This window comes from Ammospiza caudacuta, chromosome 4 (genome assembly GCF_027887145.1).
Source record: "Ammospiza caudacuta isolate bAmmCau1 chromosome 4, bAmmCau1.pri, whole genome shotgun sequence".
Classification (NCBI taxonomy): Eukaryota; Metazoa; Chordata; class Aves; order Passeriformes; family Passerellidae; genus Ammospiza; species Ammospiza caudacuta.
The window spans coordinates 61617792-61906149 of NC_080596.1; the positions used below are offsets into that span (position 1 = coordinate 61617792).

General features: G+C 39.2%; 8 protein-coding genes across 11 annotated transcripts; 5 read left to right on the top strand and 3 right to left on the bottom strand.

Moving 5' to 3' along the window:
• Positions 1-255: 255 nt before the first annotated feature.
• STX18 (syntaxin 18) lies at positions 256-59146 on the top strand. 3 transcript variants are annotated; one of them, XM_058802928.1, is made up of 11 exons: positions 256-451; positions 33008-33075; positions 42561-42676; positions 43826-43903; positions 44007-44073; positions 47411-47526; positions 51935-52023; positions 55105-55163; positions 55916-55985; positions 56558-56638; positions 57911-59146. In XM_058802928.1, exons 1-11 carry the CDS (start codon positions 287-289, stop codon positions 58004-58006), a joined length of 1005 nt encoding a protein of 334 aa, XP_058658911.1. In that variant the 5' UTR covers positions 256-286; the 3' UTR covers positions 58007-59146. The 3 variants fall into 3 exon arrangements, with proteins under 3 accessions (XP_058658911.1, XP_058658913.1, XP_058658912.1); XM_058802930.1 differs by lacking the exon at positions 256-451 and adding an exon at positions 8584-8704; XM_058802929.1 differs by lacking the exon at positions 256-451 and adding an exon at positions 26812-26871.
• Positions 58383-81337, bottom strand: NSG1 (neuronal vesicle trafficking associated 1). 2 transcript variants are annotated; one of them, XM_058802931.1, is made up of 5 exons: positions 81136-81337; positions 80623-80774; positions 76829-76945; positions 66225-66335; positions 58383-61026 (listed from the first exon to the last, which is right to left on the bottom strand). In XM_058802931.1, the coding sequence occupies exons 2-5, from the start codon at positions 80749-80751 to the stop codon at positions 60826-60828; spliced, it is 558 nt and encodes a 185-aa protein (XP_058658914.1). In that variant the 5' UTR covers positions 80752-80774; positions 81136-81337; the 3' UTR covers positions 58383-60825. The 2 variants fall into 2 exon arrangements, with proteins under 2 accessions (XP_058658914.1, XP_058658915.1); XM_058802932.1 differs by having other exon boundaries at positions 80623-80777; positions 81136-81212.
• An 18032-nt stretch (positions 81338-99369) lies between these two features.
• ZBTB49 (zinc finger and BTB domain containing 49) lies at positions 99370-118099 on the bottom strand. The gene is made up of 8 exons (XM_058804071.1): positions 118064-118099; positions 116543-116716; positions 113473-114572; positions 108029-108075; positions 104232-104305; positions 103413-103495; positions 103163-103324; positions 99370-100652 (listed from the first exon to the last, which is right to left on the bottom strand). Exons 2-8 carry the CDS (start codon positions 116692-116694, stop codon positions 100006-100008), a joined length of 2265 nt encoding a protein of 754 aa, XP_058660054.1. The 5' UTR covers positions 116695-116716; positions 118064-118099; the 3' UTR covers positions 99370-100005.
• A 59-nt stretch (positions 118100-118158) lies between these two features.
• LYAR (Ly1 antibody reactive) lies at positions 118159-127403 on the top strand. Its single transcript, XM_058803669.1, has 9 exons — positions 118159-118240; positions 118874-119041; positions 119350-119464; positions 121406-121513; positions 122900-122983; positions 124543-124879; positions 125169-125273; positions 126127-126212; positions 126528-127403. The coding sequence occupies exons 2-9, from the start codon at positions 118920-118922 to the stop codon at positions 126660-126662; spliced, it is 1092 nt and encodes a 363-aa protein (XP_058659652.1). The 5' UTR covers positions 118159-118240; positions 118874-118919; the 3' UTR covers positions 126663-127403.
• An 8537-nt stretch (positions 127404-135940) lies between these two features.
• TMEM128 (transmembrane protein 128) lies at positions 135941-143534 on the top strand. The gene is made up of 5 exons (XM_058803912.1): positions 135941-136058; positions 137150-137291; positions 139186-139347; positions 140392-140500; positions 141826-143534. The coding sequence occupies exons 1-4, from the start codon at positions 135941-135943 to the stop codon at positions 140489-140491; spliced, it is 522 nt and encodes a 173-aa protein (XP_058659895.1). The 3' UTR covers positions 140492-140500; positions 141826-143534.
• Positions 143535-145481: 1947 nt separating this feature from the next.
• Positions 145482-158760, top strand: OTOP1 (otopetrin 1). Its single transcript, XM_058804225.1, has 7 exons — positions 145482-145653; positions 145692-146093; positions 151175-151311; positions 154169-154227; positions 156173-156303; positions 157269-158215; positions 158590-158760. The coding sequence occupies exons 1-7, from the start codon at positions 145482-145484 to the stop codon at positions 158758-158760; spliced, it is 2019 nt and encodes a 672-aa protein (XP_058660208.1).
• An 11903-nt stretch (positions 158761-170663) lies between these two features.
• On the top strand, positions 170664-172438 carry DRD5 (dopamine receptor D5). The gene has a single exon (XM_058803919.1). It carries the CDS (start codon positions 170664-170666, stop codon positions 172119-172121), a length of 1458 nt encoding a protein of 485 aa, XP_058659902.1. The 3' UTR covers positions 172122-172438.
• Positions 172439-207699: 35261 nt separating this feature from the next.
• On the bottom strand, positions 207700-283888 carry SLC2A9 (solute carrier family 2 member 9). The gene is made up of 12 exons (XM_058804340.1): positions 283607-283888; positions 280648-280746; positions 276772-276932; positions 272885-273009; positions 271444-271589; positions 256557-256689; positions 248278-248465; positions 244841-244951; positions 236644-236745; positions 234395-234470; positions 218295-218422; positions 207700-209749 (listed from the first exon to the last, which is right to left on the bottom strand). Exons 1-12 carry the CDS (start codon positions 283886-283888, stop codon positions 209492-209494), a joined length of 1809 nt encoding a protein of 602 aa, XP_058660323.1. The 3' UTR covers positions 207700-209491.
• Between the last annotated feature and the right edge of the window lie 4470 nt (positions 283889-288358).

The following is a 288358-nucleotide window of genomic DNA, read 5'->3' on the forward strand; positions in this document are numbered from 1 at the left end:
ATTAACCTGCCTTGCACCAGCACTGCTCGGCTACACCTCGCAGGACGCCCTGGAGGGGGATCGTTACACCGTACACGTTCTATTTTCCGTACAGCGCTGGTTACACGGCAGGCTGTGCCGGGACACGGCTCCGGTCCCTCCCGTCCCTCCCAGGGCGCTGCTGTCCCGGGCCTGGCGCGGCCGGAGCCGCTCCCGCGCCGCCGCGGCCTCCCCGCCCCTCAGGCGGAACGCGCCGCGCGGGGCCGCGTTGCGCGGGGAAGGGCGCGCGGCGGCACCGGCGGCCGCCATGGCGGTGGACATCACTCTGCTCTTCAAGGCCAGCGTGAAGACCGTGAAGACACGCAACAAGGCGCTGGGGGTGGCGGCGGCGGGGGACAGCGCCAGGGACGAGCTGCTCAAGCGGGGCACCGCCCGCTCCAAAAGCGACTTCACCAGCAGGGCGCGGGAGGTGGTGAGTGCGGCGCCGGGGAGAGGGCGAGGGGCGGCCGGGGCCGCCGGCAGCGGCTCCTCCCGGGCGGGCAGCCCGGCCCTCACCGCCGCCTCGGAGCGTCCGGCGCTCCCGGGGGAGAGCGAGCGGGCCCCGGAGTCGCCCGCAAAGAGCGGCGGGGCGGCACTTTCCCACACACGGCTGTGGGCTGGGAGCGCGCCGTGAGAGCCGGGGCCCGGCGCTGCTGGGCCGGCTCCGAGCCCGCCTGTCGCCCGCGTTCCCCGCGGCGCGGCCCCTCCCGCCGGGGCTGCGGCTGTGTCCGTGCGGATCCGCCGCCCCTCCGGCCGTGCCTGCGGGCTGAGCACGGTTGATTCCTCCTGCCGGCTGCCACGTAACACAGCTGCCATGGCACACGGGTTCGTCTGCGTCTGCAGCGCTGCTCCCTTTACTGCCTTTGGCGTGCTGGCTTCCGCTCTCACACGGGGTGGCACCTAAGTGCCAGCGCTAGGCAGATTACATGTACAAAGGTCGTCGGAAAGTTTTAAGACTTGCAAAGACAAACACTGAAAAGTTAAGGAGTAAAAGAGGTGAAAGATGATCGGCATTAACAGCAGTCCTCAGTCCATAGTCGTTCTGTAAAGACAATTTTGCTGCATATTCTTTTCCTCCATTCTTAGTCAAAGGCAGGGTTTGAATAACATGTCTTTGATAAAGCACTGGACTGCATGTTGAAAAACTAAGGAACTGTGAGGAGACAGACTTACAGAATGGATTTGCAAGTTTGGGACTAAATGAGAAATGCACAAGTGTTTTATAGTAGCAGAGGAAGCACAAGGAAATATGAGGTTTTATGTTCCATTCTAGACACTCTTATAGCCACAGATTTGTTTGTTCCCTCTGAACAAGCCTTTTGTCCCATTGCCATTAGTATTTTCTCTGTCTTCATTTTTATTCCTCCTGCTCAGTTTCTGTGTCTGTATTTCAAAGTATTTACAGTCTCAGACTAGGTTCATGCCAACCTCCTCCTCCCTTCTAGTCTTTGCTCCCTCTTACCTTCCTGCTACCAGGGCTTCTTTGCTTTTGCCTATTCCCAAGTTTGGTTTTGTTTTTTAAAGTTGTATTCATACTCAAGCCTACCCTGACCTCCATCTTCTCCTTGCCCTGCTGTGGTTCTGTGCAGTGATAGCATGCTATAGCCATGCCATTTTTTTCTGCCCTGGTTCTTTGGCTCACCCCTGTTCACAGCTGCTGTTTCCTGATGATCCCAGTTTTTTCTCTGAACTCCTCACCCTTTCTGAGTTTCCTCAGTGCACTGTCCAGACAACAGAAAGAAGGACAAAGGTGTGGAGAAGGATGTCTTATTTAATTTGTAAGAGCATCAGGTGAAGTAAACAGCTAGTGCCAAGGGGGATGAGCTGAACTGTCTGAGTGGGACAATGATTTAATTAATGGTGCTTATATAAACGTGACTTTGGAGAAGAAGCAAAAGCTGCAGTGTGTTGCTGTGTGAACACGTGGTGCCTGTTGACAGCTGGTCAGTGAGAAGGAGCAAGGTGGGCTGGCTTTCCTCTCTAAGTCCTGTACCTTTGTGATAGTGAGCCAACAGCCCACCAGACCACAGAACATCATTTTAATGTGTGAATAAAACATTGAAACTGCAGCTAGAAGAATTAAGATTTATAGTAAAATAAATGATGATTTTATGTGTTTGTTTCAGCCAAATACAGTTCAGTTTAATCATGTATGTGTCAAACTCTCTAATAGTAAAGACCCTGAATAAGCTACACTTAGTCACCACTTTCTTTATGCCTTACTTGGTTGCAGAATAGAATATTTCAGTTTGGAAGGACCTACAACCATCATCTGCTCCAACTGCCTGACCCCTTCAGGGCTGAGCAAAAGTTAAAGCGAGTAATTAAGGGAATTGTCCGAATGCTCCTTGAACACTGACAGCCTTGGGGCACCAGCCACCTCCCTGGGAAGCCTCTTCTGATGTTTTACCACCTGCTCATTATAAAATGCTTCCTAATGTCCAGTCTAAGCCTCCCCTGGCACAGCTTTGAACCATTCCCAGTCATCCTGACCCTGGATACCAGAGGGAAAAGATTGCCACTTCCTTCTTCATGTCCTCTCCTCAGGCAATGTAGAGCAATGAGATTGCCACTCAGCCTTCTTTTCTCCAAACTAGAGAAGCCCAAAGTGCTTAGTGCAAGTTCTCCACCTGACATGGAAATGTGGAAGTAGTGAAATAATAGAGTCTGCATAAAGAACGACTCCTTTCAACATTCTATTCTGTGTGGGCTTGCCCAGCATCTTGCAGGTGGAGCTGTGCAGGTGCTGCTTGTGCTCCAAGCTCCAGGAGGAGCAGCCAGTTGCTCACAGCTGCAGCACAGCTGGAATGTGGCACTGGGCAGGCACTCAGCTGTAGGATCAGAGATCTCTCTAGCCCATCCCACAGAGGTTTTGTATCACATAATTTAGGTGTTTGAGCACTTTGCTGAACTATATTGAGTGAAATAATTATCATACATTGAATGTTCTCGTTCTCCTTTCTGCCCCTGAAGGACTGTGACTTTTGCTGTAGCATCCAAGGACTGTGGAAACCTCTTTGGGTTTTGACTTCTTTGTATACAGTCTCTAAGTGATGCTTAGGAGGGAAGATTGAAGGTGCTCAGTGTTTGGAGGAGAAGCTGTAACAAATTGTAACCAGTAATTGTAACCAATAATCCTACAATATTGTAACCAGAATCCTACACAGCTTCTGTATTTATGTAGAGGTTCATTGTGCCTGGGAGATAAAGTTATAAATTCCTATTTTACATTCTGAAACTTAACATGATTTTTTTAGGTGGATTGAGGGAGGCACAGAGAATGTAGAATATAAGAGTTTTGACTTGAATCAATATTGTGTGGGGAAGCTGGTTTAGAGATGTGTGCTCTTGATGTTTTGTGTTACTCACAAGTAAATATTTCAACATTCTGTATTAGTTTATATTTTTTTGAACCTGGCTATTTTATGCTCAGGTATACTGTGTTGCTGCAGTCCCTGGAGAGCTGATGAAGGTGTTTGTATTTGAGGCTAAGTTCTTAACACAATGATGTTAGGAGTTCATCTATAACCATGGTAAAGTTAGTTGCAGAGACTGGTGTTGTTGGTGATGTTATTAAACTGTGATAAAATTGTTCAATTCATATAAATCAAAGATGGCTGTTATGGCTCTGAGCTGTTGAAAGGATTTACTTTGCCCTGGCATTGACCCATCACTGTTTATTAGGTTTGGGTTTTTTTTTGGTCTGTCAGCTGCCATTGTACAACCATTGGGCTGTCTGATATGTAATGTGACTTATGTTTTTTTATGGTGAAAATTTTTGACACCTCTCAGTCTCTTCACCATCTGCATAATGTCTAGGACCAGGTAAGAAATTATTGTTAAGGATCAACAGGACCCTGTAGCTACAGGAAAGCTACAGTTCCAGTGACAGACTTTCCATTACTTGCAATGTATAGAAGGCTTAGAATTCATTATGTGTATGTTAGTGCTTTTTAGTGAATGAAAGCAAAACATTTTCTTTCTCTTAGACTTTATGGTGACATTTGAAATGCAGTATCCAGGGTTAATATAGTTTGCATTTCTTCATACTTTTATGTAGGCTTATGTAGTTGTTTGATGCTGCCTGGATGCCAGGTACCCACCAAAGCTGCTCTGTCACTGCCCTCCTCATCTGGGCTGGAGAGAGGAAATAGAATGAAAGGTCCATGGGTCGAGGTAAGGACAGGGAGTGATCTCTCAGCACCTGGGTCATGGGCAAGACCAACTTGAGTTGGGGAAAATGAGTTTAATTTATTACCAGTCAAATCAGAGGAGGATAATAAGAAATAAACCAAAATCTTAATACCAAAACCTTGCCACACAAATCCAAGGCATTTGTTCCTTGGTATGGTGTCAGGTTTGGGATTAAGCTAAGTGATTGAAGAATTTTAAAGATTTGAGCAGAAATATTTAAGTAAAAAAAATGGGCTCACAGTAAGTGCTCAGTGACAAACATAAGCAGTTCAGAGCTCCAGTTTATGTGGCACTGGTTCACAGCTTTACAATGCCTTCAGTCTGTTGTTTTGGATGTTTTAAAAGATTGTCAGTTTTGCAAAGTCTTTGGCATTTGAGCTGCTGTTTTATTTAGGACAGTATTAGGAAATGTGACTCCTAAAGGCCTTCCCTTTTACTTTTTTATGGCACATGAGAGCAATTAGGAATATCCTCTGTCAAATATACTTCTTAGATATTTGAAAATATAGAAGGAACAAGAACTTTTTGTGATTGCTGACTGTTCAATTTGTGTTGGAGAAATGGAATCAAGGCTGATACAGCCAATAAACAGAAATAAATATAAATGAATGATCAAGCTGGATTTCATGGTGGATTTAATTGCAGTCTTGAATAAAATCTGTTTTGCTTTGGGAAATCATCTTATTTAAGGTTTTGTGAAAAGCTAAAAACTGAAGAGTTGGAACACAAATTATTCAAAAACAATATCAGGCATATGTGAATAAATATCCTTGAGAATGGAAAATTTGAAAGGTTAAATGCTTCTAAATCTTTAAGTGCAAAATTTCAAAATGATCAAATATCCATGTTTGAAACTGTTGAACACATAAGGATGCCAGATTCATGAGGCTTCAACATCTGTTATTCATATAAGTTCTGTGTATGGATTCTGTAGGATGATTAACTGATTCTTCAAAAAAAGCATGGTACAATAGGCCAATACTCACACAAAAATTATGTTCAGCTGCTCTGTACAAATGTGTAATGAGGAGGAAAAATCCCCACATAAAACTTGTCTCCAAAACTAGTTCTTGTGAAAGCCAGAACAAATGACATTGAATATAAATTTTAAGCAAACCTTTTAATTTCAAGGCCTTGACTTCTGTAGTACATTGCTTTGGCTACACATAGGGCAGTGGTGACTTAATTATTTTATTTTATTTTATTTTTTATTTTTATATGTAAAACAGCTATTCATGTGTACCTGTGAGAGTCCAACTTATTTCATTGTTTGGAGTGCAGCCTATGGGATAACTTACAATAGCAGTGCTATTAGAAGAAATGGAGAGCTGTTTTTTTGTCCTTGGTGCCAGATTTGAGATACTCCTGCACATCTTTGTACAGACTGGTATTTAGAGCATTCTCCTAGGACAGAAGAAGGTAGGAGTGTTTGTGTGTGAAGTTACAGTTTATTCATTGCCACTGTCACTGCATTAAATAAAGCCTAAAAAAGGCATGGGGAATGCCCAAACCAGGAGCTGGCCCCCCAGCTGACTATAGAGGACCACCTTGAATAGCATGATGTCATTGCTGACACAGGACAAATAAAAGGGAGTGTTTCTAAATATATGTACTTTCTGATGCCTGTCAGAGTGTTCAGGATTGTTTGAAGAGGCACCAAGAATAAAATTGAGCCACTGAAATAGTGTAATGTACACAGTGCTAGTAGGGAAAGACAAGACACTCACTGGAAAATATCTAGGTGTTTACAAATAGAAAGATTGAAAAATATTAGTAGATCAAATCTAGAGATCTAGATTTCAGAGGATTCCTTGTGCTTAATACAATTCTAATATGATAAGGGAAAAGTTGATTTTCAGACTGGGAGGTCCACAGGCTTTTCCACTGCCTACTGGTTTCAGATAGATCATAACTTCAGTGAGTGGCAGGTACCAATGTACTGGTCCTGGGAGTAACACCATCCCTGTTCTAAAAATGAAAGGTATAGAAAAATAAAAAAGCCAAATATTAAATATTTTATTGGCATATATTGTAATTATTATGATGCTGGTTCTGAGTCAAGTTCAGGTTGGTGATTCCAGAACAAGTCAGGTTATATATGAACTTTTAAAAAAACTGTGGAATATCCAAAGTAATGAAATAGTCAGTTTGCTGTATTAACCTTTACGAGATGGGACATGTATTCTCCAGGTCTGAAACAGAACTGAAAGGGACTTAATCCTAAAACTTCCATATCCAAGAGTGAATTTAGCATTGTGGGCTAACACAGGCAGAGCACCAGAGACTGTATGGTCATGTAGTGAGCTGTTTCTGTTGTAATTGGATAGCTGATACTTACCAGTGCTATGAAGGAAATGGCCAAAAATTGCTGAAGTTGTGTGCTTTAATGGTTTTGGTTTTATACTCCAACTAAAAAATTATAACCTGATTTAATAAGCCTGTTTAATAAGATTTTTTTAAACTCTGCTGATTGCATAAGAATAACTCCCATGAGAGAATATTTGAATGCAGGGGAAATATATACTGTTTGTGGTGTAGCCAAATTAGAGTCTTTATTAGAAATGAATGACCGTGCCAAATTTTGGACAGTGAGTGATTTCAGTTCACTTGACTTTTAATGAGAGTTAAGTTCTATTAAATTGGGCCCATTGCTGAGGTCATTAGGATTAATTCCTTCTTCTCTCATGAACAGTTAATGAACAGTTGCTCTTTCCCCCAAAGTTCACCGATGATGTTGCATTTTGTACTTATTTACATGCACATGGGTTTCCCTCCCCCATGTTGTAGGCAGAAAGTATAATTTGAAATTGTACTTTTTCAAATAGGGAGTTACAGCATACTGCTGCCTAATATCTCAGATTTATCTCTTCCCTTGTGCAAATTACAGTTAATGTTAGTTTTTTATTATGAGCATTTATTGGTTTTACTTCTCATTTCCTTCATCCTTGTTAGAGAAATTTAGTCTGAGAGACGGAAGGGAAAGACAATAATTTTAATTAGTAGATGAGAAACATAAAAAAAGCTGGTAAAGGAAATAGCAAAATAAAGATTGGGAAAAAAACCCTACAAACTGGGAGAAGAATGAAATGCTGACCTTGTTCAGTACATTAGGACTAAATGCCAAATCACTAATGTTCCCCATGTGATGCTTCTGGTTTTAGCAAAAGTCACTTCAAAAATAGTGAGGAGGGTATTGGCTGGCCTTGGGGAAAAGTTATGAACTCCTGCATTTTGGGAAATGTCTGTGCAAATGTCTCTCATTGTTTCCCCCTGCTTTGTTTGTTTGTTTTAAACTACATTCTTAACTCCATGGGAATTATTTTTTGAATTTAACAGAACAGCAGGATTGAAAGTTGGCTCAGGAAACAACTTTCCTTAGTTGCCTGTCAATTTTGTTTTGACTAACTGGACCTCATGTGGTGCTGAGGAGTCTAAAACACTGCAGTTCCCATTTTGAGGATGTTGCCTTTGTCCTCACCTCACCTCACCTCCTTCCAGGCTGCTTGTGGGAGGCGCTTTCCTGGCTTGGAGTTGGAGGAATTGTTGTATCCTGCAGCTGGTAACCATGAACTCTTTCCTGATTGTGGTGTTCTCTTAAGCTGACACCTTTTCCAAGCTCTTGCTTTTTCATCCTGCCACAAATAAGGATAACATTTGTGGAAGTGGAAGAAAGCTGAGGTTTATCATGGGTAGCCTCCTTCTTTTCTTAAACATAATTTACATTAGCATAACCTCTGCAGGAGAAAGATGGGCTAGGGGCAAGGTGGTGGGCCTTGAGGTGTCTGAAAAGCTGGAGAGATACAGTGGAAAAGAGAGACAACAGAAAGTGTGCAGGCATAGCTGGAAGAAAATGGAATGATTGAGGTTGTAAAAGATACAGTCTAATATTAGAGGTAGAAATATGAGAGAAGAAGGAATATCAGGAAATTATGAGGTTGTGATATAGTTCATCTAAGTAGGGAAGAGAGGAAGGGAAGAAGGGAGAAAAAAGCTGGAACTTAATATTTTCAGGTTACTGAATTTACCTGATGCATTTATACTTTTTGCTGTTTTACTGAGTTCTTTATCAAAGACTTTGGAGCAAGAACAGCTCATTATTTTGAGTACCTTGATGCACTGCCATTGCTAGAAGCCTTGGGGTCTATATTTATTTGTGTTGAAATGTAGCCTCTTGTTTGGGACAGAAATGAACATAAAAATAAGCAAACACAAAAGAATATTGGTGTGATTTGTTAAGTGATGCCACTGTGAGGTTTATTTTTCCAGCTATTAATACTGAGGCCAAAATAAAGCTAATTTCCCTGGAAGTTGGTAACTTTAATGTGTCTGATTATTCTCCTCCTCTTCTTTTTTGAAAATAGGACAAGTTTGGTGGATAGCAGCCCAGAGAAGGTCTTGGCTGTGACACTTCCAGTATCCTGCAGTTCTTTCTGTGCATGCTGCATCCTGCTTCTTCACTTAGGTAGAGATGATGTTCTTGGACACTGGAAAAGTAATTTCTTTTGTTATCTTTTGCTAAATCGAGTCTGGACTAAGGAGTTTTCTCCTTATCAATTATCAAACAAATTCTGAATCATCACATATGTTAATTGGTTTAAACTCTGAAGCATATTGAAATATTAATAAAATGAGGAGATATTTTTATTTAGGATGCAAATTGTGCTTCACAAAAAAAGTTTAATCTCAGAGAACAGCTATTTCAAAACATAAAGGTGTTTGAACTTCTCACAAAAATTGGTTACATATCATTGCTTTCAATGAGTAGTACTCACACTTGTGTTTTTGCTAATTGAGACTCATTTTGGTCATCAGGTTTAGTTATTGCTGTAATACTGAGCTGATAGCTTGTGATTTTTTGGTAATGAGTCGATTAAGTTTTTGTGTGTTTCACCACAGATAAAAGGATACAATTTTTCAGTGAAAGGTTATGTAATTATATGCTCTGTCTTTGAAACTTCAGTCCATTGTACTTGAAAATATTTTTCAGACTGGCAAATATTAAAACCTGGCATGATAGCTTTGGCAGTGAGAGCAATTAAGGGGTGAAAATTGGAGGTATGAATAATTTCCAGTAATTCGAGGAAAATGTTCTTTAGTGTTAAAATATTACACTGTGGTATAATTGCATAGAATGTTAAATGATGGATACTTTTTTGAAAAGGCAAGTTTCCTGGCTTCAGGGTGGTTTGTCAAAACTTTCTGTCTGGCAAAAAATTACATTTTATAGTGATCAGGTGTTTGTTGTCCCTTTTTACCCTTTCATTCTGACTCTGCCTTCTCTTTCGATGGAGGCTGGTGAGACCTGTAGAAAAGTGCATGTGCTGCATTGACTCAAACGTGCATCTATTCCATTACTGCAGGTATTGTCCAGCATTTGAAAAGCAAACAAAATAAAAACCAGGTACAATTAAATGTAATCCAACTTTCTTTCACTCTTTGTTTTTCCACTATTAATGGATTGCTTGTTATTTCACACCGGATATTTTTTTTATGGACTTTTAAACAGTTTTGAATATGGAAGTAATCTCACCAGTTCTAAATTGAATATTTCATTCTGTATAGAAATTTCTGTAGATGCAACTGACTGCTGTTTCCCACCTCTCCAATTTTTCATCTGTGTAGGAAGAGTGAAGTGGGTTTCAACTGAATGTTGGTGGAGGTTCTGTGGGGATATCCAAAAGCTCTCAAATGTTATGTTGATTAATGATGGAAAATAAGAGAAGGGGTCTTGGTTTTACTCCTAAATTTATTTGACCTCTAATATGAAGTATTATTCTAATATTCTAACTAGAATAACTATAATTTTAATAAGGTCATTCCATACATTTTTAAATTTTTCTTATGGAAGAAAACCCTAAGGCCTCCACTGTTTAGTCAAGGTGAAAATATCACTTTATTTAGAAGACCAGAAATAGTTTTGCTGCAGGACTTGTGGGGATTTCTGGAATAAAATACACACCTGAGGCATGTCAGGTAGAAGAGGAGGTGTGAAGGGAGCCCCCCATGAGTGCCCTGGGGGCTCCTCCCTGGCTCTGTGGCAGCAGCCTCCAGAGAAGGGGAGAGTTGATTAAAAGGGTAGGAAAAACAGGAGTTTGTCAGTTATGGGTTGAAACCAAGGTGTTTGGTGTTTTGGAGAGGAAAACAGATTCATGGAGTTCTGAGTTACAAAAGTCTTGTGTCATCTGCTGGTTTTCAGACTGATGGGTAAAATCTGGATGTAATTGTGTGATGGATTTTTTTTCTTGACTATTTTCAGATGATTTGGATGTTTTAAAAAACAAATTTGAATTCCCAGGACTTCTGAGATTTCTTTTTCTTAAAAATTTCCAGCCTTCCTTTGAGACTTTTTGGGTGAGCTCACTTTTCCCCCATCTCCAATTTAACAAGTTTTGTTTCCTGCTTTTACTCTAATTCTTTCCTGGAAAAGAAGGAAAACATTGTGTGAGCTGTAGAAGAACATTCTGCCCTTAGGACACTCTGTGTGTAACATACAGCATGTTATACATGGTATCTGCCTTTTTTTATGACTTGTTCTCTTATATTAAAGTAAACACTGATAGCAAGCAGGCGTGAAAGGCAAACATGTAGTGGTGATGAAAACTATTTAATGATTAGTAGAGAAACATATTTATTGAAAATAAAAGCCATGTCTAATGGTGACTTCTTGAAACACTACCATGTTGTGGTATTTGCAGTGCTGTATGTCCTGTACAGTAGATATTGTTTAAAATTGCTTGGGAACTGGAGCTTGCAATAGTGAGCTTGGAATGTCCTGCAGATAATTAAGTTGTGGTCAGGCCTTACAAAAATATAAAGTTCTCGAACTATGATTTTATAAACATGCTACAATAACATTTCTTTATATTTAACAGTTTCTTATAGAAAGCTGATAGTCTCACAAGGCATTGACTAAAGGTAAAACATCAAGAAAGAAAAAATATTAAATTAAAACTTCACTTAGGATGTTGACAGTTGGCTTGTAATATTAAACAGATGTGTGTGTTCTTGGGATATTCTTCTTTCAGAACCTTGTTGCATACTAGTTTTCAAGTGACAGCTACAAATTTTTGATTAATTCAAAATTCTTCTTTCTTCAGTTATCTTTGTTATATGTTATTTTCTTTGGGTCTATTCAGCTAGACAGTGTGGTGCAAGCTGCAGTTTCTGCTGTGATATTGAAGGGAAAGTGTTCCTTTGTGTAGGCTTAAATTAAATTAAATGAGGCATTCCTCATTCAACTGTATAGAAAAATTATTACATATATGCAAATGTGCATGTATGAAATACGTGTATGTATTTCTTGGGCATGATATTACCTTTGCATGTGTAAGGGTGGCATTTATTGGTTCTGGTTGTGGCTGTGGTAGTAATTTGGCAGTTTTGGCTCCTAGTAAATATTGCACATAGAAGCCAATACCAAAATAATGGAACTTAAGTTTTTATAAGATGTAAGTTTAATGAAACATGGAGGGAATGGTCACTTAAAGGGAAAGTGTATAGCACTATTAAAATGGCAAAATGTTGTGTCCAGTTCTGATGTCAACCTTTTTCAGAAGTGTGGTAGTGGTGGGATGTTGCTTTGTTGGGTTTTGGGGTTTTCTATTGACAGAAAGAGCCACAAGAATGATTTAAAGTCTGAAAAATTACCTTGCAGTGAGAAATCCTTTAACCTTATTTTGTTATGATGCACAATCACAAGTCAAAAAAAAAAGACTTATTTCTTCATGAATGCTCTAAACAGCAAAATAAGATGCAGTGCTGCAAGTAGGATGCATTATTTGAGGTGTGATTCAGCTGATCCTTGATTTGGTAAATTCTGCATCACTTGAAATCTCTTGAGTCAAGTGCATGTATTTCAAAATACACATGGTACTGTACAAGTGATGCAGCAGTTAATGCACAGAGATGGCTCTGGAATTTCCTTTGACATATGGGATGTACATATCCTTATTGCTTCATACCAAAGCAAGCAATTGGATACTGCTGTTCCAGATCCCAGACTGCTGCTCCAGTGACCTGTGACTCTGATCAGTCTAACCTTGGACTGTGCAAATGTATGAATGTTCTCTCTTCATTTTTAATAATAAATGAACTTATGGGAAACAAATCATGCTAGAGTATTTCTAAAGTAAAATAGCTGTATTTGACTTCACAGGATGCTGAATCTACCACACACGTTTGTTGCTTACTGTGAAGTAAGCAACCACTTTTTAATTTTTTTTGGTTTTGTTTTTTTTTTTTTTTTAATTGTCAGGTTTCTTTTCCACAGATTTCAGGGGATGAGTGATGTACAAAGATGGTTATTTATTTATTTATTTATTTATTTATTTTTAGAACTGAAGGAATCAGTATGAAGTGATTGTTGATTAAATAGTGCCACATCGCTGTAGTCTGCATACTGACTCCATTTAATATATGTGAATAGGATATCTTTTTTTTTTTAATGATTGTATAAAGACAAAATTATACAACATAATATGAGTTGAGACTAGCTTGTAAGAATACACTTTATTTTTCTTGATGATGTTGCTTTCCGTTCCCAAAATTTTTAGCTCATTGTGGAATCTGTTAAAGTATAGATGGGAAATACTTAGGAGAGCTCAGATACAGTTTCTTATGGATTTTAACATGATGTAAGAGACTGTACAGCAAATACTTATTACAGATAGTAAAAATGTGAAGGAGAAGAAAAAGGAAAAATATCAAAGAGCTTATTAGTTGGTCTAAAATGTGACCTGGTGTAACTTCTTATATTCTATTCATTTTCTGATGTGTTGCAGCATACAGAACATGTGGTGCTATGGCCTGGCTATTTCACTTACTTGACCATTTCTTCACAATTTATTGTCTGAAAAATTACAGTAGTTTCAGGAATAGTATGTGGATTTCCACAATACACTTGAAATATGTACAGTTTTATTTTTTAGGGAAATAAGGCATGTGTATTTTTTGAAGGAAACTTTGTTGCTTACAAGGAAGGAGAAGAAGCCTTTTCTATATAGCTCTTAAGATTGAGACTTAAGACATATTATGTACCTCATGCAAATTCTGTATATGAGTATTATTTCAGTTTTAAAGAAATACATTCAAAACATCCATTAGAGATGTGGAGGAAGAAGATAATACAAATATTAATGGATTTTACCTTTTGAGTGAAATTGCATGCTCATTTCAAGGACTACTTTTATTTGCTTATAACGTGGTTGCTACTGATGCTCTTACATTTAAAGAAGAGCTACCACTGCAGAAACCCATAGTCTGTTTGCAGGCATTTTATAGATTGAAATGTTTTGAACAAACTGATTTGTATCAATCAGTTCTTAAAATGCAGCAGAACAAGTTTCTTTTTTCGGTGAGACTTGTAAGTTGTGGTGGGAATTCTGTGCAGCCTGATGATGATGGACAGGCTCTTCTGTCTGAGCAGGCACACAGATAATTCAGTTATTAGAATGTGTCTTTCTGCTGGGGCTTTGTGGTGGTTGGGTCTGCCTTCAGTTGTCCCTCTTGTGGACGACTTTGAAATAATATGAATAAAATATTAATCATGGAAATTACATGGATAACATGTTTGTTCATTAGCCCACTGAGAGACAAAGGATATTATATTAACATAGCTCCAATTATCCTTATTGCCAGTGCTTGAATACCAAGGCTCTGGCAGAACAGCTCTGTAGATGTATGCCTAGATATAGATCCTGCCAAGATAACTTGTTTGACTGAGGCTGTTGTCAGTGAGATAGTTATTTTAAGCACAAATGTATGTTTTAACAAAAAAATATTTTCTTCTTGGAATTTTATAAGGAAGAAGATTGTTGTAATACAAAGAAACTCAAACTCTTGAATAATAAGTTTGGAATTGTTTCCTACCTCTTTTAAGACTATGAACTGAACTATTATGTTGCCTTCTGATTGCATGGTGTGTTTCCTGCTTTAAATTGCTATTACAGTAGCTCTGAGAGTGCCTAACTGAGAGCAGAGCTAAATTCTCTTTGCAGAGCGTTTGAACTGTTAACTGAGCAAGACATTGAATGATGCAAGATGAAATCCTGGTTGTACTGGAACAGGCTGCAGAGTTATGGTTAATTTAATTGAAGAAAATACTGCAAAAAATTCTTAGCTGAGTGAAATTTCAATGCTTACATATTGTTTGTTCCACATTTTATCTTGACTAAGAATGAGGATGAAGGCTCAAATAAGAGATTGTGGAAAAAGAAGTCTTCTCAAGTGTTTTTAAGTGTTTTTTATCAAGACATATTTCTTTTTTTTTTTTTTTTTTTTTTTTTGCAATAAATGCACTTATTTAGTTGAGACTATTCAAATATTGTTCACTTTGGTCCTAAGAGAGCATTCCCCAAGTGGGGAGGCATTATGAGTAAGGACATTTCTAATTTGTGTCATTATTTGTATTTCCAAAGATATGCTGTATCCTAAATCAAAATAATTCTGAAAATATTTATTCATAACAGTTGTTGGGTAAAACTAGCAATTTTCTGAAAAAATGTAGTTTTGAAACTCTCTCTGAGTTGTAGCAATTAACCTACATGCACATTTATAATTCTAGAAAATGGACAGCATATTACATTCAAAGACTGGATCTGATAGACTCAAATTGCTTAAAACATCAGTTATTGAAGATGTCCCCCTGGGACTTTGAGAAACTATTTAACAGATGAAAGTACATTTTGAAAAGTCTGACCTTACAGGCAATCATAAAATGAATCAAAACAGTTCTTTCCTCCCCTGAAATGTACAGAGCCATCTGTATCTAATCCAGTAATTATAGACTGAGTTCAATTACCTTTTCAAACTTGGAGCAGACTGGAGACTAGGCAGTGAACAAACATAGGGTTTTGTCTAGACCTCAATTGACCACAGTCTAAAACTTGAATTTATATCTAATTTTATTTTTAGTGTAGCTTGATAGTTTTTAAAGGATTTATTTTGCTACCTAGTTGCTAGATCATGAAAGTTTTTTATTGTTGACTTAGTGTTTATGGTGACATTTTGTGTTCCAGTGAAGTTAATGAAATGGCACCAAGTCCTAAATGTTTACTGTATAAATAATTTTAAATTTTTAAAAAGTGGATTTAACAGCTCTTTTGAGTCTTTAATATTGCCACAATCAAATTATGAAAGAATCTGAACAAAATTATGTAATTTAATGTCTGTACTCATATCCATATATTTAATATTCAGATCAAAACACCCGCCTTTGATAGTTTTGGCTCTTTTAGAAATATGGATGCCAACTATGATATTACCAGTAGTTGACACAGATTAGAAACTGTGCTGAAACTAAATTTTTAACTATTTTTAAAAATTTATTTCAGTTAAAGAAGGTAAACTATCTGTTCAGCCACAGGCAGTGTTAGAGAATACATACACAGCTACAAGTTGTAGCAGTTCATGTAAATTATCAATTTGACCACCAAGTTGAAGCCTAGGCAACTTTTAATATTATCCCACAAGCAGAACAAACCACATAATATATAATATAATATAATATAATATGCATCTTGATGAGAGTAATCTTGTGCTGCATTCACTGTCTGACCATATTTCCAACAAGGTGCTGTTACTCCACATAGGGCAGCTCTGAGCAGCCTTCTCTTGGCAGGCATTGTTCACAACAAAGCTGTGTAGTTCATGGAACCTGGTGCAGTGCACTGGGGTTGTTACAGGAGAACATTTCCTATCTCTTGGGTAGCAGTGGAGGAGCAATGATTAAGGACAGAATAAATGCTTTATTTTTAACTTTTAATTGTGCAGTGTGCGTTTGACAGAATGGCGTTTCTTGGCAAGTGAAGCCTATGATAATTAGTGCATTTAGTTTAACTTACTTATTCTTAATAATAATCAGTATTTGTAGCAGTTGCTGTAATTAGTTAAGAATGTGGCTCATGGTGACTTCCAAGTCAACACATATTTGATGAATAAGGCACACTGTTCCAGTAAGTAGTAAATTTGACATGACAAGCTGGAGTCTTTTGATGTTTAATTGGCTTTCCTTGTAACACTTGAGGAAAAAAATGATCTAATGAATGTTGCATTGACCATAAAGCTGAAGCCCCAGAGATTGCATGGAATGCATTTTGTCTCCATATTTTGTAAGCATGGGAAAAGCTTTCTAATATTTCTGTTTTGGCATGGTTTTTTGGGTGGGAGGTGTTGGTTGGTTTGGTTTTTTAGTGTATAGTAGTTTTCTGGATGAATGATACTGTTATGAAGAGGTAATATGGAAATGTATAAAATCATATTAATAATCATAATCTTAAAGCAAAATTTGTAGTAGTATATTATCAGGAAGTGTAGTAGTATATAATATCAGTCTGGTTTGTTGTTTTGGTTTTTTTCCCCTCTCAAAAAGGAAGGACTGTCATGCACTCAGAAGTCAGGAAATCCAATTTAAAATTTCAGTCCTTCATCAAAATCTGATTTACAAAAGCATGGGAAGTCCTTTATTTCTCTCTGCTTTAACTCCACATCAGGAGCCAAGAAGACCTTTCAGCTGTTGCTAATAGCAAATGTCATCATCTGTTTCACAATCATATTTCTATTGGTAGATTTATCATAGAAGATATGACTATAAGCTGCTTCCAGTAAGTCCCCTAGCACTCTCTTTTCTTCCTCTTTCTGTTATGACCATAAGAAATAAAATTCACCTAGAAATTCTATTTAAATTTATGCTTCCACAGAATGTACCACCAGCCTGCAATGGAAAGTAGGGATGGTTGATGTAAGTTTCTGAATTTTTAATAATTCCATGTTACAGCTTCATAGGAAAAATCTGCTATGACCAGGATGCTATAGCCTGTAGCCTGCAGGTTACCTGAAACGAGAAGTCTAGATTTAGCACTGTGTCTATTTGGATCTGGATAATTTTAATTTTAAGGGGTAGTGACACTCCTGACCCCAAATTCTAAGGCTGCTAACAGTAGCTTAAGAATTATGCTGGCTGCAATAGACAGAATTTGTGTAACAGGAAAAAAGACTATTTCGTAGTCTCAAGATTTTTCATGACCACATCAAGTGTTTTTCCCAAGTAATGGTTGGTTCAGTTGCATCTCTTTGCTCGTTAGAGAAAGGACTTTGTTTTGTGACTGTTGCAAGAGACTGCTGTTGATTTTCAGTTGCATTCTGAAGACTGCCCGATAGATTTTGTGCTGTATGTATTGCGTACATTATACTTGTAGTGTAAGATTAAAAACAGTATTAAAAAACCAATTGTGTTTTTAGTTTAATGGAAAGAGAAAAGTGAAAGCATTTGTGCTTTGTGGCTAGTTGTGTGTTGGCTGGTTTCAAACTGGATCGCTGGAGTCAGCTCCTGTGATTGTCCAGGAGCCTCGGAGCAGGCGCCCCACGCCCACAGAGAGCACGCACCTCTTAGCTGCCTCTGTTCAAGGAAATGCATTGAATTTGCCTTGTGAGATCATTTTTAAATCTAAAGGGAATATTAACTTTATAGTAATCCCTGGAAAAAAATTGAGGTTCTTCAGGAGTCACCCTATTTTCTCCTGTTTCACTTATTTAAAAGAAGTAACTTTCTTTTGCCTTCATTTGTTCCTTCCAACTCTTTCATTTTTGATGTGTGCTTTTCTTTCTGATTCTGTGTATTTATTTTGTTAGGTTTCTGTTGAAATCTCTCACAGTTTTAGTGTCATTGATTTCTTATTGTTGGTATTCTTAATTTGCACTCCATTTGATTCCTTTGTTATATTTATTTTCTGATTTTTTGGCTGATTTTCTTTACATTTCAGAATTAGTTGACCCTTGTTTATTTAAGTGCTAAGAACCTGTTAACTACAAGAAGGATAATTTCGTTGCCCACAAATACCTAGTCAGTTGTTTCACTTTCTGCAGTAGAAGGGAAGCTTTTTCCTCTTGTTGCTGTCTGATGTGTTGTGTAAGATGAAGGAATTCAGAGTGCCTTCCATGTGAAGCTTGATCTTTATAAGTAGTTTTTCTTTTTTTTTCTTACTGAAAAGAATTCAGTAATTTTTTCCTGCATTGTCCAGCAATTGTTTTTTTGGACTTTTTCCTTTTCTTGACTCCATTTGTGATGTTAATTAGTATTAATAATGGCTACTAATGAAGCAGTAAAAAGATGCTTGTAGTCATTAAAGTTATGCTTTTAAAAAACTTTTGAAAGTAGAAAGTCCTCAAATTATTTTAAATAAAAGAAAAATTATGTTGTGTTAATTAAACTACGTAAGTCACAGTACAGCTCATTTGATATAGTGCAATGAGATAGAACTAAACAAAGTTGTGTGAGTAAAACTTTCTACTTTGACGTGGGTTTATTTTCCTTCCCTTTATTTTTCTATCCTTACTCATTTTTGTCTCTTCCATGCTTATTGATGCTGTAGTCAGACAGACACTTGAGTTGCTTATGCAGGAACCACATTTGAATTGCTCTGTAGGGGACTGAAGAACATTCAGGACAAAAAAGAAGAAATATCTTCAAACTAGTTTAGATATCCTGACTTTAAGTATACACTGCTGCTATACACTCTGTTCAACAATATGCTTTTCCACTGGTATGACATTAGAGCTACAGGCATTTGAAATTGTTTTGTGTTTCTGTGGGGAAAATTGTAGTTTTAGAATGCTCTGGTTCTAATGCTGGTGTGCCAAGGAGTAGAACGTGTTATTAATACATGAGGTCAGGTTAACCCTCTCCTTGCTAGCACATATGTAGCATAAAGTGTTTTGTTTAGGCTGTTTTGAACACTTTCAAGAACAATATTTTACATCCTTGGAGATTTGCTTTGAGAGTTTGTTTCTTTCTCCTTTAAGTGTGGAGTTTGGGTTTTTTTGCTTTTGATTTGGTTTATTATCCTAAATAAAGATCTTGATCTTCTAATACACGCTAGGCTCTCGTGTCTCTGATATCCGTCTCTCATTTGCACTGTAATTATATTTTCTGCTTTAGCTTGGGTGTACCTTACTTCTCATGTTTTTTCACTTGTTACTTCAAACCATACCCTTCTGCTTTTGTTTCTATTCCCCCTTCCATCTGCAATTCTTTCCTTCCTTCACTTCTCAGTGTTTCTCTTATTTTTCTACACTTGTGCCACAATGAGCTTTACCAGCTCCTGTTGCATTTATTCATACAGTCAGATATCTGCTTGACATTTACCACTTAATCTTGACTAATCTCTGTATGATAAATTCTCTTTCTAGTATTAAGTTTTCATGTTCTAATTGTGATTCATAGCCGTAACATTTTTATCTTAAAGTTGCTAGTGAGGTGGGTCCTCATCAGGGTGGTACTTCATGTTTACCTTTCTCTCTTCCTAAGATCATGCCAGTGCATGAGCAGACTACTGAAATACTGATGAAATGTATTTCAGTAATACTGACTCATCTGTAATGCAGAGCAGAGCTGTGGAGCAGTGGCGTGACATTTGTTAAATCCGGTGCTCGTAACCCAAATAGAAATGAAAATGTAGTATCATTTCTGTCCTTGACATGAGAGACCATTCACTAATTCATGTAAGAGCTGTGAAACATTGTGGCAAATTGCAATAGCATTTTAGCCTAACCTTGAGTGAAAACTGTACACAAACCTGTATCCATCTTACAAGAGATACTTCAATTTCTCCCTATGCTTGTCTGCTGAAATACAAGTATTTTTTATCCAGTTGTTCTGTTACTTGTCCACACAATGTAGTAGCATTCAGCTACTGCAACCCAACCTGGGAAACTAGTCCCTGTTTTAGTCTCTCTAATGGAGAGTTTCAAGTAAAATAAGAACTCAAATTCATTTTGCAGAGTAAGTATTTTAATAGATTTTTGTCTTCTGAAGCTCTTCTGATTCATCAGAGTTTACAGAGTAAGCTCAATCTTTTTCATTGCACTGGTGGTTTCTGTGATCTTATCTCCGTGTACTTCGGAGCCAGTGCAGCTCTCGCTGCTAAGTCCTTGTGAACAGGAATCTGTCAATAAATACATGTCAGTGTCTCTGCCACCATCTTGTTTCCTGAGATTGTCTCACAGCTGGCTGGGCACTTAGGAATTTCAGAATGGAGACCGTGTTCCTTTCCTGAGCAGCCATGAGGGTAATGCTGTAGTTTACAGCCCTCTCTTCTTGGAGACCCTTTGGAGTTGACTTCTGGTTGGAACCTCAGACTTAATGCAGCAGTATACAGTGGTGGTATGTCTCAGTACAGGGGCTATTTCACTTTATTTCAGCCAGCCCTTTTGTTTCCTTTTCTTTGTTTCTGTTTCTTTCCCTATTTATGCACTGTGTGTTTTCTGTGGATGTGTACTGTCAAAAAGCCACCTATTATGTGAAGTTACGGGTTCCTATGGATTTGAGACTGTCTAGAGATAGATAAAACACTTTCAGAAATTAGTAAGATGTTGCAGGGAATGGTAGCCAGTTACAGGACACAGGTCAGTTAACTCAGAGGCAGGAACAGATTGTTGTATTTTGAGGTGTCTTGCAAAGTTCACTTCAATGAGTCTCTTTTGGCATTTGTATTCCAAGCCAAGCTTTTTCATGCCCACGTGAGCCTTGGTTTGGCTGAGTCTCCTAAATCAGGCTCTCCTACAGACTGAGTTAAGAGAAGGAGACCAGAAGCTCGTATCTCTTGAGGTTTTCAGAGTTTGTACTCTGGCTTATGAACAGTTACTAGAAACTTTTAAGCAGCTTAATTTTCTTTCTCTTGGTTTGGTAAAGTGTTTGTCATTGTATAATAGATGGAATAATTGAGTTCACAGTTTAGCTGTAAATAAGGCTGAACTTTATTCTTTTTTTCATTACTTTCCAGACATGATTTGATTATTTCCTATTGATATAGTCAAGGAAGGCTTACATGGTGACTTTCATACAGGTTATATAACCACCACAAGTGCCATAGAATAGTATACTGTGAAACATACAAGAATTAGAGAAATTACCTGTTAAACTGTATTTTTTTGATAAAGTTTCCTTCTGCTTTTACTTCAGTATTTTTCACAACTTTACATGGCTAAGACAGATGTTCCCACAGGAAACTATTTCAGTCTATTGTGATGTGAATTTTTTTCTAGATTTTGGGCTATGTTTTTTGTTTTGATTTTACATTGTAAAGTACATCAGTGTTTCCTCATGTGAACTTCTAGTTCTTTTCCTTGCTTTTTCAAAATACAAAACATGCTGTTGCTCTTTTAACTGATCTATAAATCCTGAATTAGTTTAACCTTGAATTACTTTATGTAGCACAATTGTTGTTGAGGGTCAGCATGCTAGAATGTTTCAGGCAAACTTGTAAATACCTAGTCTATAGGAACCACTATTTCTGAACAATCTTTTAGCTATGCTGATATAAGAAAAGCTTTCCAGTTTATGCATTTTTGTTCTTCTCTGCTACTCCCAAACTTTTTATATGAGAAACTCATAAAATTTTTTGTGCTGTGTTCCTGTTGGCCTTGCAATGTCAAAGCTGTTTCTCATGATTGCTTTCATCATTGAAGATGTTTAATAGATTTATTTTAGCTTTTTAAATCTGAAAATCCTTAGCTTTTTTTTTTTTAGTGATTGGCATTTATATCAAGTGAAATTAAAACTCAGATATCTGAATGCTTTGTTCAAATTGGTTAAATGAGTATGATTGAGTTGTAAGAAGTAGCCCATCAAGTAAAATCTTACAATTGCATACAAAGCTGTCTGTTGAATTAAAAAAACAGAAACCCAACTTTCATTTGCAATAGCACTGTTCTGATTTTCATTAAATAAATTATGTTTTACTCTATTTTGTTTAAACTCTAGATTAATTTCTATGGTTACAGCGGATATAAATCTCTTAGATTGCCTTTAAAAGGGATTGTTTATTCAAAACAGGACTGACAGTCTCTCCTCAAGAGAAGCTATTACTTAATTTTATTTTTCTAAGTTTAAATGCTTAAAAAATATTTGTAATGATACCCCAAAGGCATCATAAAAATGTAAAAATAATTATACTCTAAAATTACCAAAATTACAGGAAGTGGACATTTAAAAAATCTTTCTGAGATTCATGGCTGAGAAAAAGTGAGGCTGGAAAAGTGCCTTACTTCACAACTTGAAATCTTGTCAGGGATTTCACTTTCGGCGATTAAAACTAAATATTTGAATTGTCAGTATTACTCAGCTGTGAGAGAATAGCATTGATTTCCCTTTTAATTACAGCTAAAACTTTCTGCTCACAAATTCTGCAAGCGCTTTCTAGAGAGAAATTTTTATGTGACTATTTTTTTCAGGTAGAAATTATTTTCCCCATGGGGGGGGCATCTTTTTTATAGGCAAAACAGCTGGCAAATACCCATAGGCAGATGAAAACCAACATAAAAAGCATTTTGTGATGATCAAATCCTGGGGTTCAGAGATACTTCTTTTGGATGCTTCATGTGTTATCTTGGGGGTGTAATGGTCATTTGGTAGTTAATGGAAATATGGAAGGACAACATGCTCTAAACGTTCTTCTCTTGTACTTTGGTCATGTCAGACGATTCTTGAGTGGGACCAAGATAAGATGTCTTTCTTCTGTGATGCTTTTATTCCCACTTGAGCTGTGATAAACTTCTAGCCCTTGCTGTAGAATTGAGAATCCGTCATGGTTTGCCTTCTAAGACATTCAGAAAGGGATAGGATGAAGGGAATTGGATAATACTTGGATTTCAGATTGACTGTTAGTATTCCTCTCTTTCCTCTCTCCAAGAGGTCCAAGAGCTATTAAAAGCATGATCCTTTTTTTTTTTTAAGGCTGTATTTTTACGCACCTCAGTGTACTGTTGTAAGAACTAATGGTGAAGAGTTGTTTTCCCCAGAGGTGGAGGAGTGGTGTTTTGTATGGTTCTATTTCCTAGGTGCTGTAACAAAGGAGTAGTGGCTTGCTCAGAAAAGGCAGTGAAGGAGAGCATTTGAAGTAGGGCAGAGGAGGAGATGTGTGTGCCTGATGGAGCAGCTCTGTCTGGGTTTCCTGAGGATGTGAATGCCTCTCTCAGTGCATCAGTCACTCTGCATCAACCATGGAAGGACTTAAGGCTACCAGGGCCCAGGAAGTTCTGCCATGTAGGGCAGAGGATCCAGCTCATAGAGTTTCCTGTTGCACGAGAAAAGGGGGCAGAAATGGCCCTTTGTCTTAATTTTTATGCTGATACCATAAAGCACTTGGATTAAAATCTTAATGTGTGCAGAATTGGCTTATTTCCAGTATATTTATTTTTTGCTTTTGTGCTTGAACTGTATATATGGTCTTTACATAAGGATTCATAAACATCTAATTTCTGACTGGGTGTTTTTCTTGGTGTTTTAGTGGGGGAGAAACTTATTTGGTATAAATGCTAGAGCAACCACTGAAGTAATGTTCAGTCTGTATAACAAATTAAGGAGTTGAAACATAGAAGTATTTTTGCACTAAGAATATTATTGTACAAATAATGAAAATCCAGGAAAATACTTGCCCCTCTGAATAATATTTGACAGGAGTTGTAGGATTTTGAGACAGAATAGGTGTTGTGTCGGTTCGTGCTCTGTATCACTATGGGTGTATGAGTGTAAGTACACCGAAAATGCGGAGCTCTCATGGGAAGGGCCTGGCGGAGGGGCTGCGGAGCCTGAGCAGGCTCGGCTCGGGCCGCGGCTTCAGGGAGCGCGGCCGCCGCGGCGGCTCGGCCTCAGCCCCGGGCTTGGTCCCGGGTTCGGCACCGGGTTCGGCACCAGCCCTGGGCTCGGCCCCTGTCCTGGACTCAGGCCCGGCCCCTGTCCCGGGCTCGGCACGGCACTGCATTCGCACTGGATTCGGCACCGGCCCTGGGCTAGGCCCCTGTCCCGGCCCCTGTGCCGGCCTCGGCCCCGGATTCGGCCCCAGTCCCTCTCCCGAGCTCGGCCTCGGCACTGGCCCCTGTCCCGCATGCGGCCCTGGCCCGGGTTCAGCCCCGGCCCCTGTCCCGGACATGGTCCCGGCCCCAGCCCTTGTCCCGGCCCCGGCTCCTGTCCCGAGCTCAGCCCCTGTCTCCGGGCTCAGCCCCTGTCCCGGCCCCGGCTCCGGCTCCGGCTCCTGTCCCGAACTCGGCCCCTGTCCCCGGGCTCAGCCCCTGTCCCGGCCCCTGTCCCCGGGCTCAGCCTCTGTCCCGGCCCCGGCTCCGGCTCCTGTCCCGAACTCGGCCCCTGTCCCCGGGCTCAGCCCCTGCCCTGGGTTCAGCTCCTGCGGTGCCCTGCAGTGTATTGCGGTGAAGCAGATTTCAGTCCCAAAGTGAAGTGCATGCACATAGAACTCTCTGAATTGCACTGCAAAAACCTTTCAGAAAATCAAAAGGTCTCATAATAATGGTCGGAAAGAGCAACCATTTATTACTGAGTATCTGTTAAATGAGACTGGACTTCTCTCTTTATATCATAGAACATCTTTCAGTCAAGAAAATGTAGTAATAAAATGAGCTCAGACTGAGAACAAGAGACAAGGAAAATATCTCTTACAGAAAGACTCAAGCTACGTTGAATGCAGTTACTGAAAGGTTGTAAATGGAGCATTTTCAACAGCAGTGGTAAAGGCCAATTATTGCAAATACATATTTTGACCAATTTCCTTGTATCTCTCAACCAAAACATTCCCCACAATTGTGGTGGGATATATATTTTAGTCAATGAGGTTTTGGATGATTGTGTAAAAATACAAGTTAAAGAAAGTTAAGATTGGAGTTTGACAATAGACAAGAGAAAGGGAAATAGTAAGTTTTATTAAAATCAGATGTTGTGCTCTTTTTTTTGTTGCTGCTGATAATAAATGAAAACTAGTTATTAAAACCATTTAGCATGATGATACATTGTAGGAAGTCCACTGTTAATTTTTTTCAGGTCATTTCATGTTCCTATTGACTGTCAACAGACCATTTTCAGAATATCTAGATGTGCTTCTATATGTGATGGTGTCAAACCAGTGTGTTCCACAAGAGCTAAGGAAACAGTGCCAAAATTAACGCAGACCTCTATCTTAAAGTCTGTGTGTGTTGCATTTCTTTGGTTTAGAGTTGAAATTCAGTATTTGTAAGTAATTACCCTAAAAAATAAGACTTCTTTTTTCCCCTTCTGTTCACAGATATCCAAAGCACAAAGCATTAAAAACAGTTTTAAGGATATACAATATGTTCATGGATATTTTCCTTAAGCAACAAAAATTTTAAAAAAATCAGTGACTTCAAAGTAATTTTTCTGTACAGGTGGAGTTTGCTGTCAATACCATACACATTTTTAAAATACTTATCAGCCTTATTCCCAGATAGCACTCCAGTGAAACCTTCATTCAGTGATAATACTGGGTATTGTGGTCCGTGGGGAACTGGAGTTTTTGAGCACTTGGATCTCAATTTTGTTTGACTCTTATTAGAAGTGTCTTGAACAACACAAGTTAGCAGTTGTGTCACAGAATTGCAAGAAGAATTTTTTTCTTGATATATTTGACTGAATCTTACAGTAACTCTGGATTATTTTTATGAAAGGCACAGTAAGATGAAATATGAGACTTTTAGGCTGATAGTGAGTTATTGACTACCAAATCTACCATTGCAGGTAATTAACAATGAATAAAAAATAAAAATAATGAAATGCAGATCTAAAGTGCACTTTAGAGGCAAAGTATTTAAATGTAAACTGACAGTAGTATAAATCAATGAGACATTTTTTGAACCACAGATAGTATATATAAAAATATGTTAAGCAGGAACTAAAAAACCCCAAAATTAAAAAAAAAAATATTTAGAGCAAACTGGGTTTTGTTTGTTTGTTTTAATGTACAAGACAGTGCTTTTTTCTTTTTTACTTTTTCCTTTTTTGACAGTTTGATATTAAACAAAATGAAGTGTTTTCTACTCCAGACCAAGTATCAGGAAATTGGCTTTGCTTCTTACTGCAGTTTAAAGATTTCTTAATCGCTTTGTTAATGTGCACCAAATACTGCCTGTGGTATTCTGCAGACAGGTTTTAACTTCCAGTATTCCACAATGACTAATGAAATCTCCTGCAATGATTCCTACAATTTTGCTTTCCTTTTATATTAAAAATGTGTTGTTTTAAATTAGAAAAATAGGAATAATATTAAACATATTTTAAAAAAATTAAGTTTTGTTCCATCTTTACCTTGAAGTTTCAAGTAGCCTCACTCTTCTTTTTCATGGCTTTTAATTCAATTAATTCAGTTTTGAATGTTCTTATCATATATGCTACACATTTTGTTAACATGACCCCCCCCATTCTTGGTTAATTCCTTTGCTTCAAATGCAAGGCTGCTAATAAAATGCAATAAGAAACGTTTCTGTGCCCGTTGCTGTAACATGTATGCTGATGTAAAGCAGGAACTGAACCAAGTCACAATTTTCCTGAGATTAGAGGTAGCCAGGCTGGCTGTCTCCCCGCTTCCAGCTCCGGGCCACCCCCTCGCCGCAGTTTAGATATTATTTGCTCTTTTGGGTCTCAGATTACGAGAGCAATTGATCTGCGTGACCTATTTTAGAAACTTTCACGTTTGCTGGGGAAACCTAAACCAAATGTATCCCCTCCAGAGACAAATGAGCTGCCCAGCGGCCGGGCTGACGCGTGGAGGCAGCCGGCGAGTCCCGGCCTCAATCCTGGGGGCACAGCTCCACCCCATGGCGCGCTGCGAACCCGCACCAACTCCTCAAAGAACAACCTTCACACGGGTAAAGGTCATTTCATTGGTTTTATCGCTGTTACAGCTACTTCACTGTACCAGCGAATTATTTCATTTCCTCTTTTGAAGGTTCCAGTTCTGAAATGTTAAATCCAAATTACAGTACTTTAAAAGCAAAAATCTTGTCAGTTCTTGGCAGCATCCAGCAAGAGTCTGTGTTGATTCAAAGGGCTGACAGTGTTTTAAATATAACCTAGGTAAAATATAACCAGTGTGGAATCTAGCCCGTCCTGTGTTGGGTTTTAAAAAATTCATCTATCTAGCCAAAGGTAGTTTGCACTGAAAAAGTTCTTTATAGGAGTAATTTCTGCATCAAAACATTTCTAACTAGTTTTCAACTGTAATAGTTTAGATAAGAGCTAAAGGTCTTATTTAAAAAATTATTTAATATAAATTTTGCTTCCATTTATAGTATCTATTCTGTTTGGGTTTTCACTCCAGACTTCTGAAAGCACTTACCTTCATTACATGCACTAACCATGGAAAATTTCCTTTCCCTCTTTTTTTTTTTTTCAATATGAATTAGACATTGGAAAAACAAGTTTATGTTCTTACAGTAATTACTGTATCTCCTCCTAGTACTGAAACTATTTCTTTTGGTAAAAATGTGCAGTTCCTGTTCATAAGCTGATGCCTTACTGAAATTCAGAATTTCTCTTGAAATAGGCAATGGGTTTGTTTGGCTTAACTATATGTTAGGAACTGAAAACGGGATAGGTGCCTAGATGCTAATATACTAATATTATACCAATCTTAAATTTTACACTTCTTGCCAAGGGGCTTGTAGAATATAGTCACCTTTTTATGAATCTGTAAATGGAATCTATTTAGGTAAGACATTGGAGATAATGTGTTTCAAACATATTGGAAAATTAAATGTAAAATTTTCTTCAAAGTTTTTCCCCCCCTGTTTTAAGGGATAATATAAGGGATAGTATGGCACTGTAGTCAGCAGTGCTTGTTAGTGCTGCTGAATCAACAGTAAATAACCACTCTCACAAGTTCTGCAAAAGCCTTTCAATTATATTTTGGTTTTAAGTAATTTTTAAAGTTTCTTTTAACAAAGTACATCTTTTAAAAAATTCAGAGTGACAATACAGCGCAAAGTGTAACAGTCAATTTTATATGGTAGGAAATAGTTGGGCATTGTTGTGATGGAAGAGTAAATTTGATAAAACGCTATATTTGTTCAATGAAAATGACCATTCAGCATGCTTGAATTCTCTCTACAATATGTCACGGGAACCTACTCCAATCATTTTAATCGTAAACAATGCTGCTGCTTCTTGCAGTGGGTTAAACGCATGCAAATTGGACCCTACTGTTTCATGAGGGATCAGTTCTTTGTTGGAGTGGAAAGCAATGCCCTATGTATTGCTAAGAGACTGAAGGAAGCGTAGTCAGCGTCTTGTTCTAAAGCCTCTGCGTCTCATCAAGATGCTGCTTTGCAGGCAATGCTTTCCTGCTTATCTTTTTAAATAACTTAGCCTGCTCTGAAATCATTAGAAAAATCTCCAAACAGAGGAACATCTACCATTTCTAGTGCAGGCCCCAAGTATAAATAGAGCTATGCATGCCACCTGTGGTAGCAGATGGCAGCCATTCACAGCTTCCTTTTGTGTCAGACCTGCATTAGATGCAATAATTGCTTTTATGCTTTAATAAGAGTTGTTTAAAAAATCTGTATTGGCAACAAAACACAGATATATATGTTAAAGAGATAGTTTACTGTGGGGATCAAGTGCAAACTGGAACCTATAGTAACTTTTAAAAAGTTATGTTACAGGCTTTAATGTGAATTTATAGTGTTTTTCACTTGCATGATGTTGATGCTTTTGTTTGTCACATAGTGGCAAACTGCTGCTGCTTCACTGTAGAGAGTCAATTGAGTTTTCATTATTAGAACTACAGTTTGGAGTTTTTAAATAACTCCTGGAGTCCCCAGATTCAGTAACTGAGCTTAGGAGGTTATCATGTTGAATTTTTTAGGTTGTAATTAAATATACCTTATCCATTCATGGCAGATGCATCTTGTAGGAAGTTCCCTACTGGTGCTGTTTAGCTCCTGCCCTCCCTTGTGCTGGTCCAGGTATTTGTGGAGCTGAAATGAAAGAAACCAGTTCTTTCCAGAAGAGTAATTTAAAAAAAAAAAAAAATTTTAGTGTTTTGGGGTGTGATATTGAGCCTCAAGGAGTATGAGTGGGAATGGGAAGAGAAGAGGGAGAGCCTGGAGTTTCCTAAGTAGTCCTCATTGTTAGAAGGAACATAACCCACCATATTGTGGTAGTGCACAGAAGCTGAAGAGGATGCTTTTGCTGTAATGATATAACTGGTGCTCCAGTATTGTGAGAAAAGGTATTTTATTCCCTGATTCCCTTAGAAATGTCAGTTATCTGGAAATTCAGCAGTGTTCTTCCTTGTAAGATAGGTTTAGTTGTTATGTAGTGCAAGAGTGCTGCAACTATGAAGGGCTTTTCTCTAAGCCCTCCTGTCTCTGTGGGGATGCAGGGGGAGAAAGGAAGTAATTTCTTTATTTCAGGGTTGAAGGTTTCAGGTTATTTCTCTGCTCCAGACTTTGGGAGAAAAAGGAAGTGAATTTCCAGATGCAAAGAATGAGAACCATGACGAGGCCAATACTCAGATGTGTTTGTGCTTCTTCAAATTGCTCTCATCTATCCTTTTGACACCTATGTCAAGTGGTGGTGAAAATGTTTTGAAAACAGGCATGTAGAGCAAATTGGAAGTTGCAGTTATGATGGATGGGTAAATGGAGTGGAAGAATGGGTATGCTGAAATGCAAGTGGGATTTAAAACTCTACTAGATCTACTTGGAAGATTAATTAAGAGAAGATACAAAAATTTATCCCAGAGGTGGTGGAAAGCAGGGTGAGAAAGACTGCCCAAGAAAACTGTTGCAAGAAGGGAAGACTTTTTTTACAGAGATAAAGTTAGTTTTGGCCAAGTTCACAATGCGTTGCTACTGGTATTAAAAGCCCCCTAAGGTTAAAATATTCTTCAGCTGGTTTAATAAAAAGAAAATTAGCAGAAAGTGTGGATTTGTCATGCAATTGGAGTATAAATGAGGAATGGACTCTAGGCTAAATTAATAATGAAAAAAACATAGACCAGTGGAGTAAAAGCAAGATACATACTGGGATCTAGAAAAATTAGTAGGAAAAAAAAGGTTTTTCCAGCAGAAATAGTTACAAAGTAACCAACACCAGTGAATGCCTTTCTAGTCATTTGCATTGGAAATGGATGGATGCAAACTGGAACAAATGCAGAGGGAAGCTGTGAGTTCTGCAACTTCAGAACTGTTCTGTGAGAAGGAAATAAAAGCTTGGAGGTTATTTGTCTGGGCTACAAAAGTTAGAGATAGGTAGATAGGTAGATAGGTAGATAGGTAGGTAGGTAGATAGATAGATAGATAGATAGATAGATAGATAGATAGATAGATAGATAGATAGATAGAATTACTGACAGCAAAATCAAACATGCATGCAGGGAAACAGAAATTTTAGGGAAAGGACCATTCTGAAGCAAGCAGAGATATATAGAAGTTGGTAATCAATAAACCTGGAAATTAGACAATAATTTGACAGTAAAAAGAGCAATAGGATTCTAGTAAAGACACTCAGTTGTAATAGGGAGAAGCTTTATTCCCTTTAGGCTGAAGCTTGCTGCCTTTGTAAAGAGTGTATGGTGGGCCTCTGATAACACCATATATAATTGCAAGTTGATGACCCTGGAGGTATCTTCAGGATTTTTCTTTGTATAATGTGGGATATTTTGTATCTACAAAAATTCGAGCATCATACAGAAAACCAATCAATTTTGTAAAATAAAATTAGCATTCCCTCCCTTTAATACTAGTGAGACCTTATTTTTAATTAAAAAAGTTAATTTTGTTCATATGGTTGTGACAAATTGAATTCAAAGCTGTGCCAGTCGTACATGGTAACAAAAGGAGAAAGAAATATCTGCCGTGCAGGATTGCAGAAGATGCTGTTAGAATTTGAGGGAAATGAAAACAAGAAGTCTCACTTCTGATGCAAATCTTGGGAACTAAGAGCTTGATGTGAGTATGGGCATAATGGTGTCATTCTAAATTCATGAAAATAGCTTTACAAATGAAGGAGAGGCAAAGTGGGGTCAGTGCAATTCAAACACGTGATGACAATTTTAGCCTAAATAGAATGCTCTTTGTGACTAGATGAATTAATTACTGTAAGACAGTGCTCTTGCTTGTCATTCTGATTCTTTCTGCTTGTTAATCACTCCTAAATTGTAACTATTGCAGTAATATGAAGATTTATTGCTTACAAAATTTTGCTTTTCTGTATTCTAGTTTAGTGTTTTCTCGTGTGTTAATGTAAATGTTTTGGAGTGTTTCTTATTTTACATTTGTTTTGTCCTCTGTAGTACTTTCTTTCTGCCTATTAAGTATGATTGTTCCACTGGAACACTGTATAACTGTTTTAGATGTTTTGTTTTCATAGTCAAACTTGACTTATATATTGAGCAAATTTGATGACATACCAAGTCTGAGCTGAGAAGGAGATTACTGTACAAATAATAAGTGGTAATGAGAAGGAATCTGTAGAATGGTTTATTTTACTCTTTGTGCCTCATTGGTCTTGTAACAATTGCAGTATTTCCTTCTTGCTGTGTATAATGGTGCTAACACACTTTGGGAAACTCCTGAAGGTACTGACAGAACTCAGTTTGCTATGAATGGGATGACATTTCCTGTGATAATCGCACAAAAAACTTGAGACATGAAAACTAGGAAAATCCTTTTCCAATATGATGAATTATAGTAAAAATGAAACAGAGCAAATAATAATAATAGGGAAATGGAGGCTTATTTATTTGCACAAGGAAATACTTATCTTAAGTTGTACAAATTACTGTGGTCTTACAAAGTACATTTTTTCCTTGCACTTTTTTTCAAAGAGCTGCTTTTGAAGAAAAATAATTGGGGGAATTAATCTTCTATTTATCCAAACTACTCTGTGTTCTTTCTCCGTGGTTTTTCTGTTTGTTTAATTGCAAAGATCATTTGCATGAAAATGGGATTTTAAGACTAGAGCAGTTGATGATACTTTTCCCCAGATACATGGAGTAAACTTTATTTATTGTAAATGAAAACAACTTTTGTTTTGTAAAATGCCTTCCATGCTTTGTTTACACTGAATTATTAACTAATATTTGAGAATATAGTTTTAAAAGTTGCCTCGGAAAATATATACTGCTAATGTATAGAATTCTCTTCCCTTTTCCCACCCTCCATCATGTCTTCTCATTTCTCTGGTGAATTAAGCTACACTTCTGTAGTTCCTCCATTCTCTAAAATAAGCAGCATCTTATGCTACACCAAATCTTTTCAATTAGACTGAAGTTTTCAAAAGTTGTTTCAGTTTGTTTTTTTTTTTTTTTGTGGCTTTCCAAAAGATCTTTGTAAAGATTTCTTAAAAAAGAAAATAAATAAAAAGTTATCCAGAGTGAGGTGGAAATTCAGAAATGGAAATTAGATTGAGATGTATGATCTGGCAAAGCTTACTAATGATTATCAGGTAGTAGAGAAACCACTTTAGTTTGGGCACAAACTGGTCACTGTATTAGGGCAAAAGTAGAAGGGAGGGTCAGTACCTTGCCATACAAGTTTTGATAGCTGGACTTGAACATGTATATCTGATATATCTGATCAGTAAAGAGCTGAAAATTTCTTGTGTGGTCTTCCAGAATGAATTTATTTCCAAACTGTACATTAAATTATGGAATAATTAAATTCTGGATTGAAAATTTAGATAATGTTCTATGTTACCATGTTTAATATTTTTAATGTTTAATATTGTAGTTACAGTTACTTCATATAATTTAGCTCATTTTCTTTGGGAAGAAGAAATGTATTTTTACTGCTGCTCTCCAAGCTAGACCTTTGTACAACAAATTTTTTTTAGATTATTTTTATGCTTGGAAAATGTGAAAATTCTAGTATAAAAGAGTAAATTTTATTATTCTATTTAGTTGTAGAATAAGAAATTTATGAATTCATGTTTGAAGTGTGAATACTGAACTTCAAATATAAAATCATCTGAAATTTATGATTTCTGTTCATTTAGATTTCTCATATTGGAAAGCTGAAAGATTTTCTTCTACAACACAGAAAGGATTATATTAATGCTTACAGGTAAGTTTGCACTGTATTTAAATGGGTTTATCTAATATTTATTTATTTATTTATCTTAATGCTTATAAAGTGAACAGATTTAAAGCCTATAGGCATAATGACTAAAGCCAAATCAGAGATTGTTATTAATTGGCTTGCTGTAAACCACTACAAGATGGAAGAATAGTGCTGTCACAAGAAAATAGGGCACCTGAATAAAATGAGGCTCAGAATTTGAAGATGATTCAAAACTGCTGTATCTGTTTGCTTGTTGGTACCTTTAGTAGTAGGATTTTCAGAAAATTAAAATACAAATTTACGAGTTTGTAAGAAAAACATAGTATCTTTTGGACTGCAGGTACTAAGTCAAGTGATCATAAGATCTAAATGTTAGTGCAGCCTGTATTTTGGTTAACTGAGTACAAATCATTGTAGCATTTGAGAAATGTAACATTTGCTTTGTTGTGATACTTTGTTACATACAAACCGGGTGAATCAGCCCTGACTGTATTCCAGTTCAGACTAAAGCTGAGCTGTTGCTTCTATCAAAGTAGATAAAATGCAGCCTGAAATCACTTTGGGTTAAAAGCTTCCTAGATAGCCAATAGAAGTGCTATCCAGACAGATATGCTTCCCCAGGGAAAGACAATAAGAATAGTTGAGCCATCTGCTGTTCCTTAGGCTCAGTCCATACAGGAGGAGCAGTTTTTGTGAGAAACTCTAATCCTGAAAGTGAAAGGGTCTGTCACAGTAACAGCAGTACTACCTCATCAGTGGAGTCAAAGTGTGTTCTCAGTAAGTTATCAGTAGACATCTGGCACCCTTTTTTGTCTTCACAAGAGTTTAAAAGCTGTATTTTGTTATTTTAAGAACAAAACAAAAAAGGAAGATGCCCTTTTTTATAAGTGACAGGCTGTGGGAGCTGTTCAGTCAGTGCTGGTGAAAATGCTGCTCAGGGTGTGCGCAGTTCTGTGTGTGAGGTGGGTCAGGGATGCTCTCTCCAAGGAGCAAGCAGAAGTAGTGCTCAGCTCCATGTTATGACTGGCTCCCTGCATTTCAGTGCCTGTAGGAATAGGGCATGAGCAACACTAGGTGGAGCCAGCAATTTAATACTGACAAAACTGAATGTGCATGCAGAGGTTGAGAAACTGCAAATAATTCCTGTAGGAGCAGTCAGTAGTGGTTAAATTTTGGATGTTATTTGTATTTTATTAACTATAGTGTGCATGAAATGGAAGTGGTTACAGTAAAAATGTGTCCAGATTATTTTGATTTCCCGAAGTTTTTAATGTTCTTTTTGTAAACAAGTTGTAACAAGTTATGGTAATTCTCAGTGCTTTCCACCTTCCTCTCCCCTCACCCAAGCCTTCATTAAGGAGAGGAAAGAAGTGTCATTTACTTTATTAAACCATAAAATAATCCTGCAGATCTCACCTGTGATTGCAGTTGATTCTGTTCTTAGTGGCCAAACTTTAATTGCTTATGTTTAGTTTGACATAAAAATGTCAAATTCCATACTAGATTACTTGTGCTGTTCTACTTCATGGATACAAAGAGCATCATAGCATCCATGCTATCAGCCTTGCAGTCTTAGCAAATGCCTCACTCAGTCAAGACTGCAGTTTTAACAACTCTTCAATACTCAAGTAATGGGGGCAGTTTTGGAACAATTTAATACTGAAAGTCTGTGCTGAAATGTATGTAGGACATGTCAAATTTCATGAAAAAAAGTGCTACTCTGTATTTTGTCAGTCCTGCTGTTTTTTTTCCCAACTACAGCACAATGTGTTGATGAAATTGAGCTTTTGAGTTACCAAGTTGTATTATTGTGTGCTTTTTAAAATTTCTTCATTATGTGTTAAGATCAGGTTCTTGATTGCTTCTTTGACCTTGCTTTTGAAGACTATGAATTCTTTAGTAATAGAGTTTTTATTTTTGGCATACATGAAATATCCTGCTACAGGTGGTATGTCTTTAATTCATTTTTAGAGGAAAATTTTTAGCAATGATAAAGTCAGTTAGAAGAGTGGTTATTTGAAACCTGGCCTATTTTATCAAACTTTAACTACTTAACTGAAATACCTAAAGTGACTTAGTAATTGCTTATTCATTTTCTTTCTTCTTGATTTGGCTATTACCTATAAAATATCTAAGTGGTAAAACACAAGAAATTCTTGATGTAGTGATCTAAGCTTGCTGGCTTACAGGCCACTGCACCTTTATCCTCTCCTGTTTATTAGGATTTATTTCCTTTCTCTTACATGTAGGGTTTTTGCCTTCTGTGATAAGGAATTTTTTGTCGTTGTTTTAACCCCAGCTGGCAGCTCAGCCCTACAGAGCCACTCACTCAGTGCCACCATAGTGGGACTGGAGAGAGAATCAGAAGAGTAAAAGTGAGAAAACTCAGGATTTGAGATAAAGGCAGTTTAATAGTGAAAGAAAAAGCCACTTACCCAAGCAAAGCAAAGCAAGGAATTTATTCACCATGGGCAGGCAGGTGTTCAGCCATCCCCAGGAAAGCAGGGCTCCATCACATGTAGCAGTGTCTTGGGAAGACAAATGCCATCACTCCCAGTGTCCCCTCTCCTTGCTCTTTTCTTTCCCCAGCTGTGTGTGCTGTGCATGAAGCATATGATCTGGAATACCATATGGTCTGGAATATCCCTGTGGTCAGTTGGAGTCAGCTGCCCTGGATGCGTCCCCTCCCAGTTCCTTGTGCACCCACAGCTCCTCACTGGGAAGGTGGGAGGCAGAGCAGGAAAGGCCTTGGCTCTGTGTAAGCACTGCCCAGCAATAACAAAAACATCCCTGAGTTATCAGCACTGTTTCCATCACAAATCCAAAACACAAACCCTGTACTTGCTGCTGGGAAGAAAATTCATTCTATCCCAAGCAAAACCAGTGCACACATGTTGATCACTCTTCCTGGAAACGTGGAGGCAGGGATTCTTGAGTCCTGAAGTTGTTAACAAGATGTGGGCGCTTTTTCATTTTTTCTTGTTGAGCAATAACTCCTTTCAGATGAGGATTTCAGATGAGGTCCCATTTCTAGTATATTGACTGCTATACATTCTGCATTGTTCCTCTCAGTCCATTTGCTACAATGCTTTCCTATGCTGCTTTTTACACTGTGCTAGGAGAGATCCCATCTTCAGTCTTTGGTAACTTGTCTGATGTCTCATCTGTGAACAACTTAACTTGTGCCTTTGCTTTTCATCACGAGCTCCTTCATGTTTTTGATCACTGAACCACCAAGACAACTCATATGTTTATGCAAAATGTACTTCAAGGAACTAGCTGTAGTGCCCTAACACCTGGAAATTTGAAATAATCCTCTTGGGATTCCTTCACAGCCTTCAGTTTCTCTGAAGGATCTTTCAAGGTTTAGGCAGTTTCAGGGACCAGTAATTATTCCTAGTGTTTTAATAAGACACTGGAAAGGAATTGAGAGAATTCTAGATTTTTTTTTTTTCCACAGAACACCTCATACTTAAAAGAAAAATACTTGAGAGAAGAGCTTTCCATCTGGGATTATTAGACATCTAATTAATTGTGTTTTGCAACTGCAGAGATACTTATGCAGTTGATCAGTGTAGTGTAGATGACTTCTGAATAGAAATGTCACTTTTTCCACCAGAAAGGCTGCATGGGTGGCTTTTGATATCTCTTCATTACATGCTTCTGTAGTCCTTTTGTGCAGTTAAGTGTTTGAACATTTGTTAATTGCAAATAATACACCTGGAAAAATTATTAACAAATTATCTTTCTGTCTTAAAAAATAATGTTAGTGCCCAGTAATTATGCCTCCTGCCCTAGCATTTATCTGCCTTTAGGAGTTCTCTGTCTCAAGGCAATAAATCAGTTACATCATTTGCCACTTAGTAAAAAATCATTGAATGCTTACACAGTGTTTTGTGGAGAGTGTTTCCTTGTATTTAACAATAAAAGAAGTAACCATTAAAGGACTCTAAAAATAGTGTTTTACTGACTCCTGTACAATGCCAGGCTGCATTCTTTTCTTGACTTAGTCACATTTTTACAACAAGTAAGGCTTCTTTTGTTGCATTGAAGAAGTAAAACATGTAGATGGTCTGTAAATACTTTCTTTCTGGAGGAGTATATTTTTCTGTTCTCTGGGGTATTCTCTTCAAATTATTTTTATATATATATATATATTTAAATTACATTAAATTCATATATCACATTTCAGAAATAGTAATTTTTCATAGTAGCACTCTGGAATATCCCAGCAATATTTTACAAAACTGTAGCTGCTAATTCAGGTATGCCTGTATTGCCTATTCTGGTAGCTGAGGCTTCCACAGAGAATTAAAAAAAACTATGTAAAAAATGTTGTGGAATGTTTTGTCATTTGAATCAAGGACCTTTTAGCTTGGATTTATGTCAAACAGCATTTGGATGGAAAAAGGCAGTAGATGAAAATGCATAAAACTTAATTAAGTAAGAAATCAAACGATTTAAAATATAGTAGATGCCCAAAGGGAAGAATGTGACTGCTGCATTTGCAGCTAAGCTTATCCATACTTGTCTGGGCACTTAGCACATGGCTAGCATTTCTGTATGGATTTGCTAGCCAATATCTGCAAGTGGTAAGTTGGGCAAATCTCCACTATTTTACAACTGATTTGTTTCTGCTTATTGCTTCTCTCTCTTTTGTTATACACTGTTGGAGGAAAATCAAATTTTTCTTCTTGATATGTTACCTTTGTTGGATTAGTAAGCAGAAGATATTTTATGTAGCAGCAGAATTCCTAATTCCAAAAGCTGATGTAACATCAGCTTTGCTTCCTTGTGCTTTGACAGCAAAATAGAATCACAGAAATGTTAGGCTGGAAGTACTATAGCTGAAACACCCAAAAAAAGAATGACTAGTGTTTTGCTTGCTTCAAAATATTTCTTTCAGTGAAGATTTCATATTCTTATTCTGCTTTTTCCTGTTTCCATATCTATGTTATTAGAATAATGTGTCCCATTGTAATGATGACTTTTTATGCAACAGTATGTTGTTGTGTTTGGTTTATGATCCAGTATGATCCCAGATGACTTTCTGAAGAACTGTTCCCTAATCAGTTATTCCCCATTCTCTGTGGGTTCAGATAGTTTTTCTTGCTGTAGCAAAGAGCTTCTGACCATTCCTTATTCAAATTCTTCGTGTCATTTCTCCAGGCAATATTGTTTTGAATTGAAGTCTTGATGTCTTTATACAGTTTTAATTTGCTTAACTTTATGCCTCTGAAAGGTTAGTAAGTATATATTCCATTCTGCTGAATTGTTAATGAAAGTATTAAATAGCATCAGATTCAGGACAAAATCCTGTGAAACACAACTCAGTGTTCCCTTCTGTTTTGGTGTGTAACCACCCCCAAGTTCAACTTTGCAGTTTCACATTCATATGGTGGTTATTTCTTCTAACTCATCTATTCTTCTAACTCATTTATTCATTGGTCAGAATGTTATGTGAGATAATAACAAGAGCCACACCAAAATATAGCAGTGATTGCTTTTCATCCATCCATAAGACCTGTGACTGTATCCCAGCAGTAAATTATACTGCCTGTGATGTACTACTGATACATCTTGGATGCTGTTAATCTTTTTGTTCTTTCCTAAGTGCTTAAATATTACTTATTTATTCCTGTGCTTTTCTAGACTGAGTGGTCTACAAGTCTTCTGCACTTCATTTTTGTCCCTTTAACCCTATTTTCAAAGATAGTTACTGACCTTTGTCTTTTTATCAATGTGTCATTTGCCTATTCTCTCCTAGTTCTTGGCAGTGAGGATCCATCTTGTCATTTGATGCATTTCCCATTTTGTTCCAGGGCTGGCTCTCCTGTCTCTGCACACTGTATGAATGTGCACACACCCTGGGCTTGTTTGGAAGTTGGTTAGTTTGTTCCAGAGCACAGCTTTGTCACACAGATAGGATGGATATGCACTTCTACTACCAGGAGCCACTGCACCTTCAGGTACACTTGTGCTATGACCTGGTTCATGTAGCTCTCTCTCTCACACAGTTCACTCAGCAACCTGTTCACTAATACACTATCTGACACTTGCTATTGCTGATGATAATATCAGCAAAGAATTGTGATCTTTTTAAAATGACTGAGGTATTAAATTTGGCCCAGATGCAGTAAGCTAAAAGAAGTAGTAACTACAGCTTTCAAGTGATATTCATGATGAAAAGTTAGTGCCAAAAAAACCCAAAACAAAGCAATAAACACCTAGAATTAATTCATGCTCTGCATATAATTTTATTTCTCTGTTGAGTAACAAGCCAGGGCAACATTCTTAAAGTGTTTCTTATAGTAGTGTTTGCAGAGCAATCTCTTGTTATCACTGGCATCCCTTCCCAACTGAGTCTCATCCTGCACTTGATCCTTTTCTGAGTGTGTCCCTGCATGCTGTGCTCCCTTAGACTTGTCAATAGAAATCACAACTAATTTGCACTTCGTATTCTGATCTTTCTGTTTGAGCTCAACAAAGCTCCATTGATCTCTCACTGAATTAATTGCCTACTCTTCCTTTTTATCAAGGACAGAGTTGCAAATTATAATGTAATTTCTGTATGAAAACTACTAGTTCATTTGAATTCTTTGCCTTTTTAAGTTTGCATTTTCTCTGCAATTTGACGTGCTAGTTTTTCTAGACTGGTGAAATCTGCCTACTTGATGGTCACTGTCTTCACTGTACTCTTCATTCACAGTTAAAAATCACAAATAAAGTGAGTTGCCTTGTAGCCCAAGTTTCTTATGAAGTTTTCTCATATTGGCAAGGATGACAATCCAGAGGATCTTATTTTCCTCCTTTCTCCATTCATTTTCTGTGCATATCTCGCTAATTATTCTGATTGCTTCTAAAAAAACCTGATTTGCTTGGCCCTTCTTGATTTAGTAATGGAGCCGTCCACTGCTGAGATACTGCCAGTGCACTTCTGAGCATGCATTTGAATCTCTGGCCTACAAGACACAGCTGGATTTTTTTTCTGTTCTGTTGGTTTTTGTTTGATGTTTTTCTGTGGTTTTGGTTTTCTTTGGCCTGTTTTATTTTAATGAGCGGTTCCTCTTCCGGTAGAGGATGGTGATTAAATGGATTTTCAGTATAATCTCTGTGTGCAGATTTTCTGGGGAATGCAATGGGGACTTCAGTACCCTGTTATAGTACTAGTGGATGCCATATGTGTTCTGACATAATGGGATGTGATTGTATGACTCCATTCTTGCCTTCCCAAGGAGGTTGTGTTTCAGGTATCCTTCTCTCTGAGTGCCTTGACCAGCTCATGTTCAAAAGCACTGGTGCCAGACACTATGTAAACTGTAAGCAGTTATAAAAGGAAAAGTATTCTGTTTCTTGTTTACTAGATTAAGCTGCATTTTACTAGCTTTGAAACTGTGAAACTACTACTTAAGAATTTAATCTGTCCTGTTTTTCTATCAGCAACTAGGGAAAGTAACTTAACAACTTCCCAAAGTTAAAAAGCTGTTGCAATTATCCTCAGTGTATCAATACACTAGCATTAGTTAAACTGTTAGTAAAAAATGAAGTGTGCCTGAGGCAAAGTTTTTCTTATTTATTTCTAAGTCTGATTTAAAAGAAAATTCTGGTTTGCAGTTTTTAATCTTTATTTTACCCTCTTATGTTAAAAAGTGCCTGGAAAGTGTGGAGCTCTTCAAACACTACAAAGCTGGGAGGAGTACAAGAAGCTAGACATATAAACACATTTACTTTATATCCTGTTCAATAGCAGACCAGCCAGAATTAATGATTGTAATCTGAAATAGAAGAGTAGAGTTTTTTTATCAAGAAGCTGTCATACAGCTGTTACTCCATCCTTATTTCTCACTTAAGTTTGTGTGCCCTAAAATGCTCAAGTAACTCTCTAGGCTGAGCTCACTGAAGGATATTATGAATTCTGCCATACCAGATGGTCTTAATGGTCCCTTTGTGTCTTGGTCTTTGTGGAAATGGATGGAGGAATGGATTTCCTAGCTTTACACATGCTTAGAATTATAAATGGAAACACTACCAAGGAATAAAGAATAATTTTATGACATTTAGAATAGTTTTAAACAGGGGAAGGGAAAAAAGCCCTGATATTTAGATGTCAAATACATGGCAGTTTTGGAAACAAACATATAAAATATAGAATATTACTTCTAATTAGTTTGTCTTACTGTTTGCTTGCTAATATGAGCTTGTGTACTAGCTGACCAATAAGTAGGTACTAATTTTCAGATGAACAATATACTGATTTTTTTATGTAAAACCAGTAATGTGGGATGGGAATGAGGAGATTGTGATATAATACTCAAAGAGTATTATGGAGTATTATTATTTAGAGTGTACTTAAAGCTTTGTGGAGGGGATCTAGACCCCTGCTTGCAGTACATTGATGATGCAGGAGGGAGCTGCTGGGTTTGTATGGGATGAGCTGATGGGACAGGGTTGTGTGAACTGGTTGTGGGCTTTCCTGCTTTCCTGTGCCTGGGATTGCAGCAGACACAGGGGAGCTTTGCCATTACTGCAGTGAACTGTGTAAGAGATCTCTAAAGAGATCAGGCTAAATATTGAACATCTCTTTTTACTTGTGTTACTGCAGCAATGTAGTTGCATTACACATGAGGAAATTTTCACATATTAAAAAATAGTTTCAAATGCAGGTATGAGTTATGGTCTTCTTTCCTTTTTTAAAGAGCAGGTATAATAGGCTGTGATCACTTCATCACCAGGAAACACAAGATGAACTTCTTTTGCTGTAGCAGTTTTATCCTGTCACCTATGGCTATGGAAACACTGTTAAATATCTTCATACAATATGCTTTTCTGCTGGTTACCTACAGTGAGTTAATATTTTAAGGACAGGTCTCCTTTTTTATTAATTTAGCAACAAAAATATATATTAATAGCATTAGAAAATACCAAATGCATAACGTATAATCTAAAATTGAAATAAACAACGGGAACAGGTTTTAATAAATACTGCAATCAATTTGATATTATAATTGTGCATCCAGTATTCTTTCTCTAGTTTGAATTCACAATTTCATAGTAGAGCTACTTTTAAAATGAAGCACTGTATTTATGATAATGACAATTCCTTTTTTTTTTTTGTACTTCTTTCAGTATTTGAGCTATTCCTTTATCTGAATTCGCTTTGTGTTTTTAGGACACTTTATTGGAATAAGTACCAAGGGTGATGTTATATTTTCTAGCTGTATTTTCTCCTTATCGGCTCTGTGTTTGGTTATGTACAAGATGATAGGAGATTCTCTTTTTTCTACATACTTTACTTAAAAAAAGCCTCCCAACTTTATGGGAGTAGCATTTTGATCAGTGGTAGTTACTGTACTTATTATTTTTTTCTGTGAAAATCAGTGTTGCAGAAAAGTTCTTGCAAAGATGGTAGGTCGCAAGAAGGTGTAAGGTGTGTGCTTGTGGATTTTATGTTGGGGATTTTTAAGTGACAAGTTTTTCTTGTTTCTCAGCCATGTTATGTCTGAGTATGTGAGGATGACAGATACAGAGCGTGACCAGATAGATCAAGATGCCCAGGTGTTTATGAGAACCTGTGCTGATGCCATTCATCAGCTCAGAACAGAAGGTAAACTAAGCAGCTCTTACATGTTTGTTTTTTTTTTAGCTCTTGATAAAGGCTGAGGTAATGCTGAATATTGGTACATAATAGTGAATCTTAAATGCTTTAGGAAAAAGATGGGGGAAGTCTCCTTGCCTTTTTATTTGAATTGGTGTAATCCCATTGGCTGATTAGTACTGTAATTCCATTTTCTTTAATGATAGTGGAAAAAGAAGCCACAGCAGAGAATTTTGTTTATGTGTTCAAATACCAGTATTTGAACTTCAAACTTTGAGTAATAGCACAGAAACACTCAAGGTTAACAAGTATAAAAAAGGGTCTTAAATATTTACTACTTGAGTAGTAATTCTGCACTTTGGCACAGAGGCCTAAACCAAAGCTCTCTAAATTTGATGGTTGTCTTTTACTAGCTTGTCTACCTGTAAGGTAATACAGGTATAGTACTTCCAAGTTAGAGATAATTAAATAACTTTAACAGAGTCCTGGTAGATTAAAAGTGTTTTTGACAACCTGAATATGGGAGTCATACCTTTACTACACTATCTTGTGAAAGTTGTAGAGAGAGAATTTCTGTGTTGCTATTTTCAAGTTGACTTGCTGCATCTCTGTATTTTATTGATACACAAAAGATTTTAATCAGATTTAAAATGCCATCTAAACATAGTTGGAGTGTTATTCAGAATCATTGAATGTCAGTCATGCATGGGAACTGCATAATATAAAAATGAAAAATATCTATATATGTGAATTAAAAGGATTTGACACAATAAATCCCAAAAATTTCCACATAGTCTGTACACCAGAAAATTCAAGTTCAATAGTTTAAGTAAGTTAAATCTCTAGATTTATTCTGCTGTTCTTAGCTAGATGTCACTTATTCCTGTTTAGAGTTCATTTGACGTAATAGAACTCTGGCATATATAAAAATACTATAGGACACTAGTTATTTTCATTTTTTGGTTTGTTGTAATGACTTGCTCTTTTAGAGAATATATATTTAAATGTAGCTATGTTTAAAAGAAATATTAATACATAACATATATAAAATGTGACTAGGCTTTTGAATATAACTTGCATATCAACTGAAAGTGCAAACTGTTGTGGAATTGTTGTAAAAAGTTAAAAGATTGTTTTATATTTTCTTTTCTATTTCAGCACACAAGGGTGTCCAGTCTGCTCAGGTGAAGGAGCACAGAACAGCTGTCTTGGACTTCATTGAAGATTACTTAAAAAGTACTTAGTATTTACTGAATAGTTACAAATGGATGATTGCATTTTCCAAGAATGAAATCTTGCTCTTTTAACCTGAAATTTTGTTTACTGCTGTCTTGAACAGGAGTGTGCAAGCTGTATTCTGAGCAAAGGGCCATCCGAGTTAAGCGAGTGATAGATAAGAAGAGACTGTGAGTAGTGTCAAAAAATAGTTTAACTGTGCCTTTCACTTGTAGGACACTCAGCAAAACTATTGTTCATGTTTAGATGCTAAGGAGATTGTTTTAATGGAAGTTTGTGGTTGGATGAGCAACTTCTGCAGTCAACAGGTGCATTCTAGGGCTTTTTACTCTTCAGGCATGTGAAGTCAAGTCTGAAAGTGGCAAAGTGCCTTTATAGTGTTGTAGTTCTCATTTAGGTAAAGGATAAAAGCACCAAATAGGAAAATGTGGGTTAATAAATCTATTTGACCTCTACAAATTCACCAATTTTTTTTCTACTTTTTTTTAAAGGTCCTATCTTTCTGCTAAACAAGTATTTATTGACTGTGTTGTCAATAAATACTACTTGAGATGGCAGGTGTTCATGGCAAGCAGAAACATGATGAAAATAAAAAACTAGAATGTAATTTCTGAACTGAAACAAGAGCTTCCACTTCTTATAGTGGCACTTGTTAAGGCTGCTTATGTAGAGCTGAATATGTCTAGGAGACATTAAAGGTGATTGCTTGCTGCCTTTTTGGTCTGGTGGGATTTTTTTTCAGTCAAGTTTCAAACCCTATACTTCTTCACTTTCTTTTTCTGCATACTCCCAGTTGTGAGAATGACAGGGAAAGTGAGGAGGTTTGCAGTTTATTCAGTACCTGAGAAACTTTACGTGTCTTCTCATTCTGCATTATTTGGATAATAACCTCAAGGTCCATTATCTATATTTTAATTTTAAAAAATGTGCACATAAATAAATTCTTGAGCATTGTTCCAACACTTGATGCTGGTTTATCAGTTTGGTGTAGTATCAGCTACAGTTACATTGAACCCAGAGAGATTTTTTTCAAAAGTTCATAAGTGTATTTTATTCAGAATGATTCAGCCTGATTAGGCACAATTAGATTCACTCAAATATATCATTATGAGACATAAATGGTAGTACATGTGGAGGATCAGACCAAAACCAAGAAAACAAAATATCCCAAACCACTTCTGAAATTTGGTAAGAAGTAATGAGAGAAAAGTAAAGCATTGGTGTTTTTGTAGCTCCCATAACTTTTCAAAAAAAAGCTATACAGAAACAGTGTAATATTTTTAATGTGTAAAAATTCAGAATCTTATCAGTATTCTTCATGTGAAAGAGGTTCAAAGAAAGAGAGCATTGTTCCTGCAGTCGAAGCAGTAGCTAATGAATATGAGCTCTTCTGATAGTTAATACTCTTACATTACTCTTCCCAGGTGAATTCCCAGGTTCAGGATTTCTCAGATGAATAAACAGAGAAAAAACCTCAATTTGATGCATTATTTCAGAAGTTAGAGTACCACTTAACTAAAGAGTAGTAAGGCATTAAGAATTAACCCAAAAGATACATTCTTTTTTTTGGAGGGTCCCTCTATGTCTCTCTTTGTGGATGTAAGAACTAGAACACAGATGTTGACCAGGTGGAGTCTGTATGCATTGCAGATGTGATGTAGTGGCTCAATTGTCATTTAAATTAAAATTCAATTCAAATAAATCACAAGGCATAGCCCAATCTTTATTATGACTTAAAGAAGAACAGTATAATTGATTTGTAACTTCCCTGAGGATTTCAGCAGGTGCTTTATGTGATAAGAACATGTACCTTGAAAAAACCAGGCATCTTTTATACAGTGCACCCCAGACACCTTGTTCATTTTAAATTGAAAGTTTCCTATATTCCTGTACTGTGCACAATAAGGACAAACAATAAAGGAATATGTTTCTTTAGAAATAAATTAATCCTAGCGCAGCTCTTCTTTCCTGCAGTTTAGTCAGTTTAAAATATGTGCATATCAGACAATACTGAAAAGTTTGCCATAGAAATATATTTCATCATGTTTCCTTCTATATTGATAACTATCCTAAGCTCTTCAACAAATTGCCTGAGTGTTATAATTTCCTTTCAGAGGTTGCCCCTATGTATTCACTCACATATTTTGATTTAAAAGTTCTGCTGGTTAGGACTAGTTTCACTGAAAGAAAAGATGAGAAATAGAAACACAAGCATTTCTTTCTGTAAAGTACTTGGTTGTGATTTTCAATTTTAGTGTTTATTGGTCTTCAAGATTATATTTAATTTCAATTTTAAACTTCTTTTTCCATTAGAAGATTTTGTGAATTATGTATGGAGTTATTCAAATCAAGCTGATATTTTTGTTACCTGGGGAATTAGTGGTTTAGTAGTACTAAAAGTAATAGTTGAACTGCACAGATATGTAGATAAGTATTTTTTTTCTTATCATTAGGCAAATTTGAGAGGGAAGAGATTAGAGAAGAATTCTTCTTTGCAAAATTACCAAAAGCCTAATACTTGCAGAGGTTTTATCACTAAAAAAGGTTCCCTGCTACTGTTAAATAGCAACCACTCACTGATGACAATTGCATTATATTCTGGTTTTCACAGAATTTTCTAATTAAGGGTTAGAATTTAGGCACAATGCAATGAAGGAACACAAAAAGCAGGACCTTCTGTTAGGCACAGGGGAGAATTGCAAATCATAATGAGATTAACTGCTGATTGTATTTGAGAGGGTAGGAAGTGATAAAGGGTAGGGTGGAATCACCTGGCACAGCAGGCGATTCCACCCATTGGTTTTTGTTCTTTACCTTCTTCAACAGCAGTACTAAACATTTAACTGATTGCTATTTAGCAGTTACAGAATTCATTGTAGACAACAATAAACCACAGAAATTTACTGGAAAAAATACTTTACCGCTAATTTCAACATTTTTTGATGCCACACTGAAACATACTTGACAAATACTTAATATATAATCACTGAATAAGCTTCTCATGTTTTGCATTGTCTTTGTATTAAAATTACCTAATAGGGAGTAAGAAGTAGTATAAAAAGCTAATTCCATGATATTTCCTTATGACAATTGAAAATATAAAGTAAAATTGTCATTATTATTTGAAAAAAATGAAGAAGTAATGCTTGGCCGTTGCTGCTAAAAATTTTTCATGACCTAAATGTTGGCTAAAAAAAAAATAAATTTATACACTGGATGTTTGAAAAGAAGTTTAATAAAGTGTCAGTATTTTTATGCTGTAGCCTTCAATATTCTCAACTCTGAGCATGTGGTGCATTTTGTCCAGGAATAATATTCACACTTTCTTTGCCTTTGTAGCAATATTTCAGTGACAGTTGCTAAGTACATTTTGTATCTCAACTGGAAAATCTTTAATGTGAAGTTCACAAGAGTTGAAGTATTGAATTTAGTAATCTGTGTTTTTTCTCATTTTAGAGAAATACATCTGTATAGTATTAGTTAAATCATTGGCTCTTGTACTTCTAGGTCCAAACTTGAACCTGAGCAGAGCAATGTGTCCAAATCACCTCTTTCCACTGAAAAATCTTCACAGAGTGCTTTAGAGGATTCTGAAGAAAAACTTTCTGCTGAGGAAAGCAAAGGTAGGAATAAAATGTAGTTACATTTTACTTTTTGTGGCAAGACCTGTCTGGTTGATAGTACTTCACTTTAGAAGGGCCAATTGCTATGACTGGCAGGTTTTCCATTTTCATCTTGCTTGAGATGATCAAGCTTCTGTGAAGCATACTGTGAGACTGAGGAAGCAGAATCTTAAGCTTTTTGACATACCAGCTAAAGAAATCATATGCTCTGCTGAATTCTTCATCTTCTTAATAACCTCTTTATGTACTCTTTCCTTTTCATTTATTTTTATCAATATCTTCTGAAATTTGTCTAATTTTTCCATATTTCTTTCACTGAATGCAAGGAATTAGCAAGTAGGTCAATGACTCTCTCAGAACATTCTTAGTTTTTAAGCACAGAGACCTTGAGTTGGAGACTCCTACAGTAGGAACTCGAAGGTGGAACATGCTCACAGAGGAGGTTATTGGCTGGTCACATCCAGTAGTTTTGGGGCTTTCTTCTTGACAGCTTTGAGTTGCCCTGCTGGGAGAATTTCATTTCATCTTTCAGGGTGCAGGAGATAGCCAGAAGTCCAAAGCAGTATCTCTGACCTTGGGGTCATTTCAGATGGTGCAGGTCTTGATGGGTTTGTGAGCATTGGTTCTCATTCCTGGTTGCCTGCTTCTCAGGCTGAGGGATAGAAGCCATTTCAATTCTCTTAGCCATTTCAGCCTGTCCTGGGATGTGGGTGCTGGCAGAGCTTTGGAGCTAAGTGCCTTTTGGAGTACTATGCAGATAATTTCAGGTTTCATGCCTAGAGATCTTTCTGTGATTCTGAAATTGCTTTCCCTGGCTTGTGGTCTCCCACTCTTCGTCTAAAGGAGACCAAGGTACCCTGTGATTTACAGCAGGAATTTTTTTCCTTCTAATTACATTACATTGTGATAATACTTTGTCAAGGTAGAATAAATGCAGTGGTTGGCCATATTATTCGGATAAATAGTTGTTGTTTCTTTAGTGATTTTATTAAGAGTAAAGTTCCTCTGTTAGGTGACTCCAGGGCCATACAGAGCATGGATTCATGTGAAGTGGGTGCTCCACTTCTGGACGAAGTCTCTAACACTGAATTACCTCACAATGTCTGAACAACTTCATTTTCTGATAATGGCTTTGCTTATCTTCCTAACCAGTTTGTACTTCTGCAGCCCTATCAGTGTGCCTTTTTTCCCCCTCTAACACTGAATTTATCATAAGAGGTACAGGTTTTGATTCTGAGCCATTTCTAGTGCTTACCTTTTTATAGTGTGTCATAAGTGATGCAGCACACAGGCACACAGATGAGTTTCACCTTAACCTGTTATCAGTGTTTTGCAGCTGTGGGCTGGTGCCACTGGAGAAGCAGCAGCATAGTAGCATCTTCATTGCCCTGTGCTCTTTCCTTGTTACCACATGTCCCTGCATTCTCCCACCACATAGTGTCATTACAATTTTTAGCTCCAAAAATCTGTGCACCACTGTGGGAAATACTGTTCCTTGGTTGCCTTGGACACAGCAAACCACTACAGTAAATAGAAATGCAGCTGTTTTATTGCACATTAATTTTGATTACTCCAGTTCTCACTTTCATGAGTTTTTGCTTTAATTTTTATGAGAAAGTAGGGGTCCTGCCACACAAGTGGTGCTGCTGCAGTACTTATGAGGGGTTGCTGAGTAGACTTTGAGAAAACTATGAGACTTGTATATCAAAATAAATCTGTCTGGAACAGTATGCAAATGCACACAGCCTGTGATTCCTCACATAAGGGTAAGTGCTGGTTGTTGCTGCTTATAGGAATCAGCCTTGTGACTTTGCTGGTAGGTGGCTGTCAAAGTGTGAAAATAACATGAACAAGATGACTAGGAAACAAGAAGCCCAGCTTAAATTTTACAGCCTTTGATTTATACTTTTTTTTTCAAGTAACTTTTCAAATTTTTAGGAAGCCAGAGAAATGCTTGCATTTTAAAATCAGCTCTTTCATCTTCAAGATGTTGGTGGTTTAGAGAATGGTGATCATTTGTTTTTATGAATTAGCCATCAGCACCATGCCTTGGTCCCTTGGGTTAAATCTCATCTGTAAAGATACTTTTGAGAGCAGCTTGTGGTTCTGTCCTTAATTTGAACACTATGATGAACAGCTGAATGTGCTACTTAATGTGCTGAAGAACAACTTGGGTTTTGTCTGGTTTTTTGGCAGAAACCAAAGCAAAATGTGATTACCTTTGTTTTGTGGCAAAGCACCTGTTTACATTAGAATTATAGTGGACATGCCTCATGGTAGGAAAGTAGTCTCTGTGGAGAGTGCTTTTATATACTGGCAGTATTTATTTGCATATTACAAATTTGACATTTAGTTCATGGAAATAAATGTAAATAATGAGTAGCTTTTGAACTGGTCCACAAGCTTAGCAGCTGTCTCCTTTCAGTGTGGAAAAAGGTTCAGAGTATTTGATCATTATTTTATATCTCTGTCACAATTAACTACTTCTCTTTCTGAAATAAAAATGTAGTTTGGCTTTTGCCAGCTGAATTGCAGAAAAGCATTTATGTCAGCTCCATGAAAGCTGCAGAAAGCCCAAAACATCCCAACAGTGACAGGAGGAACCCTGGGGAGATACATGTGTCTTGCTTACCTCTTACAATAAGTATATTTGCTTATTAGCCATCACATTGGATACAAGTGCTGTTTTTTTACAGTGCTGGCAGGGCCTGAAACTAATTGGTTCCTCTGGGTTTTCTCCTTTTTTTTTTCTCCATAAACTAATTATCTTATTTTGTTCGAATACGGTAAATAATTTATTGTAATTTTGATATAATGTAAATACATTGATTACCTAAACAAATAAGTTTTGTGATTCTGTGGAATAGATTTGAAATACTGATAATACCCCATGGAAAAAAATACTTGGATGCTTTCTAAACAATCTTTAAAGACATTCTTGCGTTTATACTTTACTACTGTAAGAAAGAGCTGATCTATTTTTTGGTTTGAGGTTGTGTTTAAAATAAATTTATTATATTCCTTATCTGCATCCTCCATTTGTAACATTGTCATTGTTTATGCATCCTCGTTAGGTTGTTGGAAGGCAAAAAAAAGTTTATAAAGGAGACATACACAGTACTCTTTTACAGTATTGATATTTTCAAGAGTTCCATAAATACTATCATGGAGAATAAAAAAGGAAAACCTCTCCTTTTATCTCTTTTCATATATGTGTTTATAAATAAGACCACTTCTTTCAGAGGCTTCCCAGGACAAGGCTTCAGCCTCTGAATGATGATGCATTAGTGCTGCTTAAGCAATTAAAAACAATATGTCTAGGAAGTTATAAGAAAACAAATTGAAATACATATAAATGCTTAAAAGATTGACTGAAATAAATAGGGAGCCTAAAATGTATGAAAAACTAAAACCTAAATATTTCTGTGTTTTAATTTGCAACCTGCATCTGATGCCTCAAAGCAGGTTGAGGGCTGATCCTTTGTGGGGTGGTACAGATCTCTCTTGGGTTGTGTAAGATTGTTACAGCCAGTGGGGAGAGGAGAGGCTCTCTCAAGGCTGCAGTCTTACAAGGTTTTTAAACACTGATGCTAGAACAGCTTCAGAAACAGTGGATTCTTGAGCCAGTTTCTTTGCTCTCTTCTAATTTCTTCCTCTATAACCAGAAGTATATAATTAAGCCTAAAATTAAATCTTCCTGAAGGGAATATCCCAGAAATAGCCCTTCAAGATCTTTTATGCCAGACTTATACAAAGATTTATGCAGATGAATAGCTTTAATCAAAGGGAAAATACTACTGGAATGACTGAAGCAGCTTTGATGTGTTATGGTTAATTTGTGGGGTTGGAGCTGATTCCTGTTATATGCTGGAGGACCCCTTGCACAGTTGGTGTGGGATTTGCACTGTAAGAGGAAGTTTAAAGAGCATGACAAAATCGAGTTCATCTATGAGCTTTGCTCAAAACATCCTTGAGATTCTGTCTTTAGTTTCTGAAAGGAGGAACTGGTGGTTCTGTCAAGTCTTGCTGGAAGATAATACTTTGCATATAGGCTGTCATTTTGAAAATTGTGTGGTTTTATCTGTTAAAAGACTACTGCTACAGTATTTTGTGCCCTAAAAGCTCTTTTAGTGCATTATGTGTTATTTTACATCCCTCTCAGTCAGTATGTTAATGGAGCTCCCTTTAGTTTACAAAATTAAACCTACATGAAGACCTTTGGCCTTGTTTGGACATTAAAGGTTGTTGGTGTAATTTTGTGCTGTAAATACAGGGTGAATCTCAGTAACTGACAAAGGAGACACAACAATTTCATGATCAGTCTAACATGGATGAAAAATTATTTTTACTTTACTACTCAGTGCCCTGTGCTATTCAGTATCTCAAGTGTTTGGTGGTTCTTTTACAGACAGGAATCTGCCCGATGCCCAAAGTAACCTTGGATTATGGGGGGATAGCAGAGGTGAAGATGAGCTGTCACCTGAAGAAATACAAATGGTATGTTTATCCTGTGTCTAGTTGTCCATTTTATTGTATTTTCTGTTGTATTCACGTGTGGTAAAAAAAAGAAGTACAGATTCACCTAAATTAACTTTTAACATTTTATGCAGAATAATGCTGTAAAAAGATACACTTTTTGCTTGGGACTTCCTAGTTTTTCTGGTAGCAGCTAGTATTTAAAAATGCTATAAAATATTTACATGGAGACATGAAATTAATAAAAGCTATCTTTCAACAATCAAAATTAAAACTGTTTTCTACCACTACAATCACAAATTGCTTTGTTTAGTCAGTAAACAATAGAAGTCAAGGCAACATCAAAAGAATCATTATGAAAGTTCTGAAAGAATAAATTGTTTGCCCTTTTTCTTGGACAGTTTCTAGAACACAAATAGTTGTACTATTTAATATTACTGTGAAGTTATACTTCATTTTATTTCTTTCTATTTTTTATTATCAAAATCAGATTGGTTTCCTAGAAAGAATAGCTACAAGATGTCTGTCACAACAGAATTTCATTAATTTTAACACTTTTGCATTTCTTTGCATGTTTATAGATTGATCCAATTCTGCTTACATTTGAATAGGAAATTTTTGACATAGGTGTGATTGCTGACAGCCTGTCAGATTTTTTGATACTCCTAAAATTTATCATTTTGAGCATAGTTCAAAATTCTTAGAATACCTCTCTACATTAACACACACTGCCTTGGGTTTATATAAAGAAAAAAGAACTGATTTCAATCAGTAGCTGTACAGCTGTCAGAAGAGTGAACTTTACAGGGCAAAGGGCTGCAGCAGTATGACTTTGTGGAGCTTCCTTGGCAGTGATTCGAGGTGTTCCCAGACACAGTGCACGTCATTCTTCCAGTCAGAGATGACTGAGTTGCACACAATGATGGTATGGCTTGTTAAAGAGAAAATGTTCTTCAAAGGCTGCTCTGTACGCTCTCATGTTGTTCTTGAGTGCCAGTTTAAAATCTAGAGGATTATTCCTGCTTTGTGATTTCTTTTACAAGATAATTCTGCTCATATTATCATTCTCCTTTCTTTAGGCACAATACTTTTAGGCCCCTTGCTGTCAGCCTCCATGAAATGAGCGTTGGGCTCTGAGAGGGCCTTCTGACTGAAAACTAATGCAGGTTGTGTTTTGTAGAGAAATCTCCTCTCTGAAAGGGTTTTTGAGCTTTGGAACCAACTGCCCAGGGAAGTGGTGGAGACACCATCCCTGGTGGTGTTTAAAAGATATGTAGACGTGGCACTTAGGGACATGGTGTAGTGGTGGCCTTGGGTAGTTATCTTGATCTGTAAGATCTTTTCTATCCTATACAATTCTATGAAGAGGATAGCTGCAATCTGTGAACTGCTGTGTTGGCTTTAAATTGGGATGGTTTGTGTCATATCATACTTAGCAAATCCTCAGCCATGCTTCCATGATCCTTCATGTAGATAAAATAATGAATTAAAGCCCTATCATTGCTAAAGCACCAATTCCTATCACTAGTTTACCCTCAGGAGAGAGCTTGATGTTGATCAAAATATTTGCAGGCCTACTGCGTGATTTACACAATAAATTTCAGTTTATAACTCTGAATACAGGTATATTCATGTTTTTTACAGTTATTGTGAGCAGGTATCTTGTGATTGCATTGAGTGGGAAAAATCTCTGCTGTTTGGAGTCATGAAAATATCTACTTTTCTCTGACTTCATCTTTTTTTTGGTTGGTTGGTTTTGTCTTAAATTCAGGGGCAGCACATCTAATGACTTCTCTCGTGGAATAACTAAAAGGAGTGGTGATTATTTATTTTATGCCTTGGATTTTTTAGCCATATATTAAGCAGTTTGTCACTTTATGCCATACTTTGGTAACAGAATATTTCACTGTCATGAAAGAGGCTACTCAGTAAGCCATAAATCACTGAGCTATACTGATTGCTAGAGTTTGGTTTTACGTTCCCATCATGTAAATCCCTTTGTGAGGCACTGGTGTATCATGTGTTCAGAGCTCAAACCCTTTGTTCAATTGCCTGTTTTAGCATATCTTAACAGCTGTCTGTGCAAGTGCTCCATCAGCCATGATTTCAAGTTGCAAAGATCATTTAGCAGTTTAAAAGGCAATCTGTGCCAGTGGAAGGTTTTAAATATCAAAGAGACTTTTAAAAGAATACTTTCTCAAGTGGATTTGTGCTATTTGTAAAGGATTAAAGTCATTCACTGTTTCTTTACTGAAAATTTGTCTTCTCAATTAGCTACCATCTGGTTTTTCAGGCAGTTAAATAGGGGATTTCTAATGCTGAATATTTGTACAGATATCCTTACAGAAGCCAGAAAAAAAATTGCAGCATGGTGGCCCCACTTAACTCAAGGACCAACTGGCAATCACAGCACTAAATCTTGTGGCCCTATTTCATTGCCCTGTGCCTTGGCTTTGCTGTGACTCCACCAGAACCAGACATACAATGGTCATGAATGTAAAGCAGTGCAGTTATGAAGCACAGCATCTGCTGCTGTGAAGTAAATATAAAATAAATATATTTTAGGCGATAGTATTTTCAAAAATGCTCTGCTCTGTACGTGGTGTCACTACATACAGCAGTGACAATGACACTTGAATGTGTTGCAATGCTGGTATTACTTCATTTGACAAAACCATTGGATCTTTAGAGTGGAAATCAATGGAACTGTGCAGTATGTTGCTCTCTGTTCCCCTTCAATTCATGGAGCTGGGCACCTTCCCTGAGACTGCTACCCACAGTGAAGGTGGCAGTGCCCAGTAACCTTCCTCTTAGACTCTGTGGAATCCTTTACCTCAGGAGAGAAGGCTGTTCTTTACCAATGAGGTAGGCAGTGAGCCTCTTGCAGAAAGAAATCTGGATGTTTTAAAAAATCTGGATGTTCAAAGAAATAAAATCTTTTTCTTCATTCTTTATGATAGAAATTGCCCATGACAGAAGACTAAACCTTTCCCTGTGAGATACTGCTACCCTTCTTCAAAGGCATACCTGTCATTTCAGACTCACTTCTGGGAAGTTAAACATATACATTTCATGTGTCATTTCCTTCTCCCCTTTTTCCAGTTTGAGCAGGAGAACCAGAGACTTGTTGGTGAGATGAACAATCTCTTCGATGAAGTCAGGTACAGTTTCTGTCCCTTGACAGTGGCCTGTGCTGGTCCCATGCCCCCGTCAGCCCCCGTGTGCAGGGCGTTGGCTGCAGGACACCTGCCTGCTCCTGGGACAAATCACCAGTGCCCAGGAGAGGAACCATGTGCTGTCCCACAGTGTAAAGAATGGCAGCACTGGTTACATATGGAAGGCATTCTTACATTCTCCCTTATCCACATTTTAAAGTACTACATTTTCCATTTCTGTCCTGTTGTCTGCTGGATATCCAGATGGCAGTAGGGGAGGTGCCACTGCTGACCCCATGTAGAGGCAGGCAGTGGTGCCATCACTCTCCCCAGCTGTGCAGAACACCCAAACAGCTACTCAAGCTAGAAACTGACTTTTGGGTATCAGTCCTAGGCCAGGTGAACTGCACACACCAGAGTAGCATATGAAAAGGGTGTGTCAAAGTCAACTGCTTAAAGCCCAGCATGAATGGTATTATATGAAATGAAAGAAGGGAGACAAGTGAAATACCTGGCAGTGAAAGCTGCTCACTGAGCATTTCTGGGGCTCAGTGAGCCTTTCCCAGGGCTTCACTGGGGGCTGGTTGTCTTCCAACCAGGCACTGTCCAAGCCCCAGTCCCTGTTATTGCTGCCTCACAGACAACTGACAGAACAGTGGCCTCCTGAGCAGCCACTTACTGGCCTGGAGGGTCTGAATCTGCAGCAGCAAGACATGTTTGCACTAGTTTCTAATAGAGTGTTTCTGTTCTTTGCCAAGACAAATTGAAGGAAAAGTGGTGGAAATCTCCAGATTACAAGAGATATTCACTGAGAAAGTCTTGCAACAGGTTAGTATAATTTAATACTAGAGCAGCAAATACAACTTAAAGATTTTCTTGGGGGCATTTTGGTCTTGATTGCCAACTTGTGAATATAAAATTAACAAATCTTTAATACAAATGTGAAGGAAAATACTTTTGGTTTTCAAATTCAAAATCAAGATATTTACTGTTATTACTTATTAGAATGTACCAGGAATGGAAAATGAGAGATGTGTGTTAGAATGCTCCTTCTGCCTCAGAATTGGTGTTCTGTTAAATGTGTTATGTAACAACATCCTTTCTGGAAATGTTGGTACCTCTTCCAAAAGAGCTGGAAAAATCAGACAGGTTAGCTTTGACTCTAGATAAATGGGAGATTTCCTCATGGTCCTGGTAGTTTCCATTCAGGTTCATAAAATCACCGAAAAAGAAATTACAACTTTAATGTATTACTCTCTACCTTTGCATCAATGAAACAAAAATGTTAGTAATACCAGATTTTATTTTGAGTTCTGCTTGTTCCCCAAGTCCTTGGAAGTAGTTTGGTTTTTTTTGTAACATTCATTACTATTTCTCAATTTTATTTCTTTTTTAAACAGGAGACTGATATTGACAATATCCATCAATTAGTTGTGGGTGCAACAGAGAATATAAAAGAAGGCAATGAAGACATAAGAGAGGTAATATCTTGAAGTTGTGTTTTAGGCTCATTTCTCTTAACTTTCAGTTTTTTCCAGGTGTTGCTTTTGAACAGCACATGAGAGCCCACCCATGGCACTGGTGCAGTGGGTGTTGGGTGTCAGGACAGGGGTTTGGGAAAACTGTTCAAGGTAGCTGAGCTTCTCAATGGTTCACACTTGCTAAGCATGATCTGAATAGCTACACAGGACTGCAGAAATCTACTTGGCCTCAGCAGTTTTTAAACGTGAAGGTCACCTGGCTTGCTTTTAAGCACTTGTGAAGTTTTTTTAAAACAAAGAAGTGAGGGGCAGAAATTGCAAACTACCACTATAAGACAGTGTTGAAATGGTTGAAACAGAATGCTGAATGTTAGCAGAAGAAATTTTGAACACCTCTTGCATGCTCCTAGTAAACAAATCTCTTCCACTTTTACTAAATAGAAGGAAAGGTTGTTTTATTTTGAGAACTGAGATTACAATAAAAATGGAGTTTCTAAATTAGGCTACTGAGTAAATGGCTCACTTGTTTCTCCCTCCCGAGAGCACACAGAAAAGGTATTTCAAGGGTGAGTTGTCCACTGCTCTGCTCTTCTGAAGAGTGCACCAAATATGGCAAGAACTGAAGCTATATTTTATTTTACTTTTCACATTTTTAGGTAGAACTAAGTTTCCTAAACCATCCTGAGAAACAGTTGTGAAAGGTGGTAATATAAACTGTTACTCACATTAGTGTTTGTATCATATAAAAAAAATTCCTTATGTAAATATAAAATCTCAATCTAAAAAATTAGAGCAAAAACCAAGTCCCCTGCTGGTCAATATTGGAAAGGAGTAGCCAAGAAAAATACTGGCTCTGAGACTAAGTGACTGTGTTACCTCCAGAGGTGTCAAGGATTTTGTATTTGTTTGTTGTTTGGTTTTGTTGTTTTTTTCATTTGTTTCAAGTCAGATCTTTATTAGAAAGATGAAGGCCTGATTCCTTTTAATCAAGGAATTTCACTTCTGAAACTTAGAACTAAGTTTGAAGCATTGTACTTTGCAATATAGCTCCTGGAGTTTGATTTGTGCAATTTTAAGATTTTGAGTGTGACTTCAGTGTGATAAATCTAAAGAGGTACCAGCCAACCTGACTTGTATTCACCTGGAATTAAGGTCAAATTTTGTTGTTTCTCTCGTGGGAGGGAAGGGTGATGCCACAAACAGGCATTCTGAGTTGCCACTGTTGAAATTGTATTTACTGGTAATGGTAACAGGGATAACTTTCCCTCACAGGCCATCAAAAACAATGCTGGATTTAGAGTATGGATCCTCTTCTTCCTTGTGATGTGTTCATTCTCCTTGCTTTTCCTGGACTGGTATGATAATTAATTAAACATATATTGGCTCCATGCTCTGTTTGTAAATGTTCTGACATTTTTTTAGTGGAGCAGGGTATAACAGCATACCTATGTATTTTATGCATTTTCTCATACCTCTATGATGGAATTAAAGTTTTCCAGTAAATCAATTGTGCACATATCCATTAGTACATTCATTTTAAATCCCTGTATCAAACATAAAACCACGCTTATCCACTGGAGAACACAAAAATCTTTGAAAGAGCTGTGAAGAAAGCAACAAGCTGGAGCAGACCTAACAGAAGAAAAAGCAACAGTACTGGTTTTGTCACAGCCACCCACCTGTGCTGTGGGAAGTCCAGCTCCCATCCCAGAGCAAGAGAAAACTGTTACTGTGCAGCAGCATCTACGCTGTCTCAGGCGTTTATTTCATCACACCACTTCAGTACACAGTGAGCACTTTGCACATAAATGACCTTTACTTCTAATCCTTTGAAACTACTTGTCTCAGAAATCAGCTTGATCTAATGGTACTAATAATGATAAGGAGTCAAGGAGAGAGCTTTACTTGTAAGTGAAAAGAGAGAATACAACACAAACAGATTGTGCAATGAAACAGATGTTCTGGGATGCTGGAATAAAGCCAAAGGATAGACAATTCAACTCCTCAAAGTACTAAACCTGGCAGCAATCTGTTAACTAAAAAAAGTCTCAAAACCAAGTGTAGATAAGAGTCAATAAACTCCCTCCTGATTAATCAGACAGAAAATGGTTTTGACTTCAAGAAGCATAAACAATCTGTTTCTCCTAGCTCATAAGGCTTATTAATTTTTATTGTTTATTGTTATGAGGAGAAAAAGAAGTTGTTTCTCATCAGTATTTACTTTTGCATTAAAGTTTTTATTGTCCTAAATTTAAGGGGAGGAGATGTATCGTGAATCATTTCTATTTAGAACAGTCTTGGGAAACAGACCTTTCCATCCTGTAAAATCTGAATGTCCTCTATAAGTATGCTGATACGAAATGTGTGTGTTTTCCCATCTCTCTTCTGAAATGTATATTTCTTTACATTTTATGCAACAGGTAGCATCTTTCTTATTCTTTACTATGCATAGAGTGAAAATGTCAAAAGTTACATGTGAATCAATTGTATTCAATAAAGCAGATACCTGTTAGAAAATGCAAACATGGTATGTTTTAAAGATCTTCACATAAGCTTAATATTTTTAATTGCAAAGAAAAATTTGGCACATAGCTTATTGCTTCTTAGGCATTCCACATACCATGATGACTTAATAAAAGCCTTTCACAGCTGCACTGCGTAATGCACATTTCCTATCAAATTTAGAGCACTGAGTCATAATGGTTATTTTTTACTGTATTGGAATGACAGGCTTCTGCTGAAGAAAAACAGAAGTAGATATGACCACATTTGTTCTACTACAAATCTTGAGAAACAGCTTTTACTGATGTTTTCCCCTTAAAAAAAAGGAACTTTTGACATGTCCACTCTCCCTTGTCCCATTCAAGTTACATGAATAAAAAAGGCAACTTGCTTGCCCAGATGCTTCACACTTTTGTATATTAAATTAATAAGATGTCTTTTTATAATGTATATTTAAGATTTATAATAAAAATGAAAACATGATTTCACACAAAGAATAGGTAAGTTTGTAATTACAATGGACCTTTAACGTGCATCCACAATACTATGTTCTTCTACATCTTTTCCCCTCCCAAGCCATACACAAACAGTTCTACTCTTCACTCTCTTTCACATGGAGCTTTAACAGCCAGTTGTGGTACCTAACACACTACTGTTTCACTTGTGATGCTCCATGTTTTAAAAAGTATCAAACTGCAAACCATACATAAACAGAAAGCTCTTTCTAACTAATAAAAAGGGAAAATGTGATGTAATACAGGAGAAAATTTAGACATATTACTCCTTCAGCTGTATCCAACAAATGGCATAGTGGACTACATGTACTGTGAATAGGCTTTCTGCCTCTTCAGTATGATCAAAAGATGTCATTTCTCATTAGAACATCCTGAACTGTATATTTTTTACACTATCCTCAACACCCACCACTAAAACTGCCTGTGTTTTTCCATAAGTCTATCTAGTTTGTGTTTCAGTGCACATCCTTACCAAGATGCTAAAGCCACAGTGGAAATGCAGTTAAATCCTGCTGACAGCAATAAGAAAACATTGAGCATGCCTTGTTGCAGAGAACTTCATTATCACTTACAAAAACAGGAAAGGAAATGGAAGGAAAAATGCGACCTGACAGTTTCTTTCTCCATACAAGTCATTACATTACGCCCTGATGTCAGTACTGACTATCATTCCTGCTTGAGCCCAAACTAAACATTACTTACAGCTTTCAGCTAAACAAGAGATCACTCTAGTTATGGCTGGGGTGTTTCAGTTTGCAAAATGAAAAAGAATTCAAAAACTTAATAAATTAAGTATCTGTTCAGACAACAGAACACATGATTTATCTAAGGTTCAAGCCCTGAAAATCCAGTGACAAAATCTATCAGTATCCAATAAACTGCAAGAACATATCTAACATTGGATTTTTTTTTAACATTGAAAATGGTGTCAAAGCTCTACAGCAATGCTGATATGCACCTGGGGTTATGCCCATGAATGTTCTGCAGCAAGTTTTTGTTTTCACTTTTTTCTTTTTTTTTTTTTTTTGCAAAGCAGTATCAGCAAACAGAAGCAGTTACACCATAAACATGAGTAACCTCTAAATTATCCATAATTATATTTAATGAAAAGTTCCTTGAAGTCCCTTAGTTACCTTCAAATGACATACTTTTAATAATTAGCTTATCATACTAAGCTGATTTCTCAGCAGCTTCAGTCTCCTGTTCAGAAAGTTTCTCTTCTGACAGTACTGTCATCCAGGGGGACACGGAGCGCGTGATGGTTTGTTTGGCCAGGTTGTAGTGGTTTATGACCGTGTAAAATTTCCCTCGAGCGCTGGAGTCTTGTTCAGAGTAGTAGTTTTCCAAGCCAGCTGGAATGCACTGATTATTCTGAAAAGAAAATCCATTGCTTAGGTTTCCGATACAGCCCCCCACACACATGAAGTAGATTAGGTTTTTTTTCTCCTTTTCCTTTTAATCTAAGACAAGAGTCACTCTCTGTGAGTCAAGATGCAACATACATCAATTAACTACAGTATTGTCCTACTGTGTTCAAAATGTTCTTCCCTGCAATCCTTAAATTACTCATGCATTTGCCAGGAAGACCAATCTGGGTTTATATATCAGAATAATTAACATACAAGAAATATGCTTGCTGAAAATAATTTTGAAAAAGTATTCAGTCTCCAGTTCCAGCCACATTTTGCTGTTTATTCCTGCCCACCAAATTCCAACTGTTTGGTTTACAATTACAGCTGTCTGTATTGCACTGTTAGATTAACTTCAGGCAATTTGCCCTGGTGTTTGCAGTCTGAGGGACAGAAATTAATACAGATATATTGCTGCCAATGTATGAACAGTTTTACAGCCCAGTAGCTCACACATTATAGGGAAAACTCTGTGGGTGGCCAAGCATGTGTGGAAGTGTGTACACACGTACAAAATACTTCACTCCTTATTGTCAGAAGAGGTAGTCAACAGCAGGCTTTTAAAAAGCTCTCTGGAGCTGTGAGACTACATTATTTCATTTCCCAAGACTGCAGGAGCACTAAATAGAACCTGCTAGATGCTCAGAGCTTTGGAAAATGAAATAGATAATTTAGAGAGTAAAATAAAAGTCAAATCCACTTTGCTGTCATCTTAAAAGCCAAAGTGAATGTGGCTGTGCAGTGCATTTGTCGCAGGGATCATCCAGGAACTCTTCCAGTCACAGTGCAGGAAGAGCCTACAGAGCAGCTCGTTGCACTGAAGAAAAAAGTTATTTAGGCATATACTGTGGTCCCCAGGTTCTGCCCCAGAAGGTCTTGGGGTATCTCTGCAGGTCCTCTTGCCACACTGGCAATCTTGCCTGATAATTTACGATGTTAGGGCAGTCACCTGAGCAGTTGAATTGACTGTTGTAAGCCAGAAGTAGCTGCAGCTTGAGGAAAAATTCATTTAGTAATTTCTACTCTGGCTGTTTTGAAAGAAATAGAGTATTCAGTCCTCTTGATTCCAGCACCAGAGGACTAAAATTTATAATACTACAGCACAGCAGCTTTGAACTGCTGCTGTTCTCCTACTCAGCAAACAGAATTTTATATTGGGACTTTCTCAGCAGAAAAACACATGCAAAAATTCCATGGGTTTCAGGACCAGATTCTACCTTAGAAGTGTCCACATTTACTTCTGAGTTGACTTTTGTCCATGTCAAAAAAAAAAAAAAAGGCATAAATAAGCACAAGTAACAACTCTTTCAAATGGTTTTAAATCAGAAAGCAAAAGATGGATGAAGACCCAGCAGACAGTCTTGGCTTAATACAAATTTTGCCTCCTAAAAAGGAAAAAAATCATCAAAAGGTATGAAAGAAGAAAGGAATACTTGTCAAAACAAGAGGCCCACAGGTAGTCTTAGAACCTGTCTGCTCCTGACAAATTCCATCTCGTGGCACATGTGATGGCTCAGAGATGCCTGGCTGTCACAGGACTGGCAGCCTCCTACAGGCAGCACCTCACTGCCTCAAAGCCTGGCAGACTCACAGGAGTGCCCAGAGTTTCCACAGCCACCCTGGTTCCCTTCATCTGTAACCTTCTGTCAAGGCAGCAGCTGGGACAAGTCTCCCTTCTCAGTTTTGTTGAAGTGGCACCACAAAGCAGATGGGATTTACCCCTGGTAAACAGCACCTGTGGCAGTTCAGCACTGTAACTCAACAGAGGCTTTCCTGTCCTCATAGTCAACGTGTGTGTCAGCTGCAAGACTGGGACCTAGATTTATAAAAACATAATCCAGGAATATGGAATAGAGCTATTTGAGATGCATATTCATATACATCAACCATGTCATCTTCTGGAAGTATTATCCATGTTTTATCTGGGATAACTGACACTACTTCTGATGTGATAAAATGACTAAGAAGCACATAGACACAGACATATGTGTAGTGATTATTTCACTTAGTCATGGGATGTAATCACAATTCTAAATATTTAAAGTGGGGAAAGGAACACAGTCCATTGAACTAATGAAATCTGCCAAAGAAATTCAACCAAATATAATTATTAGAGCTGAAGACAAGCCAAGATTAATGACAGTCTGAAAAAAGCTACAGAATCCTCTGTTGATTTCAGAAGCAATTTGCTTTGTAGCAGGCAAAAATGACTCAGTGATGTTTTTTGGTTTCTTTTTTTTGATGGGGGGGGGGGGGGGGGTTGTAGTTACAAACATGCAAGACATCTGACAGAAGTGCCTTAAGAAACAGACATCAGTTTCCCTCCTGACTGCATTTTTGCTCCTGGGATTTCATGCTTCTAGAAGAGATGGAAAACAACCTCTCCTTTCACTCACTGCCCCATGTGTACTGCCTAAGGACAGCCCTTTGGATTAGTGCCCAGTCAAGGCAAGCCATGCACTCAGTGACTGAGTGATGGGAAGATGGGAACTGCTGCTGATTCGTACCCAGCCACTTTCAGCTATGTAGAACATTTATTTCCATCCTTTTTATTTGTTGCCATGGTTCCCAGGTGAGAGAAGAAGGAAGGCCATGAGGAGAAACTGGGATGCTCCAGAGTGACTTGCCAGTCTTTTTTTTTCACAACCCTTCTATTTTGGAAATTACTTACAGGTTATGGCCTTTGATGCCAGAGAAAACCCTGGTTGCCAGTCTATATCTGGCTGAATTAAGATGATTCCTTTTGTTCCTTTGACATGAAGACCCCAGTGGAATTCACTTATAAATAGTATCTTCTGTCACGTTAACTTTGCTGGGTCAGTAATTCCCAATTTCACAGATGATGGTGTGGTCCTCAATGCACTGAAGTGACTTTGCTGTACTGCCCACAAGTCTGTGTGAATGCAGGTGCTTTGGCAACAAAAGCTAAAGGGTAACACACAGTACAGAACACACTGAAACCCTGGGGAAATTCTTCTGGATCTAAGTGCACTCAGGTTTTTGTGGTGAGTCTCACCAGGAGGTTCTGATGAGTGCTCCAGAGAAGCAATCTGCACAGCAGCAGTACTGAGGCTGTGTCAGAAAGCTTAAGCAATCACAGAAATAAGAGTGCTGTACAAAGGCAAATGAGCACCTTTTTAAGCACACCTTCATGCCCTGGAGGCGTAGTACAGCAGAAAGCTTTGGAACTGCTCCATGGATGAGAGCATCAAAGCAGAGAAGAGAGGCTGACTCAGAGCTGTGGTTAGTTCAGCCTTTATGCAGAGATTCCTGCTGCACCAGGCTTCCTGAGGCAGGCACACCTTTGCCCTTAACCAGGAAATCACATCAGCATCTAAAGCCTGGGAACATGCAGGCTGGGTAATGTTGTTGAGTCCACCTGAAACATGAAGCCAGTCCACAGAGACACTGGTCACAAGGTGACAGACTTCACGTGTCCTAGGACATCTGTGCCAAGCTGTGCCATGACATATCATGGACTCTCCCAAAAAAAAGACACAAATAAATACAAAGTCATCTTAACAGTGGTAGTTTTCAGGCTTTGTGTCATTTGCCAATATCCTTATTGCAGAATTCTTTCTTAAAAGAGGTACATGACCAAAGATGCTCTGTCTCCTGGCATTATGCCATCAAGCAGCTGGAAACAAAACACCAGCTCCAAGAAAATCAACAGGAGAGTAACCATGATGCAGCTCTGTGTATGTACTGCACCTTATGAACAGAGCATGAGCTATGGGACATTCTGCCTAACTTCTGTCCCAAACACAGGACCACAAAGAGAGAAACACAACCAGACTCTGGTCACTGGGCAACTGAAATGTAGCTGAGAAAGTGTTCTTTCCTTAACTATTTGTGACACTGGCAAGAAAAGCCAGAAGAAGCCAGAAAGCTGCAACTCAAAGGAGAGGACAGCTTGGTGTGAAAGGAGGCAGAAGCAGGAGGCTGTTGCTAGACTCACACAGGAACATGTCAGGATCACATCAAGACAGGCTTGAAAGGCACATAACAGTCCATATTCCAGACTGTTCAATGCCAAAAGAAAGCTTAGGGGAAAAAAAAAGGCCTACTGTCCCCTGAGACATGAACACAGAGGGGTTTCAGTGCCTGTCTGAGGCAACACAAAAAGCCAACAGCAGAACCAAAAGCTGGATGTCCTGAGTTACAGCCAAGTATTCTAACCACAGTATCTTTTGCCCTTGAACAAAGGGGAAGCAGTAACCAACTGAATGCTTGAACCTAAATTAATCCAGAAGGGCATCACTGATTATAATTTTGAACTAGATTCTTGTAAGATATTTATGTGCTTGAAGTGACAGATAAAATCCTGAACAGAATAGTTGAGGAGTGCTGAGGCAGCCATCTCTTCTTGAATCCTTTTGAAGTTCATACTGGGCACCCTTTTGATTTATTACATGACTAAATATTATTAAAAAAATTAAAGGGAATAATGCCATTATCACTGCTACTTTTCCTACCTAATTACAGCCAAGTTCAACTCTGCGAAATTTACAACTGGGAAGTCAATGTTACTTTCCTGACTTTCCGTCCAGGTCATAGCAAAGGAGCCAGCACCACCATCTCACACAAATAAAGTGAGCCCAGCCTCCTTTTGGTTAGAACCACTACTTTTTACAATAAATGTGTTTTCCCTTTTTTGGCATCACTTTTGGCAGTAGGGCTCAGGGGTCACTGTTCTAGAACAAGAAGTTCTTAGTACAAAAATAACCCTGAAGTAACTCTACTACTCTTAATGAGAACATCACTCTACTTTTTCTTTGACACATATTCCAGATTTTTTTCTCCACATTTTATTATTTTCTCATTTCCTAAGACACAGTAATTTGGAGGAACGTGCATCATTAAACCATATGACCTATAAATGAGGGCTTTGTCCAGACAACTGCAGTTTGAGAGACACAAGTGTTTAGACTTTTGCTATATTTTCAATGTTTAAAGCATTAGCAAAATCACATTATTAATACTGTGCAATAGTACAACTTCAATTATAAATTCCAAAGCAAAAGCACAGCAGGAAGCACACTAACCTTGTAAAGAAACACCAAATCTATGCAATACATCATGCCTTAATCAAGGCTATGCCTAAAACAACACAGAATACTCCATACTCTACTGTTTTTCTAGAATGGGTATGCAATTTACCTTGAAAACAAATCCTTCTGGACAGGTATGATCATACTTGTAAACCTTGTAGACTACCAGAAATACAACACACGTTAAGAACGCAAGGGCAAAAAGGACCAGCACAGTTACCTGTAAAGAAAAATAAAACACACTTATGTTAGTAATGCACTGCTTGTTCTACTGCTGCTGGTTACTGCAGGCAGCAGAAGCCAGCTCTGAATGCACTGTACAGTAAAATCAGGCAAAGGATAAAACCAGCTGCTTAATTATTGAGGGACAACAGAGAAGCAGCACCTAAGTGCTTCCACCCTGCCCCTCTCAGAAGAAAGAGGATCATCTGGGCAGTACACATTGCCTGTGCACTGCAAGGCTTTATTTAGTGCATTTCTGTTCAAGGCACATGAGGCCAGGACACACCAAGGTAGCTTGTGTCTGCTGTTTTTTCAGTATGTGGATGATGTAAGTCTAAGTCTAGTTTATGTCAGCTGCTAAGCATGTTTGTTTTCCCTGTGCCTGTCCAGGAATGGAGTCAGGTGATAGTAAGTTAGCACAGGTGTCATCCAGAGGTGACTTGCAGGGCATGGACAAAGTCATGGCAGCCCTCTCTTGTAAGCATTAGAGGATTAGAGGTCATTGCACCTGCTCTGAACTTAGGGGCAGCTACACCAGTAGTCTGCATTCTTGGTTGCTCAATACTCCTTAATTTGTAGGTTGAAACAGTACTCGTTCATCACACAGAGCCTCTACAGGAGTAGCTGACTGCCAGATCAGTGAGGAGACACCCCCTGTTGGACACGGGGCTGGCCTCCAGGAGTTTGGCACCTCTTCCCACAGGGCTCACAGAGAAGCCTTACACACAGCCTGGCATGGCTTTTCACCTTCAGTACCTCTCTGCCCCTGAGCTGGGGCAGCAGAGAAGTCCAAGACACACCTTAGGACAAAGCTGAAATCAGTGTCAGGATCAAGCTAACCTTTCCCAGGTACAAACTGAGCAGCTGGAGACCAGCAGCCTTCTGCTGTGTCACAAGACAGAATTACATCACCCACTGATGAGAGAAAGCACAACATTTTGTCTGGCAGTTGCAGTACAAAACTCTCTAAATCAGATCCATTTTTGTGGAAGGTGTGAGTGAGCAAACAGCATTCTTTACCTGGGAAAGTATCCCAGATGTGTGTTTTTATTATTCTAAAACTTCTATGATAGACTAAATAGTAGGTCATGGAGACTACAGAGTAAGAGTGATTGAGATTAATTTTCTTTTGGCAAGTTAGAAAGAAGCAGGCATGTGCTACAGCATAAGAAACAGTAATAAACAAGATTATATTATTCATTTTTTAAAACAAAGCACAATATGATCTAAATTTGAAGTAAGATGAGTAAACCAGCTATATACACCTTCTGAAAAACGAATTTACACATATCAGTGTCAATTAATTGAAACAAGAATAATCTGGTATTTGAAAAAGCCAAATCAACAAAAAATTGTAGCTTTGCCTCTTGGTAAAAACAACCACCATGCAGCCTCCTTTTGGTAAAGCTCCGAACTAACAGTTTGCAACACTGCAAGCTGTGTGTGGCAGTGGTGTTAGGACATTTCAGGACAACAATAAACTTAAGGGACTTGTCATCCTGTGAAAGCAAATCTCTTCGTGGGCAGACAACAGCAAGTGCTGTATTTCTGGCTGAATCAAGGTTGAGTAGTGTGTGTTGCTGAAGCCAAGGATTTAATAAGGATTTTTGATAGGAAAAAAATAAGCAAAAAAAGGGAAGGCTGGAGTAGAGGCAAGGAGAACTGCAGATCAAAAAGTAATTTAGCAGCAGAAATGCAGATATTAATGTAACAATTGAAATGAGACATGGAGCAACATGTTTAGTTTCTCAGCTGTCATTGGAGTACAAAAAGAAAAAAAATTCTTAATTAACCTCTGAAAACATCACACTGACAACAATTTTCATATCTAATTAGCCTTTCTCCAAGTTCATTACTTATTTGCATACACAAAAATTAGCATGGATAGCTCACACTGTCTTGTCAACATTGTATGTTCTCCTTACATCTCCCATGCCTCCATTCCCTGCATGAATCCAAGAGACAAAGTACATTTTCACCTTCCTTTCTGGCCATTCTCTGTGGCCCAGTTTAATAACAACCAATGTAGCACTCCTACACATCTCAGCTGTGGCCTAGCTCAGCCTTTCCAACAGGTTTTTTATCAGGCTCCTGGCTCCACAGAGCCTTCAGCAAAGGCTGCTCCCTTCAGGAACACAGGCCTGTGACACGGGACACGGGCATCAGGCACAGCTGCTGTGGCACACATCAGTTCAGCTCGTATTTGTCTCCACCACGGATAGGAGCTAAGAGTTTTAAATGTTTTGAGAAGTACTCTTGAAAAATATATTTGAAAATATATCTGAAAAATATTCTATAGAAGTATTTTAACTGTGTTTCCCAGCCCTTCTACTAGCAGCCAGTAGTAGAATTGTAATATTATTTCCACACTGTAACCACTCAGTCATACAGATGAGGTCTCAGGAACATAGTGAGGCAACAAACTAACAAGCTGTTTTGTAATTGAGACTAAACGTTTAGATAGTAGAAAAAACTGTATTTCCACAGTCATTGCAGGATCACTCTTCAAAGCTTCAAAACTACTCTGAGAACTCACTGCTTTTTAAAAGAAGATCAAAGCCCAGTGTTTTGTTGATTGCTGGAGCCTGGCAAGCTGCAGAGCCATGGCCTCGGGTGATTTGCTGAGACCCGGTTTCAGTGGCACTGTGAGGCTGTGAGTTCTCACTGCTTGCACAAGTTCTTCCATTGCCACACAGTCAGCCATGGCAAGAGTTCTCAGGGGTCCTGCTTCAAAAATATCACAGAATTTTCTCTCTCACTTACTCTATTTCCTAATGTTACTAATTTTGGTATTAAGATGTAAATTTTTACTCTCATTATCTCCAGTGATTTGCAATCACACTCCATTTGCAAATCCCTAATCAAGTAAGCTCTTGTCTCCTTCCTATTAGGAGAGAAGCGCCCTTTTCTTACCACCCTTCAAGATACAAGGAACTTCTATTTAAAGACAGTTGCAGATGAAAATGGCACAGATGGAATCTAGCAATGGATTTCTTTCCAAGGTGATTGCCATCACCTGTTAATCCAATCCACTTCTCACTTTTAATAGCCATTTCTCTTCATTCTCATAACCCACCCCAGTGTTCCACAGGGACCACTTCTGAACCTGAGGCAGTCAGCTTCTCTCCCTAACACACTGCAACCCTACCTCTGTGCCTCACCTCCTGAGCCCTCTCTTCCCAGATGCTTTTCAGAGATAAAAGCATGAAAAAAGAGAAGGCAACAAACAGCTCTTCAGACCACAAGCAACCCCAAAGCTGTCATGGTATTGCTTTCTTCCATAGCAACTTTGCACCCTCACTATAAACTACAGTTATTTTCTTCTTCTTCCCAACACACTACTCACAACTTGCCCTCCTCCTCAGGCAGGAGCAGCTGCCATGCATGCACAAGCACCACTTCCCTTCCTCTGGAAGGAAATCTTGAATCTCCTTTTTTGTGGGAGCCAGCTGGCACTGCAGGACCCCACACAGTACATTCACGAGCAGAACTCTTGTGAATTACTGTGATCATTCACTGCCATGTACATCCTGCAAGAACTCCAAGGTGACTGTCACACCTCAAGAGTGATGGGCTTTTAAAATACTTTATTGAAGTACCTATAAGATAGGACAAACAACCATTTCTTTTAACTAGAAATCCAAAGTGTGATTTTGCTTTCATCTTGAGTGTGACATTTGAAGTTAGTTTTAAGGAATCTGGCAGCAAAACGAAGCAAACAGAGAAGATGACAAGACATTATGTATGTGGCAGATTTTTGAATAGATTGTAAGTGAAGAGCAGAAGAAGGACAACGTCTAGCCAGAAGCCATTAGAGTAATCAAAATGAGAGATGACTAATGAATGAACTAAGCATACCCAGAGCAAAAAACCTGTCTTCAGACTCTGTAAGCAGTTAGCTGAACAAATGAAACTCACCATATCTGACAACTACACTATCATGTAAACAGCTTGTGATAAGGCCTTTACCATAAGATCTAGCAGATCTTCCCCGTCAGTCTATGCTACTTTGCCTCAAGACTACAAGACTATAGACTATAAAGACTACAAACCATATTTTCTCTGCATGGCAACTGCAGTCTCCTTCTTCCTCACTCCACTAATGTTTATTTGGACTCCCTTTTTAATCAAGCTGGAATACTACAGCAAAACTGTACGAATAATGCCAGCTCATCTTCACACCCTTTCCTGGTTGTATTTCAAGCATGCACAAGTCTACCCATTTTGCTCCTCTCAGCTCCATCCTTTTGCTGTTTATTTTATCCCACTGTCCCATTAAAGCCTGGGTACAATTAATTTCTCCCCTGCCTTCACTTCTACTTGTCTAATCCTTGCTATTGCCTGAGATTCTTTCATTAAGCCACTCATACTGTGCTGTTGTGCACCACGCCTTCCTTCGTGCTTTTTCTTCTGTCAGCACACAAAGCCATGTCGAAGCATTCCTCTTATTAGAAGAACTAACAAGTTTATGCAATGATTTTCACTGCTCAGTCACTGGCTCTTGGTCACATCTCCTCTCTGCTCCACATCTATGCATTACCTATTTCAATTGCAGAACACAACTTTCATTTCTGATAGGTTTGTGAAGTGAGGCACAGACTTGCTGCCAGCCCTGAACAAGAAGAGTGAAAACATACACAGCACCTTTCATGGGAAATGATTTAGAGCCAGTTAATGTTTTGCTCACCAGTAAAATGCAGAGACCTTTGGGGTAAAATACAGCAACTCTGTACAACTACTTAGGACAGGAAATTAAGATTATTTCTATCAAATTTAAACTACAAGAGAATTTTAGGCAGACAGCCTGTAATTACAATAGATTGTGTCTGGCTACATCCCACAGACAAAAATTCGTAAAACATTGCATTGACTTTCTTGATAATGGCCATGACCTCCATTTCACCTCTCTCCACTAAAATCCTGCATCTCCAGCTACACAATGCCCTCTACCAGCATATTAGAGAACACAAAAATCAGCTTTCCACTTATCACTGCTTCTGCAAAATTATGTCCTTGTTTGCTATTACCTCAGCCTGTCCCTGAAAGTTTAACTGAAAAACATGTCTGAAACAACACACTCAAGGATTAAGAAATGTTAAGACATTGGAAATGGCAATGTGAAAGAAAAAAAGGAACATTTACATCTATACATGCAACATTTGACTCATATTCATTTACAGAGCAATGCAAATTACACAGAACACCCTGGTGCAGTGCCCTGCACTTGCTGTGGGAATATACAGGATGACCTGTGACTCCAGAAGACAACCAGGTGCCTTGTTTCAGAAGAGTATTTCTAATATTACATGTCAGGTTTAGCTCTATGACTGGTATCCATCCACTGAACTCAACTGCTTCACCACAACATTCCCATCAAAACTTTGTGCTCAAAGAGGATGATGGTTTGGGGGCAGATTGTACAGAAAAAGCAGTAGAAATCAAAACACTGTCCCTTTCAAACAGAAATGACAAAGAAGAGAGAGCTGTCTTGGATGCTTACCTGGAGATTGCTGGGAGTAGCAGCAAAAAATGCAAAAAAGGCAGGCAGATTCATGAGGACAGGAAAAGAAAAGAAGCTACAGAACCAGAGCTTACTAACAGCGACAGTGCCAGACAACAGGAGCAGTCTGCAAAGGAATTGATTAATGAAACCTGAGGGACACACTGTTACACAAGAACAGGTTAACAAGGCACTGGCCTTGAGATCCTAGAGCTGCAGCTTAACCCAGCTGTTCATGGCAATGTTCTTGTCACCTTCTATCACACAGCACCATATATTGTATTTCTTAACAGGGATCTGAGGAAGCAGTTCAAGAAACCCTGTGGCACCAAGATAAGAATCTTACTACCTTCTCATACAAACCCAGAAGATACTACTGCAGGCCAGGAAAAAGGCTGCATAATGTTATTACAGCAGAGGAAAGGTTATTTAAGTGATGCATCTGGAGACATCCAAAACATCATCTGTGTCACCTGTGTGACTGGTTCTGTTCCAGTAAATGGGTTTCTAATGGAGACTGTGGCAGAGGACACCTGACTTATAGCAGGGGAGCTGTGTTAAGCATCCACTCTACTTAAATCTTCCAGTTCTGACTACAAAATTCCTTTCAACCAAAAATTTAGCAGGAGGATTGTCAATGTCATATCAAAGAATATCAAACATAAAAAAAAGGAAAATGACAGTTGCCATGCAGTGCCTTTACTTGCATCAATTACTTTAAAATAACTGTTACACTGAAAGAACTACCTCCTTTATTTTTCTTATTTGAAGTAGTAATGAAAAAATATAAAGCCTGTCAAACACTTATACTTGTGAGTAACTTTAATCCTGTGAGTAGTTCCACTGGAGAAACAGAACTACTAATGACAGTAAGTACCTGTCACTCTTCCAACACTAAGTGACAGATACAGAATCTACTTAAGGAAGTGATACCTGTACAGGAATCAGTTGACATTTCCTGCTCTTAAAAGACTTTTAAAGTGGAAGCAAAGAGCTACTCATCACACAAAGTAATCACACAGCAGCAAAGAGAGAACTGTTTTCCTTGCTTCTGATTATTTTTGCAGCAATAATAATCACTGGCATTACTAAGAAGAGGTAGAAAATTGTTGAGGCAGAAACATGTTTGAAGGATGCCCCTTTTAAGACAGAAAAAAGCCCTGAACAGTTAGATATATGGTGCTTACATTTTTGCAGTCTTAAAGTGACCAGGTAAAACTGCAAGAACTGATCTTGAAGTTTCAATTCCTCTTCCATAACTTCATGCAGACATTTCATCAGCTGACTGCTACTTGATAGTACACTGTTTGCATGGTGTTAGCACAGAGGTAAGCTTGAGGCTTTGACTCTGCAGTTAGATGTATGCAGAGATGTCAAAGATAAAGTCAGAAGAACTGAACTGCCTTTGAACAGAAACCAAAGGCTGAAGGCATATCACAGTGTGGGTTGATTTAAGGACTTGAAATTTATTATGAAAAATCAGTGTTTATTTTCAAAATACCTCTAAATGTTCTTTAATGATGTTTTCTCAAAGACAGAAAAAAAAGTCATGCTTTGCTACAACAGATTTTTTTAATTGTTGTGTTTGTACACAACTGCCAGCTGTAGCCCAATCAGTGGGTGCCAGAGTAGACATCCCACTACAAAATCCAACCGGGGGTTGTAAAAACACTGTTCTGTCAATGGGGGAGGCAAAGGTTTGGCCTTGGGTAACTCAGACCATCAATTTTCTTCTGCCCTAACATCCTCCTATGTCCTGGTTCACAAGGATCCTGTGTTACTCTGTAGAGTGGACAATTTACAAGAGAGAAAAATCTGCCTTGTTCAAAGTCACTTTCCAGATGTTTTCCAGAACCAACTCCCTACATCAGCCTACACTGTTCAAAGAACAAAAGCAAGACATCTGTTTCTCAAAGGGAAAAAATCTTAAGTGAAAAAATCACACCTTCCTTGGTGTGGTTAGAGCCATAAAAATAAATTAAGACAACAGCGTTCTCAGAATCGGGAAATCTTCACATTCTTTTGAGACATTCTGATCTGAATTCAGAATGTGGCTTCATAGAGGAAAATGATACTTGCAGTTTTCTTTGAAAACATCCTCAGCTCTGTTATAACTGTGGTAATGTGAATTGAATGCAGAAAAATACATTTTATAATTGATTATTCACCAGGTGCTAAAACACCAAATGATCTACACGACATATGCAATGCTGGAGTGACTTCATTTGTTATAATGTGTAACTTCTCAAGAAGAACAGCTTTAGATGATCTGCACTGCTGAATCCCAAAAATGCAATCTGCTTTGTCATTATTTAAGGAGTACATCCTAGAATACACATGTGAATTATTTGTAAATATGACTGACTCACTTGCTTATTTTTAGCACAACACTTGGGCTGTGTCTTGTGGCAAGCTTGTGCATTGGTGATGTACCATACTGAAGTCATTAAAATGGCATCTGAAAGTTTTTTCATGAACACAAGCCAAAGTCAATATCTCACCAGTTAAATAATGCATTTCATAATTACAACAAATATTTAATTTTCAAACAAATATCTTTTTGCTCTCTCAGAATCAACAGCAGAAGTTAACATGATGGTTCACAATTAATAAGGACCCAGGAGAAAACCTCACACAATCAGTACTTTTCATCTACATATTTATGGAATGTTATCAACTATTCATGTAATATTTATTACTGGGAGTGGTGAATATGACAGTCATCCCCGCTGGAGATCTAGTCAGTTTTCCTTAAAATGTTGCAAGCAGCATAATTACATTCTAAGATTGTTATATAGAGATTAAGGGACATTTTTAGGACCTGAATGTTCTGCATGAACATGGTTTTCAATTAACTGAACAAAAATTTTCCTAACTGATCAATCCCCGTACTCTTCTCTGGAAACCTAGACTTACAGCCACAATGTGAATCACCCTGCAATTCCCAAGAGACAGCAAATCCTACAGAAACCTCTCTCTGATGCAGCAGTTACCTAGCAGCAAAACCTAGCAACCCTCTAGTATGAGATTAATCCCAGAGCGATCATCATAAAATAACATCTAAAGGATATTTTATCGAAGTATGCCATCCAAAGGTATATAAAAATGCGATGCAAAAATCCTCAGGCTTTTAGCTGTTCAGCTACACAAATTAGAAAAGACTACCCAACAGCACAACAAGCTATTTATTTGTTTTCAGCAAGGTCTCATTTGCTCAGCTTTCCCAACAAAGACAGAGAACCCCCCCAGGTTTACAAAAGGATGCACAAGCCTTTTAAATGTGACTAAGATATTCAAAACCTTTCCTTAGTTACAGTTTAATGTTCCAGCAATTAAATCCCTTGGGCCTACTGCTAAACCATAAGTACAAAGTTCTTCAGGTATAGGCTCTGCTCAGCTGCTTGGAACCAAAGTCCTATCAGGGCATTCAACATAAAAACTGCTTCTCTTTTCTCTTCTAGACACAGTAAGCATTTTCCAGTCACCTTAGTGTGACCAGGACACACACAAAGACAGCCAGACAAGCTCTCCTTGTTCTGAGCTGTCCATTTGCATTTACCCTACCCTCCTCACCTGAGAGGAAGGGGACTGCTCTCAAGGACTGGAACCATGGTGACAGAGATAAAGAGAGAATGTAGCATTCTCCCTGAGGAATGGCATGTCCTTGCCCCAAACCAAGGAAGAGGAAAAGCTGGAACTAGGATTCTTACCTCCTTGGTAAAACCCTACCACACCCCATCACATCTCTTCTTGGCTGTGTGGGGTTCCCCCCACAGCTTCACTGCATGGCTGGAGACCACAGGTGAATGGCACTTAAAACATTTGTCGCAGCAACACTCTGCAAAGTTCCTTTCCAAATATAGTCTAATCCCTCCTTGAGCCTTCACTTTGTTTGTTTAGCATGCTCTGATTCCACTGAGAGCTGCATATACACTTCTGAAGGTCAGCTTGGGCCTGGGCAGCTTTTAGAGCACAGCTCTGGCACAACAGTACCAAAATCTCTGCGTGTGCCCCAGAAGTCCTGTCATGCAGACAGAGTTTAGAACTGTGCAGTAGAAAGGGAATCCACACCTTTACTGAAACTCTGTATTTTCCCTTCATACTAAATATTAGGCTTTCCAAAGGTATTTGCACTTGTGAACTGCAGAGTGTGGATGCCTACTGCTTAAAAATGTTTTGTATCCTTGGGTAAGATGCCAAATTAGAAGCACTGGAAACCTGCAGTCTTATTGTTAAAAGGACAGGGGAGCACGAGCTGAAGTGCCAACTTTCCTGCTTTGCTTTAATTACCCAGAACAAGAAAAACTATCCTCTAGTGTGAAGGGAGAAAGGATATTCAAGCCTTGCATCAGATAAATCCTCAGGTTCCCTATGGGACTGATGAAGGGAGTTGTAAGGGTGTGGACACAATCTGAGTCAGATTCTTTCTGAACTGCCATGTGACAGTACCAGGCATCACCAAACCATAAGATTAAATGGGACCAGGAAAACTGATAGGAAAGCGCTCTGATATATATCCCTGGGTTGCCAAATCATATATTTAACTATAAAAAATACATAATGGACTATGACAGTGCTTTTAAGAGAATGGTTTGGCAACAGTGATAAATAAAAAGCCAAAAAAAAAAAGGAAATGTTCTGGTGGTTCTTGTCCTTCAACACAAACAGGAGCTTTACCCATGCCATGAGCGCTCCCCTGTGCAGCCCACACACACCCTGGCAAGGCACATTCTGGAGCCCACACACTGACAGAAATGCCTTTGGAATTCATCTGCCAGTGAGGGATTACAAGCAGTAAAGCTGCAAGATTTGATTTTGTTTCTAATTGTTCAATTTTGAACCATTATAACATTGAATTAATTTTTCTCATGTCCAGCTATATCCACAACAGGCACTCTGTTATAGCCAGTTCTGACTACAACCAGCAATTGATTTTAAGCACTTCTGCAAACACAACTGAGACATTAACATCTTCACATAGCACTGCTTACCTTAAACCTTTCTGAAACCCCTTCAGTGATGCTGATTGTGAATTCAGCTATTTTAGGAGTACGGAACTTTCCCTTCTTGCGGTCAGGTTCATATTCTGTTTTTGTTTTGACCACAACCTTTAAGAAAAAGAATCAATCACAAAACTGTCAACTAAAGCTGGCCACAAAAACCTTAATTATTCTTTAACTCTTCTTTTATCTGCTACAAGCACATCTAGCACCATATCTTTCCCCTCCCCACTTTGTGTAATTCTTCTTTGAAAGTGCAAAATTATTTATTCCTTTTTCCAGTATATCAATCATCAACTAACTTACCTCTCAAAGTGGTTTTGATGGACCTACAGCAAGACTTGTTATGCAACAGTTTCACAAAGGTTCCATTTTTTCATCTGTGGTGATACTGTGCTCTTATACTAAGCAAGGATAGGTCAAATCCAAATCATGGACCTTCCCACTTTGGATAGTTTGGAAACAGCTACCTTCATTTGCTTCAGGAAATTCCACTAATGGGATTTCAAACTGGACACCAAGAGAAGATTATTGACGACTACCCATAAAAATCTTACAGATGACAACGCCATGTTCTTTGATGGAAGGATTTTGAGGTTAAACAAAAGTGAAATAACCCATGTAGTCTAGTTGCCATTCACCATGTGATAGACTATGGCCCTTGGCATTCTTATTTTTAACATCTAATTTCTGAATTATCAGCTGCAAGCAGCAAGATGCACACAAACCCTTGTTAATGAGATTTCTTCAAACACCCAAGGCTCTTCAGTTTATTCCTTGCTATGAACTACTGCCCCAAGCTACACAATTTAGCACCTTAGCCCTATTCCCAAAATACTCACTACGTCAGTTGTAGCTCCAGTGTTCTCCTAGGCATTCTAATCATACGAAATTTTCACATACCTAACCTATTTGCCTCATTTTTGTCTTCTGCATTTTTCAGGAACTTTTTCCAAGTATTATTCTCAAACTAGGGTACAGTTTATTGTAGTGATGGTGCTATTACAATTTGCTCAATTTCCTCTGTTTTTCCAAGGAATAAGTATCTACTCTTTTAGATTTTTGAAAATCAAATTCTATCTTTATCCCAGCTCACGGTATTAATAGCAAACACATTAATCACAGAAAGGCCTGGCTTGGAAGGGATCTTGAAGATTATCTTGTTCCAACTCCACGCCCCAAGGCAGGGACCCCTTCCACTAGACCAGGCTGCTCAGAGCTCCATCCAGCCTGGCCTTGAACACCTGCAGGGATGGGGCATTCCCAGCCTCCGTGGGCCCTGTGCCAGGGCCTCTGCACTCTCACACTAAACCTTCTCTCTGTTTAAACCATCCCCTTGTCCTGTCACTACAGCCCCTTGTAAACAGGCTCTCTCCATCTTTCTGAAATTAGGATGGTGACACTTCAGGTAGTCAGACACTGAAATAACAAACCTTGGGCTCCCTTCTTCTCACTGCCCTGAGTGATACCTGGAATGTGTAACTGTACCTGGACTCAGTACTAAAAGTTTATTAGACACTTTCACAGTATTACACATACTTGTTCAGGACATAAGTTTAAAACCAACTTACCTATTTTCAGTTATAATTAGTAAGATAGTAGTTATCACCTATTTAACTTTATAGCTGCCCAATAGCATCATGGAAGTTAACCACCTGATGATTTCTGGAATGCTTTTAAACATCTTAGTTCCCTTCCTCCCCCCTTTATGTTACATAATCTCAGGCAACTCAAATCACATTCAGCTGACACTGAATGTACAGTTCTAACTGCTTGGTTATGTAATGTCTTCTTTTGTTTAACATATCTAAATATGAATTTAAATCACTTCATCCCTTTAATTTAGAAACTGTCAAAATCATCAAATCCTTAGCACTGTAGTCTCTACTGTTCAAGAAGTTATGCTTCACTGCCATGCTGGAGCCTTGCAAGTGGATAATAACCATAGACATATGAAGAATGTACTTCTATTCATTATACATGAGGGTCTGCATACTTCAGAATCTGATCTGTGTGTCAATCTTTTCTTAATACAGCTTCTTTTTTTCATGTCAGTTGCTCTGCTCCTGCCTTTGAGTCTCTAACAACCAGTAAAGAGACACTGACATGACTAACCAGTTACAGAAGGACACCAGCAGGACCAATAAATTTAATTTTCCCCCTCTATGTTTGCCAAAGGAAAAGAAAACTAATATACAATTGGACAGTGGCAAGTAGAAGAGCCAATCAAATATCCCTTTATTTAAGTTTCTAGCTTAGCTGGACATTTGCTTTCATTCAAGGCAAATGCCAAACAGGTGGGAGGAGTTCTGCCCATTCTAGCAGGAGCAAACGGGCTGGCACAGAGCCCCTGGGCTCACAACAGAGGCTCTGCTCAGGTTAAAGCCATTACCATGCAGTTCCCTCATTCTGCTTAGCAGTGCAGGAACAGAACAAATCCCTTTGGTCACTGGTCCCTGGTAATCGGTTCTATCCAGTCACCAGTTGGCAGATGTATCAGACACGGTAAGACTCCGCTTGTTCTAAAGCCTTAGGGTGTGATTTTGTCCTCAGTTACAAGATTTACACCCATGTAACTGAGGGCATAAAATGGACCCTCAGGCTCCTGAACAGCTGTTATGGCTTATTGCATTTATGCCTGCCAACTGGTCACTACACACAACACAGAATGCTGTTGATAGCAATTAAAATGGAGGTCACATATTTATTTGTATTGCCTACAAGCAGCACACTACCAAGGAAAATTTTACAAGCTAAAACTCTTTACCCTAACTTCAGATTATGTGAATTTTTTTTGAAGTTTGAGGAATGTATAGCTATCAGTTTATCTACAAGTAGAATGCAGCTTGTGGAAGACATAAGGCAAAAAATAAAAACTGTATGAAGACCACAAAGCTTTTTATTAGCAGATGCATGTGGGAAATTACAAGTAAGAATCTTATTAAAACAGGATACTGAAAACCCTGAAAAAATCCTACTCCTTTGTGCCTCATGTGTAGTAGCATTTACTGAATTCTTTATTGTGAGGACAATAAACATATTTACAGGCTATCACCTTTCTAAATCTTTAAAATTAAATCCCTAATAATCAAGACATTTAATGAGCAATGCAGGAAGCACACTTCCCCTCTAGCATGTAAGCAGCTCACTGGACTGCCCCCTTCCAGCTACAGAGGATATCTGAATCGCCTATTTGGAGGATTTTTTGAACAAAATAAATTGCCAAGGAGAAAACACAGTGGCCTGTTCTCATGTCATTATTTCAGCTTGTCTGGGGTTAGCATTAGTTTCTCACTGAAGCACAGAAGGAAAATGGAAGTGCTCTCTGTTGCTAGTATGCCCATGCCCAAGCCCATCTTACAGAGAAATAAGGCAGGGCTCTATTCCCCATCAGGGAGGCATTTTCTAGACAGAGAAAATCCATATTATCCACAGAGAACACACAGGACCTTCCAGATGCAAGAGAGAAAAATACAGAATAGGAAGGGTTATGACAATACAGTATAGAGAAGCTTGCATTTGTATAGTATATGTTTCATATAGCAGCACTAAAATCTCGACATGCCCATTGCTAACATTTCACACTGATTTTTAATGCAAATCACCATTAGTGGATTTTCATGAGCTTAGCTGTTGGGGTTTTTCCCTAAAGGTAACTAGCATGCCTTGAAACACCCCATATTTCTTGTCGCTCCTAAGCTGCTCTCTACCCATGACCTATTCTTTTGTTGTTTGCCAGAGATGTGGGTGTGATTCTCCAGGGTGGAAACTAAAGCCTACTGTACCTTATCAGGAGGTGGGAACTGGAGCTGATTGACATCCAGGGGTGTGATCAGGGGGATGGTGTCAAATCCATCCTCCAAAAGGGGCTGCTTTGTGCTCTTCTCGCTGAAATTATTCCCCAGTTTCACCATTCTTCCAGGATAGAGGGATTTTTCTGCTGGCACACACAGGCACACACGCAAAGAAATGCAAAATATCAGAAACCAGACCTTTTCCCAACCCTCGGGGGACCCGAAATACCTTCTGGAAAAAAAAAATTAAAATAAAAAAAATCCGTGTTGGTCGCTATGATTCGGTTAGCCACTGGCGTTCTGGGAAGTACGAACGACGACCAGACCATGTACTACGAAAATTAACAAAACCCCACGGCACCACGCACACAAAGCAGCACCCAAACCCCGGACGCGCCAGCGCGGTGCGAGCGATGCCGCCGGCGCGGCCCGGTGCGGCACCGCCCGCAGCCCCGTCCCCATCGCCATCCGCGGCGCTGCCCTCGCCCCATCCCCGGCACTCACCGCCGGCTGCCGGCCCTGGCTCGGGGCGCAGCGATGGCGGAGCGGGGGGCGAGGCGCGGCTCTCGCTCCGCGGGTGGCTCGGGGCGGCCGCAGCGCCGGGGCCGTGACGCAGCCGCCGCCTGGCTGAGGCAGCTCCGGAGCAGCAGCGGCAGCACAAAGGGGCCCGCGGGGACGAGCGGGCGGCGGCTCCCCCAGCCGGCGATGGCGCAGCGGCAGCAGGTGGAAGGGGCGGCGCGTCCCGCCCGGCCCCCCTCGGCCGCCCCTCCCCGGGCGGGGCCGCGCCGGGCCCTGCGCTAGCGGGGCGGGGAACCGGGAGCCGCCGCCCTGCCCCGCTCGGCAGCGCTGGGGCCCGGCACGGAGAGCCCCGGCACGGAGAGCCCCGGCACGGAGAGCCCCCGTCGGGGCAGCGGCGGTGGTTGGGGCGGGGAAGCTGCGATACATGAGGCGGCGGCGGCGGCGAGGGACCCCGGCCGCTGAGGGGGGCGAGCTGCGCTCCCTCCGGCCGTTCCTGAGGGGAAAGGAAGGGAAGGGAAGGTGAGGGAAGGTGTGCGGTCAGCACGGGGGAGCCCGGCCCGTGCCCGCTGTGCCAAGCGGGCCATGCCAGCCCTGGGACCGGCGCTCGCGTCCCTCCCGGGCAAAGGCGCTGCGGAGCCTGGCAGCCGGGAGACAGAGGACATCTTACAGGCTTCGGGCGGAAAAAACCCAGTGATTCGTATTCACTGCGCTGTCTCCTGTAACCCGAGGCAGCCAGCATGCTCCTCTTGCCGTCTTGCAGGTGCATTGCTGCCCAGCCGGCGCAGGGAAAGCGCTGTGGGCGATGCAACAAGTGCCTGGCATGGTAGGCAGCTCGGAGAGAGGAGAGGCAGACAGGTGCCCAGCCTAGAGCCAGTTTCGTGCTTCAAAACCAGCCAACCTCTTCTCGCAGATGCCAGCATGAGCAGCCTCTCTGCATGGTTTGTTCCAGTCGCTCAATGCAACACGCATCCCGTTTTCCCGAGATCAATGGTCTGTAATGCTAAAGGCCCTTTCTGGCTGTGGCACAAAGCAAGTCGTGTCTCCAGCTATGGATCATCTTGTCTATCTCATTTATATCTCCCATTAGTGTTCTGTCCTGAGTAAATAAAGTGTAAAATAACCTTGTCTTACCTGAGCAACGTTTCATAAATCATGCTTGCGTGTGTTAAGTAGAAGAAAAAGGTTTTCATTTTATATAGAAAATTGCACCTGTGAGTGGAAATGAAGGGGTTTCTCAGAAAACAAGAAACACTTGAATTTTATTTAATTTTGTCAAAGCCCTTGTCTTACAAGTGTTCTTGAACAGAACAGATTAATAACCCACAGAAGGATGAGTGTAATCCATTCATTTGTATGTGAAGCAAAGTCATTCAAAGTCCAAATGACATCAAAAGTCCAAGTGATGATCAGAAGTGTATTTGACAGTATACTACAGGGAGCCCAAATAACACAGCAAATGGTTTAACAAATTGACTGACTAGGTTCTTTCATCTCTAGCTTTTGTGATTTTATATTTGAGCCCTATTGGGTGAAGATTGTCAAAAGCTTAGGGCAATTGTGTATTAAGTGTGTGCCTGAGGAAGTATCAGTATTGGATTAAGATGAATGGATTTAAATTCCCCAGTTGCTGGTGAGGTATTTTTTTTTCATTATGTGAGCATGTGCACAGGTTATTATGTTTTAATATGTTTTAATGTCTGTTGTAGAGAAAAGGAGAAATTTGGATAGCCTGTTTAGAGAGTGAGTTATTCTCTTTGCCACTGTGCATTTCTTTAATGGTACCTGCTTTTGGTCTTGTCTGGTTTTCTAGTCTTTCAGAAAAAAATCTTTTTGTTAAGCAGCTGAACACAACACTTGTCACTCAGTACTTACACTCAGTGGCTTACATCATTTTCATTTTAATTGCACGTCACCCCATGTACTGTGACATAAAAAAAGAAAAGCTCTGTGGTTTTGTATGCAGGTACATGCACATACAGATACCTGTGACTAATAAGTGTCTTTATTTGCCAGCTGTGTAAAATGAGCTGTTAAAAGGCTCTAATTTCTGATATCAAATTGTCACCTCTAGCTTGCTACTGATGGTTTTAGAAGAAAAAATGAAGTAACTTAGTTATAAAAGCTTCCTAGTCAGAAGTTGCTGCCTTAACAAGGCAAAAAGGTGTATATTTGCATAGACATTATTTTAAAATAAATTGATTTGTCAAAACTAGCACACCTCATTTCTCCAGGGCTCCTGCTGTAGGTCATTTTGCTGTGGTTATTCAGGGGGTTTTAAATTTGGGGAAGAAACTGTCCTCTATCTTCTACAAAGTAACTCAGGTTCCAGGTGCTTAACAAATTGCCCACATCCTTGCTCAGCCAGTGAAGTGTCATGGCCAGCAATCCTTATCTTGTGTTAGTTATCTCTGAGGAAACATTGCAACTCCTTGTAGGTATGTGGGCAACAGGAACAGCAGCCCACTCACAGAATTGATGACCTGGGAGCTACTCTCATCAGGTCAGATTGTACCCTGATTTACTTACTCTGAAACCTTAATGGCCTCAGTGAGGTTAGAATTCCCCCTGTGTGCCATCAGCCTGACTATGAAAGCTGAAAATTTGCACTTCACCATCAAGCAGGTGTAGCACTTCCCAATGAAGTAACTACCAGAGGAAGTAGAAAAAAGGAAGTAGTGTGGAGCTTGTGTTTGCTGGCACTTGGTCTAGGAAAGGATATAGAAGTCTTTTTTCAAATAAGAATAGGCCCATGTCTCACAAAAGCTGGAGAAAGCACAATTGCAGGGAAGCCTACATTTACATCACTTATCAAGCCCTCATTTTGAAGCACAAACACGAAGAACAAAGTCACACAGTCTCCACATATGGAAATCAAGGAAACGTTGTAAACTGCTACGTTCCAGAGGGCTGGACTTCTGATTCATCATGGGCAAAGCATCTAGAAATTACAGGATTTTTTCCCTGCAGAATAGTTTTTCTAAAAATGAGGCCAAAATTGTGACAATTAATCTATTATTTGTGATTTGATGATGCTTTATTCGGGTTGACCACATGTCTTTTTCTTTGTGGGTTGTAGTTTACTGACACAATCGATTGAAATGGCTCTTCTGGAGCCATCATAATTTGTTGTGTGAGTGCAGCTGAAAACACTTCAACGTGCCATGTGTCACGCTTTGTCAAGCTAACAGTTGATGTTTCCAAATCAGGATTAGGAACAGTGCTGATGCAGTGAAATGCTGCAATTGCTTGTGCAACATAAGCATTCATGAAAGGGAACAAACTCTGCTGAAGAGAGCAGCAATACCTATTGCTGTTTGTCGGGTGCCCCAGTAGCTTTTTTCCCCCTAAAGCATCCAGCCCCTCTGGTATCTGAGCTACTTACAAATACCAAAGAAGAAGAGCATTCCCACCTATCCATTTTAGGAAGCTAATAAACTTCAGAAATTATATTGAACTCTTGGGCAGTGATAGGGAAACTTGGATGAAGTGATGTACCAAAGGAGGTGCAGGAAATGCAGCCAGGTAGAGGCAGCTGCATGGCTGCCAGCACATGATGCAGCCAGGAGTTCACCTCAGCAGGCAGGGCTCAGGTTATACAGCCCCTGTAGTCCCTCCCTCTGCCCAGCAAATCCACACTGGGAAAGCAGGGAACCTAAAACTTAACTTTTTCTTTAGGATTTTATTCTTGGATTTCTATATGTGAGAGGCTTATGTGTGAACAGCTCTAGAATTGTGGCATTCATACTGAAATGGGTAATGGATAAATGAATTGTGAACCTGTGCATGAACAGAAATTATACCTTTGTGACAGAAAATAGCAGTATGAAAAATAGTGGTTTTCACTTACTGTCAGATTTGTAGAATTGTCAGATGAAAATGAAAGTATGCACGTCTATTATTTCCAAAATTACTGAAAAGGATGGGTTTGAATTCTTCTTTGGGGAAAACTGAGAAATGGTCACTCGAAAGCTGTGAAATTCTTAAAACACTGAACCATTTTCCAAGTCTGGCAACCCTAGGTTAATGATACTAAATTCATACACACTTATCTAAATAAAATTTTTCAGAAAGAGTGTAGTCCACACATTGGAATAATGCTGAGACAAAACAAGTTCTAAGCACTCAGATTCTCAAGAGCAGTATTTCTCAAATGGTGACAAAACCATCAGTGATACACCCACATAAAATACAGGGCAGTAAAAGGCAGAAGGATTGCTCGGGGAATCAGAGCCCTGAGCTTGCAGGTGCAGCAGAAGGGATAAATTGTGCTGCAAGGCAGATTATGTCCTGTGCCTCCTCACACCATCTGCAGGCCTGCAGGTTCATCTCCTGGTGAGGAGAAGTGCCAAAATGCAGCAGGGAGATGACAGCTCTGGGTCTGGGGAGGAAGGCAGGGGAGAATCAGTACAGGGAGATGCTTTGTTCTCCAGGCCTCCTAATATTCCCAAATATCAGCCCCACCTCCTGGCTAAGCTGGGGCACAGAAGTGACAGTCCTGTGATGAGGAGGCAAAGCTGTCTGGCACAGGGATCTGGGGAGACAGCAGTGATGGGATCTACTTAAACACAAGGAAGCACAGCTTTAGGGGTAAAGTCAGGTTGATCTTTTACTGATCTCTTCCCAGGTTAATCCTGCTTATGATTTAAACAGTCATTTAAATGGCTGAAGTTACCTGATTTAGAGAGGCAAAATAACGTTTTGGCTATTATACAAATGGATTTCAAACAGCATCTAAGTAACAAAAGGTCATGCAGTTCAAAACAATCCTCTATTAATTTAGAGTATTACATGAATTTAAAGGATAAGATCAATTCCAACAAAAGCTGGACTTAACCACTAAACCATTTATTTTTTTTAAAAAAGGTTCATAAACAAACCTTTCACCAGGAATGCTAGAATGTGATCCTAAACTTCTCTTTGGCCTTGAACCACTTCAAATTAATTGGTTTGCAGCCAAAGGAGGTGCATAATATAACATCACAATTTATATTTAGGAAACCTCATTAGAAATGAAAAAGTTATGTAACTCCTCAGAGAAAGCAAAAGAAATATAGGACAAATTATACTCAAACACTGCAGTTAAATTATTTTAACAGCAGGGTAGCTTTTAAAAAAAAAACCTGTTAGGACAAAATCCTACATAGCATGAGGAAAAAAGCTCTTATATCTTACTGTAATTAGAAACTCATCAGGTTAATGGGACAATTTTTCAAAAACTGCCATTTAAGTTTTTGCACATGGCATTGATTTTGCTTTATTTCAGCTTGCAAATAGAACTTGGCCAGAGGGGGGAAAAAATAAAGCAATCAGACATTTTCTAATGTACATATAAATTCAAAGCTCTGTATCTTTTGTGTCTGTGCTCTTTCATTCAATTTGTACTTGTGATGGAGTTCTTGGATCTCACTATCACTTCAATATTCACTGACTGGAATTGCTCAAAGCACCAAGGGATTTTGTGGTATCTCAGTCTGTAGCAGGGAATCTAACAGGCTTCAAGGGAAAAAAGCCAGCTCATGAAGATTCACTCTTTATTTGGGCACTTAAAAGCTGAGGCATAGGAAATTAAAGATCACTTTTGATAATTAAGGTCAGCATTTTAAAAAGATGTTTGATATTTAAAGATATGATAAGAAGAAATGCCGGAAAGAATGGAAGGGGGTGTAGGATTATGGGAAAAGTTGTCCAAAACAGCCAAATGACTGAGAAACCTAAATCTGTAGGCAATTCTGTTACTGACTATGGCAGGTTATGGGGATTCCTAAATATGCTTATTTACACAGATATCTAAATGTCAAAAGACAAAAGAAGGGGATGTACAAAACATCTGCTCACTCCAGATGACTAACAAGTGAAAAATAAGAGGGAGTCTGCAAAGCAACTCATGAATGAGCCAGCCACCTTTACTGAAAGGATGAATTATTCATTTTAGAAAGTAATGAATTATTAGAATTCGGTGCCTAGAATGCAGCAGCTGTCCACTGATGTATATATTTTTTAGAAAGCTTTCAATATGGTATACTGAAAAACAAATCTGCAAACAGAGATGTTACTAACAAACAAGGTACAGTGCTTACTATTATATTCATATTTTTCAGGGTGGGTAGAGCAAGGTAATTATGGGAATGGAATAATGGTATAGGACAGTACAGAATAGAGTATTTCAGCTGGAATGGACCTAAACTGATCTTCTAGTTTAACTGCCTGACCTATTCAGGGCTGAGCAAAAGTTAAAGCAAGTTATTAAGGGCAGTGTCCAAATGCCTCTTAAACACTGACTAACTTGGGGCATCAACCATCTCCCTTGTGGTGTTTGACCACACTCTTGGCAGGGAAATGCCTCCTAATGTCCAGTTGGAAGCTCTCCTGGTGCACCTTTGAACTATTCCCATGTGAAATAAAGTAACTCAATGAATGAAGCAGAACTGTATAGCTAATTAACTAATATCAGAAGGGTACTCTTGGATTAAAAATGTACTGCTATTTATATATAATATCTTTAGGTTTATATTCTAAATGGAAAGGGTTTTACACTTGCCTGTTATTAAGAACTGTAAAAGTGAAAAGCTGTGATGTGCAGTGCAGCTTATTTGCTCTGCATATCACACTCATCTGTAAGATTAGAGCTTTAAAACAGCAGAGTTTTTCCTCTGCTGGTAACCCATTTTGCATTCCTTTAAACTGACAATCCATGCAACAGGAGATACTTTGAAAAACAACAAGAAAAGGATGTAGCAAGCAATTTCAGTAGTAACTTCAAAGAAATTGTATTAACCCTGCAGGATCTGGTTGCCACAGGAATAATTCTGTCCCTGCTGGCTGAAAAGAATTAAACCCAAGACCAACTACATCCAGACAGCACAGATGTTGACTACCACAGGATTACTGGTACTTCACAGCAAGAGACCTAAGAACTTAAACCCCCTTATGTGTATTCTGTAAAATACACAACATTGTCACTGCTGTACTTGAATTACTTATGTTACTTTAGGAAACTGCAGCTGAGGGCATTAAGCAACCTACATTCTAAGAAATCTAAATCCAGTACTTACAAATTTTAAATCAATCAAATCTCTGAACATGATGCATATTTGAAAAAGAATTAGTTGAAATGAAACCACTGTGAAAAATAGAAAATAAGAATGACAAATGAGGAATAGTTCCAGAAAGACAGGGAAATAGTTCCAGAAAGACAGAATTCCCGCTAAATATTAAAGTACATCAGCTGAAGAAATCCACCAAACACATTCAACACTCCCCCTAAATTGGGTTCTTGAATCAGTGACTTCAATAGAGATGGCAGTAAAGACATCCAGTTGCCTTCTGTGGACACAAGGGAAGAGAGATCTCCTTGAATGCTCCACTAAGGGCTGTGGAGAGCAAATATTGTTTTAGTTTCCCTGAGGATAATATGGGCAATTGTACCAAGCAGCTTCCAAAAAAAATTTTACATCTTCAAAGCACTGGACAAAGATGAAATAACAATTCTCTATTCCATTTCTCATTACAGACAAATATGAATTCCAAAAGAAAAGCAGATCAGGCCTCAGGCTTGAGAGAGAAAAGGACAATTCTTCAAGAGTGTTGGGATGGCCAAGCTAGCTAATAGTAGTAGTTTAGTGAGAATCTCCTGGTCATAATTCCTACAGAAAAGTCCAAAGTGGTATATTTTAATACACTCCCAGCTGCCTAACTGCCTTTTGCTTGGCTGAACTCAATCCAACTGGCTCATACCAGCAAAAGAATTTGCAGATAGTGATGGGATCATAAAGCAACAGCTCAATGGACATAGAGAGGAGCAGGTAGATATTTTTTTGTTTCACAGTAGTCTGCTCTTGTTTTCATCCATCTCCAGTTATCATATGTAAATGCTGACTCCTAGAAAATCAAAAAGGAGTGTAAGGAAATATTTGGCAGTGACAAGGAAGAATCTATCACTTCTAAGGAGGACATCAGCCATTCAAGGGCTATCCTGTCTGTTCTGCCAGTCTAGTCCTACTGGGCAGCTCGGGATATTAGACAACATTCTAGAAGGAGCAGCAGCAAGGACTGGGTGCCTTCTTCCCACTGCAAGGGAAGAACTTTTAATCCATACAGACATTTTTTCTTAAACTAGATCACATTGAGCTTCACTAAGTCTAAGTCTCCAATATTTTCTTGTGGGGAAAACTTGTGATCTTAATGCATAGAGGCTTTTAATTACTTTCTTAAGACATTTTTCTGGAGGATCAGCATATTAACTCATGGAATTTCACTGAAATTTAAGCCTGTTCAAAACATCATTTCTGCTTAGGCTACAGTTATGTGAGTTTGAGACATGGTTTAGTTTTTAAAAAAGTTTTTAGTTTTTAAAAAAACCCCAAAGAGTGTCATACAGAGTGCAATACACAATGGCAGTTCCATTTCTGTAGAGGCATTTCATCCTCATCAAGCTTATTCTTCCTCTCTTTTAGGAAAAATTACATTTCTGTATGTCAAGCATAAATAGTGACTCCAGATAACAGTGACTACAAATAGAGAGCAAATATGGACCCTACATTCATTCAGTAATGTAACTGGCCCAACATGCATTGTATACACAAACTCTAAAGAAAACCAGTGACCAGCTCTGCTGGAAAGTCAAAGCCAACTTTTAGAGACATTTTTACCTATTTCCATGGTTATAGGTGGGTACAGGAGGGTGTATTTTTGAGACACCTCAGTGCTTTCCCAAGTCTAACAAAGAGCCTGAATATCCTTTACGTCCAATGTACATAACTCATTTAGATTACTTAAATAAAATCCAGTTGATGAGAAAAATACTGTTACCAAAATATTTAAATTATTTGGAAAGTAATTGTTTTCTTGAAAATAATTGGCTTGAGTTGTTCTAGAAGGGTTTTATGTATTACAAAACTGCCAGCTAATAGAGTAATTGACAATTCTGGTAGAGCTGGGTACTTACACTATGATAAAAAAGCAGTGGTTATCATAACTTGTGGTTATCAGCTGCTGTGCGCTCATAAAACTTGTGAAAATTGTTACCCTGTGAAAGCACAGTGCTTTCAAAGAGTAATAATGTGCAAATAAGCACAGTGACATTTACTCAAGATTTCCTTGGAAAAATTCAGCTGAGCAGAGCTGAAAGTGTAGCAGCAGTCAAATCCCTGTTGGAGCATGAGGGAAGGGCACATCCTGTATCACTTTTGGGTGTCTGCTGTTCTGCTGTGGCACAGGTACCAACAACAGGGCAGTTCCAGTTACAGCCAGCACCCACCACAAGTGCTACAGCAATGAAATGTAGCTGGGCTGTCAAGCTATGGCATTGACAAAGTCATTCTGGTTGACTCACAACACCTTACAGATTCCTTTTTTGCTTCCAGATGTGTAAATAGATTTAAAACTAATGATAGTGTTTGATCTGTATCTATTACCAAGTTGTACAGCCAAAATCACAAAACCAAATATTGAAACTCCACATCAGGACATCCTTGGAAATTACATGTAGGGAACAAAATCTGTATTTTTCACTTTACTATTAGAGTTTAGTTTTTGTAAATTTTAAAAGATATTTTCTGCTTACTCTTACAGGAAATACTTTCAGATATTATTGTTGTTATTATTATTATTATTATTATTATTATTATTATTATTATTATTATTATTATTATTATTATCCTATTTTCCTCTCGTTTTGAAGAAGACATTGCTGAACAATTTCAGTTTTGCATTTTCCACTCATACTCTAGTTATTCTGAACACAGACTTCTCACTGTTTTTGCTTTGTCTGGCTTCTGCGATCCCTGCCCTTTCGGCCTGAACACATGCAGCTGTGCAGTATTTTTATATCCTTGCCAGAAGCAGAAGCCAAAACACTTTTCTATAGGGGGATTTAGTGGGGAGTGACTTCCTGAGTTGGCAGGTGGGCATCCTACAGTGGAAGAATGGCAGACGTGGCTACCAGTGAGATCAAAATAGAGCTGTGTTGTTGTGCTGAGCACTTTCACTCCATGTGAAGGAAATGGCTAAGGGTTTGTGTAAAACATAGTATCGGGAAATGTAAAAGGTCCAGAGAGCCCACAGAGCTCTGCCAGGGGGTCAGTGTTTCCCAAGGGATCCCTGCAGGAGTGCCAGGGAGCTGGCTCACCTTGTGTGGCGACCTGCAGCGAGAGAAACAGCTGGAAGGGCACAGGGATAGGGCGGGAGCACATAAAGCACAGAGACAAAACCCATCCCAGAACTGACGGTGTTCAGATAAAACCCATCCCAGAACTGACGGTGTTTAAATAAAACCCATCCCAGAACTGACGGTGTTTGTGTCACACATCTCAGTACCCATGAGGCCGAGGCACAGCCGCGCTCTGCTCTCGCCGGCAGTGCAATCTCCAGCTCTGCTCAGCAGGAACGCCCAAGGGCAAGAAATGATGTCGTCGCAGTTTATTAAAGATGCGGATAACAAAGCAGTTAACACATTATCGCTTCCTAACAAAGCGGAAGGAGCTTTATCCCTGCTGATAACGCCGAGCCCGATTGCCGCGGATGGGCGGGAGGCTGCCGGGCGCAGCTGAGCTCAGCCCAGCCCGGCCCGGCCCAGCTCAGCTCGGCCCGGCCCGGCCCAGCCCAGCCCGGCCCGGCCCAGCTCAGCTCGGCCCGGCCCAGCCCAGCACGGTCCGGCCCGGCCCGGCCCAGCCCAGCCCAGCCCAGCCCAGCTCGGCTCAGCCCAGCCCAGCCCAGCCCAGCTCAGCTCAGCCCAGCCCAGCCCAGCCCGGCCTGGCCCAGCCCAGCCCAGCCCGGCCCAGCCCAGCCCGGCCCGGCCCAGCCCAGCCCAGCCCGGCCCAGCTCGGCTCAGCCCAGCCCAGCCCAGCCCAGCTCAGCTCAGCCCAGCCCGGCCCAGCTCAGCCCGGCCCAGCCCGGCCCGGCCCAGCTCAGCCCGGCCCGGCCCGGCCCAGCCCGTTTATCTCTCGGGCTTTCACTGCCCCCCGGCGGGCAGAGGCGCTGCAGCCGCCGGCCGGAGCGATGTATCAGGTGCGCTGATCTGGGGATGCGCGGGATAAAATCAGCCCAGCAACACTCATGGAGATGTTTTGAAACGCTTTTTGTCTTCTGATTTCCAGGCGCTTAAAGTGTGCTGGGCTTTTCTTGCAATGACCAGGGCTACCCCCTTAGAGGTAGGTTTTATTTAATCCTCTTTTTAAAGGGAGGGGTTTTTGAGAACAGCAAATAGCACAAATCATATAATTAAGCTTCTGAATAGTGGTGATACGATTACTGGTGGCTGACAGAGTTTCCTTGTTTAAAACAAAGCTTTCCAGTGATAAAACTTTGATGATTGCACTACAGCCAGGCTTGTTAGAAAGATGAAATATACCCAGGACAGTCAGAGTGTTCAGTGCTCATCCATATCACAGTCCACATATGACAGCACTCCCTATCAGAAGTAATTTAGATAGTTTCCAGACTTCAATTATTATTTAGTGTTTTGTCACAGAAGGGTTCTTCTAAGCACTTAAAAATACAAAGGGATGTGATATCAAAGCACCAAGAAAGTTCCAACGCAAACATGAAGTGGAAGTACGTGGCTCATAGTTTGTACAACACCTTCATTAGGACTTCAGACAAAAGCATCCTTTAGGGTGACTGCTTCTAGTCTTTGCAAAAGTAAACGTAACTTGGTCCTGGGTATTTAAAAGCCACATTTTATTTGAAAAAATGAAGTTCTTTCCAGCTGGGCATAGTCAGGATTCCTGTTTTGCCCATGTGCCAATGTAATAATTTGGAGCTGGAGCTCAAAAACTTGTACTCCTGACAAATATTAAAGTTATCAGAAGAGTCACTTACTAGCCAGTGGCAGAAGAACAAGATGTTTTTCCTCTTTGACTTATTACTGGGTGGTTCCAAAGGCCTTCCAGGCACTTAGCAAATATCCTTGGTGCCCTAAGGCCCCAGTGGGCATCCTTCTGCCAAAGAATAGATGAGAACAACAGAGAAACTTTTAAGATCAAAAACCTTTTTGGTCAATGTAATTTTTCTGGTAGCTCTGAAACTCATGATTACAAGGAAAATAGTTTATCAGCTCCATGATTATGTTCTTCATTTCAGGCTGTAAAGTAGCTGCTCTGAAGCAAACATGGCATAATCTAATCTACTTTACTGAAACAGCAGCTGAACTAAGCTTTGACAGTCATTTCCTTTTTGTCTGCTCAATTCCTAAACCAAAGTGAAGTTTGAGCTTGAGAGGGTGCAGAATACAATGGGTGAAACCAAAGGCAACATTTATATGAATCTTAGTGAAGCTGAATTCTCAAGCTTTAGGCAACTTCAAGTCATCTGCAAGTCAGACAATATCTGCATTACATGAGAACTTGATATAACATTACAATACTCTCACAAGTACAAAAGGTTGTATTTTCCAGTACCTGATTCCCCTGTGACCCAGCTTTTAGTCATGATTATGAAAGGTGTGGGCAAATGAAGGAAGTGTATGGAAAAACAGTGCAAATTGTTTGCTTAGCAGCATTTGCTTTTAGAGCACGTCCAGAAGTGTTAAAAATATGCTTCAGATGACGGGAGTGATTCATGACTAGACAGCTGCTGAGAGAGACATCACTGACAGGAGAGAGAGGGGGAGAGCATGGGAGAGAGAGAGAGAGAGAGAGAGATTTGACATGCAAATTACTTGGAGAAAAAGAAATTAAATACCATTTCTTCGGAGCTTTAGAAATTAGGAATTATTTTAATGACTTTTGAATTGAAATGAAGTTGCATTTCCTGGAGCTGTTGGAATTTCAGTGCCCCTCAGATCTGCCCCACAGGCCACAGTTGTTATCCAGCTGATGCCATGACTGCCTGTCATCACTTTCTGGGTAGGAAAAGGTAATATCCTTTTGCCCATTTGGCATTTTGCAATATTAAGAGACTGACTGCTGCATTTCCTGGCAAGTCTTAACTTCATAAATAATGCAATTTGGACACTGGTATCCATCTTCAGTAAAAAAATTGAATAGAATTGGCTGGAAGCAAGTCCCTGCTCAACAAGTAGAAGGGATAATTTCTACTCTCTGCATCCATAGGACAAATCCAGACAGTGATCGATTGAAATCCAAATCCAAAAGCAATGACTAAATAATTTAACAGTTGAATTTGAACTTTGATATTCTAGTGATATAGAGCATTCCCCACCTAAAAAATATCCTGGCAGAAGTTCCCAGCCCTGGTCTGTACCTGCAGTCCCACTGCTTTTCCCTATCCATTTAACATGGATCTGGCAGCACAGCCCTCAGCCCCTGGGCACAGACTTTACTGTGGCAGCAGACCAACAAAGAGCAATCTTCATTGATTTTCTGCTTTGATATTGCTAATTTCATATATGTTTATTGTGATATATGTGATATATGTTTACAGTGAAGGCCCAAACTTAAATTTTGGGTATTTGTCAAAACTAGTCAGCCTTAATCTTGGCCTTTTCACAGCTCCACATATGCACGCCTTCTGAATGATTTAATGTTTATGATTGTTCTGTTGGCTTTTTTTTTCCCTGAAATACTATGTCGTACTTTTTGTACATGGGAATATGTGAATATGTGGAGGGCATTTATTCTGAAGTAGAAGTAAACGACAGTAAAATCAGCTAGAACTCTCTACACCTAAATTATACAAATTTTCAACCACTTCTAAAATCAGCATGTTAAACATTCATATATTTGCATTGAAAAAGCTAAGCTGATTTTAGAAAACCAAAATGATTAAATCATAGGCAATTTGTGCTGACCACCTCCCTTTTAGAAAGGGCTTTTTTTCACATTCTTTGTTTCACCAGAATACAGATTATCTATTTGAAATACATGAACTGAATGGACTTCCCATTGAGGTTAGTGTATTCTAGCATTGTAATAAAGGTTATGAAAAGATGTCCGAGCACCAGCTGGCCTTCCTTTGATCCTCTCCATTCTTGTGATGATACATTTTCACACTTAAGATGATTCCCTTCTACCTCAAAGGCTGAGAGCTGCTTTGGTCCTTACAAATATTAACTGCAATCACAATGACCTATCTTTCTGGTTCCAGTCATCTGTTTAATATAGAGTGGAAGGTCAGAACTACATTAAAAGGGTCTGAAAGGCTTTATTTCAGTATACTGCCCCATGCAGAGCTTCACAAAAAGCTGGCAGACTTGTAGTTCATGCATGCACGCTCCTCAGCACTGCATTGTGTGCTGCTGTTAATGGGCTTTTGTAACCTTCCAGGAAAAATTCCCTCACCAAGTGAACAAAACTGTTGTCAGATCTGAACACACATGAGAATATCAACTACAAAAAAGAAGAAAAAATTATATTTAAACAGTAGGGGTGCTGTCTTCAGAAGAAAAAAAGGATGTCTGAGTCACTGGCTTGTGTCTTCACTAGGCTGTGTTTTAAAGGTAGTTTTAATCTATTTTCTAGGATGGAGATTTAATAGCAGAGGTGGAAACCAACTGTTTAGAGAAGGCAAATTCAATAATAGATGTCAGTAAGGATTAATGAATAAGGCTATGGACCAGAAAGCACAAGTATGTGTGTACCAATACAAAGAAATCTATTTGCAGCACAGTGGAGCACAGGTCATTTTGAAGTCATTAGCATACTGAATTACCAAATAGCTGCATCTGAGGCACTTCAGTTGTCCTTAGAATACATTTCCCAAGCTATCACATTTTTCCCTTGGAATATGTCTATAAAGCTCATGTTTATTTGCTTTCTATTAAGTCTTCTTCTGAAGCAGGACCATCTACATGTGTTGCCATGTTAATCTCACATACTACTCCTCAAACAAGCTCTTTAGCTAAAGAAAGCTAAAAATTCAAAATCCCAGCACCTACTCCAAAACATGGAGCCTGGTGAATTTATAAAGTTTTGCAGCTCTGTTCACTTATATGCCTCAACACTTGTCCTTCCTGAGCTTGCATACATTAACCCCTGGGCTGGATTATGAGGGGTGGGCAAGGGGCATGAAGTGAGCAGCAAGAATTGAATGCAGCTGTCCACGTATGAATGGAGCTACCCACAGTGGGGAGGACAATGCAAGGAAAGAAAAAAGTGGATTCCAGAAGCAAATGGACTATGGGGCCAGTTCCACTTGCTTCACACTGATTTTGTCTTAAATTTGGCTTGCTCTTGTATATGCCACTTTTGGGAATACTTCATGTGTAGCAATTACTTCCCTGTAAAATTATCACCAGGAGTTTAAGTGTATTTGAATTTGCTGAAGAAGCCATGGAAACAAAGCACAAGTGCTCTGTTCTAAAGCCCAACCTCTGAATTTGAGAAACATCCAGTAGGCCAGGTTTAAAAAGTGTGAGAGAATGCAGATGAGGTGTTAGATCACAAAAACACTCTGTGCTCAATGGCAACAGGTAATAAACAAGCAGTAAGTCCTGCCTAGTAAATTTCTTCTTCCTTACACAACCTTTTCAGTTCTAAGTAAACTAGAAAATAAGTCTCAAGCAGAGGATATTTTTTTTTTTTTGGGAAGGGGAATTATTTGAACTTAGATGTCATTATATGATATCTTCTTTTCCTATGTATACACAGTAAACACCCTCACATAAAAATGGCAGGTTATGTTTTGTATAGATTTAATGCTCTTTAATCAAAATAAATAAAAAAGCTAATCAAAATAAATCAAAATAACCACAGTAATGCCTTCCAAAGTCAAAACACTAATTTGATTTTTTAAATATTGCTCAGGAGTCAAATGACAGGTATGTCTGCCCTGAACAAACACAAACAAAGCCCTGAGTGGTCGCCTGCACCTTCTGTAAAAACAGTGAGTCTGATTTGTAAGACCAAGAGCAGCTCTGAGCTGCAGGATAATTATTGCAAGAAATAAGTCTTCCAATTTTACTAGGCCAGGTTGACTAACATCCTCTTCCCAAAAATATTTATTTATTTATTTTAATATCATACCATTTACATCAACTGGAATGGCACCAGTGCACTGTCTGGTACTGGCCAAAGGCCCAATGCTATCCATGCCCTCAGCACCCTGGCTGTGGCATTTGAGAGCAGTAACTATGCATGGGTGTCTGCTGCTTGTGGAATATCCTTGGCTCAGCACTGGTCTCAGTTTCCACCTGCTCCTCAAAGCCACAGGGGTCCCTGCTCCTCTCCAGCTCTGCCAGGTTTAGGGCAGCATTAGGACTGCCAAACCTTATTTGCTGTTCCCACTCAAACATCCTCTTCATTAGAGGTTGGCATAGGTAATTATTAGGATACAGCAAAGATCCTCTTTCAAGGTCATTTTCTGCTGACGTCTCCCTGACAAAAGCTCAGGCAATACTAATTTGACATGATAGACTGTATCTGATTTTGGAAACACAACAGCAAAATACATTTTCTTGCAGTCAGGCAGTGATATTCTCACTGCAGAGTGGCTGCAGGGATGGGGCTTCTTAATCCAAAATTTTTACTCCTTACATAAAAATTCATTCTCTTCCATCTGACTCCATCCACCTACTAATCTTTTGAATTTTCTCTCTTGCTCAGCTTTTCTTTCAAGCCAGCTAGAAACAACAGTTCTTAGTGCTCTTTCCCAGCGCTGTAACTCCTCCTTTTTTCTGGTTCCAGCTGCACAAACTCAGATGGAACAGTTTCCTCCTACCAATGTTTGCTCCACTTCCCTCTCAAAGCTGCCACATTGCAAGCTGGTGTTTTAACAAACCCTCCAAACTGCAGACAGCACCCCAGGCTGGTGGCAGCTTTGAGACCTGTCATGTTTCTGGTGTGAAACAACTCTCACAGAAATGCTGCCAAGCAAGGGGAATAATCCTGAATGCAACAGAGCTGCCCCTCATGGCACAAAGCACCGGCACTAATCCATGATCTGATGTAATCTATGTGTTTAGAGTATCTCAAGCTGCCACTTTCCCTTTATGACAGTCTTACACATTCCTCCAAACCTCCAACACACTGTTAGAAGAGCACAAAGGTTGCAACATGGTTTGATTTAAACTTACCCTATAGTGACTCCTCAAAAATGCAACAGAGAAAGCAAAATCACTGTGGAATCAGAGACAACTGAAAAGTTAGGAGATTTAAATTGCAGATGTATCCGTTCCAAGCAACAAAATCCTTGTGGCAACAGAGTCAAATTTCTATTTTCTCTTGGGATAAGTAATTTTAAAAATAGTTTCTGACAAGAGGAAACCTACAGAGCTGGTGACTGGCACATACCCACATTTTGCCTCAGGCAGCAGTGCAAAGAAAGCAGAGTGAGAGTGAGCACGAGCACACGTGGTCAGAACTGTAATACCTGGACTGTAGAATTCACATGGGCAATTCCCACAGGGAACTGCAGTGTTCCAAAGCAAACAATGTAAAAGAATGAGGGGAGAGCTCAGGGTTCACCTGTAGAAAGTGTTCCCTGCTTAATCTATGTGGGACTGCGCTCAGCTAGACTATGTGCTATTTTTAACACACACACCCTGCTTTGTTGTTTTGATTTCACTGGCTGGAAAAATAGTGGTTTTAAGTTTTCTAGTACATGTGCACTACAAGAAAAGAAAGGTGAAAAAAAATCCCAACTTGCTCTCCAGTGCAGCTCATTTTTTTTAAACTGGTCTCAAGGTAGTAAAAAAGTTTTTTTCAACATTAAATGACTATTGAGAGAAATGTGTATCTTTTGAGACTCACACAGACACTGCAATGGGCTGCCCCTTTTGTTTGAAGGTGTGCTGCACTCTGGCCAGAAACATTCTCTCATTTGAACTCAGGTTGAAAGCAGTTCAGGAAGGTGCAGGGACCAAGTAAAGGAAGCCAGGAAGTGAAGCCCCAAACTGTAGTGTATGGTGGTTAACACAACAAGAGATGTAACAACTAGTTTTGAATTCTTGGAGGGAAAAACACCTTAAAAAGATAGAAGAATACTGTATTTTCCAAACTTTAAATTTCCACAGAATGTTAAAAAGTATCTGTAGCAAGCAGTTTGAAATGCAGCAACTATTCAAAGCACTAAAGCAGAAAAAGGCCTTTCTAAGCAATGTTTCTATCCTGTGACAGTCTATTTATTCCATTAATCAGCCAATGTCTTATACTCATTCAAGTGCAAGACAACTTACTGGTGTATTGATTGCATTTATTTTATAGTGCAGCTCTTCTTGTGATGGCACCCTCTTTAGCATTGCAAAGATACCTGGAATAGATAGAACTACTGAAAATCCTTAGAAAGACAAAATACATCAAGCAGTATAAAACAATTTCTCTTTATTCACAACTTGATCTTTGCCTTCATTTTACAAATAATCTGCTCCGCAAAACAATTTATAAAATACTAAAAAAAAGGTTTTATTGTAAAAAAATAAAGTTTCTAGATATACAGTTACTTTGCACTATCACAAATATTGCCCAGTATTTACTATTTAAATTCAATGTCACAATGCTCAGGTCCTGTAACCCAATGACCCTACTGGTAAGAGAGCCACTACTGAAACTCAAGTTCACTAGAGATTGGTTAAGCATTTTCCTCCTGTCATATCTACACTATCACACAGCTCTGATGACCTATGCTTGGAACTGTACCCATATCATGAACTTAGACACTGGCCATCCTTTCCTCAATTTTTAGGTAAAAAAATTCCAAGTTAAATGGTAAATTTAGTTGGTGGCAAATTTTAGTAAATCATGGCTACACAGTGCAGTCACAGAACAACAAAGGTCCCCAACAGTGCATTTAAACTTTGCTGAGAAGCAGTGTAAATAAAGGCAGCCTACATGTGGTTCTGGGAACAAGCACTCTGATTCCTGTCAGTGTCCAAGACACCTGGCCTAAAAACTGACCGTGCTGCAGGGCAACTGCAGCCACATGAACCACCTCTGAGAAGTTTTGGTACAGCCAGCTGAGCCCTCATTGTTCCAACTCACTTTCATTTTGCAGGGTTTTCATGGCCAAGCCCCAGAGGGTCATGCTGGAGAAGAAGGGGCCCTCGTTGCTCTTGTAGGCGGCAGAGGAGGCGCGGCCGCCCAGGGGCTCGGCCTCCAGGCCGGGCACGGAGGGGCGGACCAGGGCCATGCCCTCGGCCTGCAGGGGCTGCTCTGCTGCAGGCACCTCCACCTCGGGGTAAGCGTACGCTGGGGGTGCCGCTGGGGCCGGCTGGGCCTGGCCTTTCAGCGCCTTGCCAGAATCCACACCGAGTTTCTCTGCGTTTGCCGAGTCGTGGTGCTGGATCATGGATCGCAGCTTACAGTAAGAATCCGCGGAACTGTCGAATTCAGGGGAGCTTCCAGCGGGATGAATGGGAAATTTAACAGACACTGGTAACAATGTGACAGACATCTCCGGGCCAAAGGAGTCAGAGCTCTGGGACTTGTCCAGGTCGGGCGTTTCCATCCCTTGGGTGAGCTCCTCGAGGGCCCTGCAGTGCACCTTGCTGTGCCGCCGCAGCACGGCCGAGCGCGTGAAGCACTTGTTGCATGTCTCGCACGTGTAGGGCTTCTCGCCCGTGTGCGTCCGCACGTGCCGCCGCAGGTCACCAGAGCCCGCAAAACACTTCCCTGCAAGGGACCAGGACAGGGTCACACACTGCTCCCAGCACGAATGAGTACACATGCTTTAGTCTTGGGATTTCCGCTGGTCAGAGCGACCCCGAGATACATACAAGTCCCTTCTCCCAGCCCAGCAGTCAAAGAAGGAGTCAGGATTCGTCTGTTCTGGCTCTCGAGGTTGTTTTTTATTTCTTATCTATAACATTCTTTCTCTGGCCTGCTGAGGTCTGTTCACCACCCTTGGAGGCAGTGTTGCCTTTTATACTAAAAACTACCTGTACATTATTTACAATAATTTCCCAATACCTATCACCTGTGTTAGAAAGCTTGTCTCTACCCTAAACCAATCCAAAAGTGCCACCGTCATAGAAGATGGAGGCCAAGAAGAAGAAGAAGAAAGACTGGACATGCCCAGATTCCTCCATCTTGCCTCCTGAACCCCCGTTCTAAAATCCCCAAAAATCTACATTTTCACCCTGTGATAAATTTGCTATCATTCTACTCAAACTTTTGTGGCTTGCAGATCCTCATATAAGGTTGGTAGTTTTTTCCACGGGTCAAAATCAAAGGCACGGGTGGTCTTGGGCTCTGTGTCGAGGTCTCCGAGCCCCCTGGCAGGGTCTCCAGTCCTCCAGGGCAGTCAGAGGAATTTCCTGGGCTCTGACATTTTAATTACAAAAACTATCAAGCAATAAAGTATCGTATGTCCCATCACTTATCTAGAACAGGTTCAAACAAGTTCCATCTATTTTTACAATTCCACTAACTTGTTTCTTCTTCTTGATCTGATTGTCTAACTTGTGTTTCCCAATGAATGGGTTTAGTTTTTGTCTCCAGAGACAGGAATATCCATTAGTACTTGAAAACTGTGAGTGCTCTCAGTTTGTCTCAAAGAAAAAAATAAATTAACAGAATTTCTCTGTTAACAGAGAAAAAAATAAATTAAACTATCAATTTAATTTGTCTGTCTGGAAAAACAGTATGCTGATAAGTTCTAAATATATTCTTCAAGTGAGAGCTGCATTATAGAAAGAAATGGTTTGTTCATTACCGAGGAACTACTCTCAAACTGCTGACAGTTAGCTTTTTTGTTTACTTGCAGCAGTCCTTTTTTACATTCTGGCCAAAGAATGTGTGAGAACTATAATTTTTTATTGCTGTAAATATTAGAACACAGAAAAATATTCAACTGTTGGTCTATCTTCAAAGCTACAGACTCAAATAAGCTCAATCACCATATTGCTAAGAAAAGAGTCTGAACCTCGGCAAAGTGTAGGAGAACAAGCAGAAAAAGAGACAATTAATTTCCAGAACTGCCACAAGATTGAGACACCTCACATTCTTTAAAATACTAAAAGAAAGCTTGTAATTTTTATCTCATTTATTTTGCAAGGACCATCTAAAATGAATCATTTTAAATGACTGCCCAATACAACTGCAGTCTCAATTTTCAGCAGCATACTTTTTATTTTGCTGCACAGATTTCTCTTCAGAACCATTTAACAGACACTGGTATTAAACAGTTATGATAAGATTAAAAATTACTGGAGTAATACATCTGGATGTTTTGCATAATGTGAATGATTTCTTAATGCTTCACCAGATCCTCTTTGCACAAATCAAAAATATTCAGAAGACCACTACAAGACAAAATGAAAACAAGCCTGTTTAATAGCAGCAACACAACTGTTTTTACTTTTGTATCCTGTGTATCTATTTCCTCATTCTGATGCAAGGCCTCCTGACAGTATTGACTTTTTCTTGTGCCTTAAGACAGTGCAAATAAAACATACTGCAGCTGGATTTGAACATAGGACGTTACCCTCCTGTGAAGCTGATTCCTCAGAACATGAATGAAATTCTGTCTAAATAACACATAATGGCCAAAAAACCACCAACAAACTGTGCAGGATCCCAAGTAACCTATGAGATCAAGATGTACCTGATCAAAAGACATTTTCAGACCTCTTGGCAGTATGGCCTATCTAAAAGATTTTGAAAATGAGTGTTCTGAAATATTGATCATGTTTTGATTTTATTTCCAGACGCTGAAGCAAAGTAGCAAAAGGTTGTTATTATCAGACTCTATGGGTGAATGGAGTTAAAATCAAATGGTATGCAACTGGAAAAATAAAAGACTCCATCAATAGCCAAATTATGTCAATCCTAACTTCCCATCAAAAGGACTATTCTGAAAAGAAATCTAATTTTGAAGCAGCTACTCTGAACAGCCCTGTAGCAAACACATTGGCAAACACACACAATGTTGATTCCTCTTACTTTCCTAATTCCTTTCTCTAATTTTCAACTGAAATTCTCTTTTAAACTTACAATAAAGGAGTTTATTACACCAAATGAAAGACTATGAAACATGCAAGAGAAAATTTTGTGACTGACTTTCACAACATGGTATTTCAACTTAAAATAGTTTTGATTAATTGTTACTCTGCTGACAAAGGAACTTTTACTCATCATTTGGAAAGCAAAGACACAACCAAGCAATGCACAGTGAACCTTACCACAAGCTGAACAGCTGTATGGTCTCTCTCCAGTGTGCCTTATCCTGTGCTTGACCAATTTTCGTTGCATATTAAATGACTTCCCACATTCATCACAGGTGAATACTTTATCTGCTGTATGGGTCTTTTTGTGCTCCTTTAAATTACTGAAGTTACTGAAACCTAGAAGAATATGACAGGCTCTGAGATTAAAATGATTCCTCACTTTTCAGTCAAAAAGCCTGAGACAGAAGCTTTGGTTCTTACACACCTCTGCCACAGATATCACACAGGTGAGGTTTTTCTCCAGAATGAATAATTATATGACGCTGAACATCACCAGAAGCAGCAAATCTGCAACACAAGACAGAAACCCAATCAGTGTCTTTATAAAGCCCTTACTTCCCTAAACTATCATATGGAAATTGGCTTGAATGAATGCCTGATGTTCTGAACAAGGACTATGACCTAAAATACAGATTAACTGATGCAATTAAGAAAACTGACAGTGCCCAATTAAATTTATGCAAGGAAAAAAACTCCAAATATTTTTACCATTAATGTTACTAATTCATTCTGCATTTTATGCTATTCCTGCATTAGTGTATTTTCTGTCACCTGTTAGCTAGCAGAATCATTTAATGCTTTGCTTAAATTTGCCAAATTTCCCATACTTCAGAATTTCATAAAACATAAAAAAAGAAAGTATCACCAAATAATGACAAAAATGTGAGGGAAAGGTACAAACCCACATGATTGATTGTGACTCACACTATTCAAAATACACACAACAATATACAACACAATACATATAACACAACAAAATACACTCCATGCTATTCTTACCTACATACCAATACACAAAAAACTTAGACCACAAGCTCTGGTGACACTGATTATCTTACAACAAGTCAATTGCAAACATTTATGTATTTTAATCCCACCAGCACATGTTTAAACCAGCATCTTCTAAACAGAACTGAGCAGCATGCTGCCTTAGCACTTGGCTTGTAGTTTATCATGAAGAGCAGCAGAAAACATAAACAAATTCTTTCATGTTAACTTTACTAAGATGAACAATTCTACTCACCTTTTGCCACAGATTTCACAAATGTATGGCTTCTCACCAGAATGTCGACGTAAATGTGTCTGGAGATTACCTGCCTGAAGGGAGAGCAATTTAAACATTTAAATATTTAAATTCAGCTTGCCTGTTGCTGTATACAGATTAAAAAAAATAATGATGGGAACTATGAGACTGGCTTTTTATTCCTACTTCTAAGGCAGTGAAGACTACAAAGCATGTATGAACTCAAGCATTCTTATCTAGTAAAGACAGACTACCATGTACTTCAAATTGTTTTTGTATGCAATTATCCATTGACAAGAATAGGGAAAAAAATAAAAACAAGAAGCCTGAAATCAAATGCTAAGAGAAAAGAAAGACCTATAATTGAAAGCAGATCCAATTATAAATGAAGACTACACTATCTAGAATGCAGTGAAAAAGAAAACTTACTAACTTACTAGCAATATGGTTCATGTCAGTCTCACTTTCCCTGTCCTACAAATAAAATATTGTTACACAAGGATGTCTGAATTCACCTACCAGGTGGTTAAAAAGAAAAGAATAGGGTGAGCATTTTTCTATCCATAAAATACTCAGATGCTCCAAACCTGAAATTATTTACTCATACCTAAATAAAACAGAATAGTAAGTACAGAAAAGAACAAATGGGACTACTGCTAACCATTTTGTTACATATCTTTCCTCTCTCAATCCTCTAAAAATCATGCTAGTTGCTAGTCCAGCCAGCCAGCCAGCCAATTACTAGGTAAAATCTTCTTACTGAGTCCAACTTTTTTTGAAATGTTTTAAAGCCACCAGTCCTTGTCAATGGCTACTCCACTGAGTCCAGCTCTCAAAGCACACAACACACCTTGTAGAAGAGCTGCAGATGTTCCATACATGGTGCACACTTCCACAGTCAGTTTTTAAACCTCTGATTGATTAATTGCCTGGTTTTTATTTATCTAAGGAAACATCAAGTCCTTTACAATGGGAAAGAAAATTTGGGATGCAAAGATTATCATGTCCTCGTCAGTCACAGTAAGATAACAAAAATTAGACTCCAATTCCTTCTGACCCATTTAGACAACAAATTACCTGTTATGATCTATCACTGTAATCAGACTGTATAATATCCTACAAACACACACACACACACACACACACACACAGAGGACAGTATTGAATGGATCAATGTGTGAACTCTGAAAGAGCTTTCTTTAATCCCTGTACACTTTTTCAAACAGTGTGACTGAACAACTGTTTTCTAAGGCCAAACTTTCTAATACTGAAATCTACTCAAGGAGAGGCATTAGGTACTTATTTCTGGGGAAGAAGAAGATGAATAATGGAATAATTTTTGCTTTTCAAAGACAAGGGATTTTATATCACAGTGCATTTAAGAAAAACATACGGAAAAAAAGACAGCACCTTTACTTCTATCCATGTCACAAACCAACCCCATCAGGGGCATTTGAAAGTTATTCCAGATAAAGACAAAGGGTGAATTTTAAGTGCAACAACAACTTCCCACAAAGGCATATAAAGTAAGAATAAAAACATTTTACAGAAAGCAGCAAGTAGATCCATTTCTTTATTACAAGCATATGTCCTTTCCTCCTAATGAGGGCAAAGTTTGTTACTATCTGTGCTAAGACAAAAAACGGTAAAAACATCAATAGCTTGTATTCTTTCTTAAGCCTTAAAGCAGGCACACAACCTTGGTTAAAGCATCACATGCCATCCCAATGGAAAAAAAACTAAGGGGATTTCTGCTTGCATTTCAGTGAAAGAAAAAAAATGTTCAGAAGAATCCTTGAAATGGTTGCATAGACTTCCTCCTAAATTTGGACCAGACTTAGTCCTTTTATAAATGGCAAGCTTTCAAAGTGAAGCACCTTATACACCTGGGCCCCCAAAAGAATCTCTGCAGGAGGAGGTGAAACACAATATCCTGGATCACCTGCCAGAGAGGGCTCACATCACAACAAGCTGTGTACAAGCAATAAGGGAAGATGAAGGCTTGGAAGTAAAAAAGAATGTTTTCCTCAAAAATCAAAGACTTTGATGGCTGTTTGTTCCCAACTATGAGTTCCCACATCAATTTCCCCTACTTTCATTTTCTGCTCCACACTCCAACACACAGCCCATCAGCTACATTCAGCAGGGGCAGACATCCCACCAGGCCCAACAGCTGCACTGTCTCACAGGCACAGAACATGAAGGCTTAAATAAGAAAAGTGTTTCTATTTCTGTGCCTGCAGACAGAGGAGATAAAGGACAAGATCGGAGATGGTATTTTAAGCAAAAAGTAGATAGTAATTATCCTTGCATCTTACTTTCTGGTGAGTGGAATCTTATTGCAAGTAGCTCAGACCCCTCTATGAGCAGAGAAAGAGCTGCAGCCCAGAGGCTGAGTGCTCTGGCTCTGTGCTGATGTGTAGGGATTGTCCATGAACACGTATCTGCCTGCCCCTTCAGGCCAGTCAGGTCACAGGGAGGGAAGGGAAGCTGTGTGGGAGGGTTTAATTAAAAGGCAGAAATTTCCAGCTTTGTCAGGGGTTTTGTTTGTTTCTGTAATTAGAGGAGCAAAGCACACTGCATGAGGAGTCTGTCATGCCTGTCAAACACTGTGTGACACTTCCCACCTCTTCCCCCACTGTAGTAGTACAAAATACCACTCTATTTGCCAAAAGTACTTTTAATGGAATTAGAAATATCCATGTTTTTCTTTTAATAGCTGGAAGTTCAGCCATCAAAATGAATGAAAATGCTGCTCTTTGCCTAAAAAAAATCATGCCCAGTTTTGCTGAAAATTGTCCAATAAGCATGATGAAACAGTATTGTTCACTGGATGCAGTCTTATATTCATATTTGGCAACGAGGTGTAGGACACAAAGGCATCAGATTCATGGGTCAAACAAGGCCCATGGTGGGCTGTGAAACTGAAGCAAGAGCAGCACAACCAGTGGTGGGTGGGTAGGCTAAAAGCACACAGCTCTAATACTTAAACCAGCACCCATAAGAAATGCCAAAGCTATTCAACCATAATTATGTAATCTTAGTATAAAAATATGCACCTGTTTATTGTCTGCTGTTCTTACATGTGCACCTCTCAACCACGAAATCAGAAAGGAAATAGACATTTTGGAAATGTGAGACAACTAGGCACCAACCTTGTAGAAATACAAATTAGTTGTTGCACCCAAAATAGCAACAACTGGAGGGCCAATAAAGCAGCTAAAGCTTAGGCCCTGTATGTAAGTATGGAATTTCACAAGAAGCTTTTTTTAAATCATAGCTGAGCTTTGTCACTTCCAACAGGTAGTGGTTTCTTTCTCACTGAAAGAAACTGAGCCCACGTATATGGATACAAATTCTTTTTATCTGACTCAAATCTACTTAATCATTTATGCCATTTAGGAAGATGAAACTGTATTGTGAATACATTACATAAAACTTGAATCTGCACTTTTTTTAGACACTGTAAAAATGCTATTCACAAAATACCTTTAAGCATAAAGCAAAAGAACAGTCTGGAAATTAATGTTCTTCGTATTTCAAATATGGCTGTGGCTCTGTATACATAAACATTCACTTGAATGTAAAATACATAACACATCTACTGAGAGCAGACAGAATCAAAGACATCTAAAACATTCAACATGTTTTTTTCATATAAGACATTTTAATAATTTATCCCTAGAGTGAATTGTGTCTTTGAACAAAAAAAAAATCTAATCTTAAACCCAAGACTTTTGAATCAACACAGAGATGCATTTCAAGTGTAAGTACCATAATATATAAAATATTCCCACCTGTGAGAAGTGTTTCCCACAAATGTTACATTCAAAAGGTTTCTCACCTAAAAGAAGAAACATAGTAATAATTCTAATAGTTGCAGTAGAACAGAAATGTTTAAAATTGGTACACTTCCTTTTAAAACATGTAATGTAAGAGTAAAAAATATCTCCAAAAGGATACTTACCCATCTATTTAAGGGTAAATTCAAGAGGGAAATACAGCTGAGTTTGTAAGGCAGACTTGCACAGAATTTATCTTTCAAAACAAGTAGAAGAGTTTTGATATGAATGGGCGCAGGTTTTAATATTTTAAAAATACTTTGATTCTAAATGAAAGGAGTATCATAACACCAGGAAAAACAGAATAGAAGACAAGGCCCAGCAACAACAGTGATGGGAAGGGCACTTGTTTTTTCACTTGCACATTCTTAAAAAGAAGGAGGACTAAAGGGAAGCTAATTTGAAGAATTGTGTTTCCTGGTTTTAATGTCTACCATATATCTCTGCTCAGCACATAGCTGTTCAGTTCCAGAAAATATATATATTTGCCTTCAAATTCTCATCCTATATAGAAGTACCTGAAGATTACCCAAGTATTTTGCTCCAAAATTCTGAATTTATACATGTAAAACTGTTATCCTTGAATCTCTAAAAACAGATTAGCAACTTTAGTAAAAACTGATGCAGCCCACTTTAGCTTTCCAAAATAACTTGACTCTCAATCTAGAATGTGACTGTACAACAATTCTCTTGCTGTTAATTTAAGACAAATATGTTTTAGTAAAAACTTTTTCTCCTCTATAGTACTTCATTTAGGTGTTTTTTAATTCCTCCTGCTTAGTTCCTGGTTTCCTAGTTTTTATACTGTTGATAAAATTTTAGAATTCATCTTTTAGAATTTTAAAACCAAAAATGATGCTCAAATTCCATTCATTCCATGGCAGTCACACTTATCATCATCTTTCATGAGTCTAACTGCACATTTAAAGGACATTTGTGCAGGGCACATGTGCAGGGCAACAAAACAAGTGTAAATCCATATGATTTTGAAAACAGAATATTTCCAAAGGGAAAAAAAGAGATCTTAAGCTGTGTTTCATCTTGATCACGATTAAAAAAATCTGTACAAAGATTTTTATTTACTTCTTTAATTTTAATTTTCCTGACTTTACAGAACACCTCTTGGCTTCTCTTCCATTAAGTATTCTTTACATCAATATTTTTCCTCCATCCTTGGAAATGTTACAAGCAACATCTACCACATCCAGGTGTGGGAATTCCATTTCCCTTTCCTCCTGCCAAATACAGATGAAGTTCTTCCAACATATTTTAAGATCAAGGACTAAATGCAATTCTCTTTAGATTCAAACCACAGAGTAAACACACAGTTATGTTGCTTCACAGATTGCAACCTTGCAGTTAGTATGACAGCTCGAGGCTTTACCTACTTTGTCTGCTTAATGAAGAATGGAAATCTTGCAGTTTTATTAAAGCTTTCTTTCAATTAAAGATAAAAATTATGAAACCAGTAAATCAACTATAAAGTCACTCAACTCTGAAGAGCCCTGAGGCTTGATTTCATTATGATTTTAAACTTGCAAAATACTAAAAATTCTGATGCTGACAACACAAATGTGAATGAAACCAACAGGGAGCCAGATCTGTAGCAATTGGGAAGGATTCTGAAAGCCATAAAAGCATCAAGATAATATGAAATGGAGGATAAAAAAACAATAGGAAGCAATTTTTGCAGAAATTACGTACAAAAAAGAAGTCACTGGAGACCAAAAGAATAGTATCTGAACAGGAATCCACTCTGAAATGACTAGAGGGAGAGGGGAGGAATTGGAGGCTCAAATTTCTCCAAACAATTATTGTAGGCTACATGCAGCCTCATTCTAACTGTACTGATGTACAAACAATTGGAGGTTTTCCCCCCACAAGATAAAACAAACAGGGTTTTTTTGAAAAAGAAACATCAAATGACTTTTTGGACAACAATTTTGCACTTGCATAGAACTCCACTGGGCTTATCAAGTAACCTATTGCTCAGAGGCAATTAGCCTCACTGGACCTGAGGGTGTATTAGTAAGAGTGCAGCTAATAAACTGAAGACTCTTCTTCTCTGCCTGTCACTGGTAAGACCATATCTGGAGCCTTAAGAAAAGAAGGCACACAGGAAATCTTACTGCTGGCTACAGGCTTGGGAGGGCAGATGCAAGCAGGTTGTTCCTGGTATACAGTCTTGGGAAAAGAGGCAACAGATGCAAGTTTGACCATGACAAATTCCAATTAGATACATGAAAATAATATTTTACCCCATGATGGTGGTCAGACACTGGGAGTGACTGTCTGGAGAGGTTGTGGAAACTCTGTCTCTGGAGATGTCCAAAATGTTCACTACACAAGGTCATGAGGAAAACAACCTGATCTAATTTGATGTGCCTTGAGCTGGAACCTGGAGCAGATTACCTCAGGAGACCCAAGGCAATCTAAATTAGTCTATGATTCTACAACTGTCAATAAATTCCAAACCAAAAACCTCATCTGAGAACACCAGGATTGCATCCTTCTTGTTCAACACCCTGCAAGAAGACAAAGTACACAATAGTGGGATACATGGCTGGATCAGCAGCAATAGAGAAAAACTGGGGCAAAGTAGTAACTGACTACAATTTAGACAGTGCTTAATGCAGGGGACTTTACTTTTAACCCTTCAGCTGCCATGTGCTTTCTACCTTCTGTTTCATCCCTTCTTGTTCAACATTCTGCAAGAAGAGGTGAAGATAAAGTACACAACAGTGATCAGAGCAGTGTTGTGTCAGCTCCAGAGGAGAAAGGCATGGAGGCAGAAGTGGTGTTCCTGATGAGATCACAAAGGTGAGGAGCTGTACTCTCTAAGGCAAGGAATGCTGGAAGTGGCTTAAGCAAAACCCAGAATGAAAAGGTTGAGGATCAACAAGGTATTGTATTACATGGCAGCGCTACTCTGCTCCTGTTCCATCCTGCCAAGAGTTCTTTCCATGGGCCCAAGTTTGTTTTGGGTTGCTCTTTTGAGATGTTGCCTGAAAATACATAAAATACCCCAACAAAACCACTGGATGTTTCTGGACAGGTATGGTCTATATAAAAGAGATAGACTTGCTTCCTTTTTTTCAGACAAGTCAATATAATAATAAAGAACAAATTATAACATTCAGTCAAAATCAACCAAAGTCAGTGCAGTAAGCTCTGTTCAGAGATTCCTTTAAATGTTCATGATAATAATACAAATAAAACAGTCAGACATGCCAGCACAATGACTGTTGAACACAGTCTGGCTGCCTTCACATAGAAAGCTCATCAATGCACCCATGCTAACCTGTAAATTCTTTAGTAGTTCCTAGTGTTCAGGGGCAGAGAATTTCACACATGCTTTTTCTTGACAACCAGACCACCACAGCACTTGTGTTGAAAGAATTGTCATTTTTGAGTTAAAAAAAGGTTTGCTACTGTGACATGTCCATATCAGCTTCCTCCATCTCTTCAGAAAGCTGTACTTGGAGGGCTTTCAGTGAGCCCTGTAAGACTTAAATGCCTGCTAACCCTTCTGCTTAGCTCTAGAAAATTAATGTTTTTAAATAAAATTGATAGCTAGAAATCTGCTATCCTTTCTGAAGTGGCAGATGCATAGAAATGGCGTTTAGCATACACTTCTATTACTTAACTACCAGTGTACCTAACAGTAACAACACAGATGTGCCCTGTACCTTCTGCTACAGGTCTTTCCAATATCAACATCCTACTCACCATCCACTGCAATTTCCCAAACACTCTTTTTGCACTAGTTGGGTATTTTAAAAAAAGAATTAACATGAATAACAGGCAAATAACAGGGAGTAATTCCCAAAAATAAGAAGGAAGCAAACAAGCATTTCTAGTCATATCCTTTCTTCAGTTTTTCCATCCTTTGATGTGCTTGATATTTGTTAAACTTAGGCTCTTACACTTTTGTCATCTTAGCACATCCATACAAGAATGCTAATGCTTTATTAACTAGCATTCAAGTCTGGAATTTTTGAAAACTACTGGAAGAAGATGGTATGTGAAAAGCAGCTGAGAATTCCTGAATGCTGGGGTCTCTCTAGCACAAACTAACATGTTACTGCAGTTAGCTGGGACTTTTCTAGATGCTCTTGTCTTCTATCTGATCATCTGTTTTCCTGAAAATCTAGGATATTAAAATAGACCGGATGATACCAGGTCAAACCAGGTAAGATTCAAAAAAATACAAGGCAAAAAGAGGATCTGAGTAAGAGACATATGCAACTCTTCCACAGGAGAACAAATTTTAGAAAAAGTCTTAGCAACATGAACATATACAAGCAGTTAAAGCTAACAATTGAAAACTTCAGGAAGCTAATGCAAAATGTTCATATTTCAGGTTCTGGGAAGATTTTTCCATTAATAAAATAGAAGAAGAAACTTTTAATTCTAAGGATCAGTTGACAAAAATTAATGTCTGCTAACAGAGTTTCATATTTAGTGTCAAAGTACCAATACATGATCATTTCAAAATGATGTTTATTTGACAAAATTGAGAGAGATGCATTTGTATATTTAATACAGGGAAAAAGAAAAACAAAAAATATTCAACAGCTTAACCAGGAGTAATACCATCTCAAGGAGTTTGAATCAATGGTGTTACCTGCCTAGCCAAGGTAATTTTTAAAAACTCTTCTAAAGAAGCATATCTAATAAAAGGACATGGTCATTAAATTGAACAGACAAATTAAATAATTTGCAGTTAAACTAAGGCTTGTTTTTCACTAGAATAAAAAGATACTTAGAAATAAATCTATGTTAGGTTTAAAAATATTACCTGTGAGTTTTTAAAACAAAGTACATTAATTCAAAATTCCCAATTTACTCTGCAGCCTGCAAGAGCCTTATTCTGTAGGTAAACACAATTAAAGTTGTTATAAGGCATATTTATACAGGTTAAGAAAAAATTACTACCAAGCCCCAATTACTTGCATCTTACAATGAATATATGACCAGAGAGAACAAACATATTCTAGTACACTTATATTACCATTTACTTGTTTGCACCTTTTGTTGTCATCTGGCTCAAACATCTGGGCCACCTGACAAACTGACTAGAAATGACTCATCTAAATGCAGGACAAAAATAAAATTTTCATTGAAATTTCATTTTCATCAAATTCACACGATGTTCTTTGAAAAAGCACCCAAAGCCTCAAATACATAGAAATCTTTTCTACAATTCCCAGCAAAATTCGGTATTACAGTTCTTTATTTCTGTAAGATTATCCATTAAAAAAAAAAAAACAACAAAATAAAACCACAGCCTTTTGAAAGTAGACCCTTAACCAGCACCTCTTAAATCAAGAGACATTGCAAGATATTCTGTGTAACTGAAATATTTGGTCTGCAGACCAAGTAACTGATAACTGTACCTGTATGAGACCTTTTATGTAGCTCCAAATTGCTTGGATGTTTGAAAGCCTTCCCACATAACTCACAAGTATATTGTTTCTGTGACTGAAGAGTCTGTGATTGTCCTTCTTGTTCCAAAGGACCTTGAGATCTTTCCATTTCAACAGTCTGTTCAAAATTCTCTGAATTCATTAAATCTTCAGCTTCTTTTTCATCAGTAACTCTAACATCTGTTGTGTCCGTGGCACTTTCATTCACAGATTCAATTACTTCTGTTATTCTACTGTCACCTCTTTGGGGCTGCTCAGGGGGCTGCTCTGCTGATTTCTGAGATCTTAGGAAATTTAACTTTTTGAGGTGCACTGCCTTTTTCAGCCGCATCTGTCTGGTGGGCTGCACAACCGTGCTCTCTGCATTTTGGTCTGGAGCAGCTTCACTTGCAGACTGAACCAGGAAGTTTGATGGTAAATGCTCAGAGGTTTCCAGAATACACTCAGAGTGATTGACAGTGCAAGAATTACTCTGCACTGTGTTTATTTCCGTGGATGTGCTGTAAGAAAAGGCTGGTTCTGCTCCTCTCTCATGATCAGAGCAAGCGTTTTGTTTGTAGAACTGTTTGCTGTAGAAGTTGCGCAATTTATAGTAATAATTTGCTTGTTTAAATGGGAGCTCTGTGCAGCTGCCATCTAAGGAATCTTGTGGTGGTTTCTGTCCATCACCTGATGGGGTGTGCAGATTCACAGACTGTGAGTTCTGCTCAGCCAAGCCTTTGTTAGTCTGTCTGTCAGCTGAGCACTCAGGCAATAGGTTTGTCCCATAGGCATCCCCAGCACAGCTGGTATCTGTACCCAGAGTGTTCTGCAGTGAAAACACACTGTTGCATGGCATGCTGGCTGCCTGCTCCACAGCTGTGGAAGACTTTAGAAAGGTGTGGCAAATGTTCAGCACATTTTGCACTTGGAGGCACTGTGCAATGTCCAGCATAGCTTGTACATTGTCCTGACTAAGATCCAGGTGGGAGGTGTACATGAAGTCCAGGATCTGGCCTATGCCACCTACGTTTTTGATGTCCAAGTGAAACACATCATTCTTCTGGCCTGAAGAATTCTGGAAAAGGGTCCTGATAAAATAAGGCAAATATTCAAACACAAACACGAATAATTCACAAACACTACAATAAGAAAAACATACATACATCTCAAATAGGCTGCTTGGTATGAAACAAGTTTGTACTCTAAAGATTGCTCTGTTTCTGGTGATGAATTCCCCAAAACTGCTCAATGATTTGTCTTATATATTAGTCCTACATTAGTGCACTTGAAGTATAAATCAAAGCAAATGATCCTTTACCTAACTTTAATTCTGTATTTTTTAATGTTTTCACGTAACACCCTGTACTTATGGTTTCTTATCCACTGTTCATCACATATTAGGTGCAGTGGTGTATTTATGGACATTTGCAGAACTGGTTGACGCAGAATGGTTTTTCTCCTTTCATCAATGGCAGATCAAACAGGACATAAATTTTCTAGCAAAACAGAGAAGACAGACCTCAAAGTCAGCTAAACTCTTCTCCTCTGGCAACTGAGCTTGTCCATTGAACAACATCAGTAAGCCTATCAAAGGTCTTACCACTAGTTCTTTCTTCACAAATACACAAGAGCATGGCAATATTAACAAGAAGATGGCATTATTTTCAATTTATTTTCTCCTATCTAAAAAGGGACTTTTTTACTGGTACTGGATAAGAACCAAGTAAAAGGATAATGAAGAGTACAGGTACATAATCCTAAAACAGCAGTAAAACCAATACCCACAGAGTCATCATTGAATCCTTAAAATGCATGAATTCACAAAAGTTCTTACTGTTGGATGTAAAGTATTCTCAGCATCAGAGATGTAGTTCTTCACATGCACAAGTAGTCCTAGATTAAGTGAGTTCATACTCTCTTTCAGTCAAAGACCCATTAAAATCCTGACACTTCCACAGTAAACAATGACATATAAAAGGGGTCAGGTCACTCTTATGTAGTTACTTTCCTACACTAAAAAATGCCCCAAACTTAATGGTTCCTCTTTGTGGGCTAAATCTCAGATTTGGGTTTGGTTAAAGGAGGGCATGATATCAATGAGCTCTAAAATGTGAGTCTATGCTGAAACTTCACAAATGCAGCGGATACTCTGAAGCCAGTGCCCACATCCAAATTCCTTCATAAATCTAGACTATCCTATCTAAATTAAAACCAGAACTACAATGAACAGATCTGCGTTGAGAGCCTAAATTAATTAGTCACTTATATCCTATTGAACTTTAATAGGAGTTGAGCTCTTAGTTCTTTTTAACTACTTTAAAAATTTGGTCTTTGAGCATAATTGCACTTCATCAGCAGTACAGCTCTGGAGGAGAAAAAGGAACCTCTTATCTTTTTACTCTGGTCATAACATTCAAGTAGGTTTCTTACAAATGAATTAGCAGTCAAGCTTTAGAGATGTTTCAAAAAACAAGGTAAAAACTGCCAGATCTAACAGCTTACTCATAACTAATATAAAACACTAAGCTGGGAGAGCCAGCACCCTCCAAAATTTGGAGGCACCATTAAGGGTAGTACAGAAGAGTAAGAAAGCAGTGATGTGGTGCAATGGGCCACCTGTAAAACACAGTTGTTGTCTCTAAGAATCTGAGTAAGCAGAGATTCACCAATAACCTATATTGGCACATTTTATTTCGAATATGACTGATCAAACAAGTCCCATTATTTGGAAATGGATAATGTTTTATCAATTCTATCCATTATTTGGCTCTGTTCATATACTCTACTATGTTCCTTGTAAGCAGTTATCTTTTTCTGGAGAAATACTGAATGCAGGTCCATGCCAGAAACTATTATATGAAGCACTATAAGCAAGTAAATCAAGAAGAGCATACTGTGAATACTTGACACAACTTCATCTCCGGACAAACAATTTCCCCTTTTTCCTTATACTCCCAAGAGTTCCTGCGACCAACAGAAAAAAACACCCTTCTCAGAGAAAACCTCAGCCAACAGCATTTAGCTAACTTTTTAAAGAGAAGAATTTTCTGTCACATACCTGAAATATTGACTGAAAGCAGCCAACACATTCTTGTGTGCTTTGAAGCAGACACCCTTGACCACCAGCATGCAGTCACAGAGAAGCCCCTGGATGCGCTGTTCATGTAGCTGCTGCAGAAGATGACAGCTATGGCTAGCAACAGTGTCCATGCTAGAAAACCACCTAAATTACCTATAATGGAATAAAATCCTAAGGTGAATATTAAATTACAAAATTAATTTAAAATATTAAGAACATTTTTAACAATTTATTTTAGCTTTCAAAGGAAGCAGACTTCAGCTTAGACCTTCAATTTGATCACTAATGACATTTTTCTGGCTGGAGTCACAGCATTGCTCACCAACAGATACACAGCCATCCACATTTGAAATACTGACTTTAACAGAGATTTGCTTACCACAAAGAGCCTCTGCAAAAATCTAATGGTGCTGCCAATAAACTGGACTCCATAACCACAAAAAATGCACCCTAATTTAGACAACTCCCACAATAATTAGATTCTAATGCAAAAGACACATTGCATGTACAAAATCAGTAGCATTTGTAGAAGAAAACCTCGGTTTCTTCAGCCTCTAAACTCCAAAGGGAGAATATAGTACTAGTATTATGTCAGGCATTTGTTGCTGTTCTAGCTACATACATTTCCACCATGGATCTGATTAATTAGACACATTGGCATAGTATTGTTTTTAATACAATGTAATAACTAAATGAAAAAATCCCCTCTTAACAGGTTGAAAAGACAAGTTGCATTCCAACACAACACATTTATATTGCATTCTCTATTTCCTTTTATTTTTTTTCCCTAACAAGGATGTAATACTGCCCCTGTGGACTTGTAAACATAACAATTCCAACTATAAGGACAATCAGAATTTTTAGTCTTCTAACTAGGAATGATGGAGGAAAACCTTCCTATTCTAATGAATGAATTAGGAAAACCACCTTCTGTTAAGCATGACCAGATAGTGGTCAACCCATTCTCAAATCTCATAAATGAAAAGGGTTTCACATAAATTTATCCTGTTTTACTCTGCGATTCCCTGTTTCTGGAATTACATGGGCGGGATGGGGGCTGGTATTTTATTGTGCTTTTTCTCTATTAATGCTTAGCATGTTTTGACCAGGCTTTAAAATAAAGAAAGCACATCAATTTGCTTTCCCTGGGAACATCTCCCACCACGGCACCCTGCAATTACTTTGACAGCGAAGTGCCTCTCATCCATCAGGTGCGCGTCTCCCCGCGGGGCCGGCGGGCACGGGGAGCCGCTCCCGAGCGGGAACCCCGGCACAGCCGCTATGTATGGCCAAGCTCGGCTCAGCCTCGCCCGCTGGAGGTGCCGCACGGAGGCTTTGCCTCACTGCGGGCCGGCTCTGTCCGGGGCCGGGGCGGGAGGAGCCCCGGGACACACAGCCCCGGGACGGGGAGAACGCGGCGCGGCGCGGCACGGGTGCGACAGCGGCCCAAGGGCAGGAGCCGAGCCGAGCCGAGCCGGCCCTGCCCAGCCCAGCGCTTACCGGCTCCGGCCACCTCCCAGCTCCATCCCCGCCATCGGCCGCTTCCGCCGCCGCTCCCTCCCCTTCCCGTTGCCCTTCCCGTTCCGGTGCGCGGGGCGGCGGCAGCGCAGGCGCGGGGCGGCCAGGCCGGAGGGGCCGGTGCGGCACGTGCCGCGCGGGGCGGCGGCCGCTGCTGAGGTGCGGGGGAAGGGGAATGGGAGCGGGAGGAGAACGGGAACGGGAGCGGGAGCGGCACGGCACGGCACGGCACGGCTGCTGCCGCCCAGGAGCTCGGCTGGCGGCCACGCCGGGCTTCCCAAGCCGTGCGGCCCGGTCACTCCTCAGCGTTACCGCTCGGCGGGGCCCGCCGACACCGGTGTGCAGCTGCGGGGAGCGGGATGGAGCGGCGCGGTCCCGCAGGGGAAGGGAGCGGGACAGGGAACGCCGCCTGCGCGTATCGGCGTGGGCGCGGTACGGGGGTCACCGGTGCAGGAGTTACAGGTGGTTTCTCCGTTCGGGCGATGGGTTCGGGGGTTACCGGGTTCGGGTGATGGGTATGGGGGTTACCGGTTCCGGGTTCGGGGGTTACCGGGTTCGGGTGATGGGTTCGGGCGTTACCAGTTCCCTGCTGGCGTGGCGGATGCAGGGATTGCTGGTTCCCGGTACTGCTCTCCCCTGCTCTCACGGAGGGCATCAGGGGGAAGGAACTCTTGCACGTTCTGCACCGCGCTGCTCACCCTGGCCGTCAGTGGGTGCACGGGTGTGTTTCGCTTCGGCCCTCCAGGTGTTTCTTTCAAGCTGTGAATTAAGATAATCTTCTTGTATTCCTAGAGCTGCGCTTCTGTGGGAAGGAAGAGGCTCCTGACCGCTCGCCACCATGGTGGTTTTCACGTGCAATGCCTGTGGAGAAGCCGTGAAGAAAGCACAGGTTGAAAAGCATGTGAACATCTGCAGAAACTGTCAGTGCCTGTCTTGCATGGATTGTGGCAAGGATTTCTGGTATGTAAAGAATGGGAAATAACCTTGCTCACTCTGCAGACTCACTTGCTCACTCTTGTCACAAATGCAAGAGATGCAAGTCAGAAATTTTCAGTGAAAGCTGTAGCATGACAGCAATGCCTGTGGTCTTACAAGCACGTACTTTAAGCACATCACATTTTAATAATTTCAACGTTGACAATAATAAGGTTTAAATAATCTGTTCATTTAAATAATCTATTACTTCAGCTTGTTGGTTGGCTAAGTGTTGCACAGTTTGAGGAGTGAAGCGTTTCAGTGACCTGTGGTTAAAAATCTCTTCTACCCAGGGGTGATGACTATAAGGAACACATCAAGTGTGTAAGTGAAGACCAGAAATATGGTGGGAAAGGCTTTGAAGCCAAAGCTAGCAAAGGAGATGCTAAACAGCAGGAGTGGATTCAGGTATGGTTTATACTGTATACACCTACCGTAACTATTGTCTGTAATTATCAAAGATAGAAAAGAGCCTGTACTGGCTCAAGCCAGAGATCTGTTTTTACCAATATCCCCAGCTGTCTGTTGGTGTTTCCTTGATAGGTCTGTGTTTGTCCTGGTAAGAAATGTGGTTTTTGTTTTGAATCTATATCTTACTGGTTTGGTTTAGTGTAATGTTCCCAACTGCATACAAAGAGACATTGGTAGTTGTCAGTCCCTTTTGTGCCCTTTATGCTTTTGTAGACCTCTGTCAGGCACTCCTCCTCATCTCATATTCTTTGTTCAAGGTTCAAAAATCCTACCCTGCTTAGTTGTTCTTCATGTGTAAATTAGATCTTTGGGTTTTCTAAAATCTTCCCACTCTACTGTATGCTTGTGAAATGCTGTTCAAGATATAAGAGAACCATAGATTTACCACGTGTCATAATTATGTTTTCTGTGTCCTTTATTCCTTTCTAACTATTATTGGTCAGTTAACCTACTCTTGGGTGTTTTTTTTGTTTGGTTTTTTTTTACACTGCTGCTGATCATTGTGCTGGCATTTTCATGGCATTGGCTATTTTAACCCTGAGATACTGTATCTAAGCTCCAATGGTCAACTAAAGTCTGCCATTTTAGATGTGAAATTAGGATTGCTTTTCCCTTTCTTCTTGCTTTGAGTGAATTTGTGTTGAAGGCATTTCACCTTTTTATTCACCTTATTAGTCACTCATTTTCTTAAGATCTTTCTGGAATCCTCATAGTTCTCATTCTAAACAGCTTCATATCATAGGGAAAATTTTCTGTCCTCTTGTCAGATATTTTGTAAATATGTTGAACAGGAGAAGCTCCAGCATGGATAGAAATATTTCCTACTCTTTCTGTCTTACACAAGAATCTACTCTCTTATGGCTTTACTTCAAAGGTTTTGGAAGGACCTCAAACACATATTTAAAACCTCATTAGCAGTAAGTTAGATCACATTTATGCATGGAATTGTTGTTTCTATCAAGTAGAATACATCCTAAGAAGGTGCTAAGCTACATGCATGCTTGAAGCATGTGATGAATACCATTAAAGTCAGAGATGAGTGCTTTTGTTGAGATTGAACACTGTTTGGGGACATTTGTAAAGGCAGCATGATGTGAGTGTTGGTGCTTACTGAGCATTGGTAGCCTGCTTCAATAGTAAGTAATTCTTACACTGAAGGATGAGGGATTAGCAGTCACCTTTTTCTGAGTCTTAACATATTCACAAGCCTTTCAGTCACCAGGTGTTCAGAAGTACAGGAAGGCTCTGCAGTGTCCAGTGGCTGCACTCTAAGAACTGGGGAGCCCAGAGCCTTTGTCCCCCACAAGCAGCAGTGCTGTTCGAGGGGCTGCCATGAGGCCCTGGTCTAACCTCTCTCCTCTCATGCTGACACCCATAGCACAGGAATGTCCAGGGCTGTCATATAGGGATAAATGCTTGTTGAAGCTGGCACTGCTGCCAGAAGAAATGCATGTCAGCTGTGGCATCAAAAGTAAGCCTGATTTTTCATAATTAACTCCAAAACCAAAAAGCTTCTTTTCTTAATGCAGGTCTTTTTCATGCTGCAAGAATCCCTTCTGGGATATAGTTACTTTAGTTGGAAATGTTTTTATTACAGTTTGTAACTTATCAGAAAGCACTGATGAGCAGTCCTGCTTACCTCTGCTTACTACATAGGTATAAATGTTTATATAGATAATTTTGACACATTTAATGAGTAGTGATAGAGCCAAAGATCAGTGTTTTTCTTATGTTTTTTGAGCATTTCCTATGAACAGACGATACCAGCTGTAGGTGCTGGGTGATTTCTGCCCAGTGTATTTCAGACTTGCACACCTGATATGTACCATTTGATTCTTATGCTGCTGTGCTGATTTAATTCTGTTTTTCTTCATTCAGAAAATTCACGAGGTAATGAAGAAGCCCAACATAAGCCCCAAAGTGCGGAACATTTTGGAGCAAATACGTGCCTTTGATAACATTCCAAGAAAAAAAGTAAAGTTTCAGGTATGTTTTAATAGAGATTTGCAGTTATCTGTGCAGTGAAGACAAAAATAGACTTTTTTAGGGGCTGCTACTCTCTTTTAATAAAGGTGGAACAAATTACTTAGTTGGGCATTTGTACAGATTGTGTAATAACTGAATTTCAAATAGGCAGTGTTTGTAAAATTTGCTTAAAATGACTCTTGGTCTGCCAGTTTAATTAGGTGTTAAGTCAGAGACTTGCATTTTAACCTTAATCTCCATATGTAGGTTTGTTCTGTTTTCAATACCTTTCTTTTTTGACTATTTGCTATTTCTATTGAATGCCCAAATTCTTATACATACTTTTAAAGATTTCTTATTTCCTTGGCTTTGTTTTTTTCCTGAAGGCAAGGTCCTGTTTTGAGGGTTTTCCTGTTACTCAGTATTCTGACACTCTCCTGCTCTGCATGCTTCACTAAAGTAAATTACAGATGTGGAGAATTTACTGTGTAAAGAATTTCATTAAAAGTGAAGAATTACTCACAAATGGGCCTTCCCCCCCCCCCCCCCCCCTCTGTTCTTTGCCTCAGATTGTGAGGCTGAGAGAAGATCAGCCTTGCTTCCAAAGCACTCAAATAGAACTTATAGAGCTGTGGTGAAATTGCTGCTAGCAAGCTGAGGGTTAGACTGTTTCCCTACAGGATTAATGTTCTGAGCAGGAAAACTAGTATTTTCCAGATCCTCTCCTCTTGATAAGATACATTGCAGTAGAAGATCAAAAGTTTTTGCAGTTAATTGTTTCAATTTACTAATACACATTTCCTAGGGTTTTTATTGCAATGCAGAAATCTTTACATTACATTTAACAATGAATTCCACGTTTCTAAAAGTTGATCTCTTGCAGATAGTGTGAACAGCATAATTTACTGCTATATTTTCATTTTCACCAGGAACACGTGCAATAACCCAAACAACTTTGAAATGTTTGCATTGAGCTGTTTGCTTAAATTATACTTGCTTGTAATAAACTAAGATGTCTATTTAGGAGTGTGACCATATGTCCAGTACAAAATAAATAAGATATAAATAAGATCAGATCATTAATGTTTTAACTCATGGGAACAGTCAGAAGATTTGGAGAGACCTTAACATAGCCATTTGTATCAAAAAGCTTCAGGATTATCTTTTGTATATATTTACCACTTGGGGAGGCAATTGGTGTAGCCTTCTAACAGTTCCTAGACATTACACAAAATAATTCAGCAAAGAGGCTTGAGATATATAATAGGAGTAACCTCTAACCAGATCTTAGACAAAAGCAGTGATTTGATTCTTAAATGAAAAATAAAAAACAAGAACCAGTTATATTGCAATGAAGAAATCAAATTGGAGGATATTTTCAATTATTATTGTTTTTTCTATGCACAGAATTGGATCAAGAACAGTTTGAGAATTAATGACAGCAATTTGCAAGATCAGGTGTGGGGTGTTTTCTCAGAAGCAACCAGAAATGTAAGTGTAACTGGAGGTACATTATAAAATGGGAATGCACTCCAAATGTTTGAAGGAAAACCTTTCAGACTCCCTTTGTAGATGTTAGTGGAAACATTGTCTCCCATAGTTCCAACAGATTATGTTATGATGTAATATTTCTCGACTAAATTGTTAATTTGTGGAACACAGAACTGTTGCTGAAGTTGTTCATACTGAGAAAGTTGTGATTGAAAATTTGGACGTGGTGACACGATTGTGCCATCATAATCAGAAGGCTAATTTATGCTACTATAAAAAGGGAAAAGCTCTGCCTTTATCTTTGTTCCAATCTTCTATCACTCACTAAGATGGAATAAGACACCTTTCAGAGTTTATTGGTCTCAAATTTATGTGTATTGGAGTGAGAAATTTGCAAGCACATAGTTTACCTATTCATTAGTGGGGCGAGAAATCCTCCAGTTTGTGATGCAAGTTCCTCCCATTCCTTTGTCCAAATTGTGGCCTCACTCTTTTGTCACTGACCTTTTGCCAGTGCCTAATTCTTTGTGTTTTGGTAGGGTGTTGTTTATTTGCATCTATTGCTGCTACTCAAGAGCTGTTGGAGAAGCTCATTTCTCAGCTGAGTAAAGATGCTCTCCCCCCTTTCACCCAAATTCTTTTGAGGAAGAGTAGGCAAAGCTTTGGCATTATCCCCTCTTGATGATGCTTTGTGTTTCTGATTTGATGATTCCAGTTAAGTTTATTTGCAGTTTTTCTGAGGAATCCAAATGTAAGAGCCAGGAAAGAAAGAAGCACATTTAGTAAAGGATGGAACATAACATAAATTCTGAACACTGTTTTGCTGGAGCATTAATACTGAGTTTATACAACTTCACTAAAGTCATAAGCAGTTCTCCCTTGACTTACACTAATTTATAAGAGGTCTTCAATCTGAAAACCTTTTATTTAAACACAAATGTAAACAATTACTGTTCATAGAGCATAGCATTAAAATAAATTATATAACACAGCATTTCAATTCACTTTTAAGAAATCTTAAAAAGATCTTAAAATATGATTGGTAATACATACCTTGAAGTGTATATACTTAATTGGAATTCTCAAGCAGGAGTGCCTTTTTTAGCACCATGTCATAATGGTTTGTTGTCCCAGACACATTCAAGACAGGATGGCAAAAGAGATTATTACTCAAGGGCTGTGTATTTGGGAATAAGTTCTGCATCTTGCTGTAATGTGCTGTAGTTTTGTTTGTGTAAATTAAAGAGCTGTCACTTCCTTAATTACGTTTAACAAATAATTTAAAACACAATAGACACTTACTTCAACTAGGAATTACATATATTGTAAGATAATATTTCTCCTGTGATGTTCATTAGCATTTGGTCTGTTAAGTTAAAAGAATGAAGCACATTAGTTCACTGGTGCTGCTTCTCAGGTAACTGGTAACATCATATGTGAGCAATTTAAATTATTTCAGGATATCAGTGTTGTGAACAGTTACCAATGATCTAGTAGAGGAAAGTTGCAATGTCAAAAAGCACATTTGAAAACTGTAATTATCTTTCTTTCAACAAAAGACTTCAAATGAAAAGGAACAAGACAAACCACAACAGAAGGAAGAGCAGCAGCCTGCAGAAACTGGGGAAAATACAAAGGCAGAAGCAAATGGAATTACAGATGAAAAAACTGAGAGAAAAAAGAATAAGAGGGAACGAAAAGAAGAGAGACAAAAGAATAAAAAGAAGGAGAAAAAAGATCTGAAATTGGAAAACCAGGAAGAAGTAAAAAAGATTAAAAAGTCCAAAAAAGGAAAAGAGACTGTGGAGGATGAATGTGAAATAAATGGAAATGGCAATCACAGTGAAACAGAAGAGGAAACAAATGTAAAGAAACGCAAACATAAACATGTAGAAGGTATCCATCATACAATTTATATTCATGTTCTTTTTGAAGAGGCTTTTTCTCAATTCCACAGCTCAATAAACTACCTACTTTGTAGGCATACTACTACTAAGTAGAATTTTGAAGTAGTGCATAAGATATACAAATTAGATTATTTTTAACAATGACTGTACATTTATTTTATAAAACCTAAACCACTTTGCAAATATAAACTCACGTTAAAAGAACAAAAACTTAAGCCATGTCAGAATTTCTCATTTTAAATCTTTCTTGTGTGTGTTTTGTCCAATTCCATCTCTAGAGGAACCTCATACCAAAACAAAGAGAATGAAAACTGAAAGCATTTCAGAAGACATGGAAACAGAAGACGTCAATGACAATGAAGAAAATGTGGGAACAGATAAAGGTATTTTTAAAAGAACAATTTAGATTGTTACAAAACTACTCTGGAAAAGACCTAATGCTATAAACACAGCTTCTGTAGCAAGCCATGATATAAATTGTGCCTCAGCATACATGAATGTGTGTATACTCAGTATACACATCTGTTCCAGAGTAAGTAGCCTGTGCTACTCTTAACACCTGATAATGAATTACTTCTCTAATTTGTTGTTTGTGCTGTGCTGGCAGCCTTTGGCTGTGCTTGATTCCAGTGGACACTGATGTTTCACCACAGTGGATCTCTTTCCCTGCTGCCATGCCCATTAGACAGCACAACAAAAAGGGTAACAACTCTTAGACCTCTTGGTATCTCTCATATCCCCATTTTTGCTCAGTGAATCATAAATTGGACCTTAGTTTATGCTTACATAAACCTACTTCTGCCTATCACCTGTCCTGCTCTGACTGTGTTTGAACATACAGATCATTTATTTATAACTACCAATTAATGACCTCTGAAGGTGGTATGGTCAAATTTGACTGCCTTTGATTTAAGTGTGAAAAGACAGGATCTTAACTATCCCTGCATTAAGAGTTTCTGCTTAATAGCTGAAGTGCACAAGTTAAGTAAAAACAATTGTGACCCCTGTTGTTCAAGTACTGTGGTGATTCTTCATCTGCATTCCATTTTATATTCAGGAACAGCTGATGACTTTTATGCTTAAGACACCCTCCTGTTGTAGGTTCAGTCAGTTAACAACTGTTGTGGTAGCCAAACTGATTCCAAAATTAGGAGATTGATGGCTGGTTACTAGCAGAGAAGAAGACCCAGAATACCTCCTTTCACTAACAGTGTTGTACATTTAATTATTTCCTAGGTAAATTCAACTGGAAGGGAACCATCAAAGCAGTTCTGAAACAGGCTCCAGACAATGAAATTTCAATTAAGAAACTAAGAAAAAAGGTACTGTACAACATGGTTTTTTTTAGTCTCCTATGGTCTTGTGAATTTATTTGTGTAATGCCGAAGCTCAGAAAATTCTGGATTGCATAAACAAAAAGTTCAACATTTTTAGTGGGATATCAATTAACAGAATGTCAGCTGAAGGACAGGTTTTTTATTGCTTACTGAATTACACAAGAAATTCAGTGCTAGTTCTGGAAAGGAATAATAGCACAATAGCTTCCATAGCACTTTTAATGCAGTAATGTAAATGTGTTATTGCTTCCAATGGAATTATAGTCACAGACTAAAAACCTTTTCTCTGTCTTTGTGCAGGTGATAGCTCAATATTACGCAGTAGCTGGTGAACGTCACAAAACAGAAGAGGACATCCTAGCCATCTTCAATAAGAAAGTGAATAACAATCCTAAATTTAGAGTTCTAAAGGACAAAGTGAAACTTGTGAAATAAACAGTTTGCATACTTCTTGTGAAATAAAGTACTTTCCATAGCTGTTGCATTTTAATCTTGCAGATGGAGTGATACTCTTCTGTGAGCTGTACAAATACTATGCATTGGTATCAATTTGAATTGTGTATGTGAAAGCAGAATTTAACTTTTAATACTGGATCCCTGCCCTTTTTCTAGATTTATCACAGAACCTTTTTCAGATATTTTATTTTTTGATTTTATGGAAAATGTATATTTTTGGTACAAGTTTTAAGAGGCATTGAAAATAATTGCTGGCCTACTGTATTAAAGTTCTCCCAGTAATTAATATAATTTATAGGCATGAATGTTTCTCAGGACCTGGGTTGTGTGGCTTTTTGCAGGAACTGTTTTTGAAAGCAAATAGGATTTTCATATTCAGAAACCCACTGTGGAATAAATGTTTTGTCATGCTAAAACTCAAAATGGTATGGCTGATACCCACTTTATGCACTGTGGATAGTGTATGCAGCCTTTAATAAACTGTTGATTCTGTGTTGTAAAATGCATAAATAAAGTGTCAGATTTGTGTATGCAATATTGCACATTCAGTGAAAATCTAAAAACTGTGTTTTTAGATATGCGTTTTTAGATTAGATTCTGTATATGCAATCCTACTGAAAGTCTTGATTAGTAATGCAATAGACTTCAATAGAAGTGGTTACATGGACTGAAAATTGACTGATGAGATAGATTACTTTAAAATACAAGCTTAAATATAATGAATCTTGTCACTTTATAATTGCATAATAAATCCACAAATTATGCATGCTTTGAAGAGGCTGTTGTATTGCTGTCACCAAAACAATGTAGCTAGGCTAGAAATGTTACAGGTAAGGGACAAAGCTGCCTGACATTTTGTAGGTTTTTACTTAATGGTAAAATTACTTCCATGTAGGAAGTTTCCTATTATGATATACTCTGTTAAAAACAGCATTATAAAGCACTCAGTCATATGGTGCTTTTAAAAACTGCTTAGTGATTTCAAGCAGGTACACTTCTATAAAACTCCATGGTAAAAATATTTAAATTTATAGAAATATTAACTATATTAAAGGTATAAATACTAAAAATTCACTGTGATACACTGGGTTCAGTTTTTTTGAGTACATATTTGTCTCACTGTAAAGGTTGCAAGAAAGGACATAATGAAATTAAGGTGTTAGTTGTTTGTTGAAGCTATGCAACAGTTGTTTTTATTCAGTCTAACAGATAAGCAGAATCTTGGATCCTATCATTGCAGAGTTCTGGTGTCTGATGCTCAGGGTTTACTGCAGTGATCACTGAATGAAGCAAAGCAGCAGGTTAAGTATTCAAACATCATGGTTCAGCTGAAAGCTGGGAATAAGGAATATCAAATCAATAGCATGCAGATGATCTATCAGAGTAGGATGTGACCTTGTAATTTGCTTTCCTGCTTTAACTATTATCACTCTTTAAGGTTCAAGCAGTGTACTCCCCTGTGCATTGCCATGGTTGGGTTAGTGATGCCTGTGTGGAGTAATAAACACGCTGTAAATTATTATTCCCCTCCCTATCTAAAGGGTAAAGCAGCACCAGCTGATGTTCAGTTTTTTCCCCTCATGTTTTGGCACACATGAATCTAATGCTTGCCTCTATTTGTCAGTCATTAGTGGGAGTCTGTTGCAAGTAAGCCGTTATAATTACAATAATATCACCTCAGTGTGTGTTGCTGCAGTATTACCTTTCCTGCTCTGTTGGCAGAAAGAGGGGGGGCAGTATGCTTTGTAGGCATATTTTTCTTTCTGGGTGTTCCTGGCAATACTGTAGTATGGTCATATCTGTAATATGTAATGAAATATGGTAAGTAACATTTAGTATGGTAGATGAGTCTATGCCTTTAATTGTAGAAGGCTCCAAGTGCTACTCCAGTCCATGCATAGTTCCATTATTGACATGCAGCTCTCCAGTGAAAAAAATCCCAGACTTAGATGTTTTTTCATTAGACAATTAATGAAGTACTCAAGAGGATTGAATTTCACTTTTCCCCTTGCAACAGGTCTGGACTTTAATTTACTCCTTGCAAATAATGATGTCTTGATCAGATTGAATTTACTTCAAATTTGGTGGTAATTGTTTCAGAGGGAGGCATAATCCCTCAGAGATCATTGAGAATCCTTCAAGAAGACAGAAAACTAGCAGGACCTCCCTAATTTCTATTCAATAATTAAGCAGCATATTTACCAGTATTGTTTTAATCCAGAAAATGTTTTAGTGATTTTCTAAACAGCATAAAATAGGTCCATAATTATACCTTACTGTTAAAATTTTCTTTTCTAAAATATTGTATTGAGAAGTGAGTGTCTTTGTGGCAGGGTGAGGAAGGGAGAAATTAGAAAATTGTTTAAAGCTAGTGGCTTTCATTATAACTATAGCATAAGCACTTAAGCAGGGACTTTAATCAGTGGAAGAAAAAAGCTTCAAAGGACAGCTACTTATTTGTTGTGCTCAGCCCTCCACTGTGCTGGTGCATTAGAGTAGTTCATTCTTTCTCCAGTGAAAACTGATCCTCCCACCTGGTGCTATAATCCAATTGCATCAGGATAATGTAGTCAGAGCCCTACATGAGTAGTGGCTCATAGCTGATGACCACAGGATACAGAGACCCAATACATGATTTCATTCAGAAACTTTTAAGGCTGTAACACTCACCCTTATTAAGGAAATAAGAGAGCAAATATTAAAGTTTTTGTGCAAGATAAGTGAAAAAAGGCATATTGTTCTGTACATTGAGCTGTGTTCACAGGTTACAAGATATCTCAGTCAATATATTCAACATTTACCCCTTTTTTCTCCCAGATTAGCCTTTAAGAAAAAAACAGGAATAAGTCCTCTAAGTTTCTTTTCTGCTCTGTCAGCCAAGAAAAGCTGCATATTATGTTTCCCATTAGTGCTTTTACAGGAAGTATTACTTTATATTGAATTCTAAATTCCACTTGGACTAGAGGAAGTTTTATTAGTAACTTTCCTTTATACTTTTAAGATACAGTTCCTTTTACCCCTGGTAATCTACTGCTTCTCTTTGCAATTCTTGGATGTAATTCCTTTTGCACCTGAATCCTCATGCTTTTATGCTCTCAAGCAGCAAAGGCTGAAAAACCTTCAAGCTTTTTGCTTAGATTGGACTTTTTTCTTCAAGATTGCAGATCATAGATCTTAGTCCTTTCCAAACACATTTTTATCTTTTAAAATTTATTCTAGAAGATTTAGAATTGTCCAGTCTTTTGTGTGTTTTGCCCTTCTCATTAGAATCTTTTAGTAGAAACTGCTCTTGCTACACAACTTCAGCTACCTCAGCTACAGCAGCAGTAAAATACTGGCTTCCAACAGAAGTAGTTTTATAGTTCCTGAAACTACTTGAAAGTAACAGAAGACCAGAAATCATGTCTTGATGCCTGCCCACCCATTAAACCCCTCTTCTCAAGCTTCTATATGGAATGCATTAGTACAAAATTAGTATAAAAAGCCTAAGTAAGGCCTCATTAAAGTCAAGCTCAACTCACGTACACTTGGTTTACCAGAAAAAACGTACTTTTAAACATAATGGGATCTTCCTCTCAGGCAGCATGAAATCCTCTTGAAAGTATTCAGAACACTGCATCTCACTTAGGTGACAAAGAAAAAGAACCAGAATAAAAAAGAACCAGAATTCTGCCTGCATTGCAGATGGCTCAAACCACACTTCTGTTCCTTGAAGTAGCCACAAAATGAACTTCCACCATCCAGCCATTAATGTATAAACTCAAAGCACTAAGTGCACCTTTGTACTCTAATTTTTTGCCCTTCTGCTGGCCTTTTCTCTTGATGAGAAGGAATTCCAGAAGGAATACACACCTATTGACACTGTACAGTATCCATACATGGCAAAGGCTCATGTTTTCTGTGGATGAGACAGGACCAGGATTTTCTCCCAGACTGTTCTTTCTTACCATGTCTTATACCATGAAAATGTCTTTCCTCTTGCTTCTTGCTCCTACAGTTTTGTTCCAGGTGTTATGCCTTTGAAAGTTTCAGCTTTTTTTTTTTTGGTGAACTTTCAGTACCAGAAGTTGTTCCAGAGGTTAGCACTGGGTAAGTTTTCCATGAGAAGAAAAAAATTGAACTCAGCTGATGTTCTTAAGATCTGTTTATGTTATGCAGATTAGCCAGAACAGTAATGGGAATTTTGCAATCATCCTCTAGCAAAAAATTCAAATTGCTGAATTCAGTCTTTATAAAGGAAACATCTTTCTCTTCCTGTCTGTCTTGGACAGTTTAATACTCAGTGTTCCTTCTAAGTCTGTTGTCCAATTAATTACAATACCTGTTCAAAAGACATGAAAAATTGACCCTACAGAATATGTAAGTGGCAATAAACTGTGAAGGACACAAAGAAAACCTTCACTGTGAATGAAGCATGTAAGAGCTTTGGTTTGTTGTTTTTTTTTTTTCAAGACTCCACAGAAACAGCATGAGCTGAATCCCACAATACACAGCAAGGAGATGTTGCTATGCTGAACTGTACTTTCCAATCTTGTTAACAGAGAGAACCACTGCTTTAGTACATCAGTCAAATCACAAGCAGTGGTGGCACTAGACATCTCCAAAACCATAGTTAAAATTCTATCACAGCCTAAAATAATGCTAACCTCCACCAACAGAGAAATAGTGCCACACCAAGAGAGACTAATACTTCTGTGCAGTAAATGTTGAATGATACACTTGATTGCCCATTCCCACAACTGAAAGTTTTTTCCTGTGTGAATTAGGTCTGACATTCAGTATTCAAAAAACATACTTTAGGATGTTCCTAAATGCCCTAAGAATTAAGTTCTTTTCATATTGTTACAGATGCATCGTTGCACAGACTTTTTCCTAAGTAAAGAAATCGGTTTCAGTAAGTCCCTCTCTTTCCCACTCTCCCACATCTGGCCATTTGTTTTTGCCTCTCCACCACCCCCTGCATTTTTGCAGGCTTTTAAAACCAGATCAAATCCTCAAACTGAGAGGTATTATATACCACTACTGGGGATTGAGTAGTCAAGAACAATTATAGCTGGAGTATTGCTGCCAAGTGCTTTGTATCATTAAACTGTAGTCTTGGGAAAACATTTTGAGAGCCATTGTACCCCCTCAAGAAAGTAAGCATAGTTAAATGAAACTAAACAAATGGTTTAGAAGGGAGAGAGTAAGAAAATTTACTTAGCTACTTGTAGGAGAATGATTTATACAGATTTATTTTTGATAAATAGGATGAGTTTTGGATATTTGCATAAGTATTTTGGTGTTGTTTGCACAGTTAAAGATGGAAAGAACAGAACAGTCCTCTTATCTTTCAAATGCTGATTATAAAAAGGCAAGTGTCCAACACTAACATCTCTAATCAGGATAACTGAGGGCGAAGATGGTCTTCTATCAAATAAATACTTCACATCAGCTATTTTTTTTCTAATTTGCTGACAACTCTCAAGGTGAGGAATGACATACCTACATAAATTAGATGTCTTCATGTGGTGCATTTTCTTCTGTACTCCTAGATGGCCTCTTCACCTTTTAAACTGCCTTTATCTTTTCTGCTTTCTTTTTCTTCATGAAGTTCAAATGCTTGCATGCTTAAATATAGAGCCTTCTTGGTATCAAGCACGCTATTCTATGTATTGTTTCCTTCCTAAAGGGTCAATCCAAGGCTGCACTGCAATTTAATACTCGCATGAGAATTCAGCTTGAGTTCAGGAGTTTGTATATGGACCACATTCAGAGTCAATAGAGTTTTACCCAGCAGTTGTTTTTCAGATCTGCATTAAGTTATTCACACCAAATGCTTTTAAGTCCTTTTCCATTGTACTGAATTTAAAACAGTTGAAAGAATGCAAGATGAAAGCAGGGGAATTGTTTGTACTATTTGGAGGCTTTTTTGTTACCTAGATGAGTCAGACAATGTATTTACTTTTTCACCCCGTGTAAGAGCAGATGCACAATAGGTTCAGAAAGGATTGAGAATCTCTACCCATCCAGTCTTTTACTCCTGATAGTGGAAGGTAAGCAGCAGATTACTACTGACTTTATTTAGTTTGTGAACAGAAAACACAGACTATTATAGCACTATTATTTTATTCCTCAAAATGAAAAAATACATCTATATTGTATCCAACCTACTTCAGCTAAAATTTAACATAGGAAGGAGCCCATCCCACTTAGATATGAAATGAAGAAAATTCCAGTCAGGTGTTTTGTGAACAGATAACATTTGGACTAATTTAGCTTTTGATTTCTGTAATAGGGAAAAAGCTATGAAAATTGGCTGGAATATTAGAAAACTAATCTGACTTCCTAAAAGTGAGAATTTAACTGGGAATTCAAACTCTAAATTTTTTATCTACTTGGTCAAGAGACACAAAAAAACTACCACATTTGTATGCCATTAAGAATTACTTGTAAATTAACATATAACCAACTAGTCACTAAGCAGCAAATATTCAGTAAGCAATAAGAAAATAAAATTCAAAATATCCAAATAGATTCCAAAATTCAGCTTACAACCAAAAAACCTGAATATTTAAAGACATTCAACTAACATACAAAGTATTATTTTCTACTTAAAATAAAAGAATGTGAAGGTGTTGAATTAAGTTCCCAAGATGTGGAAACTGAATCATATTATGTGAGAGTCCGGGATTACAGTTCACGAGAAAATTTCTGCAAGCTCTGCCCTTTGTACATTTCTTTCACTGAAACTTCAAATTCACAAATTTATTTCACAGAGTTTTAACTAAAGTTATCACATCAAGCATCACATTTTAAAATACTTTTTAACTTTCATGAGAGTATTGTTAAACATTAACTTGGAAGAATTAATTATCCATAACAGGACCGCTGATTAGATGCTTTGTTAATTATGTTGTTCATTTTGTGACAGTCTCGGTTCAGCTCCTGATCACTATCTATTCTTTGGCAGATTAATAATATCTGAATCAGAGAAGCACTGTGAAAAGATCACAGAAAACATCTCAGCTCTACAAACACAGAACATGAGCGGTCTCAGTTAAGGTCAATAGTGAGCCCAGGAAGGAAGCTCTTATTTCAGCTCTTTGCACAATACCTACTCTGTAGGTAAACAGAAGTGTTCAGTTTAACAACACTGACAGATCTTAACCTTTCCAAGCATACATATTTATTTAATTGCTATGTTTAAATCAAAGATATATCCTATGAATAGCTTTTGCAAAGAAAGTGCATGAAGATTTCCTTTGTTTCTTATTTGAATCACTAAGATGAAAGTGAAGGCTGAGGTAGTCATTTCACTCAAAGGAAATAAAACAAAGAAACCTCTATTTCATTGATAAGAAAGCAGAGCTCTGATCTCCCATGAGCTGCTAACTTCAAAATATTCAACTGAACTACATAAAGAATAATCCCTGTAGTCATAAGGACTGCAGTGTGGTTGGCCCTTATGTGATACATGTTCTAAGGCTGGGAAAACAATTTCTACTTACTATGACACCTCTCACATGAAATTCAGGTGTAAATGAAGGCCTGTCTTTCTGCAGAAAAAGATTTATTTTTTCTGTTCTTGTATCTTTTAGGCTGAATATACTTAAATTCAATGTGCAGTAATAAAGAACAATGAGAACCCCGTTTTCCCTTGTCCCTAGAATCTCAGTCATTAATAAAACACACAATAGTATATTCAGGAAAATACAGTTAGCCAGCAGATTTAGAACTGCTTAAAAACAGTGCAAGTCACAGAAAGTTTAGCTTTTACCCTAATTAGTTTCTACCAGTTAGTTTCTTCCCTTAGGATTGCCTAAAATTAGCGATCTTTTTAGTTTTTTTAGAGTTTACTGATAAAATATGTAATTATTTATCCACAGCCTACATTCCATTCTTTTTTATTTTCCTGTTTTTTCAATATAAAACTACAAAGGAAGCATCTGCAAGGCATTTCTCTTGATAAATGCTGCACAATATGCAAAGGATGCATGTGGTAAGTGAAAATTTAACACATTTCTCATAATCATTGTTTTAATGCAAAATATTTTGCCTCCTGAGAGGAAAAGTACAATCAGGTTATGAAACATTGGATTTTTGAACTTTTACCTATATACAGCCAGTTATTTTGATTTTGGTAAGTAAAACACATGTACTGAAATTAGGTTCTTGTTTCTTCAACCTCCCTGATAATAATCTGAGCTTTCATTGAGTATTTCTACATTTAATCCCACAGTAAAGCTATACGTAACAGCTGCTGTATTGGACAGGTACTTCCACATTGAAGTCAGCAGGATTTTTGCCTCAAGTGGAATGTTTTGCCACCAAATTTTCTCTGAGAAAGCACAGGTTTTGTAACAATCACATGGATCATCTAATTAACCTAATCAATCATTACTATTAGAAACAATTTTCTATTTTAAATGTTTTATGTTAATGGCTTGATCACTGAACACACCCCAGAATATGCAGCACACATATTCACTCTTAATATTCATATTATTCTTATAATGACCAGACCTAAGGTTAACCTTCCAGCAAAATTGAGTAGTTTTGAATTTGTCCGTGTGAGTAAACAAGAAAGCCCAATTGGTTTCAAGGTTTTGTTTTCAGAAACATGCTAATGTGACTTTGTATCTAGCTACGCAGATATCAACTACAGAACTGAAACAATCTATTTTACCATTTTATTAGTTTATTTAACTTTGACATAGTTTGTCTTGCAAATATGTTTATTATTGCAGTTACGAGCTGCAGTCTCGAGTGCTACAGGATTCCCGTGGCTCTGGAAAGCCCCCAGAGCTCTGCATTTCACAGTCCCACAATATTCCGAGTGGGGAGGGTTCCAGAAGGGTCATGGAATCCAACCCTTGAGTGAGCGGCCCGTACGCTGATCAAACCTCAGAGCTTGGTGTAATTAGCATCATGCCACAATCATTTTTAACCTACACCACTGGCTTGTGTCACAGAAATCGAGATTTCCCTAACATCTGCCGTGGAGAACATCTGCTTGGCAGACGAGGAAAACATTTCTACCCACAGAGTTTTTTGGGGTTTTTTTCTGAATCATTTCGGCACCACAGCCTTCAGTGCGGCACTCGGCTGTACACGGCAGTGCTCGCTCCCTCCAGAGGGGCTCAGCGCGATTCCCGAAGCTGTTTCTGGATCCCGTACAGCGGGCCCTGGCCCGGCCGCCGCCGCTGCCCCTCACGCCAGGGCGGTGGCGGCCGCCGCGCTCCCGCCCCGCCGCGTCACTGCCGGAGCGGCCCAACATGGAGCCCGGCGGCGGCGGGGACGCGCTCCCGAGGCTGCGGCGCCCGGGGCGGCGCGGGCCGGAGCCCCGGGACCCGCAGCAGCCGCAGGCGCCTGCCCGGGGCGGCGGGACGGCCGGTGGGTGGTGCCGGGGCGCGGGGAGCGGTGCCGGGCCCCGCCGGGCGGGCGCTGGGACGGCAGCGGAGCCGCCTCGGGCGGAGCGGCGCGGAGCGCGGCCCCGCTGCCCTCAGGTGTCCGCTCCTGGCTGCGAGCTGGGCGCGGGGGATGCGAGGGGCTGGCAGCAGCCGACTGCCTGATCTGCCTGATGCGGATGAAATACTCGAGTGCTCCGGGCCCAAGCTCCAGTAGGATGACGAGGAATGTAGGAAATGAAAAATAAAGCTGTCTGTAAGCTCCAGCAGAGCTGTGAGTACGCTCGGCTGGTGGCGGTGCGTGTGGAGGAGTCGGCACATGTGACAGTGCTGAAGGCACACGGCCCACCAGGAGCTCCTGAGATAAACTTCAGAGACACCAAAACTACCTCTGACACCTTTTGTGACAGTGTGTATAAATACTGTTTTACGTGGTTACTGTCGTGCACAAAAATGGCTTTCTTATCTGCTTGCTCTGATGTCTCCCTCTCTCTAAAACAGTACGTGGTAATGAGGGGAGAAAGAGAAGGTCGTTTCCTGCACAATGATAGTTGCAGTTTGCCTGCTGAAGGTGCGCAGCATAAGTCCAGCTAGCTCCTGAAGCTGCAGCTGAAAATTTGTGAATTATCTGCAGTTGAGAACAAGAAAATGATGCCTGCAATCGTTTTGCAAATACTAAAATTCATAAAGAAGGATAAAAATAAATTAGTGATGTAGCAACCTGAAATTCTATATGCTAAATTAATAAAAATTGTTTCATAAAACCAGGGCTTTTTCATTAGTTAAACAACCTTTAGAAAATCTAGTCAGCTGTTTCCTAAAAAGATACACAGATACAGTGTTGTGCTGATTGTTACTGCTTTATCCTTTTATCAAAGGGTACTTTGTTTAGTCTGTTTCATTTCAGTAAATGTTCAGAGTTCTTCAGAATATTTGTAGCACAAAGTGTATTATGATGAGTAGAATAATTTCCCGAGATAAATGAATTAAAAAGATAAAGTATCATGCTTTATGTAACTATAATCATACTTCATTTAATGACTGGCTTTAGTGCTATAATTATGTTCTTCTTTACAGAAGAGTCTACAGCTGTACAGAAGAAGATGAGGCCTCTTAACAGACTGAATATTCATTCTGCATTCTGGATTTTGGCATCAATAGCTGTGACATACTACTTTGATTTTTTAAAAAATATCAAAGAAACTCTGCAAGCAGAGAGGTAAGGTATCTTTTCTTACAAAAAGGTGTGTTTTAGTCCTATAATCATACTCAGTTTGTTACATCTGGTCACTGTATTTTAAATAATGGATGAACAAGATCTGCAGTAGGAATAGAGAAACCTGGGAGTGTTCATCCTGGAGAAGAGAAGGCTCAGAGGCATTTTGTCAATGCATGTAAATACCTGAAGGGAGGGTGCAAAGAAGACAGAGCCAGGCTCTTTCCAGTGGTGTCCAGGACAGGACCAGAGGCAGTGGGCACCAAGTGAAATGGAGGAGTTTCCCTCTGAAGATTAGGAAACACTTTTTTACTGTGAGGGTGTCTGAGCACTGGATGGGTTGCCCAGGTAGGTTGGGGAGTCTCTGTCTTTGGAGATACTCAAAAACCATCTGGACATGATTCTGGGCAACTGGCAGTAGCTGAGCTTGCTTGAGCAGGGAGGTTGGACCAGGTGACCACCTAAGCTGATATTATTTAACTGATTTTAAAGTAAATACAGTGTTTAAAATTTGCTACAGTCGTTTTTTTCTCTATAAACTCTACTGAGCTGTCTTTGTACAGACTAAATACCAAACATTTTAATACTGTACCTTCAAGTTTTCATTTAAATCCAAGAAATAGCTGCCTGTTTTGTTTGAAGTATTTAGGTTTTGATTTTATTTTTTATAAACTCCCTGAAATTAATACATAGAGTTCAAAGAGAAGTTTTCATTTCTCTAGAAGATTTGTAGATGATTTTGAGTAGGTCAGCAAAAGATTAGTGAAATAATTTCTGTGAAGTAATTTTTACTTCTAGTCCATTTATTTTCTATTAAATTATTTTCAATGGGATTGATGTATGTTAAATGTTTTTAGATAGCTGGAAGTGCTTTTAAAACACCTTGCTGTTGGCATTGTTATATCAGTACGTGGAAGCTGCACAGGGCTCTGTGCTGGGGGGGTCTCTGGGGCTGCTCTCCCAGGCTGTTATACCCTTCATACAGCTCACTGTGAAAGCAAAACCAGTGACTCCAAGGTGTAATCAGAATTTGGGGTTACAACCCTGTCTTCCTGCACTGCTTGTGTAGGTAGGCCATGGCTGCAGTTCTCTGAGTGCAGGATTCTCCAGTGGTAGTAAATTTCAAACCAGCATATTATGTTTGCTGTACCATTCCAGAGCACATGGTACCTGAGCAGGAAGATCCTGGGTTACCTTTTGTAATATAGTAATCAAGTTATGGTAAGGATTCATTTTTCAAAATTTTTATTTGTTAATACACCTTCAGATAAGATTTTATTAAAGTGCATCTTCCTCCCAAGTTACCTTATCTGAACTAGTCTTGAAGTGTATCCTCAAAGGGGCTCAAAAGTGTCTCTCCCTAGTTAATCACATACCCTGTGTTTTTATGAATCTGAGTTTAAAATTCTGCATTTCTCCATGGTTTTCTTCAGCAGTTGTAAAGAATAATCTTCATGCTTCTTGTTAAATTTGAGAGTTCCCAGACTGAAATCATATGAAAGCTTCCTGCAGCATTTCTGTTGCACAAAGATCACCAGTCTAATTTATAGTGAAAAGCACAGTTGGAGTGGAGCCTATTTTACTTTATTATTGACAAAGTGGTTTTGGTGTGGTAGTATAGTAGATTCCTGACAAGGTCTGTCACATTGAATTTCCAAAATATTTGAGGGGACAATATATGAAAGGAATGTTTCATTGCAAAATTAAAGTCAATTTAACAGCTTTTAAGGGCAAAAAGTGTTTTGTAAGACCATTTTAAGGTAAAACCCACAGGAACTCTAGGCCACAATTGTGTTTTTAACAGATATTGTTCTGTTTGGTGACTGGAGTGAAGATTACTGGGCAAACTGCAGTGTGACTGTGCTAAACATGGTTTAATGTGCTTTTCTTCCCACAGCTGGTGGCTTTCCTGTGGCACTTGTTTGTTGGCTGTGTGTTTATGTGTGGCCTTTTACTGCATACTGTATCTTGAGTGGTACTGTGGAATTCAGGACTATGATGAGCAGTACCCTGCACTGATTCCTATCACAACAGCTACCTTCATAGCAGCAGCAATTTGGTGAGTTCAAACACTGTGCAAACTTCTGCTAAAGTCTGTGTTAATGGGCTCATTTTATAAGAACTGTCATTTCTGTAATTCTGCTATGTGTATTGGTGGCAATACCAGTTCTGTGTAGCAGAATTTCTTGCACTTTTAACTTTCATCCACAAAGCAAGAGTTGCAACAGTTGAAACTTTATATTGTGTACTTAGAGATGTACTGGATCTTTTCTGTCTTGAAAATTTAGGGGAAAACTGAAGTTATCTTTGTGTAAATTTCTCACCTCTGGCAACAACTTGTGCAGTTAACAAATTAAGACAAAGGTGCAGTCTCTCTATCTGAGAAAAAAATCAGTTTAATCAGTTTCTGTCAGAGTTCTTCATTATCAAACAATCTACAAGTTAGCAAACATACACAAAATGTTAGACTTCTGACTATTGCCATATGAGCTTTAAGGGTTTATATTTTGTCTGAGAATGGTACTTTTAGTAAGAGTTGCGTTACTTATGAGATTGTATGAGAACTGAGCACATGTGAATGAAGAAAATTCCATTGTACCAGTTAATTTATTTGCTTTCTGCATGAAAATTGATTTCCTCTTGTTTAGCAAAATTGTTACCTCTTGACAGGGTATCAGTCAGTATTTGTTGCAATGGTGAAAAAAGGAAGATTGAAGAAAATAAAAGTTCCCTATGGTTTATAATTAGTCAAATCTGTAATTCTTGTAAGTTAGATGTAAAATAAGTTGGTTTTCCCCTTGTCTCTTCAGTTAACTGAAATCTGTCAAGATCAAAGTTCAGATTAAAGCTTCTCTCAGCTGTAATGTATGCCTATTGAAAAATCAGAGTAGGTAATTATCAGGGGCTTCAGATACAGATTTTCTGAAAGTAAAAGGTATCTTTACCCTTTACCCTTGATGTGTTTTGTTTTCAGAAACAAAGTATATTTCCAGGTTAAGTAATTTAAGTCTTACTTCTTCTTTTGACATGTTTTCTTTGTATGCCTGACGTTTCTGTAATGTGACAACTGAACTTACCAAATACTTTCTGCTTTTACTCCCAGTTTCAATGTTGCCTTGTGGCCTGTCTGGTCATTTTTGACACCTGTGTTGCTCTTCATTCAGTTCATGGGTATTGTGATGCTTGTGTCACTCCTGGGATAAGCCCTTCAGGTAAATAATTGAATTTTTTAAGCACATAAAAGTATTTATCTTGTTGTGGGAAGTGCTTTGTTAGACATTTAAGGATTGGGAGGCTGTTTAGGGGTTCCTTCTCTATGTTTTGTGGGCATTCTTCAAATTGTGACATTTTGTGGCATATAGAGAAAACAGAGAACATGCAATTATCAAAAGGGGGAGAATATCCTTTCCACTTCTCTAAAATTCCATTCTAGACATTGAAAAGAAACATTAGTGACATTGGACGGTTTGGGGATGTATAGACCAAAAACCTGCAGCTTTTACCTAGCCTGGGGTACCTTAGTAAAGCTGTTTGACCTGATAGTAAAGGGGAGAAGATATCAACATCCATGGATGTTGCCTTCTCCATTTTTTTTAAATTAAAAATCTTTGTCATGTCTTTGTCTTCAAGTGTGCTGTTTTCATTTTCTGTGATGCACAGTCCAGATCAACCTGCTGTGTGGAAAATTGCCAGATAGGAGAAGTTATTTGTTCTTTTAAAAAGAACTTTTCAAAGGCCAACCCATCTGTTTTGTTGACTGGAAAAATGCATTCTCAATAACTGCCACATATTTTGTTAGATATACTTATCAAATTAATCCAGTGAAATGTAAAAAGCTAAGGATGACACCAAACACAGCTCAGTAAATAGGATGTCCCCTGTATCACAGGGGTCTCATATCATCCAGGGCAGCTCCTCCTTCAGCAGGTCTTGTTTGTTGTACTTCTCAAGGGAATGGGGAGGAAGCCTGCTTGGCTTTGCTTGCCACTTTCTAATGAGGAGATCCCTCAGCATTTTTAGGAATGCAGCAAAAAGAAGACTGTGCTGGATTGCTGGATTTAGAGTGTAGCCTCTTGTACTGACAAAGTTGTAGGCAAAAATTGTTTCATGTCTGGGATGGTGAAACTCAGATTTTTTTTTTTTTAATAACAAGCTGAACCACTGTTGCATTTTCCCCTCTATTTTTGAGATATCAAGAAACCTGATTTAAGGAGATAATTAACTTCTACTCTGACAAAACTCAGACTTCTGAAAATACAATACGTAGTTCAGAACCTCTTTACTGTGGCAAAATATTGGGTGACACTTGCTGATACAAACGTGTCCATGTTTGTTGGTTCTATCATTAGCCATGTTCTGCCTATGCACTTGAAGAATGTGGGGAAATTCTGTATTAGGTCAAATAATTATTTGCCTAATTATTAGGGACAAGTTATTACTTGATGTTCCTAAATCATTAATTCATTTTTGATAGAGCTTGTGCAGTATATAGAACATACAAAGATTTTTATTAAATTTTTTTTTTCTTTTCTTTCAGCTTCGTGTGAAGGACTCAAGTAACTGTAATCCTGCAAAGTGTATGTCACTTCTGTTACATTCCAGTACTTCTGTTGTTTCTAATACTGCCTGTTTGCTCTGACTAATACAGTAATTCTTAATCTACTTGATTTGTAAATCAATGGACATAACCATAGGAAAACCAGCTGATTAGTCAATAATTGGAAGATAAATATGTTGTACATCTCTTAGTAACATGAAGCCTTTAGTTTTGTAAAGCTTTGTAAAGCTTCTATTTATATTTGAGTATTAAGCACATGGGTAGTAAGTAATAGCACCATAGAATAGTTAGTGCTGAAAGGGACCTTTAAATATTATCTCTGGGGGCCTCAGAGGTTACCTACTCAAACTTCCTGCTCAAATCGTGTTGTTTGATTTGGAAGTAAGTGATACTTAAATCAAGTGTTGTGGGGTTTTAATACTATATTCTTTCCATTTGAATTGACAGGTAAAATACTGTTATCTGGAACCTGTGTTTGTACTTGTAAACTTACTTACAGGAGGCATTTCTTGATCTCTTAAATTTCTGCTGTTATATGTGTTACCATATAGGAAATATTTTACTATCTAATGTCTTGAATTCAGATCTGCTAGTGTTTAAAAAATGTATGGATAAGGGAAAGGGAAAGCTGGTTGACATTTGGCAGTGCCATCAATTAAATAAATAAATTCTACTGGTACTCATACAGTTTGTCCACAGCCAAAGGTGGATGATCAAGCTGTGAATAACCAGCAATACAATGAACAATATTAACACTACACAAGAAATTTGGAGCACACATTAAATTCTTTTATGTATGTAGTGTTTTAAAGTATTCAGGTAGTTTTTTCTTCTGTAAATCAAATTTTCATTCTTAGCAGTGCCTGTTAATGAAGTTGCCATTTTCCTTACTCAGCAATGAAGAGGCTGATATTAACTTAAAAGCTACTAGTTATACTCAGTTGGGAAAATAAAATAACATTTTATTTTTATTAAATGTCTGTTCATGTTGACTGAGATACTTAACTGTCTGAAGACGTGGGCACCATCTGGTTGCTAGACCACTTTGTGTAGGTCCTTGTGTAAATACTTTTCCAGGCATGCCTTTTGGAAAATAGGAGAATGTAGAAATTGGGTATTGAAGCCTGTTAAAATCTACTCCTTGTGAGTGTTGCTTGAAGTCTGGACTGCCAAAGGATACTGTGTTCTTTACTCTGACTTCCAAATCCACACCATTGCTGAACACATGGAATGTTTAGTAATGACAGAGAATGCACATTGTCTTTGGTTGTTACTGTTCCATTAATGAAAAAAGTTGGGACCTAGTAGTATGTAATACAAAGGATCAGACAAACCAAAATAAAGTGCATTCAGCACTACTTGAACTAGTTTGTAGGATAAGTTAACAGCTTGATTTGTTTAAATGTAATATTTAAATTTGCCAAAACCAGTCATGCTTCACATCTTTAAAGTGTAAGTTGCTTATCTTCAGGTCTTCAATTTGTAAAAGGTTTTACCAGTTTTTTCTGCATACACAGGTACATTTGAGTAACTTTCTTTATTACAACATTTAAAATGCAGTATTGCTCAGGGACGGTAATTATAGCTGTATTTTTATTTGTCAGCTATATAATTGCTCTAAGTGTTTTAAGTTGCCTTGTAATCTGAATTAAAATTACTGTTTACTACATGATTTTTAAAATTCATTCTTCTGAACATCTTAATAAACTTTGTACAAAAATGATCAATAGGTGTTCAATATTTAATTGTTTAACCATCTAATTACACTTTCTTGGAGACCTCCACCCCATCTCATTGCTTTTTCTGTAAAATAGATGTTCATGTAGATTTTAAATACTGTACTTGACTCAGGGTATCTTTGTCTTCATTCCCCTTCACCTGGGTTTACTGAAGGTGTAATAACACTCTGTTCACCTCTGGAGAGCTGTTTGCCTTCAGACTACTTTGATGTCTTTCTGAGAATCCCAGGTAGAAATGCTCATTGTACAAAGTCTTTCAGTAACAGATCTGAGTATCCAACACAATACTCATTCACTTATGTGCTCAAAAGGAAGTAGTGGCAAATCTGGTAAGAATATAAAACAATGCTTCTTTTAATTGTTGCAACCTGACACAATGCTGCTGCCACTTCTGTGAACTCCTTGCTTTTGTTATTTTCCTTACCACCAAATAAAGAATTTAGGGCAAGGGAGTAGAAAGCGATAGCATAATAATTCCCTGAAAAAAAAAAAATGAGGCAATTGAAATCCTCACCTCTACAAAAGCTTGAGCGTATTCTCTTGGTACAGACCACCATAGGTATCTTCTGTATCCATTTACATTATTTCATTTCAGGATGAGAATGTGTACCAGCACCAAAGAGCTTTCTATTACAGGTGACAAGGAATGCTCTTGGATAATTTGAAGTAAAATAGTCCATGCAATGAAGATTATTTATCACAGTTACCCATAGAAGCTCTGTAAAATGGAAACATCTTCCTTAGTTATTCTTTAAAGGTTACATTATATGAGATAGAAGTAGGATTTGGTAATCCCACAATGTCATTTCTGATAACAGTGGATGTAGCTGTGAGCTAGAGGTGGCCTGAATGACTGGTTATGCTTTTGATTTAACAGGCCAGACAGAAACATAGGGCTCTCTTCCTGTTTAGTGCATTTCTCAAAAGGAAAATTTGCAGATGGCTTAAAATACCTGTTTCTTGAGAACAGGACAAAATGAATAAAGGACAGGAACTACTTCTTTATGTTTACCTAAATAGGTGATTGTCCAGATTCACTGATTCCACCTTTCTGCCATTTTGTTTTTCTTCCCTGTTCTTTAAGAGGCTTGTGAACCCCAGACACTTATATGTAAGCTCAAAAGTGTCCTTTGTTATATGAGAAACACCCCTCTATTAATTTCTGGCTTCAGAAGAGAAAAAGCTTAAAATGACTTTGCCAGAGGAAGTGGAGTAAAATAGATGCTGTATTTTCAATATATCTTTTTTTTTTTTTAAATTGTAGTTGAACTAGTATCTTAATTTCATGCAAGGTATGGGTCACTCACTGTAAAAGCCAATGTTTTGGGTAATGAATATGCAACCAACAGGTACAGAGCAAAGATGTAAGACACTCTTGGCCAGAACAAAAACAAGTCTATCTTGGTATTTGGCCTCCAAGCTATGCTTAGCATCCAAATACCTAAAGTTAAGAGAATTCATTTTAAGTAGAAAAGGGTCAATATAAATATTGCGAAAATTAATATATAAGAAGGGGACTAAATTCTGCAGAAGGTTTTGCTACTTTGACGTCAGTAGTTGCTTCTCCAGCTAGCAGTTCCTATAGTACTGTGTTGTCAGAATGGGACTTTCTAAAAAAAACCAAGGTAAATGACCACTTTTGAAAGGTCTAGAGAATTCCTGAAAAACGAGGTTCTGTCCTACCAGTGAAAGTGCCGATTGCTCAGAAGAAGATGGCCTGTGGAGGCCAGAGTGTGAAGCACGCGTGTCGTCCCTCTGCCTGCCCTGCGGAGGAGCTCCATCAGCAGCTGCTGGCTGCGGGGCAGCTCCCAGGTTCTGGCCGTTCCTCGGCTTTCCAGCCGCCGGGCCGGGGGTTTGTTCAACACACGGTGTCTTTTGCATTTTCCTGCCCAGGGAATGTGTTACACCGCACGGGTCTCCCAACACAGACCATGTCACCAAAGGCAAGCGGGCAGAGCTGGCTCCGAGCTAACCTTCGTCCGAGTGACTTCTCGTCACTCTGGTCCGGAGCCCAGCCGTTGTCAGTGTCGGGGAAGAATGTCCCGCAGAACCCTCAGCAGCCTCCCCCGGCTGCCGGGCACCCCCGCCCGCGGGCAGGGCACGGCGGGGCCGGCGGTCCCGCTCCGCCCCCGCCGCTGTGGGGGACGGGCCAGCAGCGCCCTCGGGGCTCCCCGGGGAAAGCGGGGCCGCCCGCTTGGAGCACCTGGCCGGCAGCGTGGGACATGGAGCAAGCCGCCGGGTGCCCCGCGGTGGGCGGCAGCTACCCGCAGAAAAACGCCGAGATCCTCAGCAGCCAGTACGGCATCAACCTCTTCCTGGCCGGGCTGCTGCTCACCTTCGCCTGGGCTGTGCACGCCGTGGGCATCAGCAAGAGCCACCTGCTCTCCTACCTCATCACGCTGATGCTCATCCAGCTGCTGTGGATGCTGTGGTACCTCTGCAGGAGCTGCACGCAGAGGAGGCTGATCCGGGACAAGGACACACACGCCGGAGCCCGCTGGCTGAAGTGTAAGTATGGGCGGATGGCACGGAGTGGTACCGCGCAAGGGACATCTGTGCCGTCACCTGTGTCTGCTGCCGCTTTGTTGCCTCTCCATCCCTACCGGGAGGCATCCTGGTATTTGCAAACTGAATGAACATGCAGTGCAGTCTAAAGTAAATATATGCATAAGCTGAACATACTAGAAGATTGTATTGGGAAGCTGTTTGTTAAACATCCTTACTTTCCAACTACCCTTTATAGTGCTGAAAGCTTCTACACCTTTCTTCCTTACCAGGCTGGTTTGGTGAAACTTGAAAAATAAAATATGGCTATTGAAAGAGGCAGTTTTGTTGCTGTCTTGCAGCTGTTTTAGAGGAATTATCACCTTTTCCAGATGGTATAATGCAATTTACTTTATGGTAGTACCAGTCAGAAAGGTTCTGAAGCTCTGTCTATACCAACATGTATCAGAGATTCCTGTTTATATGTGTACAGTGATGCTTTTGAAACATCTAGAGTTAGACAGAAGAAGACAAAATCCCTGACCAGATCAGTTTGTAATCAGCACATAAAGCAGTTAAACAAGGAATCTAAACTAAGCATTTGCTTGCAGAAAAAGTATCCAAGTTTGCAAGGGTAGTGGTGGGGTGTGCTGGCCCTTATCTGCAGTCAGCTGTGCACCAGAGTGAGGATACAAAGGTAATTGAGAGAAGGTGTTTGGGCAGCCCATCACAGAATTGTAGTGACAGGAATCTGTGTTTTCAGGTACCAAGGAAAAGGAACAGCCTACATCAGTGCTTGTGCAATAATAGGCAATCCCAGTTTTACCAGCCTCTTCTGGTCTCAGCACTGTGAATGATAGATTGGAAAGTATTTAAGTGGAATGTTATGACAGATTTCCCCTAAAATGTTTTCTATTTACTAGCAATGAGACAACAGCTAATTTTCACAGCAGCTAATTAAACATCTAAATGAAAATTCCAAGAACACCTGACACCTGATTGTTTTGAAAAGTAAGGTTGTGCTGTGGAAATGTAGTCCTCAATCTCAGTGCTTGTGTATCATTTACTTTCTTCACAACAGTTAACATTTGTCTTTGAATTGCTGACAGAAAACCTGTTTTTTTTAATGTCTTATGTATAGCCATGGTCTGTAGACTCCTTCCTGAAATGTATGGAGTTCACATGCCAACTGTGACATTGTTCCTCTTGATTATTTATTATTTTTCAAGGAAATGTTAATCTCTCAAGCATTTTTCATTTATTAGCTTATGTGGCTTACAACCTCCTGAAATTCTTGCAAGGCTTAATATGATCCTACCTTGGGCCAAGCTAAGCTTTTGTTACTCAGAGGGTAGCTTTCCCCTCCTAAAAATGGAATAAATGTTGCCTAGCATGGGTAAGTACAGCAGGATCCCCCACCCTCTTTTTTTTTGGCGCCGCATTCACAGCATTTCATTTGTCCTACAGAATATAAGGAGTCACAGAAACTTAGAAATAAGATCTTAGATTGAGCTACTGGGTTACCATATCCATTTCTTTTACCAGCACAGGATGGCTCTTTGTACTGGCTTCTCAAGTGCTGTGGGTTCCATGGCTTCTCTTAGGCTGCAATTCAACAAATTTGCCCTTAGGGAATGACCTACACTTTCCTATTCTTGGGAGTTTCTTGTAGCTACAACAAGGCTGTACAACTCCTTTATCCTCTATTGGTGAAAGAAAACTGATTTGAGCTAAGGAAAAACTCAGGTGGCAATTCCTCTGCCAAGATCCCCTGTGCCCTCCTCTTTATCATGCTTTTGTCATAGAAGTCTTTTACCTAAAAGATCAAAAGTCCAAAAAGGAAAGGGGAGGAAGGAGTGGGACAGACATATTTTGTTTGGGTTTTTCCACTGAAAGCTTTCTGCAATTTTTTTACTAGCTCTATCAGCTACTTTTGAAGAACATCTCTTTGCTGTAATTGTGAGAGTGAATGTCCTTGTATTAAACAGTATAAAATGAGTGTATTTTCATGAATCCTTTCAAACTGTGAATATCACTTTAGTAAAAGTGGTGGCAGTTGCCTGCTTAGACCATTTTGCTCTGACAAATGTTGAAATGGAATGATTTAACAAAACCCTCCTATAACTGACCCCTTGTACGTGTTTAGCAACACTAGAAGGACAGTGATCAGTTTGCAAGAGCTGCTCACAGGAAGTCTTCCTCAAGCCTTTCTGCACAAAGGTGTCAATTGTGTGAACCCTTGAGCTTGGTTCTCCTCCCACCTGTGTGCTTGACCAAGAACCACTCTTGGAGTCTGAATGTGGGAAAAGTTTGTGGCAGAGCTGTGTCTTTAATAAAACACAGTTATCCTGACCCAAATTACCACAGGGAACCTTAGGAAGTCTTTCCTTGACTTATTCCAAATGTTATTCCCCTAAGTATGCTCTCCTGCTAGAAAAAGCTCTCTGACCATTTTTTTGGGAAAGTGCAGTGAAGTGAGCCAGAGAAGTCAAAATGAAAATCAGTTGGCTTTATTTTAAAGTCAACAAATGGCTTTATTTTATCACACTCTTTAGCAGCATAGTTTCTGTTTAAAGTATTGACAACTGGTCAGCTTAAAAGCTCTTGACAGACTTCGACTTGTATCTTTTTACTGCCTGCATTGAATTGCCAATTATTTGAACAATATTTTAAAGTGGGACTGGTGTTTTTGCAACTGTATCATTATGTTTTTCTGATCTTCTTGATGGTTACTAGCAAGAAATGAGCCAGCCCTTAGCAATATTAAAAATCCTATTAGTGATCCCTTAAAACACAGAGGTTTCAATGAATGTTTGAAAGGAAAAAATAATGAACCAGTGCTTAATAGCAATAATTTCACATTTCTTACAATTTTAAATGAAAATTACTAAGCGGTGGAATTATCTTCCTTGAAATAACTGGTGTCCTTCTAGTATTAGTACATACTACTGAAGTTTTTATCACAAAAAGTTGTCAGAAAACCTATTAACATACCATATGCATGGCCATTATTGTTGTGCTTTGATTTTTGACTAAGAAAATTAGTACAATCATTCTCTTTTGAAGCCCATAAATAAGCATGTTGGACACTTTGTATACACTTGTAGTGTGGCCACCTGGGTGATTGCAGAAATATCTAAATACCATTTGAATAAATGAAAAAAATCTAAAATTAGGAGTCATATAAAGTCTTCTAATCCTTGGAGGTCAGTAGTCTATAAACTTTTTGCTTCAGAAGATAGCTTTTGCCTTCTTACTGAAGCAATCATAACACGTGTGAAATGGACTCATTTCAGACAAATAGGCTGTTTCCTGCCTACTTTGTAAATAAATCATAAATCACAAAATCAATCTTAGAATAATTCAAGTGGGAAGGGACTTCTGAAGTTCATCTAGTCTACCTTGCTCAGAGCGTGCCTACTTAGGCAGAGTGATTTATAATCAGTTATATTTATAATTATATCATCAGAACTAGAAATTCTAATTTATTTCATAATTAACATTCTTTAGATAAGGCAAGAAACATACCATTTGATCTCAAGAGTAGCCTATAATTTTGTATTTTATGATACCATTTCGTTTCATACACAATAAAACTGGCACCTCTATTTAAAAACGTGGGCTCCAGTCTTGTTACATGTGTTAGAATACAAATTAGGTGACCTAAAAAGCATAAATTTAAAAAAACTTTATGGGATCATATACATGTATGAAGTAGAGACCTGAGGTTTTAGATTTTGAATATATAAGCAAAAGTTTTGAGCTCCTGGTAGAAATTACACTCAACCAGTAATTTTGCAGTGTTTTTATTGTAGAGAGATTATAAAGCAGAAGCATAAAATCCTGTTGGAATTCATGCCCTTGTGATTGAAAAGATTTCTGAAGTCTGTTTTTGTTAAATTTTAAAGAGTCAATGAAAAAATAAACAAAATTACTGTGTGTTTATATAATTTCTACTTAATTTTTATCAATGCAACTTCGAGAACAAAGGTATTAATTAAATAAATTTTAAATTTCGTGTTACTTTTTTACAACCACATGTCAAGTGGAACACATAGTACTTACATGGAAGTTATAGGTTGAACTAGAACTTATAGGTTGTGGCTCCATATAAAAGATAAATATTAATCCAAGTCAATACTGGTGATGTTATTTACTCTGTGAGGAATTGCAAAGAAAGATTAAGTTACTGATGCTGGTTTATATCATGAGGTCTGGTTAAGGTCCATGCATAAATTTTTATCTGGTTTTCATTCAAATAAGTCCAAATTAAATCCAGTGAAAACTTGCTTGAAAAAAGCTTTAATAAAGTAAAAAAAACCCATCCATGCCCCCAAAAAATCCCTCAAAACAAAACAAAACCAAGGTTTGGTTCAGTAATCTCGTAGCCAATTATACTTTGTCGTACAGGTACAAACCCAGTAATAACAGCACCAAAAAAATGAACAGAGGGAAATGTACTTCAAAGTTCTTTAGGGTATAGAGTAATATGTTAGGATATTTTTGTGTGTGTGTGAAATACAGACACTGAAATTAAATCTTTGGTTCTTTATCAGGAGAACAAACCATACAGCTCGTTGTGGTTGTGGTCTCTGAGTTAGAGTGTGAACCCCCAGCCATGGGGAGGGCACACCAAGTGATTGTGTTACTTCCCACTGTGCAGGGGTTGGGCTGGGGGATATGAGGTCGTTGTTCATGTCCCAGGAGTGCCCAGTTTGCTGTGGGGCTGCTGAGGGCAGGAATTCCTGCTCTCCATGGCTGTTTCAGTGCCACTGTCACCTGGGAGCGTGTCCTGCCCAGAGCTGGGCACTCTGCTGGGGCTGGATGTCCTGGGCAGGGCAGGGCTGGCAACTCCTCCCTGACCATGCAGGGGCTGCCAGTGGTGACCCTGCTTCATGTACTGGGCAGAGGCTCTCACAAATTAGAGGCACTTATGTCATAGAGTCAGTTATCTTCTTGAGCATTGATTCGCTCTTACTTTCCTAAACAAGAACACAGATATTGGTCAGCTTTCATTCCCCTAAATAGGTTTTTGTATATTTTATAAATAGTCTCTAGACACTATAACTATACATAAAATTTTCTAATATCTTTTTCATTCGTAGGTGGGATTACATTATTTGCAGTGATTACTTTAATTCTGGATTCCTTTAAAATTGGATATTATATTGATTTTTCAAACTGTTTATCACCAACTGAAGGCATTTTCCCTGTTACACATGCTGTCCACACCATCTTACAGGTAAAAGTCACTGGTTGCACTTTTATATTAATATTTGTTTCTTTTCAAAAATATATTTTATCTTGTCATCAGTGGACTTAAAACTAATTTGATTTCTAAGCATATCACAGAACACTTTTGAGGACTAAAGGCTTGTGTGTATAGTAAATTCAAGGTTTGCAACCTGAAGTTGCTTAGCCATAAAATTCATGGGTTTCAAACATGGGTGTGAAAAAAAGATAATTAAAAATAATTCTGCTGCAGTTGAAGTTATGTGTCCTTTTTGTTTGGTTGAAGTTACATACAGAATTTTCAGGCTGAAATGAGTATTTTGGCTAAAGACAATTCCCTTGCTTATGTATGTAGGACTTGCCACACAAGTTCAATTCCATCTGTCTAACCTGATGTTCCTCTGTGGTTAGAGGTGTAGGCTGGGTAAGTTAAAGGGGACAAAACACTTCCTAGCTGGTTCTAAAATACTTGTACAACTTTCCTGTCAAAATGAACTTGGATTTTTCTTCTAGAAGCATTTGCTTATTCTTATCAGTGGCTGCACAGTAGCAAACATAGTGACTCCTGTGAAATATTCCAGTTGTTTGTTATAAGGCTTTGGGTCTAGAGTGTGTGGTGGCACTCCAAAGCTGTTTGGTTCTCACATTAACTCCTCTGAACCCCTGTCAGCAGGTTTGTAGGGAAGAAGGAAGAAAAAGCCACTCAGATGAAGTATTCAATCATAGCCAGGCACTTTTATGAATTTTCCAAGGGGTTTATGTCATTCAGAAAGAAAAGAAATGTTTTCCTAGCAGTTGTGATTGAACAACCTACATTTTTCTGCTTTCTTCGACAGTAAAAAAAACAAAACAAAACAAGCAAACAAACAAACCCTGAAATTTAAACAGTTACTCTCAGCCCATCTATGTTTTTCTCTGAAATTCTGAGTTGGTTGAAGTAATCTTAATTTTACATTCTTGTAAAATCCACTCTCCATGTCCTGCAACTTAATTCCTTCATCTCTGAAAAACAAACCAATGAAATTAAGCTCTTCTGTATGCTGATCTGAACACAGCATTCTTCACTACAGCCAGCGACCCAGAGCTGACAAGGTTTCCAGCCACCATGAACTGGAGTGTGGAAGAATGATGAATAAAAATGCTGAACAAAGTCAATAAGAATTCTAATTTAAATTTTACATCACCCAGTGTCATTGAATTTATCATCTACAGAGCTTAAAATAATGAACACTTGAATGTTGGCCTGAGAAATCAAAGAAAAATTTAAACTTAAAAAGTAATGAACCACATACCTCTTACCTAAGAAAAATCTTCTTGTGTCTTTGAAACAGTGAATGAAATCACAGCAGAGAACATCCCTAATATGTGTCATCTAAAAACCAAAGAATTTGTTTTCTAATGGATATGTATCAGATTCTGTTGTCATTTACTCAAAGTGAGGCATCCTGATACATGTCATGAAATGAATATATACATTCTGCACTCATGTATGAGCTAACATGTACCTGCCCTCCCAGGGCAGGCTGTGCATTATGTTTTTCTGCAGGCAGAAGTATTCTGAGTATTCTGTGAGCCAAACTGGATTTTATGTTATTTCTGTACTGAGTTTTCCTATTTCTTCCCACTATCCTGTGTCTGAACAGATCATCAAAACTTACGTTTTTATAAGTTTTAAAGAATGGGTTCAAATCTGCTGTCAGATTTTACTGCATTTATCCCAGGATGGTAAATTGAATATGGCATTAGAGACTAAGGTAATTTCAATTTGATTTCAGTTGAAGCCTACATGAAATATTTTAGTCTTTACATCTGGGATTTTATGGTGGCCACTCCTCTCATTGATAAATGCTTCATTAGAGGAATTGTTACTGCTGGGTAGCAGAGTTGAGCCATAAAAAACTGCATTTGTCTAGCTTTGCTTGCCTCAGAAATAGTGACTGGGAAGGCATCCTGCAGTAATGGATGCTGTGGAAAAATGGACTTCCATTTTACTCTGGTTGCTGAAGAAGAACCCAAAGTTTTTATCACTTTTCAGACCATTTCTTTAGTACCAAACCAGGCAGGTTTCTAAGAGAAATCTTGGGACTCTTTCTCTCCTGATAGTTTACCTAGTGATGAGTTCAGTATCCTAGGAACTATTGAGCTGTTAATGTCACCCTAATATCCCTGAGGAACATTGGTATAGTTCTTCTTGAACCTATCCACACTTGGTTTTGTTTCAGTGGCAGTCTTTTTCTGAGGTCTCCATTATGCTGTCACAGAGAGTTCTAATTTTATTCCTCTTTGCCTTGACTTGCTAACTTATTATTGTTATCTCTCTCTTTTGTTCCTTGTTTGAGTTTTCTGCACTATCCTTGAGTGCAACTGCTGTGTTTTTAATGGGGTTGTCTCTCATGCAGTTAGTACAAACTTTTCTCATGCTTCCTGGGAATTTGTTGTTTTATTAGTCAAGTCTGGCATCCTTTCATCATCAATCTCTTTCCCTCCATAGAATTTAATATATTTCATAAATTATTCAAACTTTGCATCACCATGCCCTGCAGCAATCATACCTCTATCCACAGCCAGTGGCTTTGTCTGTCATTGAAATAAAATCTCTTCAGATACAGAAGGAAAATGTGTTTTAGTGAGTGATACTTAGACTTTCTACTGTTAAGCCACTGATTTTTCATGTAAGAAATATCAGGATTTGCGTAAATATCACATTAAATCATGAGCTCTTTCACATGTGTGGAGATGGAGCTGCCTCAATTTGAATCATCAGAAGTTTTAACCATTTGAATGTCTATCTGCAGATGCATATTCCTTTCTGAGTGTTACACATGTGCATTAGTGTAACAATATTTCTTTGTATTTCTTCTATTTAGGTATATTTTCTGTGGTGTCATGCAAAGGATGTTATCCAGTCTTTCAAAACACTTGAAAGGTAAAGTGGATCCGATCCTCATCTGCATGTTAATAGGTGTAGGTCTATTCAGTGCTTTAACACCAAAGTTTTATTGTATGAGAGACAGTGAAAATATCGAGATTGATTCTCTTCTGGATTGCATTAAGTAGAAAGAAACAGAACAGTTGAAGTAACTCCATTTACCCTTATTTAACCTGCCCTGATATTTTGTAACACAAAATAGTGTCAGAATACAAGTATTTTTCTCATGAGAGAGGAAAATGGTATCTTATCTTATTGTGGTATCAACATTTGATATCACAGAGTTACTTAAGAAGAAGGATCACATATGTGTTTCAAGACTATGCACTATATTATGTTTTATTTATTTACCTACTGAAAGGGAACTTGTATCAGCAACCTGCAGTCAATGTACTGTAACTGAGGTATTTGATATTGATTTTATGGAAAGCACCTTTTTAAAACTAGGTCTTAGACTCATACAATAGTTTGGGTTGGAAGAAACCTTTAAAAGCCATTAAGTCCAATCCCTCTGCAATAAGCAGGGACACCTTTAACTAGATCAGGTTGCTCAGAGGTCCATCCAACCCGACCTTGAATGTTTCCAGCCCATATTGGTGCTGGGGCTTGCCCTGACCCAGCGGCAGGACCTTGCACTTGCCTTTTTGAGCCTCATAAGGTTCCTATAGGGCCACTTCTTGAGCTCATCCAGGTCCTTCTGGCACCCCATCCCTCAGGCATGTCAACCACACCTCACAGCTGTGCTAGATGCAGCTGTGCACATGCACTTGGAAACACAGCCTCCCTGGTGGTATCCTGGTACCAAATCAGATCCAATGTGTTTTCTACTTTTGTGAGAAGGTGGATTAATGTATATTAATCTGTCTGTACATAGGACATAAGTAAGCAAACATGGTAATTTTTAAAGTACTTATTTGAAGTTATCAATGATGTGACCAGTTTCTATAGGAGGTAAAATAAATTTGCTCAGGAACATCATCTGTGGTGAAGGTTCTCCATTTGTTCTGCTCTCCTGGGTAAGTGTTGAAACCCCATGCTCAGGAAGAGAGTGATTACAAAAGGCTGTGCAATGTCGGCTGGTGCTATCAGCTCTGTTTATAAGTAGATTTTAAAAAATTCTAACTGCAAATTTATCACTGAGAACAGTGTTGTAATTAAGAACTGTTTCTTGGTGAAGAAACATAAACAGCCTCAGGTGCAGGAAATCACCTGGCATTGGTAGGTGAAAGGATTTGTCTAGGAAAGAGATAGATACATGATCTCCTATTAAAAAGGGAACTGCTTAGCAACAGAGGACAATGTTTTTTCTGGATTTTATTAGGAAGTTCAGAACCATTAATACACTTCTTTCTCCAATGCCATTCTGTTTCACCAAGCTGAAGTGACTTGTCAGAGGCCAGGAGCCTCAAAAATTCACGGAGACCTACCCACATTTGTACTTTGAATGGAATAAAGCCCTCTGATAGCTTCAGCTCTCTCCAGAAGACAAAAATGCATGGGCAAGAAGTTGGAGAAGATGGTGGTATCTGTGAAGAAAGATCAGACAGAGAATATGAAGAAGCACTGCAGAAGGCTGTGAAATATGGTTTGCAAACAAATAATCCTGTTCAGATTGTTCAACCACTAACATTAAGCTTGTCCAGCCCAAAGAATAAAACCCATCACATAAGAGAGCATAAGAAACAATAAAAGCATTCTATTAATAGTTTAATGCATTAGGTCATTTAATATATTGCATTTCTGTAAGGTTTTGGAAGACTGATTTAAGTGACTGCAGAACATCTTTAGAGATTGGTGATGATTTTTCAACTCTCCCCTTTCACTGACAAATAAATAGTGCCATATAGCTTGTACACAGAAAGTTAATCCATTTAATTTCATTTCACGTATTTAATGAGATACAGTCTGTGAGGATTCCTGCAATAATCACTTTGTTTTGTAGGTTTGGTGTCATCCATTCTGTTTTCACAAATCTGCTCCTGTGGACAAATGGTGTGTTAACAGAGTCAAAACATCAATTGAATGAACATAAGGAAAGACTAATCACACTTGGTTTTGGGAACATAACTATAGGTAAGCAAAAGGCTTGGTGCATTGTGAAATACCTGCTCTAGCATACTCATACAAAACACTGTCACTGTAGGATTTAGCTAAGTCATTCATGATTATGTCAGCATGGCCATTCCAGGGCACATGGTAATTAGCTGATACTGAAATGTTATATGATCATTATCATGTATGTGAACAAGGCAGTAATTTTCTTCTAAGTTCCAAACAGATTTTTTGAGAACATTTCAGGAATAGCATCACTGAGGAACACCACTAAGGAACCACTTTATTACTAAATCACAGTAATACATTAACATAGCAGTGTTAAAAAAGAGTTTACTACTTACTAAGTTATTTGTAAAAACCAAATATGGATAATCTTGCAAATCTTTCCCAGGAGAGTGATTGCATGTAGCCTGTGGTCCTACAGGATTCTGTGGGATGGCTCAAAAGAATATAAGCTATCCATTAGTGCTGTTTTGCAAGACAAAGATTTTGCTCTGGGTGTTTTTTTTACTAATGAATAATTTTCTCCATTGGCAAGATTGTGCAAGTTGTAGTCCGCAAATATTTAGGGTAAGGAGGATATAAAGAAAAAAGTTCTTCACTGTGAGGGTGGTAAGACACTGGGGCAGGTTACTCAGAGAAGCTGTGGATGCTCCATCCCTGGAAATGTTCAAGGAAATGTTCATGGGGCTTTGAGCAACCTGGTCTAGTGGAAGGCTCCCTGCCCACAGTGGGAGGGGGAGTTTGAAATAGATGATCTTTAAGGTCCCTTCCAACCCAGGCCATTCTATGACAACTGCTGGGGATGCCTTCTGCTTTCAAACCCCAGTGAAGCATGGGGAAGCCTTTTCTTAGGTGGGTAACTGGGCGTTGTTTGACTGAAGTCTTACCTTTTCTGTTTCAATATTTTATTTATGTTTTATTTATTCACTTAAACAAGGAACCTTGATAATGCACATAACTGATCTCTCCTTCTCCTTTAGTTCTAGATGATCATGCACCTCAATGCAACTGCACGACAACAACTCTCTGCTCAATATTTTCTCAGGGAATATATTACCTATATCCCTTTAATATAGAGTACCACATCCTGGCATCCACGATGCTCTATGTCCTGTGGAAGAACATTGGTCGGAAAGTTGAGCACCACCAGCAAACCAAAACTCCATTCAAATTCCATGGCATAACTGTTGGAATGATTTTTGGACTAATCGTGTTAACTAGCACAATAGGCATAGTTGTTGTGTATTTAATTCAGATTGGAGGCTCAAAAATCAAAAGTGAGTTAGCACTCACTATGTTTTACTTGCACGCTATCTTCGTGTTGTCTCTCATGTGCACAGCTGGAATTGTCGCCCTTCTCATCTACAGACTGGAGGATAGATCACTGGATAATTCCAAGAACCCTGCTCGAAAACTGGATGCAGAGCTGCTGGTGGGCACAGCTGCAGGGTCCTGGCTGCTCTCCTGGGGCTCAATCCTTGCCATTATCTGTGCCCAAGGTCATCCCAAATACACATGGTATAACCTGCCCTACTCTGTTCTGGTGATTATTGAGAAATATATTCAGAACCTCTTTATCATTGAATCCATCCACCGTGAGCAGGAGAAGGTGAATGAGGACATTAAAACTCTTCGAATAGTGACCATATCTCGGGGGAGCACCTTGTCCCTCAGCCCCTTATACAAAGAGATTTACAACGGTAGAGCTGCTCGTGACAGTGGTGACATACCCTGTCTGTTTAAAGGCAGCATCTGTGGGAGAGAAAACGATGCTGCTGGTGTTGCCAGAGAAGAAACGAGTCAGGACAATAGTTTGGTCATGCACTCAGCCTCGGATTTCTCATTTTACAGCAGAAACTCAGTTACTAACAACAAGAGGAGAATTTTGAAGAACATCGCTGCATTTTTATTCCTCTGCAACCTTTCGGTAAGACATTTTGAATGTAGTTCACAAGTTAATACCCAAAAGTTCCCATCCTTTCAAGTTTGATAAGTACATTAAAATTGCATGGTTCTATAGTTTTTAGGCAGAATATTTTACTTCTGGAAGAAGTGAATATGCTTTTGGGGAACAAAGTTTATTTAAATGAGGAACATGGGAAGTTCCTTTAAGTAACGGTCCAAAACCTGTAGCAACAGCAGAAGCTGAAACCCTCTTCCACCAGTGTGCCCCCGTAGCAACAGGGAGGGATTTCTTAGGGACTCCTGAAACCAGTGTGCAGCACGGTGAGTCACAGTCATTAAGGGCTATTGACTTGTAGGGCTGGTGATTAATACTGGCCTCACGTTCTTTCCCTGCAGCTGTGGATACCACCGGCGTTCGGGTGCCGCCCGGAGTATGACAATGGACTGGAAGAAATAGTTTTTGGCTTTGAACCCTGGATAATTGTTGTGAACCTTGCGATGCCTTTTTCTATTTTCTATCGGATGCATTCAGCTGCCTCGCTCTTTGAGGTCAATTGTAAAACATAGATCATATACGGTCCCTCAGTGAACAATTGATTGAATAATTAATTACATAAATAACAGTCGAGAGAGTGGATGAATGGATGAGTGAATGCAGCAGCTGCCCAATAAATAGAAGATTCAATATTTTTTTTTAAAGAAGGGACAATAGCTTATAGCATGTAATTTTTTTTCTTTCCACATGTTTTGTTATATATGTGGTGTTATTGTATAAATACACTTTTCAGAATCATATTAGTGTTAATATGATTAACTCTACATAGTAAAGTTAATTCAATCTCATTAATCTTTGTTTTAGTCAACTGGGATTTGTTCTCTATACAATTTGTATGACTTTGTTTTCATTCATTGTGACTTGTGAAAGGAGTTTACAAAAAATTCTGTATGGCTTAGAACAGAAAATCCCAGAAAGAGCTTCTCCTGAATCACAGAGATATTAGGAAAACTCCAAGTCTTAATTCATAGCGTTGGGGTTTTTTTGTAGTAAAATTAAAATAATTTTCAAATATTAATATTAATGTACTAAAATATTTGCTAGAAAATTGGGATGTGGGAATTAGTTTAAATTTCCTTATTACAGATGAAAATCAATATAGAATTATTATTTTGTGGATAGATATAAATAGTAAGAAATCCAGGTGAGTAATATGTATGATTAGATATAATGCTGTGTATAATTTTTTCTGATAAAATATATTTCTATTAATTTTCTTGTATTTACTCTATAACATAACTGAGAAATAAAATTATTCCTTTTACTAAATTCTTTATTCAAGTATTCTTGAAATGTTTTGAAAGAAAAAAATCTAGTCCTATAACTCATATTAAGTATATGTGTTCCAGTGCCAGAATGGTATGTATTCCCTGCACAATTTTTTAATGAGCTGCTAATTTCATTGTAGATCAGTCTCCTGGTTGGAAAATAATCATAGGTTTTCATACAGAGGTGCTGTAAAGCAAAGCTGAAGCCTTTAGAAACCTGGAGGGCCTTTGGCCAAGAGTTTTATAAGTGTGGTTTAAAAGATGTTAGAACATATTCTCAAAAAGCTTTGGTATTTCGTTGCTTGAATTCTCAGAGAAAGCAGTGAAAGTGCCTGAATATTCTTAGAGTCTTCACCTGCAAGAACAAAAGACTGGAGCAGCAACCAGGATACTGGAGCTACAGATCAATTAATTACTGGAATACCCTTGCTAATTTGTTGATGAGCTAGTCCTAAGTCTGGGGGGTCAAGGGCTGAAAAATTTCTGCTCCTGGTTCCTGAAAGTTGTAAACTTATCACCACCATCATCCCGAGAGCAGGAACATTTCTGTGTGGGAGAGGTTTGCTTCTGAGATAGGAAATTAAAGCAGTTGACTCTGCCCTCATGCAGCCGGAAAAAAAAAAATGTTGGCTTTGTACCACTAGATGGCAAGCACAGACCATTCGGTAAATTGCTTTGGGTTGCTTCAGGAATTGCTTCACATCATAATTAATCTTCAGTTCTATTTTGTGGTATGCATAGCCATAACTTGCTTAGGAATTCTTACTACCTTCTTTGCCTGTTGCAGAGCCCAGATCAGGTAAAGAAGTGTCAGTATCCATCGAAGTCTCAGGTGAAGTCTGAATTAGATGAAGCATCAGGAGACTGAGCAAAGCAGTCTTCTGCAAAGCAATTTCAGTTGTTTGGTTTTAAGGGGTTTTTAGAAGAGACACTATAGTACATTGCTGTAATCTCTGTCTGTCCCTAGGGCTGCTTGTCATGCTTTTTTATAACATCTTTATTGGCTTTTCTATTCATTCTTAGACAACATTTGTCTTTCTTATTCAACTCAGTAGCTTGATCTCACCTAGTTCCACGTAAATACCAGCTCTCACCACTCAGTTGTCTCTCTACAATTTGAGTAAATATGGCCATCCAGATAATGAAATAAAGCTTTAATCTTCCTTCCAAAGCAATAATTAATCTTTCATCCTGCACAAACTCTACAGCTAATTCCGGCATCATAAAAAAAATTTATTTCACTAGGTAGGGGCAAAAATTCCATTTCAACCTTCAAGTGCTCATAAAAATGGCCAGAGGAAGTCTCTTTCTTCTTCCTCTGTTCCTCTGGGATGGGTCCCATGTCATTCTTTCTCTAGAACTGGTGTTCTTTAACTGATTTCCAGCAGTTGTGCTCAGCCAAAGCAGAGCTAGCTCTAAATCCCTAAGGCCAAGAAGTGGCCATATGCTCTATTACAAACATGTAGCACACATCTGGAAGTTTCAAAAATAAATAGCATCCTTATTTAGTTAGATTTCATTTGCAATTACTTAGCCCTTTCTGCTTCTTCACATTATGATTGAAATAATTTCATTTGCCCACAATATTAAATTGCTTTTGAGTGCTGAAATTGAAGTTTATTCAGAGAAGTGAATTAAGGTAGCACTCTGGCAGTGAGCAAATGCTTTAAACATGCTAATGGGCAAATTCTATTCCAAGCTGCACTGATGAAATCCTGCTGACTGAAATGGTTCTGTTTCAGGACCAGAGACTTGATTTTGACCTGACATGCTTAAGAGGTTTTCACAACAGGACTTCTCTCAAAAAATATTGTTTCATCCAAATACAGACTGTTTTATGGAAGCAGCTCTTAGCTTAACTACTCTTGGAGCAATAGTGAGTCATGAAGTTCTGAATATTTGAGAATATACATTTTTAAGAAATATTGATTTTTGAACCAGGAAAAATAGAAGCATGCATTTTTAAGAAGCATAGATTTTTGGACAAGGAAGAATACTTAGATTAACTTAGTTAATATAGTGTGACCTCCAGCTCTCTGTTCAATGCTAAACCTGGGCTTTCTCCAACAACTGTTTTCTAATTGTTTTTCTCTAGTATATGTTGACAATACTGACTTATGACAGGTTTGAAAAGACAGTAAATAGCACAAAACTACCCTATTTCTGCCTACCTATCTGCTGGAGCATGTGACAGGAGGCACAAGAGCCATCTTACCCAGGAGAGAGGTGTAACAGCTGCTCATTGATATTCTCCTGAGGTGCTCCAATTTAATATTACTTTAAAAGAGACCTTTTTAAAAGGGAATTTTTTTTAGTGAAATGCACTTGATATGCAAAAGATTCCAATTTTTTTCTGCATAATCTTAACCAGAAAATAATTTTCGGATGTTCATCATTCTGTTAGGCTCTTCCACTCCTTCCCTTTCTTCATTGAATAATTTTATCTATTCAATAATTCATGCTTTGATCCCATTTAGACTCATATGTGTACAGAATTAAAGGCTGCTAAGGTGCAAAAAGAGCACTACAGTCCTCAATTTACCTGAAGAGTCAAACTTGCATGACCACAGATTTCCAAGTGTTTTTTTGTGTCAATGACACTGAGATAGAAGAAAATTGAAGAGTCGTGGTTGAGGCCTTCTAAAAGAATTTAATTCCTTTTACTAGCATTTCTCAATACTTTGAATTTCCTCTTTTAATCATGCAAAAATGAATGTCCATTTTGATAATTTTGGAAATATTTGTGTGTTGTATTGTCCACTTCTCTTCCATGGACTTTGAGTGGACTATATAAGAGCAGAGAAATAGATGGCTCCAGAGAACAGCAGAGAGGGAAATTACCCAAGTAATGTAAGTGCATTTTTCTTATCACTAGCTTAAATAATTCATTCAACCTCACCAGAAATCCATGAGATAAAAAAGATTCCCAAACTTCAAGATTTTAATAATCTGTTAATTTTTATTTTCCCCACCTCGGCCTGATTAGACATGATGTGTGTACAGATGGCTCATTGGATCACTTATTCCCTGGGAACCCTTGTCCCCAAGCATTTGGCCTCATTCTATGCATGCATGAATAAAATGAGATCTGGATTTAAACAGAATTGAAGCAGATGCAATTGTTAAGGAGAACTTTAAATAAGAGGTTTGGCTCTATTAGTTTCTAAAGGATCAATTTCATGTTGAAGTTGATGATACTTTAATGTCAGTAGTCAATGGTTAGATTTTTTTTTAGTTAGTTGTTTTTTTGGTTTTGTTTCTTTAATTAGGAGGTGTGTCATGTCCCATAATGTTAATTTGGCTGACATTTAAAGCAAAACTTATAGTTCTATATGGCATGCCTCCTGTGTTCCACTATTACTGTTCTTCACCTAAAAGAGAACTGAATTTCATCTTTAAAATATGATCTTTGGTAAAATCTTTACCAACCTATTTTTTATTTTCTTGACAGAAGTAAATGGATCACAATTTATGCCTAAGTACAAATAAAGATGGATGCAGTAGGTAGAAATTTTTGAAAGAACAGGGGTTGCAGGAAAACCAGCTGCTATCTCTCTACTTCATTTGTAACAAAGCAGCGGGTGTTTTATGTTTAGTTTCCAATAAATCTTTGCTTGAATGTCACTGGAATTAAAAGCCATACTGTGAAAACCGCACATAGAATCATTAATTCTGGTGAACTACATCAGCATTTTAATTTGAGTGAGGAACAGCTCCACATGTGCTGATTTTGGCTGGATAGAGTTAATTTTCTCAGAGCAGCAAGTGTGGGGCAGTGTTTGGGGTTTGTGCTGGAAGCAGAGCTGGCAGCTCAGGGATATTTTAGCTATTGCTGAGCAGCCCTTTCACAGAGCCAAGGCCTTTCCTGTCCATCATCCCACCCCAGCAGAGAGGAGGCTGGGGGGGCACAAGGGGCTGGGAGGGGACACAGCCAGGACAGCTGAGCCAGGGATATCCCACACCATATCCCACACCCTATGGCTTCGTGCTGAGCATAAATCTGATGGAAGAAGAAGGAAGCAGTGAGGGAGGGGGCACACATATTGACTGATGGCATTTGTCTTCCCAAGTCTCTGTTATGTGATGGATCCCTGCTTTCCTGGGAATGGCTGAACACCTGCCTGCCCACGGGAAGTGGGGAATTAATTCCTGGTTTCACTTTGCTTGCTCACATGCCTTTTGCATTATTACCTGTTAAATTGTCTTTTTCTCAACCCACAGATTTTTGTACCTTTACTGTTCTGATTCTCTCCTCCATCCCACTCTGGGGGGAGGGAGTGAGTGGCTGGCCAGGATTTTAAATGATACCATAACTTCTTTATTCTAATTTATTGTGCTATCAAATATTTTCCAGGCTTATCTGAAGATTAGAATGAACAGATACAATTAATATACCTAAGGCTAAGTCCACACTTTGTGTCTGCTTCCAACTTGAGTCCATAATTTTCTGAATTTAGTTAGAATTTAGAATTTCACTTCTAGCAGGCAATGACTTTTGTAGGAAGCTAGCAACAATGCAGTAAGCAACAGCTTTGTAACAACATCTTAATGGTGGCTGGTTCCATGAACCCCCTTCCTTGTCCCTCCTGCTGCTCCTCTCCCAGGTACAAGAAGCATGCCTGCAGTGCTCCCCAGGTAGGGATTTCCACCACTGCCTGCTTAAATCTAAGAGTTTAGTTACCAAGAAATAAATTTAAAAGATGTATCACTAGCCAAACAGGCTTTTGAAAGTCTCCCTTCCAAGCATCAGAATGTCTTCTTTCTAAACCTTTAATTTTATTTTCTTGATTCTCCATTTTGGAAAACCTCTCCAATCCAATAAGAGTCAAGAACCCAAAATTCACTATATCAAGAAGAACTGGCTGTGCCTGCACTTGCAAACTTTGTTCCACTGCAGCAATACATTCACCTTGTGCTGAATTTGGGGTATTTGCCTTGATTTATTTGAGCATATGCTTTTCAACCTGTATGTTCCCCCCTTTGATTTGCAGTGCACCAGCCAGGAGAATGGGGAGGTCCTAAAGGCATTACAGGGATGGTTGACACTCTCTGCACTTGAAACTCCTTTGACCCTCATTACATGTGTTGGAGAAGAAACCAGAAGGATTCTAAATGAGCATGTTATTTCAAGTACTGCTTAAGGGGGGGAAAGGCAGAAATAAGTAAAAGTTGCTCTTTATCTCAAAGTAACAAAGTTGCTCATCCTTACCACTAATATTTAAAAATTTGAAGCTGGAATTCTTTCTCCAAATAAATCCTGAACTACAAAATCTAATGCTGGTCTTCCACAACTCTAAAATGTACAGATTAAAAACCCTGTCATCTCTAACTGTTGGCACACTTGTAAAATTACCTGGCTTTGCAGTTTTCTGTGTAGCATTTGCAACAGGCTCTTCTGCAAGGATACAGCTGTCCCACATTGCCAGTGAAACAGATGAGGTTTGGGTGTCCTGCTTCCCAGCCCCATTCCCAGCCCCATTCCCTGTCCCATTCCCAGCCCCATTCCCTGTCCTGCTTCCCAGCCCCATTCCCTGCCCCATTCCCCGCCCCATTCCCTGCCCTGCTTCCCAGCCCCATTCCCAGCCCCATTCCCTGTCCCATTCCCAGCCCCATTCCCTGTCCTGCTTCCCAGCCCCTTTCCCTGCCCCATTCCCTGCCCCATTCCCAGCCCCATTCCCAGCCCCATTCCCTGCCCCATTCCCAGCCCCATTCCCAGCCCCATCCCTTGCATGCAGCAGCTGCCATCTGGGAGGAGGGGAGCCCAAGGATGAGTCACTGTCTGACCCTATGAGACATCATCTGTGTTCCTTGAGAGGCAGACACCCAGCTGCTGACTTCTGTTTGCTGAGCCCCATCTTTTCTATCATGTTAACAGTCTTCACAATAGTGTCTGATTTCATTGCTGAAATTACTGTTTGGTTCCATGAGGGATTTGGTTTTCCTACCCATTTCGTGAAAGATAATCTCATGCTATGTTAATGGACAGGGTAAAATCCTAAGAAAAATGATGCTGTTGGTAAAAGTTCCAATAAAAATTATTTAACTAAAAAAGCCTATATTTTACATGTTCAATATAAAATTCATAGATCCTCCTAATGTATGGTAGGTTAGAGGAACAGAGAAATCAGAACAATGAAATTTGTATTCAAATTACTGCACAGGGCATATTGTTACACTGTTGAAGTCAGATACAGAATTACAGCAGCTTCTTGGGGAATTAAGCTCACCTGATTTTTATTTGCAGTTTGATAGTACAGTTGGCAAAAGATAAAATAAAAATCTTGAAGTGTTCAGCATTAGAAAGTTAAAATCACCTTTTTCATCTTGATTATTTTCTCAGGACAGCTCTTCCCCTTGGATATGGCCATGCACACACAGAGAATACAAACAAAATTCCCAAATTGTAAAAAACAGGGGTTTCCCTATTTTTATTTTTCTTCTTTCAAATGTTACTGATCTTTAGCAGTTTTTAATCATGTGAGCTCTTGCTTTATTAGAAAAAATGACACTATTTTAAATTCATGTTTATAAATAACTAAAAAGAAAAGATAATATTTTATAAGACAAAAGCCCCCAAATTAACAAAGACAATGCAGTAGGAATCATATTTACAAAAATGCTGTTCCCTTTGATCTTGGCCTTGGCTTGCATCCATCTTTTATCTCTAACCATAGGTTTGAACGAAGTCAAGCTTGGTATGAATTTAAAAAAAAATAAAACTGTGGAAATGTCTTCTGTTAGCATCAGTTTTTCCATGATTTTCCTGAGTGATCCATGGCTGATGTGGGAACCATGTCACACTCATTACAGATCCTGTTACATATTGCTAATCATGTGAACAAAAACCTAAACAGGATTTAAGGCCAGTGGGGGTAACTGTAGCCATTCAAAATTACCTTTCCCACAACATGGGCTACAGAGCACTCTTTGGTAGCCCTGGAATGAAGACAGAGCTGAGGGATGAGCTGGGGCACAGCCTCTGAGAAATGCATTCAGCCTTGGCTTTCAGATTGCAAATGATGGCAAATCTATTACAATCCAAAACCAATTGCTTCAGCCATTAATCATCCTTACTGTTAAAAATGAATACCCCACCTCTACCCTGATTTCTCATAGATTCAGTTTTTAGCCTCTGAAATTTTTCTAATTTTACCTAAAATATTAAAAGCCATCTGTTACAGAAAAGTTTTCCCCTTGTCAGATATCACCAGCTGGTTCTAACCCTCCTGTTGCCCTCTCCTCAACTGAGGAAGTTTCCCAGACATAATTCCTGTAATGCATTTCTGATCATTTTCCAATTGCTCATGTTTATTTTTGTTTGAAACATGAACAGCAGAACCCAACCCAGTCTGCACGGATTTTTCTGTACTCCATGAAGTGGTGATACCAGTTATCTCCCTCCTTCCTCAGCACCCTCACATGGCTGTATATACACCTGCACCTGTGCAATAAAAAAAAGCATCAGTGTCAGTGAGTAAAAGCAACTGACCTTAAGCATGGGTTCAGCCATGCTCCTAAATACAGCTCCACTTGAGCATCCTTCTATGTTTAAGCCTCTACCACTCCCTCTTCTTCTCTGGCTTAGAGAGAAGTAATGGGAGGGTTTTGATGGGATGCTTTTACAGCCTAAACCTCAGCGGTACACCTGTGTCTCTGTGTTTTAATTTCCTTTCAGCATTAATTATTTTCCTATCTCTTTACACCAAGTGTCTCTCAAATGAGAGAATGTGTGAATTTATGCACGTTGATGATTTTTAAATAAATATTATTAGGCAGAACAATGGGTATTTGTATTTTGAAGTGGAGATAGAAAATGTGGCAATGAAGGGAAAGAGCTAGTAAAACACACTAAAATCAGGAACTGAAAAAAAATTTTTTTTTCTCAGAATCATTGCAATAGCAGTTAAATTCCATTACTTCCAATCTGCCAGCTGTGAGAGAGAACTGCAATTTTAACAGGTGAATAAAAAAAAAAAAATGAGGCAAAGCTCTGAAGGAAAAGCACAAAAGACATTAAAAAGATGATTTCAGGATGAAAAAAAACCCCACCCAAGATCTCTCAGCAAGTGACAGCTGTGGGTTTAATGGACTATTCTTAAAATGAGATTTATATGCAAACTGCCTACAGAAAGTTAAAAAAGGATGCTAATAACCTATAAATGCAAAAGGTTTTTATCTCAGGCTCAAAAAATTTTGATGGCAGTGGATGGAATGTTATAACAAACGTCCCCATTAAATGATTGTTTCTCTGACCTGATGCCATTATGAATGATCCCATAAAATCACAAAGCAGTTGTCCTGTTGCTCCTTCCTGCACTACTTCTTCTCAACTCACTGAGTCTGTCAGCATGGGGGTTTTAGTCTCACATGCCACCCCATCACAAACTAGGACTCCTTTCTACTACCACTGAAAATATTCTTGATCTCCTAATGCATTCCTTTGCCTTGAAAGAAAGTTTTGAACATGTATGAATGAAATGGATCAGCATTGGAGACCCTGCCATTGACAGCTGCACCTTTGGGGGACAAGTCTTCCCCCAGCTCAAAGCTGGATCTTTATCCACAGGGAGCTTTGGGGAACAACATCAGTTCACACCAGCTGGAAACCAAGAATGGTTCCTAAAGATTAAATAGGTGGGAAAGGATATTACATCCTCTAAATTCTGTGTTGCAGTATTCAGACAGCCAAATACAACTCTTCCAAAAATGGCATATTTTGGAAGGTCTTCCACTTTGGGTCCACCAATTGCAGACAGTAAAGAACAAAGCATAGCAAAACTTTATTCTTTAGACATCTGACAAGTGTGCTGTTATAATTTTTGTTTCAATGAGTTAAGGCATCTTTCCCATCTGCTTGCACCTCCTCTGTGCCTGACTCCAGCACAGCCGGCAGAGCTGGCAGGAGATAACACACACCTGCACCTCTGATTTGTACCAAGCCACCAGTGTGGGCAAGGGGCTGCTGAGTTGTGAGCAGGCTATGTTTTACTGGGCTACTTTTGCTATTGACACAGATATCTACATGTGGGTTTATTTAAATAGCTCATGCTTACTGGCAGCACATGTGTAAACACACGTGTAAATACACAGACACCACATTACAAGCAAATGCACACACCTCTACATTGCTGAAGCAATGAATATAAGCTAAACAAGCAACTGGATCATTGATTTTTGGAATAAAATGTCCCCATTAACTACATTAAAAAATATCTCCATGACAAGCAGCTCCAACGGGCATGTGCACAAATACTTGTGCAATCTGCTTCTTCGTTTAGAGAAATTGTAGGAGGCATTGCTTAGGAAAGCAGAGTTTGTGCAAGCAACGCATTGCCTCAGCACCAGAGCTTTAGTCACACTGTTTAGAATTCAGTGGTGACAAAAGCTAAATTCTTCCTCTTCTTATATTAAATATAACTATGCTTAAATGTAGAAAAGTAGCGACAATTTCTTAAGCGAGAGCTAAAGCGAAGCTTCACTTTTCTTGTGACAACTTTATAAAATTACCTAAAAGGTTTCAGAATTAGATTTAGTTTTTTTCCTTTTCCCTCTGTATTTAGTAATTCTAGCATTTAATCTTCCTTCATGTCACTGCAGATCCAGCAAGGTGTAGTGATTCCTGTCCTTCCCAATCTGCCTGGAGAAGCAGCTGGAAGGCCTCTGGAGAGTGTCAGTTCTTCAGCCCTTTCAGTGCCAAAACCCAGGCTGCCGAGTCAAGAATGGGCTTGATCTCTGGCAACTGTTTTGAAAAGAAATTAAGTTTTAGAGGAACTAAACCAATTGTATTTCCAATAAAAATAACTAAGACATGTTCTCTGAAGAAACTCAAGCATGACATTAGCACACGGTGAGTCCAAGAGCATTAACACCTGTAATGCTCACGGTCATAGTCTGTTTCTAGTTGTGCTGGAGCCCTACCGAGAGGAGTGATTCATCCCATGGAGCTGGAAAGAGAGAGAATCAGATTTTCTCTCGCCGGGCTTTCTGCCTCTAATACATCTCAGCCATCCAGCAGAAGCCACTGGAATAAGTACGGAGGCGCACTCTATTTCCCATCCCTGTAGAACACACCCAGCCCGTCCCGCTGTCCACACCGCACCTTTCAGCCCCGTTCGCTCCCGGCGAGAGGCCGGCCGAGCTGTGTCCGTGCCCGCCCTAGACAGCCCCTCTTGCCCCGGGGATGCTGGGGGTCATTTCCCCGCTCCCCGCGGCGGGACCGCGCTCTGCTCTTGTGCCGCGCACAGACCGGTGACGGCACCGAACGATGCGAGGGTGACTCGGTCCCGGAGGGAGGGAAGGAGTGGGTACGGCGGCTGGCCCTGCTGCACCTTTCCTTTCCGTTCCGTTCCGTGCCGCCCCGTCCCCGGCCAGCCGCGGTGCCCGGACGGGGCGTCCCTGGCGGCGGAGCATGCTCACAGGGCGGCGGGGGCGGGCGGGCCGGCCCGGGCGGCGGGGATCGGGCGGGCAGCCCCGGCGGGAGCGCCGCTCCGCCGCGCTGGGAGCCCGGGCGGGCACGGGGCGAGCGGAGCCGCCAGCCCGGGCGGGAGGCACCGGGAATCGCGGGGGCGTGGAGCGAACCCAGAAGGAGCGGGCGCGAAGCCGAGTGTGCCGCGGGCAGGGTACGCGCTGAGCCGCGGAGCCTGGCGAGAAAGGAGCGCGCTGAGCCGCGGAGCGGGAGCGCAAGCGAGAGGACGCGAGGCGGGTACCCAAAGCGGGTCCGCGGGACAGAGACCCGAGCAGGAGGACGCGCTGAACCGCGGAGCTGGAACCCCTGGAAGGAGCCGCGGGGCGGAGACCTCGAGCAGGGGGATCCGCACTGAGCCGCGGGGCGGGGATCCCGAGCAGAGAGAGGTACTCGCACTGAGCCGCGGGGCGGGGATCCCGAGCGGAGGTGCTCGCACTGAGCCGCGGGGCGGGGACCCCAGGCGGGGTCCCTGGAGCCGGCAGAGGGACCCCGGCGGCGCTGGCGCCGCGGTAGTGGCGAGGCGCGGAGCCCGGAGCGCGCTGAGCGGCCGAGCGGGGCCGTCCGGCGGGGGTGGCGGTGGGGCGGGGGGGCAGCGGCCCCATGGGGCCGGGCGGCGGGGCGGCGCTGGCTGCTCGGCGCATCCCGGCCGGAGCCGCCCCGCCGCCGGCGGGAGCCGCCAGCGATGCTGCGGGGTGGCCGGAGCCCACTGCCCCCGGCGACGGAGCCCCCCGGCGAGGCGCGGGGCACGGCGGGTTCCCCCGGGGCGGCGCAGGTGGCGGCGGGCAGCCTGCTGGCCCTGCTCATCCTCTGGACTCTCTTCGGGAACGTGCTCGTGTGCGCGGCCATCGTCCGCTACCGGCACCTGCGGAGCAAGGTCACCAACATCTTCATCGTCTCCCTGGCTGTCTCGGACCTACTGGTGGCCCTGCTCGTCATGCCCTGGAAGGCGGTGGCAGAGGTGGCTGGGTACTGGCCCTTTGGGGCTTTCTGCAACGTCTGGGTGGCCTTTGACATCATGTGCTCCACGGCCTCTATCCTGAACCTGTGTGTGATCAGCGTGGACAGGTACTGGGCTATCTCCAGCCCTTTCCGCTACGAGAGGAAGATGACCCAGCGCTTGGCTCTGGTGATGATCAGCGTGGCATGGGCGCTGTCTGTGCTCATCTCCTTCATCCCTGTCCAGCTCAACTGGCACAAAGGTGGGGATGTTGTTGCTGCTGCTGATATTGAAGATGGATTTGGCACTGCCTGGGCAGCAGCAGGTGCTGTCACCACCTGGGCAGAAGATATGAGTACCACATGGGTGGCATTAGCGGCAGTGAGACCCTCTGATGGGACCTCTGGCAGCAATGATACCCTCACTGGACCTTCGGAGAGCTGTGACTCCAGCCTCAACAGGACTTATGCTATTTCCTCCTCCTTGATCAGTTTTTATATCCCGGTGGCTATCATGATAGTCACCTACACCCGAATCTACCGCATTGCCCAGGTGCAGATTCGTCGTATCTCTTCCTTGGAGAGGGCAGCCGAGCATGCACAGAGCTGCCGGAGCAGCCACGTTGACTGCCACCATCACACAAGCCTCAAGTCCTCCATCAGGAAAGAAACCAAGGTGTTAAAGACGCTCTCTGTCATCATGGGTGTCTTTGTGTGTTGCTGGTTGCCATTCTTCATCCTGAACTGCATGGTTCCCTTCTGCGAGAGCCCACCCAGCGACCCCCACGCCGGCCTGCCCTGCGTCAGTGAGACCACCTTTAATATCTTTGTCTGGTTTGGTTGGGCTAACTCTTCTCTTAACCCCATCATCTACGCCTTCAATGCTGACTTTAGAAAGGTTTTCTCCAACCTCCTGGGATGTGGTCAGTTTTGCACTGGTACTGCAGTGGAGACTGTTAATATAAGCAATGAGCTTATCTCTTACAACCAGGACACCCTTTACCATAAGGAGATAGTGACTGCTTATGTTAACATGATCCCAAATGTGGTTGACTGTGAGGAGCATCGTGGGGACCCTTTTGATAGGATGTCCCAGATCTCCCCTGACCATGAGGTTGCCACTGACTCTGCCTGTGAGCTGGACTGCGAGGGGGAGATTTCGCTAGGCAAGATAACACCTTTCACTCCAAATGGTTTACATTAAATTGTGTCCTGGTCTGGTCAGTTCTTCTTGCAATATAAAAGAAAATATTAGCACTGACTGGAAACACCTGCTTGATGATGTGCTGTAGCTTGGTCAGTCAGTTTATGCTAAATTCACTTCTGAGGGTAGTACTTTGCAGGGTGTAGACACTGTCATACACGGCCTGGCGGTACAAACTGAAATCAGCACTTTCCCAGGCTGAGGGCAGACCAGGCAGTCCTGGTGATTAGCTGTGGTGAGGTATTGTGGTATAATTGCAGTCAGTTCATGTTTATAATGTGTTTGCAAATGAAAGGTGCCATTGTCACTGCTAAGTATTATGACTTCTAAAATCAGGGACAGATGTGGCTGGCATAGACATTAAATTAAAAAAAATTCTGGGCTGTTGGTTTGTTCAGATCTTATGTTTCTTTTTCTCCATTTTTTTGTTTGTTTAGTTTTAATTTTTTTTTTTTTTTTTAAGATAGAGATAGTGAGGTGGTGATTTGGATGATTATTTAAATGCGTGTTTCTGCCAAAACAGTTTATGTGAAATCCTTGTTCTCCTAGGCGGCGTTGTTGCCTATGATATCCTCTGTTCCTGGATGAATAAATAAAAGTTATATTGATCAAGGGTTTATTATCTTTCATTTGTCACCCTGAAAGATTTTATAACTAGTATTCCAACTAATGTTTCTATATGAATAGTTAGAATGACTAACAGCTTAACCCTATTATTTTAAAAGCAAATATTCTGGATAGAAAATACAGTTTTTGAGTAAAAGCAAGGCTCATAGGAATTCTTGACATAGATGCACTTGTTTATGTCACTCTTACAGCTAGATTTATACCTGTTTTTCTTTAATATTGTGGTGCTATCCCTTTCTGCAGCCAAGAATATCAAGTATACATATGGATAAGCTATTAAAACTTTCCATTTGATTCTGTACTTGAACTTTGTTAAAATGTTATTGATGTAAAGAGTTTGGTGATAGAATTAGGAGCTGGGTGTGTCTAAAAACAATAATTATGGTTGAAAATTATATTAATAATCATAATTTCCCATTGCAGACACTAGAGAACTCATTCACACAGAGAGAAGAAAGTAATTCTGATAATGTATTTTTTTAGTTACTTATTAACTGGAATTTTAAGGTGCTGTAAGTACAACTATACTAAACATTTTAAAGCAATCTTTAAAACTGAAAAGAGTATTTTTGACTCTGTTTCTATTGAATCATTTACATCAAATGGAATATTAGAAACAGTTGTAAGCTTTCAGCTCAGAAATCAAAACTGATGCTATTTCCAAAACAAGTGATCAAAGGTAGTAAAAGCAATACCAATATTTATTTCAAGTTTTGGCTCACAAAGTGAACAACACTTGGATTAATTTACCCTTTAAAAATACCTGTGCCATGAGCTGAGCAGAATTAAATTGAGTGGTAGGTGTAGATTCTGCAGCCCTCCCCCCTAATGGCCCTGAGCTGGGGCCTCCCCATCCTGCCTAACTGGGGGCTGAAGGCCCCTGTAAGATGTGTGGGGAAAAAGTGGGATCTGCATGGTTCAGGGGAAATAATTTAACCAAATGCTGCAACTTGTGAATGTTATGGGCTTAGTATTGAGCCTGCTTGGAAGTTAAACCCTTCATGCTGGTTTGGGGTTATCTTCCACCCCCTGGGGATATGGGGTGGGAGAAGCACAGGAGGCATGTGATTGAAATCCCTTTGTGGTGGCTCTGCTGCAATCTGGTCTGCAAGCAATGTTTTATGTATTTAGTCTTTGATATTAATTAGTTGTGTCATCTTGGATTACCTTTTCAATTGCTTGTCACTGAAGATTGACATCTACCTGAGCTTTTTTTTTTTTTTTTTTTTTTTTCTGTTGATATGAAATCTCAGTGTGATATCCCTTTACAGCTGTCCTTAGGGAAGGGTCTCGTGACTGTGGCTTAGGGAAGCTTGAAAAACAAATCTCATGCCCATAACCAGGTTCAGCCTACTAATGTATTGACACTGAGGGTGAATACATTCCTATGCTAAAGCAATCATATGTTGTTAGAGTTAACCATAGTTCTAGCCTGCTGCTTAGATAAACTTGCCCAGAATAAAATAATTTTCTCAAATGAAAATGAAGGAAACTGCTTCTGGTGGTGGAGAAATTAATTGTCCCAATGAGTAAGATTTTTTTTGCATTTTCTAGTTACTACTCAAATGTTGAGGCTAGTAGACCATTTTAAGCTGGATTGGTGCAAAAACCAGTGATATCAGATGCAAGAGGTGCAGGCACCTGGTGCTGACTCCAGCTCCCAGGGCAATACCTGTGTTTTATCCAGTTTTTCTGCATTTAATCAGAAGCAGGCTGGGGATATGGGGATGTGAAATCTTGATCTCTCCCTGAGCACCTGCGTGGTTGAGCAGGCTGTGCAGCCTGGTGCTGCGTGGTTCCCCTGCTCCAGCAGCAGCACAGAGGTGTCCCCCCAGCTGCCCTTGTGTCCTTCCTGCTCCCCAGGGATGCCTGTGTGGCTGTGACAGCTCCCCTGGATCCAGCTCACTGCAGCTGTGGCTCAGGGGTACACGTGCACAAAATGTTCCTGCGTCCCCCTGCCCAGAGCTCTGCTCATGGAGGCTTTACCTGCCCGGGTGTCTGGAACCAGTGAGTGGGCTGGCTCTGGGATGCAAGAAGACATCTCCATCAGTGGGTTTATGTAACAGCTCTGTGCAGAATATTAGAAAGAATCCTTAGCTTAGATCTGAAGGAAGGCATTTTTTAGCCAGCCCCTAGATTTTGTGAGCATGGTCAGGGCAGTACAGAAAACTGGCCAAATTGACACTTTCTATTAGTAATTTTCAGTTCATGACTTCATTTGGTAAACGATTTCTGGTGGTGGTTCTATGATAATAGAAATAAGTGTCTTGGAATATGTGTCTGTCAGGGGGTTTCATCTTTCAAAGCCTGGGAGCATCAGAAAGGGAACATTTCTGCTTCAAAAGACACACAGAAGGTACTTTCTTTGCTGGAAGCAGAGCTTGACCTTATGGATCTTAAAGAAAATATTTTCTTAACTCATAGGGACAATTTGTTGCATTTTAATATGTCTTAATTACTTACCACTGACAAAGCTAGAGTATTCAGAATTGTAAGATAAACTTTTAAATGAAATGTGTATCTTGCCTTGGACTATGAAAAGGGGCAGCCCCTTTTAATGAAAGCATCCCCAAAAGGATTGTTCTAACTTGTTTCCCTCTGACTTGCTGCCCTACTTTTTAATGGTTTCCCTCTTAAGGACTAATGCATCTGCTTCTACAAGGAGTGAAGTTCACTGGAAGTGCATGTGGGTTTTTATAATCCTCATATCCCTGTAGTGTCTGTCTAGAACTCCTCTATGTTGATGGCCTTTTTTTTTCTTTTTGTACCTAAATTATTTGAATTCATGATACAGTTTGACTTTAACTTAACCTAGTCCTGAGTGGTGGCTGATTTCAAGGTCCCAGATAATTTTCAGTTTCTGTTTTGTATTACTTTTACAAATCTTACCTTGCAATTTGTTAAAGTTTTAAACTACCTCTTAGGCAGCTGGATCTGTGAGTCCTGGATAGGACCATACCCAAGAAGGGTCAGTGTATTTGTAATTTTTGTGTATATCTTTGTGTGTAAGTACAGATGAGTCATTTTAAGGACTTATGGGAAAGTATCTTAATTTTTAAGAAGCTGTGGCATGGAGAACACGAAAGTTCTGTGATTCATGTAAAATGTGCAAACATCATATAAACTCCTTCACTCTTCAAACCCTCAAAGAGCTTTTAACAGCTCTGGCTTTTTGATGGATGTTGGGTTGTATAGTGTTGTATGTTTTTTTTTTTTCCACAAGCTAAAGAAATGTAGGTGTCTTTCTGAGATGTGAACACAAATAAAACACTTTCCAAAGGAAGAAAAAATACTGCAGTAAGTTTTGGTAAGTCTGGTACTTTATTGCTTTGCTTTCATTGTATTTTTTACTTTTGCCAACCATATCTGATGTGTGTCTGCAGGGAGGCTCCCGACTGAGAATTTTTGTAACATGTAACAAAAAAGGCTTTAAAATTAGGAAGCTTTCTTGTAGCAATGACACCGAGCACAATCTTACACCATTTAGGAGTCAATCATGTATAAAGTCAGCATTCAAAACTGACAGGACTGGAGGCAGTGTTCAGAACGTGCATCAAACTGGAGGTTTGAGAGGTCACGAGTTCCTCAGCTGTTTCTATGTACCAAAATCACCACTCTTAATAAGGAGGCCATTTTTGTCACTGTCACACAGAAGGCAGGGTACACACCTATGCTTATGCTAATAATTATGCAGAGATTTCTCTTTCCTCTGAGGCCATCTTCACTACTGTTTAATTGAATTCATAAGATCTTTAAAAATATGCAGTGCCTATTTAATTCAGCCGAAGACCTCAGGGAATAGATGTGTGCTTAGGTCACAGAGCAGTGAAATTATTTCTCCTTGCTTCTTATGAATATTGCCACTGGTATTCTCTGATAGTGGATGGAACCATCTTAAAGTCGGCACACCGAACAAAACATTTCACCTGCTGCAATGCAGAAATATTTTTTTTTACTCAGATGTATTTGTTTGTTTTCAGACTTTGGAAGGCTTTTCAAACTTCTCAGAAGATTTGTGAAGTCTGCACAGAGAATCTCCACTTTGATCATAGATCAGCAACAGCTATTTTGAGTCTTGTTAACAATATAATGCCCTACGTATTTATTGACAGGATTTTACCCTCCAAGTTTAATTTTTTTTTAAAGATAAGGGTATACTTATGGTTTAAAAACAATGATGTGCACAAAACAATAAATGAGGATATTTCTGTTAATGGGGCATCAAAGATATGTCTCTTCAGCCTTTTGTTTATTGTTGTAGTGTTATCATTGCAGTTGATGGTAGTGAACAGTAATAGCATTAGGTGTGTCAAGAGTGGAAATAGAAGTAATATCATTTGAAGCAGATGATGGATTGTTTTTTTCAGAGAACCTGCTCTCTCTCCCAGGGTAGTTTAGTTTAATGGAAAATTTACAAGATGATTTTATATTGTTATATGTTGAAATCCATTCTTAGTTGTAAATGGAGATAACAGTCAATAATATTTATAGTAGGCAGTTATTTAAGGAGGATAAATACTTTTATGGACTTAATCTTTATATCATGGCCATCACAGTCACATTTATGAGATTTATAAAATACTATGCAGTAATCATAAAAAAATTAAAATTCCAGTCTGTGAAAAAAATTTCTTCCTATTAATTATTCCCTGCAGTTAACAGCAAATACTTTTTTGTATTGAGAACTGTGCCCTCACTGCTACCAGAAGCTGGAAAGCTCTGAACCTTCTACTATTAATCTGCTGATTCACGGTAGGAGAGAGGTCTGAAAGGAAGGAAAGAAATGGCAAATGTGTTCTGTTCCCATGAAATCAGTGAGGTGTCAGCCAGCTGGTGCAGGGGACTGCAGGGAGCCATTCCTGACACACAAGGGTCTCACCCTCCACCACAGGTGCCTTGCTCCTAAGACAGGTGCTTAAAACCTGCATGTGATGCTTAGGAAATCTGAACATTTAAAAGAACAGAGAGGTTTTTAGGTTGTTAAAGAGAAGAGAAACCACATTTTCTTTTCTGAGGTTATGCTGTGACTGAGGTGGTTTCAAGTGAGATCTGCTCAGCGTGGCCCCTCCGGCGCAGCTGTGCCTGGCTGTGGCCTGAGCGGATGTGGCTGCGAGAGCTGCTCGGGGCTCTGCTGTCCGAGCTGCACGTAGGTCACAGTTTAGGGACCCAATATTGAGCTGAAGACATCCACAGAATCACAGAATCACAGAAGTTCAAGACTGGAAGAGACCTATAAGATCATCAAGTCCAGTTGATGTTCTAACTGTTCAACTAGATCATGGCAGCAAGTGCCACATCCAGTCTTTTTTTGAATTCTTCAAGGGATGATGACTCCACCACCTCACTGGGTAAATGATTCCAGTATCTGACCACTCTTACTGTGAAATATTTCCTTCTTAATTCTAACTTACATCTCGCTTGACGCAGCTTGAGACTGTGTCCTCTTGTTCTATCTGTTATCGCCCGGAGAAAGAGACCGACCCCCAGCTCACCACAGCCACCCTTCAGGAAGTTGTAGAGAGCGATGAGTCGCCCCTTAGTCTCCTTTTCTCCAGGCTGAACAACCCCAGCTCCCTCAGTCGCTCTTCGTATGGCTTGTGTTCCAAGCCCCTTATTATCCAATCCTAAATTCATATAGTTTTTCCAGAAGCCCTGGTAGTTGTGTAGCAGAGATGAGCCTTGACCATAACTTGAGCTTGGCTGCTTCTGAGGAATTGAAGGAATCTGGTCTGCAGCTCATCTGATGCAGTTTTGAAAATGTCCCATTAATCAAATATTAACCAGGAAGTTCAGTGCTTTTACCCTCTGACCCTGTTTTTCCAATCTGAAAGGTTTTCAGTAAGATTCAAAATTTAAGTTTCTGGCCTTTGGCCTTGACCTTTTGCTTTCTCTGTTGGCTTGATACAATTCGTCTCCTTTGGTGAGCAGAAGCTCCTGGCATGGAGCTTGCTGCTCAGGTACCTTACTGTCACCAGATCTGGAACTACCTCAAGCTACACTTAAATTACACTATTTCTCTGCCCAAAGGGAATCTTATATAATCTTATATATGTTGTTAGTTGTGGTTTTTTCCCAAGCAACCCCTCCTTTCTCAACACAAGATTATTCACCAAAACCATAATTTAGAGGACAAGAGTAAATGGAAGTTTTTTAAAAGCTCTTGGGGATTTTGCTTGAGAATACAAAGTGAGAATGGATCAGTATTAGACATAGAGGTAGTGGAGTTTTTTTCTACAAAAGGTTTAATTTTTTGGCTTTTCTAGAAATAAAGGCTGAATATTTTCATTGTGAAGAGTGTATGCATTTCATTTTTATATACTTGCATGTATAGGTTCTTTTCTATATATTAAAAAAACCCAATTCAACCATATTTATAAGGTAATTAAATATATTTTTCTCTTTATAAATGTAAAATGTACAAATTCATCCAGAAGAAGCAAGTCAGATCTTAAAATTTTATTATCTTTCATTACAAGAATAAAATACTAGTACACAGTCTTCCCAGATTAAACATCCCAGTGCAAATTTCTTTCAACTAATTTATATTCAAAGTTGTATAAAGTTTTGCTAATCAATCTTTATCTATAAGCATTCTGAGCCAACAAGAAAAGAAGTACCACCTCGAGGTCTCTCAACAATGGATATTAAACAAGGCTTTTGTCTTTCTGGATCGGTAAAACAAAGATGCAAACTCCTTCACAGTGTGCAAAGAATTTCTGCTTCATCAGAAGAGAAAATGTTTTGCCTAATTTCCAAACATCCAACTGAGGTAAGACTGTGTCTGAATGTTAAATGGCTTCTTAGGTAGAAACATTTTCTGAATTAAACAATTACTTTGGTAAGTTAAATAATGCCATTCTCTTAAAAAACAGTGTTTGCAGATAGGGTTTCATAGGTAAAATGAGATATTGAGATATGAGATATTGCCTTCCAGAAACTTTCTGAAGGTGCCTAATTGAAGTCTCAGGTAGAATGGCCCTCAGTATGTCAGTGCTATCACTTCTTTAATCTGTGCAATTAAGGTGCATAAGGAACATAGTTGAATTGTGGTGCTATATGTTAAATGCATATATTCATTGTGCCCAGCTGATCTGTGGTGACTTGTAACACAATGATACAGAGGTGACTCTTAGTGACTCAAGTCTAAATCTGCCAACGTGTCAGTACAAGGGATGTGGGGGCTCTACTTTCTGCTAAATGAAAGTATTAGCAACATTTTTTCAATATAGAGGTACCAAGTTCTGCTATTTTTGCCTATTGAATAAAGATGGTTTTGTACAGTGATAGGACAGCTGGAATGGGCCTAGGACAGAACGCTTAACTTCATACATAAATATTTATATATCATGTAGCATCTAATAGGAAGATTTTAGTATATAAGGTAGCAATGCTTGTGCTGTTTTACATCTTTGCAGAATGTGTCTTCTTTTTTTTTTTTTTAATCTTTTAGCAGCTTCTTTCAGGATATCCAGGTGATAGTAACAATCTGCAGAGCAAACTCCAAAAAGTAAATGTTTTGCATCTGTAATGTTTGAAAGAGAGGTGATGATACCTTTACTTGAATATGTTCCCATGTTAGCACAAAGACCTGCACCTCAAACCTGCACTCCTCCTGCATCTGTGCACCCCACAGTAGTGCCTCAGGTTTGAGAAGAGGAGATAATGCCCCTGCTCACCCTTCTGCTCAGCAGCTCCTTGGGGGTTGCAGAAGCTTGGTCTGTTTTCAGCAGGATCCCTTAACCACCAGAGTGTGATACACATTGCAAATAACTCTCCTTACTGGATGTTTCTCAGTCAAGCTAAATGTCAGGTTCTGAGTGTGCTCAGTAAATCAAGTGGGAGCAGTGCAGGAACACCTGGTCTGCAGGTGCCAGAGCTGGTGGGAAGTTGTCTCAGCAAAAATGAAGAGCACTGGGGTGTATGTGATGGCACAGCTTAAGGCATATGGAGGCAATATTGCCTTAAAAATCATCTGGGTGTGGAAACAAAATTTTTTCAAGACTGTTGTCCTGCCCTTAGGCACCTAAATTCCATGTAAATGAAAACGTAAGAACTTTAATGCCTTCTAGGTTACAGAGGTATTTGCCCAAGAATACCTGTAGATGTTGCAGATGAATCTGGATCCCATCCGGTCAAGATTTTAAATGCAGCATAAGTGTGTATGTACAAAGGGAATGATGTTGTAAATTCAGATTGAGTAGGATCATTCCTTCTCACTTGTGAGCATCACCTGGTTCAGCACCTGCTTTAAATTCTCTCACAGTAAGCTGAAGCAAACCACTGCCTCCCACATACTGCTGCACTGAATCATGTACAGGGGTTATTAAAACGCCCTGGAGCAGGATTTTGCAGCACTGGGATGCAAAGGATGCAGCAAAGGATGTAAAATGAGGACCATTCTATGTGATGTGCTCCCCAACTTGAGCTGGCCAAAGAACAGCTTGTGTTACATCAGTGCCTCTTTGCACAGCATTCAGGCTGCCTTGGGGAACCTAAGAGATGCCTTTAACTTCACATTTCTGGGCTGAGAGGTTTATTTTGTGACTCAAAGAGGCACAGCTGACTTCCAGTTGCTTTTTTGAAAGATAGTATGCTTCAGTGCCTTGTGTATAAAAGCAAATGGAATGAACACAGCGATGGCAGCAATACAAACTTTATAACTTTAATCTACTAGGACAGATCATTCAGTGGTGAAGCTGATTTAAAAGGGGTGGCTGCCATTCTAAATTTGTCTCTCCCTCTCCTTCTCCCTCTCCCTCTCCTCTCTTTCCAAGCATATTAGCTGAAGCACTAGAGGCAGTTCTTTGGTACGGGAAGAAATATTTTTTCTACTTTATCTGATATGATTAATTGTTCTGAAAGTGTCAAATAATCTCCTTAGGGGCTGCTAATCAGTAGCTGGAAGAAACATACCTTCTAGATCTTTCCTCTAGCCAAGACGTCATCATTCTTCTTTCTGTGCTCCCTTCTTCTTTCCAAGATGACTTCTTTTTGGGAACTCTACTTTTTTGCACCACCTCTGCTTTCCAGAGCCCCAAGCACCACAGAAGCACATTGCATGAGCAGCCAATTGGTGACTCGTTTACACTTCTTTATTTCTGGAGGATTTGGGATGTAGCCCATTAGTTCAGTCCAGGTTTTATCAAAATTTATCTGTCTGTATTTGTTTCAGTAGCAGGCTTCCGCTTGAGAGTCAAAAGTTTGGATTCAGATACTAGCTCTCCATATCAGTTTTCTGCAGCCTATTGATGTTCAAACTGAATTTTCTTCTTTCAACTTCAACAGCTAGAAAGGATTCTCTGCTAGGAACTATTCTTTGCAAATTCATTTTCCTTGTGATGAAACCCCAGATTTAGAGGAGACTTAATTCTGCATGTCTCATTCTGTGTCCAAGTCAGTAGCTTCCAGGTCACATGAGAACACCTCTGTGCATTCTTTCTGGCTGGCAAGCAGTGACAATCTTCAAGGTCCATCAGGGTTGTTTTGTTTAGTATTATATCCCTTTAGGAGTCTGTTCTCCTTTGAGAAAAGAGGAGCACACTTTCTGAGCCCTTGGAGGTCTCATGTGTTCCTTCTCTCAGGTTATGAAGTTCCTGCTGCTCTCATCTATTCAGTGAAGTGACTCTGACTCTCTTGGGGGTGGTGGGACCTGCACTGTGGACTCAAATTGTATCCATCAAGGCTCTGAGCAGTGGAAATGTCTTCTCATGTGCCCCTTTTTGCCTTCTCTACAGGATCAGCAGCATAGTGTGGCCAGTCGCCGTCTTTGTAAATTAGAATACACGCACAATACAAAAAGATAATACAGGGAAGGAGGATGAAATATAAAACAAAGTTAATAGCTACACAAAGACTTAACAATTTGTGGTCCCAGCACCCCATGCTGGCTCTTCATGAGTTGGCCACACCTGTGTATCTCCTTCCTTCAAGGACAGGCTTGGGACCAGCTCACACCCAGACTAACTTTGGCAGCAATTCTCTGTCCAGCTCTCCTCTCCCAGTGGGCAGAGCTCAGGGGGCCCTGGTGTAAATAATGTCTTTTGCAAGCTTAGCCCAGCTATGGTTCCCACCTGTTCAGAGGCCCAGCCCGGATCTAAAGTCCTTGATATAAATAGTTGTCTGGTATTCCCATGCCATAACTTCCACTTGTTTTTGATTTTCCAAAACTGAGTGTTAAATGGAAATTGTAATGCTTTTTTACCGTCTTGACTTCTGTGCTGTGCAGTCTATGTTGTGCACACCACTGGCTTAATTTCCTCCCTACTGGTAAGTCTCTGAACTTGATTAGAAGGAAAGATGAGATGTCCAGGCTGACAAACCTACGCTTAAAAAGTTAAAGAGGAAAAAAAAATCCCAACAAAAAATATTCTAGGCTTAGCAAGCAGTAATTGGATTGCTTTCTGGCTTCATTTCAGCCTCAGCTGCTTCCTCCCACTCCCACCTCTTAGCCAATAATTCATACAGCAACACAAAATATCTAAGAAGGTGGATTATACAAAATATCTCTGTATTTGGCCTCTGGTTGAAATCCGGACATGGTTAGTGATTGCAGGATCAATGAAGTCCATTGAGTGACCTATATAAGATAAATCATTGTACTCCCACAGCATGAAGTTCTTCCTGTAGGGAGACGTGGAGGAAAAGCTCCAAAAAGGGACTTAAATGTCACTTGTCAAACTTTTAATAAGCCCTAACGTGGGTGTGGTGAAGTGTTAGTTTTAACTTCTTCCCAAGTTTAGTAAGTTTATGTCCTGTCTGCCAGTCTGGTACTGAAGGCATTGGAGAATGAGCCAATAATCCTTTCCTGGACTGGGGATGGAGGTTGCTGATGTCTTCAGGAAGATCTTGCACTGAAATCCCAGACAAAAGGAACTTTTGTTACCCTTGGTAAGTTGTGTGCATGGTTTGTCTAACACCTTCAAATAGTGTGACTCAAAATGAAGACATTTCCTTTTCTATATCTGCTCCTTGTTAAATTCTGCTTAAGACACTGGTGTCTGAGGCATGAAGTTTTATACTCCATCCATGATTTTTATTGCCATTATTTTAAATCCCTAAAAAGCTCTGATATGTTCTCTCTAACCAATATAATAACAGTCAAATTTCTGGGAACAAAAACCCTACTTCTAAAGGTCTAAAGTACTATGCCTCTATATCTAGTGAAGCAACTTGTGTGTGCTTAAAAGTCTCTTGTCACAGAGGATACATGATATCACCACCTGCTACAAATAGTGCTGTGCTTGTAGCCCTGATGAGCAGTGATTCCTCTACAGTTTTAACTATTGGTGAAGATTTTGTAAATACACAGCTTGGTCTTAAAGTTCACTAGTTTCCCTTTCAAATCTGAGGATATCAAACTGAAGAATTAGTTGCTGTCGTCAGCTTTTGATTTACTGCCTTTCTGTTTCATCTTATGCTTCCCTATTTCTTATGTCACATGGCAAAAAGACCAAACCCTCCCAGTCTAGTGTACTGTGAGCTTCTTTGCTTGTTAAATGAATGGTTCCAAATTTTCAGTTACACTTTACCATGGAGTTGTTGATGACTCTCATAGTTCTTATGCAGAAGCTGTGCCCTGCTACAGTTCTGCCTCCCTAGTTTATGTAAAGTATTTGTGCACACTGCAGGCCTAATTTGGAGGTGAATTATGGCACTTTTACACCATCTTAATGTGTAATGTGTAATCTCAGTAAAAAGACAGCTGTAAATTTGCAATAGATTACTAGGAATTGTTAGTTGATAATAAAGCTGCAGGAAGAGAAGTAAAACAAAAAAAAAGAGAAGCAGGGAATGTAGTTCAGAGTCTGACTCACTGATGCAACTCAGAGGCATTGAACAGAGAATTGTCTTCTTTTTCCATGTATTTTCAATCTTAGGGAAGTTTGGAGACGAACTACCTTGTCCTGTGCAGATCTGGGAAAACAAAACACTGAAGTTATTTTTTGAATTGTCCATCTAGGGGGTGAAAGGCTGGATAAAAGAAAACAGCAAGTTGTATTTAACATCCCATACATCATTAACTATTTGAGTCAGTGCTGTGCAGATAACATGCCATTAAAAAACCTTCTTCTGCCAGTGTTCTTCCCCTGCTTGGAGGATTATAGCTGCAGGGTTTAGAGGGAAAAGAAGAAGTGTTAGGCTGAGGAAGGAAATGAAATGTTTTCAATGGCAGAACTGTGTCCATGCTGCCACAAGGCCATGCAGGAGCCCCGTGTGGCACTGCTGGGTGTGTCAGTGGCAGCCGCCACATGTGTGTGGCTCCCTGCAAAGGCCACCTGTTGTTTGCCTTCCCACAGCTGAAATGTGGAAGACTGTTTATTTCAGTGTTAAAATTTGGAGGTAACTACAACAACAAAAGAGTAAGTGCAGCATCCTGCTCTAGTAGGAGTAACTGACTAGTTTTGTAACTGAGTGGGTTTTTAATTTCCATATCCTTCTTAGGACAGATCTGGTTCTAAAGCTAGTGACAGATGACAAAAGTGAACATGTCATATATGCACAGATTTGGAGGTGCAGCTGACAGCTGAGATCTGATGAGTCTAGAAGGTCTCTTCCCCATTCCCAACCCAAATCATGATAACTCGGACTCCAAACAAGATATTGAAATGTGAGGATTCAAGTAAAAATATTTGACTCAGGTGCATCTAAAATAATTTTTATTTTTCCAGTTGATTGCTAGATTGTCAGGAAATTCCATCAGCAGTATTATGTTTCCCCTAGCTCTGTTCCTCCCTCACAAAAACCCACAAGTTAAAGACAAGGCTGCTCGGTTGCAGCTGGGTGGGGTGGTCCCAAGCCCAGGGTTCTGTATGAAATGGGGGGGGCTTGCAGAACCCCCCATGCCCCCATCCTCAGGCACAGGCAGCTGTCACTGGGGTGGGCAGGGCAGAGTCTCTTACCCTGAGCTTCTGGGACCTGTTCCATGCTGGTTCTTTGTGGGCCCTGTCACTTTCCTGCTTGTACCACAGTGTATCTAATCTTAGCCCATCATCCTGCCAGAACTGGAAACTTGCCTTAAAAAAAGAAAAAAGAGACTGGGAAAGGGAGGAACTGATGAGTGGTGTCTTTTGCAGGTGGGAAGAGCAAGATGAAGGAAGGCTGATTTAAAAAATTTGCTGTTTGCATGGATGATCTGATGAAATGCAAGTTTTTGAATATGCCCCAAATTTTTAGGTCATTATTATGCCTTTAGTGATGGAGACATTTGTCTGAGTATTACCTTCAATCATGCATTGAGAGATACTTAATGCCAGTGGAATTATCATTATGCTGCAAAAGAAATCTTCTCTATTTCTTTTGCCAATTTGACTCACCATTCTGTTAAGCTACATTTGCTCTTATTTAGGAGCTATTTTTCAGGTACCCATTTCAAGTCCAAGTAAAAAAATTATTTTCAAAATATTCTTTCAAATTCAGATAAAAACGACGCAGGCTGACAAAAGAAGACGCATTTCCAGGTAAAGCTTGTCTTTCTATTTTTACTAATCCCCTGATGATACCATTGTTTTCCCCTTAGCTGTTGGTCACTCTGTAACCATCATTGTGAGTGAGTTTACTGAACAGTAGAGTAGGTAAAGCACTTGTTTTATTTAGTGCAGTACCAGGGGCAGAGGAGACTGGGTGAGTGAGAGCAGGCTTTGACATCTCGTGCAATCATGCAGCTTCACAGTGAAGTGCAAATAAAGAGTGGACTACACACCTCACACAGCTATATTATCTATATCTATATAATCTATATCTATATCTATATAATCTATATCTATCTATATCTGTCTATCTGGTAAATCTCACACTGGTTCTAAAAAAAAAAAAAAAAAAAAAAAAAAGCAGCAGCCAGGAGAGAAAAACTCATCAATTTTTTTATACACATCTACTTTTTCAGGTTTCTACAGATAAAAAAAAGTCATGTTCCATGGCAGGATCTTCTGAAAAACTGAAGTGACTGCAGGATGCCACCCTAAAGTTGAGGCTTGTGAATAATCCCAAACATTGGTCATTTTACACGGGTGCCTTCACACTGACCTTGGTCCTGGGGCTGCAGGTACAGCTGCTCCTTGGGACAACAAACAAAGGACTGGCTGAGGCTTGGGGGATCAGGGTGGTTCCTTTTCTCTTCAGTGTAATTAGGGATGTGTCCATGGCCAGTGAGGAGGTGAAGGAGGGAGGAAGAGGAGGGAGCAGATTTGCTGTTGGATTGGCATTGCCTGGGGGCTCACTTGCAGGCAAGGAAGAGTATGGAGGAAGACAGGGGGTAAGGCACACTGGAGCAAAGAAACTAAGAAGGAAACTAATCAAGTGAGTAATTGAAAAGTACTGTAATTTTCTTTTGAGGAGAATAAAAGTAAACTCACCCTCTGTGCAATTAGCAAGGAAACACGTTAACAGTTATCACAGCTGTGTGGAAAAGGGAGGTGAACTAGAAAGGTAAAGAGACTAGTGATGAAATTTGATAATTTTTTTTCACTATCCTAGCTTCCTCTAGACTAGAAGGGGATATTTCTGTCTCGTGATTGTCAGGTTTGAGTCATGATCTGAACTGACGAGCTGGCAACACAGCAGTTCCTAGATAGGGCTAGAAAAACACATTTTTTCCCTTTAGTTTGGGGAGATAAAGATCAAGAAGACACCTGGGGCATGTCCCCAGAAGCTTAAGCAATGTTGTGGAAATGTTTGGCAGCTTTCTCCTGCAAAGCTGAAGTTTGAACATCCTGTCTCGCACAAAAGTAAAGCGATAAATCCAGGTCTTTGTGCTGTGCTTTAACCAGGTTTCTGTATGCCAGGTGAGAGACAGAGAAGGGAATGAGCTCGCAGGAGCTCTTTGACATGTTCCCAGCACATCTCAGTCTCTGGATCCCAAAGCCTGAAAGCTCATCACCCATCCTACAGGTCAGAATTGAGGTCCAGGCTTCATTCCAAGAACACGGATTTAGCACCAGCTCTGGACAACTCTCTTCCACAGCCTGTGGGCTCTTTGTGGGAGTCCTCCCACAATATGGAAGCCAGATACCTGTGGGAACCCAGGAGATTCCTCTGGCTGCCCTGGAGGGCTCAAGACCCTGCCTTTGATTTAACCCTTGTAAAAAACAATTACCAACCTTTATATGAAGGATAGTTTAAGTAGAATGATAGTGAATTTATCATGGGGTGAAAAAGTGGATTTTGGGTTTTGGAATGGGGGTTCAGGGGGCAAGATGGAGGGAACTGGGTGTGTGCAGCCTTTCTCCTTCTTCTTCTTGGCCTCCATCTTCTGCTGTGATGGTGGCACTTTTGGATTGGTTTAGGGTAGAAGCTCACTGTCTAACATAGGTGATAGGTAGATGATAGGTATTGGAAAGTAATTGTAAATATCGTACATATAGTTTTTAGTATAAAAAGATAACAGCTCCCCAGAGACAGGTAGTGTGCCTCTGAGTGTCTTGCTGAGTGGACCTCGGCAGGGCAGGAGAAAGAATTTTATAGATAAGAGACAATAAACAACCTTGAGACCAAGAAATGAAGAGCTCTGACTCCTTCTTCGACCACCAGGCTGGGAAAAGAGATTTTCTAACGCTTTTCAGGGCCACTCTGACCAGCTAGAGACCCCAAGAGACACCTGTTTGTTTGTATTTCAGACTGGAGTCCAGGCTGTGTTCCCTCACCTGAAGGGACAAAGTCCTTCCATGGCCTTAGACCATAAGAGCTCAGGTGTGTCTTCCCGGCCTGGATAATTTGTACTCAGGTACTGGCCATTAGAAAATCTTTCTATGATGCAAATTTTGTGTTTGGGATTTTTGATGTTCAGAATGAAGCAAGCCATGGCTAAGATGGAATTGTTGCTGAATTTATTCTTGATATCTGGTCTAGACCTACTCTCTTTTAGTTTGAAACCATTAAAATGCCCCTTCAGTATGTGCTGCTCTGCCAAGGATGGAGAAAACATAAGCTCATGACTCACCTTACCAGGTAGGCCTGCTCCATAACAGGCAATTGACAGAAGACATATACCTCATAAATGGGTTTTGTTTCTCCATTGTTTTACAAAATGCCACTTGGCTGTGTACAACTGCATGAATTTTCAGCTTGGACTTGTGGAGATGCTAAAAGAAGAGCTCACTAGACTCCTGGTTGTGCACGTTTTGCTGTCCTTCCCTATATCACAGGGTTTTTTATGTATTTGGGAAAAGATTGCATCTGTGTATCTAGTTGTCATCATGTCATTCACTCACTTGCTCTGGAGCTGTTCTCATCCATGCCAAGCTTTCTTTAGTGAAGCTGTCTGCATGTTCCTTGTCCTTGGTCTCTTGCTTACTGCTGTGTCTGCAGGAGGAGGGGCTGTCCCTCAGCCTGACTTCCCCAGCTTGGGCAGCCACCTTAACCTGCAGGGAGCCTTCATGGGATGGTTCCTCTAATTTAGGATAAAATAAAAATATGCTAGTTCACAATGCTTCCACATCATCAGCACGAAGCATCAACTATGGCAACAGCACTGCATTGCTAATGAACTTTGGGGAAGATGTTTTTTTTGAGCTATTTACTTTGAAAGACACAGTGGCTCTTTGAAAGCTGCTGACATTTTGAAATGTTAACGATGGCTGCAATGGAAGATAGATTAGTAAGCGAAGGCAAAAATGCCCAGAGGGCTGGTAAACTATATTTATTACATAGTTCTAGTAACAAATTTTTACCTGTTAGCTTGTTTTAGGATGTTACAGATAACTTCCTATATTCTTCCACATTTTGTTCTTTTGGGTTTCTTGTGCAAGACAAAGTGCATTCCCACTGTACACAGACAAACTGATTGGTGCTGTGTTGTATTTCTGTTTTAAAGCTGTCTTTGTTTCTGCTGAAAATGTGTTTTACTTTGCTACACCTGAGCAGTAATGTAACCTCCCCCAGGAGTGCAAACGTACCTTTCTAGAAAAGTTGATTTTTCTTTACCAGGGTGTTGAAATCAAAGCAGGAAATGTTCTTGGAAAGGTTATCATTCCATGCCATGGCTTTCAGAAATATATGAATGTAATAATTTGATTAAGGGCTTGAGAAGAAACCACATCTTACAAGATGTAGAAAACTTCAGTCACCAGACAGTACCTTCAGCTGGTGATAGTTTGCTTTTAAGTCTGTTTCCTCAGAATACCTTCTCCAGGAACAAAACTGGTTGCTGTGCATTGCTCTCAGCAAGACAGATGCCCATCTGAGAGATGAGTCATCTCATTTTGCTTTCAGGATTTTGATTTATGCACCATTGGAGATACTGTGGAGAATGGCAACAGCTTTACTCCCAGGGAGCAGACTGCATTGTGTACCATCCCTCTTTTATTTTGTTAAAAACAAAATCCTCATCTGTTTTTTTAGATTAATATGAAAATGATTCTGCTCTTTTTCTTCTGTGAATGCAAATGCCTTCCTTGTCAGTTCTTTGTTTTGCTCTCCATTGTGTTTTCCACTGGCCTGACCTGTGCTTTGCTGCTCCTGGGCTAAGCAGAGATGCAGTTCAAAGTCTGGTGAAGAGCTCTTTCCACTCATGCTTGTCAAATTGAAAGTCATTTTTGGAATGTTGAACTTGAGAACTTTGGCATTTTCTTTCTTGGTTTTTTTTTTGCTAGTTCAAAATGAGTCATCTCCTGCCACTTAACATCACAAAGAATTAAGGCAGTTGTCTTTTAGGGAGCTTCAGTACAGTAGGAAAAATGCAGAGAGCAGAAGGGCAGCTCTCCCCACCCTCTAACTGCAGTTCTGTGCTTGGACAACTGGCTTTACCCTGAGTCTGGTCACTGGGGCATCAGCTGCTATTTCTGAAGGTACTTGGAATTGTCTAAGAAAAGCAATTTTCCTGTCAACGAGCTTTGTGTCCTACAGGAATATGGAGCCAGTGGAAAATTTTTAGGGACCAGCAAATAGGAAAACATTGGTGAGTGTGAACCTGGAAATTATTTTCTGTTTTCCTGCTCCATATTGAAAAAAACCCAAAAAAAACCCCCAGAAAATTTTACATAACACTTTTCTGAGAGATGTGATGGTGTTGCACACAAATATGTTCTCCAAACAGTAGGGAAATTTGACCTATTATCTAGATGCATGAACTCATCACACTGATCTCCTGTAAGGAATGACAGAGAAATGAGAAACTGTTTGTCAGGAATGGTTCTTGTCTTGTCCCAACTCCCAGACTCTGCCTGGGAAATTTTTGGGAGGCTGCTGGTTAGCATGGGCCAAAACTGAGCCAGCATGTCTGTAGTGATTCTGTGCTAGACAGCTGCAGATTTGGAGTGTGTCTGGGCATGTTCCCTTCCCACTTACAGACCTGGGCTCAGCTGTCAGAGAACATAAGGAATATTATTTTTGGCCATCTCACTGAGATGAGTGCCATTCCTCTGTGCACCTGACCCCCGTGGGATGTGCATGGAGGCTGTGCAGTCAGGAGAGCCCCTGCTATGGACCAGGAGCAGGGGCACAGGGGCAGAGGGTGCCACCAGCAGCTTTCCTGTCAGACTCTGTGGAGCAGCAGTCAGTGTGCAGCGAGCCATGGCAGGAGGGTTCCACTGGAGACCAGGCAGCTGGTGTGAACACCACCTATTAGAATTTCAACTGAACCACAAATCCTGGCTCTGCAAGGAGGATGTCACGGACATCTTTTGTGAAAAATCCTTTCTTTAGGATTTTTCCCCTTTCTGAGAAGCTGTGGCCTCAGCAACAAATGTAAACAATGGTTATCTGCTGCTGTGGAATGCAACATGTGCAGCCGTGATTGATCTTGGGTGGATGTTTGGATTTACTGACCACTCACGGCAGAGCTGTTCTTGCTTTCTGCCTGGACACAGAACTTTGTGGATTTATTCCTTTTCTATTCTTAGTGTAGCTAGCTTCTGCGAACTTTTCTCTCTATTTCTTTTTAGTATAGTTATAATGTAACATATAGCATAAAATAATAAATCAAGCCTTCTGAACATGAGATCAACATTCTCGTCTCTCTCTCTCACCCTGAAAAACCCTTGCAAGCCTGGTAACAGGAGGGTGCAAGTTAGAGAGTTAAATGGGACTTGTGTGCAGACGTTTGTGAAAGTCAGGCTTTGGACTAGAGCCTAATAAATACTGACTTGTTTAGGAACAAATTTAGGGGCTAATATGTACACCAGCAAGAGGGGCAAGGTGATGGTGTCCTCTAGAGTTTAAATATAACCTGCTACTCTACTGGAGTGAAAAGAGATATATGCATTAAGGGAGACATTTATCTCCTTTTCTGGCACAACAGATTCATGTCCTCTCTGAAGTGATCTGAAAAGTAGCTTCCAATACACAATAAATTTTGCCTTTGTTTATTATTTTAGTAATGGACTGGGCCAAACCACAGCATTTACCATTTTTTACACTGTTTTTGTTTTGAAGCATGTGGGAAATTTACTAAGATAGAATTTAATCCTAAAGGACAGGAAAATTATTCCAGAAATTACTTGTGTTATATTGTATAGTAACAGTGTGTGCTTTGGGAGTTAAATTCAAGCCTTTGTAGGTAATAAATTGTGGACCATAGTGCACATTGATTACATTGTATGATACTTTATGAAATTATAGAAAAATATGTTTTTTTCCTGGCAGCTGTAATGTTACAATGAAATCAGTTCCAGATACCTGGCTATTATGTCTGAATTGGAAAAGCCAGGATGTCAGTTTATTCCAGGTGGTTCAAAGCCTGTATGTGCATTAATCCAATGCACATCTTAATTTAAAAAAATTCTCTAGCTCTGAAATATTTGAATGTGGGCTTTCCAGGAACAGCATGTAGGACCAGAGACCCAGAGTTTTGTGCAACGCTGTGTGGATGTCAGGACTTAGATTCACTTACTCCCAGGAACACCTTAAAATGGATTACAGATACAGTGATAGGACAAGGGGAATGATTTTAAACTGAAGGAGGTCATTTTTATATTAGATATTAGGAAGAAATTTACCTGAGGGTGTTGGTGGAGGGTACCCAGAAAATCTGTGGATGCCCCACCTCTGGGAGTGTTCAATTCCAGGTTCGATGAGGTTTTGAGAAACCTGGAATAGTGAAAAGTGTCCCTGCACATGGCAGGGAGTTGGATATTGATTATCTTGAAGGTACTTTCCAACTCACACCATTCTATGTTTCTATGATTTTTTTCCAACTTTGGAGAGATGATTAGAAAAATCTTACAAGACTTATTCAGTGGTGTTAGAAGAGGGAGGAAAAGGGACCAAACAACACAGGTTCATGAGGCCTGATCCCAAAAATTTCAACCCTATTAATAAAGATGTGTCCACATATTCAAACCTACATCACTCAAATATTTACTTATTTCATTCTTGCTTATTTATTGGTGCTCACTGAAAATCATGATAGCAGAAAAGGTATTTGATAGCTGTGCAAACAATACTAATTATTCCTTTGCCAAACTGTTTTAGAAGCACATTTAGATAAATGCCATAAGTAGATGGGGATGGTTTTTCCTGAAAACCAGAAATCTTGTGCACTGAATTCTTTGATCATCTGTGCTTGCAATGGAAGTAATTACCATTACACTTTAGTGTCTGCTTTCAACAGAATCAGCAGGACTTGATTAAGACTAAGAATCAACCAAAAGATCCAGGAAGAAAAAATGGCATCTATATAAATCTATACTTATTTGAAGAAAGAGTACATGGAAAAAAACCCCATAGAATCATAGAATGGCTTTGATTGGAAGGAACCTTAAAAATCATCTGGTTCCAACCCCACTCCCATGGGCAGGGACACCTTCCACCAGACCGGGTTGCTCAGGAGCACGGGAGGAGAGGCTGGAGTTGGGGTTCTCTCTCCCAGCCCATCTCACTGGGGCTGGGCTGAGCTGTCAGGCCATGGGTAAATCAGGATGGAATAGGGGTGCCTACAGGTCTGCTCAAGCACGGGCATGGCTGTAACCCATGCAAGACCAGGGGCTCATTAATCAGCTGCTCTGTGCAGCTCTGATCTTTTGACACCAGTTTCCTATGGATCACTGAAGAAGGGTTGCGCTCTTTGGCTTTGTGGTGGGCTACACTTACCACACTGAGTGTATCCCTTTGTGTGGCAGTTTTAGAAGAAAAAGGCTCACTTTCAGCTGTTGTGGCTCATTTCCTTGGCTGCCCTATAGCCCAGGGAGGGAAGGACTCCCTAGGACACAATCAGAGGCAGGCAGCCCCAGGACTGAGCGCAGCCTCTGTGGATGTGTCTCACTGCCTTGGAAAGCCTCTAAGTCTTTCCCCCCCATGAAAATCCTTTGTCATTAGCAAAGTTTCAATTTTTCACATTTACCTTAGCATGAAATTTTCATTTCTTCTTGGGGGTGTAAAAGACCAGGACTTTATCACTATTATAGTGATGATATACACTCAGGGCCAATATATGCAAACTTACACAGGCACAATAGCAGTTATGCTCTCACCACAATTTAGAGGATCATTTTTACTTCAGGAAAATACTATTTTAAATATTTTTTTCTTTTTGTTTTTAAATTATTGATCTAAAATTTCATTATGTAACTGTGGAAACAACGCCCTGCATCCAGCCCTGGTTACAGCTGGGACAATACTTTTGGTGGGAAGCAATGTAATGCTGTCATTCACTTATCACCATGGCATCCAGGTAGTACTTATTTTTCTTAATCTTTCTGCAAACTGCACACATTTATCAGCTCTCCAGCCTGATATTCCTGGCACAAAGTGATTAAAGGTGTGACTCCAGCAACTCTGGTATCTCTGAAACCTAGGCAATGTCAAGATGGACAGGGAAAGAATAATTCAGATAATTCTCAGGTTCATTTCTCTCCCTGTCTGTCATATCTTTCTATTTAAAAGTAATTTGTGTAACCTGTAAAATTGGAAGGTGATTATTAGATTACTGAGCAGCTGGGCAGAAATTTGAATGAGGCAGATATGATAACTGCAGGAATTACAAAAAGGGCACTTGATTTTACTCCCTAAAGACCAACACAAACTATAACATTTAAAAACTATTTTGAATAATTTAGACGAGACAGATTTCAAACCTATTCTGCTTGCAGACCTTTTCCCATAGCTCAGGTGCTGACAGAGTAGCCATTTTTAAAGATGCTCACGGCCCAACTTGCCATACTAATTTCATGTCAAAATCTAGCCACCTCTGTTATTGCTCATATGCTTTTCAAGGTCTCTTGAAAAGCCTGTCCTTTATCACTAGTATTTTATAAAGAAAAAATCCAACTAATTAAATATTGCCAGTCACTAGTGCTGTTCTGTGAACAATGGATGAACTGAGCACAAGAAGGGTCAGTCCAACAGTGGGATTTGGCCTTGGGTGGGAGGGAATAATTTTAATACTACCCTTGTTTTTCTTATACTGTTGGAAGAATGCTTTTAGACTTTGTGAGTGTAAAACTCAGGCCACTGCCCTGATTTTAGGTGTCTGTCTTTGTGCAATCAAAGTTGTTTCAGTTGGGTTTTTTTCCTGTAGTTTAGTCAGTCAGATGTTTTAGATAAGTTGTAACTGCTAAGAATGAGACATAAAGTGTGGATTTGCTACCGTTGCACTGCAAAATGCCTTTTATAGCAGTAATAGTGGAAACACATGACAGAGAGAGAAGCCAGGCCCCTTCTACCCCAAGGGCCACTGGCACTGGAGGGGATTCTGGATTTCAATGTCATTTACAATTGAACATATAATATATATACATATAATATATAACATATAATAATATATCTGCATCAGGGACTTGTAGAGCCTGAGAGATGATTATGGTGGAATTAACATGACAAAAAGTAAGCTGGGGATGATAGAGGTTTGGAGGGGTGTCCTGTAGCGGTGCTGTGCTCCCAGTTAAGAGTGGGGCCAGAGCCAGCCGAGTCCTCTCTGCCTCAAGCACTGCTGCCCCTGCAGTCTGCGCTGCTTTTGCTTTTATTCTGCTGCTCAGAAGCACTCTGGCTGTGGTAGGCATGGCCAGCTTCCCTGCCTCCTTTCAGGCTCATCTTTACAAGGGGAAAACCCATCAGATGTCCCTGTGCCTCCAGATGCCCTCTGTGATGGGACACAATGACCCTGGGCAGCCGGGGGGAGATGGAGCAGCTCCTCGGGGTCCCGGGGCTCTGCTCTCAGGGGAGGAGCAGCAGCATCTGCAGGTGGGCTCCTGAGTGTTCCCAGCCTCCCTGCAGGCACATTTCACCCTTTACTGCTGCAGCAGCTCTTGCAGCAGCAGAACTTCAGTGCTTGTTGTGTGGTGTTGTAAGCCATCGCCACAGAGCCACCTGAGGAGGTGCTGGGGGAGTCATGGGGCACAGCTCACCCCGAGGCTGACGTGGTGACCATGATCACATTGAAAGGTGATCCTTAAGATGCACTTCATGGGGTGTGTCTCTTCCAAGAGAGCTATTTAAGGTAAAGCATTATGTAACAACTGGAAATTGATAGTCAGCTATTCAAAGTTAATTACCTCTGCTGATGAAAGGACTAATGTTCAGCAACTGTGCCGTGTATGTTTATTGTGGAGCAGATGTTGGGAAATTGGAGTATATATTGAAGACACTCCATTTTCTGTTTATTTTCAACATGTCTGAGTGCATATTCTTGTGACTCCTTTGAGAAGATAAATTTGTGCCTCCCAAGTTCCAATGCCCAGCAAGGCACCTGGGAAGTTTTCAATGGGTTTTGGTAGAGCTTTTTCATTTAACATTGCCTTAATGGAGAGCACATTTACACCACCCACTGGTTCCATCCAGATGACACAAACTGGAATCTCCTGCTCCAGAACATCAACACAAATCACTGCTTCCACTAAAGTTGAGCCAAGAGAATAAAACTATTTAGCAGCAACTTTATTTTTTTGCCACATGGCTTTAAAACACAGTGTAACTGAGTGTTGTGGCATTTCTATATTGTGATGCTCAGATGTGATCACTAGAGACTATTACATGTAGCATTTTGAATTTTAGATGTTAACTAAAACTTTTTCCCATTCCTATTGATTTCCTTTTTTGCTCTTTTTCCATCAGCCAGGGGGGAGCGCAGTTAAGCCCTGGCTCTGTGCATAATGTATGGATGAGAGAAGGCAGCCCCATTTTGCAGAGCTATTATCCAAAAGTGATACACTCAGTATGACTATGGCTTTTTCTCTGCTGCACTGTAAAAAAATTCAGGGTGAAATGAGTTCTGAGCAAATAAAAACCCTCTCATCTGTACAGCATGGTTCTGCTGGAGACGAAAATATATGGATTAATGGGAGAGAGGCCTTTCTGGGTGAAGTCACTCAAAGATTCAACAATTATCTCTTGTTTTCTGTCAGCTAAGAAAATTGCACTGAAAGGCTTTGATTATAGTGTGGAAAAAGAGAAAAGGATGAAGAGAGCTGGAGCACAGATTATTCCACATGGAGTTAGAAACACCTGTGCCTGCAAATTTCTCACTCCCAGCCAGGGCTGGGCGATTCAGGGCACCTATAGAGTAAGAGAAATTGTCATTGCATTTCTGCTCACTATGTGATTTCTGGCTGTTCATAGTCTTTTTGTGATAAAGATTTTATCTTGCCTTGTATCAGGTTGCCAATGATTTAATCCAGAAGTTTGAACCTGTGAGCAACAGAAAACTGCTGCAAAAGGCCATGGGAGAACCATGGACGTAACCTAATGCCTTGTTAGAGAGGGATTAATTGCAACGAAGTCACCTTTGAGCAATTTATTCCTTAGCACCACCAGACAAAAACCTTCCCCAGCTCCCACAGACATCTACTCTACCATCATGCTGACCTTGCTGGTATAAAAAAAAAAAGAAATTGCAACTGAACCCCACTGGTTCTTGAGGAATCCAGCAAGAGCACAGATTATATCTTCCATTTCTGCAGCAAGCTCTTCTGTATGTGGCTTTTCTCTGTGTTGTAGATTTCTTTATACTGAGCCCTGGTTCTTTCATTCTTCAGAGGCTGATGTCTGTCAGCACCACAAAACCTTCTTCCTCAAAATCTCTGAGGTGAGACTCAGCCTCTTCCCTGGGCAGCCACTTCCAAGGGGTTGTCAGGGAGGTGGCAGAGTCATCACCCCTGGGGGTATTTAAAAGACATGTAGATGTTCCAGGTTTAGTGTTGAACCTGACACTGCTGGGTCAAGAGTAGGACTTCCAGCCTAAATGATTCCAGAACTGTTGGATTCTGTGGATTGGTTTCATTTCCCATCAGTGCAGCTTTGTGACCTGCAGGGCTGAACTGCAGCTTTGGTTTGTGAACTGCAGCTCCTTATGAGCCCTGGGCTCAACCACACTGGTGGTGGGCTTGAAGGGGGAGTGAAAATGTGTAAATCACAATCCTCATCAAAAGCCTGTAAAATGCTGTTTGCACTAGTAGAGGACAAGCTGGTAGAAGGCAGAAAGTGGAATTGATGGGTAGTATGAGGAGTGGGCTGGCACTTTGTGGGGAGTGAAGGTGCTGTAGGAATTGTGCTTAAAAGAAGCAGCTGAGACTAGAAAAAAGGGTGTTCTCAATGTTTTGGTGTCATTTTGAGTCAACATGTAGGCTGAATAATGTGATTTTCCCCCTCTGTAACCTTAGCAGTGCCCTGAAAACACTCATCAGAAGCCAGGATTTTGACCTGGTCAGGCAGGGTGAGGGCACCCACTGAGCAGCTCTAAAGTTGTTTGGCAAACTCAAACAAGGAGAACAGTTCCAGTTTGTGCAAAAACAGTGGATTTTGCTTGGGAGGTTAAATTAAAAAATGTTTTACTGTACCTGAGCCATCTTGTCATGTATAAACCCAGGCTTTAGCTGTCAAGCCCCAAAAACCTCTGAACTACGCATGTTATTTTCTACATACATTTTGCTGGAGTACATAAAAAGATGCAGGCTTCAATAGATTAATATAACTCCCCATTCTACTGCCAACATAAACTAAGCAATATAGAAAGGACTCCACTATTTCAGTATTAACAAGATCATAAAAATTCATGAGGCATTCAAAGCTGCTAGTTAAGCTGTGTGAGAATTTCTGAATATGCTCTGTGTAGGACTTGACTGAAAATAACTCACAAAAACTTAGTTTCAGTGGCTTTTTAAGCTGCTCTAAGTTCTGCAAGAACTATGATTTGCCTGTTGTTATTTGCTATTGTTATTTGCCCCTGGATTTGCACAGACAGCTCTCACAGAATTACACAGATATTATAAATTTTGCATCAATAACTGGTCGTGAATGTAGAAAAAGCCAAAGCAGCAGGGACCTGGAATCCCTCTTCACTAATTCTGAACCATGTACATTCACTAATTGTACCCAGTTGTATTTCTGTTTGAAGGACTAGAACTATTCCAGTGATGATTTCTAGAACTTCTCCTTTCTAACTAAAGAGAGCAAATCACTAAATTCTTGACAGATACATAAATAATTTATAAATCTGTGAACTGGTCTGGAGAAGTGCTTCAGTTTGAGCAATTTAGTAAAGACATACATGATGCAAGGAGATACAGCTTACTGAACTACTGCCATTAGAAATAGAAAAAAATGTTTAATATTTTACAGCACATAAAGCTGTATTTTATATGTATTTTTGTGTGTGTGTGTATGTATAAAATAATCTAAATATAAATAACTCTGCATGAAAATACATATATAATTATTTCCCTATGCTGCATATGATTTCCATTATTCTGGGAATGCATTTACTAACTGAATACAATTATTAAAATGAAAGGATATTTTTTTATACATTCCCTTGAATGTTTTGAATAAAAAGATCTCTGCACATGTAATTTTGGGAATGAATCACATAGCTGCACTGTTGACCCATAAACAAGACTCCCCTTGGGTCTGAGGTGCTTGTTTCTCTGTGCATAACTATTATTTGATTTTATTTCAGAAGAAACATTTGGAAAGAGCAATTATCTGAACATCATTATTTTAGAAGATCAACTACCATCATGACAGAAGAGATATATAAAGTCTGTGAGCATTCTTCATACTCTGCTGAATGTATACAAGGAATAACTGACTAATATCTGGCTGTCTACTCGTAGTTTTTCCTTCTGTTTTGCTCTGGGATGCATCTGATGCAGAGTCATTATTCACCACAGTGACAGAACTCTAGTTGCTCCACCAAATCACAGTGAGGTCTAACCAAACTGGCCATGACTGCAGTGCCATTGGCACTGGTCTGTCATACCTGAAGAAAACCCAACTTTTGCGCGTTACGCATGATTTTTTTCCAAGCAGGGATTTTTCCTTGGGCTAGAAATGTTTGCAGGCACTTTTGCTGTGTGCTCGATCTAATGTGCCAAGGATGCAGCTTAGGTTGAGGGGTCAGCTGGCAGAGCCCGGCTGGGCAGAGCCTGCCCTTTAGCTGCTATTTCTGCTTCTCACAAGCCCTTCAGAATTTGCTTTTTGCCGGAGAAGCTGTTGGAAAGATAAGCAGAATGCAGCCATGGGGAGTGGTGCTGCTCCCTCAGGTGTGTGGTAGGAGCCTCCCATCCCCAGGGCTGCCCTGCAGGTGAGCTGGCTCCTTCCAGGACAGCAGCAGCCAGAGCTTCAGCACCTCTGTGAACTTGTATGACATTTGCTCTTCTTCCTTTTTCTGTGATAGCCCCTTCACTATTGTCCAGATGACAAAAACATAGATTTTGAAGGGGGCTGTGAAAATGTTATTTGATGATTTATTAAATAAATACTGTGAAAGATTTTTTTGTTTTGTTTTCTTTTGCAAGAGAATCTGATCCCTCATGTTTCTAAATCTCGGGAAGAGGCAAGGGTGGGATTTTTTGCCTTGAAAAACACATATACAAATAAAGATAACACCAAAAATTACAGAACAAAGCAACTATTGAGTTTCATAAATATGAAGCATAAAATGTCATAGAAGCAGATTAGGCATTTACCATGTATCATCTCAATAAATGGTAAGATTTTTGTCCTTTAAGTGACTGTGAAAGGACTAAACCAAGCACTGCTGCCAGGCTGAGGGAGGGGGTGGATCTGTGACCTGCTGTGACCTGCTGCCAGCAGTGACACTGTGTAGGAGCTTGGCCAAACCCAGCCAGCTGTAAGGAGGGCAGAGCCTGAGCTGGTCGAGTTGTGCATGTAGGTCAGATGAAATATTACAGATAAACACCCAGGGCAAATCTGGCCATTGTAATAATTCCTACTGAGCATATTCTCAATGCAAAAAGAAACTTGTAGAGATGATTTTGATTTCACTCTTAGGAGGGAGCAGTCATACCCTGCTTAGCTCCACAATAAATCTTTAGGACCACAGACTGGAGAGATTGGTAATAAATGCTGTTTACTGAACAAGGACTCAGTCCTGCTAGTTTTTAACCTTATGACTCAGACTCAGCTCTCATTTGTGTTGCTTATCAATCATTTTCTCACCACCAAAAGTATTTATGTGAATATTCAGTGCTGTGTAAAGGTTTCTGAAATCCTGGCCTGTGATGACAGGGAAGGGTAAAATGCCAAGCATTGCCTACCTCAGATCCCACCTGCAATATTTAAAGGTAAAACCTCTCTAAGAGCTACGGTGTGGGGCTCCAGAGGCAGTGGCTTTAATATTTGACTATTTTGGCATTTTTCTTTTGATTCTGAAGTCTGAGCGGCCTAAAAGACATTGCATTATCTACTGGAGCTGGAAAAAGTTTTCTACTTTTCACCTAGTGAAGCTCTTCATGGTATAACTGATCAAAAGTGGCCATCATAAATGCCCATGATCTAATATTGTGTACAGAAGAAAGCATTGTCAATGTCTTTCATTTGAAAGATAAAAGAAATGTCTTTGCCTTCAAAATCTGATTTTTAAGTAGTATTGAGTAACTTAATGACAGTGAAAGCATGTATGATGTGTTACAATATTCTGTCACTTCTAAATTTAAACCAAAAATTGTCTTAGAGCTGAGAACAATTTTGAATTCCAGAGTGATCATCTCTTCAGCACCACCCACATCCTGAGTGCCAACGTCACCTACTCCATTTGGACTCCAGCTCTTCAAGGCAGTACTTTGGAGTACAAAGCTGACCCTATTTAGTAAATAGTTTGAGAATATTTAGAAAACCTACTGATTAAGTTTTTACAATTTTAAGTAATCAGAGCCAGCTGTCCTGGTTCATAGTGAACACACAAGCTTGCCAGACATGCTGATTCTCCTCCTACTCTTGCTGAATTGTTAGAATATTTTTTTTTGTCTTACTAACATTCATTTCTCATGCTGATTAGCCAAGGCTGTGAACAATGAGAAGAGGTTGAAACTTCTATCAAGTAACAGCTGTGAAAAATCTGAGTTAATAAAATGTAGCAAAGCTTTTAAAAGAGTTGAAAACGTTCAGAACACAATCTCCCAATGGTTATCACTAGGCATAATTCAAATTTAATATGAACGCTTCCTTGTGTGGAAACAACTTGAGGCTTGGGTTTTGGGTTTTTCTGAAACAATGTGAGACTTATATGCTAATTTGCTTAAATTTATTTTGAGGCATCAAAGGAAAACATCAAAACTGTTTTCATTCAACTAGAGAACAATTTACATTGAAGATCCTCAAGAAGCAGCATGTATTAGCATAGTGCTCAGGCTGGCCCAAGCTAAATATACTCTTCTGGGATCTAGAGATGCATTTTGTACACCACAATCTCTCAGCCTTTCAGTGGGGAGGCCCCATTGCCACCCCTCCCTTTTTTCCCTCCTCTATCCCCACCTTCCTCAAGTCTTATTTATTTTTTGGGTAGTGCTGGGGTTTCCCCACTTCTATGGTCAGTAAACACTGCTCCCTGCAACCTGTAAGAATTGTGACAGCATGCCTGAATGGTGGTCCAGAAAAGCATCGGCTTGTGTCCATAATTTATCTGTACATCTGAAAAGAAGATGGAAGTGTGATCTAATGGCCAATTATAGGCAATTCAGCTCCCTAGAGAAATTTCTTAGCTGTTATTAGCTACAGCTGTTCTTTATTCCTAGCGCCTAACCTAAATATGAAAGTTATCATTAATTTAAATATCTACTCCTATAAAAATTCATTAATTCTAATTTGTGCTAATGAATTCTACAGCTTTGGTTATGTATTTCTGAACTTTTCTATTACCTTTAAATTAATTTTTAATTGCTCATTGAATAGGTGTCATGTACCAAAAAATAAGCCATCTGTCTTGCATCCTGTTTTTCTTGGCCATGTTTATTCTTAACTGATATTCCATTAGAAAACTTAATTTGTAATATTAGATTTTTCTTGTGATCTCCACTGTTGTCCCTTTGGCCTTTTGTTTTCTTTGATTACTATTGCAAAGTGAGCAGTGCTTTTACTGTGATCTCAGAGTGATACCACAGATGCCCATCTACATGTTTCATACTGATTAAATCCACAGCAGCAATGCCTAAGCCACTCGGATGATTTCTCAGACACAGATTTCATCTGTCAGCAGCTGCCCAGTCACAAACTCCTGAGTTTCTTCCACCTTCCTTGTGGTTGCATTGCTCATGGTCTATTTAAAGTCCATAAAAGAAGTTTAAAAGTGCAGCTGTACCTGTCTGCAGGAGAGCCATGGTTGCACCCCTTTCATCCCACTGAGAGGTGAGCCCTCCTTTCTGCCTCTTTATGTATTTTTTGGGTGGTGCTGTGGTTTCCCCACTTCTGTGATAGTCTGAGTCAGGAAATAATGCTCACTGCAACCTGTAAGAATTGTGACAGCATGCCTGCCTGAATGGTGGTCCAGAGAAGCATCAGCTTTTCTAATTCTTTCAGTTGATGAAAATGCTGTTTCTAAAGATGTGCTGGCACACCTAGAGGCAAAGCACAGCCCATGTCAGGGGAAGGTGGGGATAGAGGAGAGAAAAGAAGGGAGGGGTGGCAGTGAGGCCTCCCCACTGAAAGGCTGTGATTCTGGTGTACAAACTGCATCACCAGATCCTGGAAAAGTATATTTAGCCTGAGGACTGTTCTAATACGTGCTGCTTCTTGGGGGTCTTCAGTCTAGCTGGATGAAAAGAGTTTTGATGTTTTCCTTTGATGCCTCAAAATAAATTTAAGCGAATTAGCATCATAGTCTCTCCCTAGCAGTCTAGAAAAGTGAAAAATGAAAAGTCCAAGGCTGGCCAAAAAGAGACAGCCTTGCTAGGCAACTTTTCCAAACCTTAGATGATGCAAACTTTGGCTAAGTTTGTAAATGCAAGTGTCTGAATCCCAGAGTGTCTCACCTGTCCAGTTCACAACTTGATATAGTATCCAAATGGTCCAATTTATTTTATGTACAGGAAATAAAGCTGCTGAACTTTTTCCATGGGATAACATAAAAGTGTCTCTATATATACACATATACATGGACAGTAGAATTTAATACAAAGACATGAAATTATATGAAATTTGGATTTAAGGGATTAAATCTTGAATTCATCTTTGAAAATGCCAGCCTGTAGAGAAAATTGTATTTATCACTTTTGTAATCTTTGGCATGTTTGCTTTTCCTAAGTAACTATTGCTTTCTGATTTTCAAGCGTGAACTGTAAAAGTTTTTATATAATTGGGTGGAACAAGTCAGAAACAAAAGGTGGAACAAATGTAGAGATGAGCATTTCATTTAGCTTGACTGACTTTTTTAACTGAGAGGACCAAGAGAAAATGAAACAAAAATCAATGTCTCTGCATGGTACCTTACACAGCAGCAGACAAATTACCTCCTACATTTGCAAGATCATGCTCTTAATGGATTGTGTTTCAAGGGTCTGACAGGGTCATATTTGTCTTTATACCTTTTGGGAATAATCTTAAGACAACCAACAACTCCAGCAGCCTCATTCTTGGTACTCTGCTTTGGTGTATGAGCCAGACTGAAAGTGATCTCTTAAAAAAACCTCAACCAACCAACCAACCAACCAACCAACCAAGCCTCTGCTCCCAAATTCAGAAAAAACGCCTCAGATGGGTGCTTTTGCAGCCTCTGAATTATGCCATTATTTTCCTAGACTGAGAAAACAAGCCACTGGTTTGCTATCTAAAGCAGATAAAAACATGCCAAACTTAGCATTCCTGTACATATAGTGTGTCTTTCTTGGCTACACTTGTGGAATTGAAATCACTGGAGAAGTTTACTGTTGACTTCACCATTCACTGTGTAAATGTCTCCTGAAAGCTTTTCTTGTGTATTTTTTTTTAAAAGTCAAAATCCAAGTTTAAAAGAGTTTAACTGTAGTGAAGCTTTAGCAGGAACATATCAAAAACCAGCTCAATTATCCACTGCCCATGTTTGTCTTGGGTCATGGCAAAAGCAAGGTTAATGCAACTTAGCCTGCAAGGGGGAGGCTCCAGTGACTCAGGTTATTCATGATTGCTTACTGGGCTGTGATAATTTGATTAGGAGTCCAAGCCCAAGAAATTCACCTTTCCATAGGTCTCACTTTCAAATAAAATTACTTGTAAAGAGAATTAAGTATGGAGTCAAACCTGAATGTTTTAACTGCACAAATGTTCACCTTAACCAACCTACTTCAGTTTGGGCCTGCATGTTTCAGGTTTTAGATTTTATCTGAACTCTGTTTACTAGAGTTAGACTGAAAGTCCACAGGCATTTCCTAAGAATGCTGTACTTGGATTTGTTCTTCCTGCTGTGTGAAGTGATGTGAGCTCCAGTAGTTTATATGGTGAAGTCTTTAAGGAAAAGCACATAAAAATAGTCAAATGAAAGAAAGCAAATTTCAAAGAGTTGATTTTGGAGTGGATATTTTTTTCACTTTTTTTTTACTTTTTAAGATTTTACTCTGAAGATGAAAATTATCCCATATGGATTATTACTCACATCTTCCCCCACTAGAAAGCAGATCCTTGTGGAGCAAAAATTGGCTTCAAAACCTGAAGTATGAAATTCAACCTTTTATACATCTTTCAGATTTCAGTTTTTGCATATCCTTGTAGCAGAAATAGTCACTTGACTGAATTTCTCATCAAAAAGTAGAGCTGTAGCAACTCAAATTCATCCATTGCTAATGACAACTTTCTGCAAAAAGCCTCACCAGTTTTAACAATTCTTATAAGCAGTTATTACTACCACTAGCCAGTTTTAATAATTTTCCTCACATCGTTGTCTGCATTTTTATTTCTGAAGCCCAGTATAAACATATGAAAGAATGAAGTGTGGAATCTGATTTGAGAATTAAAATATAAATAATACTTCAAAATAAAATATGCTACAAAAAATGCTTCAGGGGCCATTTTCTTCCCATAATTCCCAACCACCCAACTGCGGAGTTCACAATGACTTGGCTCCTCCAGATACAGGACTGAACAGCCTTGTGCTGGGACATACAAAACCCCAGGGAATTGAAACATGTGCACATGGGGAGGTTCAGATTTACCCAGAACAAAATCCACATAATTTCAATTTTATTCCAAAGGTTTACTTTTCAATCACTGTGCATGGACATAGTTGATCACACAGACTTGGGTACCCATACAAACACGACCTCACAGTACCTCACCCCAGTGTGAGACAGGAAAAGGGAATGTGGCACCACACAACACTTGCTGACAAACACACAGGCTATCGACAATTAGATACATTCAACAAGAAAAAATAAACTGTAAGTTGCTGATATTTTCCATGTGGTCCTGTCCTTGCTGGAAAAATTATAGCAGCGTAACAATGGAAAAAAACTGTATGGAACAACTTCAAGAACAACACACTCATTAGGGTCAGAGATGAGAAAGTTAATGAAGTACTGGCACAGCTCCCACAGCCCAAGGCAGAGGACACTTCCCTGGCTAGTGAACAGAGCACTAGCTTGGCCTGGAATTGCTTTGACCATTGGATGGCAAGAAAAATCAGGTGAGATGTGGAACCCCCGTCCCACACCGTGCTCAGTCTGTAGCAGCTCTTTGCAGCCACACAGAAAGTGTGTGCCCATCTCAGGCAGGACAGGAGAGGGCAAATGGGATTGCAGAAATGAAAACATGACCCCTTGCTGCTAATGCTGTACAGGGCCCCCGAGCTGTGACAGGAAATTCTATGAGACATCTCTACCTATGCATTCAGAGCTGGGCTCCAAATGCAACTGTAGGCAAATGTAAGATGATTTTATCTTGTTGCAGAAGTCCTGATTTCTGATACAACTGCTGTATCAGGTCAGCATGATATTTAATTGAAGTTATCCAGTGGTAACATTTTCAACAGTGTCTATAATGTATGCTGATGAACAGCACTAAGTGCTAAATTCTGCTCAATCTAATAATATTGGTTTCCAATTTTCCACCATGGCTCAAAGCACATCTTATCATACCATGTTAGTAGCCCTAACTACAAAGTAAAGTAATTCCCAGTCTGAAGGAGAAGGTCTGAATTTGCCAGTCTTGCCCTGAAGGCAAAAAAGGAAGAAATTTTTCATAACATTTTCTTGAGGGCTGGCATTCACACTCAGTGTTTACATAACCACTCACCTTGCAAGCCTCATGTAACCCTTGGAATAGGGAACTAAAGGCACTGAAAGGTAGTACTTTCATTTGCTGTATATATAATTTTAAAAGTGGTTATTACAACAATATTTTTGTACAGTTTTCTCCACAGTATTTGATTAACTTCCATTTATGACTGTCTGTTGGAATAATCCCACTTTGCTCTCTTTCTTAATAGTAGCACCAAACCCATAATTTTTTTATTTTTCATTCTCAATTCTCTTTCTCACATATATTTAATTTTCTTACTGCTGTACTTCTATCCCAGTGGAAAAAAACTCCATAAAGTCTGGCATAAAAGCACCCATCAATTTTTTGTAAATTACCTAGTAATGAAATTGCCCTATTAGGTCAGCTTACAATGTCTGTGGTAAATATGCCATATACAAATAAATCACAGTATAAAACTATATGCATAAATTAGTAGTAACAGCTGAACATTAGGATCTCTGATTATAATTTACAGTGTAATTTACAGTGTAGAACAAAACAAAAATGAGCTTATTACTTGGAGAAATACAAACAACCCCCCCCCCTCCCCCTGCAGATACCAGAAAATAATTATCCACTGTGTGTGTATATACATGAATATAAATCACAGAATCATAGAATAGCCTGGGTTGGAAGGCACCTTAAAGATCATCTTGTTCCAATCCCCCACCATGGGCAAGGACACCTTCCACTAGACCAGATTGCTCAAAGCCCCATCCAATCTGGACTTGAACAATTCCAGGGATGGGGCAGCCACAGTTTCTTTGGGCAACCTGCTCCAGTACCTCATCACCCTCACAGAAAAGAATTTCTTCATAATATCCAATCTCTATCTACCCTCTTTTACCTTAAAGGCACTAATATTAAGCCACTGAATATTAATATGCATCTATGCTTGGAATGTATATACATATATATTAATGTATGCATACATATATGAATGTATATGCAAATTTTCTTGCAAAAATGCTCCAAATTAATGAATTTCTAGATTAGTAAATATAACTTGTGGAAGCAGTTGACTCTACCTACATGCTGCACTTTCTTCTTGTGTCTTACTTCTAACTGAGAGCAGCTCAAAGACTTACTGACTTTCCATATAAAACAGCTATTTAATTTAAAAATTCTTTTTACATCAACATCCAGGTACCTAGAGGGATCAAGAAAAACTGTTATCAAAATTACAAACTGTAAAGATGATGTTCATTAAGAAAAAAAATCCCATTAATTGGTGACTGAACCACTGAGAGCCTGCTGAGTCTTTCTCTCATGAAATCAAGCAGTTTTACAAAGCTTTAGATAGCTTAGAAACTTGGTAATAAGAGGTAGGCCTGGTGGTTCAGAATCTAATGCCCAAATAAAAATTAGTGTTTAAGAAATAGGGGTCTAAATTCCTATGCAGACATCTAGTATTGAGAACTAAATTGTCAGGTCTCAGGGAAATTTGGGCTCCTAAGACTTGTTTTAAAAGGAATTTGAAAAGAAAAGCAATAAACAAACAAACAAAAAAATTAAAAAACCCTAACCCTTGGAACACTTCATGTTTGAATTTTTGTTTCAATACTATGCCCTACACATACCATCAGAGTTCTCTCACTTCCCCATGAGGTTTAGTTTTCCTTTATATTAAACCTTTTAAGTTTAAAAATTAAAATTATGTAAATATATATATTCAGAGAAATGCAGTGCCAGCAAACCCAGAAACTAGAGACAACTCTTGTTGAGCACGATTTTTACAAACTCGATTACTAGTGAATCAGAATTTGCAAGTGAGACAAGGAAACTCATCAGGACCCAGAGCTGCCATTTGTGGGAAGGTGGGAGATGTTCAAACAATGCAGCTGAAAGTCAAAATAGCTAGAAAAGGAATGGGAGGTCAGGGAAGTGCCATGTCAGATCTCGTGGGGAGCTTGAATGACATCTTGGGAAACATGGAGAAATTCATTCTGGTGCCATTCCAGCAGTCTGCTGCTTCTCAGCAGTCCCCACTGGGATCTCTTCCCTTGCCTCTGCCTCCTCCTCCTGCAGAGAGCATGCCCACCTCCCTGTGAGCACACAGGGGTGCTCAGCCAGCTGCTGCTCAACACCTGGCTCCCCACTGCCACTTCACATCTCCAAGTCTACATTCCCCATCCCACTCACCACTCACCTGCTTCACAGGTGCCAAGGAAACTCCATCTCATTTAATTTATCAATTGCCTCTCCTCCACCCCTCATTGTCTCAACTGTTACCCCAGCTGCTAATGAGTTCACCCATACTCACTTAGAACATTTTCAAAGGAGAAGCATTTCATGATCTTCGTAAAATATACAAGTTGTGCACTGCTATAAATAAAAAGAGCACTCTCTCCCCCATCCCCTGAAAGAACACGCTGGGTTTACACAATCCCTTTTATGGTTTCCCCATTGTCCACTGGAGATGTGAAGTTTGATTCTTGTTCTTCACTTGGTTTCCTCTCCCCGGGGTAGTGGTTCATCTCTTGCATTTCTAAAGTTACTTTATTCCTTTTGGCAAATGCTTGGCTGATCTCATGAAATGTCTTATTTTTTGTTTCAGGCAGGACAAAAAACAGGTAGGCTGCTCCTGCAAAGCAGACGCCAGCAAACACTAGGAAGCAGTAGGTCTGCAAACCAGCCTGTGAATAGAAAACAGAGGAGATGGCCATTACAAAGGAGAAAAAAATTCAGAAGAAAGGCAGGAATGGTTTGAAAGAAAAAATGGGGAGTATGGAGCAATTTTAAACCAAGTACATTACTGGCATTCATTGCTAGTTGGAGTGCTGAGATGTTCAAAAAAATGCATGAAATTTTGGTTCTTCCAACACTGCCTGTGCCTGTCGACAGCAAAGCAGGTTCCTGGCACAGGCACACAGAGCTGCAATCTGGGCAGCGCTGGGAGACACCAGACTGAGCTGGGGAGAGCAGGGGAGAGCAGGAATCCTGCACTGTGCTCAGCTGAGCCTGACACTGCCTGGGGTTCCTGGAAATGGGGCAGATGTTTCACTGGGTGGTTCTGCACACCACATCCCAGTCCCAGCTACAGGAACTGAGGCACGCCTCAGCAGTGCTGTGCACCTCTACAAACCCATGGAGAAACTGCCATAGCCAGGGGCATCTTCATCACAGCAGTTACAGGCTTTGAGATTTGCAAAATAAATGAGGAAAAACCCCAAATAGCACACATTTGTTATCACTCTTACAGTTAGGGGAGTTCACAGCAGGAAAAAAAGTCCTAAAATGCATTTCTTTTCATGCTAGAAAGTGTAAGAGTTAGTTAAGGGAATGCAAAGTACAGATCATATTTGAATATTATGGATTTTAGTTCACTGTAAAACCAAAGAGAGTAGGTGTAAAGAAGTTCATTTATAAATTGATTATAAAGGCTCCCACCAGCCAGGAGGAGTTGTAGTTCACTGAAACATAACTATTTCTTTCCTGGTGATTATTGGATCATTTAGAAGCTACCAGTTACCTTTCAGCAGTACAGTTGTGAAAAACATTTGATAAATACCATATTGCCATCTGAGCTTTGTTGAACTTGGAACAGGTTTGATACTATGGCTCCACAGAAGCCACTTGCAGCATTTGCGGAAACCTCCCTTCCTCCTCTATTAATTTACACTCTCAAACACCTTATGTACCCATATCTTTCTAATTTCTTTTATTAACAAGGCTGAATTAAGCCGGAAGGAGAATCTCCAACTCCAAAAATAAGGTGACATTTCTGTGATGCCTTGTCTGAGGTCATGAACAGCAAACCCAAGGAGAGCCAAACTCCTCACACATCACCTCAGGTGCTGCAAGGCTGAGGTTACCCCAGGGAAAGCCACTCAGGACAGAAGAAACAGACCTGTCTTCCTCAACACACATATTTATGGATGCCATTAAAGGTATGTAACTGAAACAAGTAAGACAGAGCCAGTAACCTTCATTTTACACATTTTTGTAACAGCCTCTCATCATGCCTCGTTAGTCACAGCAGTCCTACACTGCAGGCTGGTTTAACTCCCTGCTTTGGGTGCTCAAGGTGTATGCAATTCTTGGCACTATTTTTATGTTTCACTTGCTCATTATGCATCATGCGTGGTGTGCAAGAAGAACATTAATTCCTGCGTGGAACAAGAAAGAAAAAATGGAACAAACCCTTTCCTGCAGCTGCTTTTTAATACCATGGCTGATTTCCAGCCTGCCTAGTCACAATGTTCTTTGTTTCTGTGGATAATTCATTACCTAGTTCAGTGCTTCCAATCCTGCCTGAAACAGGAAAAGCCAGCAAGTGCATTCTCTGATATTGTTTATGGACTCTAGAGATCACCAATACTTTTTCATTAAATCCTAGAAGCATGAAGTCCTCAGCAAGCTGACAATCAGAAGCCAAACAGCATGGATAACGTGGAGGGGGGGAAATATTCTGGCATGTAACAGATAGAACTTAATAGAACAAATAGCTTATACAGAGGCAGAAGCAAAAGGATATAGTAGACAGGCGAAAAAAATTTTGCAGTGCCTCATAAATCATCCTGTCTTGCTAAGAATTGAAATTTTACATCTGGATCTTCTGCATTTGTAATTGCTCTTCAGCTGAATGGCAGAATTTCTACCCAGAATCATGTTTCTCACTTTTTTAAATTTCACTGAATTAAATATTCTCCATGATGAAAGTGAATCTTTAATACCCCATATAAATAAACATGGCAATCAATTAGAATAAATTAAAATAAATATTTTTTGGTGGTGCAGCCACAACTTTGTGCCCCCTTTCTAATTCCTCTTGATTTCTTTGCTGTCCATAAGCTAAATAAATTAGCGCTTATTATCTTTGATTCATATCTAAGTAAACCTCTTCTAATTGAACTAAACACTCATGAGAGCATGTTTTATTTGCAATTATTTTACCTAATGTATTTATATTTATTTGTAATAATCATGCTCTTCTTAATTTCTACAATCCTCGAGGAAGCAGCCCTCAAGGACCTCCAACTGAAGTTTTACAGAGAATAAGTTAAAAATTAAATTTTGTTATAAATCCTACAAGTGGGTTTTGTAGGGTTTATTGCATCCTGCAGGATTTCTCCAACAGGCCCATAATTCCCAGACAGGAGGAACACTGCAGGGTGACCATAAAAAGTCCTTTCATCACCAGCCATTCTTCAGTTATAATATTTTCTTAAAGTTGGTTATTATTTACCCTCACAGCAAAGGAAACCCCTCATTCATAAACCTTTCATAAGTCATCCAGGGTTCAATTTATATCACCCAAACCTGCATTTGACACAGAACATCACATACTAATTAAATTACTCATTATAAACATGAAACCCTCTATATGCACTGCAGACTGATAAAGGTTGTAAGACAGAAATACAGGGTAAAGGGGGAGGAAAATGTTAAATCACAAATCCCAACTCAGTAAAAACCTTTAGTGGGACATAGGTGGGATACAGTTCAGCCTAGATGTTTAATTAATTTTTGTCTGTTTCTGATGTATTTTGAACTGCCTGGTGCTGGAGGAAAGATCTGAGGGATGGAACATGCAATAGATTGGCCCAAACATGTCTGATGTGCCCATCAGGGAACCTAGAAGGTGAAATAATGTGGTGAAGTGCAGTAAATGCTGAGATATTGAACAATGGATACTACAGAAAAGGTACTAACAGACAGATCTGCAAGGAAACAGGATCTTTGTTCCATGAGATGTGTACTTTTATTGAATTTATTTATATTGGATATTGTTTATGTTATGTCCATGAAACCTGTGTACCTCACTATTTGTAATCACCACAGTCTCATAACTAACCTGTAGTTTCTCTGTTGTTTTACCCCTTCCAAGGTGCTAGAGGTGAGCCTGCTGCTGCTGCTGTAGAAGTAAAACCAGAGAATATTGCTTATCCTGGGCTGGGGTGGGAGTAAAAAGTTGAGGAAGAACTTCAGTTAAAGTCTTTGGTGACAAAGCACGGATTCTCTGCAGCTCTGGGTATTTGAGCCTACAGACATGGATGGCCTCAAGATTCTTCACTGACAGGTGCACTGCCAATGATACAAGAATAATGACAATATATATAATAAAATTGAAAAGATAAATCCTTTTTCTATGCTTTGTGACAGTATTTCACCTGCTAAATGGAGTAGAAGCCTCTCTGGTCAAAAATTTGAATACTCGTATCCATCAGAAGAGAAGCTTGATTCTTCTGGTGCATACAAGTATTCAATTTAGCAAAACATACCCCCTCTGAACAGTTGGAAGGGGTAGCTAAAAGAGGAAGGGAATGTCAGAGGAAGAAGTAAAAGCAAATCAATTCTGAATGGAAGTTCTAAGCAAATAGAGAAAAAATTCAAGGCAAGCGTGTGGTTTCTGTATCTCTGCATTTCCTCACGTGAGGACAGGCTCCTGCCTCACCCCCTGCTCCAAGCAGGAGCAGCAGCAGCGGCCCTGGGCATGCAGGAAGCTCCAGGGCAGCCCCATCCATGTCCCTCTGGCACCTCCACCCATGCTGCTCTTTTCACACCTCCACCCATGCTGCCCTCTCCACCCTGCCTGCACGAACTGCTCAGGCTCAGAACACAGTGCACCTTTCAGAACAAAGCTGCTCCTCCTCCCACACCCCCAGGCAGCCTTGCCAGAGCTGGGAACGTTTCCTCAGTAATACCTGAAGCCAGGCTTTCACCTGCAGGATTACAAACCCAAAGGTCAGAAGGAGGCCAGGACAAAGCTCTACAGCAGCCTGTGCCTTGCAGCTGTTTTCCCTCAGCATTTCCTTAAGCAAAACCTCCTGCAGGAACACCCAAGGTTCAAAGGTGAGCAGAGCTTCAGGTGGATCCCCAAATAGCAGCAGTGCTGTCTCCTGGTAGATATCCATTCCATATCAAGGGCAGATGCACACTGAGCATCCTTGAAGGACCAGGCTTTCTGGGGTTACTGAGGGTCACTGCCCTGTCAGGTCCATGGGGAGGGCAGAAGAACAGCAGACACATTTATTGATGCAATCTCCTGAGGGAAGCACCTACTAGGTCAGCAGACTAATAAAACCTCTCCAAAGCAGGATTTGCATTGGATTTTTCAATGCTGGTTAGGGCTATTTCTATATAGTTAATAGTTAAGCATAAACTTTAAAATGCATCACCTTCTATTTTTAATACCAGCTTTCTAAGGAGGCCATTTGAAAAACAACATTTCTGCAAATTCTGGCCAGCTGAATCCTGAATTACTCATTTTTGTCTTTTCTGCAGATGATCAAGGCTTTGTATTTGTGGGGAAAAAAAAAAAAAAAAAAAACCAAAGAAATTATTTACCTAAGACACACATGCAATTACCACAAAAAAGAATTGAAGTTGAATACTCATGCAATTCCCCCACATCAGATCCCAGCCATGGCAAGCAATCAGGGCTGACTTTGAGGATGAAATAGAGCTGCATAAGCAACATGTGTGAATAAGCAGGTGCAGCTTTGCCACATTTTCTTAAGCAAAGGGATGAACAAACCTATCCCCAGCTTGTGAGGGGCTGCTATTCACATTAGAGAGAATGTACAGGCATTTCCCCCATCTCCCTTTAAATTCAATAGTAAAAAATACTTAATTTTTAGCATCATGGACTGACTTTGAGTGCCCAAAATGAGTGAGAAAAAGAGCTCATTTTTTAAAGCTGAAAAGTAAACTGAAATAAAAAACCTAGCATTGAAATGACCAGAATTCTGGTTTTAATTAAAAAACCACACAATTTGCTACTTTTGAAGCAATCTAGCTGAGAACAGTCTTCCTGCTAATAGCTTGCATGCTGTGAACAGCATGTTCTGGAGGAATATAAAAGTAGTTGAGAGGACCATTATGTGCTATTTAACAATGGTCGCTTACTGACTTAACACACCCTGTAGCAAAAGTTAAATTCTAAGCAGGGCTGTGATACTGGAAACAGGAAAACATATATTCTAGGGCAGGTACAGCAAAATAAATGAGCAAATGAAAGAAATCTGAATTAATTTAACAAACATAACACATTAATATTTTTAAAACAAAACTTTTGGCTCTTCCCAGCAAATACTCCTTGCATTTGGAAGTTGCCATGAAGATTAATGTCATGAGATGTGGGTCAAATTGGCTTTTGAGGTGCTGAGGTCAAGTGATAATGGTTCAATGTCTTACAAAATTGATCAGCAGAAAAACTGTTATTCATGTAGACATTTGACTTCACTTTGTTTCAAATTGATATAATGCAGTGAAACAAATGGATAAGAGCTTGTGTCCTTTCCCCTTTGTCCTTCTGTTCCAGACATAATTTAAGGTTCTGCTGAAAGTGTAGGACAATGAAGAAGGACTGAATTATGCTCATGTAACATAATTCCTAAGTAAAAAATAGAGACATTTTTAGACATGAACTGCAATTTCAACCACGACCTTCACACACACACACTATCTCTTCATAAAAATGTAGCAGATCCTTATATTGTATCTCTGAAGTGGGTTGCTTCCAATTAAGACAAGCACGTCTAACCCTCTGATAACCTACATTTCATTTTCTTATCTTTGAGGGGAACTTTAACTATTTCCCCTAACACAGGGACACTGTCATTACATGAAACATCCAACGTATTTGAAGAACTTTGAAGCACCTTGGCTCAGGGAGACTATGCATAACTTTCTGTGCACACCTGTTATTAAAGTCCTTGTGCTGAGCAATAGAAAAAGTCAAGGGATGCTATCACACCGTAAGGAAATAATAAGGACAAACAAAAGACAATCTTGCTGAGTAAATGAATCTTGAGAATGAAATCCCTGGTGTAAAACCAAGGAAGAAATAAAGTAGAAGTAAAAGAGAGCCTCCAGAAACCAGTGTAATGACTCAGAAGTACTACTTCACAGGCACAAATAAATTAGTTTCTGAAAGGAGGAAAATAAACACATATACAAGTCTTGGCATAGTACTAATGGGCAATCTGAACTAAGACTTCCATGGTTTTAGCACCCTTATCCCATATGATACTGAGCTCCTTCTGGATCACAGGTCCAAGCAGATTATTTATATAAACCCCAGTTAAGAGTCAAATCAGTTTTCCATATAGCAGTTCCCTAATCACAATGGGAGATTCCTCTGCATTCCCCAGTTATTGGAAACTTTTATATTAGGAGGAAAGTCTAAAGATGAGCTGTTCTTGAAAATTAAAAATATAAAATACATAGTAATTTAAATATTTATTGAATATGTACTGAATATACAATGTGACTTCGACATCAACAAAAGACTCTGCACAGTTTTCTAGAAAGAGAAATTATTAGGACGGAAAACTTCTGGAGAAATCTGCCATGGTTTTCTACAGTGTATCACTAATTTACCATGGAGTCTTTAAGTGCCTCATAACAATCTAATAGCACAACTTGAAATATGAAATAAAAATGCATTAACATGTAGTGAGAATAGCATGTTGGGAAATTATTTGGTAATTATTGATGTTTAGTAATTCTTTGTATTTACACAACACATTACAAAAAGTAAACAGAAACTTTTTCTAGATGACATGAAATTTAAGGTCCTGCTACACCACTGGATTGCTGAAGTCTATCCCTGCAAACGAATGAAGAGTATTTCTTTAACACAAGAAGCCTATCCTACTGCACCAGAAGTTTTTGGCCTTTTAGATTATACTTTTCTGCTGGTTTGTTTTTCCCTGTGCCTGCTTCAGCTCATTGCACCCATTTCCACATATATACATTCTAATTTCTGATTTACTATGACCCTGTTCACATTTCAGCACCTCAAATAGGTAGTGATGAGGTCTGGAAGAGAAGCCACATCCAATTTCTTTTTAAATTTTGTCAAAAATTTATTTGTATACTAGATTTTCAATCTCATCCATATATTTTAATGTATGACTCAAGCCACTCTTTGATTACATTTATCTACAGATGGTTGAAGGGCAAAAATCTAGTCATTCAAATTAGTTAATTGGTGACATTTGGAAAACTAACTACTGGTTGATTTTTTTAGTAACCCTAAACTTAACAGATTTGTTTCCCAAATGTTTGGAATAATTTTGTAGAAGCATACCAAGGATCAAAAAAAGTGGCTGTTGTTTCTCAAGCAATCAGGTTAGTATTCAAATACACAGGCAGGATTATGCATTCATCCTGTGAAGGTACCTTAAAGATTTTTTTCCTGGTTAAGGTTTATAGAATGAGCTAAGAAGATATTGCCTCTATGTGAGGAAAGTGGTGACTCATAAACTGAATTTTGAGAATAAGGTTGACTGAAATAGGAAAAAAGTTAAAGCTTGGGAAAGAGGAGATATTCTATTTGATCTTGTGAAAAAGCTTTAAAAATCAAAGTTTGAGTAACACTGCTTTCATCTTTAGGTACAAACTCTAAGCTTTTTCTCTTTTTATTTCTCTTTTCTTTAAAAGAAGAAAAAAATCCCCCCCAAAAACTTTCAAGCTGGAAATAAAATTTATCCTCATTAAAACTAAACTGGATAATTTTCTAATCATACAACTGGATATTTTTATGACATCTAATGATAAATTCCCCAAGGCTACAGCAAACTTCATATGGATGCATACTAAATCACTCAGAAAGCTTTAATATGTGTGTGGGAAATTATAAAATGCAGTTTGCCTTTTAATCTGAATTTATTGAGGGTCTTTTTAAGCATTTTCACCAGATGATCTGTCAGGTAGCATTAGCAGAACAAGTAGGGATTGTCATGAGTTCCATTAATTCAAATCTGACAGCTACACAGAACTCGGGTTATCCCCAGTTTTGTGCAGGAGGCAGAAACTGCAGTTTTGAAGAAATGTGTCCGGATAATTTTAAAAAACCCCAAAAAACAGAACAAAAAAATACACCCCCCCCCCAAAAAAACCAAAAACAAACAAAAAACCCCAAACCCAAAAATTTACCTAAATGAAAGTATTCTGAGTAAATGTTCCTGGATTCATGATCTTGTTCTCTGTCCCTGCCCAGCTGCCATGGAGGCAGGTGGCAGAACCAGCTGGGCTGGAGCAGAGGGTCTAATGCTACCAAAACAGTCACTCCTCATCTTCTGGAAGAAAAACCTATTAAACCACACAGAAGCATCCATTTGCTGGATGAGCTGGGGCTGCCCCCTGGATTGGGTCATGTTTACAAAAGCTCAAGGGAATTGTCAGCAGCAGTGATGTCACAGCATGTCAGTCGGCAGGGATGCCGAGTACCTGGATGAAGGGGAAGAGCAGTCCCACTGCGAAGTTGCAGAGCCAGTTGACTGTCCCAGCTATCATGAATGCAGCTGGCCTCTGTGACTGCTGGAAAAGCTCTCCAGTGAGGACAAAGGGAATCCCACCTGAAACAGGGTCCAACAAGAGTGGTTTTAGTAAAGTCCCATCAGCAGAGATGAACAAGACTCGTGACGCACACCTCCATGAGTAGCACTGCTCTGCAAGGCCTTCTGAAACACATCTGTGCAAATCATATTTCAGAGAATTGGCCCTTCTTTCTTTCATGCCATCACATCTCCTGGTTGACATTCTTTTCAGAGATGACAAGCAGGTAACAGAGAAGAGAATCCACACAACAGCTACCACAGCATCATGTGATAAACTGTTTATTCAAAATAAGAATGATTGTTTCTACTACAATGCTTGAAATTCTGAAAATTCAGAGATACTCCAAAATACTTTTAGATCTTAGCAGTTGGAAAGATGGCTCCAAAGAGACTAACTCCTATTTTTTTATAATTATTACCCACTTTTTTCAGCAATAAAAAAGACCAAACTTTTGCTTCCCTATGAGTACACTTGTCATTGATGCTTATTTAATACATTCCCTTATCAGACACTGCTGGCACTTCTGGAGAGGTCTATTTCTCCCATCAGCCAAGGACTCTGACCTCCATAATAACAATTGCAGTTGAATACCACATTTGTGACATTTCTTTCCTTCCACTTAGGCAGTGGACTATTTTGTACAGCGCTGGCATATAGCAGTAACCCCCAGGGAGTAGCTGTCTAGTAGCTGAAAGTCTCAGTTTATGATCTTTGGCTTCCTTCATTCCCATCCGATATTTCCGTAGAAGTATTTCTATTTTTAGAGAATAAAACCTGGATTTTACTTGTTGATCAGCTACATAATTCAGTTAATATTACACATTAGACATATATCTACTTGCAGAATTATTTCAGTTTTGAAATAATTATTATTACAGTTTAAGAACTGTACAACTAGTAACATTCTGCTCTTACCAGTTTCTGCCTCTAGGTCCTCAGGTGTGCTGGTATTACCTGTCTCACCATTCAGCTTTGTAGGCAAGACCCATATACACTGTGTAAGACTATGTAAGTCCTTCCTCAGTTTTAAGCATTTTAATAAGATAGTATAAACAAACAAAACCATATTTATAGATATATTTACTTTCAAAAACCTCTATAGCAATACTGACCTCCAAAAGATTTATAAATTAATAAGAAAACACCACTACAGACTTATCCATCCCCTGGCTTTTCTCCTTGCACATCTTCCCTCGGTCTATGTGCTAATCTTTTGCACTGCCTTTACCCTTGGACATTTGGGAATTCATCTCTAAGTGCACTATGGGGCTGCATCCTTATGTAGCCCTGTGTGCTGGGGGGGCCTGAGCTTAAACACATGCACCAAAAGCTCCTGTGAGCAGTGTGAGATAGGGACTTGCAAACACAGAACACGACCTGCAGATGACACGTGTTGTCAGACATCCTTCCAGATGCAGAGGCCATGAATATGTGCATAAATAAAGGCAATGTGATGCAGCAAAGAGCTGCTCTCCATCGTGAGCTTGTGTGGCTTTTTGTGAGAATATATCTGAAGTGGTAGCAAAGCCTTCAACTGAACTTTCTGTGCCAAAGAGTGTCAGTATAAATTACACCAAAAAATGGAGAATAAATAAATTTTTTTACTCCTCTTTTTATACATAGGAAACTGAGATATGGAGAGTTTAAGCCATCCAAACTGCTGCTTTGTATCTTTCTACAAGACATATGTAGTATCAGAATTCTGTGATTAAGAAAAAGTAATCCCTTCCAGCAGAAGTTTGAACATGTAGAATAAGTATCTGAACCCCCAAAACTTAACAAAATTCCAGCAACATGGGAATGCTTGATGTCTTCCAGTGGCCATTCTATCACACCCTTGGGATTTGGATTCAAATCACATCTGTTTTGTCAGCAATCACATCTGTTCTGTCAGTATCTGGTTTGGGTCTTAAATACCATATGAGGCAGCAGCTTGCCAGGACGCTTGCCCCTTGGAGAGAGGAACTGAAAGACTGGAAACACAGAAATTGTGTAAGATGACTTATTTATAATCATTTATTCTGTCATGCCTTTGCTGTAGGACAATCTACAGAGGTGTTGCTGTTCTTGTCAGTATAATAAAATATGCCGTTGGAAGCAGCATTTGGAAAAACAGCATTTGGAAAAATACATATTATACAAGAGAGAAAAAAGCCAGAGGCAAAAAAAAAAAAAAAAGTATGAAAGGACAGAAAACTATCAGAAAGCATAAGTGTAATGGAAATAAAAATGCATGGGCACTATCTCGGAAACAGGTTCCTTGAAATTCCAATTTAATTTCTAAGAACATATCAACTATCACTAACTTTCAAAAATTCTGTGGAGGAATGGGAAGGGTGGCACAGCCAGACCCCTCATCTTTCTCATGGTCTAGAGAAGTGTAGCCACAGCATCACAAAACAGAAAGCTTCTGTAGGGGGATGTCTATAAAGAATTGTTAGGAGGAACCAAGGAGCCTGAAAAGTGGTACATGAGTTATGTGAAGTCAGGTTAGGTCTGGGAACACAAGAAATGGAATAAAGCCAGGTCACTGCTGTCTATTGCTGTGTGCCTGGAAGAGCACAGACTCGACCTCATGAAGATGAAGAGGAGGGCTTGTGAATGCTTCCCAAGGGCCACACCACTGTGAAAAACACACTCTGCAGCTGAGTGAAGGGAAAAAGAAATTTGGGAGAGCTGAAGGAGAACTGTAAAGCCTTAAAGTCACAGTCAGTGATGACACCTGAGATGAGCTGAACTTACAGCCCCAGCATTCCATCCCCAGTCATTTCAAGATGCCAGGGATGTGCTCAAGGAGTGCCTTTCTCCTGGACCTCACTGTTCTTTGAGATACAAGTCTGAGTGCCTGGGGCTGAAGGAAGCTGTATTGTGCTTTGACTGCCCAAGCTGGATCTGAGCAGAGATCACAATACTGTGAATCTCACTTAAGAGTCAATCTCTGCAAGGTACCCTACATAATCTCTAGGCCAGATGGGTCTGTCGTAGCCTGTGCTCAAACATGGAAGCTTGGAAACCACGGTCAAAAGCAATCCAACCAAACCACTGTAATTTTGGGAAAGCCTTTAAGCACTTTGTCATGAGTTTTGCAGCTTTAACATGTATTTGTATGTGGGCGAAACAATTCACAAAAATGCTACCTGATCTTTCTCATGGAGGATGAACCTGGCATTGTCTTTTCCCCTGGAAAGCTTTCCATATAATTTTCAGTGAAGCAGCTTTATTTTAGCTCAGATCATAAAACAAAAAAGGGTATATTAGGATTTCCCGTAGGAGTTTCTCAGCAAAGTAGCTTCCAAACATGAATTTAAATAGGTAATGCATTGACCACATAATTACAGTGATTAATTTCTAATACTTTGTTCTTTTAGCATTGCCGTGAACATAATAAAAAAATTCTTAACATACTGCAGTGCTAGTAAAGAAAGATTGTTATACCTGCAGGATTCTACATCTATTGGAAACTACAAACGTCTTACTGCAGGACTTGTATAAAAATAAGGTGTTTCATAAAACAAGATTAAACCCACATGGAACAATTAGACATGCATAAATACTCCTGTTTCTGTGTTCTTTATCAATTTATCTCTGTAATTAGTCCAGTTACACACAGAATCAATGTCATGTGCTAGTGAAATTCCAGACTCTCAATCCAGTACCCTTTTATGCATGAAATTTGAATGTTAGAACAGAAAAAATATTCTTGTATCCATGATCTAGATTTTCAAATATATATTTAAATTTATACAAATGTTTTCTCAGGAAAAATTAGGTGCTCATATTTACTGTTTTTTTCAGCGAGCAATTATGAATAAATATTGCTTAGTAGAAGTTACATGAGTCAGTGCAAAAGCCTGAATACAGAAAACATGACAAAGGAAGGAAAATGCTGAACTCCTCATTCTGTTTTTATCCAGTACCTAACTGGGAATTTATGTTATGGCTGTGCATATGATTTATGAAATGAGACTCTTACAAGTATAAATGCCTAATACAAATCAGGGAGATTTGTCACAGTGGTAAATCACCTCTAAAGGTGACAGAAACTTTGTGACCTCCTGCAGGTCTCAGCTCTCCAAATTCTGCTCTACATGGGGGAGCCTGGGAATCCCAAAAGGCTGTTTAGGGCAAGAGCTCCCAGACTTTCCACTTCCTTGCTTTGAGACAAGGAGTTATTGAGAAAACTGTTTTGAGAAAACAGACAATTACCTCGCAACAATGTTCTGGTTTTGGGGGGAAAAGAAGTCTGTGGAGCTCCAAATATGATCAAGCAAAATGGCTCTGTCTGCAAGGAAGGGCACATAGGGAAGACTGATATACCCTAAAAGGGTTGGCAGATAAAGCACTGTCCCAACCAAAGGTTTTGCTATTTGCAAGTCAAGGCACCTCTAGAGAGCAGCTCTGGGAGAGAAGCAGTGGAAGTGACACAAAACTCCTGGAAAATGACTGCTGGGAAAACAGCCCAGTGCACTTCAGTGGGAGAGCAAAAGCCTGTTAGTTTCTAACCAGACTTTAGTTATTAAAAAACAACAAACAAATAAACCAACAAACCCCAACCTAACCACCAACGAACAAAACCCCCAAAAATGTGCAACAAAACTCATGGGAAAATATATTCAAGGAATACTGCAAGGGAGGGATGCAATGCAGCTACTGAGTTTCTTCCATTTCTGTAGGTCTACAGATAGAATAAAAAATTTGCAAAATAGATATCTCAATCTTTATAAAGGTGTTCTGTCACCTGTTAGATGATTTTAACTTGCACTTTGTATTTGATTATACCTCACCAAATATGACATTACAGTCAGATATGACAGCTGTACTCCCAGCTAATCCTGCTGAGAGAACTGGGAACAGAAGGTGTGACAGGGGTGTACTGAGTCACAGCTTCATGCTACAGACTTTTCTGGCTGTCTGCAGCTCTTCTCCACAGGAGAATTAAGTAAAATAGGCACTTTGTTTATAGAAAATGGTATATTTCATTAACCATATTAATTTGTACCATTTGAATGTTTTCTTAGATTAAAGAACACTTGAGTAAAAGACCTTTAAGGCAGTCAGTCTGTGGCAAACAAAAAGTGCAAATGATAAGACCAAACTAAAACACAAGTAATACCTTGCAAACTCTGATATTATAATAAATAGTATTTATTCTTATTAAGGACTAGTTTTTAATTCAGTATTGTGTGAAAGACTTTGCATTGATTAATTGGTTTTTGGTTTAGCATCTATATAAAACCTGCTATTCCAACAGCATTTAGAAAGCCATTTCTGGAGGTATTCCGAACTTTGTTGGTACAAGGCAACCCATATCAATCAGGGTAAATAAAACAAAACTAAGCAATGGTTCAGAACAAAAATATTGATTCACTCTGTTCTAACCTCAGTAGTTAAAATATTATTTCTTGGTTCTCATCAGGTAATTTGTACTAAAATGGTTGACATACAACAACAAGGCTATTACATAAAACATAATAAATCACACAATATTCTTTCTAGGTCCATTTAGGTAATTAGTTCTACAGCAGATATTCCATGCAAAAAACCGCAATACCCTTACATGAACCACCTGATAATTTCCTCTTCAGTGAAATTCTCCCCCTCTTGAATATTAATTAGAGTACTTTCCTGGAATTTTTACTTCCATAAGTCAGTGCACTCAAGCAGAATTTTATGAGCAATCCTTTACTGACTGAATAATTTTTCTCTGAAATTTTTTTGACAAAATACTTATCATGTAACTGACGAATCCAAATGTGTTCAGTACTTTAAAGATATTTTTCTTTAGATGAGTTATAAAAACTCCCTTTGAAGTATAATTGTTGGCTGTAAATGTGAGAAATGTATTTAATCTTGAATTTATTTTAATTCATTAATGTAATGCAATATTTAAATTTTTTGCCTCTTTTATTGTAAGACAAATCAGCAGTATGTAGGCCATTCTGAACAAAATAAATACATTGGCTTTTTGGGTTTTTTTTGGTAACTATTTCAGTCTATTGGGATATTTGGTAAGTTTTTGGGGTTTTTTGTTATTATTATTGTTCTAGCTTTTTTGGTCTTGGCTTTTTGTAAAAACTGAACATCAACATTAAATTTCTCCTCTGGTTCTTGGCAACATTTCTTTTTTGCTTCACAATTATAATGCTGCATAGCTACCAAAGAATCAAACGCAATTTAAAAAAATACACTCAACTTATAACCACATAAACAGTTAATAATATTTTCAACATTTCCGCCATATATTCAGATCCACCATATAACATCGCAAATCTAATTTTAGCCCAACTTTCTGTTCTATTTGAATGCGAAGAACATTTTTTTCTACTGAGCTATGATTATGAGACTATATAATAGAATTAAATTTATAATTATTCTCAGTAACAATGATGATTAGGCACTTCTGTTCATATTAAATTGTTAAAACCAATTATCTCAATTATGAGAACAATGATGAAAGAGTTTTTACTATAACAAAAGCACAGAAGTGTCCCTTGTATATTCATCTACTATACAGATGGAAGTAGTGTGGAAATACCCAAATTAAAGACTCCTGTTCAGTCCTAGGTAAGAGAAATATTCATACAGTCACATCACTGTATGAGGACTGAAAAGAAGAAAAAACCCAACCCCAATGTATTCTAGGTTTATTACTTCTATGATAATCTTCTGAAAGAAATATAAAACCATCCAACATGATTTCCTGTTAGGAATTCAAGTTGACAGACCATTAGCACAAAATGCTGCTGGTTGTGAACCTGCAAGCTAAAGAAATCTTGTAAAGTCAGTATATTTTAACAAACAAATTATTCATGCTAGCAGGGCACAATTATGTAATTGTATAGCTGCATTCATCCTGAAGGATGCCGACAGTAAAAGAAGTGGGCCAAATTTTCAGAGAAGCTGGGACCAAAGAGTTCTCCCTGTCCTTCTCCTGCTTAAGATGGGTAACATATCATGCCTTCACTGCTTATGATTTCTGGAAACTGCTGAAGTTTTCAGGACACATGGCCTCAAATGCTGGTAATTAAAGAAATTGGTTGCTGCTACAGGATGGTGGACAAGTTATGAGGAGCAGTAGTTGTAGAACTAAGATAATAATAAAGGAAAAGATAAGATAATAATACCAAAAAAAGAAATCCTTACTGTGACCAATAACCAAAACAAATATAACAAATATAACAAATAGCAGTACTTGCTTGCTAACAAACAGAAAGGAAAAGGAAGAGAGATTCAGATGATCTCTGACTAGAAGCACCAGCTGAAGACAGTAACAGTCTTGCTGTGATGAACAGTATAAGCCTTCTTTCTGATGAAACTCAGAAAGAAGTCACATAAGCCATAACTCAGTGTTTCCAAAAAAGTGAAGTTTCTACATTAGGACAGATAACATCTGGAGATTTAAAGGAAACAACTGCTTTGACTGTTGGCTTGGTCAAACTGGCACTGAGTACCCCTGTCCATGTACTTCTCCTGACCTATTTTTTCCTCTGAAAGTCTATTACTGGTGTTTATTCATCTTTCTATAACAGTGCATCGGCTACCAAGAAACACTGTCTGGACTCCAGAGCAGTGTTCATTGCAACATTGAGTTAATAAACTTTTGTATTTAGATCTTAGCATGGAAATTAGTCAGAAATAGATGAGATGAACAGAAAACTTTTCTTTGCTGTGCATTGAGCCTGAGAATAAGGGAAATAAAATATTTTAATTGCTTTACATTCATTAATTCCACATCTATTGTTCTATATATTTATTAGTTTGCACCTTTGCAAGTATAACCATTTTATACGAACTCACAGAAAAAAAACCCTATGAATTCTGTGAAACTTTTTTTACTATGCTTTCCATATCAAATGCTTATTAATCTGAATAATGTACCTAGGTCACTTACACAGCTTTTGAATGGATGTTTTATTTCATGGTTACATGGACCTCTAAAACACATGGGTGCATTTTTGCACCAGTACATTTCTTCAGGATAGGGTTGTGAGCCATGAGCAACTAATTAATGATCATTCAGGAAAAGCTGCTTGTTCAGGTAGGAGGAGTGCTGTCAAGTGTCAAAGTATTCACATTTTGAAAGCTTCAATTAAGATAATTTTTTAATCTATTGTTAGCAGGATAAAGTTCATAAGTTTTCCTGCTGCTGAGAACTCCAGGTGTCACCTCCAGCAATTCCTTTATTCAACAGATACAATTGCCTTTCAAATACTAAGGATTCGTTTTTCTTTAGAACTGCCACTAATTATGAAGAATTTTAATCACTTTGCTGCAGAACTGTTAAAAGCTGCACAGTTTCTCTATGCTGCTCTTTAACAGAAAGGAATTCAAACAAAACGTAAAACAGGCATTAATCCCAAAATATACATTGAATGACACTGCATTTAATATATTCAAGGGACATATTATCCTCTACACCAATAAAAATTCAATTAATTTTGAAAGCAATTCTAGTCTTATTTCTTAACAGCCTAAAAAAATCAGTTTGCCCACTCAAAGGTAATAAAAAGATAAATTCTCAACTACTCGACTTGATAGAAGTAGTTAATACTGCTGCCCCCAGGGGCAGGCAGGAGCTTTTCCATTGCTGGAGAGAAGCAGAGGAGGGAAGGAAAGTGAACCTCCCATGGCTGTGCTGCACAGCCACAGCTGTTAAAGGGCATTGGCAGGGCAGGCTGCAGCTGGGAGGGCAAAGCACCAGCCCCAAGGACACCTGCTTTGGATGGATGGCACCTGAGAGCACGGGAATGGGGCCAGGGCTCTCAGAAAATCTTCAGCTGGGACTGGTATGTACTGTCTGCAGGTTATTACAAATTTCTGAACAGAACCATAACTCACATTTGCAGTATTTAACTGATATTTATGCAGCAGATTTTAATTTTGCTGTTGTGCCCACAAAGGCCTTGCAACTATCAATAAACCAAGCCTTTTCCTAAATACCTGGGAAAACTAAAGGTTATTTCTGCACAAATACCCTCTATATCCAATGCAGGAACTGCTTGACATTGTCAAAAATGCCTATCTGCTGGGAAGACTGGAAATGCTTCTAGTTTATAGAATTAAAAAAAAAAATTGAAAATTAACCTAACCTACAACTTTTTAACTAAATATAGAACAACATGGCTTTATTTGTTTCTTTTTTACTTCATACACTTTTCTGCTAGAGAGAGTGGGTTTTTTTGCACTCAAGCAAGCTCAAAGTCTTTCTCAAAGTGGACTGGCATAATGCCTCTGTGGGAGCCCATGTGTGTTAGAAATTCTTACATCCCACTCTAAGTGGAGAAGCTAAAACATCACACAAAACTTCTGTAAATGCCTATTTCAGGCAATAATACTGATGCTGCCTTTCACTGCAGTACTTTTGTGTCTACATGTGTGCTATCACACCTTTGGTTGTTTCACATCTAAAAAAAGCTGATTTTTGTCTTCTTCATGAACTCATGACATTTCAGGCTGAAGAAACCTTGTAACTTTCAAAGTGACCCTTTTAGGACAACAGCTCTGCTGTCAATACAGTTGCACGCTGGCATTCAGAGTAAGAGCATGGACTGATTTAAACTTTAAATACCAAAGTATCTCTGATATGCCTCAGGGCACAGCAGTGATTTCCTCTGAGTTTTCTTTTCTTTACCTTGTAATGTCAATTTAAAATGCTATTCCGTTGTATTCATTGTATTCAGCTGTGCTAGGGAAGACTTCACTCACCTTCCACAAGCCATGACAAATATTATAAAACTCTCAAAAAGAGACAAGCATAAGTGAAACATTTTCCTGGAATGGCCTGGTTCTTTGATATTTCTCAGTTGTGTTTGAAAATGCAATTACTGTAGAAAGTAACAACTGAAAACTGAAGATCTTGCTGCCATAAAATGACTATTTTTTCCAAATTCATCTGAGTTTGAATTTGACTGATTTCTCCTTCCTGTAACCACAGCATGACTGGAAAGATACCACTGATCTGATTTTGTCATCCTTATGCATACTAAATAGAAACTTATTTTAAAAGCGGAAATTTAAGTAAAATCACAGACTCCTGTTTGATCACACTAAATTCAGCCTTATCTGTGCTACACTGGACTCAGCAGGACTTGTGTGGGGAAATGCTACTTGTCCACAGAAATACTTAAAGGATTCAAGGCCAGAATAACTACTTCTAAGACATTACATAAGACAGTAAAGCCAAAATGCCTGAAGCCACTGTGTATGACTTAGCAAGAAACTCTTTCTTTCTTCTCTCTAGTGCCACTGATTTAAAAATAGCAGCTATTGACATAAATGAAGTCAGGGGCTGCATTTTGTTGCAGTAACCCACTATAAAATCCCTCTGGCCACATGTGTATCTTTGCAGACACCAAGGTATGACTTTATACAGAGGGCTGAGCATCTCACTTAGAGATAAAAAAAGAACACAAGATTTGAAGATAAAAGAATCTAGGATCATATTAGATCATCTGGTTCAAATACCATCCTCAGTTATTTCAGGCACTATTTAATTCTCAGCCTTCTCTGTGAGACACCATGAAGTTATTCTTGATCTTTTCATATATAAATCTATTTTCTTCACCTTCATGGTTTCTTCACCTTTGCAGCCCTTCTTTGCTAACTGCTGCCTGAGCAGTTTTGTGCTCCAACATTCAGCTCTAAGTCATCTCAAAAATGATGACATGATGCCTGACAGCACAATGAGCATTTTTCACCTTACAATACAGTGAGACAATGCATGGCAATATGATGTATTAGGTCTTTAAGAAAACATGTAAAAGAATGTGCATACAGAGTGTTCATATAAAACAATTTTTCAAATTACTGAGATAAAATATATGTGTAAGTCTTCCATGTGTTACTTAGACATATTATATTTTTCCCTAGCTAACTGGCATTTTTCAGACATCCTTAAATCCTCACCCTGTCCTGAGTTTCTAAGCCTCTTTTTCTCTGCAGGTCATGCAGGCATATATATCCCATTCTTAAAAATTGGCAAAATGCAAAAGATTTCAACGCTAATCTCCAACTTGGAGTGCCACCAAAATAACACAGATTTCTGGCACAAAAATGGCTTGAATTATCATGATCAGGCAACTGATATACAATCAACTCCTCAGATTTTTGGAACTTCCATGAATGTTACTGTTTGTTGCAATAAAAAGTTAATTTTTCTTTTCTTTCCAAAGGACTCCAAGGAACTCTTTGGAAGAAGGGGCATTACCAAATGCTTTCCTGTGCACACATGTGGCTGATCTCCCTCCCAGCTACAGTGGTCAAAGGGTGGGCAACACACTTGTGCTACACAAAAGTTTTTACAGATCTTACTGCTACAAGTAAGATCTGGGGTCTGGGGTTATTTCTACGTATTTCCAGTGGTAAAATAACTCCAATGCTTCAGTGTACCATGTTTCCAGAGCCAGAAAATTTGCAGGGATTTGAAAGCAACAATACTTATTCAGCTACTGAAAGAAGGTGGTAAAAAAAAATTATTTCAAAACTACGTATTTTATCAAAACAATACACTCCTCCCACCTCCTCCCATCCTTCCATTTAGTTAAAGACAGGCACCATGCCTAACCTCAGCCACCCTGGCTTCCTGTCCCTTCTCTGCAGCAGTGCCTTCTCCACTTACCAAAACTGGATGGAAAGGTGTTACACTTAAACAGAATACACTTCTAAGGAAGAAATACCAAGAGACCTCTTCTTCCAAAGATAATGCATGGAAATGCTTTATGCCAGGTTTCCAAGCTCTCAAGGTCTTGACTGTCTTTGTTACGCTTATTTTCACTAGGAAGTTTGTCTGGAACTCATGGCAATGTTTCTGTAATCTCCAATTAATCAGTTGATAAGGTTTTTTCTCCACATGCTCCACCATCTGATACATCTTGACAGGTGGCAGAAAAGCCATTATTTGGTTCAGAAGATGAACATATAATTGTGTTATGTGAGTGGGAAAAACTTCAAAATCAAAACCTGCAAGCCCTTCATCTGAAAATGCACGACAGACTTACTGACAAATGGGATCAACATCCCTGCAGACAAATGAGGAAACTGAATGGAATACATTCTGTGTCAGTTTTTGAGTGTTCAGTTCTTTTTGAAAATATTTGGCTGGTGGGTGAAAGGGAACAATCTGTAGCAGGTTTTCCAAAACTACAATGCACAATTTTTCAATGTTCTCTGAAAAATCAAAAATCTCTTGCTGGCACAAGCAACTGTTGTAAAGGTACAATGGGTGAATGGGGAGTTCAAGAAAATAGCTAAAAATAATCAAAACCTTTTCTTTTTTTCTGTTTAAGTCAGATTTTAGACCATCTTTACTTAAAGAGATTGATTCTGCAGGCACAGTTGAACATGAGTGCTCAGTCCATGAAGAGGCATCCACAGGTTTAACTGAGAAAGTGGGAATAAATCTTAGTTTTCCTTTTTTATTAAATATTAACTAAGGCAAAGTTAAAGAAGGAAGATGTTTCACACGTACCTAAACCTGTCTATCACTATTCAAATTTCAAAAAACTGCACGTTATTTACCCATTCTGTAAAGGCATTACAAATCAATGTGTTTGCTCATGATGCATAACCCAAACAGCACAAATGCTCTCTGCAGATCCTGAAAATGTTCTTTTACTTTTCCCTTTGGTTTGTTTTCTCAGCTGCAATCCCCTCAGTTTTTTCTATTTACTTTTTGCTGGATGACAATTCTTTGTTTGTATCCTATTCTTTGAAACGATTCTTTGAAATGTATCCTATATTTTTTTTAGGTCTAGCAAATAACTTGAGTAAAATTAACCAAATAGGCACAATGAAACAACTGTCTGGGGCAGCATGGCTCCCTAATCTATGGAACAATAAATAATTTTCTCACAGATCACTCATTGACTGTATAAGGGGCCCTTTAATTTTTAGAAAGTGAAAACTTTCTGATGTTTGCCTTTTGACAAAAATGATGAAGTACCAAACCCCACACATGCCTGAACATACCTGTTGCTAGCATTACTGTTTCAGTCCTCAAAAATACCTGCAAACTGAAAAGCTTGAGTTCAGAAAAATGAAACCAATGAACACCCTCCACAGTTTATAGTAACAGATGACCCTCACTGTAAAGCAGCAGATGGAACTCATGCATATGCTATCAGAAAATGGTTTACACAACATCTAAGCTATCAAGAAGGTATTAGATGTTCTAACAAGAGAGAAAATATTGTACCTTTAAAGGCAATTTTATGATCTAGAAAGTTAAAGCAGTATTTTTATAAACTCAATTCATCATGTTATTTGTTGTCTTTAGATGGGACAATTTTTCCAAGTACCAATAGCTCAATGAACATGAACTTAATTAGTCCTAGCTTAAGATTTGTACCTATGGAATCATCACAAACTGTTTTTGTAGTGTAACTACAGGAGGAATTAAGATACAGAGGATTAGTTGACAATTGTACCTGTTTAAGCACTACAAATGAATGGCAAGACCTCTACAAAAGGCTAGAAGTGTAAAAAATATTCAGCTTTATAATAGAGAATATATCTTAATTTTCATGGGGAAAACCCCTTTTACTACCAGAAAGGTGGGAAAGTTATTCTTGAACTTCAGTCTTGTCTCATTAAGCCATCAGAGTGCTACAAAACAACACCAAAGTTTTCCTGCTAAAGGGGTGTCATAAAATATCACTGAGAAATGGTGGCAATAAGAAATAGCTGTTCATTCCAGAAAAAACTTTGTTGATAAGGTAAAAGTTTACAAGACCACAAGAATGTTGAAAAGGAGGAAGAGGATCAGTTGCTCTGTTTCTGCAAGACCTAGAGGGTATCACACAAAAACTAACAAAAGATGTATGCATCAAAGGTGGTAGACGTGGTTTTCTTTGCCAAAGAATACTAAAATTCTGCTGTTTCAGACAGAGATTTAACAAATCCGCTGGAGAATATGAAAATGTTAGAAGCTATACATCAGAAAGTCTCTAAGCTGGAAAAAAAAAGTGCACTGGTTCTCTAAAAATGTCTCATCTACTTGCCCTGTTTTTACTGGGCTCTGGACACTTGCCTACAACCACTGCAATGGAGAAATAGAGAAGTACCAACTATTCAGTTTTGATCTTTGTGTAGTAATTAAGGACTCAGTATCCTTGGTAGCCTGCTTGACTGCCTAGAATCAAAAAGCTTTTCCTTACCGTCTGTATGCATCTTTTTTTTTACACTTTCATTATGCCTCTCAAGCAGCTCACCAACAGGAGAGTGGCTCTGCCCTTGCAACACCCTTCTCACAGGTAGTGGCACTGCTCTTAGTCCCCAAAGCTGTCTCTTCTCAGGCTGGACAAGCCCAGCTCACCCAGTCCCTTCTCACGGGTCTCCTGACACTGACACGGTGACTCTCCAATGGACTTGTCACAGGCTATTGATGCCTTTCCCATACAAGGAAAGGGGGACAAAAATGACACAGTAGTTGCTCTCAATTATTGAGTTGTGCCTTGTGGTACAAAAAGCAATGGATGCAAAGTGGACTTATTGGAAATAATTTATTTGTTCAGAAAAAAAACTAATATATGCTCTCTTCATATTCAATCATCTCAAAACATTGCTAATAATGGAAGTTGCCCAGCTAAAAGGCAGTAAAGTAATTCAGATCTATTAAGATCTTCTAAGGAGAACAGAGAAGTCTCATTGAAGATAAATCAGGCCCCATCAAAGTCAGATAAAATATTGCTATTGATTTGCAGAGATATCAGAATGTGACTCTTCATGGCTTCTTCTCAACAGCTGAAGAATCAATTACCAAGATTTTCATTAAAAGCAATTTAATTTTAAGTGCTACCCAGATATTCCCACTACTGTCAGATATGACATGTTTGAACACATAAGGAAAGGTGGAGAGGCCAACTAGGTAGTGGCTGGTACACTGTTAATGTTCTTTGGCTTTAACAGCACTGAGCACAGTGAAAAACACAATAGAAGCTTTAATTTTAATGAATTTGTGTAGAAAGCAAGCAAGCAATTTCTAACAATAGCTGTTTGTCCTGGATGTATCTGCAGACACTTTGGTCCAAAGAGATTGTGAAGTGCAGCACAAATCATGAATAACATCAGTAAAGAGAAAGAATCTAAATGAAGAATTCTAGAACCTATTTTGAAGAATGGTAAGGTGAAGAAGAAAAGCAGAGGGTTAATCTTAATATGCTGGAAATATAACATTTAAGAACACATTGATTTGGAGGTTCTAAAAATTGGTGGAACATATCTGTAATGGAGAAAAAACTTCAGTGTGATTCAACCAAGATTTAAAAAAACCCTAATGGTGATACTGCAAGTAGCTGCACTTAAACCCTCTGAACCACATAAAACACCAGAAGTTTTAAAGAAGTTTTAAAGAAGTTTCAAGTCAACATTTGACATTCCTAAGGTATTTAAAATTCAAGAAAAGTTCTATTCCACAGAATTCTTTAACATCCACCCCCCAGATCTCAATCTAAGAAACACATATCAGCAGAACAGTGGACTTAGCTGAACCTGAGATTTGTCCTTACAGAAGGACAAAGGGATTGCTATTTTTTTTCCCAATATTTTCACAGTATTTTGCACATAAATCATTGACAAACTTTTTTCCCAGAAACAAGGGTAAAGAACTATCTTGGTCTTCTCCCCATTTTTCTCTAAATTTTTTTCTCAGCTTTTCAAAAGAGGATCGATGGAATTACAGCAGTATTTCATTAGAGTCACATCAAATATCAGGAACTCTTCCACAAATAAACCACAATCAATCAATTAGACCACTTCAGTGGTGAAGACGTATAAACAGCTGATTAATGTTTAATGTCAAACTCCTTACAAAGAAAAAGAGGCAATAAATAGTGCATAAAGAAACCTCCAAAAGCTCAAGGGAACAAAAGTCTTACTTTCTGGTTTATTGCTAAAGTGAAGTTCTGTACAACTGATTTGCAAGCATAATGTCAGTGCAAAAATACCTGTCCTCAGATGTACAAAGAAATATGAAAAAATAGGTAAAGACATACCTGGTCCAATGCAGAACGATGCAATGATTGCAAGGATACAAAATATACTGAGGTAAGGAAGCCAATACACAGTGTTCTGGGTGGATAAAAGACATCAATTTTAGATATATTGTACATATCACAAATATTTCTTAAAACTTGCAGATAACAGATAGTGTTTTCCATGATTCTTGATCTATTTCAGAATTTAGTCTGGGGTTACTTTAGAAAATCCCAGCATTTCTGTAGGACCTTATTAGATGATTTGTGTTTAAAGGCTTTGGTCTCTGTGAAATCCCTGTAGAGAAACACTAGACAAGCAATGTACCACAGTCAGAATTCTAAAAAATCACAACATCTTGTGGTAAAGCTCAAGCCAACCTGGAACACTGAACACTTCAGCACCTCCATCCACATCTTTTAAAACATTCAGTAATGTTTGAAAAGAGCACCTAGGGAGGCCCACAGAGCTTCACAGTTCACCAGTGAAAGGCTTGGCTGAAGACTATGGCTGACATTTGGTTGGACAATCAGGATCTGAACCTTGGCAAAGCATGGGAAAGCCACAGTCCAGGGCTTTTCAGCTATAATCTGATTTTGCAGACAAGGAAGTCCATATATGCTATCTTTCCTCTATTTCTAAGTAGATTTTTCTGTACTGAGATCTCTAAATATCAGGAACTTGAAATACGAAGAGCAATTCCTCTGGAGCTTGCAGGACACTGTTTCTTAATAATGTATGTGAATATTTGATTCTAATACTAATAGATGAGGAAAAAAACATGGATACCCATTTCTTTCTCTCTCCATCAGGTGTAGTTTTAATGCAGCAAAGTGTGAATGATATTTTTAATAGAATTTTGCTATTTTTGAAAAATTTGTTACCATACATGTAAGTGTACTATCACTACCTTGAATGGCATTGTAAAAATATCCTTTCTAAAGAAAGTAATTATTTTTTCAGTGTTAAGGAAAGGCCCCCATTTTCTGATGTTTTTCCTCTTCTAGTCTGGGTTATTTCCTTAGTTCTGGAAACCATGGTCTCCTGGACATTAACATTAACCAAAAGGGTTGTAGATCTATCTACAATTACACAATCTAATTTTAGATCTATCTAAAATTACACAATCTAGGGTTCTTGTCTGGAAGCAAATCCAAGGTCTCTGAGAAAGAGAAGGTGCAAATATGGAGTAGATATTTAACATGTCTGAAAGAACAAGTCAGTATGGTATCTTATCTAGGACCACTGAAAAACATGTTCATTGTTTGAATGGCTCACAAATTTCTCTGAGATTAAGCCTATTTGTACCATGATGCTTTGTCCAAAGCAAATCTCATTTCTCCAAAATCCTCAGAAACATAAACAAACCACACTATTACATAGATGGAAGCTAAATAAGAAAAAATATACAGGGCCAGAGTTTAAACTGGTTTAATAAATAAAATATGATAATTTGAAATATCTGGGGAATTGAGTGCTAATAACATCTGATAACTTAGAATCATATCATCATAGGAAGATATTGATTGAAAGAGACCTTTAAAGCTCATCTAGTTCCAATCCCCTGCAATAAGCAGAGACATCTTCAACCAAATCAGTTTATTCAGGGCCTGTCCAACCTAGTCATGAGTGTTTCCAGAGATGGGGCACCAATCATTTCGCTGGACAACCTGTTCCAACACTTCACCATCCTCATTGCAAAATATTTCTTCCTAATACCTAATCTAAACTGACCCTGGTTCAGTTTAAAATTATTGCCCCTTGTCCTATCACAAAAAGCCCTGCTAAAGAGTCTATTCCCATCTTTCTTCTAAGGCCAAACGTTCTCCAAAGGATAATATATACAAATACCAGAAAAGTAACTTGAAAGAAACATCAAATGTGGAAATTTTTCCAAATGTAAAGTAGGAATGACATATAAAGCATGAAAGAAATCTCAGAGAGAGTGAATTACAAAGATACACCCACAGTATATGGGTAAACTGTTTATTCAGCTATGGGTAAAACTGTCTTCATAATGGTTCATCATATGCATAAATCTTTGAGTTAAGGAGTCTGAATGTGAGAATGTGAGAAAGTCCCTATACTTTTTTCAAAGCAAAATCTTTGGAGCAAACAGATTCATAAATTAGTACAAGAGACCTTTCCCTCCTCATGCCAAGCTGATTAAAAGGATTGGCATGTGCAGGAATGTCGAGACAAACCAGTATTAAGCATCTTTAAAACAGATAAACGAGAGAGTAAAAATCTGCAGTGCCCCTGGCGTTACCTGTAAGGTCAGGGAGACAGTGAGCACTGCGAAGAAGACGATCATCAGCCCGAAGCCTCCAATGAGGAGAGGCCTGCGCCCAAGCCGCTCAATAACCAAGCCCTGGAAAACAAAAGGTGGCATTTCACCTTCCTGAGAAAACACTGAAGAATGTGGATCATGAAATATGTTCTCTCATTAAATATGAAGGTCAAAACTCAACCATGAATTGATTTTACACCGTTCATAAGCTACGACATTCATAATTGTGCTCACAGTTATATTTAGAATATTTAACATGTCTGAAAGAGCAAGTCAGTATTGTATCCTTATCTAGGGCCACTGAAAAAATTGTGCATTGATTGAATGGCTCACAGATATGCACTAAATTTCTATGATAATGTTCTTACAATACATAATTTTAAAATACCACTGCCTTTAAGTGAATTATAGTCTCTTGCTTTTGCATTTTGATTGTTTCCTTATTTCAACATCTCTCTGAATTTAAGCTTAAGAAATTTAAAATTTGAGATTGAAATATTTTTAGCAGAAATTACATCTTAATTAAACAAAAATTTATTTTAAATTTCTTTCTTTCTCAAATGTAGAATAAGCATTTAGTTTTCATTTTGGATAATTAGAGTAATTAGAATATCCAAGCAAAAAAGTCCATGCAGCTGAAAATTTTGCTCAGAGAAGTGATTTTAACACTAATACTTGTGCAGTTACACCCATTTTCAATTTATATTTAACATCTGAATATAAATCACAAAATCTGAATACTTATCTGCTAGAGAAAAACACAATGGAAAATTTCTTAAAAAGATGTAACTGGAAACTCTGCTAGTCTGACTCATTAAAATAGGCTAATACGTATTTTGTCATAACAGCTGATGTACTTTTCATGTTGGTGACTACTAAAATTACTAATTACACTTGGCTTTCTTATAAGAAAAATAAGAGGATTTTATGAAGATTAAAATGTACCACTTCAAATAAGTTGAAGTCAGAATCACAAAACTATTTGCCATTTCATTATTGACTGGTGACTGAATGCCATCTTCTGCACATCCTTTGAGAAAAAAAAAATGGACAACTAAAACGAAACCTGAAGTAATACTCTTAATTCTGGGAAACAACACACATCACTCCACTGCCAGCATCTAGAAGAAATGTGTTAAAGCAAAGTACAGAGACACCCACAGATGAAATGCCTTGAGAGGCAAGTGCTTCTCCCTCAGTCTGGAGCTCACCAGGGGATTTTAGGGCAGGCTTGTCTGTCCTAAATACACGTTGATGTTGCACCCTGAGCTGAACTTCCTCACCAGAGATATGCTCTGTGATGCTGCAGGTCACTGAAAACAGCTCTGTGGCAAGATTTTTCATTCTTTATTTCTTTAAATGGTGAAATATATTTATTTGGACAATTTCCACGGCTTCCGTAATAGAATTTTGGAATTTTAAAAAGACCTGCACTGATATTAAGAAGATCTTATGAGGTACAAATGTTTCAAAACTGCAACTGCTTCACTGTCAAAACCTCTACAATATGGCAGCTATTTCCCATTATGATTAATAAATCCATCTTGCAAACACACATGACCACACAGACACCGAACCAAGAGACAACTTCAATGGCTTGGAGGGCTAAAAAAATATTTGATAGGTCTGTAAGACCCATCTTCTGCAATTTCTGCAAGAAACTTCTGCAACATATGTTTCACATGTAATTTGGAGTGGATTATATGTTCAGCAATAAATGTTGCACATGTAATTTGACATGCTGTGCAATTTCTGTTATTTTTTTCAATGCTGGATTGATGGTCATGATCAAGATATCTTGGTGTTACACAGCTGAGGGGTTTTGTATTAAAACAGGGCCAGGGATGATGCTTCTCTTAGAGGGAAAAAGTTCATAGATGCCTCTCATACAAAACATGGAAAAAATGTGATATATAGTTTTCACTTGTAAAACTCAAAGCAAAACAAATTCCAGTAAGGAAGGACAGTTTGGATTCGGTCTTCCATAACAGCAAGTTTTCCAGGTGAAAGAAATGCTGATTTTGAGGGTGTAAACAGACAACAACTACTTAATGTTTTAGTTATGATTATACAAATCCATAACTTGTTCACTTGCAGAACCCGCTAAGACACTTATGACTCATAAGAAGTGGAAGATGATTCACCATTTTCCAAGTATTTATAGTTCTGAATGCTCCACTGCTATGTACTGGTAACTGTTACCTATTGAAGATCTATAGCAAATCAAAATATGCTGTACAGAAGAGTAAATGAAATAACAAGAAATCCAGTGCATGCTCAAGTAGAGACAACAGAAGAGCATTAGAACTGTTTTCTGTGATAACACCTGAGTTATGTGCCAGGCTGTGTAGGTTGATACTTGTTTCTGTGTGATCATAAACATGTATTTGTAGAAACCTATAGCCAGCCATGATGGTTAGCACAGATGAATGATTGAAAATGTGTAAAAAATATTGCATCCAAAATTCTCACAACACAAATGTTTTGTGATAAAAAGGCAACTGATATACAAACTACATTAACAGCTCACACAACTTACTTCTGTCTGTCAGGAAACACTTGTGAATAAAGTTAAAGAAGCAAATGTCAACCTTTTCACTTGAGTCAGCTGCAGATACCAGGGCTGACATAATGAAAGCAGAGTGCATTAAAATAGGTCAGACAAGCTTCCTCGGATAAAATGAATGTGCAAGCAAGTCCTGCAGTCCAAATAGGAGGTTGCATACTATTCCCTACTTATATCCTGGCCCTATATTATACTAAGCAAACCCTGTCAGCTTTTCTTGATGTCTCAGCTCTGTGAAGAAGTTTGCTCTATAAGTTAATGTCAAGAATAGCCACACTTTCTTTCTCATATATTTTGGATAAAGGTCTGAGTAAGACTCTGTGACTGGACTGAGACTTAACATGGCAAGCTAACACTGTGTTATTTCCATTTTAAATATCAGGATTAAAATGGATAACCTCATTTATACCACTCTATGACACAATGTGTAGTATCTTGTACCCAGGAAGAAGAGAGGAACAGCAGACTGAGAATTATAAACTGAGGGGTTTTATTCATACTTTGATGTATATCCATTAGTCTACTATAAGAATTATTAATTTTAAAACACAAAAGGGGGTATTGTATTTAAGTACCTAAACTGGAATTTAAAGGCATAGCACCAACTTTGACCACATAAGCACAAGCCTTAAAGAAATGTCTGTCTGCAAGGTTCTCACATCAATTTGCCTGTATCTGTATTAAAGCCACAATAGGATCTTATAAACTTCTGCAGATATCTGTCTAAAGATTACTCTCAGTAAAGCATGGAATTGATTGCTGCATTTCTAAGCTCAGTCTGAAGTATTTTGTAGTGAGGCATCCTTAATCAGCTTCACTTGGCAGTGAAATTTTCTGTTCACTAAAGATGCTCTCCATACTCGATACCTGCCAAGACCAGCACAGCCAGGACATAGCCCATGCAAGGACCTATCTTAGCCAGCCACCTTTGCCTCAGCAGTGCTTGGCAACAGCCCTAGGGCAGCACAAACCCACTCATTTCCTTATCCCTATTCTGTCCCTTGAGTAAACTGTAGACATTTCTGAAGCAAAACTCCTTCTAGTGATGATTCAGTTGTTAAAAGTGTTGAGCTATCAAGTTTATGCTATAAAAGCCAGACTAGATCTCAACCTTGATCTGTGACAACTTATTGTGGCTGATGCTTTATTTTCTAATTATGATATTTGGATGCCCTGTTGCAGATCATCCCGAATAGATTGATAAAAGAATTACTCAAATTCAATGCTTTTAATCCTCAGCAGCAAAAGATACATCTTCCAATTTCTGAATTTATCCTACAAAAGAATTTGAACTACACAAATGCAGCCTTTAACCATGCACACCTTGGGTCTTGGGAGTGGTGTTGTCAGGCAGACCTTCTTGATGAAACTTTTTCTTTTGGAAGGCACTACACAGATACTTCAACACATGCAGTCCTCAAATCGATTCAAAAGTCCATGTGTATTAAAAAATTACAAAGGAATAATGCCTTTACCTAAAAAAAATCCTAAATAATCTTTACCTAAAACCAAAATGTTGATCAGTTGTGGCCTAAGCCAGGGTGTATTAGCACAGTCTCTCTCTGCAGTTCATCCTGCAGAGAAAATATTTCCAAATGCCTCTGGCCTTTGACAAACACCAAGATCTGAGATGCTGCTTGCCCAATCTCTTTTCTACTGCTGTCTCTGTCTGGGCTACTACAGACCAAGATATCACCTTCAAATTCTGGCAATCCTTGGGCAACAGCTTGGCAGGGTGAGGGGAGAAATAGGGGGAAATGCCCTGTTTGCCCCATTCTTGCCCTCTCTACTTACATCCTACTGGAAATTGTGGGTATGTGAAGGCTGATTCTGAGTTGGTGGGAACAATGTCACATGGGACTGCATTAAAAGCCTTACTAAAAATCAGATTCTAACAGAACTTCCTAGGAACCCTTGAGATTCTGGTATTTGTCAGCTCATTTTTTTCACTTGCTAAGACTGGCTGTTACTTGGACATATCTCTTTCTCCTCTGATGGTGGACCCAGGGTTTCTGTGGAGATGTCTTGCATCATCCTGTGGAAACCATGAAGGAAATGTGTTGGAGATGAGAAAACTTCTGGAAGTATCTGGAATATCCTTTATTTAATATGTGGCATGCCCTGAGCAGGGAATATTTCCTTCTATACTGAGATCTATTAGCAATAAAAGAAACAAAGAATGAGTCTAAGAGCCCTTTCTCATGACATCCTAAAGCAGATTAGAATCATCTTGCTAAAGAAGGCTGGCTTCCCTGACTTCTGTGTGATACTGCAAAGGATTTCCTACATTCTCTTGTGGTCTAGTACTGCAATGTATTTTAACTCATTCCAGGCTTCACACAGCTTGTCTCTGTCACAGGCTTTTAGTAACACCTTCATGCATCATCCTATGGGAAATACTTGGGGCACAGTCTTCTCAATATAGTCACGTCTAGACTCCTTCTGTGAACACTGTAAGAAAACCAAATTTGGTGCCACAGATGGCAAAATTGGATGTGGGATGCTTAATTTGAATAATATTCTCTTTTATTCTAGGCTGGGCTTCGTGGAGGAGGGAAGGAATCTTTTCAGACATTTCCTTCTGTCTCCCATTCACCCTGCTGCTGTGCTAAAGAAAGGCACTGGAAAATTGTTTTCTTTGCCCACTGAGAGTAAGACAACAACTAAAATTAAACCGAATTACTAAAACTTAGAAAACAGCAACAGTAATCAATCTTACAGAAGAACAACTAAGTTTGTGGTATTTTAGAAGTTATAGAACAGACTTCTACTAAACACAGAGAATTATTTAGGGTATATTCCACCCTGCTTCAAAGAATTGCATCAGGTTAGATAACTTACTGATGTAACATGTCTATGAATAGTAAATCTACTCAGTATTTCGTTCCAGAGGATAAAAACCTTCAGAAACAAATTATGAGCACCCCACTAAAAAGCAATTGTCTAGCAATTCCTCTAAATCAAATCTGGGTTAAGTACAATGGGTAGAATTCTCTATCATTAACCAAAAAATATACAGAAAATTTATATTGTCTCCCTTGAGAGAAGCCAGGGCATCAGGATGCAATGGTATACATATTTCATTAAGTAAATTAGGAAAAATTGGTGCAAGTGGAAGTTGCAGCCAAGTTATGTGAATGAAAGGAAAATTATGATGAATGTTTCATCTTTCAATGTCTTGTTTATATGGCTTTTGCTGGAAAGGAGGGGGGATGGAGCTGTAGGCAAATCATGCCACAAGTGGGCATATCAAGGGATCTGAGGCAATACAGAGCTATGAAAAGGATGGAATATTAATTGTCTTTCCTCATGGACCACATCAACATTATTATTGTTGTGCTGCTGCTGCTCCCAAGAGATGAATTAAAGGGAGACTTTCAGAAATTTTCACAGTTTCAGTATTTCATCTCCTAAATATTTCTTTGTTTCTCCATGAAATACATCTCTATTTCACTATTTTCCTTTGGCATTTATAAGGGTCCCTTTAATGGAGGTCATCAACACCAAAATATTCTTACTGAGGCTCAATCTCATGACTACCTAATTTATATATAATGATCACAGATGGTGCATGATTTCTAGTGGACATTTCCAACTGCTATTTCATTTAAGAGGACAGAAACTATACCTCTATAACTGTTTACCCTTACTGAAATGGTGAAGTTTATTGGGAGTAAAATCTGGTTTCTGCTAGCAAACACAACATATTAAAAAATACCAGGAAAATGGAGTTTTCTTCTTGCTTTCTTCTGTATAATCTCTGAGTAATATAAAAGGCATACACCTGACTTAACATTTAAGGCTGTGAAAGAGATTTTTTAAAAAAATATCAAAAGGAGACATTGGGAGAGGTTGGGAGTGGGAGGAATCCTGTCCTCACCACTAGGCATGAAATCTTGATGGGAACTTACTCAAATAAAGAAGCTGCAAAATCTTCAGCTGAAAAATTAAATTCATGTTGCTGTTCCTTTAAACAACAGAAATGAAACATTTATGAAGATTAAGGAAATAAAATTAAGGCTAAAAGGCAGTGTGTCCTGAACTGAGAAATTGGAAGGGAACAGGTGTATTGGTACATCAGCATTTCCAGAGGCACAGCAGGTAGCACTAACAAAAAAAATATTAAGAAAATCTACTCTTGAGTACAGAAAGTTAAAACACATACCAGGAGCCAAGGAACACCCATCCACCTCATTATGTGTGAGGAGTGTGCTCTGAAGAAACCCCACAAGCTGACAGCACAGAAGGAATTGAAAAATAACAGACCCTATTTATAGAATGGCTTTAATATCATGGAATCGTCTCCATGTAATTATCATCTGTTTTCACATAAAAGAGGTGTATTCTTCACCTAAATCAGTGGTAGAATTATCATTATTATTTTTCCATATATCTTAAACAAAGAACCATGTGTGCAGTATCACAAAGAAATTGTAAGAGTTAGGCACTTTCATATTTCTCTATTTCTACCTATTGAAATGAATCATAAAATAAAAGTCTCTTTAATATAAAAAAAAAAAAAAACAGCGGAAAACAGATTTGTGGAAATTCACAAACATCCAAAGGTTAAATGTGACCCCGTAGAGTCCTTATGTTCTAGACTATAAAAAAACATACCTGATAGCTGGATTTAGTTTAACATTTTGTAGGTCACAGGCAGTTACTCTGCCACTGAAAAGGACCCTTTTTCCAAAACCATTATTCTGACATTTAAAAATGCTTGCTGCTGTATTCAGTATTGTTCAGATGGAGTTGGTATAGAATATATGAAGAAAAAATTCTAACAAAGAAAGGTCTGCTGGCTTGTTTGCAGCTTTCCGTTCCAAAGATTTCTCCCATTGCTTCTTATCTATTGCAGTACAAACATAAATGTATTTCCTTTAGCAATTAATGATGTAATCACCTACTAAAACTTGAAGTTTTAGTTTGCTCATTTAGTGTATCATTTTCCCTAGTCCTTTCCTGTACATAGTTGAGTTTGTCTATGGACATCTCCCTGTACATTCAGAGCAGAGCAAAGGACCCGCTCTGGAGCCCGTGGGTTAGGAAAGGATGCCTGTTTGTGCTGAGTGAGCAGCACAACTGACACCACGTGGGACTCTCTTGCTCCAGCAGGGTGGCTTCACTGTTCCACCTCCCTGGGTGGCTGTTCCTGCCGGCCACACTGAACATCTGCAGCTGTGCTGTGCCTGAGCCCTCTCCAAACAGCTCCACAGCTGCCCAGCAGGCTCATGAGAAGACTGAGATGTGAATAAACCTCTGCCAGGTAAGGTTGTTCTACCAGGTGAACTAATTTATGAGTCATCACTAAATATACTTTGGCCCTTGCTGTTTCTGACTTATTTCTCTTCACACATACAGAGCGCTGCAAGACATACCAACTTTTTCTGTTCCTTTTGTGGATCTAAAATTAAAGAACATCTTAAAAAAATATTCCAAGAAAACAATTTGGTTTAGGATTAAAATTAGAAATAATATTTTGAATTGCATTATCAACCATTACACTTAATCAACATACTATTCTTTTTATATTTTTGGCTGTATAAGAAAATAAAATCTAATAATATTAAAATATCAAGCATGCTAATGGATTTTCATAACCATACTTACAGAAAAAACAGCAGCCAGAGTCTCAGCACCACCAGTACTTAGTGTAACATAAGGGATTGTTTCATGATTGATCCCAGACTCACTAAAGATGTTGTTTGTGTAGTACCAGATCTGCATCAGAGAGAATAAAATGAATTATTAATCATTAAAGGTTGAAATACAATATATTGGTATTCAGTCCAACCATTCAACCTGCTTGAGGTGAGACTTGTTAAAACTCTGAGCACTCCCAAGGCACCAAGGGCTGAACAGGACAACAGGCGAAGGGAAAGTGCAAATTCCAGGTGGATTAGGCACAATGCTTCTGTAGTTCCACTTGCAGGCCCAGGCAGAATTACAAACAGCTTCAACTCAATTTAGCTTAATTCACTTTAGAAGTAAATCAAAGAAACTCACTTTAAGCTTGAGCAACAGGATACAAACAGGTTTCATGCGGCTTACAAAGCAGTTTTGTGTAGCTTTATGGAATACTTCAATAGGATGCAACAACAGAGGAGAGAACAGGAAAGAGATGTTGTGAGGCAACAAGAGGCTGCTCATTTTTTGGACAGAAGGAGAGACGTGTGATTTCTGCTTTAACCTTACTGGAGTGTGGATAGCTGCAGTCAAGCCATCCGCCCAATCTCTCTCTATTATCCACAGAAAGAAAATATACTTTTAAGATTAGAGTTGCTTGGGGAAAAGTAATATGCTGTTTTAATCAGAGGCTTGAAGTAGCTGTCACTAAAGGATAGAAATACAGGTTGTATGACTTAGAGGAAGTCAGTCATCTTTAGTCATTAAAACCATATTCAGGCAGAGAATATATAGTGGCAACATTCTAAAATACCAAGTCTGGTAAGCATCAGGGTCTCATTCACATCAACTTCCCACTTTGGGAAAGAGTGCCTTAGAGCAGTACGTCATACAGTGTATTATACCTCAATATGAAAAAGTATAACATTCACCAGTGAAACTTCACCCTAGTTTTGTAACTTATTTAGAACTGAGATAAAATGGTGGAGGATAAATAAGTTTATTATGGTTCATATGTATCAGGTAAATGTTAACAGAGTAGAAGAGAAGAATAGGAAATAATTTATGTAAATTTAGGTCAGGCAGTCTGGTATTTTGTTCTAATTGAAAACATTAACATGATTGGAGCTTCACCATGATTTCTGTTCAATGTTGAAATAAACAAATGTACAGTTTTAAGTAAAACAAATTTTGATCTTAAGTAAAATCCTTAAAAAGAAGCAAGTGTTCTCAGGTGCCAACAGGGTGATTACACAAATCTGCCAGCTGGCAATTTCCCTGGAGAATGACCTGAGATTGTCGCCCGAAGGAATCCCAACTTTCCCATATGTCCTGTCCAGATGGTAGTTGTGGAAAAGACCAGACTGACTAACAGGGCACTACAGACAAAGCAAATGAGTTATAAGGAGCCTTCCCTGCCAGCAAAACCTGGCTGGTGCTGGCTCACACCCAGCAGGTTGGTTCAGAGGCACTCAGGCAAACCAAGACCCGGGTTCACCAGTATCTGTCACACCTGGACCTGTCCTCTCATCTTCGAGCTTTGGATGACTAGAGCAGCATCAGCCAGGAAAGCCAAGTGGTCCAGCTATTTCTCTTGACTTCTCAATTTTCTTGGTTTTACTATTAACTGTTACTAACAACTGTTTAAATAATCCATTTCAGAACAAAATTTTTGTGTGAATAATTTTTTTTCATGTTTGGTGACATTGCATGAGAGGAGAAACAGAGTAATAATAATAAGGAAGGCTTGAAATAGCCAACTCAACACACAGGTTCCCTGACAAAGAAAGTTTTTCTGAGACATATTTTCAGAAAGTGGCCATCCAATGATGCTCTTAAGTAACTCTGGCATCCATTTTGGACTGGAGATGCCTGACTATCTACCCACACCCTCACTGAAGCCATGAGAGTGTGATTTTGTTCTGCCACAGAGTACTGGACAATTTCCATCAACTAGTAAGTATCCTCAAAGTCACAAAACTCCTTCATTTCCCCTGAAAATTTAGCTGTGATCTTTTCTTATAGGCAATGTGCTCCATTGAACAGTCTGTTTACTACTGTAAGTGTCATTTTTTCTCCATTATGTGTTGATAAATCTAAAAAGACTGGATGACAAGATAATTCTGGGGCTTTTTTCCTCAAAAATCTATCCATAATGAGGAATAAAATAACCTGCCATTAGCACTGAAATCCTACCATTAGAAGAAAACTCCACCTATGCAAACATTATTGTAGTTTACCCCACAGGATGAAAAAACTCTTTCAATTCCCTCCTAGTATTTTGCAAAAAGCTTTCAGATACCAGAGTTCCAATTGCATTAATCTTTTAAATAGTCTTAGACAAATTACTTATATTTGGAGTCTTAAAGCTATAGAGATACCTGAGATAAGCCTGAGCTAATATTCACAGGTACAAAAGCACATAGATTTATTAGCCTTGGGGGGAAAATCTAGCTGGAGTGTGATGCAGAGCACAGTGAGAGTTCCTTGCATGAGCAAGAATATTGCTTATATATATAAGCAAGTAATGCCTTTGAACTATGACAAAAAAACCTTCCCTTTGAGGTTCTTCATGAGAAAATTTTTTTTGTGCAGCACAAAGCATCTCAGCCAGATGCCACAAGCTGCAGCAAGGATAGTTCTCGCTGGATGAAACGAACACACTTTCCACAGTGTAAGTGGTGTAAACACCTGGCAGAGGTTGCCTAGGAGGGTTATGACTCTTGACCCTTGAATATGTTTCAAACACAACTGCACAAGGCCCTCAGTGGCCTGAGACAACCCTGAAGTCATTCCTGCTCTAACTAAGGGCTTGGACCAGTGGAGGGATCTTCTGACCTAAACTGTCCTATGACCTTCTCATACAGGCTCAGATAGGTGCTGAAGGAGACTTCTGATATCCATTAGCCTCAGACATATTAATGGCCAATAGGATTCACTGTTTGATGTCTTGTCCCTCTTTTGCTTCACTTTCCAAGACAGGAATATTGAAGCAACAAAAAAAATCAAATATGCAGTGCAACCTTTTAAAATCCCTTATAGGAAGTTTTGATGACTTCTGTAAGTACTGAACTGAATGAATCCAAGCTGAAATGTCTACTGCAAAAACTCTGAATAAGCATGGGGCATGTTCAGAAACAGAGAATCTGAGCATCAGAAGTGAAAGCTGCATCCTCTTCCTTTGCTGATCTTTTCTACCTTTCCATGTATTCCTTCAAAGTTAACACAACATGGCTTTCCTCAAACATTTTTTGTTTTACAAGCCCCCAAGCAATACAGATCTCTGGATCTTCCCACACACTGCTGTCACAGAGTCACTGCTAAAGGGAATTCACAGAGGTTGGTAAATAGTGTAATCCAAAGCTCGTTATAAGGGAAAGGGGCTCCCCAGGAGGTGCCATGGCCCGAGGCAGGACACTTACAGCATTCAGCCCACAGAGCTGGTAGCAGCCCATGGTGACGACCACGGTCAGGATCTGCCATCGCACCGCGCGCGTTCGCAGCAGCTGAAGCACCGACACCAGCTTGGTGTTCCTCTGGGCCCGAGACTCTGCCAAGACTTCCTCTATCTCCTGAGACACATCACCTTTCCCAAGGAATCTCTGAAAGGCTGCAAAGACAGGACATGTACTTTAGGCCAGACACTTGGGACGGTGTGCATTTATAACTGTCTTGCTTCTTTAAAATGGAAATGTTTGGCACAAACAGGAGGCATACATGGGCTACAACTCAATTATTCTTCTGCCAACAATATCATTCTGCTCCAGATGTGATCTGGTTCATCCCTGCTTTTGGGATCAAAAACTGAAACCCAGCTATAAATTGTCTCCCTATGAGATCTCTCTTATGTTATTTCATATGTAATACAGCCTAAGGTCCAGTGAAGAGTGAAAACCCTGTGTGACTTGAAAATATTACCAGAGTGCCTCTGAACACTATTTGACCTGACTTTTGCAGCCTAACAGTATAGCTGTTCATTGTTGGAGATAGATTGGATAGAGAAGTAGCAAGATGTAAAGGAAATAGTAAGATGCAAAAATAATATAAGTCTGGTAAACCAAGAAAAGGCAGACATTGGAAAGGAATAGCTACTCTCTTCATACTTCCTCTTGTTTTTACTAGCATATAGACAAGAAATCACTTTGTCAAGGTAATTAATACTAGAAATAATTACCCAGAGCAGTTCAAGACTTAATATTTATCAATGCCGGAGTCATGGGAACAAATTTACATGGCCAATGTAAGGAACCAACCAACCTCATCTCCCCAGAAACACACCACACCATTTTGTACTGCACACTGATAGCTTCCTGAAATATCCCTCCACTAATAATACAGGCTTTACACCTCCCACCTCCTTCAAGACAGAGATACCTCCAACTGGATGTGATGTGTCTCCACCAACCTTGTTTGACAGATGCTGTCTATGCAGTCATAGATACTTTTGTCTCAATCTAATGAACACACCCCAGGGGCTGGCATTTTAAGAGATGTTTAAAATGCTCATCATCTCAGAGTCACTGCAGAGAAACAATGACATTACAAACACCCCTGCAACAAGGCTTTGCGACCCAGTAGGATGCTAACATTCAAAACAATCCTTTACACAGCAGGTCACCTGAAATTGTCATGTTTATTAAATGAATCAGTTCATTTAGTTCACCTAAGAGCAAAACCATTTTTTCTTATCCACAGCTTTGCATAACACTGCCTATAAACAAGTGACCACATATTTCGGTATGTTTAACACACCTTTGGATCATAAAAATCACTTAGATGGTCAAGAAAACTAGAGATAGACCAGTCATGGTTAATACATCCAGAATTTATTTAGATTTTGAAGTTAAAAAAATTTATCGTTACCCAGGTGAAAAGGACAATTTGTGGCACTTCATTGCTGTGATGGATAAGACACACAAATGAACTGGTGAGCTCCCAGAGCATCCCTCTCTGATACTTTGCTGAATGCACAAGGCTGCACATTCTGCCTTCTCTTGGTCTGGCAGTGGAGGGAGCTAACTTGAGCTCTGGGCCAAGCTTTTCTGAGGCACTCAGCACTTCTAATGCATTTTAATGGGCCCCAGCTGATTCTGCTTAACAGAGATGATGATTTTTTTAAGTCATGAACGACCTCTGGGTGTTGAATCAATTCATAACATTCATATATTCTGATAACCAGTTTCTCTCTTGTGAGAGGAGAGGTCAGAATTTTTAAATCTCCCAGTAAAAGTAATTTCACTTATCTTTTCAGACAGGCAGTACAATCAGAAATGAATGAACAAATTCAGACCTCAGAACTAAAATTAGGCTGCTCAGGTTTGTCCTTGGTTATTGCCCATTTTTTAATAAATAACGCTCATTGTAATGAGTGTGATCTATTTAAAGACAGTGATAAGAAATGTAAAATTAGAACAATGTGTGCCTACAGTATGTTTAAGTCCATGTCTCGTGCTGAAATTACACTTTCCTCAGTACTATTAGAATGTCGATTGAGAAAAATTCAAGTAAAGATGAGAACAACCAGACATATATCACCATGGTCTTCCATGAAAGGATTCTCTCAGATTTTTAAGCATCTGGTGTAAATTAGGTCAGTGCACAGCTTCCTTTATTTTTCCTGTTCTTAAAATCCTCAGCATTACTTTAGGTCACACAAGTCAAAAACATAGGTGCAATCAAGTAAAAAGATAGCAATCTGTCTTTTTTGCACAAAGGAGTTTGCTGTATTTCTAGAGGGACGAAGAACTAAAAAACTGCAATTACCAAAATTGTCAAGTACAAGGCGGGAAAAACATAGACACCTGATTCCCTTTCTTTTCTTCATGGCATTAAGTAAAAAGATGTAAATGCCACTAGGCAATGGTGATGGATATTAAAATTACCAACAAGTCAAGAAATACTAAGAAATTACTATGCTACCCATGCACAGTTTTGAATAGGCATCGCCCAACCTTCTTGGAAAAACATTTTCCTGCTACTCAATGTCTTTAATTTTCTTCCATTACCAGCTTTTCAGTACCATAAGAATCACAATTTTATATATAAATAATGTGGAAAGAAATTCTGCATTAGCAGAGAGATAGGGAAACTCAAAAGTCTCAAAAGAAAATGTGTGATGTTCAATTTATTAGTTTTACAGTCTAAACCACCAGTGCATTGCTGGCACTGAGAAGCACAGAAGTCGTTCCTCTCCTCGCTGCAATGACTCATTTCCCTCTGTGACTGGCTGCCTCTCTCTGTAGGGAAGCTTTATTTTCATGTAACACTTAAAACATCGAAGGAGTTGCAGCTCTAGAAACTTTTAAAAATTTCCAGATTCCTATTTAATTCCTTTGGATCAGAACGTTTTAGAAGCTCAGCCTCCAAAAGCTGGAATACTGCCTTCATAAAATAGGAAAAGAACTGGATGGTTCCAATCAAAGGCAAAGAAGTCAGGAAGCCCTTCCATTTACTCCACCAGTCTTTATTCATCTCACCTAAGTGAAGGTGAAGCACCTGAAAAAGGTTCAAATATCTGGAAAAAAAGTCAGTTGGTACCATCTCTAAAACAAATCAGGCCTTTAAATTAACTGAAGAGGGGCACTCAACATCTCAGCAACATAGGGAATTACTAATTCTTTTTCCACTATAGTACTTCCAGGACTTGGCAAAGAAAGCAGTTATTATCAACAAAATTAGCACATGAATTTTGAGATGAAATTTTAAAAGATCAAAATGCTATTGAGTGGTTCACAGTATAAAGCCAGCACCAGGCAAAGGGAGGCAGAAAAAGAGAGAAGTAGTCAAAGTTTGTTTGGGCTTACTCTTTGAAAAGAAATGGAAAAAACCTAAAATAAGCTGCTGGAGTATTATTGTCATCTGTTTCCCATGGACACATTTGCTTCCCTGATGATCAATTATATTAAATCCAGTGTCACCCTGTCTCACATATCTTTGTCTAAGTTCTGCTTAAACAGCATCTTATTTGGCCACTGTTGAAGATAGATAGTAGAAATTTCCCTGTAATAACTCCATGTTACCACAGAAATAATTCACAACATGAACTAACAGTTATTTCATATAAACTAATGTTATTAGAGTACTGAATATCCAGAAGAATAACTCGGGTATATCTTCCTAGAAGAGATATAAGTATAATCTTCCTAGAAGAGATATAAGTATAATAATGCTATTTAAATCTAGAAAAATATAGATTATCTACTAGCATGCAGCATAGCAAAATTTAAGAGAAAAAAATCTCAGAAAATATAACTACAGACAAATGACTTCAGGCTTTTCACATATGTCACCTCCCTCTTCTTCTAAGTAAAGAATACACAGATCTTTTTTGAATTATTATCCAGTTAAGGATTACATTTTTGCCTGCTTGTATTTGTGGTTTTACACACATCAATAGGCCTGTTCAGGTTCACCTGAAACTAGCCAAAATGTACTGGTAAAACAAAACATATACATGCCACCCTAAAATAACACAAGAATTGGTAAACAGAGTTATATTAAAGGTCCAATGACATAATATCCTTTCTAAAAGACAGGAGGCTTAAGAAAAACTTAAAGACAAATCAGGCACACCACAATCACTCCAGCTTTTGGCAGGTAAAAGTCTGAGATGAAGCCATCATCAAAAGCCAGCAAGTGTACTAGTCATGGCTGTCTCTTCCTTTCCAGTAAGAATAGTTTCTAATCCTTACAGACATACAAAACCCACAGAGAAACAAAAATAAATAATATGTGTGCTTGTTGTCAGTCATAACAACCAATTTAATCACCTGATTTGCAGCCACTTGTTCCTCTGTTAAAGTTTGGGTTTAACACCTCTCCAGTCCATGTGGGCCCCCTGAAGGCCTTCATAAAAAATTGGCTGCCTGCTTTTTTAAATCAGGAGTGGCCTTGCTCTTTTGTCACATGAAAAGATATCAACCCCAATCCATCTTTCTAAAAATTTAAATCCATGCTTCTCATTATACCTATTGTAATGCTTTTTTCATAACCATGGGACTTTTAATGTATGACTGAACATACTGGATGAACAGATTTTGTATGTCACCAACAGATGTTGCAGTGACATTTTATCCAAGTTGTTTGACCCTTAAGACATAATAATATTCTTTTCTCTGGCAAGCTGGGATACCAGCTGAATTATTGATTTACGTGACCTGCTACTGTGGCTGCATAGAAAATGCAAGATTCCTCCCTGTAAGAGTGCACTTCAAAAAAGACACCTCAACTCTCCAACTGCAAGTATTAATAACCCATGTTTTTAGTTGTAACAAATGTTCCATTTTATCACTACTATTGATGTTATTTCTTTTACATCGTTGTGATACTCACAGATCAGGGGAGCACTTGGCATGCAACTAATAGACAGCCAGTGTGAAATCCCTGTCTTAACTGTCCTAGAACTTGGATGTTAAACTGATGCAATTATAGCAGCAGGTTTTTCATTTTCTTCCTGTTTCTATCCCTGTCACTTTTCATTTCCACAATCTCCTTCCGAAGTCCTTCTCTTCAACCACTTGAATATCCATTTTTCTTCTGCTGTCTGGCCTTGATTGAGAAGGATCACGTCAGTTAAATGCTAGGCAATTTCTTACCTTCTATTCTTATCAAATGAGGAGGATATTAGTTATGGGACCTGGGAGAGGAGCTGGGGTGGTTCTGCCCTTGCTTCATTACCAGATTTTTCTTCTTGAGCAAAGCAGGTTTACAGATTATGCTGCTGTTCCAATGGACTGTTCTCTCCCCAAAACACATGGATCAGTTCTCCCACGCTCAGCAGTGAGAGACAGGAATATGAGAGATAGTTCAGATCCTTTGGGTCTCAGGGAGTAGGATATAGGTTGGTGACATGCAGGAAGATGAGCCAAGCTCATCTGTCAGTGCTGCTTTTGGCGGCAGAGAGCAGCAAGTCAGACAGGGTGTGTCGGCTCAGCCGCGCACCACGCGCACGGCTGGAAAAGGGAAAGCAGGGCACTGGCTAAAGCCCTGCTAATGGGGCTCAGGAGACCTCACTCATCTGAGGAATCGCTGCCCCTGTGCCCCAAAGAATAGCTTCTCTCACGGTGCTGTGACTTAGGCTTGCACATGATGCCTCTCTAACCCTCCACCCTCATCCCTTCGTTTTTTCATTGTTCATTCATCACGTTTTGGTCCTTCCCCTTCTCTCATCTCTTATTTGCCCCTTAAAGACATCTGCCACAAAAGGGTTTGACACCATTTGTATTTTGGTAGCTAAAGACTGGTTGTCTCCTGAGACAGAGATGGAAAGGAGGGGATGAAAGCAAGGGCAAAACTTTGTGGAAACTCAATGACCTAAATTATCTCACTGGATTTTATTGCTCTATAACAATTAGGAAGATTAATGTTGTCGGCTCCATTTTAGGAGCTTTGGCATACATGCATACTTTGGCGTATTTCATAAAGACTAACATAGTCATCTGCTTTAAATACAGCAGACCTTTTGCAAATAATAGTTTTATATTTCTCTGACAAGGTATAATCCACAGTGAAATATATATTTGCATGAATAGCCTTGATCCATTAAGGGAAAGAAAAGGGATTTAGTCAGTGGAAAGAGTTGCAATTTTCCAATATTAATATGCAGATTTAAGCTAAGAGGCAAATAATTTAAAAGCATTACTGTAGTCATCATTAAAATGAAGAATTCTGCTTTGTCATTATATGACTTACAAGCAGAAGGGCATTTTAATAAATCACAACTCCTCCAGTCTTCTTAATACTTAGACTTTTCCTCCCCCATTTCTGCTGATAATGCGAATATCCAGATGATTTGTCTCAAGTGTTGATTCACTCTCCTATTTTTTGAATTCCACTGTAGACCACAGTCAAAAATGAGTTACACTGTGTATTACAACATATCTCAGAATTGAGCCTTTTCTTATAGAATTAATAAAATCCAAAAGCGTATATTCATATGCAGTTACTTTGAAAAGCTTTTTATATCAGCTGTCTCTTTTTTCTCTGAGTATCTAAATTTACAGTCCTTAGGGTGGCTCATGAAAGCCATCTTCTTTTCATCAGTAAACCAGTGGCTAAAGCTCATTTCCACAGGCAACTGCTCTCCTTATGCTTTCTACTCCAAAACCTACCTCCAATGCCTCTGGATTAGATTTCAAATTATTTTCAGAACACGTATGCTGAAAACATCCCAGAGTGCAGTTGGCACATTACCAAGCAACAGTAAATGGTGTGAATTTCAAGGCAGGTGGTGTTATTTTACTGCCATGCTTTCTAATTTTTCAACTCTGCCTATGAGAGGTCCAGTTTCACTGTCAGTGCTGAGGTCTCCAGGTACTGTAGCAGGATTTTCAATGGTTCCTCATAGCAAGTGTAACATTATGCAATTGCATTGCAGATGCAGAGCCTTTGCCAGCCATAGCTCCGGAAATATATCTACAGATTTATCAGGCAGAAATGAGCCAGTTTAAACTTGGCACCCAAAAGCCAAATTTCTTCCCTGCCCAGCCATGGTGCTGCAGAAGTTTCCACCTAACAGCCAACCTGAGCCAGGTCCTGCTCTGAGCACCACTGACAGGGCAGCCCTTCCCTTGGAAAAGCTGCTCTCTGCCTCCTCAAAACTCTGCTGACTCCTTAAGAACACTTTCCAAAACCTTGTTTCTTTTGTGCTCTTTTTTTGTTTTTAAGCATTGAACTGTATGTCTGAGGCTCCAACCTTTATAGAATTCTTCATTCAACACCAAATTGAGACAGCATGGGAGTCTCTTCATCAGTATGCTATTGCTTGTTCAGAGGGCTCTTCAGAATAAAAAAGGCCAATTGTTAGTTTCAAAATAAAAGAAACTAGATGGAGTTGCATTAATTTCATGCTAAAAGGTTATTAAATTTGTATTTCAGGTGTTGATACACACTTTATAAGTTTTTGCAAGCAACTAGTTCATGACTAAAAATGTTAAGGGTCATATTCAAACAAAGTTTTTAAGAATAATTTGTAAAGCACTTATGTTTGGTATTTTGGTATTATAATCAAACTCCTTTTTTATAGACTCCTGTTTTTAATATGTTGTTATAATAAGCTAAACCAAACTTTTTAACATTCTCTCACCTGTATTGGGACCCTAGTAAATTTACTGGGGTGGGGAATGCAGCAACTGTGATCACGCAAGCAAATTATAGTTTTATATCTGGAACCTAAGGTAAGGACAAAATATTCTGTGTCTGCAAAGCTGAAGCAATATGGAAGCACTGGAATTTTTCAGTTAAACAGATGTATGAGGTTTTTATTAGATCAACCAAGGTTATTGAATTACAGAACACAGCAACTACTGGGGGGAAAATAGCAGCAACAGAATCTGTGTTTTTATTAGACAAAGTGCAAAGACTGTAGATAAGGGAGAGCCACGATGACTGAAACCACCTTTTACTTTCAAATGAACCCTGCACAGAGCGGCTGGCACACAACAGCAGGATGATTTGGTTAGTTCTGTATCACTGTGTGTACAATGTTATATAAGTTCCCTTGCTGGAGAATTTAATGTATAAAAACTTCAAAGCTACAGCTATATTTACGCATACAGAGACAAATGAAAAAGTGAGAAAAATTATTGTCAAGAGATTCTCTCCTATGAGAATACTCTGCTTCTAGTGTGGCACCAGAATCAGGTGTCTCCAGCCTGAATTCCTACAATAAACACCCTTTGTTGCAAAAAGGAACATATCTTACCTTTTTCTGCCTTGCTCCTGTTATGCTTTTCGAGTAGGAGGTACCGAGGGCTTTCGGGAAGAAAAGGCAGAATCACAACTTGTATCAATGATGGAACAATGATGGCTCCAAATAAGAAAGGCCACCGAGATTCCTGCAAATGGATGCAAACAGGAGTCAGTAATACTCTCCCAAAGTGACACTTGGAAGAAAAATAGCTTTGATAGGAAACACTGTAATTTTTCATCATTCAAAGTGTTGTGTCCACCACCAGAGTGACGTGTTCCTCCTAAGCTCAGTAAGTGGTTTGAGCACTTCCCTCTCAAATCACCTTACTCAAGGGCCAAGTCCCCAAAGCACTTTCCATTGTCAGTTTTTATTTTACATTCTTTCATTTCAGCAAAGCCTAAAGTATGTTCTGCATGGTATGGGATGTAATCCATGTCTCAAACCTGAAACAGGGCCCAAGATAACCAACTGAATAAATCCCAGAAATAATCGGTGGGGTATCTCCTAATCAAACTTTTCACCTGTCCTTTCAGGTGAGAGGAGTGTTTTTAAAAAATTCTCCTGGGATGGGAAAACAACTTGAGAAAGTGTTTTTTCCAACAATTTAAAGCTTGAGGTAATTGGTCATCCTAAGAGCCTGCATTACCATGAAGGCTTCAAGACCCTATTTCTTAATTCCTTTTTTCTCTTTTTTTTTTCCACATGAGTGGAAAACTTTCTGTAATGTAGATGAACCAAAAGTGGTGAATATTGTTTATGGACAAACAAGCATGGATCTTATTTTAAAAATTAGAAAACTAAGGTTCTGTCTTTAAAACCAGTCAATAATTATATAACCAAGTGGGTACTGCTTTGTAAAGGATAACTTGGGAAAACAGGCAGTAAAACTTGTCACCTTCATTCCATATCTGCCTGGAATAATTTCCTGCAATATAAACCTCTTTGCTATGTACCATATAAAAAAATTATAGGGTGTTATAATTTTTCACTGTACCTCCAGATAAAAATGTTACTCTTGATCAGCCCATCATATTTTCTGAAGGTTTTTTCCCACCATGTCACGGACACTTCTTAAAGGAAAAAAAGTATTTTTTCTATACTGTTATTATCAGCATTCTTCCCTCCTACCTATGGAGATTTCCATGGAATAAACTTACACTCCTTTTAAAGTCTCCTATAGTGTATAGGAGACTTTCTATGTTGGTCACATTTATCTCAAATAACTCTTCTTGAAAGCATTATTTTGAAAAACTTATGAACAAGACTCTGAACTTACCCTCCACAAAAAATAGAAAACTAGAAAACTGTGCTACTATAATGAAAAGCCCTTTATTTTTGCCATATAACACACTGAGTTTCCTTTATTTCCTCTGTTAAAATTTCTGTTTTAATTCTTATCATGCTAACTTCTAAAACCTTAAGGTAAACTCATAAATACTCAGAAATGCTCATAAATATGCTCCCACTTGCCATTTTGGCATGAATTGATCAGAAAGTCACTGAAGCCAGTGGAAACTTCTCCATCCATTTCAAAATATTTCATGCCTATTCAACATTTTGGAGCGTGTGCTCTACTTGCTTTTCTCCTCATTTACATTATACAATCTTAACTCCTTTCTCCCAGTACAGAAAAGAAATAGTAGGAGTAATATAAGCTTAAAGGATCATCAAAATTGCTGGAAATCAGGTTGAACTAGAACCTCTAAAGAGAACTAAGAGAAGCAGGCAAAAGGAGGGTTTCATAACCCCTTTAAGAAGGAATAGAATAGGACATATAGAGGGACAGTGCTCAGAAGCAGTAATAAGCTAAAGGCAAAAGACAGTGTAGGTGACTGAGAAGACACTTAAAGCACTTTACCTCAATTGTCAGCAGTAAGAAGAAGCACACAGGCACTGCTGGGAGAAATGAAAACAACCACATCCCATTTTATTTCAGGAAAAATTTAAAAGAGCATGAAATGTTTTAATTATAGGGGACCTGATTTCATCACCCGCTCAGAATTGGTACAAATAACATGTCAAGATGGTGAAATTTTCATTTTAAACTGTCACATTATGGATATTTGCTTAGGCTGGAGCATGAAAAACCTGGCTTTGATGTATTTACAAAAGACAGTTAAACAGTAGAGCAAGTTTGACAACCACAGACTCATTCAAAGGTTGATGGAATAAAATGCAAAGCTGCAGAGACAGAAGATTGGGTGGAAGGGAGGGAGATAAAGTATGGCATGGATTTATCAGCTGCAAATGAAACAAGATTATGGTGCACTGAAATACAGTAAAGAAAATGTTGCCATGTCAGAAAATCATGAGCTAAAATGCAGAAGATGGAACTTATTGTAACCATCAAAAGGTGGAAAAGAAAGTGGCATGGAGAAATGTCAACAGGCGCTGCTGACAGCTGAACTATCCCTATCAAATTGAATAATCTATTTAAGCACCAGTGACATTTAGTATTCTCAGTAATTAGGAAGATTTTGATGAAATGTGAAGACACTCTCAACACAGACCAGGTAAACAATATACACATAAATATATTTTAAAGGGAGAACAGAATTGTTAACAAGGCCATGCAACAGAGGTTGGGAAGAAGTGTTGTAGTGCCCTGGACATGGGCACCCATGGGCCAATTAAATATCCCAGTATGAGATGAATAACAGGAGTAAAAGAAATATGCAACTGTGACAGGCTTCACTCTCTTTGTTTCCCTCTGAATAATTTCACAGAAACAGAGAAACAGAATGGGTTGGAAGGGACCTCTAAGATCACCTTGTTCCAGTACTCTGCATGGGCAGGGACACCTTCTACTGTCCCAGATTCCTCAGAAACCCATCCAGCCTGGCCTTGAACACTTCCAGGGCTGGAGCATCCACAGTTTCTCTGGGCAGCCTGGTCCAGTGTCTCACCACTCTCATAGTGAAGGATTTCTTCCTAGCACCTGTGCTAAACCTCTCCTCTTTTAGTTTAATAAATAGATTTAATTATTTTTATCTATTTATTTTAAAAGCATAATCTGGACATATCTGGACATATAATCTGGAGAATCTCCCATTCTCAACTCAGCCACTATTGCACAGTCAGGGTTCTCATTTGCTCTCTGCCCAGAGTTTGGGTTTCTGTGCTGTGGAGATCCCCATGTCCCACTGAGCATCCTGACCCCAGCTGCTCCAGGTAGGCTTCCCCCATCCTGTCTCCTGTCCATTCTAGAGCCAAGGAAAATGCTCACACCCCAGACAGCTTCTCCTAGGCTCAGGCTGGACGTGGGGTAGCACAGGGCACTCCCCAGCCCTGCTCTGCATCCCTGTGCAGCCACCATGCTGCCTCACAGCACTGTCAAGGGCTTGGCTACCTCTAATGCTTGAAATGAGCAGGAGATGGTATCAAAATAAATACTCTTTTCCCCTTTTTAGCACCCAGTGCACAGGATGATCTGTGATCTCAGTGAGCAAGTCTATTTACCAGTCACTATTAAATAATCACCATTTAAGTATTTATTCTGGAATTAATTCCTTGGGGATGGGGTTGTGATGAATTTACTACAGTGCTGAACAACTTATAAACAGAAATGACCTTTTTATATAATGTTCTTCTGTAAAATGACATATTTTACCCATTTTGTATGTGGGGAACAAAGAGACAAAAGCCTCTGGCATGCAATGCAAGATACTGAAAATATCCAGGAAATAGTGATTTGGTAGTCTCTTCTTTTGCATTTTCTATAAAGAGCAGGAACACTTTTAAAATTTTAATTTTGCCAAATATAATCACACATACAGACAGAAATAATTACATCTAGTCTAATTTTTAGACGCCCTAGAGCATCTTGCCTCAGCCTCCTGCTGCAGCTACAGGAGGATGCAGGTCTCTGTGATATTCTGTGTCACACCTGCCAGTCTCACAGGGACACCTAAGGTACCATGGGGCATCATGATGTTACTGTCTGCTCATATTCAAGCAATTCAATTTTGTCCTTTCTTGTACAGACTTGGCACAAAAATTGGATATCAGAAATATCCCATTTGGCCCACAAAAAAAAAAAAAAAAAAAAATTGTATCCTTGCTCAGAACAGACTGGGAAAATTTACTTAGGCATGCAAAGCCCAGAATACTGCACAAGTTCAGCATTTCTCTGTTAATCTGCTACCACACCACATAAAACACTCCTAAAAGTAAAGGACAACCACGCTGGCCTGGGGCCAAGGACTGAAAAAACACTGAGATGGAACTAATTTCTTAGCTTTAGAACTAACTTTTCTTCCTTTAGTCAAGGCTATGGCACAGTGGTGATGATAATGTGGCAGCTGAGAAAAGAGAAGTTTTGCATCTCAGGCTTCAGAGCAGCTGCTCAAGTATAAGGTGCAAAACAATTGCCTTCCTCTTACCTTCCTTGCACCACTCCAAACACTGCTCTGCAATCTCCTCTGGCTGCAGGGGATGCTAATCTCACAGTTATAGCCCTGCTGGACACAATTTTCTCTTTGCATGACCCTTTCTGTAACCCAATTTGCCAAAAAGAATTTCAATAACAGAGGTACAAATTGCTTACCTTCCTGTTTAAAACAGAGGCAACTCAGACAATATGTGTATTTCACCGCTGTTCTGTACCCAGATGTTTATTTTTACAGGTCCCTACTACAGCTATAACTCTGACAAGAAGATTGCTCAGGTATCAGTATCTTCCCAGGTAATAATCTGTACAGAAAATCACAGACTCAAGGCTGTACAAGTCTGATATAAAATTCACAGAAATCAGCAGGAGATTTTTGTTACTGAGTAAATGGCCTTTGGATAAGAACTTAAAACAGCTTTGAAAGTGTTTGGTGTCTGAGTACCATGATTTTCTCTTCACTGAATGGCATGTTAGATCGTGGAAGTATTGAGAGGGAGAATTAAAGTATCTGTCACAAGTTCCCCAGATGGTTTTTTGTCCAGCTTTTTATTGGAGTAACAGCTAACTTTTCACTGCACACTTATATGGCATAATTTGTCCCCATTTATTCATATCCAAGAAAAGCAAAAATTTCAGAGAAAAAGCAATGGGAAATGGGAAGCTTTCACATGGGATTATTATCAGCAGCCAGCATATATATTTGAGCTTATTTAGGAAGAAATATTAGAGGTATGATGGAGCTAGAGACAAAATTTCTGACAGAGCTTCCTTTCAGTGATGCATTTAGACTCAGGTTAGCATCCATAAATAACAAAATATAAAAATAGTAAATTAAAATAATTGAGTAGGATAAGACTTAGCTTTTTAAACATGAGAAGATACAATAATTCTGATGCCCTTGGGTACCTCAGACGTCCCTGTGGGACTGGCAGATGCAGCACATAGAAATCCAGAGACCTGCTTCCTTTTGGGACTGTAGTGGGAGATGAAGAGAAGCACTCCAGGGCATCTAGAAATTGCGTTGGATGCAAATGTTTTTTTTATTTGATTATATTTTGCCAAAGTGAAGTTATGAAAGTTAGACTAAGGTATATTAAGGTTAAGAGAAAAACAAACATAAAAGCGCCCAAAGCACATTTGCTGTTTTAAAAACAATGGAAATTATTGAATATTTCATCTTAACATTTTTTTACTGACAAAAAAATTTGGTTTGGATTTTAAAAAATCAAAACCAAATTAATTTTAACTTGACATTTACTTCAAGTTTAAAAAAATCCCTCAAAATACTAATCAATAATATACCTCCCATTTTTTTTCTTTTGCCAGTAGTTTCAAAAGCAAAGGCACTCAAGAGTAGAAAACACACCCTCCTACTCAATATGATAACTGCATACTATCCTACAGTGTTTGACCAATCTACCATGGCATTAATACCCAATTTGTAGAGGATAAATTTACATATTAGGACATGAATTTGCAATAATAGATAGTTTTACAATGTATAATAGAAACTAAAACTGAAATGTTAATTTTGAAGGTTAAGAACCTTCAAAAATGTTTTAAGTGGTGGTTATTTCCCCAGTGTGTGAAACACACTTGGAAGGAAGTCACAGGTGAAAACAATTTAGATTTATTGTTTAATAACAGATTTGTAAGTATTATCAAATACTCAAACACTTAGGAAACAGGAAAATCCGAAATATTCATTTGCTCCTAAACATTTGAAGCAGAGTCCAACTTACACAAGGTAAGATGTGTTTTATAGACAGACACTATTTGTTATTAGGTCAGCTACAATAGGTGAAAAAACTCACCTTTTTAAGTCTGATCAAGTAGCAGAATGTCATATTTTAAATATCAGTATAAACAATGCTCTAAATTTAGTTACATAGGTTAACTATGTTTCAGTGGATAAGGAGAAAATTATAAACAACTGCTGTCAGCCTCCCTGGTGTTTTGATGTCTTTCTTTCCTTCACATCTTTTGAAGGATATCTTTCCAGGAAATCTTGTCTACTGCTTTTCCAACTGACCTAATTAAGCAGGGAACAGCTACATAGAAATCTTCTCAAGAGTCAGGTGAGCACTGTTTCACTGTCTATGAGCAGCAGTCCTCACTGACGATCAACTCTCATCCCAACATTAGATCTTCTGTAATTAAGTATTTTGTTCATTGTGGAGTGTAAATTATATATTTATCTCCATAGTGCTCTTATTTCCATAACCACATTTCCACTTTCAGACAACTCCTCTCTTGTAAGATGTTCTCCTTCCCAAATGCAAAACTGCAACATTTCAATATTACAAATGGCCCATCAGCCATATGTTGTTACAGCTTTGGGAATTGAAGCCTCACAGCACAACTTTAATGGACTGAAACTCATTTGCAAACATGAAGACACACAGCTGTTTTCCCATGTATTACTTAATGAGTTCTGTACAGAAAAAGGATGAATAAATACTGTTGTGTCTGTCTCAGGGAACCAATAAAAAGTTGATTTATAATCTCCAGTAAATACATAATCTCAGTTGATCCACAATAGATATAAACAGAGCACCTCACTTAATGTCTCCATTAGAAATTTATCAACTCTACCACATTCCCCCAGCAGGGCAGGTATGACAGAGTAGACCTCTTCCCATGGGTCCTACTGAACTGTGAATATGCAACAACCCAGAGGGTCCTGACAGCATTTCTGCACTTCTATCAGACCCAGCAAGGCTGTGCCTGGTGCCTGCACAGCATCTTTCCTTGTCTGGATCAATCAACCCTTGAGTGAGGTGACCTTCATGTCCCTGATCAGCAACTCACAGCTTGTATTGAAGTGCTTGTGCCTTGATAAAAGACTTGGAAATTGCTTCAGCAGTAACAAACTTCATGCCTTATGTGCTACTGTGAAAAGAGGATGGAAACGTCCCATGGCTAGAAAAAGAAAAAAACTGAGAATATTTGAAAAAGGATTTCCATCTTCAAAATCACTGCCTCAAGCAATTCTTAGTTGGTGTGTCTGGTAGCAGTTGCAGGAAGTGCAGGCAGACATCAAACACATGCTGAAATTAGTGACTATCTGAATAAGCACTGAAATATGTCCTTCCTTCCTTCCTTCCTTCCTTCCTTCCTTCCTTCCTTCCGACACTTCCGACACTTCCGACACTTCCGACACTTCCGACACTTCCTTCCGACACTTCCTTCCGACACTTCCTTCCTTCCTTCCTTCCTTCCGACACTTCCTTCCGACACTTCCTTCCTTCCTGAAATTCCTGAAATTCCTGAAATTCCTTCCTTCCTGAAACTCCTTCCTTCCTTCCTGAAATTCCTTCCTTCCTTCCTTCCTGAAATTCCTTCCTTCCTGAAATTCCTTCCTTCCTTCCTGAAATTCCTTCCTTCCTTCCTTCCTGAAATTCCTTCCTTCCTGAAATTCCTTCCTGAAATTCCTTTCTTTGTAAGGGTGTTTCTCTGAGTTTTTCTTAGCATTATCATCCCCTTAAAGGATTTGAGCAGCCACTTATAAGCACCAATGTGTCTCCTGTATCCTTAGCAGAAGTTTTAAAACACTCTTCAGGGAAGGCTTTAGCTTTTCATTCAGTTTTGTATTTTAGCACATGAATATAAGGCAGTTTTGCTTCTGTGTTTTTAAGAAATACTGTACAAGCTCAGCAGTCCAGTGGATTGGCAGGGACCAGGGTAACTTGGAGTCACCTTTTGCAAGCCTGGCTCAACAGCAGGATGGTTCCCAGGAGTACTATGAGGCCACTTCCTCAAACACTTGCTCTAAACTTAGACAAATCCTGACCAAAAACCCCCACAACTGGGAACCAGAGCTGATGAGGAAAATTCCTGATATTTATCCCAAGTCCTACACTCACCTTTGCTCTTAGGAACTCATTAAGAACTAGCAATTCATATACTCAAATAGACTCCACAAAGCAGCATGTTTCTACAGATACAAACAGCTCCACCACCATCCAGGTCATTATTGAAGATACTGAACAGGACTGGAACTCTGGGCCGCACCACTAATTACTGGCTTCCAATCTTGACTTTGCTTCAGTTCACTAGACTTTCAGAATATAACTAGGCAGAGTAAAGATGTTATGGGATTTTTTATTCTAGCCAGATGTTTGAAATTATTACAAAGAGGACACTTTAGGATTTCAAGTGATGCTGGAAAATGCTAAACTGGTGGAGGTATTTGTCCTACTCTAATGGAAAGTACAAACACCTTTTTATATTCTGTAGACAGCATAAGGATAAGCTACTTTAATTTCCAACACTCTGCATGAAGCTGCAAGAGTTCACCTGTCTCTTATTGCCAGAAGAGCTCTCTGTTCTATACTCTGAAATTCTCACTTGTATTTTAAAGAATAATATCTTTAACTATAGTCACTATCATGGCTCAAGAAGAAGACAAACACACAGAACAAAAGAGCTCATAGAAAAATACTCAGAAAGTGGTTGATTCATACTTTGTGTTATCATGCTAATGTGTCAGATTCATTTCAAGAGCATCTCCAGCAGACCATTTGCCATTAGTGTCCACCTGCAAGCTACAGGTCCCTAGAGCAATTTGGAATTGCTTTCTCTACTCATCTATAATTCACTGACAGTTTTTAAGGAATCCTTGAATCTGAGTCGAGAGTCTTAGGAAGAAGGATCAGTTAAAAAAAAAAAAAAAAGAAAATAAAAGAAAAACAAAGCAAAATCATGCTGAAAATGAAGCTTTGACAAGTAAAAAACAAAGCTTATTTTCAGAAAAGCCTTCAACTGCACAGGCTGTACAACCTATTCCATCGCTGTCTGTTTTTGTGCAAGTGAAGGAGTACTTTTAAAAGACCTTGGTAGAGCAAAATGTAACACTCCTATATAAACTTTCCTAAATACACAGTTACCTGTTGCATCAAATAAATCATTTTAAGAAGTCTGGTGAAGAAAATGAGAGTGTAACACAGCATCTACAGAAGTTTTTAGTTTTATCACAACTATTCCTCAGCAAGGCTCACTTGTCTAAAAAACTAACTGGAAAGGGACTCATCACAAAGATTCTTCCTTACTGACATATTGTACAGTGTCTATGGAGTTAATTGGTCCTTTTCAAGATTTAGCTCAATTTGCTGCAGAAATTGATATTGATACTTATATCAGTAGCAGAATTTCTTTGCTAAAATAATGAATTATGAGGAGGACAATTTGGCCAGTGTCATTGTGTATCACAAACCTATTTCTGGCTAAATACCTTTTTAACAACGGTATTGTCTATCCAAATATGCATTAAAGCTGCTAAAAATCCTCAAAAAAGTTTAATTAGACTAATTAATATGTCTTCTGTGACAAAAATAGCATCCAATTCATAAAGTTTGTAACTCTAACCATGTACAAGATTTTTGCAATAAATTCCAAGTGCTTTTAAAGAAAGATTGAGAAGAGTCTAGAAAAGACATCATGTCATTTCAGAATAAATTCTAAACCTTCTCTGGCACACTTTGTTTCTGATGCACTTATGCTTTGAGTGTTTCCCCAGCATGGGGTTACCCACAAGAGTTGTTTAACCCCGATTTTTCTCCTCAAGAAGCCACTTTCCAAATCCGATCATTGTTGCTCACTCCTGTACCTTGTACTGCTTGATTACACTCTTTTTATAACAGAATGACTAAATCTATTCTACTAGCAACACTCAAGAGATGAACACATCAGGATCTTTACCTTGTTGTGTTTGTGGGGTTTTTTTTGCCTTGAAACACTAACACATCATATGGGTTCATTCAGGAAGTGCTCCCCTGATAAGTCTTACCATGCAAGCCAAGCAAAGTTTTTAGGGAAACATGCTATCCACTAGGAAACAATGCAACCATGTAGTCAGGCAAGCTCCTGCCTGCATGACCTAGAAACACTTGAAGTTTTTAAAGTAGGGCTAGTGAAGTCAACAGACAAAAACCAAATTCTATTTGTCCATTGGTGTACCAATGGGAAGAGCAGCTGTTCAGTCAGAGAAGCAGCCAGAGCTGGCCAGGCACTGGGGCCAGTTCCAGGGAAAACAGCTGCAGCTTGGCAAAGCCTGGTACACCAAGAGCAGGAAAAAGGGGCTCAAAGCCAAGGTCTGAGGAAAGCATGGCATGGCAAAGGCAACTGTTTCAGCTTTACCTGTCCTGAATCAATATATACACTGTGAAACATTTTTTTTCTCTGGTATTGATACACAGAAAGAGATACTGAAGCCCAATGTATATTGAAAATAAGAATACTGTGACTACTGCAAATGGATTCAGAAACTAAATCCTCTATAATTTAGAGAAAGGTTAAAGCCCACCTTCATTAAACAGCATGAAGCCATAGACTAGACAATCAGACAGTTTACAATGTTTAGGAGATGTTACCATGCTAAGGAAAACCTGTGGAGCAGGACGTTCCCTGCAGGAGGAACTAGATGAGTTAGCCAGAGTGATACCTAAAGTTACATGGAATGTGTCAGAATCAGGCCACACAATATTTCCCCAAGACAGTAAGTGTAAATTTGAACTTTCAAAGCTGAAGCTGACAGTGTGCTGGCCTTTGCTTTGCAAGAGCAATCTGTCAGGAAAAATAGGCTGGGTGATTCAATTGCAGAATCACAGAAACAGAGAGAACAGAAATACCTGAAGGGCAGTGTTTGAAGACGTGACTGGTCTAAGATAGTTTGTCCTTATCTTATTATCTGTTTTTTTTTCCTTCAGTCAGATATATGAAAAGCTGCACATGCTGTACAACCAAAAATGGCCTGAATTAAATAATCCTGCAGCCAGCAGCAATAATTCAGTGCCCACATTACAGCAGATAACATCATTGCACACCCGTGGGCCTGCACCAAGTTGTCACCTACAGATGCCGTGGCTTCCTCAAGAGTTAAGGACTCTGGCTTACAGAACACAAGATGCCAGCAGGTGAAAAGAAGCACACAGCTTGTTGGGGCGCTGGGGAGAAGCAGGTCACCAGCACATGAAGTCATCGTGCTCTGTACTCTGATCACCAGCCCCCTTTACCATGGTGCAATTTCCCAAGCCTCAGGAATTTTCCAGACCTATAAGAATCAGAATCTTGAATAAAAAGCACAGCTGCAATTTGTTGGATGGGAGGCAATTAGGACTGTGGAGAGCAAGTAAGATTATCAAGTCACTGCAGCAGAGGACTGCTATCACAACTGGAACTTTTCTCACATAATCACTCTTGGTAAGCACTGCATACTGAAGAAACACATTCTAAAATTAGTACCTTTGGAGGCAAATACAATGAAATTCTATATATCCAGAATCAAAAATATTGCCTGTATTTGGGTATTACAGTCTTTATTAGATTGTAAATTTTTTGTTCCATTTGCTCTTTTATACTATAATTTAAAAATTGGACATAGTCATGTTTGTCTAGTTCATGTCAATATGGCAGGACACAGAAAAGAATTAAATTGTATTTAATTTGCATTAAAAATTGCATTTCTGCATTACTTCAGACAAAATATTCCCAGGAGAACCAGTAAATATTTAATATAATTCTTTTTTTATAAAGTATTATTTCATCTGGGTTAGCTGTATAATCTTGTTCTCCTAGGTTCGAATTTAAACCAGGAACTATTGGAGACAACAGCTTACAGGGTGAGAAAGAGATTAAAGAGCTTGTGTTACTAGAGGAGGTGAAGTTTAATCTGAAACACAAAGATCACAGGTGATAGGGGGAGGAGAGAGGAAGCACACTGTAGAAGGTGGTGAAAAAAAAAACAAACAGAAAAGTACTAAGGAATAAATAATAGTTGATCAAAAGAATTACGTGAATAAGTTGACAGAACTGTCATGAAAATGTATTAGAAGGAAATGAGAAGATTGCCAATCCTCAGCACTTTCAATAGAAAGCTTGGGAAAACTGAAGGAATGGGAAACAGCCAACCAGCCTTGAGCCAGTAACCCAGCCAGAGCTGACACTGCCCCTCAGCACTGCACCTGGGGCTGCCCACATCCCTCCTGCTGCACCTTGACCAATCTTGACAAAAGAAAGATTGCTAAAAAATCTGTTTAGGGCTCCTTAACATACTTGATACAAAAAGCAGTAAGGACTTTTGAGTTGCCTCAAGTAATACTCATTGCTTTAGAGCTATTTTTATCACAATTTCACATTTTAAGAAACACTTTTGCATTTGATAACAGAGGAAATCATCACTTAGGTTGTTAATAAGTGCTTGTTAACACTATGCCCCACAGCCAACATAAACACTTTCCTTTTCTGCAGAGAGACTTCTAAGAACCACTTAAGGCAACAACCTCATGTAATTCACATAAATGCATCAAGCTCCAATTTAAAATTTTAATTTTCTGCTCAAGTTACTTCAGCCGGGAGTCTGTTCCAAACATCACTCTGACAAATTTCAGCATGCAATTATTCACACAATATTTATTTTAAAAAATCATTCTTGTAGCCATATTGTCTTTGAGATTAGGCCACTCTATTCTTTGTTCCTTGTGTTAACAAGGTGCAGTCAGTTCCTGTCCCTTCCCTCTGCTGACTTGACCACACAAACAATATTGCTGTCACCTTCTCTTACAAGAAGGACCTCAGTCATGCCGACAGCCATTCTTATGTCCATCCCTTTTCCAAAGATTCTCTTCCAGCAAGACTCTCATCTCTGGTTTTGTCCCTCCTTTCTTCAATACCATCCATGCTTAGATACAATGTTTAACAACCTCTTAGATATTTGCTCAATTTACAAGTAATAGACATGACAGATCTCAGCAGAAACGTTATGAAACTATGACAGAAGACTAGTTTTTGTAAGTAGTATTATTTACAACAAATTCTGATAAGAAACAAACAACTACAGCGCAGCAAAATAAAAAACAACTCCCACTGAAGGAGTTTCAATGGGAACCCCACAAATCTAAGGAAAAAAAATCCTGTTTGACTGAAACCAAGAGGAATGAAAAGAAAAAACCCCACCCACCTACCCAACTAGAATATTCAAGCTGCCTCCAATAAATTGGTTGGAAATATTGTGATCCACATCAGCCAAAACTTTGTTTCTTTTACTTGCTGATGTTACCCATCTTGACAAAACTAATTCTGTAGATAAAGCATATTTCTTCCTACATAATGTCTGTCTTTAATGGTGGGATATTAATTAACTTCACACTAAAGCAATTTGTAGAAACAGAAACACTACCTCCATAATTTGGTAGCAGCAACAACAGTGATTAAAGGAAGCCAAGAAGAGAAATAAAACTAGCAATAATGAGCTGAAATCAAGGAATAAGAATTTTCCTGACACCTCAACTTTAAAAGTGCATGCATGTATCAAAAACCCAAATTAAAAAAATCTCCTGCTATATAAAGGCTGCCATACTCTGATCAATCAAATTGGCCTCTTGACATTTCATACGCTTGTTTGTAATAAACTTGCTCCCAAGCTAATTGAAGGGACATCTGTTGAAGTGACACAATAAAAGCCATTTTAAGTTTTTCCCTAAAATCTATTGCTTTGGATGGGCAGGGGAGAAATCAATCCTTCAGTAAAGGGTAAATTAAATCAAATCATTTGCCTTTAGGAGAGCTGAACAGAATAAAGGGACAGAATAAGAAAGCTGGTCAGGCAAAAATACAAGTGTCAGGGAGGGTGGCATCATGTATTTACAAAGGAGTTGCCTTTGGATGGACAGAGAAGGAAAAGCTCCTCTCACTTTCCAACCCCTTACTACTTTCTCTGGCTAACAGAAGGGATTCTGTTTTCAAGTTTCACTGTGAGAGGATTGCTGCAGACCTTTCCTCCACACTGCCTTGAAGAATCATCTCTGAATGGAAAACACCTGGTCAGATCAGATGACCAGCATGGCTCCCTCCATCCTTACCCGTTGTGTGATTCTGTATTTCCAATTGCCAGCCTGAACAAAACTCGAGTTCATTTATTCAGAGTAATGATGACATCCAGTGGCCACCAAGTTAATCTCAGCCTATGACAACAAGACAACCTCTTATCTGAATAGTTAATCTTTCCCTAGAGGTGTGTGTTAACTCTGCTCTTCTATCACTTAGTCTAAAAGCCGGGCAAGTAAGGATTGCACTACAAGGAACACTATAATCACTAAGCAAGTATCTTCCTATTCAGATTTTACAATAACTCTAACCAAGCCTTTTCAGCTCTATCTCACACTGAAAAATTAGAGATCAAAAATATAAAAACTCTTACGCATTTCCATGGTGTCCAAAGGAACTGGAAACTAAAAAAAATAGATGTACATCAAGAAAGGGGGAAAAGGAGATGTGCATATTGACACACACGCGCCACTCAAGCTGTTGAACCTGCTGGCCACATCTACCAAACTTAGCCATGCTTTTAGTATGTGCTTGTAGAAGACATGGAGGAAACTACTTTTCAAAGTGCTTCATAACAAAAAGGAAATATTTCTGTTTTCCACTTTTGTGAATCCAGTCACAATATGAAACTATGACACTTAGAGCATGCTTGTGTTCTTTGATAGAAAAGGTCTGTTAAATACTTACTTGCCCAAATATTTCTGGCAGCCCCAAAACTTGACCAGTGAAAACACCAATGCAAATGAAAATGGCTGTGACCTGACCCAATGAACCACGAATTTCCTTAGGAGATATTTCACTCAAATACATGGGGAGGGCACTTAATGAAATGCCTACAAAAGAAGAACAAAACCCATATATTAAGTCAAAACATATTTATTATGCCAGGTATGCAACAATTTCTATTGAAAGGAGCCTGAGTGATAATCTGCTCACAAGAGTGCCATAAAAACATGCAAGGAACAGAATTATATCTATCCATACATAACATGAATTATTTTCCCTGCATGTCTAATTAGTCTCACATGATTTAATAACAATGGGATTGATTATCTATTACAGATCTACAGCAACGTGTGTAGGCTGCTTTTTGATGTGGAGCACCAAAGGTTACTCAGAGATGAGAATCTCCAGGAGAACAGATTTTATATTTTAAATTTTCTCATCCCAAAGCAAGCAAAATCATGTTAACATGGGTGTGGGTAAGGGAACAAAAGCCCAGTGCATCAGTCAGACAGAACAGACATTGTCAGATGGAGTATTTTTACTGTAAACTGTATTAGCAGATGTTCCTCTCAATACAGGCTTATTGCTGCAATGAACTCTTCACAATAGGCATAAAATAAGAGTTGGAATGCTGTTTAAAGCCAGGAACAGAACAAACAAATGCATGACCCTGTTCAGTGCAATGGCAATGTTTGCACAGCTCCAGAAGTTTGGTTGCTTGATGGTAATCTGGGATAAAAATTAGCAGGAACCCTTCCTTCTAGCTGCCAGGTTATTCTGGTGCTGCAGCGCCTCCATGGTTTACTTTCAAACTGGGAACACCATATTGCTAGGAACAACTGATAAAGTACCAACCTTCCCTAGTCCTGCAGGTATTAACATGGGACCCAACAACTGCTAAGCACAGCAAAAAGCAGTGTTAATAGCAGAAAGCACTCTCCTAGTCAAGGGGTTTTCATGGCATGGAAACAAACACACTCTACCATGGCTGGAAAAGGAAAGGTGGGGAAACAACAGCTTTGTTAGCAGTGGTGAGCATCCATCCCAGTGTCTCCTCCAAACATCAGATCCTCCAGCCCTTAGTGTGCCATTTTGTCCCAGTGAAATCAGTGTGGCTATTGCTAGTCCCTGGAACACCTCTTTGATGTAAAGCAAATTCTGGCAGAGGAAGAGGAGACAGTGTGTGCACAGCACAATCATTTCAGACATGTAGAGTGTGACCAAAGCTGACCTGCAGTGTGTGCACAGCACAATCATTTCAGACATGTAGAGCAGGACCAAAGCTGACCTGCAGTGTGTGCACAGTCAAAGCATTTCAGACATGTAGAGTGTGACCAAAGCTGACCTGCAGTGTGTGCACAGCACAATAATTTCAGACATGTAGAGCAGGACCAAAGCTTACCTGCATCCACTCCCATGATGATGCGGCCCAGGATGAGCATTTCAAACGATCCAGCCAGCAAGGACAGGGACATCAGCAGTGCAGCTGCCACTGCAAACACATTATTGAGCACCAATGTGCATTTCCTAAAAGGCAAAGATGGTTTAGGTAGAAACCAGCATCCTGGCAGTTAAATGTAGCTATATTAGAAGCACACTAAGCTATTATTCTTAAATATCTAAAAATAAAAAGCGCCTAGCAAACACTGCCTCTTAGATGTGTGGAGTTCTGAAAAACAGCACTATACCCACGTGGGTACAGTTTCAAACCTACACCACAGTTTAAAAGAAAACATAACATAGGTAACTAAAGAGCTGTACTTCAACAGCGCAGCAAGGAGCCAGCTTATGCATCCTAAAACCCAAGTGCCAGGTCTGAGGCTCTGTAGATGAATATAATTAAGCATATTCTGGATAGATGACTGTATGGAGAACCCAAAGAATATACTTCAAATAGCAATAAGCTGATATAACTACAGGCACTTTAATGTGACATACAGTTTTTGACACTTCAAGAACTTCCCAACTGTGACATCACCTGTGTCATTATAATTCATCCTTAAATTCTCAATATTGAAACCATACATTAAGGAAAATTACTTCCTACTTGTAGAGTTAGGAAAAATGTTTGGGTTCATTCAAGTAATAAAAAGCAACGCTTTTCTAAAAATTATTGGAATTAATAAAAATACAGGTTTACATACTTCTTCCCCATTTTAAAATTAGTTCATTCTATAACAGTTAAATAAAATACTAGTTTTTTTTTTTCAAATAAAAGAAATACTCTTTATGGCAAATTATTACTTTTTTAAAAAGCATAAACCAAATCACAAAAATGCGTTTCAAAATTTTCAAAACATCTAAACTTTTGATTTGCCAACACCCTAATTCCTTTTAGTTTTCATCTCTCAGAACTTTCTGCTCAAGTTTGAGGCACAAATTAAAAAGGAGTGACCAGGAAAGCTGTCTATCCCTTTCCTGTCCCACCAGTTCTAATTTTTTTCAATGTGTAAGTATCAAGAGGAAATTTCACCCCCATTGAAAAAGTCACCCAACTTCTCACAACAGATGCATATGTTTTTGAAAGGAGCTATATTTAACACCTGTATTTTTAATCATGTTTCCTGCTTTCTAGTGAGTTTTGAACACTGAATGAATAGCATGGCTTGAAGATAGAAAAATTAGATACAATTCATTTGGTCTATACAGCACAACCATCAGACTGATGACTGTAACTGTTTAGAACAGATTTTTCAGATGGATATACACTCTGAGATGGCTGAAGTGATACAAATAATGACAGAACTGGAAAGAAAATGTTCATTTGGGTCAAACAAGTCTTATTCATCTGAAGATACTGCTTTTTTCTCCTTTAATTTAAATAAAAACTATAAACTACATATTTTTGAGAAAAAGTTGGCCAGCAAACCCTTATACTATGCAGCTGAGAAAAGCACAGCCTACCAAAGCATGGTAAAAACAAAGACTTTGACAGAATGAAAAGGAAATGAAAAGAAGAGAACACTGCATTTAGGGTGTTGCTATGGAAAGCAGTGTCTGTGGCAGGGTTTGGGGGCTGTTGGGGCTGCAGGGGTGACTTCTGTGGGGAGACGGAGTGAGGGTGTAACGAGGCCACTGGAGGAGAGGGTGATCCAGGCCTGAGCAAGGACTGTGGGCCATGGGGACCCACGCTAGAGCACAGGGGAGTGAGGAGCGGGGAATGGCACAGAGGGATTTGTGCACACTGACCCTGAGCCCTTGCGCTGCCCCTTCTCTCACCGAAGGCACTGAGTGTGACCAATGGCTGCGGTACCAGGAGCAAGGAGAGGAGCCTGGTGTGATGCTCAGCCTCTCCCTCCTTCGAGAGAGATCCTGGAAGTGACCTAAACAATCCCTTGAGCATATTGGTCTGGGTGTCAGGATAAACAACAGCAGAGCCTCTTCGTTAGAAGAGGAGAATTTAAGTTACAAAGAGCTAAAGCCACATCTGAACTTGGGAATTATGTTTATGTGGATGAAGGTTCCCTTTCAAAAAATTACTTTACATGTCTCTTGAAGTAAATAGGAATCCAGTAATTTGGAATTTATGTTTTTAACCTTACAGCAATATGATTCAAAAGTGTTCTTTTAAAGTCATGCATTATTTCTGACTAGTGCTTTTAATCCCCCTTAGCTCATTATTCTGTGTCAGTGTAAATGGAGCTCAGCTTCATCATAGATACAACCCTCCAACCTACACTTGAGCAATTTAACAGCAAAGTATTTTATTGTTCTGTCAACATTTCACTGTGTGCTCCTCAATTTCCATAATGACGTGTCAGTCTGGGTTCCTAGACCAGACAAACACTCTGCAGGGTGAGCAGCAAACTCAAGAACCATTCTTTGGTGAGCAGCCTTTATTCACAGCCCCTTCCCATCTCTGCTCCAGCACTCTGTATCTGTAACAGAGCTGTTTTCATGGCATCATGGAGATAAACATAATAAACAGGGGCAGAGTCTGCAAGTGTAGAGATCTGCCCTGGAAACCCGACCAGCTCCAGTGGAAGTGTATCTACAGCAGAGATCAGCCACCATTTTAACTATTTTAACAATTTTATCAATTTTGACAAACCTGCACACAAAGCTCTTCTACTCTTCACTGAAAATTCTAGACTTCTGTGAACCCATTTTTACTTCACTTTGTTTTAATAAAGATTCAACTATTTACTGAGAATTAATCAGTCTGAGTCAGGCACAATTTCATATTTCTAACAAGTATGTTAAAACCAAATGCATGATTTGGCAGAAGAAATTGAAAACCTGAAAAAATAAATAATGTAACTAGGGAAAATATTTAAAAATTGGAAATCAAGTGCTGAAGTGACAAAAAAAAATCATGAAGAATGGGTAACAGCTAAGAATACTGACTTGCTGTAAGCATGAAATGAAGGAATCTGAAAATACACCCTTTGAGATGAAATATGACATATGGACAGGTTGGGAGAATGAAAAATAGACTTAGGAAAGTACAATCTATTGGAAATAGTCAGAATATGAAATAGGGAAGTAAGAACACTAAAGGTTTACACTTGTATTTAAGCCTCAATGATGATGTTCTCCTGTGATTTAGCTGACTAAAAGATATCAATTAATATTGAATTTACAATTAAGAAAAATCCAAACTAGCAGTTGTGATGAATGCTACAATGGTGAGGTTTTTTTCCCATGCTCTTCTAAATATAGATAAATGATAAATGACCTTTCAAATCCTATTTGAAAGACTGTATGACACAAAAATTTTACAGAAATACCTAGTTAGTACCTGCAGCAAAAATGCAAACACACACCAATACAAACATTCCTAAAACACTCATATTCTCTATGGTCAAGACTTGATAAAATACTGCATTGTACAGAATGCCCAACACCTTCTTGGGGAAGGCCATACAGGAACTTCATCCTAGTCCAGTTCTTCAAACTGTGCTTTGAGTTGACACAAGGATTGAAAAAAGAGTAAATTTTTATTACCGTATGACAGCAAATGCTGTTAAGAAGCAAATTAGATATGATGATAGCTTTGTTTGTTTACAGTAAGATACTTAGTAAACTCATGAAACAAGATGCTGCCAGTCTTTTCTGAAATAATTTGTATTTTATGTATTTTCCTTTGGCATATTTGACAAGTCACACTCCTTGAGATCTCAACCCACTGCCCGTTCAGAGCAAATGGCTTCTGCAACTCAAATGATGCACAGTAAGTTTTCAGAATTTAAAGTTTTGTTTTGTTTTGTTTTGTAATAAAAGTAAAACCTTCTAGAGAGACTAAGTGAGAAACTACTTTAGAAAATGCAAGTTTTCCAAAACACTTACCTCCCAAAGAACTTCACAATTGGGGTTACAATAATGGCGCCCACAAGGCCACCGATGGCAAAAATGGAAACGGTTATCGACCAGAGGAGTGTCAGCGTGCCTTCATCCACTGAGAAGCCATATCTCCTCTCCCAAGTTTCATTGTAAAACTTCTTGATAAACTGAAAGAAAATAAATAATAAAAATATGTGCAAAAAAATATATCACACTTGAGGAATACAACTGAGAGAAACAGAATTAAAAACTCAGAAAACCCACAATAGCTTTCTTGCAGGAATCACTTCTGCTCTTCTGTCTCTCTCCTCCAAAAAATGGGGCTTCATTTATAGATAAAACTGCAATAAAACTAGGTGAGTCTGTCCAAGTATATATACATATAACTACAAGGCAGTACCGAACCTTGTATGGGGATGGGGAAAAATCTCCACAGATAGCCAAGAATGCCCAGGATGAGATCACCCTTTAGCCTTTAACTTGCCAAAGTTTACACTCTTCCTCTGCTTTCCTCACATGAGCACAACCACAGATTTTTGAAGGATGCCTTCTAACAACTTCCCTTCCCTGATGTTTAATTAGAATAAGTTTTTCATCTTTTTAAAAGGTAAAGATGCCATAGCTCCAGGACAGTGTTTTAACACAGTCTCTGTTTGCCTGCAGAGACATCTCCTATTTACTTTCTCTTTAGTCAAGCTTCCTTGTTTTTGTGCTGCTCCTGCTTCAAAACCAAGGAAATGCCACGCTGTGCCTGATGCTCTGGTGAGGATGCAGTACCAAGAAGTTGCAGTCACTACAGCAGAAGGGCACAGCACCCTTGGGAAAAGCTCTCAAGCTCTACAGTATCAAAAGCTTGATCTTGTATCTTTACTTACTTCTTCCCAGTTTCTTCTCAGCATAATATTCCACCACATTTTCCCTGTTCAAACTAGGAATTTCAAACTTTGCCTGAAGTCTGGCCTTGGACACATGAAATATTCTATTTGAGGGCTTTTAGCAAACTAAAATCATCACCTCTCCATTGACAAAATAGCTAAGAAAGGTGAAGGTGGAATATACAATTCCTTGTCTTCCATCCATCAAATTTCTATTAAACTTTTTTTTACCCTGAATTAAAAGGAGAACAGGGTCATTTCTCTCATCCCATCTTGAATGTTTCTAAACAGACAGGGAAAAAACATTTAAAAATAACCTTAAAAATAAAAAAGACAAGTAATTTTGGTGCTTGAATCATTTAGAAGTTTCAGAGTAAGATTCCAAATGAATCTGCCATTAAATCAAGTAGTAACATCTTAGTTCTTTAACACCAGTACTCAGATTATATTTCGATTCAGACATCTTCTTGTCTATTTGAAATTAATTTCTGATAGTAATGATTACTGAGAGAAAACAGTTTTAGAACACTAATAGCATTTCTTGTTAATGATAATGGCTAAAAATAGTATGTAAATTACTCTCCCCTTGTGTTATGACTAATTTTCTCAGCATAGCTTTGTTATTTACAAGGAGACATCAAATAACTGCAAATATTCAAGAAAAGAAAGTACAAACTAAAACACTCACTAGTGACAGATGGATGCTCTGACATGTACTAACACCTCTCTCTGGACTCCCATTGCCAATAAATAGGAAGCTAATAAAACATAGAACTTTTCAGAAGATGCACATGAAAAAAAAAACAAACTTGGTAGAACAAATCCACTGGATTCAAATCCATTAAATTCTGTGTAAAACTCTCTTGGGAATTTTTGATCAGGTCTCTCAATAACACTAAAAGCATAAACTTGTATACAGAAATTTTAGCCTGTAAACAAAGCCTACAAAAAATGGTGGCTGACAGATATCAGTATCTTATTTTCTCAGCTGCCTCACTTCATTATGATAGTAGTGCTGGGATGAGAAAGACAAGAGGAATATAAGGAATATATAAATTTTTATATATATGAATTTAATGGATATATTTTAAAAACAAGAGAAATCTTTTCCTTGTCTTACCCCTAGTTACAGAGGTCACTCACACACAGTGACAACTACAGAATCAGCTGTCACAGCAGGCTGTGTGTTTGGGCCATAGGAACTCAGAGCCGCAGACTCCTGCAGGAAGAGGGCAAGGGCTGCAGAGCAGAAAGTAGCAGGGACTTTGCTTCCCTCACAGAGCACAAAGCACATCATTGTTCCACAGGCATTGCCACAATCAGTCCATGAAATGAACTGGAGAAATCCAGCTCAGAAAAAGACAGCTTCATCTTATATTCAATTAAAGCTTTTGTCTTCCTGTTGCCAAATGCTCCCATATGTTTTTAATAAATTCTGGTGACTCTTTGAACGAGCCCATGGAAACTTGTAATTCTGGGTTTCTCAGGGAATCATACCTGTGATGGGCCATGCTCTTTCCCCCAGAACCACAGGGAACTGAGTGGGAAGCAAGCTCAGCTGTGAACAGAGTATGTGCAGCTTATTTCCCCCTTGTAACAATCAGGAAGTCAGACTAACTCTGCCTCATGAGATGACCTGAAATAAAGCCCACCAGTGAGAACTGTAGGAGAATTCCCCTGTGGTTTGATGAGCTGACACAACTTGTCGCACTGAAAGGAAGTGGACACAGGAAGAATTTACATATAGTTCTTCAACAATTCTTCAACAATTCTTGGCTCTGCTGACAGCCCCAAGGCAGTGCAGGAAGGATTTTTCCAGCAGGACAATCAATACCATTGCTCACAGAATTACAGCTTCTTGCTGATTTTTTCTAAGCTGTTTTTATCCTCTGATGACTGCAAGGTAAAGTGATGACTGGACATGTCATGCTAACATCCAGTTTATCCAGCCTTGAATAACTAGTATATAAAAGGAACTTGAAGAAAACTCCCAGAAGTTATTAAGCAAGCAATTAAAGATTTCTATAGACTGAGTCTCTTCCTGCTCCTTTGGGTCAACAGTTTACCCAGTAAAATCCACATATAGAACATAAATTTTAAAAAATGCTTCTTTTGTTATTTGCATAAATATTGCATCCAGCTTTAACATGAAAAACCTGCTTAGGTATAAATCTAGCAACATATTTTAATAGGAGATTTTCATAAAAGAAGGAGCTTAGCTTTGGAAGTGAACTATTTTGGAAAGGAATTAAATATTTGGCACAGTTTATTTCCAATATTTACGAGCTACTTTTCAAAATAGTGTTGCTTGCAACTCCCCTGAATTTCTTTCTGCTGTGCTTGACTGAATTGAGGGTCTCTAGACAGCCAGTGTAAAAACAAAATGTTCAGATTTCCATTTGCAATAACTGATATTTTAATGAAATGCCACAAATTTTGTATACTGATTTCACAGTCCTCTATTCATCGAATCTATCCCACATGTTGCAGCCAGTAGTTGAAGAAGTTTAGAATTCAGAACCAAACAAGACATCACAACAGAACAGGGGGCCCATTATTTAAGAGGAAACCAGAGGCATTATTTACAATATCAGTGCTGTGGGAATGAAATGTTGTGCAGCCCTCTAGAATTGGATGACGTGAACAGAAGTTGCTGAACGTGTGCACGCAGCCACTGAATACTCACCAGTCCGATATTACAAATGCTTTATCACATAAAAGTGTGCAAGAAGAGTCATGATTAGCCTGGACCTGGGAGAATGAGAAGCAAACCATGTGCACCCACTCACCTCAACAGCACCATTTAGCTCTCTGACACTTACTGAATTTATGTGAAAACCTCACGGGAAGCAGAAAGAAGGTTTTGGGCAAACAATGTTGCTATACGAGATTTAATCCCCTTCTACTATGTAATCAGGGGTACTTTAAAGGCAGGATGCTGAGGAGACAATAGTTGGACAAGGCTGCCCTCTACTGATGTTAAATTCCGCTTCAGTCAGTCACTTACCCCTGCGGGAGCGTTCACCACCGACAGATTGTAGCCGTAAAGAAAAGACGACCCAAAAGCACCAGTTAAGGAGGCTACAACAAGACTCCCAGACCAATTCTGCAAAACAAAGAAAAGAAGCAGTCATTGCTAATACACTCAGAATTAACATACCTCAGGTTTTAAACACCCTTTAGCTATCTTGCATAGCTCCTGCAGGCAGATGTCCTTGCTGCAGAATAATAGCCTGAAACACTTTTCCCTGCTCATTCTGAGAAACATTACATTTGAAGTGACAGCATGTCACTTAACATCTATGGAGGCATAAGTGAACATTTGAACTTCTTTCAACCTCACAGAGTTCTGCTGCAAGTGTTGTAGCAGCTCCCACATCAAAAAGTAGAATGCTGGGGAAGCATAATCTCAGCAAAGGAAACTGTTGACAGTATATCACTAACACAGTGAAGTGAGGTATAGCATATATGTGATACAACAGGTCTGTGGGTAGATCTGACTTGGCTGAAAATCCATGAGATGGTGTGCACACCACATGCCCCACTCGCCACAAACTCTCCAGTGCCCTTTTGCCAGTGGCACACCCGTATTTCTCCCTCCTCAGGGCTCCTCCCCTCATCCTCTTCATACTCTTTTCAGCCCAAATCTGCACTTTCTGCTTCCACATCAGCTGTTGAATAAAAGGCAGAACTGCTTTGATTTGAGAGATTTTGCATTTGCATTCCTTTCCAGCTTCCCCAGCGTTACTTTCTGCCATTCAGTTCTCCTGCTGGATGACAGAATATGGCAGAAGAGACCATTCCCAGCCATTCCCAAGAGACATTGGAGTTAGTGTTTGGGTGGCTGGTCAATTGCAAATATCATTGTGTAGATAATGAAAGACAGCTCTGAATGTGCTAAAATGAATGTATTTTTAATGTGTTTTCAATTTAAAAACCAGCTATGATAAGAATATAGAATTTCAGGCTCAGCTCACTGCAATTTATGCCCAGCTTCCTCATTCACTGAAGCCCCAATCCTTTCAAAAGGAGGAAGACCTGCTTAAGCATGCCTAAAAGGAACTCAGCTTCAGTTCTATCACTGACCACACCACAACAGGTTAGAGTGAATACGTTCTGTCAGCTGCACAAAGCTGTGTGTTCACTTTGGGAAAAGCAGGTCCTGAGCATGAAGGAGGGTTGTGTAGCTGGCACATGGCATGGCTGCAGTGACAGTGACTGGAACGAGCTCCACCAGCCCTGTGGGCACAGCGGGGCAGGTGAACACGCCGTGGCTATGGGCATGTGCCAGAGCTCCTGTGCCACACTGTTGTCACCGGCTCTGTCACCTGTGGAGACGACATGAGACACCTGGGTGCCAGGGTGGGGAGCACAGCGTACAGCCCAGCACTTGTGGGTCTGCCACGCTCGGAGCTGCCAGCTCTGAGTGTTCAAAATGAACCCTGCAGGGTGGCTGAGTGCTTTTCACTTCATCCACATGGTGTGGGAACCTTTTAAGAGATTACACAGTTCATTAACCAGCCTGCTTTTGGCCAGGTCAGGAGGAAGTGTGCAGGGGGCCAAAAGCCTTGTGTACGAAATATATCCTGTTGAGATCATTACATAAGCCAAACACAATTTATTGTTATTAGCCAGCTTCTTAAAATGAGCCTGCCACACACACACATAGAGTTTGCCCCATTACTTTGTCAACAAAATGCAGAAACTTGACATAAGGCTTTATTTAACTTCTGATAATAACATCTCATATTGGGTGCTTATTATTTCTCTGCTATGCACAAACATTCCTGCACTTAGAAGGAATTGCTACTACTCTGAATGAATGCTGGGGAAAATATTTCTGGTGGTCTACCAGGCTGCTCCCAAAGGGTTCACAAGCAGTAAGTGTGAGTTCCCAAGTGTTATGCAGTAATCTCAATGCAATATTTCTAAAGGGCTCTACTTCAACAACATTAGACATATCAGAAAATCCTGCAATCAAAATTATTTGGAACATATAGCCAAATGGTTATTAAAACCATCAATGAATGCATAAAAATTTCAGTACAGGCAAATTATATGCACGTGAAGCTAAGTGGAAGATACTGCAGGGCAAATCACAGAGGTGCATAGAAAATTTCGCACTGTGATAGCTGGGTTTAGAAACTTATTCAATACCATGGAGTTTTTAAGTATGTAGGCAGCTGCAGAAAACTTCAGGCTCACTCAATTCAGAGGTTTTGGAACTTGGAACATGAACTTCAGCTTCTCCACAGCCTGTCTCCTCATTTACTATTTTAAATATTTGCTCAGGTTTCAGCAACACCAGATAAAGACAAAAGCACAATGAAGCAAGAATGCAAAAAAAAAAAAAACCCAAAAATCAAACTGTTGCTCAAAAAAAATATTTACCCTGTGGCAACATTAGTAGAAGATAAGCACAAGCCCCAGTGTCTTTTAAATGGCCAGGAAGCAAGAAGGCAGCCACGCCTCCTTCTCAGGTGTTCCTTGGCTTCACGGCCGGGTGTGTGTGTGCTCATGCGTCCCTGCTGTCAGCCCAGGGCAGGGACGTGTCACCGTCACCACAGCAATGAGAGTTCAGTCAGGAAAGTTGCATGTCAGCTCACAGCAAACACCTGCAGGTACCCGAGGAATGCTTACTTGTGAAAGCCTACGTTTTCGGGCACTGTGCTCTACAGATGTTTTTCTCAACTCCAGTCCTTGTTCAGTATGCAGTGAAATATTTGTGCTGGCTACCATGAGTCTCAATTTGCCTTTTTTTTTTTTTTTCATTTACTGCATGACAGTTCGCACCTCATTTTTCAAAACACAGTTTAGAGTGTTGTACTTTGGTTAGTTATAGCCCCCTCCTCAGACTAAAATTAAGCACAATCGTTAGCGGCAAACATTGCATGCATGCATAAGGAAGTTTAGTATTTTAAAATAGATATTGCTGATTGACACGGGAAGGCTGGACTCTGGAGCACCATACCGGGGAGCAGCAGCTCCGGCTGGGCCAGGCGCTCCCGGCAGGTGCCCGCGGTCCCGGCGCCCTCCGCCAGCTCTGCCCTCGGGGCTGCGGGCGAGCAATGGAAACCTGCGTCCCTCTCTCCGCCTCTGCCCTCGCCCTGAGAGCTTTGCAATAGGATGGTCCTGGGGAGCGGCGAGGGAGCAGCAGCGGCGCCCTCGCCTCGCTCAGCGCGGACCGGCCGGCGCTTCACCCGCGGCAGCGGCGGCGGCGCCCCCGGCCCCGCGCTGACCCCGCGCATCCTCCGCGTCCCGGCTGGGCGGCTGCGGCGCTTTTAGCTCTGCCCAACACCGGCCTGGCTCCCCTGCACCGGCACCAACAACTTCTCGAGCGGGGACGGGCTGTGCAACCTGTGAGCTGTGCCCGGCTCTCGGGGCAGCCCCGGGCTGTTACTCTGGCTCCCGCAGCTTCCGCGCACCACCCTCCCCGTCACGCCAGAGAGGATGGGAATCACTCCCTCTCCCGTTAATCCTCCCCGAGGCGTGGGCATCGCAGGCCGAGCTTCCCCGCCCGCAGCGCCTGGCTCTCTCCCGCTCCGCGGTAAGGGCCGCGGGCATTCCCGCACCGCGGAAAGCGCCCCGCGCTACTTACACCGCGGCCGCCGCTCCCCGCTCCGCGCTTCACCAGCGTGTGCGCCTCGGGCTCCGCCGCTCCGTCCATGGCTCCGTCCGCGCCGCCGCCGCACGGGCGCAGCGGCCGCGCATCTCCGGGGGCAGCGGGGGCGCGGCCGCGGGGGGCGGCGGCGGCGGCGGGGGGGCCGCGCAGGGCGCTCGGGGCGTCCGGGGCCCTGCGGCCCTGCCCCTGTCCCGGTCTCTATCTCTGCCCCTGCCCCTGTCCCTGCCCCTATCCCTGCCCCTGTCCCGGTCCCTGCCCCTGTCCCTATCCCTGCCCCTATCGCTGTCCCTGCCCCTGTCCCTGCCCCCGTCTCTGCCCCTGCCCCTGTCTCTGCCCCTGCCCCTGTCCCGCTCCCTGTCCCTATCCCTGTCCCGGTCCCTGCTCCGGCCGTGGGAGGAGGCGGCTCTCGGGAGGGGACTGATCCGGTGCCCGGGGCTGCGGGCAGGACCCGAGCGATGGGGAGGGAGCACGGCCTCGCTGCTGTTCGTGCTCGCACATAACTCAGGGGAATGTGCCCGCCCGCCGCCGTGCCCGGGGTGTCCCTCCGCGGGGACTGAGCCAGCAGAGCACGTAGGGCAGGGCAATGTCACCACTCGTGTCCATCGCGGCCCCGCCGCCGCGTGGCAGTGGGGCTGGGGGACCACGGCTTGCAGGGACCCCTGCCGCTGTCCCGACTGGAGATCCGGGCAGCCTTTCGGTGAGCAGGACTCTAGACTAAGGTGAGAAAGACTTCCCGTGTTGCCGAGGGTAGAAAGTGAAGGTACCACAAGACTTGTAGGCAATTAAGATGTTAAGGATGTTTCCACAGCCTTAGGAGGTTTAGATCTGAAACGCCACACTACTGCTGTGTTAAGGATGGGGATTAGGCATGCCACCTGGGGAAGATAAAAGCTTTCAGCTATTATATTTGAAGGTAACTACTTGCAAACACGGAATTTTGAACTGCTAAGAGTCAAATGACACCTTCTAGTTGGCAATGATGTGCATCTGGGAATTGTCCCCAAGTGACTGTAGCTGATACTGGTGTAAATCTGAGCTGTTTTCACTTCTGATATGTACATACCTCAGAACTATCTCAGAGCTCTCAGAGACATAGTAAGTAATTCCACTAAGCAATGCAGGCTGGGAAACAGTTTATGATGCAGAAATTTCAAGATGTCATTGGCTCAGATCAAGGTGACTGGTGTTTGAATAGAAAGTTAGAGGATACTCATGAGTGTGTACAATTATTATACATGTTGATAGAAGATCTGGACAACATTTATCATCCCTTTGAATTGTTGTAAAAGTCAAAAAAATAAGTTAAGGTAGGAGAATCAAGCCCCTGGAATAAAGAGAGTGCATTTGAGATGAATCAGACACCTGTGTTTTGTTTTGTTTCATGTTAAATAGGTGCAAGTAGTTCAGTTCATACTCAAATACAAATACCATGGCTACATGTGATTAATATGTACATAATTTCTCACCTTAACATGCTCACAATTTTTGACTCTTTCCAATCACTGTTGGTTAGTTACAGAAACTAAACATATGCTACTCAAAAAAAGAGTAAGTATTCATATAGGTTCCAAATAATTATTTTATAATAATTATTTTATAATTATTTTCCACCTCCAGTCTCCAAATAGCAAACAAATGCCTTGAAAGAAGATTTGATTAATTCACTCACCACTTTTTTCTTTACTGCATTATTTTCTTTCATCATGCCGTTGCTTTGCTGTTTGTTCTCCATTCTGTTACCTTGTGAAATAATAGCTGAGAAAGAAAAGAAGGAAAGTTGTGCTACTGTTCAGGATGGTAAAAGATGCAGGCTCTTTAGCAGATATGCTGTCACTGTTAGAGTAGGAACTTCAGACCCACAGCAACTACAAAAGAAGTTTAGTCAGTCAGGTGGAACTACATTACTATGGCTGGGCTCCAGCCAGGGCACTTGGATTAATTGTTGGTGTGATTCTAAAGATTGTTAGACCTATGCTAGCTAGGTCATTGCACATATGCAAATTTGGAAGAGTCCATTTATTTACTCTTCTATCAAGCAAATTCTTGCCTGTACGTCACCATAAGTACTTAAATAATGTTAAAGGGCATTTTAATCTTAATTTATGAAGATACTAAACTGGTTTCAGAGACAATCTGATATTTACATGGTGCTTCATTGTATGATCTTGGGCAGTCTGCCAGTTTGTTCAGTTAATTTGGAACAAGGATTACTGTGTTATTCCGCTTCAACCTCTTGAGATGATAGTGCATTTCAAGACTTTTGCTTACGTGGCCATTGAGGTAATGATAGATCCAGTCCTGAATACAAGTTGTCTTCTGGACAGGAGTCTACAAGGCAGTGAGCCATGAGACATGGGGAGTAACAGGCAGTTTGGTGAAGCAGTTTGGTTGTTGAGGCCATCACATTTACAAGAGGGTTTTAGGATGAAATCACTTCTATGAGACATTGACATTACTGAGGCCATTATATCAGATTGCTCCAAGCCAATCTGAGTTTCTAAGTGAGAGAAACCAGTGAGGTAACAACATCCTAGAAGCACAAAAAGAAAAGAAAAGATTCCTTCTTCCCTCTCTACTTACCAGCGCAGTCAATACTAACAACCCACAAACAACTTCCTTTCCCTCTGCTTCAAGGGGCCTTAGTCAATTCCCGCTAAATTGTTCTTCAAAAAGGACTTTCATGAAAATGTATTTAACTTTATAGGAGAGAGCCTTAGTCTCATCAAACAGTTCTCCTGTCCCATGCCACTTTTAACAAGTATATGAAAAATAATGTCATGACCTGTTCACTGAAGCTTCTCCATCCCATACAGATTTCATGTATGTGGATAATTTAGATAATTAAATTAATGAAGGTTCTGACAGAGCACAAACAAAGCATCATCAAACTGGAATTTAAGAGCTGACAAGATAAAGAATATATGGGTCATACCACTGAAACAGAAACAACAAAGTCAGAACCAATCTGCTAAACATCTTAGGAGGCATAACCTCACAGCTAAGCCACTAGCAGGAAAACTTGTGTCTGCCTTCCCTCACTCAACTTATTTTATGTGGCTGAATTTTTTTCAGAACACCTTTAAAACATTTTAAGATATGTCTGGAAAGTTTAATTGCTAGCAATGCACCATCAGTCTAAGTGTTAAGATTGAGCTATCCTTCCTGTATTTCAGGTAACCCTCTTTTACTTTTTTAAGATATCAACTTGACTGTAGCAAAAGCAACATTACCATATCCAGAACGGACATTCTAGTTGATGCAAAAAATAAGAAATCTGGACTGGAGATGGAGTAGAAATCACTGAAATCCTGTATGGCTTTGTCAATGATATTTTTTGTATCTTATTGACTCCTGTGCAGGGAAGGGAGACACGATTACAGCAAGCAGAAACCTGATCTTCAGATTGCAGAGTTTGACAAAATCTAAGGAAGTGATGATCGTCACAGGGTAATGAAAAGCTCATATTTGCTCTGATGCTGCTGTTTATCACTCACTGAAAAATTTTAGTAGATAATGTAGAAAAGTATTCCTTCCCTCTGAAGTTCATATTGCTAGTACCAGGTAAAGTTTCTAAAGTTGTTGATCCAAAGATATTAATTCAATATTTTTTCTTTGACACACCGGATTAGATTTTTCTGTTCCATAGCATGTACAGTTAGTCAGGAGGTGACTCACAAATCAGGAAAGGCTCATCTATGTCAGGCCCAGGGCATCTTCAATTTCAGCTACAGTTTGCTTATCTATTTATCCAACAGTTTATTTGGTGATGTATGAGTTGAGTTCACTGGTAGGACATGGAATCCAGCTGAGTCCTATGAATTGTTAGCTTTGGCAAGGAAGGCTCAGCAGTTCACAAAAAAGGAACATTATGACTGGTGCAGCAAACTGACTTGGGAGAGGTATGAATAAACCAACTGTAATCCAGGTTTAATTCTGAACTTCTATTGAACATTCAACTTTCACTTACTGACTGCAAGTCAGGAAAACTAAAAGCTCTTGGAAAGCTGTTCAGAAAAAGCAAATATGCAAAGGGAGCAGTTCAGATGAACTAAGATTTTCACCAGCCATATTTGCTAAGTTAGATGATGAAATCACC

Coding starts and splice junctions, on each gene's coding strand:
- STX18 (XM_058802928.1), top strand. CDS start 287: ATGGCGGTGGACATCACTCTGCTCTTCAAGGCCAGCGTGAAGACCGTG. Junction 43,904..44,006: donor CATTGAAGATTACTTAAAAA/GTACTTAGTATT, acceptor TGTCTTGAACAG/GAGTGTGCAAGCTGTATTCT. Junction 52,024..55,104: donor CACCTGAAGAAATACAAATG/GTATGTTTATCC, acceptor CCCTTTTTCCAG/TTTGAGCAGGAGAACCAGAG.
- NSG1 (XM_058802931.1), bottom strand. CDS start 80,751: ATGGTGAAACTGGGGAATAATTTCAGCGAGAAGAGCACAAAGCAGCCC. Junction 76,946..80,622: donor AGTTCCCACCTCCTGATAAG/GTACAGTAGGCT, acceptor TTTTTCTTAAAG/GTTGTGGTCAAAACAAAAAC. Junction 66,336..76,828: donor GGGTTTCAGAAAGGTTTAAG/GTAAGCAGTGCT, acceptor TTTTCTTTACAG/GTAACTGTGCTGGTCCTTTT.
- ZBTB49 (XM_058804071.1), bottom strand. CDS start 116,694: ATGGACACTGTTGCTAGCCATAGCTGTCATCTTCTGCAGCAGCTACAT. Junction 114,573..116,542: donor GCTTTCAGTCAATATTTCAG/GTATGTGACAGA, acceptor TTATTTTATCAG/GACCCTTTTCCAGAATTCTT. Junction 103,325..103,412: donor GTGTGATATCTGTGGCAGAG/GTGTGTAAGAAC, acceptor ATATTCTTCTAG/GTTTCAGTAACTTCAGTAAT.
- LYAR (XM_058803669.1), top strand. CDS start 118,920: ATGGTGGTTTTCACGTGCAATGCCTGTGGAGAAGCCGTGAAGAAAGCA. Junction 119,042..119,349: donor GATTGTGGCAAGGATTTCTG/GTATGTAAAGAA, acceptor TCTTCTACCCAG/GGGTGATGACTATAAGGAAC. Junction 121,514..122,899: donor GAAAAAAAGTAAAGTTTCAG/GTATGTTTTAAT, acceptor TTCTATGCACAG/AATTGGATCAAGAACAGTTT.
- TMEM128 (XM_058803912.1), top strand. CDS start 135,941: ATGGAGCCCGGCGGCGGCGGGGACGCGCTCCCGAGGCTGCGGCGCCCG. Junction 137,292..139,185: donor GAAACTCTGCAAGCAGAGAG/GTAAGGTATCTT, acceptor TTCTTCCCACAG/CTGGTGGCTTTCCTGTGGCA. Junction 139,348..140,391: donor TTCATAGCAGCAGCAATTTG/GTGAGTTCAAAC, acceptor TTTTACTCCCAG/TTTCAATGTTGCCTTGTGGC.
- OTOP1 (XM_058804225.1), top strand. CDS start 145,482: ATGTGTTACACCGCACGGGTCTCCCAACACAGACCATGTCACCAAAGG. Junction 151,312..154,168: donor CTGTCCACACCATCTTACAG/GTAAAAGTCACT, acceptor TCTTCTATTTAG/GTATATTTTCTGTGGTGTCA. Junction 156,304..157,268: donor TTTTGGGAACATAACTATAG/GTAAGCAAAAGG, acceptor CTTCTCCTTTAG/TTCTAGATGATCATGCACCT.
- DRD5 (XM_058803919.1), top strand. CDS start 170,664: ATGCTGCGGGGTGGCCGGAGCCCACTGCCCCCGGCGACGGAGCCCCCC.
- SLC2A9 (XM_058804340.1), bottom strand. CDS start 283,888: ATGCGCGGGGTCAGCGCGGGGCCGGGGGCGCCGCCGCCGCTGCCGCGG. Junction 276,933..280,647: donor TGGTGAACGCTCCCGCAGGG/GTAAGTGACTGA, acceptor ATTTTCTTTCAG/TTTATCAAGAAGTTTTACAA. Junction 234,471..236,643: donor CTGTCTCCCTGACCTTACAG/GTAACGCCAGGG, acceptor TTATCCACCCAG/AACACTGTGTATTGGCTTCC.